General features: G+C 42.0%; 1 protein-coding gene and 3 long non-coding RNA genes across 4 annotated transcripts; 3 read left to right on the forward strand and 1 right to left on the reverse strand.

Moving 5' to 3' along the window:
• Window positions 1-12675: 12675 nt before the first annotated feature.
• Window positions 12676-13996, forward strand: LOC132975872 (uncharacterized). The gene is made up of 2 exons (XR_009673327.1): window positions 12676-12933; window positions 13543-13996. It is a non-coding gene; the product is annotated as an uncharacterized LOC132975872 (long non-coding RNA).
• Window positions 13849-15743, reverse strand: LOC132975871 (uncharacterized). Its single transcript, XR_009673326.1, has 3 exons — window positions 15617-15743; window positions 14266-14609; window positions 13849-13912 (listed from the first exon to the last, which is right to left on the reverse strand). It is a non-coding gene; the product is annotated as an uncharacterized LOC132975871 (long non-coding RNA).
• Window positions 15744-23276: 7533 nt separating this feature from the next.
• Window positions 23277-37803, forward strand: LOC132976048 (uncharacterized). The gene is made up of 3 exons (XR_009673366.1): window positions 23277-23488; window positions 24767-24869; window positions 37337-37803. It is a non-coding gene; the product is annotated as an uncharacterized LOC132976048 (long non-coding RNA).
• A 301-nt stretch (window positions 37804-38104) lies between these two features.
• Window positions 38105-236678, forward strand: LOC132975873 (adhesion G protein-coupled receptor A3). Its single transcript, XM_061040715.1, has 19 exons — window positions 38105-38856; window positions 58391-58462; window positions 76417-76488; window positions 78933-79004; window positions 79164-79235; window positions 79621-79784; window positions 93399-93612; window positions 107232-107396; window positions 111349-111568; window positions 111942-112091; window positions 114371-114532; window positions 114881-115114; window positions 173448-173658; window positions 174065-174273; window positions 202908-203035; window positions 211940-212063; window positions 223262-223407; window positions 234860-234955; window positions 235154-236678. Exons 1-19 carry the CDS (start codon window positions 38639-38641, stop codon window positions 236577-236579), a joined length of 4155 nt encoding a protein of 1384 aa, XP_060896698.1. The 5' UTR covers window positions 38105-38638; the 3' UTR covers window positions 236580-236678.
• The last annotated feature ends 25701 nt before the right edge of the window (window positions 236679-262379 follow it).

Consider the following 262379-nt stretch of genomic DNA (forward strand, 5'->3'; position numbering starts at 1 on the left):
CCAACCATCAGTTTGGACCACCATGGGAACATAATTTTCCTACAAAGAAGAAGAAAAAAACAGACTAAAAGCAACATCAGCAAAGGGTGGAGAAAAGAAGAGAAGCTTTTAACTTGATGTTGACGTTAAACACCTGTCAGCTAATGTGCTGTTAGAGATTATGTTGTTGAACACGGTGAATTTATGACGGTAAAGATACAGCGACCTGCTCATCCTGGAGGGAGGATTTAAATACTACATCTTGTAAAATAAATCCTTTTAATTTCTGTATGTCTAACACATTCAATCCAGTCCTGACACTAACAACAGCTGAGGGTTCACGCTTTAAGTCTCATTTTAGAGGATTATATTAAATTCCAGTCTGTTTTACATGGACTTCTCTGAAAGGCTGACATTAAAGATGACATATTATCCCCCTTCTCCACCTTTTCAAACAGTCCCCTGTGGTCTAAATGAAATATCTGTGCTGTGCTTTGGTCAAAATATAACATGAATCAAACACCAGAGGAGGTTTGTGACCCTGTATAAACCAGCTCTCTCAGAATGCTCCGTTTTGGTGTGTGTGTCTCTTTAAATGCTATGACCCCCCCCCCAAGATTTCCCCGTAGATATCCCTCGTCTGTAGCGATAATAAAAATAGCGGACCTGTGCAAAAGTTTTTCTCTAGGCTGGGGATGGAGTCCATGGGTGGAGATACCAGCGGAGGGGAGGGGATTATTTTTAACCAGAATCCCACTGTGACATCACAAGGAGAGCAAATTTGAAACAGAGCATGTTTCTCTATGTTGTAAGACTAATGCAGACCACAAACAAAGGACTGGATGGATTTATTTCACATTTTGTGGGTCAGTAGACACTCAGGTTACCCAAATAAATGTTCAAAAACACTGTAGAAGTGGATTTTTCATAATATGTCCCCTTTAACTGCACATGATGAACCGTCGCCTCTCACTTTACACCTTACAAGAGGGACTTTTCACCTGTATTTTCACCTGATGAAACTTTAAGTCTTTGCCTTTTCTTGTGATAAATGCAGCTTACAAAAGCGCTTACACATTAAAGACATCTGAGCTGACGTTACAGGAAAAGACAGAGTGGGATTCATGAACTACTCCTCCTAACAGTGATGTCACACAAATGGACATCGTGCCCCAGCCTCAACTCGTTATAAGCGGGGTGTAAAATTATCAGGTTGTTGGCGTCGGGGGTCCTGCTCAATCTGAGGGGGTTCCTCTGCGATAACAGCCTGTTCCCTAAACATCATCCCTTACGTATCACAAGTTAGATTTGTTGATGTCAGTTTTGTGGTGGGGGTCACCATGGCAACAACTGTGGCAACAAAAAAAGGATGGAAGAGAGAGGAAAATGTGGTTCATAAGCATAAAAGTCTTCTCTTTGGAGTTATTTTGTATTTAGCCGTGACAAAGTTGACAAATCAATCATCATATGTTCATCAAAATCGTTTAAACGGTTTAAAAAGGTTTAAAGGTTTACATTTAATAATGCATATGAATACAGGGTCTGTTGGTTAGTGACATTAATTCTGGTGTTTAAAGTGTTTAGGTCTACACTTGGAGTCAAAGTAGTATCTTTCTCTCATGTTCCTGCTGCCATTGGCTGCTAGCAACAACACAGTCAGTGTGGAGAGTAAGAGAGGCAGAACATATCAACAGTCCATGGCTATCATCTGATGATCATTTTCTTTTTTATTAAACTCGATGAAGGAACATCTGCATAAAAGTACAGCTCTTAATTCAGTGGTTGACGTTGTCTCTCAACTCAGACTCCATTCTTGTTTTTCTGGTTGCATGTCAGATGACCCATGACCCATGCAGCTAAAGGAAATCTTTGAAATGAAATTGTTTATTGCTTATTGGAACAACCTGAACATGTGTCAGCTGTTCCCAGAGGGGTCAGGCGATAGCCGGTTGTAAAACATGTTGAACACATGTTTGGGAACTATTGGTCACAGCTATATGAACACCTCATATTGAACAGTGGTATCTCAGATTTCTCCTATCATGCAGGCCTAATAGTATAGACGTAACCAGGTAATGATGAGGAAGCGGTTTCACTGTCCCTGTGGTGGTTTTATTGCTCCACCTTCAGTCATTCAGTTCCGCACAATCAAACACAACAGTGTTATCAGCTGAGGCTGTTTAGCACAAAATCTTATCAATTGCAGCCCCGTGCTCATTGTCAGGTGCAGCTGCACATCATGAACATCGTCTTTCACCTGCGCATACACATACACACACCTCTACCCTCCGCCCCCGCCCTGCCCATCTGTGAGATCACAGCAGAATGGCAGTGTTTAGCGTCTATTGAGAGCCCCCTGTGCGGGGCGAGCTGTAGTGATCCCTAATCTGCCCTGAGATCTGTGTTTCTCCCCGTGGCCTGTGAGCAGCGTGTAATTGGGCTCAAATTGGAAGCAGGATCTGAGCTTGTTTATATAACAAGCATTTCGTGTGATAATGTCTGGTCTGTTGGTCTCTTTTCTCTGCATCCAAAGCTCTTGCATGGCTCCGAGGCAGCAGGCAGGGGCCACATCTTTGATCATTGACAAATTAAACATTTAGGTGTACAGTGTTTAAAAACAGCAGAATTTAAAGCAGAGAAAGCAAGTTTGCATTGTCAGGCAGCTTTGATGTTGCAGCTGCTCTCTCTCTCTCTCTTTCTCTCTCTCTCTCTGCATGTTCGTCTTCCTCCTCGGATATTTTGTCAGAAGTTATTTGAGTGGAATTGCTCCGACCTGGCTCTGGATTTCAAACTCGTGTTCATGCTCTTGTTAAGCCTGTTTCTCTCGGTGTGTCTCTCTGCCGCTCTGTCTGTCTGTATTCTTTTGTGTCTGACCTCAGAGATCTCACAGAGAGCCAGTGATGAGTCATAGCTCACACTGGAGCCGCTGCATCGCAGTGGGGAGTCGGGAATACAGAGCAGCTCAGGCGTTTTTACCAACACTCACAGACACAAACATTTGCACTGACAGAGGAGACAGATTCACAAGTAACGTGACAGATTCACACGTCCTCACATGCACTATGAGTATAAAGATGTCACCCAAGTTTTTAAGTGACTTTAGTTTAGTGCAAAAGCAGGAGGAAAGTCCATCCTCTCCGTCTTCTGCCTGCTCCACTTTTCAGAAAATGTGTGCTCAAACAGGCTGTTTGGAGATTTTCCCTTCATGACATCACAAAGGGCAGTAACCCCTCCCCCAGGTGGGTGACACTCCCACAGCAAGGTGTTTGTTCTGCCCTCTGAGTCTGCCTTCTCACCGTAAACAATAGGACATGGAGCAAGAAAGCCCGAGACACCCAAGCTCTTCCAGAGAGGGGGCGTGGTCAGACACAGCTCATTTACATATTTAAAGGTACAGACACAGAAACAGCCTGTTCTGAGCAGGGCTGAAATAGAGGGGTTTATAGACATGATCAAATACAGGATCAGAGTGGATTTAGAACAAGAAACTTCACAGACATGTTTTGGGGACCGTTGAGATTTATTTAAAGTGGTTGTGTTTCTCATATAGGATATACAGAATCGGTGCATGTGCATGTCAGAGTAAGCAGGAGAGAGAGAGAGAGAGAGAGAGAGAGAGAGAGTGTTTTCAAAGGGATGAGCTCATGAACTGTAACTTCCAATTAACAGAAAAGTCCATGGACACACTCGCAAACACACACTCGCACAGACATTGTTGTTTCTTATAATGGCTCTTTCCAGGCAGCCGATTATCTTATTGTCTAACCCTGATCCTGTAATAAACATCACTGTGACGTTCCAGCCGTCTCATTCTCTTTTGCAGGAATCGTCAGGAGCCCCTCCACGTCCCTGATTAATTTTACTCTGAGCGGTGATTGAAATTCACGCTGCTACCTCACACACCGCTGCATTAAGAAAGCTTCCTCTGCTGTATCCCTACCATCGCTCTCCGTGCAGTGTTTGAGTTTCATCTCTCTTTGACTAAAGAGCACGTTTTTAATTCTCCCACCCCTACACCTCCCGAGACTGCAGTGGGTTCTCAAAAGAGCAGCCTGCTGTGATGTATATTTCAGCTCCTTCCTTCAGCAAACCCCTTCTTAAAACCTTTTTTTTTTTCCCCTCCACTCTATGTCTTTGCTTTTCGTTCCTTGTGTGCTGTAGTCGTGACATCAACCCCGGAAAATATTTAGCTGGAGAGCTACTGCGTCGACAAAGCTCTTTTCTCATCTTAAACAAGTTTCTGCTTCTCCCCTGATCAATGAGTCTGGTTTGAGCGATGTGGTGGCACACATCAGAAGTGAATAAAGGAGGTGCAGAGAGGAGAACTGACTGCTTTGTCCCCAGGTGAGCCTCAGTGGGAGTTTGAATGCATTTGGCCTCCAGCGAGAGAAAGTATAGAGATGAGTCATAGTTCTGACACATTCTGGCTCCAGGAAGTAAGCAACATGTCCAGCCCGCAGCAACAAAATACAGTCCATGAATCATGCTGAGCAGTCTCCTCTCAGCTGCTTTACGAAACAAATCAGGTGTTTTTGAACATGCAGGACGTGAGTCTCTGCTGAGAAACAAAAAAGAATGCAATATGACTGCACAGTGGGAGGAAAAGCAATAAGATTTAACGTCATTCTTTCATTTCAATTTCTGTACCTGAACACACACATACAATAACACACACACACACACACACATGCATGCACACAGACCAAATTCAGAGAGAAATGTAGCTTTAAGTAAAAATTCAAAGAGGCACTCTTGGCTATTTGTCATAAAGTTGTGGGACTTTGCAAGAGACAGATTTATTCTATTCCAGTATGCGTCAGCCATAAAACACCTGAATCCTATTTCCCATAATGCAATTGGATTACATCTTTCATTGCACAATCCTGTGCATGTGATTAATGACCACATGTCAAACTCTAGGCTACAAGTTTCTGTGATATTCTTTTAAAAACGTAGTCATACCTGACTGAGATTAGCTCTCCTGATGATGACTTCATTATGACATCGTCAGGTTTCTTTTTAATATACTTCCTCCCAACCTGTTGTACACACTATACACACGCCGGGTATTGCTACGAGAGTCCATAGATATGTCTCAAGTCTCTTTTCTTTTTCGTTATCCTTAATTATAGCTCAGAGTGGAACTTGTCCTGGGTCCACCATCTTGCAATGAGCCACAAGTACATGTAAGCAGTCTGTATACAGACCTGAAACTTCACAATGCCACTGGGTTTATTTTGAAGTTAGGTCTATCACTCCTATCAATATTGAGTCATACAATATTGATTTGAATGGACTGTTTGCTGTGTGACTAGTTGTGAAAAGCACACCAATGGGTTAGGTCAGTGGTCTCCAAAGTGGGGGTCACAAGCCTGCAAGAGGAGGGTCGGTGGATTTCTTACAGAAAATAACTATAGAATATAGTTGTATGGTTTATGGTATATGGTCGTACTCTTTTGTGATGCTCTTTTGTGTTACTAGTGTTTGAATAGGTCTGTTAGTGTGTAAATTTGGCTGTGCCTCCAGGGTCAGAGGGGGTCCCCAGTCTCTGGCGTCTTTATTTTAGGGGGTCACAAGATGAAACATTTGGTGGTGGCAACGATACATGTGCTCGTCCGCCGTCTGTATTCATGGTATCTGATTATGAGTATTTTTCTTCCTTATGCATTCTTAATCTGCAAAACAAAAGTGTTTTATTATGTGAACAGGTAGTTCTGTGCAGGGACGGGAACCCCACCCCCGATGAAAACAAACTGAGTGGACCGCAGTGGGATTTCACAGCAGCACATATAGCAACAGTACGACAGCTTTCAGTAGCAGCTCACACTTCCTTATGTAGTGGTCTTTGTGTTTCCATGGCAACGATAAGCACGCCGTGTCTGACATGGAGTATTAAAACTATTAATTAAAGGTTTCTCTCTCGCAAATTTTTAGTTTGTATACTCGGCACACACACATACACACACACTCCCATTACCTCACATACACACAGACTATACTTTCAATAAAACATACAGCCATTTTCCTCCTCTTAGTGCTCCCAGGATTCAGAAGAGGCAAACTGAGGGATAAAAAGAGTCCACAGAGTCGAGCTCCTCCAGATGACGAGCTTTCAGCGTGAGGAGCTTTGTGGTAAACTCCTCTCAAGTGTTTACAGAGCAGATCCTCATCTGTCTGATCCCTCAGCATCATCAAACTCTTACAGTTTGATTATGTTTAATAAAGGAAATCCTCGCAGAGACTCAAAGTCAACTCCATATCCAGAGGATGCTCATAATGGTTTGATAGTTTTTAATCAGCATTTTTGATTATTATTTTGGAACTAGAGTGCCCCGATTTCATTCTTATATATCTGTGTAATAATGAGAGATTATTTTTATGATTTGGATTCAAGCTAAATTCTGAATGTCTGTTTTCATTCAAGGAATGTTAATATAATTGTTGACCTATAAATCGTATTAATACTTAGTGTCTGTGTCCACTAACCAGTGCAGTTATACCATGCTTGTCCATGTTGCTTCTACCTCACTTATCAATAAAATGAAGAAGGGGCCGGACTTCTGATATTAAAGGTCCCCTTTTCTCCTCCTTTTCAACCAGTTTGAATAAGTCTGAGAGCTCCTCAAAACATGTCTGTGAAGTTTCTTGTTCCAAATCCACTCTGATCCTGTATTTGATCATGTCTATAAACCCCTCTATTTCAGCCCTGCTCAGAACAGGCTGTTTCTGTGTCTATACCTTTAAATATGTAAATGAGCTGTGTCTGACCACACCCCCTCTCTGGAAGGGCTTGTGTTTGCTCGGGCTTTCTCGCTCCATGTCCTGTTGTTTAAGGTGAGAAGGCAGACTCAGAGGGCAGAACAAACACCTTGCTGTGGGAGTGTCACCCACCTGGGGGAGGGGTTACTGCCCTTTGTGATGTCATGAAGGGAAAATCTCCAAACAGCCTGTTTGATCACACATTTTCTGAAAAGTGGAGCAGGCAGAAGACGGAGAGGATGGACTTTTCTCATAATTGGGGGGTTTGTAGACAGACTAGGGACCCACTTTAGTGTTAGAAAAACATGGTGAAGGGTATTTTACAGAATATGTTACCTTTAACTTCATCAACAACAGCAGAAAAGAAACCTGCCCACCCAGAGTTTTCTTTAGAAGATAGCAGTAGCTAATGCAAGTACACTTCATTTTAATAGTTTTTTATGTTTTCTATACATTCTATACATTCTCTTGAAAAAAAATGTAAGGGTCACTTGGGAAGCAGGAGTGCCATATGACATCTTTCATAACCTTGAATCTGAGCTGGGTGTTGTAACATTGAGCCCGCAGAATATAAACACTTTTAAAATGACTTCTATGAGCGATGGAGAAAGGTGACTGAAAAGACAAAAAACAAATACAGAAAGCAATACCACACCTGTGAGGTTCATAAACTGTCATTGTTGCTCCACAAACACAGAAGCTGTTAAAGTTGTCAGTGATCGCAGCACACTTGGGGGGGGGGGGGGGGGGGGGTGAGGGCAGAGAGTGGCAGCAGGAGAAGAAGAAAAAAGAAAGAATGAAAGCTCTCAAAATCTTTGTATCACATTTCATCTGCAGCCTGCTGCATGCGTCGAGCTGAAAATGGAGAAAGTGGGTTTTCATGGCTTCCCTCTGTAGAGTAATCAGCAGCAGCAGCTAAGCAGAAGTGACAGCAGCAGTTTGGGATTAGGGTCAGTAGCTGCACACAGCTCGCTGCTGAGACAGAGAAAGAAAGAGGAGGTGGGGGGAAGGGGGTCTGTGTGCCAGTGGGCAGGGGCCAGCTGGTGCAGGGATGGCCTGGAGGTCTGGGTTAAATCAAGGAGTTTCATTCAAGAATAACACTTCAGCAGCTCAGGCTGATTAAGCAGCCGCTCACCTGGAAACAGAGCTGGTGGTGTTTGAGTCGTGTGTAGGAGCAGGTTCGTGAGCAGGTGTCAGAGGACTTCAAAACTTATGACAGGACCCTGTTTCACTTCGTGTGACCTTGAGCGATAGGGGTACTCTGATGTTAATACCTTTCTAAGGCTGACTTCACACTAGACGATTTTCAAATATTCATAAAAACATGGGAGACTACATGAGGTCAGTTTCAACCAGTTTTTAACATTAAAATCCTCCGAACGTACACATGAGATGATTCGGCCTGACACAACGTGAGACCACATACCTGCCGTTTGTAGATGAAAAACCAAAATGGAGGACGATCGACGTCCTCACTTGCATCACACACTATAAAGGCTCTTGTGTTGTTACTATAATTCCACAAGCTGCTCTTCTTTTTCAATATTCCTCTCAGGGTCAGTTGTGTTTATGTTGGCTGCCATATTTGTGAGCTGGTAAAGTACGTAACATCCGGCAACCATTTCTTTATCCACTGTAGGTTTTTTACAAATGAAATACAATTAATGCTTTAAAGAGGTTTTTAAATTTCAAGGGCTTTTTTCACAACTGCTGTTCGAAATAATTAATGTAATAATCTGTCCATCAATACATTTTGTTCCATCATGCTAACATATTTGCTTTACTGAGATACTTGGACCCTGTTTCTTCTGTCTTTGCTGTTGTTGTTATTTTTTGTTGACTTTGTAACTGACTCCATCGTCATCGTAAATGAGGTTTAAAATGATCTCTCTAGTATTAAAAAAGAAACATTGATGTCTTTAAAACATACTGGAAGATGAATTAAATTACTCAATCTTATTAAGGTAGGTCCCAACTCCCCTCTAATTTGAAATAAACGACACCAACAGCAATAAGGGTGTGTAATTATTTTTTTTAAACTTAATTTTTATCAAACAGATTCTGTCTGAAACTTAATAAATATAAATGTCTGACCATGTCTTTTCAATTGAACCAAATTATTGATTTCTTCAAATCACTTCCACCAAACCTAAACCAGTTTGATTTGAATAAAACTTTAAAAAAAAATTTAAAAAAATTCATTTGAGATACTGGTATATCCTCTTGAGCAGTTCATTTATGTACTTCCGGGGGGAAAGGGATCTCCTTAGGATGTTTCATGAAGCTATCAAATTGAAAGCCACTGCGCCATATCGTGCATTTGCAGAACGTACATCGTGGTTGGCCGACGGCTGTAGTCTTTGCGGTGTGTTCAAGTGCAACCTTTTTGCCTTAAAGCCCCCGTTGCTTGTTTCCCGTCTCTGCAGCGGTGTTAGCAAACAATATATACTGAAACATGTAAAAAGACAAGGGCCTTGGTGACAACTTCTCTGCGTTTGCTCTGCGTTTGCCCTGCGTTTGCCCTTCATGCAACCATGGAGACTCATGACGCACCAGTACGGCAACACCACACAGACAAACTAAACGCAAAGGACATTCAAACATTATGCAGTTGTGAATAACCATTGCAGAATTATAATGTTACACGTGAATGCTCCACAGAAAATGGATGTTACATATGCCAAACTGTGCTCTTGGATCTCACTCAGAGCCGTGTGTGAACTTGTTAAGGTGCACGTAAAAGGTCCCAAAGGAGCCAAACAGAGGATTTTAATGATGTGTAGGTGACTGAAAGAACTGTGATTGGTCTTTTTGTAGCAGCTGCATGTTTCCCCTTACATATCTCCAGCAGTAGCAGTTTTTTATCTCACTGACTAATAACCTCACCAACTTCCTCCTGTCTAAGGTTGGAGTAAACAAAAAGCAATTTCCTCTCAAGGAACAGCTTGAAAAACTGATGTGCACCTTCTCTGTAATGTAACACACATTTGCATTTGGTGCTATAACGGAGCTTCTGTCGGTGTGAGGCGCTTTCCTGCCATGATTGTCATCCTCTATGACACAGTGAACAGAAGCATGTGAAACTCTGGATCCAAAACAAATGCTCGACACCGCCTGGTAATGCACAACACATCCATCATGTGCTGCAGCGTCGCTACAACAGGCGGCAGGTTAAACGTCTCTCCACCTGCAGAGAAATGAGAAGTCGTCTGGATGTTGTGGGATTGGTGGAAACAAATGAGAGCTTTACTGAACACTCTAAACTGAATTGATTTTAGCGTCTGTAGATACGGGTAGCATAGAGGTTGTTACACCTTACACAATAAGCTTTTTTTCTCCCTCTTTTCCAGATGCAGCGTTTTTAATTGTCAAATAAAAAGTGAACAAAAGTTGAACTATAAAACTGTACTGATCAGTTGGAGGAGTGACACTATAGTGGATAAAACACAATTTGCTTATGTTGAGATCTGATGGGTTAAACAGTGGGTGCATGGTCCCCACATGCTCTGTTCTTCTTAACTTGGTTATTGATATAACTTTGTATAAAGTGCAGAATACACACAATCGGACTGTGTCGTACCTCTGACCTCAGCGGGAAGGAAGTGTGGACAACAGAAATACAAGGAATACAAAGGAGAAATCCTTCTTGCATATTATTCCATGGCTTATGTTGAGGGATAATGGGCATACAATTCTGTTTGATCTGAACATATGTCAGTTGTGTTATGTTTCCAAACCATTTTTCTTCATGCTTGATCAACATTTTCTAATAGACAAAAGAATGAAAGGATGATCTTTTCTCAGCACCGCTCGGCCACAGGCACACTGACTGTAGTGGGATTACTTTATTGTTTATTCCAATCAATCCGTTATCTTTTCCACTTGTACCCTTCGGGTCGCGGGGTAGCTGGAGCCGATCCCAGCGGACTTTGGGCATTGGGCTTTATACCAATCATAACGTCAATAGTGTTATTCTAGGAATTATACAATTTTGTATAATTGCAGTTAATAATATCAGTAAATCACATATCACACACATATCAATGATAGGTCAATACATTCTAAAGTTGTCTGATTTGCCAGCTCTCATTACTGAGCTGAGTAAAATACATTTCCATCACTAGCATTAAAGTCTGTGAGTGTGGAGTTTGGGGTTCAGCCAATGAAAGGGCTCAAGGAGGACCTTAAAGTCCGCTCTCGTCTGCACTGGTAGCTCGTGCAAAGAGGACGCAGTGGATGCTACATGATCAAATATTATTTAACATTTTTGACAAGATCCTAAGGCTGCAGCATTCTGAACAAGCTGAAGACTTCTAACAGCAGAATGAAGCAAACCAGAGAAAAGGGCATGATATTTAGCAGGTCTGGAAGATAAGAAATCATTATTTGGTTTTCAGCATCAGGCGGAAACTGAAGACACCGGCTGCTAGCAGCATTGCAAGGAAAAAATGCATTTATTTTTTAGGAGAATGAAAACAAATCAAATGTTTCTGATGGTGAAGCTTGCAGGAACAATAAAGCTTTCATTTTCTTTATTAACACTTAAATTCTCATCCTATCGTCAGTAATTTTCTGGTTTAACAATTAAAGCGAGATGTCATAATTAATTTGACAATAATAAAATTTTCAGTGTGTTGTTTGATAAACATGAAGAAGCAATTATCGGAGTTGTTATTAACCTGACATTAACTTCTTCTGTTGCTGCAAGGGAGCAGCAAAAAGGCAAAAGGACAAAGGTGTGAAAAGAGAAAAATTGCTTTAATTAAATTGTGAAAACTCAATACTCAGAACGAAATAAGGCGAGGTAAAAAAGGAAATAAAAAGACATGGCTGCACTGCAAGGAGGTCAACCCAGCAATAAAGAAAGAAAGGCTTCAAACTGAGGACACATATGAAAGAGACAAACTTCAAATGACACACACCAGGGTTTTCCACATGTGGATTCATCAAAGAAAGAGGTGAAATTAACTGACAACAAAATTAAACATCTAACAAACTAAGAGAAATATGAAGTGTAAATAATAATTTTCAAAAAACACACAAACACGTATATAAAGAGTAGACTGAAAAAAAAATGAAGAGATGTTTTAGAAGATCTATGTCCCCCCCATTCAATCCCCCTGTTGGTCTCTCCCACTTCCTGTGGGCGGGGCTTAAAAAGCCATCTTGAGCAGTGTTAAACCCTTTTGCTAGTTGAGCACATGGCAGACTCATGAACCACAGGTAGACACCTTTACACGTTTTGAATGTGTTCGAACATTACCATGTCATGTTCTGAATTCATTCAAAGTTGTTTTATCGAAAAAGTGACATACTTACCTAGTAAAAAAAACATGGACAACTTTACAGCTTTGTACAATTCGCACATGCTCTACGCTTACCTCTAGATTTAAAGAGCCCTATTATGCCCTTTTTGGGGTTCGTATATTTAATCTATGTACCTACTTTTGTACGTTCACAGTAGCTAAAGTCCATCTGTTTTCATGTACTGCTCCTCCTTGCTCCCTCTACGCTCTGAGTCTACACTCAGCTACACTCTGCTGAGCCCACACTGTTAGACTGCTAGTTGAGCACATGGCGGACTCATGAACCACAGGTAGACACCTTTACACGTTTTGAATGTGTTCGAACATTACCATGTCATGTTCTGAATTCATTCAAAGTTGTTTTATCGAAAAAGTGACATACTTACCTAGTAAAAAAAACATGGACAACTTTACAGCTTTGTACAATTCGCACATGCTCTACGCTTACCTCTAGATTTAAAGAGCCCTATTATGCCCTTTTTGGGGTTCGTATATTTAATCTATGTACCTACTTTTGTACGTTCACAGTAGCTAAAGTCCATCTGTTTTCATGTACTGCTCCTCCTTGCTCCCTCTACGCTCTGAGTCTACACTCAGCTACACTCTGCTGAGCCCACACTGTTAGACCCATAGACTGTAAATATTACTGGACGAGCCTTGACCCGTCTGTTACATAGGCAGCAAATGAGTCCAATCGACGGCCGCATCCATATTGGATTTGCAGTCTCAACCTAACTTCGGATCAACCTGGCAACAGCAGTAAGGCGGGACCGGCGGGACTTACCTCCGCCCATTCAGTTCAACGTTAGCAGTCCACTTTACAGCATAGCTAACAGCTAGGCTGCTATCATCCCCTATTCCTGCTCATCCTGAGAAAACTCTATAAACAGTAAGTTAACATTTAACTTTTCTACAACACAGATAAAACAAATTATATTCAACCCAAATATTTAATTAAAGTCTTAAAACTACACTTTTTTAAATATACAACTATGGTTATTAGTTATTTGTCAGAGAAGTTAGACTTTGTCCGGGTTAGCAGAGCAATACATTAGTAAAGTTTTATCCATAGACTGTAAATAAATATGAGACATCCAGAAGAAATCAATATTACAAAGCATACAGTTCATGTTACTGTTCTGACAAACAGAGGAATGTTTGTGTCTTATATTTACTGATGTCAACAGTGATGTGGGTGAACATGACAATTGAAAATTAATTATTTAGTATTTATTATAAGACATTTGTTTTCTACAGAACCCTGTGAAGTCATGAAATGAGTCTGTGGACAGTGTCAGCTTCACACCAAAAACTTTAAGTATTAGAAAAAATAGTGTTTAAGTCTGGTATCTATTATTATGAGTTGCAGCTACCTTGTTCAATATTATTCCTGCAGGTGTGGCTAATAACAAAAAACACCCTGAGCTGTCACATGTAGTTAACTGTACATTTGTCTTGTCTGAGGCATTAATTGAACACCTTTGCATTTCTCCTGTAGACACAGTGTGGATTATTGGTGACTTGTCTGTCGAGGTGCCCAGAGAGCTGCAGAGACAGAGGAAGAAACCTGAGCCTCAACAACATCTGCATTTGTTGGTTCTTCTGGGGTGGACTTCGGTTGCTTCTCTTCAACAGCTCGCTGCGAGGGAGGTCTCCCCGGATGGCCTGAGTGATGTCACCCACAGGCTGAGAGCTGAGGCGGGTTTTAAGCCTCTTGACAAACCATTACACCGCACCCGCCTGTCAAGCTGGTCAGCTACTCGCCTTATTGTGAATAACTCTTATCCTTCATCAAATCAAACGACCCCCGTACAGTGTGTCGATCGAGACATGAGCTAATCACACCTATTTGTTTGTTTTGTACCAAGCTGTAAACATGTTAATCTCTGCTGTAAAAACAGGCTTTTTGAATGTAGTTTTTCAGATTAAATAAATATTTCTATATAAATGCACTCCTTTGTCTCTACTTATGAGTATACATTTCAGATTTGAAATGACAAGACTAAAATGTGCATTAATGCTCAACTCAATAGCTAAGGGAAGGAAGTCTACTTTTACACAACTTTGTCTTCTATTGACATTTTTTTTACCAAATACTAATGTAGTTCATTTCTTAAAATGGGATGGAACAGTCATTGCAAAATTTGCCCTTAAACACAGCCCCATTCTTAAATCAAGATACACCGAGAGTAAATAAGATCAATAACTTATGAATAAAAACACAGTTAAAAATGATTTAGAAATGTAGTCTTCCCAGATCAATATCACATAATATCAACTTCTCCCATCTAAACTGGACAAATGGTTTTAAAATGGGAAGAAAATAGTTTGATTGCAAGTTGTTAGGAGGAGATCTATTTTTATTTGAACAGCTGAAGCATGAATACAGTCTTCCAAGGTGCAAACCCTCCTCCTTCTTCTGAAGCCTGTGGAGCTCCTTCATGTACTGCCGTCTTATCTGCTGGCCATCTTCTCTCACCAGAACTTTGACTGTTGAAAAGTAATTCTGAAGAAGCTCGAGCATGTGACATGGATCCAGGAGAACATGGACTTTTAGTGAGGGGTCTTCAGGATGGCAAAGAAAGAGCGAAAATAGCACTTATTCATTAAATCATTTTTCTGTATTCATCTGTGTGTAAGAGCACATTTATAAATTCAACAGTGTACTACCCAGACAACAAAGGTACAGTATTCAGGTAATCAACATCTATTCAAAGTTAAGAAGATAAACCTTATTGTAATCATGATATTTTCAGCTCTCTCACACACTTGCACAATGATATTCCACATCAAATTGCCTCAGATTTTGAAGGAAAAATTAAGCAATTTATTGTGAATAGTACTTCATCTTAACATGAAACAAATATAACCTGAATATTTAAATCATTAACAGGTCCCAACTCTCTGTGCTTTAGTACAGAACATACAGTAGATAATTTATTATTAACATGAGCTAGGTACATGGCTGTATTCTTCAAACTATTTCTTGTACTACTTGCTTTATATCTTATTTTCATTCCATATGTTATTTATATTTTATATTTCTACTGCTATATTCTGTGTAAGAGCATCTGTAACGATTAAAAACTATATTAATAACCAGATTAAATTTCCCTGAACTCATACAAAGTTAATTTTTTTTTAAATTTGGTAACAGTTTGCACAAATCTTAAGACACTACATCAACCATGTAACGTTAATGTCATCCTCTATAACCTACACAGCATATTAGGTTCAGTTGAGTTCAGTTTATGTTACTGACAGATAATTACTACACAAAGTTTAGTTTTTTAATGTCGACATTTACGTCATCATAACGTCAGATAACCATATTTACAGCCTGCGGTTAACCACCGAGCTGAACCTTTAGCTTCTAACATCACACAAACTCATTATTTTCAACAACAACATCTTAACAACAAACATTTCTAAACCATTGACTGTAAATAATGGGCTACACTGAGTACAGTTAGCCGACTGGTTTACAAGCTAACGCTAAACAAGCTAGGTCCGTAAATATAAATACCGACACAATGAGTATGCAGTAAATATAACACTACTATATCACTTACCGAAAAAAACTGAAGCATCAACTTCTTGGATGGTCTGTTAACCGCACAGCAAGCCATGTATGTTGTCAGATATGTGTTAAACAAACTCTCCAAACTTAGTAAAAAAGAGGAGAAATCAGACGGATCAAGCTGCCTCCTGACCTGACAGACAGATGGAGCGTGCAGAGCTGTCAATCAAATCTACCACAACCCTTATATGGGCATAGTCGTTTTCCTTAATAAAATAAAATCTGATGATTTTTCACAGTGTGAGGAGAAGGGGCCGTCAACTTATCAGATATATCTAGTTTTTTGAACCAGGCTGTAAACATGTTAATTCCTGTGGTAAAAACAAGCTTTTTTGGCTGTGGGCTTATGGCACTTCTGCAACCAGCCTCAAGCGGAACCTCGAGGAACTGCAGTTTTTTGTACTTCCGCATTGGCTTCATTTTTCGAGACCGGAGATTGCCCCTTGGTTAGACCCCACGTGGGCCAAGTCTGCTCTAATTGGTCTGTCGATCCGCTCTGTCGTTATTGGTCAGCTTCTCGGAAATGTCCCGCCTCTTTTACCATATTGGGAATGCAGCCACTGGCTCCGTCAGAGGGGAGCATAAACATTAGCACCTTAGCACTACTGTGCTACCGCAGGCTACATCATATCGTGGGCGTGCTACAGAAGTTAACGGGCGTGCAACATGAGCTGCAGGGCTTGCCACAACGAGCCAATGGGCTTAGATCAGTGATCTCACACTGACAATGACGTCGGACTGACAAATTGTTATCGAGGGGGGCTAGAACCGAGCGTTACGTGCGGCTAATGCTACAGCTAACAGGAGGACGTAGGAGAAGCCGCGTTTCCGCGGACTTTGAATTTTTGCACATAGATGTGCCTAAACATGCACAGGACACTTGGAAAACACACGAAAGAGCATATAAAACCAGAAAAAGCAAAATATGGGACCTTTAAATTAGATGCGCAATTTCCCTCTTGCATATGTTTATATCTGAAGCTTCATCCTTCTTTACGCCTTTTATTCTACACATTTATGCTGTTCAATTTACGGGTAAAAGCCCAGCGAGGGATGTAGTCTCTGTGATGTCCACCATTGCTTTCTGAAGTGGACTTTTGAGGCCAGCCAATGATAGTTGCCAAATTGAAAATGCCGACTTTTAGTGAACAGAGAAACAGGGAAAGAGAGGTGGAGCTGAGGCGGGCCTGAAGCTACCTGCCGTCAGTCAGATCTGCCATGCCCCTAACTTTGAATAACTCTTATCCTTCATAAAATCAAAATGGATGAGTTATATAAAATAAATCACCCTCTGTAGTGTGTGCTGAAAGAAGACATGAGATTCAGATCAGTTTCAGCTTTTTCCCGACTGTACACATATTTATTTGTGCAGTAAAAATGGGCCTTTTGGCTTCTGAGGCCTTTTAAACAGCCTCAAGTGGACACTCGAGGAACTGCAGGCTTTGCATTTCCACATTGGCTTAATTTCTCAACACTGGACGTTGCAGCTTGTTACTAGAGTTAATTTGTCTTCCAACCGCATTATCTAGGTGTGTTAATTCGACTTTGAGAAATCCAGCTATAGGATTTCTGTCTGACTAACATGTTGTAAAGATCCAGTTCTAGTTTCACTCACAATGAATTACGTTTTTTAACATCATGTAAACGTTCTGACTGATAAGGCGGCTAAAGTTTATTTGAGAAACAGACTCATAAGATGAATTAAGTGACTGAATCTTGTTTTTATTTTAAGTAGATGTGACAGTCAAAGTGCAACATCTACAGTAGAGACAAATATTTATACTTTTCTCTTCCACTCTCATCTGTTCTGACCCAGAGAAACAGATCAGTCATCACTTCCACATTAGTCCGCGTCACCTCTGACTGCTGCCGTCGAGATGCGAGTGAGATTTGGCAGCCGGCGGGCTGCGCTCGCCTCACCTCGCTGAATCATGATGCATGATGTTTACACAGACATAAAATCCCCCCTCAGAACTGCAATGCTCACTGCGTCTGCTAATTAAGAGCAAGTGGATATAAACAGAGACACAACCTCACACCAAGCGGGCACCCACACACACAGAAACATACAGGCATGCAGATACACAATCATACACACTTGCAGGAGGATCAGCTGTGCACAAAGACAAGGCACAAAGATCCACAGATATTTTATTATGCAGGCATCAGAGTCGGTGAGCATCAGGTTTCTGCTCTGTAAACATCAATGAGAGAATATTCAGATCAGACAGAAGCCTCCCCTGGCACCCTTTATTCTGAATAACACATAATGTGAAGTTACTGATCAATATAAACTCTTTAATATTTACAATCAAATAATAAAACCTGTCAGTGCTTCGGTATATTATGAGAGACAGCAGGAGTCTGAGGACAGTAAAGGAGGGTCAGTGTTGTATTTATATGAGTGTTCAGAGAGCTGTGATGTTTCTTTTTATAGTCAAAGCTTGCAGTGAAGAGTGTGTGTGTGTGTGTGTGTGTGTGTGTGTGTGTGTGTGTGTGTGTGTGTGTGTGTGTGTGTGTGTGCAGCACATCCCCTCACACACAAACACTCACAGGAATAAGTCCTGTTGAAGAGCAGCCCTCTCCAGATTAACTTGTCACTAAAGTTGAGGGCAGCGGCAGTCCTCTGGGCTTGTCTTATCCCGGGGCAGATTGGCCTGCCGGCTGCTCCTTCTTATTTAGCGAGCTCTTATCTGACTCACAGGGACCCGGCAAGTCAAACCAGGGCTGGGCACGCAAAGCTGCTATCTACGACATGCAGCGAGAAATATACTTGAAGCTGCTTCAAACCTGCAGCAGGCGAATCATTCCTTTAAACTTTGATTGGATTCATCTGATGTTGACCAATTTAACACTGAAGCTACCAGAAGTAAATACCATCCCCATATTGGTCATAACAACCTTACAATACATTTGTTAAACAGAAAAGTCAGTAATCAGTATGAAAGCTAATAGAAGATTGATCTCTAATGCTATGATAGAATATGCATTAGCCTCAAAAACACATAACAGCAACACATTTATATCAGTAATGAACAAAGATGATTTAGTAGGCTGATTTGTATAAAGCTGCAATTCTTGGCATATTTTCCTGCTCGGTTTTTAAACACAGATCGTTTAAAAAAAAATACAAAAAAAAAAAAATGCTGCATGTCAAGCAATCTTTGTTTTTTTTCAATTTTAAGACTGAAAAATATATATATATATTTATATAAACACCTTTAGGAAAAGTCAGGGTGTTTGTGGAAACACAAAACATGATGACACACATGTAAATGTATGATGGCTCACAAGTGATGATCGAGCGAGCGCTTCCATAGTTGCCTGATGGTTTACATTGCTTGCTTGCTTTTTATCTGCCATTTGCTTTTACTAGATAGATATTGATAGACATGATTTAACAATCATGTCTATCAATAATAAATATAGATATTTTTCCTCTCTTTTTGTTTTATATTAAACATTTTCTCCAGACTTAACATGCATTATCAGTTTAATTTACAAGTCATTTAATACATCAGTATGTTATTTTTGAAATAGTGGAACTCCCTGTCATTTGCAGAAGTCTTCTCTCTGGGGGTGGTGGCTCAGTTGGTAGAGTCGGTCGTCTCTCAACCTGAAGGTCAGGGGTTGGATTCCCAGCCCCTGCAGCCACACGTCCGGTGTCCTTGAGCAAGACACTTTGCTCCAGCTGCTTCGTCAGCTTGTATGTGTATGAATGAGATTAGTAACTTCTGATAGACACTTTACACAGCAGCCTCTACCATCAGTGTGTGAAAGCGCTTTGAGTAGTAAGAAGACGAGCAAAGGACTAAACAAGTCCATTTACCAGTTACCATTCTCTGCGGTAGAAAAACACATGTTAGGAATCACTGCTTCGGGGCGCACTAGAACGACAGTCTAAATAATAATTTATACTTTATTGATCCTGCGAGGGGAAATTCGTTTTTACACTCTGTCTAGTTAACATGCTACACAAACATAAGCTGAAATACACACACATGCACAAACAGGATCCTATGGACATGCACTAATGGAGAGGTTTCAGAGTGAGGGGGCTGCCCACAGCGGGTGCTCCTGAGCTTGTGGGGGGGGGGTTGGGTGCCTTGCTCAGGGGCACCTCGGCAGTGCTCAGGCACCTCTCCAGCTACCAGACCAATTTCCGGACTTGGTCCGTGCTGGGACTTGAACCGGCGACCCTCCGATTCCCAACCCAAGTCCCTACAGACTGAGCTACTGCCGCCCAAAAGTGGAGTCTTCTTAGACTTGATGATGGTTGATAAACCATTGAGTTTAAACACACTGAGGCATGGAGGTAACACTTTGATGAAAGAAGTGTAGCCTCATTGAAGGCTCACCTGAATATTCATGTTCAAGAGCTGAAGCGGAAACGAGTTAAAAGAGAGGAAAAATGAAAATCAAGTATGAGATTCTGACCCATTTTTAGCTGACAGAAGCAGAGTGTAAGGATGGGCGGTAGTTGGCAGCCACTGGACCGGAGTTTTCCAGCAATACAAGCCTTCATGTATATTTATTAGTATTCATTTAAATTAGCCCCAAATATCAGAAGAGCATTGAAGCCCAACAGACATATTTACATGTTGGGAGTGAAAAGAGCTGAGGCAGGGAGTCTAAGATGTGGATCAGACACATCTCAGGACAGATTATACATTACTGTAGATCTCATTTATTCAGACGCTTCTGATCAGGGCGCCTCAGATGGTGCAGTAAGACGTCAGTTTTCTTCTGAGCTTGAGTTAGCATCTTCTCTGAGCATCAGCTTTTTTTTTAAGTGGTAATCAAAAAACAACTCAATCCCCATAGAGACCTATATTTTAACAAGTTCAACTTCACCTTTACAGCAGAAATAAACACATTTACAGCCTGGTACAAGAAACAGGTTTTGGTCTCTATTGTAGGGATGTAACGATACACCAGACTCCCCCCTTTGGAGGACTACAGCCTCTATACATGGGGTGCATGCACTAACCACTAGGCTACTGGTGCCCCCCCCTTAAGTTTTACTTCTACCTATCTCTTTTCGGACACTGTTACTTTTTTATTTTACTTTTGCAACTTTTTTTTACATTTTTGGTTCAGAAAAAAGTATTTCATTCATTAATTAAAAAAAAAATATATATAAGACACTGACCCCTGGTCGTATATCCAATCACTTTATCGACATTATGTCAAAACAGGTACTAAAAGAACAACAGATCAGGGGCGCTGGTGGTGCAGAGGTAAGTGCGCGTGCCCCATGTATGGAGGCTGTAGTCCTTCAAGCAGGCAGCCCAGGTTTGAATCCGACCTGTGGCTCATTTCCCGCATGGCATAACCCCACTCTCTCTCTCCCTGATTTCCAACTCTATCCACTGTTCTATCTCTCCAATAAAGGCACAAAACACACAAAAATAAATCTTCTGCTTTTTATCCTTCTAGTATCTCCTGTGATCTTGTGAACATATGAAACCAGCTTCTATGAACCAGCACTTGGCTGCGTGAAACTTCAAAACGGATCCAGTGGGGGAGTGTTGGTAGTGCTTTAGTGGTAGTGTTTAAAATTATTTAAACCAGAAATCAAATTTCAGAACAGTGATCAAGAATAACCATCGGATCTTGAGATGATCTCAAACAAATTCATAAATCAGTGACACTTAACGTCTGGACTAAAATATGAGCCGAACAGGATCATTCATAATTAAAACGTCAGTGGAACTTAGCGAACTTATTTTTGACATGTTATTCATACCAGCAGTGCAGCAATCTAAATTATCAAACACATGCCAAGTCATGTAAAATTCATGACTCTTAAATGTGTAGCAATGAAGAAATCTTCAACATGATTCTTTTAAGAGAAATTTGATATTTCAGCTTCAATGACTCTGAGCTTTTCAGAAACACTCAATGGAGATAAAATGTCAGTTTGAGGGAGAGTCAATGAGACACAACCGTTCAGCTTTGCACCGTGTGTACAAACTCAATCAATGTGCTTTACAAACACATAAATCAATGTTTAGCTGAAGAGAAAGTGGCCGATGTTAATCCATTATCTCTAATATACGTCTGCTCCAACTTGTGCTGCTTCACACGTTTCCTGTAATTGTGGTCTCTTGTTTTTCTTGGTGGACTGAAGGCAGTCACCGGCTTGATTGGGATGTTGTCTCTTGTCTGTCCAGCTCTCTGTTTTCAACACAATGACAGGAAGTGATGTCACAGATTGGGCTGCTTTTATTCGGGGTACAGTGGTGGACAGTTACCTACGGATCAAGAGTCTATAGAGAGCTCAGTCCCAGACAAAACCAGCGGAGAAAAATATGATTAAATATCCTTTATGTGCTTCTTCCTGAGTCAGCAGACTGTTTATTTGAAGGCATATTTGATGTGAATTTTGTTGAATAAAAGGAGGTCAAGTATGCTCATTAAGTCATGCATACTGAATCTGTTTTTTTTTCCCTTTTGAGGATCTGAGAATAGTTTGACCCGTTGGTGACTGACCATGCAGGCACATAAGGCATGTCAAGACTCTTTGAAGACAAATCCTGTGTGACCGTCTCCTCGGAGACTCCGGGACAGACGGCGCAGAAGTTATTTCAGAAAGTAAAACCAGGAAATGCTTTTCTGAAGCCTAAAACACTCTATACAGCCATATTTTCATGGGCAAATTCTGTCCCAGTGGATTGTCTGTGGTAGTTTTTTATAAGGTACGCTACCTGCAGCCAATCGTAAATCGGCGCTGCTTATTACCAGAGCTGCAGCCCTGCAGAACCAGCTTCACAAGTGACGCCAGGGAATCAGGGTCAACATTTTGCTTGGCAAGCATCCAGTGTCGTGAACTGGAGGGAGTGCGAAGGAAGGGGAAGAAATGAGGAGGAAAAAAAGGAGAGCTGGAAAAAGAGCTAATATTTTTAACTCGTGCAGTGCGTCACAGAGATGTGTGCGCCCGTACACTGAGGATCAGAGCAACCCGAGAGAGGAGTATAACCTCAGCCAGGATCGATCATCAGCTCCTGATGTTACTCACAACAAACACTTGGCCTCAGGTTATGTTTCCATGAAGTCCACAAGAGGTTGTAAATATGTCCTTGTCTATTATTGTAGCAATATTTCCCTCTCTTCTATGTATATATACAGAGATGGTCTATATGTGTGTGTGTGTGTCTGAGCGAGCCGTGTTCTCTGCATCTACTGTTGATTCAGCTGGAGCCTCATGAATGCCTGACAGCTCTCTGACATCCTCTGTCACTGGGCGCTGCTGTGCAATCATGACTCAATAAGACCAGAAAAATCAAGGGAGAGCGAGAGAGTGAAAAAACACACATCGGGGCCGAGCAGAGAGGAGAGCAGCGGAGCAGAGGTTAGCCGGCCCCGGGGGTTTCAGGGCCTCGCCACTGAGCTTCACATTACATCTGTCTCACTCTACAGACCTCCCTGTAGAGTACAGTATGTGTGAACAGGAGAAACCATTTAAATGGAGTCGATTGCCCCCAGGGTTTACATGTCCTCTTCAAGAACACATGTGACCCTAAAAATCCAAATGTACTGCTGAATTTGTGAATTTGATCAAAATCAAATTAAGACCTCAATCAGTCTTATTGTAATTTATTTTAATGAGAAGCGTATAGGGTCAGGACCACAGACTGAAAATATTGACGGACGAAGCCTGAGTGATGTCAGCCATCTGTTCCTGCAGGGGGCTCTGGAGGCTCATCAGCAGCAGCCGCCATGCTGGAAATCCTGTCTCAGCCTAACTTTCAGTCAACCTAACAACAGGCTGAGAGCTGGAGCTGAGGTGGGTTTTAAGCTTCCTGACAAACCGTTCCCACCTGTCAATCATGTCAGCTACGCGCCTAACTATGGATAACACGTATCGTTCATAAAATGAAAACGCCGTTTAAAAAAAATTCACCCCCTGTACAGTGTGTGCCAGTGATGACAATAACTAATCAGAAATATTTGTTGTTCGTATTAGGCTGTAAACATGTTTATTTATGCTGTAAAAACAGCTTTTTTGCCTGTTGTGTGTATGTGACTTCCGGTGTTCCTGGAGCCAGCCTCTAGTGGACACTCGACGAACTGCAGGATTTTGCAATCCCGCATTGGCTTGCAGGACTGCAATAGGGTTTACATGTCTACAATTTGAGAATACAGTCAAATAATAAAGTCTAACAGTAAGATATTTTAAATTGCATTTTGATAAAAATGCTCACAAAATTAGAAAGTTATACCACTCACCCCATATGACTTCCTGCGATAAAGCAACCTGTTCAAATGTTTGAATTTGAACTAGTGATTGAATATACGTTATAAAGCAGATGCCAAGCAGTGACTCTGTAAAAAGAAGCACACACGCAAATGGTGAACTTTAAATTATTCAATTAAGTTAAACTTTCTGCAAGTATCTTCTTAAAAATAGATCAGAGTCCAATTAAGTCAATTTTTCTCAGATCCTGCGTTCTGTCCTGCAGTCTGAAGAGGCTAGAGAATGACTCTAATTAGCCCAAATTGCTATAAAATCAGAACCCTGTTAAATGATGTGTGCTGAAACCTCAAAAAGTTCAACTTCTTCCATACAAACTTAATTTTACCTCCTTGATTTCACTGTTTCTGTAGGTACATGTTTGTGGTTTCCTTTTTAGGATAGCGTCGACGTCAGTGCAGGACGCCATCAGGTGCACATCTCATCTTCAGTTAAATAAAGAGACTGTTTTTCTTAAGATCCCAGAACCCATCTGCTGGAGCAGCTCTTTCATTTCCTCCTCCATTAATGCCAAACGTTTCCTCGCTCACTGAGTACAGGCCTGAATTAGGACTCGTTTTCAAGTTTAAAAGGAAAAAATAAAAGATTTTATGAGCTTGTCTGTAAGAAATATGTTAATTTCAAACCGCCACCATTTACATTAAAATAAAGTGAGGGAAGGGAGAGGGTGTTACGCTTGATAATTCTAACAAAAAACAGTCGTAAAACTCTGCTCGGAAGCCCTCTGCAACCCCGTCCAAAAACCAGGGGACTGAGATGTTTATCGCCTCATGACACTTACGTAATAAAGGTCATAAATCCCCTGCTTAGTCATGTGTTAAATATATGCGGCTGTTTTAGTCGTCCATGTGTTTAACTGACACTGAATGTGTTTGTGCTTTGCAGAGTGAAGGGGATTAATTGACATGAACAATAAACCAAACAAAAAGAACCAAAGCTGGCTGAGATTCACTTCATATTTCAGTCAATAAAAGATGTCGGTGGTTTGGTAAGTCAAGTAAAGAATGAGGTTCTGTAGCTCACACAAGAGTCAACAGCAACTGAGAATAAGTAAATGGAGACAGATGGGTGGAGATTTCCTGCAAAAGATACTGAACGCTGAATCTGGATTTACCCAGTCTGACAAATCTCACCCACCTGGTACTCATAGTAGAGCAAACTAACTTTTCTGAACAGAATGCAAACATATCTTCATCTGTAGTCTGTTGGCAAACACTCAGCCAAAGTTCATGGAAACAGTTGGTAACTTACAAAAAGTTATATTAAGTACTTTGTGGAATACTTTATGGTATGTGTCAACTCTCTTTAAAGAGTTAACAAAAAGAGTTAATAAAAATAGAGATCCTTGTTAGGATACATGATATTAAGGTACTCTTAGGGTGGTTTCACACAAGGGACCCAGGCCCGGATCCAAGTACGCTTGACCCCAAAGTCCGGTTGAACAAAACGTACCATACTCAGGTAGCGCGCCTGAAAAGGTGCTTTCTCTGGGCCGCTGGTGGCGCTGTGGTTGGTGCGCGCGCTGCATGTGTGGAGGCTGTGTTCTTCCGGGCGGGCGGCCCGGGTTCGAGTCTGGCCTGTGGCTCCTTTCCCAGATGTAATTCCTCGTTCTCTCTCCGTGATTTCCAACTCTATCCACTGTCCTGTCTCTCCATTGGAGGCACAAAATGCCCAAAGTGTCCTGGAGTACAGTCCGTGAGAGATGTGAATGCATCCGTGCTCACGGGAAGTTAGCTGCTATATGACGTCATTCTAAACAGCTCCTGTCGCTTCAAAAGCCATTTTATTTGCGCAGCACGGGCCCATTTCATTCTCTGGACTGCACGATGGATGTGGAAGTAGGAAGAGTGTCATTGTTGGCATCTCAGAAATAAGAAAAACATCTACAGTTAGCAGGACGGAAACAGTCCAAGAGTGGTTGCCATGGTTGCTTCTTCTTCTTTCTTCTGTTTGGCGGATATGCCAAAACAACCGTGGCTATTCATCAGATGAAAATGGGTAGAGCGTTATTATCCTGAGTGGAGTGATCTTGGATATATCCTGACACATACTCCAGTTTCTGAGTTGTAAGTGGATTTTCCTGTGGAAGCCATTTTTGAGAGTTACGATATTATGTTGTTTTGGATTTATTTTAAAATGTGCTAATAGGTAAAAGAGTCTGCTAATTAAATGCAGGAATGGTGACTGCTTTGCCTTTAGCTAGAAGACCTTTCACGATTTTCTCACAGAGGCTCTCAAGATTTTACAAGCTCAGCTGCTCAAGGCTATATCTGCTGTTTTGGCCCATGTTGGAATGCTCCATGTATGACCTTCAGGTTTTTTAAGGCCATGTTTTTTGTCTGTGGCCGATGCCAGCCGCACCCCTCGCCTTGTGCCCACAGCCCGCCGCATCCTCCCACTCTTTACTGTGGCACCGCGATGGAACATTCGGCGGGGAAGCCGAGCCGCACGAGCCAAATATGCGGTCTTGACCAATTACAGAGAGTTTGGAGAGCAGGGTTGGGTTTGGATGGCAGACTGAGGAGCTCAGGAAAGTGTGAAAGCATAGGAGCAGTCGGATGCATGCGGGGGAAAAACGCCACCAGCACATCCTGACCATGAAATGCCCATGGGAATGTGTCCCTGTCCAGAGTTGCTTCACCCTCCTGGCGAGCTGTCTCTTGGTGAGGCAGGGCTTAACTGGAGGTTCCTGTGGTGAGCAACATATGCTTTCTTGATTTCCTCTCATTCATCCTCTTTGATGCGGGCAGGAAACAGAAAAGAGATGTTTCTGTATGAAGGCCAATGTCGAGGATGAGTGGATTTGAATTAAGGACGGTTAAAAAAAGAAGCACTTACAGTACTGGGTGCACACTGTAGTGCAGCGGGGGTGAACTCAGGCCTTGATGCACTCGCACCAAAGAGTCCGGCTGTAAGCCTCTCTCAGCTCCATGAAGAAGACGTCTCCAGAAGGAGCTAAAGCGTGACTTTTTAATAGAGAGGGAGGCCAAGAGATAAAGAGAGATCCATCGACAGGCGTGAAATGTCTGCCGTGGGAGAGCCTCAGCTCTGACTCTGTGATGACCTATCTCACAACTGAGAACAAGTAGCAATTATGCTACAGAAATGTTCATGATGGAGGAAGGCTATGGGAGCACTGCTGTTACCCCCTCGCTATTCTCAGTTTACAGCCATGGGGGTCAGAGTTCACATGCAAGCTGTCCCCCCAGGGCTGTTTTTAGATTTAACCTACTAGACAATACATCTTTGTTTGAAAGTACAGGTCATTGTAGACATCTCTGTTTCTTAAAACCCCTTCTTCTAAAGACCAGGACAATAAATCTGAGGTGTCGCAAATTCAATAGAATCAAAGATTTAGAGAATTGTAATTTAAAATTCACTCAGGGCTATAATAAGGGGTACATTCAAAGCTCCTGTGAGGAACTTTCAGTTTGAAGACAAGCTTGATCTTGTCCTTTACAAACTGTTAGAGCCATTTATACATGAGAGTGTAGTAGATATCTGTTGTGTTCTGCAGTGTTTGATCTTCTCCAGCCAGTGCAGCATGCTCAATTGAAAGCAATTAAGACCGCAGTCAACCCTGGCAGCTGATTGGTTGAAGCTCACAGCATGCTGCCAGTGCTGGCTTGATTGTTTTTATTGGGAGCTGTGGTAGCACACTGGTCTCTGACCGTGCTTTACATGTAGTTAATTTGTAGTTTTTTATATATTTTTTTTGTATCTGTAGCAACAAGATAAACTTTCAGTAAAGTATTGAAATGAAGAACCTGAATGAAGCATGCATCAGCCAAATGTTTTCAGGTTTGCATTTTGTGTGCACATTTTTTTGAAATAAGACGGAGCCACTCTAACACATACAGTATGTTAGTGTTTGGAAAAAAAATCTCATCCTGCTTCTTTTAACAGTCAAATATATCACTCATCGGGAATCTTAAGTGTGGAAAATGTAAGTTCAGGCTCTTTCAGCAGCGTGAATTTATCCCTTTTTTGACACCTACCCCCCTGGTGTTGGTTTCAGACATTAAAACTTACCATATAGAATATTTTCATACTGATGGTCTGGTTTGTTTTTGTGGGTAATAATGTGGTATCGGTATTTATTTTAGTCTGTTTCATAACAATTTAAAAAATCATTTCAAATTATTGTGAATACAACAACGTCCAGAATGTTATACAGGTTTTAATCCGTCATTCGTTTGATTTGTCAGAGCATTTTATTATCATTGAATATGATATCATTAAAATATGATCAGCAAAAGAGCTATATCTCCTAAAAATACAGAAAAAGATGAATCTATGAAGAGATTTTGAGCAATAACCACAATTTAACACGTCTGCTGCAGTAGGAAATCACAGACACTGACAGCCATAGAAAAGAACATGTAAACAGCATTTCCTGTTTGGATATCCAGAGTTAGGCCTTTCAAATGTTTAATTGTAGACACGCAGAATATGCAGTGATAGGTCAAATCATGAAGGATTTCTCTGGCTTGTTGTGTTTGAAACATTTGAGTTAATTGAAATACTCAACAACAAAAAATATATACTGTAACATAGGTTTGTCCATTTAAAATGAATTTAGATATTTTAGTGTCATAATTCAACATATTACACTCATCAGAGAAGAAAGTTTTTTCACTTCTGTTGAACGTGTTCCTGTAGTTTTTTTTTTTCGTCATCTAAGACCTTATAAAAACTATTTATTTCTAAAGTTTAAAATAGAAAAATGACAGTAAGTTAAAAACAGAGGAGTAATATAAAACAAAACAAAAGAAAGACAAGTGTTCATGAGGTCATGGAGAAATATATAGGCAGTTTTTTCCTCCAGCAGTTGTTCGGGACATGTCAGAGAGAGAGGGAGGTGTATGTTGCACTGATAGTGAAACTCAGACTTCTTCAAATATTTGTTCCTTCTTCTTTCCAGAAAGGCTAAATGAGGGGGCGGGATCTCTGACAGCTTTGTCTGAAAAAGTGCAGCTGCAGGCTTCAGGCATGCAAGGCTTTATTCCCTTCCTTCTGCCCTGTGTGGGACATGCGCAAATACAAATCATAAACACCCAACAATAAAGACTAGTAACGCCTCTGTCCTGAAAAAAAGGCCAAGTATTCTTAGCTAATTCCCATGCCAGCGATTGCATCACAGTGATGGGACTGCAGTGCATGCCTCTCTCTCTCTCTCTCTCTCTTTCTCTCTCTCTCTGCATGTATGTATGGCGCCCTTTCCCAGCTCTGTGTCAGATTTGCACACCATCCAAAAATAACTCAGATGAAAGTTAAAGGGCAGCATGTAGAAGTGTTCTTAGTGTCAACAGAAATAAATCTGTTATTCTTAAATCTTTCAGAGAGAGAAAAAAGCCACAGGAAGACATTCTTACACCTGAGGATCGATTGGATATGTTTGGAAATATTGTTGTTAAAGAGAGCAGAGATGAGCTCAAAGCTGCAGGTGAATTGAATGCGTCCCGCTGGCAGACTGTTTTCACTGTTTTGTTTTATGAAAAAAAAAATCGTATTTTAAGGCTGGAAACATGATAAAAAAAAAACACGGCTCGTTGAAATAGGATTTATTTTGCAGCGCCCTTCCTCTCCTTCTCCTTCTTGCCAGGAAACCTTCCCATGGCACTTCATCTGCTCATTGGGTCCCCGCTCACGCAGGCCGGATTATGGATGAAGACTAGAATACTTATAAGGCCGAGTTCACTGCTGCACCACAGAGCTGGGCCTCGCATCTCCCATCTCCCTGCCAGTACTGTGTGTCAAAACAGCAAAATAAAAGCAGCGGTAAACAGCCTTTCAGTTCTCCGTTCTCCAAAATAGATTTTACTCTTGTCAAACTTACCGTCGAGCCTCGGCAGACGGGAGCAGAGCGACCTCCATCAACGCTAATGATGACAAACGAGCGAGCTGATGAAATTTCACGATGATCGCATTGAGACGTGAAAACAAGAGAGGGGGTTCATGTGCAGCGCGTTTATGAAACTGGAGGGGAAACAGTGATTACAAATGAATAAACTGGCCTTATTGTCCGCAGCCTCCCCTTAAAAACAATTTAGAGAAAAAGCTGTCATGTGCTCGGTTTGTAAATGAGGCGAAAACTACCCAAGCTCAAACTCTCTGCTGGCGTCTGGTGTGTGAATCTTTCACTCTCCGGCTGTTGGAGGCAATAACTAATCCACACGCTCGTAAAAAGAGAGGTCTGAAGATTAAACCCAGTCGTCTCTGTTTAGATCATTAAACATGTTCCAGACCTTCACAGAAGTCCTTGTGCCGTGCCCCGGTGGTTGGTGGTCAGTGGGTCCACCCTGCCGCTGTAGGAGCACTAACACGCCAGCTCACACCACCGGCCGCCATTCTCAAGTTTAAAAGTAGCTTTGGTTTCCCAAACCCTCTTGGCACCTTATTTCAGTCAGTCTGATGGTAAATTCATCCCAGGGTCCCCTTAAAACCAGCCGAGTGTTCAGTTCATAACATGTAATTACGGATTCATACTGTGCTGTTGTACTTTTAGGGTAGAATTAACATTATCACAACAGCTCGTTTCCAGTCTCCATGCAGGGAAGAGGCTGCAGCAGCTTGGTTGAATGCTATTACTTCAAGATATGACGCTGTAGGTAACGGGCTAGGTATGAACAAGGACCTAATGGTAAGATGCATGTAGCGATGCATTGGTCATGATATGATAAGATGTGTATCTCAATACATGGAAAAGATGAAGAACACACCCACATCACTTGATTAGGTGCTGAGTGAAAAAATACTTATATAATATAGTTATGATGCAAACAATGACTCCAGCACTGGCTCCCTAATCTATAATTATTAATAAGATATGTGCATTTAAGGAACAGAACGTTTCGAGCCCGATATGATGCATATTGCGATATATGGGCCATAATATGATACTTTGCAATAATCTACACTACTTACTGAATTTAAAAGTGGAGCTGAAAATTCAGCTCACTGTGTTGACAGGGCGGTGCAGATAAACACAGCAGGCAGTATAAAGAGTGCTGAAAACAAAATGAAGATTCATCTTACACTTTGTTTTGTGTTTATAAGTTTGTTGGACAGTAAGCAATGTAAAACCATCATAAGTTCAACACAGGGTTAGCATCTGAGAACACATAGACACAAAGACAGCTAAAGCCGAGGCCAGTCTTGTGCTTACAACTCTGAGGTTTTCAAACACCTGACTGCATGGGTTTGTATAGAAAATGGGAGCTAACAGAGCAAAACACTGCGTTGTCAGACACATGCCCTTAAACTTTTAACACCACATTTTGGAGATTGTTGCTTGTCCAAAACACATTAAACATGTTACCTATGATATAAGATATTATTTTCAGGTTTTATTCTCTTAAAGAGGACCTATTTCCACCTTTTCAAACAGTCCCCTGTGGTATAAATGAAACATCTGTGCTGTGCTTTGGTCAAAATATAACATGAATCAAGCACCAGAGGAGGTTTGTGACCCTGTATAAACCAGCTCTCTCAGAACGCTCCGTTTTGGTGTGTGTGTCTCTTTAAATGCAATGAGCCCCCCCTGAGTTTTCCCCGTAGATATCACTCCTTTGCTTGCGAGAATAAAAATGGCGGACATGCGCAAAAGTTCTGCTCTAGGATGAGGGATGGAGTCCATGGGTGGAGATACCAGGGGAGGGGAGGGAATTATTTTACCAGAATCCCACTGTGACATCACAAGGAGAGCACATCTGAAACAAATAATTTTTCTCTGTGTTGTAAGACTTGTGCAGACCACAAACAAAGGACTGGATGGGTTTATTTCACATTTTGTGGGTCAGAAGACACTCAGGTTACCCAAATAAATGTTCAAAAACACTGTAGAAGTGGATTTTTCATAATATGTCCCCTTTAAATCTAACTGGAATTTTTTTATGTATATTTATTTCTTACATCTAAGGGTACCTAGATCATCAGATTTCTGATCCTGTAGGCCTCTGAACAAGCTGCTGTATTTGATGAGTTGGATGTGAGAAATGTTTGCATCCCTGGGTCAGAATCTTTTCCCCCTCACTGAGACGTTGGTTACATAAGCATTGTTCTTTAAAGTGATGAAGCGCTTTATTTTTAAAAACGTGCTTTTATAAAAATATCTGACTTGATTTGAGTTGACTTGTCTTGACCGAAATGCTGCGGGCTCCGAGCTGGTTAAAAGCCACGGGCTCGTGTTGGTGTTCACTGTGTCACAACAATACATGTCACAGGTGCCCGGTGCCCACTCGCATTTCATCAGACGTCTAGCAGCACATGTTAATATTAGGGGGGAGAAGGATGGCGTGTTTATGCTGATTTTATGTCTGGACATCTCATGTCTGACTCACAGTGACTGACCAATGGGTCATGACCTTCTGGGACATGAACCTGCCGCCGCTGCTAAGAATGGACGGTGGGCTGCACTCATTCAGAGCGTCTGAGTTAATGCATTATGATTGTGGTTGACGCAGGGGTCTTGTCCTCAGGATTGTTTTTCCAACAAGGAGGGAGTGCAACAACAACATATCAAAATCCTAAAAAAATGTACAGTAATATGAAACATTGAGGATGTTATGCTAGCATTTATTTGGAAAAATGTTTTGGCCACCTACTGAATGCACATCTAAAAGATGGTAAACACGGTTAGCTTGTGCTAGCATGCAGTAGCTTGCAGTAAATGTACACACGTCATCCTGCAGTGAGTGAGCGCTTCTGGAGGTGATGAACCCAGGAGGAGATGCCTAGTTTGAATGTTTTTTTACAAGCTGCACCTAAATAATGCTACTGACTCACCTTTAAGAAGTTTGTAAAGCTGATGGAAACCACAGAGTTGGGTTATAGTCTTCTGTAAAACCCCAGTGTTTAATCCAGTGTTTTTCATAAAAGTTTGTTTAGAGCAGCTTGAAACCTGACTGACAACACTTAAAATAAAAGAGGTTCATTTTGTTCAAAGGTTAATTCACTAAACCCCGTTCAAATAGTAAAGTTTGACTTTGCTGCAACACATGAACTAAGTAGCCAGAGAACATTTAAACCCAGACATACACGAGGGATTAGGGAACCTTACATGTACAGCTGCAGAAACGATAAGTCTGTATGGAGCTCATGCTTTACATGAACATGTTTAATTTATTAAAGAAGGTATGTCAGCCTCAGCAGACTCTCTTCAGGCTTAAACACAGAGGGGCCCTTACAGTATCCTTTTACTGTTTCACACCCTCCAGATAACGCAGTCATAAAAGATTGTGCCATGAAACCAGAAACCACCTGTCACATTCGCTGAAAGCCAAAACAACAGCTCGCACCTTCTTGCTCTTTTTATCAGCCTGCGTTCTGCGGGGACTCCATAAAACCTGAATAAGTTAAAAATGCCGCAAGCTTTAATCCCGAGAAGTCACAGAGTAATAATGAGAGTCTGTCATCCTGCTGAAGCCTGGCCTTCTCAAGTGCAGCAGGTAAATATTTAGTGAGGACTGCGATTGCTGGCGGCCATGAACTATTCATCTCTGTCACCAGGTAATAATGGAGAGCAGTGGAAGCTAATGTGAGCGAGTGAAAACACGAGAACATGCTCTGCAAAGACAGACCGCCTACATAGCTTGTGTGCAGTCGACTCCAGCCCTGCATTGTGCTCTAATGAGTCTTTCTGTTGAGTTAACACAGGAGTCCTAATGTTTAACTGTAAAGATGTTTAACAAATAATGTTGTTTTTGCTGATTAGGGAGCCCATTAAAAAGAGGTTGTCGGTGTGAAAATGCGACCCCTGCCAGTTTAAAAACCTTTACAGATCTGGACAGTGCGTGGTCCTGTTTCCCATTAAGGGCATTCAAGAAGCTCCATGAAAAACCACCACTCCTGTCTGAGGAAATGTTTTCTGCAGGCTCCATTAGAGATGGATTACCTCAACTAGTAATGTCAGCTACATCGGGTGACGTTCCTTTTGGCTTCCCAGGGGTCCGCTAGCGGGAGGATCCTCCTCTGCACGTTTAGGCAGGAGGTAAATATACATCTGTGTAAACACGGCTGAGTGACAGTGCAAGGGGGCACAATAAGGAGGGAGTGTGGCCTCCATATGTGGATAAACACAGAATGGGAGGTGCGTGTCCTGCCCTGCACAGCCCGCTCCTGTAGGGAGGCCGCGGTCTGTGTTTGCCTGTCAGACTGAAGAATGGGGAACACGGGCGGCTCGCGGGGTCAGTGGGAGCGGCTTCAAACCCTCCTTTGTGCTCTCTGGCTGCGTCGGAGACAATGTGGATAATGAGGGAGGAATTTTTGGACACGGACACACAAACACACGCAGGGAAAGCACCTCGCCCCGGCCCTCGGGAGCCCAACCAGCCAGCTGTCTCACAGCTTCTGTCTCCCCGGGGTCGGACACTTCATGGATCCTCCATGATTGATGTCAGTGGATACTGTGTGTTCAAAATGTCCATCCTCTAATCCCAGTCAGAAGCAACAAAGATTTCTACAATTATTTCCTGTCAAAAGTGTGTGATATCTGATCTTAACCTCATAAGACTTTTTGTTAAACCAGCTAACAAGCTTTTAAAACATATGCATGACATAAAACACAATTTAGTTTTATCCTTTATAATCCTTATAATTTGTCCAGTTGAATAAAGAGTAGGGTTGCCCAAGACTTCATAATTTCCTTTTTGACTGGTAATAATCTGTTTTCATTTTAGGTTTATGTTTACATTCAATCATTTAAATATTTTTTTTTGGATCTTTAAGACATTTTTTTGAGATCCTTATCCATAAAAACTCTTATAAGTTACATTTTTAACAACCTACTTTTTCCCAATATAGTTATACAGATATATGAAGTATTTGCAATGTAAATGTTACATCCCCCTCATGAAGCTCGCTGCTTGTTTTTATGAAAATAGCATAATTCAGACTGCAAGTTCAAAGTGCCATATTTACACCCCTGTGATGTATTACATTTAAAATGAATGTTATGGTAGCATGATAGGGGGGATAAAGTGATCCTGCTGTGTTACAGGGCCGAGATGTTGAAGAATCAGTTTGAGAGTACAAAGACCTAATAATGACGGACCTTCTTAACTGTGCCACTGCGAAATTGCAATCTCAAAAATATGTTGATGTAACGGTAATGTTAAAATCAAAACAAGAAGTGATTCTGACTTTGTTGGAACATCCATCCAAGGGGAACAAGTTCATATCGTCCCTCCTCTGTTAAGATTTTTCCCTGACTAGCAGCAGCTATACTGTGGATCAGTGGTAGAATCGGTCGTCTCTCAACTGGAAAGTCAGAGCTTCGATCCACAGCTGCTGCACATGTGGAATTTTCTTTGGGCAAGACACTGAACCCTAAATTGTTCCCGTAGTGGCATAGCCAGTGATGTGTGTATGCTTATGAATGGGATTAGTTAATAGTGATAGGCACTTTATGTAGCAGCAGTGTAAAAGCTACTTTCTGTCGTCTAGAACAGTTGTTCCCAAACTGAGGGTCGGGACCCCCTGGGGGTCGCAAGACACTGTTAGGGGGTCGCTAGATTCCTTCCAAAGACGTATAAAATGGAAAATTGATTGAAATTGCGTACCAACCAACCCTAGAGTCTTTGAAACCAACTGTTTGGTCGACCTGTAGGGGGAAGTGTTAGCAAGAAATTACAATGACTCGTGTCGCAAAGTTGCAAAGTGAGGATATTGTTGAGGATAAAAAAAAGTTAGCAAAATGGAAAGCAAATCCATGTGGAAATATTGTCTAAATGTAAATGTTCAGATGTCTTCAAAATGTCAAACTTCCAAAGCACTTTGAATGTCTCTGACAGCTGACCAAAAGTCTTTTTTAAACATCATCATCAAAAATACTGACTGGGATATAAATAAGTGAAACTTCAGTCATTGCGAGACATCAGGGCCTCGTTATCTGTTCTCTTGTGTCAGGAGTCATCATGTGTCTGGGGCTGAAAGAGCTCTCACTGCTAGAGAATGGTGTTAATGAAAGCTGGAACTGTATTTTCCTGTATTTATGCCTCTTCATCAATGTGTATTCAGTTCAAAGCTAAACTTTCTTTCTCAGGCTGTGCAAGAATCTGCAGAAAAACACTTCTTTCCCTCCGTCTTCAGTCTGTTTCTGATGTTGTTCAAGTGCAGCTCCAAAGAAGCAAGCCATTAATTATCTGCAAGAGTCCAACGTTGTGTAACTGTGTCAGCCTGGTCACTTTCCAACTCATATTCTTTATTTATTGCAGTCGTTTCAGTAAATGTCAGCTTTACAAGTGTGTCCTTTACTCGTAAAGTGCCCTCGGCTTGCAGCAGCTTCTCACATCAGCTAATCACAGCAGAGCGATATGGATCTGATGCATTAACACAACACTGCAATGTGCCCTGAAAACAGAGGGGAGAATATTTATGATTCTCTAAGTTACCAAGGGACAATCTGGACTAGAAAAACTCCTTTTTATTTATTGTAACGGACATCTTCCTATAATCCAAAGTGTTTTAAATTTGTCATATCTGACATCAAGTTCACAGTGTTTTCAAGCCAAATGTTGCAACCACGGGGCATTTGCAACACCGATCAGTATAGTGTCCGACAACGCCAACTGAATGGCAACAGTCAAAACGACCCATGAAAAACAAGCAACAAATATTAATTAAAAAGTAAATGAAAAGTCCAAAATAGCTGTGCTAAATTGGCTGCACAGCCAACACTCTATGCCTTGTTTTTAGACCCCGGGACCGGTTGCTGCTCCTTGTTGCTGGCCCTATAACTCAAACCGCCTGACATAAAACCATCACACCATCATCTTCTCTAAAGTCAAACAAGATTCATTAGGTCTCATGGGGAGCAGAACACTGGGAACAGAGTCCCATCATGGGCCTTATTACTCCAACTATCTGACGATCCAAAGCCCAAATCACCTGTTTTGTGTAAAGGGCGTTAGGTTAGCTACAAAGCTCATTTAGCCCTGCTGCTAGCGTTAGCTCCATAAATCCTGGAGCTCCCCTGATAAAACCTCTGCTCAGCTGTCTAATCCCCGGCTTGCAGGTCTAGGCCAGACTCACTTTAAAATGCCCTAGTTGCAGTAAATTTAACCTTATAGTCTCTGTCATCAAACTATGCTTTCTCTCCCTTTTAAGCTATAAATTCACTTCTTCTGCTCCCTCACTCTCTCGCTGCAATAATAAACTGTTCCACTGAGGGCCCCTACAGGCCTGGAGCACTTACGTTGAATACTATGGATTTGCAGCATTTGTCTTAGTGCAGATGTTTTACATTTCGTTTTGATCATGTGTCAAACATATTTGCAGCAGGCTTGGTGTTGTTTTGACGTTTTGCTGAATGTTTCTATCATTTGAAGTGTGTTTCAGACGTTGTGTTTGTTTTGGACACTTGCATCTATCTGCTTTGCTTAATCTGACTAATATTGTGTTTTTATGAATTAGTTTGACGTTTTTACCTAATGTATTTCGTTTCGGGTGTTGCAGGTCATTGCCCTTGTTGGCAATTGAAGATCCAACCCCTACACATTGAAATCTTCACATAATATCAGCCAAGTATTCCTAAAAGAAGCATTTTCTCACAACGTTATGGATTTATGGAATACTGTTTGATAGCCTATGATGTCCTTATTCAATGTATTTATAACATTATACAAAGCTGTTTAATTTAATTTTGCATGTTGCAGTGTATTTGGGAAGACTTGTTGCAACTGTCCCCAGTCTCCCCTATTTTATCTATTTAATTTGATGTTGACTGTAATGAAATGATGATGTGTATTTGATATAAGTCCTGGAACATAATAGGAAGAGAGAGCAGTGTTGGGAGTGTTGCTGAGTTACAGAAGTGATTCAAGGTTTAGATAATTTTCAGTTTTGCGTAGGAGCCATAGAAACAGGATACAAAGTGTTCCTCTGCAGCTGTGCTCGAGTAAATAAAGAGCATAAAACAAACAGTCTTCATCGCACAGTCTAAATGTTTGTGTTTGAGAAATCATTCAGTGCACACTGCTGCACACATCCCACAGTGGGGCCTTCAGGGACCCTCGGAGGTGACACAGCGGAGTTTAATTTCACTGTTATTCTCTCCTGTGGTTACCGTCTGGATCAGATAGTTTTCTCTCTTTCACTGGTGCTGCCAGGTGAATAAACAGTTAAGAGTGATGAAGAAAAACATGATTTATTGATATGAGGTGTGTTCAGGTCGGTGTCTGTGGCCTCATGTGTCTATTAAAAGTTAGGAGCCCAAGCTGGAGCCTGTCAGCACTCAGCGGGGAGGGACTTTCTGGACACAAGTGCGCAACAAGTCCAAGGGCGCAAGAATCAGTGGCTGATGACAGAGAGTGACAGCACGCGGTGCAAAAGCTAATACAGCAGACGGATTATTGTGGATACTATACTTTTCATTCTCAAACACGTGTTTTCTTCATGCTGTCGCTGGGACGGGAGGATGTGTCGCACTGAAGTTTTCCCGGACTTTGAAAGCGCGCCGTGGGAAGTTTTCCTTTCTCGTGCCGCGGCTCTGAAAACGGCGTGGAGGACTTTTTCTGACACAGAATGGCAAAGAAAGCGCGCTTCACGCCCCTGATGCTGCACTTTTCTCTCTGTTTTAGTTCCAAAAGAAGGGCTGAAAGTTTACAACTGTTTCTGACGCGGCAGGTGACCAACAAGGCGCGAGATCTGGACTTTATTATCACCGGAGGCAGCGTGAAATTGTCCCGACTGGTCTCAGCAGTTATGAGGATATAATCTGAATATATCTAAATATACATAAGAGAAACTCGGTCCACCATGAGACCTCTGGGTGTTCTGTGCGTCATGCTCGCGCTGTGGGAGTCGAGCCTGAGCAACAGAAACTGTCCGGACCTGATCGTTGACAGCTGTCACTGCTCGGCGGAGAGGTCCAAGGAGCTGAGCCGGCAGCACGTCCGGGTCAAAGTGGTGTGTGATGATGTGGACCTGATGGACACCCTGCAGCCCAGCTTCCTCCCCAATAGAACCGTTTCACTGTGAGTAACTCTCATTTACAGCCTCTCAACACTGCCAACTATCTCTGATTAGGGGGCAATTTGTGCAGGAGAACCTGACTGAAGTTTGGACAAGCTTTTTCTCTTTTCGATTGATTGAAATAACTATTTGAAGAGAATTGCAAGCTGTCTCCGGATGATGGATTTTGCTTTGGAGCCTTGGAGCTCTCTTAAGGTCCCTAGATCCCAGTGAGGGGACCTGGATTCATTGACAAAAGTGTCATGAATTGATTCCATGAGGTTTTAAACAGTTTTGACATAATCCATCAGTGAGTCTTTAGAAAGGTACCACCCAAAATAGATTTAACTTCACTTTTAAAATATGAATGAATGAAACCTTTATTGCTCCAAGGGGAATTTGACTTGCACCTGGAGCATAAACACACAATACAAGTGATAAAAGATGTTGAAAGCATATACCGGACACACAATAAAACCATTTAAAAAAACCCAATAAAGTGCAGAGTGCCAAGTTCAGTGCATGGTGCAAAGGACACAAGGCCTCTGTAGTCCTGATCCTGGTCTCTGCACCTGCGCCCTGAAGTCAAGACCTCATACTGAGACTAAAGGGGGTGCAGGACAGGCTAGGGTCCGCTGTAATCTTGTTGGCTTAATTCAGGATGTACTTGTCTGTCAGATGAGAGATGCTGCACATTTGTTTTCCAATTATCTTGCTGTCAAGTTACAATATTATAAGAAATACAATTTAAGGCTGCATATTGAAACTCATTACATGAAATATTGGAAAAAGTTGCTAAAAAAACTGACCTGCAACAGTTTCCTTGCTGCAATGAAATTTCAAACAAAGCAAAAGTGGTTTAAATTTGTAAAAATAAATGATTATCTAACAATATAAACAGGTTAATACATCTATTCTTTGTTTTGACACTCATCGAGTATATGACTTTAGCCTCCCCTCTAATGGATTCTGATTAAAATGATGTAGTGTAGATGCAGTGATTTTCTTTTCTTATTCCAGCATCTCCAGTCCGCCTTTTTAATTACTTCTCCTGTTGTTTTGGCACGTTGAAAACCCAACTATGATCAAATATCAACAGATCTGCCAACCTAAAATAGACAAAAGAAAAGAAAAGAATAAAAAATAAGATACAGAAATCAAAGCCAAACAAAACTCTGCGATGCCAAATAAAGTAATGAGGATGATGCGATGTAGTGAAGGCTAAATCCTCCTGCACCACAAGTTCATCTCAATGTGAGTCTTTCTGTGTCTCTGTTGTCCATTATCTAAAATGTCTCTTGTCTTTGGACTGCTGCTCAGACAGAACAAGACACTCCAAGAGGACTGCGGGCTCTCTGCTTGGCTGAAAAAAAGTGATGGAAAAAAACAATTAGGGTTATGTATCAGATTAAAATGATTATTATCACAACCTTTAGTTAATCGGGTCATCTCAGCGAGAAACCCTGATTACAGCAGAAGAGACAAGAGGGCAGAGATAAGACACACAGCAAAGACAAACAACAGAAACACAAACATACATCCTCAAAGAGGCCCCAAAATTAAAAGTTTTAAAGTCATCCAGCTCTTTTGTTCAAGTCGCTCACATCACAAGGACTGGGTACTGGGAGGATTTTCCCACAGTCGGTGTTTACTTGTGGGGTATCAGGAGTCACCCAGTCCTGGGATCTGATCTTACAACAACATTTTGAAATGTTCAAGGAGGCTGATGTACTGAGGCAGCTAAAACAGGACACATTTATAAACCAAAATGATAGTTTGAAGTTGTCATCCTTCTTTATTACGCAGCAAACATTGGTGTTTTTTTTTATTCAAAGATGCTGCACTAACACTCAGAAGAATCCCCGTGATTATGCCATGTTTTTTTTCCCCCCGTTTTTGGGGGATTATAGGCAGCATGTCTGTTTTCCAGAAGCACACAGGTGAAGTGTAACAAACCAGCATTGGCATCTGGACATTTTAGACACTGAATGTACGGCTACCTGTGGTGTTGAAGAATGAGGCTGATATAGAAGTACAAAAAAAGAGCAGCTCTGTTCAATTTTTGATTGAATCATCTGTTATCGTTTTATGAAGGATAAGGGTTATTTGTGATTAGGGGCGTGGCTAATAGGGCCAGGGGTTTTCCCACAACCCAAGGATCACGATACGCATCACGATCACAGGCCATGATACGAAACATATCGTGATATACATTGATTTTGGATAATGACCTTGTCCTACACAGAGTTCACTACAACAGCTGTTCTCTATTGTTGAGAATAACAGCAGAGGGATAAGGAATTTAAAACACTTCAATCCAGCTCCTCAGAGATCCTAGAAATACATTAGTTAATTCAGAGATATGGCTATGGTGTTATTGCTAACTGCACCATAGGTCAATTATCTTTTAAAACTGTCGTCATAGCAAGCATAATACATGCAGTAATACCGATAATACCAACAATTACATTATTTATTACGATATAAAAATATCTGAATCAGTGTCGGTATGTATGATTCAGAATCTAATGGGAACTGAAAAAGAGTGGATTTGTGCATCTCTAGACACAGCTACCTCTATCGCTGGTGTAAAGTTGGAACTGCCTCCCATTTATTCTTCATACATGGGGGTGATGCAGAGTAAAGGAAAGTCGATCCACCTGGGGATGCGCAGCAGTGCATGTAGTACGGAAAGAATCAGCCAATATAAAACACAGTGTTAATGTTTGGGAGCCAAAACTAATTTAATACTTGCGTGGCTATCTCTCTTTGAGGGAAATTAATTTGGAGTAATTGAATAGCCTCAGTCAAAGCAGTTTTTCCCCAGTGATTCCACTTTTACTGATTTTTATTCATTAGTTTGTGACATTTTTAGTTTTTTCAGTCTTTAAAAAGAATGTGTGTTGCTTTCATTCTTTGTTCTTATTCTCCATCTGTCTGTGTCCCGTGTGAGGCACACTGGGCTGCATGTTTGTACGACAGGTGCTCCATTAAAGGTGACTTTATTTGGTTAGGTTCAGGACTAGAAGGCATATTGTAAAGTGACTGTGTCGTGCTGTACTGACTGTGTCCTTAAAGAATTTAGCTTTAGTGAGACTGCAGCTCGACCCGCCTTTACAAAGGTGCAGCATTTTAGTCTGGCACAAGCTGTTTAAAAAGGTTCTACTGATGAACACAATACTTTTCCGGCAGAAAAACTGCTTACAATGCTGTGAAAGTTTGCTCTTTTAATTACATTGCTAATTGAGATCATTGCAAAGAAAAGTGTTGCTCAATGTTCTTCTTATCCCTGAGTCTCAGAAGCAGTGTCCCTCCTGTGTCAGCCACACTGAAGCCTCACCTGTCCTGTGTTGTTACACCTCCTCATGAATCTGTTCTCTTCAGGGCTGTTATTTGAATCCTATTCAAAGTTATTCAAACATAGATTTTGCACTTCGACAGGGAGAAACCTCCTTGAGTATTCATCTGTGCCTCTCTTGTAGATGAAATAGCACTTCAAACACTCGAGGGGTTGATAACTTCCCCCCTCTCTCTCTCGCTCTCTCTCTCTCTCTCTCACTGCAGGTGCACAGATTGACTTCTAGATTAACACACTATTTTATTCTTGGAAACCTGAGTCCTGCCGTCTGAGTGTAACAGCGAATACTAAAAGTAAAGGCCCTCGATGAGTTACAGGCATCCACTCATTCTGAACTAAGAGCACGTTTGATTAATGGTAGCACTTTGCTTACTGCAATTTGTGTGGAGTGGTGTTTGCTTCCGTGTAGGCAGAGGCAGGGCGCTTTTGTTCCCGACGTGGGGAAACGGTTAAAGGCTTTGTTTTCTCTTCAGCGTTCCTCAAACTGCTGCTGTTTGAGCCTGAAGGTGCTAACAACGTTTGATTTTCAAAGTGGAAGATAAATAACACTCAAAGGCGAGGTTTTCTTTAAAACATACAGTAATGATAAAGCTAACAGGATGTCTCTCACAGACCTCAGTTCACGTTCCAGGTGTGCGCCCTGTTCCTCCCCGAGTCCTTTTCCTTGGTGGACTAAATCTTACGGCTGAGCTCTGGCTGGCCAGGAAGCAGTTTTCCTGCGTTAGGAAGTGTGACCTTTGTCAGGCTGAAGTGGCCTCCCTTCTCGCTCTTTTGTTTAGATGTGCTGTGCAAATAAACACATATATATCAGGGGAAGTATGCACATACCGACCTCCTCCTGCGGACCGCCCAACAAATCTCACAAATAGCTCTCATGATCTCACTTCACCGTCGACCGTGAGCTCCTTTGCAGAGCCGTTTCCTCAATCACGTCTCGAGCACATTGGTGTCACGTTCAAGTGCTCCAAATGCCAAATCTTAATAAAGAGGCAGAATGGGCTTTGTTGTTTTTCCTGCCTTCCTTTATTACTCGATCTATAAAAACGTTTATGAGGAACGAACCCTGCAATAATGCAGCGCCTTGAAAATGCCAAGAAAAACAACTTAACAGGCAAATGAAAAACATTAGCATGAATAAGTGAGATGAAATGAACCGTGCACGAGTGTGTCAGTAACTCTCTGTGCAGCACAACGCCCACCTGAGAGTTTCCCCCCGTCCCCGTCCCCCTCATCATTCATTGGGAGGGGACCCTGACCTCTGACCTCTGTTGTAATGGTTTGAACCACTGTAGGTGACACCTGTTCGAGTCCGAGCGCTAACAGGAGGACGCAGGGGATAAGGTGAAGATTGGATACAGATATGGAAACGATTTTGAATCCAAACATTTGACATTACAGCCCCCTCGTTTTCTTCTGAAGCAAGGGATCAGCCATTAGGGTCACTTATGATTATGCACTTTGAGTGAAAAACTCCTCCAGTGTCAGAGGTAATGCCTCACAAAACAACAGGCTAGAATACTAATATTACTTTAATGTTGTAACTCATTATTAATACAACATCAAAGTATTCAGCTATTAATTTACATTTTCTTGTACGTGGGTTCGTTTACTACACTGCAAGCTACAGCACGCTAGCACGAGCTAACCACCGGTGTTTGGCGCCTGCCTGTCCAACAGAAAGCAGGCCAACTCTGCATCCGCGGGGTGAAAGCCAACATCACTGTCGTTTTGGAACGCGTTGTATCTGCTTGGCCTTCCGCCTCACTATGATTACATTGCATTTTCTCTTCTTTGCTGCTACGTCCACATCTTTCATATTCTCCAGTTTGAGTCGTGTTCAATCGCTGATTTGTATCCACACCTTGGTGCTGTCATTGGCTGGAGGAAACACACCGGCTCCCTGTCCAAAAATGTCCCCAGTCAACCAAAACAATAAAATCCCGGCATTGGACAGGGTCTCTGCAGAGACAGTCACCAAAGAGAAAAAAGAATCCTGCTGCTTCTCACTTTATCAGGTCAAACTGATGCTTGTGTCAGTGCACATTTATAGCTCAAGCTGAGCTGCTCAGCGAGCGAGATGCAGAAATAACCGGGACAGCCTTTGTGTCCTTGTAGCATTCACATTAAAGTGATGTCAAATAAAACCTATATGAGCCTTAAATTTTTAAATTGAAGCAGCTGTGGCTTGTGTACACTCAGACAGACAGACCTTCAACCCCTGCCGCTAACTTTTTGACTTCTTTGTGGGGATTCTTTTCAAACAAACCAGCACCTACAAGGTTTTATTTTCTTAAAAGTTTGACATTGTTTTCTGGATAATTTCACATAATGAGAGTGATGAGCTTTTAGAAAGTTGCACTGAAAGCTTTGCGTCGTGAGATATCCCGGGGGACGGCATTGGCAAAGTATAACCCGCCCTATACTCTATCTCTTAATGGCATACTCTTATATTCTCACCCAACTAACCAACCAACCAACAAATGCAATAATGGGGGGCTGTTGGCCGAGTGGTTAGGGCGCATGCCCAATGCATAGAGGCTGTAGTCCTCCAAGTGGGCGTCTTGGGTTCAAATCCGACCTGTGGCTCCCTACTCGCATGTCAGTCCCCTCTCTCTCTGTCCCTAATTTCCAACTCATTGTGTGTATGTGATAAAGCCCAAAAATAAATCTTTAGAAAAAAACAAAGGCAATGATGAATACAAGCCAATAAGAGACAGAGTAGGGCGGGTCATGCCTGCAAAACATTTGCAGTATAGTATAGAATGATGGGCATCAAAGGGAATTTAGAAGTGGTCATACAGTATGCAATGGAGACTGAAAAATAAGTGGGTATATATGCTAGGGCTGTCATTTTGTGTTTGAACATTACCGTGTCATATTCTAAATTTGTGTACGCAGATGTGCAAACCCCGTGCAGCTAAACGGCACACTGGCTTAAATGTACTTTAGCCGCTGACAGTGAATCTTTCCTGTAGCATAATGAGCTCCTCCCAAAGCCTGCTTTTCTTCTGTTCCAAGTCGAGAACAAGGGCATATGGTCCGGGGCCTGACCCAAATCTGTAGGTGTTTAGCATAAAGCATCGGTCTCCGTGGGCCCCTGTCGTCATTATCATCGTCTTATTATCATGCTTTCTATGACAGACAGGAGAGGCTGCTTGTGGTGTCAAGAGAGAAACAAGGGCTGTGACTGGCTCCAAACCACTGAGGGACATGTCAGTCATCACGCTGTTAGATAGCTGCTCGTTTTACATAACATGCTGCTGCACTGTAGGCGGACACTTTGTGGTATCTTCTAACGAACGATCAAAGCGCGTTAGCATTGATCTTTGGGCTTCTTCATGGCTTGTCAGAGCTTTATCGGGTTTCTTTTCCTCAAATGTCTCTCTGCTTTCTCTCATTTTTAGTTTTTGTATCGCTCTAAATATAATTCTGTGTATTCTTTACTCCCCTCCCCTTTTTATTTTTCCTCGCTGTTATTCCTGGGGGGCTTTTTTCCTGTCTGCTGAGGTTCTGTGTGTGCTCTACCCTCCTCACAGTTCTGAGTACTTCTGCATGAATATTTCATTGACGCGCACACACCGCCCGTCCGTATTCTCCTGTGCACTGCCTCGCTGACAAACCCTGTGAGTGCACACAGCATTGAAGCATTCTGAGCGTAAAACGTCTTAAATGACATGTCACACATAAAGTGGCTGTTTATGGAAGCGGACGTGACCAAAAAAGGACCCTGACAGATCATGTTGTATCTGACACCTCAAGCTGCCAATTTTTTTCTTTCTCACCGAGTCCCTCTCTCTTGTGCTTATCTCTCGTCATATGGAAGATTTAACAAAACAAAGGTTCATCTTTAGATGAGTGCACTCTCCAGTATCAGCTGTCGAAGCCTCAGAGGGCAGAATACTCTTAAATCCTTAACACTAGTACCTCTCTGCAGCAGCTAGAGCCAAGAGTGCTTGCCCCTCGTGTTAACTGTGAGTTTGAGAGGCGTGAGGTCAGCGTGGCTAATGTTGCTACATGTTGGAAGCTGAAAGTCTCCTTAATAAGAAGTTATTGATTCATCTCTTAACCAATAAAAAGTCTGCATTTTGTCAAGCCAATGCCACAAGGTTTTTCCCCAGGCTTCTGTTGATATGTACATAATCTCTCTACAAACTGATCAGTGGCCCTTTGCTTCAGAATATGAAGATTGAGTTTCCCCTCCAGCGTCAGCTTGGCAGTTCAACGCTCTGCTGTCATGTTAGGTCTGTCAAACTGTTTGTTTGTTTAATCGGGATTATTTTCTGGATTGTAATAGTTAATCACAAGAAATCACATGTTTAAGCCCCATATTAGCAATGTATAGCACTTCCTACCAGTGTCTTGATTTTGGAATCAAATGAATGCAAAGAAACCTACTTTATTATCTTAACTTTTAGATTTATTTTTTAAACAACTGCTGCACCATTGTGGTCTGAAACATTGACTCAGAGGTTGGAGAGCTTCAAAGTTCTTATTCTGTGAAATAAAGCACTTGTTTTTTTATTTTTGAAGCCGCAGAAGCTGTTGGTAATGCGGCAGCTTCTTCACTTTTTTAGGTTTTCCAGTTTGGTTGCTTTCTCTGTTTCATATAAATGATTATTTCAAATGATTGTTCACTGTGATGGTAAGACATATTACCATATTAAGGGTGACAACATGCAATGAAATGTTTGCATTTGTGTGTAATGCAACATTTTCTTATGTCAAACCCAGGTGGCTGTGGCTCAGTTGGTAGAGTCGGTCGTCTTTCAACCGTTTGGTCAGGGGTTCGATCCCCAGCTCCTGCAGCAACATGTCTGATATTTCCTTTGGCAAGACACTTAACCCCAAGTTAGTCCCGTTGCTTCGTCAACGGCGTATGAATGTGTATGAATGGGATCAGTTACTTCTGATGGTCTCTTTACTCAGCAGCCTCTACAATCAGTGTTTGAATGTGTAGGTATTTTTACAGGAAGTAATGTAAGCCTCACTAAGGTGTGCCGGAGGGGACAAAAAAAAACATGTGATCAATGCAACTGACAAAATGTGCACCTTATTGCGACAGCACTGACAGCTCTGATAAATATAATGTTTTGGTAAAGAAGAAAGTTTGCAACAATATAATAGGAACGATTACATTTTCAAAACTGAGCTTGCTGACTTAAGTTTCTAATTGTATGACTTTTGGATGTAAAACTTGATTATTCTGAAATTGTGGCAGTTTGTTTGGCAAGTTGAAATGTTAAGCCATTGGGTTGGGTTTGGATGAACACTTAAACATGCATGACAGGTTTGGGATTTCACCGTTTATGACCTAACTAAAGTGTATATGTAACATAAGCAGCGTATAAGGGACTAAAATAAGACAACTTCTCAAGATGTCATCGTTGACGTTGATTTTAGTTTAACTATTTTTTTGACCCAGTCATTCTTTCTATGTCCTCTAGCTTAAACAACATTATACTACAATGAAATGATAAGCTGTGGGACATGGGTCCAATATAGAAGCTATAGAGGGGTACCTACAGGCTCATATTTTGACTTTTTGGGCCCTAGACTAAACTGTCAACAGGCTCAATATGGCTTTTTAGATGGGCAGTCAGGAGAGCCCTGTAACTACCGCTCATGTGTCGTGCTTTGAGAAACAGCTGATCAGTTTACTTATCCACTGATGGAGAGTTCATGACCGCCGCCGGAGAGAGAGCAGTCAGTAAATTGTTCTACAAACCAAGAATGTGTCAAAGCTCCAGACGCAGCATCTAAAAATATGAAGTAAAGAAAAAAAACACAGAGACTGCCAAAGATACTTCTCTGCTATGCTCTCCCCACACCACTGAGTAAATACTTAAGTTACTTAAAGCCTCATAAATCTGGGCGAGCACAGGAGGCCAACTTGGAGGCTTGTTGTCATTCCTTGTTTCCTGACTCATTGTAAAACAAGGTGATTAAAAGCCTGACGGGGCTGCTTCTGTTGCAGGGTGTGAGCACAGTGGGAAACACATTAGCTCTGCTGTCAGTCTCACAGGAGTGTTTGGCAGGCCTTTATCAGCGCCGTGTGCCACTGTGTGCGTGTGTGTGTGTGTGTGTGTGGATAATGCCTGTGTGTGTGTGTGTGTAAAATGTCTCTTTGTGCAGACTGCTAGATTCAGAGAGTTGCTGTGTAAGTGTCTGTGTGCAGAAGTTTAAGCTTGTGTCAGTGTGCATATTTGTCACTCAAATGCTTCCTTACCTCATCCACTTGTTGCTTGGCTCCTTCATTATAACTCCCTGATAACATGTCTTAATGTGACATAATGTAGAGCTTCATACTTCTGACTTACTGATGATTTCATGTAGCTTTAAGGCTTTAACTCTCTGATGTCCAGTTTAGTGATAACAGGAGATGGTTGTGTACTTGATTCTGTTATGTTTTCCGCTTCCTGAGCAAATATTTTCAAATTTCACACATGGAAAATTAACAACAGAGAACATAAGAAGTTCAGTGAATGTGACTTTTTATTTTATAAGCAGGTCACTAGAAAAGCTGCCAGATGCCAAACAATCTGCACTTTTTGTCGAAGAACTTTTTAGTTTTACTAAACTCACGTTATATACTTGGTTTATTGGGCGGCAGTAACTCAGTCTGTTGGGACTTGGGTTGGGAACTGCAGCCGGTAGCCGGTTCAAGTCCCAGTACAGACCATGTATGGAAATGGGTCTGGTAGCTGGAGAGGTACCAGGTCACTTAATGAGCACTTCCCTTGAGCAAGGCACCGAACTCCCACCCGCTCAGGAGCGCTCGCTGTTGGCCGCCCCCCTCTCTCCATTAGCACGTCCATAGGATCCGGATTCATTAATAAAGTATATCTTCTTCTTCTATTTGTGCCTTTTCTCTCACTGCAGTCTATACAATAAAAGTTTGTGCCTCAGGCAGATGTGCTCCTCTGTCAGAGCCCATGTGAAGCTCCTTCCATACGAACATCTGTCGGATAGCCCTGAAGCAGAATCTGTTTCCTGCCCAAGGTCACTGTTAGGAGATATGAAATCTGTTATTATGGCTGGCCGTGTCAAGAAACTCGATCTTCTAAAATAACACAGGGTTTGGCAGTTTGAAGAGAAGTGGTTTGAAACGTCGAGGCCAGCGGATCCAAAATGTTTGTAATAGTTCACATTGTGATCTTAGCTGCTCGCTCGGTGTGTAGGATGGACTCAGTCAAGCTATTCCTGGTTCTGCTCTCGTGTAATAATATAGTCGGTTGTCTCTGGTGCGTGGCAGGCCGGTGACTTTTTTTGGTTGGACCTCGTGGAAATATCCTGGCTGTGGTGTGGAGAGACGGCTCCTGTTTGAGGGGAGAACTGATACGGACCATGTGTTGAACCTCTCCTCCTGTAGACTCACAGCCAGAGGACGGAGAACACTGTGACTGTGGGGCTGCAGGTCTGGATCATTTTCATTAATCTGCTGATTACTTTGTCCTGAAAATGCCTTTAATAATAATAAAAATGTCCATCTCAACACCCAAGAGCCTTAAACCAAGGAATAATGAAAACCCTCAGATTGGAGAACATGAAAATGTGAAATATCAACCGAGGAAAAACATGAATGACTGTTTCAAAGAACGATGAGGTAATGAACTGCTTCTCCAAAAAGACTGGAGCATGTTTGGATTCCAACAATGCAAACATCGCAACTTCAACATTTTGAACATCAAAAAGCCAAGAAAACATTTCTTTTAACGACTTTCTAAAATATATTGTTAAATCTTTATCTAAACAACTGTAACTGGGAAACCTGTCTCAGCTTTATAAACCAAGTGTGTGTATTGACCAATATGAAGTTTCTATTACAGTCAGAAATGTTTATCGCAGTTTGCTAGAAACGAGATGTTAACCACTTTCTGTTACTAAAACGTATTGTTTCAAATATCAGTATAAATTTAAGAATACAAGATACAACAAAGACAAGCTGACATGTTGCAACGGTAAACAAGGGAGGCGGGACTTTACACAGTCCATTATTGAAAAGAAAACATTTGTGCATTTATCTTATTTGGAGTCGCAGGAAGTAAAACGAGCAAGAAGGTTGCTGAATTAAAAGTTTAGATTTAGAGAAAAAGCAGAAACTGCACGCAGTCTTATTGGGAGATTTGTGGTGCAGCATTCAGAGGATGTTAACTGGTGGTCAGAGAACACGTCTGGCTCTTGCTGGCACTGGAACACATGCAGGCGTTACATGAACCATTTGCTGCGGCCCACAGAGACAATGCTGAATCACTCCTCCTTCATTGTGGGAGCTTATCCTCACAGAACATAATTGATAATGTAAATAGAGAGCTGCTCGGCTGCTCCACAAGTTTGTCATGGCTTGTTTACATAATGTTCAATTCTGTTTTTCCTGTGATTTCCTGGACGTTCCGCAGAAGCCTGAGAGAGGCATGCAGAGGTCGGCGAGCAGACGCACACACACACACACACACACACACACACACACAGAGAGAGCACAGGACACGCTTGAGTTTCCACAAACAGAGGCTGCCTGTCCCGGAGTGGGATGTCCGTCCGCAGAGGGAGGTACAGCAGTGAGGGGGGACAGAAGGGAGACATGGGACAGATCACAGTGACAGCTTTAGTATCCCATGATCTCAGCGTTATCTACCTTCACATCGTCACACCGTCCATGTTGTGTGTTCATTTAACCCTTACAACCCTGCAATAGAAACAGTCCATCAGTGCATAATACAAGTATTATTGCTTATTCTGACGTCATTCCCTGGAAAACGACTTCCTTTCCCTATAATCTTTAATGTACAACCTAAGCTAAGTCAATTAAACATTGCTATTTATGAGAGCATTGAACTGAAGTCTTAAATGAGATGATCTAACATATCTTTTCATGAATAGATACACACTAAATATTTTGAGCCAAAAGTTTAAAGTAGAAACAATTTCCAAGCATTTCGTACAAATTCATGAGATAGTTTTTTGAGCAGAGCGTCGAGGTGTTCTGCAAAATTTTACATTGTGACAACATTTGTATTTTCTGTCTTTGCTTACAGCTGCAAACGCTCGGCAAGAGGTAAAAAGACTTACATTAATTAATCCAAAAAGCACCTGCAGAAGTCAAATTACATTGCAACACATTGGGTATTTTCACATCAAAATATCTGTATTTTCTCTTCCTGTAAAACTCTTGCCCTCAAGGTCAATAGGAAATACGTCAGTACAGGGCAGTTGGATAGTCTCCTTGTTTGTTTAATGGGACTTAAAGTTGTTTCGGCTGTAACTGAGTGTTTGCACTTGTCGTCATGTTTTTTCTTTATTGTTCTGGCATTTCTGAGAGTCTCCGTAAGTTTTTAAAATCCATAAAACAATCAAAAGGTTTTGGACATTATGCTTAAACTTCTAATTTTATTGATGCAGATCAATTCAAACACGAGTACAATTTAAAGCTGCTACTCTGCAGTCGTTGTGTATTTTACTGGTGTTATGCTGCAGGTATGATGTAATGTAAAGCTATCAACAATAAACCTACAATGTAAGGTTGGGAAAGATGAAGACTTAGGTTTCTGTTGCAAAAGGAATTAAGCTATTAAAGTTTTATTTTATATCAATTGAAACACAATAATGCAAACAACGATCTCCCGTGAAGGCATCATATGAGACACTGCAGCAGCTCAGGTTTTAACGCTCTGCAGAATGAAAGAAAAAAAGTCCACTCTGCCTCTGAAACTGTTCTGAGGGTTTTGTTATTTTTCAATAAATCTGTGTGTGAAATATTGTGAAATTGACCTGAATAGTTTCTCACCATGTCCAGTTGACTCCACGCTGGCTTCTATCTGCTGCAATTTTCTGCTCTCAGAGAGCTTTGTGTCAAGATGAATCTAAACTGACAGAAGCCCAGCAGGATATTGATGTCTGGATCAACAACAATAAAAATCTATATGAAATGTTGTTGTACTCTTTTGCCTCCCTAAATGGCCGTCTGTAAATCCAGTGTTCCATTCCCACAAAGCTGAAGTCGTCTGATTGATTTGTGAGGAAAGAAAGTTGAAATTTAAAAGTTCCCACATGTTTCATTCTGTCTGCTGACACCCCCCCCCCCCCCCCCCCCCACCTACCAGCAGCTGTACCTGGACACAGCAAGCCTGTGAACTTTTGATTTATAATGCATGCTCAATCATGAGTATGCTCTTATTATAGATTACACAATAATCTGAGGATAACATCTTTATGATTGACCTTCCAAAACCAATAGACAGGGAGGTGTGCTCAGACCAACACCAAAGCTAACTTTAAATTCCTTCTGATTTCGTATGAATTCATCGCAAAGATGCAAATATGTAAGAGGTGATTATGCATATTGTGGCTTTTTTTTTCCTCATGCAAGATGATGTTTTCATGTCGGGCAACATATCTTGAGACACCATTAAGTGTCTCCACACATGCTGAGATTGCAACATTGATTTGATATCTTACAAGACTTGAGAAGACACAAGATATCAGGATTTGTTACTTTTACAAATCTGCCTTGTGGTGTAGTTATTTCAGCATCCTTTCAACCCATTTCTTGTTATTGAATCAGCATAAAATCTGTTTTATTTAACCAGATGTCGGCCTACATGGGACTTCTTAGATATAGTCAAACTGCCTCTCAGCAGAGACAGATGGACATGAGCTCCACAGCTGAAACAGAACGCTGGTAGCTGGTAGTACATCAGAGAAATCCTGGTACTGATCCAAGCTCATCAAACTGGGACCTGGTCAGCCTCAAGCTGGAAGCAGCTGGAAAGCTAATCCAGATTATTGAAAGGAAACTAAAGCGAAAAAATCACACATGAAAACACTGATTGTTAAGTGGTACATCTTCCCCTCTTATCATTGGTTACTTGGCTTATGGGCTTGAGAGGTGCAGCACAGTAACAACAGGAGGAAGTGCTTTCTGAATAATACATTTTCAAGGTCAGTAATAATCTTTTTATTTCCTATAGTAACCTGTTCATGCTCAGTACTATCTGACTTATTTCCACATTTGGACACCACATTTTTTGTTGAATAAGTTTGAATCTTAGTCTACATGATTTTCTCAGAATCTTACTTTGTGGACTCAAATGTAAAAAACAGTCTTGATGTTGACACACATTTGCTGACACATGTTTGCGACCATCCTGGCCTTTAGCTGAGAGGGGACTTCCTATTTTCCATCCTGCTTTTCCTGCCAAGACAACTGTTATCACTCTGGGGACAGATAGGTACTTTCCCCAAAGATCATGCAGAAGCAAGCTTGTTAAATTTAGTAGCACAGTATACTGGCACTGATGCAGTTTGGCGTGTTTTTTCTGGTCTTTTTCATCTAGAAAAAAAAACGACTTTCAATCAAATATATGACCAAATGAACCACATGTTTTGCAGCTAGATCGCATGTGTGTGTTTGTGCGGTGTGAGAGTCTTCACTGTGACATTTTCAGTGCCCACACTCGGCTCTCCTCCCCCAATAGTTTGGCCAGCAATCTGCCCGTTCAGCACAATGCATTGTGGGAGCGCACTGCTTAATCCTACTGCTAGGATAGAGAATACGTTTCCTGCAGCCATAACGAGCTCTCTGTCGTCACATAGGAGAGCGGTGACACATCCCAATTACCTCCTGCACCTAAAGCAGGCCAATCACTCCCTGAAACCTTGTTAAAAGGAAGGTGGTGGAGGAGAGACGGAGGGATCTGACCTTGTGCTAGTGTGTGAGAGAGAGAGAGAGAGTGTGTGTTTTCAGTGCTGACAGGCGATACACAACATCACACATGCAAAGAAGGGCTCCTGCCTGGAGATGACATGGACATGCACAAAGCGACAGCGTCACAGACACAGAGCAGCCCTGCCTGCAGCCGATGATTTAAGAGGAGGCCGGAGCGATCAATATTTCAGCAGATATGAAATCCAGAAATGCCATCCAAGGTGTATTTAAAATGATGTGAGAGTGGGCTGTAGAATAAACGGAATATAAATCATGAGCATCGTGTCCTGTTGAACCACAGCTTACAGCTCTGTGAGAGATCGTGTGTGTGTGTGTGTGTGTTTCTGTGAGGAGAAGGAAAGCAAGGTTTGAGAGGATTTCACCGAAGTGAATTTGAACAAAAAAAATGAAAACAAATGTTTTCTTTGGACTTTAGTGGAAGTGGATATCAGCAGGCATCTACTGGTTTTCCACTGTTCTTTATCTGTAACATGGCATCCTGTTGTCTCCAGTGTGATCAGCATTTCTTACCAGCTGTCGTTATCTTTTCTTTTGTCTTGTCATTGTTATCTGTAAAAACTCCTGATTCAAACCTCTGCCTTGCAGCTTAATCGAGTCCACAGAATTCACAGAATTGCTGAAATGTGGTGCCAAAGAAAACGTCTGCTTTAGACGAACTGTAATTAAAAGCGTCATCACAAATTGGTTTGTGTTAAGAGCGCTGTAAAGCCACAAACCTTTCATCCGGCTGCCACCATTTTTGATATTTGGGGCCAAAAGTGACCACATCTGGACAGGAAGTCACACCTGAACGATTTTTGACTGTGCTTATAAACTGCCAAATTCTCACCTCTCCAACTGGCAGATTAATCAGAGCAATGTGTGTCCATGTTTAGCACGGGCACGTGGAGGTTGGAAGGCTGGCGGCGATAGCACTGCTAATGCTAGCCACGCTCTGCGAACCAAATTACATAGTTTACCTGCAAACCATTTTAAATAAATTAAGCTTTTTGAACATTTTGACTGTTTTCTGAATGTTTTCTTACTTTTCGGTTAGTCTGAATTTAAATTTGCATTTAAAGTCATTGTTGGTAATTTCCTCCAAATAGACTTTTTAAGATTTTGGTTGAATTTGTCTTTAGGTCCTGACAGAAATTAATAACTCATGTTCTCTGAAAAAGGAATGAAGAAAATCTGTCAATTCAACTTTGACCAATGTCTGCCACGAGGTACCAATCTGATGATCCAATCACAGCCTCCCTGTCTCCCTGCTCGCTCTCTACCCCTTGTGTGCACGAGCCCACACTCAAAGTGCCTCACCGATTACGGAGTTTCACTTTTTTTTTTCTTTAATTGACATACAAATTATTTGCCTCAGAATATCTCCGCCAAGGTAAAGCAATTAAAACATTATTTTTGAGACAGCCTTGAAGTTTGTTTTTCTACCACCCCAGGTGTTATAGTTTATTAATCAAAGTGGTACTCTGTCAGCTTTCTTCAAATGTTTGCCTGACTGTCCAACATCTCCTGTCATCAAAACGAGGACCATTCAGAAGTACAGATCCATTGTAAGAAGTCTGATCCTTTTCCATCCTGTATATATTTTTTGCAGCCTGTCAGTTGCTGGGTAACCAGATTCTGTGAGATTTTTACTTTGCTTCATGTAATATATTTGTTGTTGTTTGAACAGATTTACACACTTGTTAGCTTCCTTCTCCTGAAACCACACAAACCCCGTCTTAATCCTCCTGTGGCACACTTTACTACCTGCACAGTCCTGGTTCATCACCGTGTCTCCGTCACTAACTTACTCTCTGGTGCTTAGTTTGAGTGTGTGAGCAGCTTTTTTTTTTTACAGGACAAACAGTGAAAGTTATTTTCCGGGTGGATGAGTTGACTTGATCTCATGTCTCTTACACTCAAACAGAAGGTAACACTGGCCATATGCAGTCTAACAAGTCACTGTGGGATTTAAACACAGCACCAGACTGGACTGTGTCCTGTAGTGTGTTTGAGTAGTTACATCTCCTCTTGGTTTGTTTCTATGTTTGTTTTTGGATTTGTTTTGGATTCTTTTTTTTTAACAAATCACTGGAACCCTTTAATTCCAGCTGTTGTGACATTTTAAAAACGTATAACTTTTCACACATCAAGTCGTATTTATTGTGAGCCATAACAATATTTATTTCAATAGCTCATGTTGTTTTACAGAATATGTAGTCAGAATGGCATTTTTCTCATAGGCCCTGTGTCCACCTAGCGTTTTTTTCTGAGCGGAAGCGTCTTTTTAAAAAACATTTCCGATGAGTAGAGAGCCACCAGGAGAAAAAGTGCAGCGCACACTGCGAACAGCGTTGTTTTTTTCCAGGCGCTCTGCCTTTTTTGTGCTTCTTCCTTCTTCTTTCAACTTTTCAGAAAGGCGCCTACAGATCGTGTCTTGTACCTCCTCCTCGCTCCGTGTCTGCTGGAGTGAAAACGATCTCAAATTTAAAACATACAATAAAAAGTAACAGAGCAGTGTCGGCCGTACAGCGATCATTGTCAACAATCTGTTGTCATAGAGACAGGATGGATGTGCAGCGCTTTTCTTCTCAGCGCACAAACGCTTCATGCAAACACTCCCGAGCACACAGCCAGCACTTTTCTGCCCGTAACAAACGCCAAGTGGACACGGGGCCTTACATTGTCTTTACATACAAGCTTACACAGCACCACACCTATGAATCATTGTTGTTCCAAGAAATGGACACATTTTTGTACAATGTTTAAGCATTAATTATAAAGTCTGAACTCTGGCATATAGCCGCTGAAAAGCTATATTGAAATTATAGCGTGAGGGACCAAGAAGTAAGACATGAGACACAGGAGTACGTTTAAAGAAAAGTTGGGTTTTTATGTTACCCAGCAAGGAAAACCACTTAACTAAATACAAGGAAAAACTGATGAAACCCAAATCCCCCCTGTGACATCAGAGGGCATGATCTGCTCCAACCAGCTGCCTCCAGCATAAGAGCTTTGTCTTGGCCACACCTTTTGCTCAGATCAGGAAGTTCCCTCCCCCAACATTCAGGTAACTCAAGAGAAAGAAATAATGACAACAGACATAAGGGTTTATTATTCGTTGAATGAACTGTAGGAAACCCAAGAATTAACTAATAACAAATCAAAGTAATTGTGTACATAAGTACGTAAGAGTGATATCACCTGGCCCTCACAGGTATGTTTGAATCAACTGGTGTAAACACTTAAACACCTAATTAAGTGTGTTTTGTAAATCTGACCATGGATGTGTATTTGCACATGTTTTACAATATTGATCCTAGTTTGAGCACGTTTCTGCTCGTGGAGCTTATTAGAAACATGCAGAGGCTTTTTAGGTCGGGTACAATCACTTCTATCTGAACCACTTCTCTTGCCCGCTTCCATCGCTGCAACACCTGTTGGTTTGACCTGATAACTGCTCTCATATCTGGCAAACTGAGGGGCGTCCAAAACGGCCGTGTGGGGGTGCCTTAAAACCGCCTACCTTCTCTGGTCCAAACAAATCCAGAGCATTCAGGAGCAGAATCTAAAGTTAGAAGGAGGACATACTGGCTGCTGCATTGTTGTCAGAGAAGTCAGCACTTCAACATAGCATGTTTCCTTAATGTCTGATCATATAGTGAGGTCTCTTTATCATTTCATTCAGTAGAATCTTACTAATTAGACCTTTAATAAAATGTATTTGGATTGTATAATATCAAAAGCCCTCAAAGGTATAGAAACAGAATTGTGTATATTCAGGTTTATAGTATCCAGGTCTGTCTTTTTTACTCTGTTGTGTTCAGGTTCGGAGGAGAGCTCAGGTCCCAAGGTCCATGTATTGTGCTGAATAATGTGACGAAATATTGTGTGTTTGTGCCTTTCCAGGTTTTTCTGTCCTAGCACTGTTTTTCTCCCACTGCCAGACAAATGCATCACTCATAACATAAAGTGTCTCACCTTGATAATTCATCAAAAACAGAAGCAAAAAAAAAAAGAAAAAGGTGTCGACTGTCAGTGAAAAAGTCTAAATGGAGGCTCAGCCTCGCCTGTGAATATTAATCCATCACTTAGAGATCCCTGTGGTGCGTCTCATTGATTTGTTTACTGTTGTAATGTGAGCAATGGATGATTGAATTGTGCTGAAGCTGCGTTTCTTTAAGCTTTTCTATTAGGGCCGATATTTGACATGCAGGAGTGGAGGGCTGGGGTGGAGTTGGATCATTACCCATCTGAACCACAAATGGCCATAAACAAGACAGAGACGTGGCCGGGATGAGAAATTTACAGCTACAATCTCATCAGGCATAAATCCTTATCTCGCTGCAGCATATTGACAAGCAGAGGATAAACAATTTAGCAGCCATTGGAATAAGTAATTTCCTGCAGCTCTGTTTTAGTGAGATTTACAAATGTGTGCCTCCTTTTACTCGCTCTGTATGCTCAGCTCGTCTTCTCTCCCTCATATCTCCAACAGAAACCTGAGTAACAACAAGATCTCCCTGCTGAGGAACGGCTCCTTCTATGGCTTGGCTGCGCTGGAAAAACTGTGAGTGGCTAAATCAAACTCTCTTTACTTGTTTGTTCTCCCCTGAGTCCTAATAGCTGTCATCACTGGAGCCGTGTCGCTCTGTCATAAGGGGGAAAAAAGGCAAAATGTGGGACATGGTGGGAATAAAGAGATCCTTACAAGAGTTTACTCTGCAGGAGCAGCCACTTTCACTACCCACTCATCAATATGCAGCTTGGCCAGTTGCCCTCCCTTTCCATGTAAGGTGCTTGAGATACCCAGCTTATTTATTATTGCAACGTTGGGTCAGCAGACATGTGACCTTCATTCAGGAGATTCAGAGGAGATTCAGAACTCTTGACAATCTTAGAAAATACAGGCAGACTGCCCCTGAAATCTTTTTCACATTTGCAACTCACAGCAGGAACAGGAGAGTGATTCTAAGGAGGAAGGACAGGAGATAAAAAAGAATGACGTGGAAATGGCGGACAACCCTGAAATGATGAAGAAATAGCGGACGAAGCAACAGAGTCTGAAACTATAATGACCGTTTTTGCCTTTTATATCACAGTGACATGAAGTCTGACATTTTCAAGCATCAACAAAACGCAGCAGTTTCATGTCATGATATTAAATCGATCTCAGGAAATAAGTGTCTTCCTCCCTTAAATTGTGAACTTTCCTGAATATTTCCTGCTGTATTCTCTAATCTGATCACCCCGACTTCACATAGAAATTTTACTAGGGGGCTGGCAGGAAGAATTCCAGGTACTTTGGACCTCATGTTTCACCTCTATTGCCACAATAAATCTCTCCAAAGGGATAATATACAGCATCATATAAAGGCCTTAATGCAGTGCGTAGACTGACTGCACCGAGTCCATGTCAATGAGCTTCACATCACATGTCCCAGAGGTCTGCATGTGATCGGCCTGATGATGAGCACGATGAAGGCTACCCCGTGTGCCCCCTCCGAAGTCAGCTATTGATTGCTTTAACCCTCGTCCAGCCCTGCGATCACTGGCTCTCCACCTGATGGTGACACCGACATCGGCTGCTGATGAGCAGAATCAGAGGGGTGGGGGGGGGGGTGCTGAAATCACACAAAGAGAGAATGGCTTCAGAAGTCTCTCCCTTTCAGTCAGTCATCCTCAGATGTACGCGCACACACATATTAAGCACACACACACACACACACACAAGGCGACATCAGTGACTGCTTTGAATATTATTACAGTCAGTCGGCCCCTGTCTCCCCTGACTGCTTGACAGTTAAACTCATATGTGAATAATGTCAGTGGAATAATCCTGCTCCTCTTCCACTCCTTTTTGGGCGGCAGCTCGGCCTGCAGGATGATGTCACCTGTCTCCCCGGGCCTTATTAGTGCCATTAAACCTTTCCACCTTCAGCCCTGCCGCTCCTCTGTGATAGAGTGATGATTACGAGGCTTTTAAGGACACTCAGTGAGAGGTTTGTGGAGGCTGACCTCTCGGAGCAGCGGTGTGATGTCCTGTCCCTCCTTTCACCCCGCTCTCTGGGTACAGCCTGTCCGCCTGTCCGTCCGTCCGTCCTGCCACATGCAGCACTTGGCAGGGATGTATTTTCCTAGCAGTTGATGCAGAGCCAGGTATCGTCAGTGAGTTGAAAGTGGCGGCCAGCTGTTCCTTCGTCTGGCCCAGCTGACTGACTTCCTGCCTCACTGACTGACTCTGAGTGCTGTGCTGAATCGGCAGCTGATTGACAGGCTTAATAACGCATGTGTTTGTGTTTGCAGCACTCAGGCTGCAGCTGTGGAGCTTTTCAGGCAGAAGTAAAAACATGAAACACTCTCCTCTTTGTATGAGATGGAAATGAAATAACGAAGAAAATAGGTTTTTTGTTTATTAAAGGGTTTGTTTTGCCCAAACTGCTCAACAGATTTTCTCATTTACTGCTGCTGGTATCAAGTCATGCAGATAATTTTGGTTTAATTTGTCTTTGCTTTGAGACATGTTTCTGCCTCCATCCCAACACAGAGGAGGTGATGGGAGTGTCACTGCGTTCAAAAGTTACTTTAAAACGAGTCTACACAGCTCTGTAAAACTTTTCAAGTTTCACCAGTAAAACAAAAGGGCCGTTGGTCGAGCTAAAACAAGCACCCAGTATCTGCTACATGGATCAGAATACAGACCCAAGTACAATGTTGTTGTTTGATAGAATCTATTTCTTGGCTTAGCATTCGCTGTATGGTTGTATGAATGTCATCTCACATTGTACTGATGGATTGTTCCCGACCAAAGCTCTTGACCTGAGTGCTCACCTTGTACATGTTAGAACAGGACAGAGCGTTTTCAATAAAGTTTAGTCAGAAAACTCCCACAGACAGAAGTTGAAGTCACATCTCTGTATATTTCAGTCTTCTAGTATGAGCGACTCGAATGCAAACACTGTCAAAAACACTGTTGCTCCCTCATACACACACTCAGCATCAAACACAAGCTAGCAAATATTCCTTGGTGGTTGGAGGTCTGCAGCTATTTCCTGCCAAAGTTTCTCTCGTTAGTATCCTTTGTTAGGAGGGGGGGGGGGGGGGGGAGACACACCGAACAGGCATACCTGCTGTTGCCATGGTGCTTTCAGAGGCTGTCTACGCTTTTGAGCAGGCCTAATCAAGAAAAACAAAAGCCCCTGAATATGTCTATCAGTAGGGCGGCCAAAATGTCAAACTCATCCACCGGCTGGGAGCAGCTGATCGGGGCGTGATAGGCCCTCATGCCATCCCTGAACACTGCCTGAATCAATGAATGAAGTGCGATCCAAATTCAGCCCTGACTCAGAATCAGTCTGCAGCTCAAAATCACTGTCACAAACAGCCTGAATTGGCAATGCCCAGCCGTCATGTCATGGTATTTAAGCACTGTTTTCATGTTCATATTTTAAAGTGTAATGTTCCTGCTTGAGAATCTCCAGCCGGGACTGACCACAGCTGAAACATTGACCTGTGTTTTTGTCCACTGATTATTTGAGCACTGTATATTCAGTAGATGTCTAACATATAACATATATCAGATGAAAGGGGTGAATGTTTTTCTGATATATGGGCAAACAAGCCCTCTAAAAACTGCACAAGGAGTAATTCTGAAAGCACTCAGTGTTGTAGTATTTTTTTTGCAGCTCATCAAACCTGACTAGGTGCTCCATCCTTACACTTATCATCATCATGGCATTCAATTCCAGAGCAAAAGCACATCAGCAACTTTATTAATCCCCACAGGAAAGCTCTCTAATGGGATTTGCCTGCTCAGATAGTGTCCTCTTAATGGATCCCTGTATGTTGGATGATGGCCTGGATCCCCCCGTATGGACACAAGCCCAGTGCCATCAGCCAAACTGGGTCCCATGGGAGTGAAGCGGGAACAAAGCCTATCTCTGTTCTCTGGTCAGGACACTGAAGCTTTTGCTGCTTCATCATGGGTTCCCACCGCAGAGAGCCCGCAGTGTGGGAACCATCTGTGTGAACGCACCAGGCTGGCACACTCTCAAACTGATTACTCTGCAACAAATTTCTAATGTTTTCATGGATACTTTAGGTTATACAAAAATATCTTATTGAGCCAAAAGTAAAATATCTGCACAGAAAATACTGTGTGTGCTGCTGAGTGTATTTTTATATTAATATACTTTTCAAACAGAGGATATAACAATAGGTTTATTTTATTTTTTTTAATTTTCCTGTTGAAATAAAAAAAAAAAACATTTCAACCAGATAACTTATTCCTGCAACAGATGGCTAAAGCTTTTCTCTTTTGCATTTTTTCTCTTTTTATCTGGTTGTATGTTGGATGATGAGATCATTACCAGGCTCAAATCCAGGTGTTTAAAGTCTGAAAAGCCACCTCCAGACCCACTCCTAAATCCTAAACTATAATTGGCTTTTTTGCCTTGATAGAGGTGGGACTTGTGTGAAAATCAATTATATGTGCTGATTTGCACAGGTTGCTTGTAGCTTAGCTTAGTTTAGCTTTGTTTAGCTTAGCTTAGCTTATCTTAGCTATCACTGGGGCACATTTCATTTTGTTAGGACTTAAAACTATGACTAATGAAATATATATTTTTTACGAGTCCCAAAAGAAATAAACCAAGATTCAATTTTGACACTGGTGCAGTTTTTCAAGTACAAAAAAATATATAGCTGAATTACAAGTCATAGTGCTCAGTTACGTGACTGGCGCTGAGGCCTGGAGGTCAACAGAGCTGAGGACAGTGGAGGTCACCATTGAACACACTGTGGAGTCCTCATCACAGCGGCTTTGCGTTCAAATCCGACCTCGGCCCTTTCCTGCATGTACCCCTCTCTCTCCTCCCAACATTCTCTGGCTCTCTTCATCTGTCCTTTCTAATAGAGGCAAAAAGTCCCCCCCCCAAAAAAATAGGACAAATTGAAACCTATATGTCATTATAATAACATAATGATTTTTTAAAACTGTAAAAGTGTTTCCACATAGTCAGCACTGCTCTTAGAATAAGCTCCCTCCTCATGGCTATGGTCGTTCTGTGAGACTGAACAGTTATTTTTATTGTTATGGAGGTGGATGGGACAGGTGCTTTATTCCCCGCTCACTGTCTAAATGTTTTTTTTATTGGGAGCTGTGGGTCTATTTTTCTGTCCATTTGACCAAACGCCATTTGTCCAGCCTGAGGGATGTGGAGGCCGGCTGAGCAGACAGAGTGGACCTCAGCTCGGAGCACAGACAGTATCGGGTTTCAGGGTGACATGTGCTGTTTCTCATCATGAAGAGATGGTGTCAGAGGAGTTGTGAGGAGGCGTCCTTTACAAAGTTTAAACGCTCCTGGTGTCCACAGTGGTGGTGTTTTTTTTCAGTCCTCCTCCTCTCAGGAGGTGATGGATGAGGGCGGGCCAAACAGCTGAAGGACACACCATCCGTCTGCTTCGGCATAAAAACAAAAAGAGAGCAGACTGATCACTGGAACCAGACCATACCGACCCTAGGGTTATCCTCAGCAGGTCAAAGGTCAGACTTTATTAACAGGGACAGCAGAAACAAATGTGACTGCTGTTGACCTCTTGAGATCAATAATCAGATGATCACTCAATCTTAGATTTTTTTTTATACACATTAGTTTGTAATTTTGTCGATATGTCGTTGTAGAAAATGACTTGCTCCTAATTGAACTTCATGATTATAAAAAATTGAAAATGAAATGTAAACTTTTGCCTTTATTATGCTCCAATACTCGAATGATGAGCCATTTCCCAGATTACTTGATGAGGACACTAAAGCCCGGCGTAGAAGTTGTGGTGTAATCTCAGTTTGCGCTGTAAGACTGAATCATTAAGGACGTACGACATAGGCCCAGGATATATGTGCTCACACTTTACAACCCCATTGTCTGGCACAACCTGAGAGCTCAGACTGCACGAGTGAAATCAGGAAGGAGCTTTTAAATTGTCAATGTGTATGTCAGTCGTCTCATAGGCACGGCTCAAATACACACAGCAGCAAAAACTCACACACACAAACACTCAGCATCATGGATAATCACCAGCTTACTAGCAGCTAAATCATAACAAATATTACCTCAAAGGTCTACAGATATTTCCTGCCCACATTTCTTTCATGATGGTAGGTGGAGGACCGATTGTACAGTCATGCCAGCTGTTGCCACGGTGATTCTGGACGTTGCCTATCAGTTTACGCATGCATGATCAGGGAAAAAAAGGTTCCTGGAGTCATTGGAGTGGGCTTATTGCTCTGCAATCATGTTGTTCTCCATAGTTTACCTTTTTTCTTTCTGCCAAAAACGATCGCAAATTCTTCTTGTCTGTTGTCCGACATTGTCTGGACTCTGGTTGGTGGGGATTGGAATCTGTTTGTGTGCGGTGCTGTTGTTTTTTTGTTTTTTTGAAGGTTTAGTTTTGGACTAAGTAGATATAGGACAGTGGATAGAGTCAGAGATCAGGGAGAGAGAGAGAGAGTGGGGAATGACATGCAGGAAAGGAGCCACAGGTCAGATTTGAACCTGGGCCGCCCGCTTGGAAGACTATATCTTCCTTACATGGGGCGTGCTAACTAACCACTAGGCTACTGGTTCCCCCGTGGTGTGCTGTTTTGTTCCTATCGTAGCTCTAAACAATCAAAACAGTTAGATCATGATGATTTGTTCTCATGTGTGGCTTTCACTAAAAGATCAAAGTCTTTTATTTAAGATTTTAAAAATCTTGCATTACGGATCGGCTTAAGTGACAGCATCCAGACATTACACAGATGGAGTTCCTTCAATGTCATGTTTTGCAGTATTAGCCCACTTAGCTGCTGAACTTCACATGTCTGGAGTGGGAACAGGCTGGTTATTTAAAGCTAGACCTGATGTGGAGCATTGCAGTGGTAGTCTATTGTTGTGTAGAAGCATGCCTGTTTTTCTCTGTTTACCTAAGAGAGGACTTGAGGAACTAAAAGCCTTAAATTGATAAAAGCGTGGTCTGAAATATGAATGCTTTTTTTTTTGTTTGTTTTGTGACTGGGTACGGTGGCCGGGTCACGCTTGAGTAGAAACATGTGAGCAGCATGGGTGTAACCGACTCACTGACCAAGTTTGTAGGTTTTTCTTCTTCGTCTCTCCTTTTCTCAGATTGTCTCCTTCAATTAAACATTTCCGATGGATGCTAGAAATCTGATAATTGAATAGAAATATTCACAATATTTATTCCCAGCTGGGGTATATCTGGACTTATTTGTTGTTTTCGAGGCGTTGCATCAAAAGCATCTCTTGGAAGAATTTGCTTCACACTCTCCTTGAACTTCTCCTTTGTTGTGATAGAAATCTCACATGCTGATGAGAACAGTGGCTCTAAAATAAGACACAGTTGCTGAGCTGTTAACTGGGAAAGTATTTTCTTCACACTTCAGGGTTACTTAGAGCCATCTCCCCCATCTGCTGTAAAAACACTTCTAATTTAAAAACACTGTTTTAATTTAAGTGTGAGCTGAAGTTAAGGTGTTTTACGTAATAGACTAACTGTCACTCCTCGCTAAGAGAAATCTGAGAAAATCACTGCACATATCCCATAAGTAGTACTCATCCACCCACGAGGCGTAAACTGCACTCCAGCAGTGTTTTAGTAATGTTTATCACCGCCCTGAATGGGTTCAAACTGTGGAAACATTTGAGCCAAACACTCCCAAAAATTAAAGCTTTTTTATACATTCATCAAAATGAAAAATCATGTTTTACAAGCTTCACAGTGCTGCGTGTTGACTGTTATAAATAGACTATTTGATCCAGCTGTTTGTCCTGCTGAAAAGGTTGAATAATTAATGCTTGCCTCCTGGTCCTGCTGCGATGCTATTGTACATTATATTTATATAACACACACACACACACACACACACACACACTCACACACACACACACCATTGCTGTCTGACGCTCTGGCTCCTGTAGCTACATCCTGTCACAATGCATTTACATTCAGAGTGGTTAATTGGACTGAGCTGTCGGACTCTCCACCTCTTGGTCCTCAGTCAGCTTTCAGCGCATATTTATTCACGATCATCAGCTGGTGGCGGTGATGTGTCTCTGTGAGTGCCGTTACACTGACTGTTGGCCAGGCCTTCCCTGAAATTAACTGCAAAAACCGAGCCATGAATATTTAACACGTGAATAAATGGTTTTAATAAACGGATTCCACATTAGCATCAGGGTTAGGACCAATCTACTGAACACTGTGTGTTAATGACAGAGACAGTTTTTACAGCGAGCATGAGAGAAGGAAAGTCGATGCATAAAATATTGAGCCGCTATCCTCAACCCAAGAGGCAACTGGACTGGAAAGACGTCCTTGAAGACGTTTAGCCTCTCAGTCGAAAGGTTTCTTCAGTTCTACCCTGAAGGTCTGAACCCTAAAAGATACTTATCATCAGACGAGAAGCACCAAGGCCTGATTCACTAAGAATGGAAGCAGCCCTTATAGCTTTGAAAATGGCAAGTCGTTTGACCCTGCTTTCTGCTTAGTCTCACCTTCTAATACACAAAGCATACAGCGCTAATGATATCAGATATGATAAGAGATAAGTGCAAACATGCCCACACTGTCGTTCTGCTTTGTGCTGTTTGCTCTTGTTTTGCTTCTGAATATGAAGAGCAACTATCTGCACCTTCACTTCATGCTGACTGAGAAAAATGTTGTCGAATGATGAGCTAGCGAGGGGAGGGGAGGCACCTGTAAATGTTTCCATGTGTGCAGCGATGTCACTACAGCAAATGCGCTGAGACATTTAAGCAGGAAAACTGCAAACTGTTTTTTAACTGTTGCATTTTGCCAGGACAGAGAAAACCCTCCAGGGAGCGCTGATACACTTTTTAGCATCTAAAATAAAAATGTAAAGATGGCACTGATGGAGCTCAGGATTAATAAGGATGTCCGATGTTACACTGCATGAACCTGGACTGACTCAGTGGGACAGTTTGGATGTGTGTAGAAAACACATTTCACTGGTTAACATTAGACTTTGACTGATCCTGTCTGCTCTATCCAGAGATCAAAATTAAAAATGTTACAGCGCTGTGGTTTGTGCATAAATGCACACCGCACCTCTATTTATGGGGAAACACACTCATCATTTCTGCTGCGGCAGAGTGACTGCAGCCGGTGTCTAGTAAATACCTGCAACCAACCCGCAATTAATCAGGATTTTACATTTTATGACCCGTTCGCATGATCCACATTGACAAGACTGCGATCTGCTCATCACCACGACACGTGAACTGTGGCTGAACGAGACGGCATGTGAACGAAGAATGCAGGAAAACACGCCTCACACCCTCTGCTCGAAACTGAATAGATGGCCTTATATAACATAACTGACAAAAAGCGGTGGCATCTAATAAAGGTATTCAACAACAGAGTCAACTTTGAGATGCATATCATTAGCACTTGTCTGCTGCTGCTGTCTCTGTCTTACAGAACCCTGCTAGTGAAACAGGAAAGGAGGGGAGGTGGGGGGGGGAGATGAAGGAGGTGTGTGATGACTGAGACTGAGGATGACTTCAGTGGATGAATAAACTGATGGTAGACATTTTTTGAACATTGAGCCCTGCAGGAGTCACCACCTATAGGCAAGCTGAGCAGCAGCTGAGTCTGCAGACCCTCCTGACATCCTGTGTTTGCTGGAAACTCATGTTTAACCTGGAGCTGCTGCATCCATTGTTTCTGTAGACCTGTGCAGATAATTCAACTACCAATAAAAAAAACAAAAAAACAATGTGTAAGCCATAAATACCAAAAGGTCATTATTAGACTCATTTGGTTATGTTTAAAGGCTCCCTGGTGTTTCTCCATCATTGCTTGTTTATAACAACCCAGCCAAAAATGTTAAAGTGCAAAGATGTAATAATTTTACTCTGAGTCATCTCTACTGATTTTTCAGGAAGGTGGGATTTTCTCTTTTATACAGGAAACAAGCTGCCTTAAGGTTCACACATCCTGCGCTGTACACCAGCACACCACTTAGAAATATGAAACTATCCTAATGAATGTTTATGTCATTGCCTCATTTTGTTAAATGCGCCGACAATGAGAAACATCAGGCAGCATCACTTTCCATCTGGATGAGTGCCCAAGTATCTGCAACAAACTGCAGTTGTATTTGTTTATGTACTTCATTTAGAATTTGACCTTTAGAGAATCTGATGATATTTCTATAATAACGTCAACAGTGAGATGGTTTTAATGAGACTGCATGATTAAACGCTGTTGGCTATCAGAGAAGAAGCTGTGTAGAGGATGTGGCTGCAGTGTGTGTGTGTGTGTGTGTGGGCCTGGTCAGTGTAAGTGTGTGTGTGTGCAGACCCCTGCATCAGTGTCTGTGTGATGTGGTAATAATCTGAATTCGGGGAGGAATCTGCCCATTAGTGTCACATAGTGAGCAGGCAGACATGCTCGTGGTCATACGGCCCGGGAGAAACCGAGAAGGCTAAGATATACAGCACCGTTTAAATTAATTGGGAGGCACTTCAGTAGCTTTTCAAACATTAACCACAAATGTCTGAGTTTATACCAAGAGCTGCTCCTGCTCTTCAAACATGCAGGGCCGGGGGAGTAGAAAACGGTTATTGTTTAAACATTCATCTCATTTGAGCTGCTCCAGCTGTATCTACAGTGGATATGTGGGGCACGGCTCCCAAAGGTAGTTATCGTTTGTTTGTATGTGTGTGCGTGCGTGCTCCATAAATCCTCACATGGCGGCCGAGGTTTTTGTTTACCTTACATTCTTTTGTTTGAAACGGGCTATTTTCAGAGCCAATACTTCGATTTCATTTCCCTGTTCTGTCTGTGTTTTTAATGGACTGTATTTAGAGGGCTCCATGTTTTCTGATTTGCTCCTCTTCACTGTGCTAAAAACATTTTAGCTTTGTGCTCTTACTGCAAATCCTGCCTACAATAAAAAGCCTCAGGTGGCATAATGTGCTCTCCTCGCTGGAAGGATTTAATTGTGAAATATTGGAGGAGTGTGCGCACAGCTTGCGTGGAGCTTCATTAACAGCAGCATGTTAAATTACGACCAAACAATGTGACTGAGAAGAGCACAGCATTTGTGTTATGAGGTAAACCAAAGAGTCAGGCAGAATAAAAGGAAGGACGGATTGTAGAGAGAAACATTATTCTATCTTAAAATAATAATGTGCCTCTTTTCCACCTTAAAATAGTAGAAGTCAATTTAATAGTTTGCAATCTTTCAACAGTGAGCGTGGAGTTCATCCCATTTCCACAAAGCACTGACCTCCCCTTCTTTCAGAACTTTATAGTTTGTGGTTTGCCCGCAAAAAACTGTGTGCGGCTCTATGGCACTATTCACACAGCAGCCTTCAGCTAAAAAGAAGCCAGTCAGCCTGTCTCTGTACTTTTGATACAATGGCTGAGGCTGAGAGGAAGAGGATGGCGATGGATGGAGCTAAGAAGAGAAAAAGAGAGAAACTAAACAAGAAGCCGGACTAGAGTAAATATCAGACAGGCTTTCACACGTTGGCAGAGAGCTTGGTGAAACAGTAGGCTGCACTTCCGACACCGAGCTGGCTATGTCAATACACTGTGTGTGTTTTTAACCACAGTACTGCTGCTCTCAGAGAACTTCATTGGGCACCTAAGTGCACCAAACTGAATTCCTCAATAATGTTGCTTTGACTTGTCATTTTAAGATATTTGTTGTGCCTCGTTTTACTGCTGGTGTAACCTGATGAATTATTTTTATGCTTCTGAGCATGAAAGCATTTCATACATGTTGCCAACCTCGTTTTCACATATGCTCCTGAAAATGTCTGGAACATTTCATGCAGACTGGCCCTTTAATTCCTCCGGACTCACAGCATTAGGGGAATACTAGTCAGACAGAAGACGAGGGTCTCTGAGGCATAACATGCTGTAAAAAGATGGCGGCAACAGAGTCCAACGCTATGACGAAAAATGTTCTCTATCTAAGTATGACACTGCTATATGCAGTTGGACATATTTATGGTATCAACAAAGTGATGGGGCAGAGTGATCAGAAAACAATTCATTGAGATCACACTGTATATGTGCATCGGGTCTATAGTAGTACACTGGTCACAGGATATAAACGTCACCAGTCTTTCTCGCTAGCAGTGAATTTTCCTGAATATTTCTAGCTTCGTTCTCACACTGGCTCACTAGGAAAATGTTGTAGTGGGGTTAATAGGAAAGTTTCAGGCTGGAAATCGGGGTGATAAATGTGTCTGTTTGACATATGCAGCTTTCCCTGAAGATATCAGAACATTTTCAGAGGGTTTGTGCATGTGTGAAGCACCAATGAGGTCCTAAAATACCAGCCAGTGGGTCCCGACTGTCTCAGTAAGAATGTCAACATATGAAGCCTGCTGACAAAGTGTTGTTTTCTGCTGCATATTAAAATTTTAAGTACCAGAAATGGCTTCTTTGTTGGTCACATGGTTGTTGCTCGTTGTGGTGGGCCTCCTGCAGATGACATAGAAAGAAGAGAAGCTAGCTTGCTCCATAGCAAAGTTGAATACATATACTATATATATGACATGGAATATTTATGGGCTGTGCGCCTTAGCTGCTGGTCCCTCTTGTTTCGGTCTTAAGTTCCTCTTCATCTTGTTTTTTTATTTTCTTGTTCTTCCCTCTCCAATAAACAAAAGTTTACCCATGGAGCCGGTCTCATGTCAAGCCAGGAGAAGTTCAGCAAAAATGTGCAGAGACTTTGAGCTGGCAGGAATTAAACCATCCCTCAATTCTTTCTTAATAAAACTTAAAAAAAAGAACTTTCCTCCTCCTTTCTCCTCTCACATTTTTTATGTAAATAACACCAAACTTGCTCCATTATCAGACTATCCTGCACTATTCACCAAGGCACTGTTTCATATTTAGTCATGCAAATATTAGTATTTTCTTATTATGTTTATTGTTGATATTTAATGTTGTACTTGTACATAAGAGAGCACAGTTCACTGAAGTTAAATTCCTTGTGTTTACCTGGCCAATACATCTGATTCTGATAAACTATCCACATATTTTAGATGGATCAGATATTGAGCAAACAGTGCTTCAAAAGGTTTTACTGCAACATATATATTATTAAATCTCTAAGTAAGGTTAAAAAAAACATCCTTTTTATGACTTGTAACCAGGGGAGCCTTTGGATGATTCAGGTGTTTAATGCAGGTGCTACACATTTCTTAAGCAACAAACAAGAAAACAACGGCACTACAACATATACTAATACTACAAACGCGAGAACACTTAATTCTGAACATAAAGATCAACATATCAAATGTAAACAACCACAAAAATCAAAACCAAAGAAGCTAAAGATGTAAATTGCTTAATGAGCAGTTATAAACGTCTTTACCATGGAAACAGCAGCACACGTCGGCTGCTAGCTAGCAGCTGCCTTCATCCCGTCTTCTTCTTCCTCCATATCATTTTCGTTATTATCATCTATGCTTTGTTTTTCTATGCCCTCTATGTCCTCTATGGTCCTTAAACAAATGTATAATAATAATAAAAAACTAGAATTCACGTAACTTATTTTGCCCTCTTTTGACAGTCTAATGAGTGTCGTCAAAATTGGTGGTACGAGCTGGTTTTGGACTAGCTAACATTTAGCTAGTTAGAGGTGAACAATTTAAATGCTAAATTAAGGACGGGGTGCAAAAACGGTTGGATTCACTTAGTTGATTATGCACTGGTTTCGGTGGACTAAGGCTCAGTTATTTCTGCATCCTCAATATAGGAACACGCCGCCTGTGCACCTATCTGCACCTCATTTTAAGACCAACGCTCCCTTGGGCGCTAACAGTTTTTATTTGAACTATTTTGTTGACCTCTTCAGGTAGTTCTGTAAAAGCTGTTTCTGCATTCATTCATTGTCACGGTGGTTAGTATGACGTGAAGATTTTTGGTTGGATTCACTCAGCTGAATTAAACGTTATCTATGGAGTTACTGAGGAGAAAACAATACGGTCCATTCCAGAGTGTGTGTGTCGGTTTGTTGGTGTGTGTGAGTGACAGGGAATAAGACCTCTTGAACTCGTGAACTTCAGTGCAGCTACTTCATGTGAGTCAAGTTTAAAAGCAGAAGTTGTTATGTGTTGAGAGAAGAATCAGAGAAATTCAAATAAAAATTCTGACCAGAGTTCACATAAAACATCAGCAAATATTTAGCTAACCGTGTGAGGCCTCTGATGAACCTCAGAGCTGTACTCCAATCCAAGTGTCACATCATGATGTATGCACTGAAAATAAATCCCACAGTTTGTTTTATCCTGTTGGGAGCAGCAGCTGCCTGGAGTGTACTGACAGAGGACGTTACAGATCACAACAGACAGTTAATCACAGAAAAGGAGGTTAAATCAACTTTCAAATAGTTTCCATGGATTGTTGAAACTTTTTGGCACCCCTGTAGTCGTATTATGTAGCAGACCCCGCCTGTCTGAGACCTCAGCAGCCGACAACACACCACCATAATTGATGGCGTTTATTTGCAGATACTTGCTGGCTCAGGTCTGATGACTATGAAAGGTTGTTGTGTTGCCTGAGATGATCTCCTTTGATTTATATGGCCTTCAAAATGACCTCATACAGGAGAGCAGTAAAACAAACAAGACTAAACTGTATGAATCCTCTTAATAATAATTAATATCTAAATTTGAATGTTTTGTTTATTTTTTAAGACTTGCAGGTCCCTGCAGTCCCTTTGGGTTGTTACAAATGTTTTCCTCCTGACTTTTTCCACTTTGGCTATTTTATGTATATTATTCCCGGATTCCTTGACCTTGTCTTGTACAGTCGTTCATTCCCTGTAGGTTGACTCCCTAAGCTCTGACCTCTGCCCCTGGGTAAGGCAGTCAGCCGATAAGGTGGAAAGTGAACATTCAGCAGATCCATGCATGGTAGAGCAGTGTGCTGTGAGACGATAAAAAGGAGGTGCTGCAGGCTGAAATGATGACCTTTTGACCACCACCCTCCACCCGCTCTTTTGTAGCATATTGTACATGATCAAAGACGACTTTGGATGACAGCGGAGATGAGAGCTAGCTGTTAGCTGACCTGACTTGGAGGTTAGCCTGTCAGGAAGGCAACCTTCAGTGCTCTCTCTAAAGCAGACTACACCTTGCTGTGTGAATGACCAATCCTGCAGGATGAATACTGAAAGTCTCATTAGAAATTCTCAATGTGACAGAAACAGAGAGAGGTGGCATGTTCTGTTGGCGCTGATAGAACGCAAAAAATTTCTGGAAATTGCTAAGGTGTGTGCACTTCCGCATTGGAACGGCATATGACAGTTTGGACACTGAAAACATTGAAGACACATAGTTGCACCCCTCAGCGATGTATTGAACTGAGGATATTTTGCCTTAACTTTTATTAAACGCACAGTTTGTAAAATCCGCCACCAGGAGGCTCTCAATCAAAACAATAAAAAAATATGACGTTGAGGCTAGCGGGGAATCATGGGAGTTCTCTTTGCTACTCCCTCCCTCCCCCCGGTGAAACAGACCTGTAGAAGAGGATATGTTCATGTATCCGAGTATAATTTACATGACGTTTTTATCACAGCAGCTCATTGCACGGCAACTTTCAGTAGAAGCTCACGCTTCGTTATGCAGCAGTCTATGACGTAACATCCTGTGTTTCCACGGCAACGGTAAACATTTTGTGTCTGTCATATGGCGGCCCCATCATGGCGGCTGCCGCGAGGACACGCCCCGTTGCAACTATAAAATTATGGATTTCTCTGGCTTTGATAACTGTTGGAAATATTTGAGGTAATTTAAGTTCTCAACAAAAAAAAATATAATATAGGCTTAGTCCATTTTTTAAATTAATTCTACATACTATACCTTTAACAAAACAGAATACCGCTGTTTTCTTTGCACAGATGAATTTGACATATCGTTGTAGAAAAGCAGTATAAAAAGAGACACATGCCAGCCTCTGCCAGAGCCTCTTCTTCTTAACAGCTTTTATCCCTCATTATTTAAAAATTATGCATTTAAAGAAATCAGTGATTTATTATTTAGAGTATGAACCTTGTGGGGGGTGCTGGTTTTATTAATTTGACTCCTCAATTCAAGACAGCCAGTGAGCAGCGGAGCTGGGCGGTGCACCTCTAGGCGTCTTGCATGAGTGCAGTGAGTTTGCACAGTCAGAAACACTTCCAGTGGAGTTGGTCTGGATCCTCACTTAGACCAATTGTAAACTCTGTCTGTAGAAAAAAAGCTGGATTCATGATTCAAAGTCTGTTTTTGAATGAGTACATACTCCAGGATCTACTCCAGTTATCTGTGAGGCTGGCTGAATTTCTTGCTGCTCGATCTGGCATCCTACTGAGTTAAAGAGCTAGCCTTAGCAGGGAGTGACTGCATAGCCAAAAAAAAAAAAAGTTTTTTGGGAGATAAGAATCTCGATTTCATAAATCTATTTTTCCCCACCTCTAACAATCACACACACTTACACTCTCAAACTGCAGATGCTCTTTTACCACTTTACTTCTGTTACGGCTGAAGAGCTGCTGTGGAGTCCAAATAGGTCAAAGTATGTCATAACCATGAAGTGAACAATTAAGAAAAGAAACAGAATATTTGCCTCGGATTGGAGACATTTTGTTGCTACACTCGTTTTCTGTACGTGTAACTAATGCTTCAAGCTCACCAAATCACCATCAGTTTCTGGAAAACAACCACAGTAGAGCCTTTCATACACTTCATCTATCGAGTAGTGTTGACCTGGACAACCACGCCCCTTATCTCTGGAAATCTGCATCACTGGTGGACTATTACAAGTCTTTCCTCCTGTGCTGTTTGTGGCGTGGTGAGGTATTTATTCTGTTGTTGAGGAAAAGGGGAACAGTTTGTTAGCACACTGTCCAAAGTTTAAGATGAAGAGAGTTCTGGGATTACTTTCATTTTCACTTTGGGACATAAGTGGCTGTGATAGGCTCCATGTATTCCCAAGGATCTGATTTAGTTTGACTGACTTGTCTGGCAGTTGACTTGCCAGCTCAGTGTTTAAGCTCCCGTCTGAAAAAAGGTTCAACCCTTTTTCTCATGCTCATCACACTGGACAAACAGTCCAGGGTTCACGGAAACCAGGGACACAATTTCAGGAAGTTTTCTTTGGCTCCACACAGAAAACCCTATAGAGGAGATTTTTCTGAGATTCATTTTTAGTAGCGTTGGAGGGTTTGGGTTGGGGGAAGGGGCCGGACAAGGAGTGTCTGGGTGAAGCCACAACATGTGTGTATTTGCCTCTTGGCTGGATGTGGTCTTGGTCTAACTGTAGGCAAGCAGGAAATGGTCTGCTGTCCAGCTTACAGGTGCAAGATGACTCATTACGACATATCCTCGTTATTTCACAATTAGACATTTATGATAAAGTTAAATGAATGAAACCTTTATTGCCTCTAGGGGATTTTGTCTTTCACCAAGAGCATAAAACCACAATACAAACAAACATACAGGACAGCACATACAAACACATTAAAGCATTACATGATTAAAAGAGGGATTTCAGAGCAAGTTAAATAAAGTGTAGAGAACCAAGTTAATGCTGTATGATCAGAGCTTATTAAGCAGCTGAATGCTGCCTGGTACAAAGGACGTGACGCCTCTTTAAGTCCTCCTCCCAGTCTCTCTGTACCTGCACCCTGAAGTCAAGAGTTCATACCTCGACAAAATAAACACAGTTGTGTGTTTTGTAATTTTTTTGTTTTTTTGAGTTTGGCTCAGAGAGGGAGAGAGGAGGAACAGAGTGAATTGAGAAATAGGTGAACTGGCAGATGCATATAATGTTATTTTAATGCAACATAAACTATATCGAAATTTACGATGTTTGTGGCTAAGTTGATAGAGTTGGTCATCTCTTCATCTGAAGGTTGGGGGTTCAATCCCCAGCTCCTGCGGCAACATGTCCGATGTGTCCTTGGGCAAAGACACTTAACCCCAAGTTGCTCCTGCTGCTTCGTCAGCGAAACGTTGCAGCCTCTACCATCAGTGTGTGAATGTGTAGGTGTGACCTGCAGTGAAAAAACACATATCGCCCAGCCTTACTAGAGAATCATTACTCTGAACTGCACTCTGTGTAAACATTATAAAGATGCTCATGCATGATCCAAATGAAGTGTTTCCATGGAACTTTATGTTTTACAGCAAGTTCGGTCATGTCGAAATGAATGCCTAAACACCACTACATGTAGATGGATGGATGAGTAGATGGATGGATTGACAGACGGGTGGATGGATGGATAAATGGATGGATGGATGGATAGATGATAGAAAAATGGATGGATGGATAAATGGATGGATGGATGGATAGATAGATGATGGATAAATGGATGGATAGATGGATAGATGATGGATAGATACATGGATAGATGGATGGATGGTTGGGTATATATACAGTAGATAAGAGAACGTTCTATCCTAACTCTCTCTCTCTCTCTTTCTTCTCCAGGGACCTGAGGAATAATTTGATAAGTACAGTGGAGCCCGGGGCCTTCCGTGGTCTGCTGGCTCTGAGGAGACTGTGAGTATGATGAAGCCTTATAATAGCCTTCTCTGGGGGAAAATGGGGACAAGTGGTCTGGTTTTGGATACATCGGGAGGGAGTGTCTCAGTAATGAGAGAAGAGAGGGCTGAAACGTTTAACTGAGGCAAAAGTGCAGAAACGATTACTTGTCTTGTCTAAACTGCCATGGTGCAGGCGGTGATGATGGAAGGCTTTTTTCAAGTGACATTAATAAAGACACATTCACGAGTGCGAGCAGCCACATTGACCACACTCTGCAGGATTTGGGGGGTTTTCATGTTTGCCAGAGGGCACATCAGTGGGAGGTGTTGAGGAAAGGGAAACTATATGTCATACACTTTCTGCACTCAGGGTTTAGAGCAACTGATCTTCTGCCAGGCAGTGTGTGAAAGCAAGACTGTTTAACCTTTGCCAAGGCAAGCTCCTCACATTTCCCAACTTTCTAAATTCAGACCTTACAAATTAGCGAACATGACCGTGTTTTAATCCTGTTTCTCATTTGGGTAAGCCATTAAGTACATAAACTGATGCAACAATCTCAGTTTTTCAAATCTTAACTCTTTTTGAGTCTGCATAATAAAGGTGGGAACTTCTAAAGCTTATGTCAGACTGCTGTTTTACAGGTTTGCAAATTGTTTCAATGTGTAAATCTGATGAGTTATTCTTCATCCACTTCTTAATGACATTTTAGACACACCTTACATTCCTATTCAACCATCACCTAATATAACCATTTGATTGTCGACAAAATCGGAAAGGTCATAGAGTCTAGCTCTCTAACTCTTAAATTAAGTTGCACTTTTGCAACTTAGGGCGCACTCACACTAGGCAAAGTTGTCCCATACCGTGCTTAAGCAAGATTGCCCTTATGAGCCCTTATACCAAGTGTCAATGGAAGCCCAGGGCGAAGTTTTAGACTAGAAACAAGAGACCAATCAGTAACTTTCGACACCTAGAACATTTTGTAATCTATATTGAAATTGTAGATTAAACATTTTACTCACTTTCTACATAATATTTACCGTGTTCTTTTAAAATGTTCATACACATCTTAACCAATTTTTATTCCAAAAATCTTCTAAAGTTAAGGTCTGTCCTCCCACTGGGGAATGGTGGGGTGTTGACCTTGCACCCTCTTTTACCCACCTGACATAAGTTACACACCCATATTTAAGAAGCTGAGGGACAGTGATGCAATAATACAACTGCTACACAAAAAAGGATATGATCATATTTAGCCTGTAGCTTAGGATTGCTTGAATTTTTTTTCAATACTAAGTTGAGTAAAAAAAAGTTTACATGAAAAATGCAGCAGGTCAAAAATCTGGTTTCAATGGTTCCCACATCCCTGGGGGGATTTCTGGTCATTTCCCAGGATCAGTTATATATTTACCTTCCTCTTCAGATAGAGTAGAGAGGGCTGAGCTAAAGAAGCCTTCAGGCTTTCTGTCATTACAGATCATTTTAAACTAAACTAAACAAAGTCTGTCTGTAAGGGCAAACCTCTCTAAATGCATTGAATTAGGAAAGGGTTTGTTTTTTGTTCTGCTCTCTCCTCTGTTCTCACCTTGTGATAGATGGTGGGCTGGTTCTTCTTTTACAAAATGTTAGGGAGTTGAATATTTCCAATAGGCGGTTCATCTCCATGGCTACAGCATGCAGTAAAAGGACAACCTTTAAAATTGTCTTTAACACTTATTTGACATTTAAACATTCAAAAAGCAACATTTACTATTTAAAAAAAAAAAAAAAAAAAAGTTTTGTTTTTCTTTGCTTTTGTGACCTCTTCTTCTCGACCCTGCTGTTTTTCTACATTCAGGCTGCAGAGTGAGTGACTGCAGCCTGATAGTTAGTGGGTTCTGTGTTGGCAGGGAAGCAGGCGGTGAGTTAACCGTGCTGATTCGGGGCACGTGTGCGCCAAGCTCGGGGAGCAGCAGAGTGCTAATTTAAGTGCTCCCCAACTGGTGATTACTCGAGTGCTCTGCTTATTTTCCCACAGCTGCTCCAGTAAAGCAGCTCTTTAATTACAGAGAGCGAGGGCACAGAGCCACGGACGCGACAGCGCTCAGACGCTCACATACAGAAGCCCACTGCATTTACATGTGTGTGTATGTTTAGTGTGTGTGTGTATGTTTAGTGTGTGTGTGTGTGTGTGCCAGCTATGGTTGCATGCTGAGGAAAAGGTTAAAATAAAGGTCAGGACAGATATTTCAGGGTGTTGAATAGATGAATGAACATGATAGTGGTTATTAACACAGCTGTGACAACTTTTTAGGTTCAGAAGAAAAGCATGCATTAAAGCAGACACGAACACAGACACATATAGTTCTGCAGATGAATCATTTTTAAACTTCGGCCTCTTCTTCTCACTAAAATATCAGATGTTATAACTATACATAGTGATGAATGTTCTTCTCTTTACCTTTTTTCTGTCCTTACAGGGACCTGTCCAACAACAGGATCGGCTGCCTCTCCCCTGAAATGTTTCTTGATCTGGTCAACCTCTCCAAATTGTGAGTTACCCATAAATTGAAGCCATGCATAACACTGCTTTGTCCTCGATTTGCATCGTTTGTAATGCATGGTCTTTAATATGGAAACAGCATGACACAGCTGTGTGCCTTTACAACGTTTAAGGTTGACCTGTTTTTTATTTTTATTTTACAAAACAGGAATTTATCTGGAAACATCTTCTCCACTCTGACTGTGGGACTCTTCACACACCTCGTGGCTCTCAGAGTGCTGTAAGGCAAACACACTAACATGTCATGTTCATTGTGTGGTTATAAGTCATTGCTGAAATACATATTTGTCCAGAGTAATTTTGAAGGCCAAGCTGATGAGCTGTAGGCTGACTCGTTGCAGATATTTACCTTGTTCTAGCTGGAAAAGCTAAGATCCTCTGTATCACCCAGGCTGAGCAAAAAACCTGGCACGTGTTTAAAATATCTGCCAAATAACCGGCACACTAGATTTGAATGATAAACTTCTTAATTGTCTTGGCCCTTGATGTTTTTGTTCTGACATGTCAGATGTCTTCTGGGTGAATGAAGTTAAAGACTGGCTGCTTAACTCTCAGTGATATCCTTAAGCACAAAGGTTTTAACCGTTCACTGGTTTTCCCATCAGGCACTTCAGCACTGAGACTCTGTTCTGTGACTGTCAGCTTAAGTGGCTTCTCCTCTGGGCTCGGAGCAATTCTGTGAGGATCAGCAACGACACGGCGTGCATGTTCCCCACCCACCTTCATGGACTGGAGTTTCGTAACCTACGTGAACAGCAGCTCAGATGTGGTAAGGACCTACATTATTGTTTGGCTTTAAAAAAAGAAAAGTGGGTCTGTGATATTTTTTAACCCTTTATATTAATGTTATTATAAGAAAAAATACAAGGGTTAGGCCCAGGGAATTTAAAAAAGTGACCTTAAATCCATAAACAAAGCAGGTTAAGTGGTATGATTTTCTTTGTGTACAAAATGTATAAATAAACATGAAGCCACAATAGTTAAGATTTCTGCATTTAAATGTGTTTCATTGCTTTACATGGCTTGCACATGAGCCAGGTATCAATAACAGCAGAGTAAGGGCGCAGTCAAGCTAGGCAATCCGTACCGTGCCTAAACACGCTTCACCCCTAAAGTCCAGTTTGTTTGACCAGTGTGAGTGCTCAGATCCCTGCCCTAGCTCGGTACACTTCCTTGGCCTTGGCACGTTTGGAAGAGGTGTGCTTCGGCACGGTACAGTTCATGTATGAGCACAAGCACAGGTAGACAACGTGGACAGCCTTCATTATCGAGAAGTCCCAGAGTGTTCTGTCTGTATCTGATTAAAATGACTCAAAATAAGACACAAAGTCAGTAAAGTAGCGTTCATGTTCTCTGTGTTGTTCTCCGATGTGCGGACGAGGACCCGACTGCGTGTCACTTTTATTTATTTTTTATTTTCGAGTCCGTCTGTCTTGTAAACTAAGCACGCTTCATGATCACGTTCAGCGGTGCTTGTGTTGTACTACAACGTTATGAACAAGAGGTAATCATGCTCAGGCCCGGTTAGTCCTTGAGCAGTGTGAGTGCAGGCCAGCGGGGGAATGGGGAGGGGGGGACAATTGGAGTGGGGACAATTGTACTTCAGCACAGTACGGGACAACTTTGTCTACTGTGAGTGCGCCCTAAGTCATTGCACTATTAGTAAAGCAACAAAGCTCTAATGATGAGCGTTTGATACACAGAGATGCTTCCAGCAGGTAGACCAATCCTTTCTTGTCACTAACACTCTCTAATAAATCTGAAGAATTACATAGAAGTGAAATTTTTTTCTTTTCATACCAAGTACAAAACAATGATTACTGTAGTTTTCCTTTTAGAGAGATATTAGTCATATCCTGATGCAGACAGAATATTGTAGCATGAAAAGTGACATCCATTCATACTCCCCAAATAATGCTCCTCATAATTAGCACTTTTGTTAATTAGCTAATTAATTGACTCCACCTGGCGTCCCAGGTGTAATCTAGTCCTTGAGAAAAGGGACAGAATGAAAACCAGCAGGTCTCTGAGTTCTGAAATCTGCTCTCGCTCTCTCTCTCTCTCTCTCTCCCCAGCATTTCAGTGTTGTGCCTGATGAGTTACTTTGATTTTTGCACATGCATCAGTTGAAAATATATGAGCCTGCTGTCATAAGTGATGTGATAACAAACTAATTTTAAAAAGGATGAGAGGATGCAGAGTGAATCATGACATTTGCAATCTAAACCTAGGTTGTTTGATTCTGTTTGGCGTCTTATTTTCTGGTACTTTAAAACATGTTAGAGTGACTTGATGTTGTTTGTTGAGAATGAAAAAAGAATGAAAAACAGAGTCATGCAGGTTGCCATGTGGTGAACACTGTAGCTTCAGTGTTTATCCAGCTCTGCATCGGTCTGTAAACCTTTCTGTGTTCTAACCTCTCTCCATTTTTCAAAAGCATCTCCAATATTGATCCTAGTTTGAGCACGTTTCTGCTCGTGGAGCTTATTAGAAACATGCAGAGGCTTTTTAGGTCGGGTACAATCACTTCTATCTGAACCACTTCTCTTGCCCGCTTCCATCGCTGCAACACCTGTTGACCTGATAACTGCTCTCATATCTGGCAAACCGAGGGGTGTCCAAAACGGCTGTGTGGGGGGTGCCTTAAAACCGCCTACCTTCTCTGGTCCAAACAAATCCAGAGCATTCAGGACCAGAATCTAAAGTTAGAAGGAGGACACACTGACTGCTGCATTGTTGTCAGAGAAGCCAGCACTTCAACATAGCATGTTTCTTTAATGTCTGATCATATAGTAAGGTCAGTTTATCATTTAATTCAGTAGATGTGTTAAATATTGGGCCTTTAATGGAGGGTTAGAGAAAGCTCAAAATATGGGGTTAATCATGATTGGGGTACTGGCAACCCTCATGTAATATTTACCTTTAATAAACTGGCCTGTGTCTCAATGCGTGGGTCACATGTCCCCTATCTTTAGAGAAAATAAGTTTGGTGAAGGATCCACACAGTTCCAGAAACAAGAAAAGCAATGAAATCACTTCTATTCGATCTCGTTTGAAGACGGCTGGTAGCTGTGTTTCAAGCCTTAAAGCCAGAGATAATGGCTTCTTGATATGAACATTTTTCAGAGCTCTGACAAAAAACACATCTATGAGATAAGGGAATGCCTCCAGAGACTTCTCATCTGCAAGACACAGCTTAATTTCTCTAGCATTGTAATTTCAAGTGGTTAGCACAATGAGAACATGATTAAGTAGATGTATTGTGATAATAGGTTCCCCTCTCCACTGTTATCTCTCTACCTGCAGTGAACTGTTCGACAAGTCTAATATTAGACGATGATTTAGTGCTAAATTGCCAGAGAGAAAGCCCCAGGCAAAAACTGTCTCATAAAGCAGTCTTAGCGCCGTCTCGGCCCCATTATGTGCCAGCCCTGTTTTGGGCAGCAGCGACTTTAAAGACACAGGAGGGAGTTTGTGCTGCAGATGTTTTCTGGTTCAAGTCCACAGATCAACTGAAAAAAATCAATTGGCTGTTCTCTTTTCTGCCTTTCAATATGAAGTCAGAGATTTTTCAATAAAGCGTACATCACATTAGCTGGCAGTCTTTATAAGTGGCTCAGTTGTAGCTGCGTTTAGTTTAACTGGAGAGTTTCCAGGTATGCTAAGCCTGAGTGTGCGTCAGGCAGTTGGTGGTAAAGATCGGGTGTGCTCAGCAAAACCTTCTCTATAATTACACTTTAAAGTAATGGGGGGTCCTTTATATAAAAAGTGCACAGGATGGTGTTTGCTTTCCCTGACCAGCAGCAGCCGAGCAGGAGAAGAAACACAGAATATTCAGAGAAAGAAGGAGAAAGAAATGCATAGTGACAACCTTCTATGAATATTTGTGGAATACTAATCGAGTTATTGGCAGGGTGGGGCACCTGAAAATGATTTAGTAGTTACAGTTACTTCTATCAAAAACTAACTGAGTTACTAACAGAGTTACTGCTTTATAAAAGTAACTATTTACTTGGGAAAGTTACTAGCGTTACTTTTTTCACCTCAATCATTTGCCTCATATTAGAGTTCACATTATTGTGTGTTGCTGTGGCAGAACGGTGCTGTGACAAGTTGTAAGTATTTTACTGATTAGATCTCTGAAGTCAACAGACTCAACAGTTGATATTATAGTTGTCGCCGTCATCATACCTGTGTATCAGTCTTTAGTCTGGCTTACAGATTGTGGAGCAGGCGGGTGTTTTAAATCAAGCCGGCTGTTTGTACAGAGCATTAGCTGCACCTGGGTCTCCGGTGTTTGCAGCACGAGGCTCTTCGACAGCTATAGTTTAGTAGCAGCGTGTTATTGTGTAGCTCGGTGCTTCATTCTTGTGAGATAAAGTTTTCCTTCTGGCACACAAACTCCAACTTACTGCGTTATTCTTGTGATTTAACTCGAGAAGGGAAAAATATTATCGTTTTTTTCAGAGACAGAAAGTTGACCGCTGAATGAACCCCTGTCTGTGTTTGTTTACTACGCACGACGTTAGTGTCATCTCGCCTGTCTGTTGTCGGCTGTTTCACATAAAGTAACGAGTGCTTTTAAACGTCAGTAACTGTAACGGCGTTATTCAAATATGGAAAGTAACTAATTCGTTACTAGTTACCAAATAGTAGTAGCGTTAGTCCCAACACTGTTGGTACATAGAATAGATACACGACTTGAGGCTGGGCTATGTTACAAAATATGATAGTTCTAATTTTTTCTGAAGTGATCCATATTCATATCTGTCTGTCGGGTTGGATTTCATAAAGTTGCCAGTTTGAGGACTGTCCTGTTAATGACTGAAGCCTGGATACACCAGATGGTTCAGCAGACTTAAGTATAGTTTCGTATCATGAACTAAAGTCGTTTATCACACAACTGTTTTTTTTGGTGATGAATCCTATCAGAGACGAATCACAGTTCATAAATAGTTCTCTTTTTAATGTAAAATCCTGGAAATATTTCACATTAAAATGCAAAGAAAGATACTCACAGCTTGTTGCAACAGCCTAAATTGTTGTTGTTTTTTTCTAAAAAAATTTGTTGACAACTAGGGTGACCAATCAGAATTTCTATTTGGACCCAGGCCACCGATGTGTCCCCCTGGATCCGCCCCTGCTGCCCAGCCAAAATAACTTTAACCAATCCAGCTCATCATGCTCACCGCTATGCATACAGCGGCGCTTATTATGCAGCATTAGCATGCAGCAGGGACACTACGTTTGCGCCTTGAATCAATTTTATCCAGATGTTGCCACACATGCCATCTTGAGCACATGAGCGTGTGTTAAGTTGACCATTACTATAACCTGAGAATTAAAGACAATGAACAGTTTACCGAGAGCAACAGAAGGAGCCTCTTTTTCCATCTGATATAGAAAATTCACTCTCTTCTCAGGTGACAGTATTGAAGTCAGATCATCCTACTATAATGCATGAGCTACGTCTCCTCATGCTGCGAATGACTCTATCTGGAGATGTGTAATTGTGATTTTATGATAATGTGTCATGGAGAGGAGACATGCTTCACAACTTCAGTCAGTAATGACTCCATAGGTCAATGTCCTCTCAGCAGATCTCTCTGTATCCGCTGTGAGTCTGCATCACATTTTGTTATCTTAATCTGATGTTTTTAAGGATAATTAAGGTGAATGACCCTCACTTCAAATATATGTATGAACCAGTTAAACAAAACATTTGCAAAGAATTATAGATGCGTTAAGGTCTCTAAATCAATCACATGCATTAACACGTTAAAGATCCAATCAGTAAGATATCTACTGAATGAAATGATAGTATACCTTACTACTTCACTATACAGTGTTTCCCCTACCATTGTATTGGGGGGTGGGGGGGGGGTTAAGTAGTTATGTTTTTTTTTAAGATTTATTTTTGGGCTTTTTGTGCCTTTATTGTATAGATATGATAGTGGATAGAGTCGGAAATCAGGGAAATAAGTCATTTAAGGATACCTTTCCGATAGAAAAGGACAGCTGTCATTAAAAGTAAGGCATGAACACCAAGATTCCTTCAAGTGTTTGTGTCTGCATGTCGGGTTGTCCCCACCCCCCCAACACTGTAAACCTAGGGGAAACACTGCTATATGATCAGACATTAAGGAAACATGCTATGTTGAAGTGCTGGCTTCTCTGACAACAATGCAGCAGCCAGTATGTTACACATTGCTCCTTTAATGTTGACACAGATACATAATCAGTAATAAAGCATTTTCACATTGGAAACCAATGTGACACAGACATTCAAACTATCTGAAAGCCAAACTGCTGCTAATGAGGTTAGCCTCTTTATAAATCAGGAATCCTTCAGCAGGTTTTTACTGTGAGACAAATTATTCTATAGGTCTGCTCCCCTTCAAATCAAGCAGATCTGTTGATTAAAACTACAAAATAAAGATAAGTATCCTGTCACAAGTCAAGATTTCTCTGAATCTATTTGGTAGAGACGACTTCAGGCGGGGCTTCTAGCTTGAGCTGCAGGAAGTGATGCTTACTCAGTTTTCAGGTTGGGATTTTATTACTGTAAATCAATTACCTGCAGAGGTCTCCTCTCCCCAAAACATTCCAACTCAGGGATCGAACAATTAAAATGATTTGACTTCAAATGGCAAAATAGTAGTTGGACAATGTTGCTGTTTGGCTGCTTTTGTGTCTGCTGCGTGATTGGCTGTTGAGTTAAGTGTTGTTTGCCACTTTATTATAAATATTTTTTACATGACCCTGTATTGTGATCACCCATCCTTTTGAACATACTGTTTTTAAAATCAGCTTGTATGACTGACTGAGACTAAAGACTAACACATGAATATAAGACTGTTGCAGCACGGTGTCTCTTGGCAGAGTGCATCAAAAAGAGTTTTTAAGCAGTACAAAGTACTGCTTAAAAACTCTTTCACTGACCGAATGTAGTAAAGACAAATCCAAAAGTACTTTCTTTCTTTTTTTTTTTCTTCTGAGAGACCGGTTACAGACAGGCAATCTCCCCCTGCCTCGCCTCCCGTCTCCCCTCGGTTGCTCTATCTCTCCGCTCTGTGCTGCGGTCCACAGGGGAATTGTATCTCATATGTGATAGAATCATCCTCCTCTTCTCCTTACATCTGGTTCACGCTGGGGATATTGCTCTGGAATGAGAAAATCATTGGTTAGTAGAGGAGTATGTGGGGTTTGTGTATGTGTGTGTGTGTTTGTGTGTGTGTGTGTGTGTGGGGGGGGGGGGGGTGAGGTGCAGAGACATTATATGAGATGCACTGTATGCATGATGTGACGGCGTCTAATGAGGACAAATGTGTCCCAGTCTGCAGCCAGTACAGTTTGTGTTTGTGCACACACACACACACAGAGTCCTGAGACGTCTGCAGCACAGACACTCTGGAGTTATTCTGTTTAATCCTAATTGTATGTGTTTTTCATTCACACAGAACAATCCAAAGCAATTACAGGATAATTCTGTGCAGTGCTCAGACAAAGAGCCATGAGTGGTATCCAGTGGCAGGCCAAGGAGCTGCTCCTTCCCGGCCCTGAAGCCTCCATTATGGGATTACAATGATAACGTCCTGGGCTCTCTGCTCTCGCCATGCTTGGAACTGTCTGCCTCTCCACAACACAACTCCACCTTACAATACTTTTGTAATAATTTATTCAGTTTGCAATTTTCAATTGGATGCAACATGGGGCTCTAACAGGCACACTGGTTAATGTTATTTGATGGTTGTTGTTTTCATATGGCTTCACTTTGTTAGGCAGCGTCATACAGCCGTGTTCACCGGCCAGGACTTTGTTAAGGCCATGCGGATGGGAAACTTCTCTGCACCTGATGCTAGCTTCTTGTTATCAAGAAAAATGATGAGCCAGGATGAAAATATCCCTCTTCCACACTCTCATACCGTCGAAAAAAATATTAATGTTTCTCCGCTGAGATTTTTCCCCTCCTTGTTTTTATGAAGACTTGTCACAGAAGATGCATCTGTTTCTCTCTGCAGCGGCTCCACTGTGATGGCTAGCAGATGTCTGCACCATACATTCCAGCAATGAGCCCTTGTCCTTATGCTGATACAGGTCGGGTACTGCCTGCAAATGAGGGGGAACGGAGCAGCACATGCAGCTTCCTGCTAGGATCAGGTGCTTCCTGTGCTGAGGTCAGGGCAGGCGTCTGTTTGGCTCATCTAGCCCTCTGCTTCTTTAACACTGCTGGGATGAGAGCTGCAGCACAAATATATCAAGTCTGTGCGCGTTTTTCACCGCATGAAAAGCCCCTGCGTTCTATAGCAGTATTTATTGCATGATGACATAGAAGTGCAATAACCCTTTATGGGCATCGTGTCATTAAATTAAATTTCACGTGCAAGCCCATGTCTACCATGCCTGCGGTGTGGCTCTAATAATTTAATGATAAAAAAATATCACGAAATATATCTCAACATAGTCTGTCATGTGGGTCTTTGAAGTTCAGTCACACATCTTTTAACATCAGATCCTTTGAGAAAGAGATAATGAACACAGGAGACACAGAGGAATCAGAAGAGAGGGTGAGGATGTCTGCTCGTTTTGTTTTCAAAGACGATTTTTTTATGGATCAAAATCTAAATAAAAAGTTGAACCTTTTACTGTTAAGGGAATAAACCCTCGAGCAGAGACTCATCCATCACTTATATCCATAGCCTTCATCGTTTTCATAAAGATTGTCTTCGGTGATAGAAATCGATCAAATCATGACATTTACAATAATAACTTTTAAAGGCTAACAGATGCACAGGATTGAGGAACCTGTCATCTGGCAGTGTGTGAATGGAAAAGTTAACTTAAGACATTTAAATTCCTTTCAGAAAACAATCTCATTCATTTGAATTAGAAAATTCAGCAGTCTCAGTCAATCAAAATCGAAACAGCTGGCCAATCAGAGCTCCTGTTGCCTCACTCTGGGTTAGAGCGTTAGCATGACTAGCATTATGAGCTAGCAATCTGATAAAGCCGCCCTACTTCAAACTTCCACAGTAGAACCATTTTCGAACACTCCTAAAAATCTATAGAAACCTTCAGCCAGGCTGCCGTAGGTAGAACATTTGATTGGTGGTGTTCACATTGTCAGCTCACCCAAACAATTCTGGAAGATTTCAGGAGCTTTGTGCATGTGGGAAAGCACTCTTCGAGTGAGGCCACAGTGACTGCAAGAGTCCCCTCCATGTTTACTCTACATGTTTGGTGCTGGAGAGAGCGTTTCTATTAGTAGCTGAAAATGTTCACATAATCATAATTGACACGAGAAAACAACTTCTGATAGTGATAAATATGTTTGGTTTTTGTTAAGGCTAAGTTTGAGGAAAGCCAATGATTTAAGAGGGGTGTGGTTTACTTTCATGATCACCAGAAATGCAGAACTATCATGATTTTATTCAGCAAGTGATTTCATATAAGATGCTTGTCCTTCACCCACCTATGATGAATATAGTGTTGGTGAGGACGAGTTGATGTCATCAGAGGGTGACCAAACTTCATTGGGTATTTGGACCCTGAACTGTGACACCCTAGTTGTCAGTTTTGGGTAGATTGTTGCCCGTCTCTTCTTGGCTTCATGCATGTCTTATCTCTCCTGCTCTAAAGCCAACAATTGGCTCCTTCGGCCGCCTCCTCCATCCTGCAAGCTGTTGTCTTCTACTCATTTCTTGTCACTCCAATAGCTGTGTGCATTCACCAAACAGACTGGGCAGGAAAACCTTTACAGCTGACCTTGATTGGGAATAGCTAGCTGTGCCTGCCATCCTGCTCCCCTGCAGTGTTTGATCCTTCTCTCCACTCCTTCCACCCTTGTTATAGGCACTACACTGTTAACAGCCACATCAGACCTGGAAGCAGTGCATGTTGGTAGAGCCATGCCTTGAACTTTCTTCATTAGAAAATTCTCTGGGACAGTAAACTCTCTCAAAAATGTGTTTGGCCTGAGACCGAAATTTGCTGCTTTGAACAAATCTCTCATATTCAAGGTGCATCATCATTTGTTCTACATACTGAAACACTCTGCTTTATTAAAACATACAAGCACACATGTCTTTATCCCTCGGCCCCTGCCTCTCTTCTCCTACACTCACTTATGAACACATAACCAATAATTGCATTTTTCTTGGGCAGAATCTGACGGGTGAAGGCAAGTGGCCACACTCTGATCCTTGGCTCAAAGCATTGTTTCAACAATATCAGCCTCAGCCAAGTCGACAGTCAATGGCTCCCATGCTGTGTGTTACCCGCTGGAGATAACAAAGCCTCAGCGACTGTTTCTGAGGACTATCACAGAGTGTTGACACTCCTAACAGGGTCAGCTGGAGTAATTACACAGATATGTCATCATAGAAACAAATCCAATATTAGGGACACATTTTTAATGTTTCTCTGGAAAGCACAGATCTTTTGATTTTGAATAACTTGTGTGACAAATTGAGGGCAAAGCTCTGCATGAGTTAATATTCCTGATTGTTTTGTTGGATGCCAGAAATATTGGTGTTATTGCTATTATTATCTGCTCAAGGAAAATGTGGAAGCCACTTGAAACCCAATCAATAACACCCTTCCAAGTATGTGGCATGGAGGCTACATAAAAGTAAGCATCATAAGAATCTAGTTCTAAATCATTTCAAGCTCCTGCGAGGAGTTCATAGGTTATTATGAAACAGAATTTAATTAATACTATAAGTTTTGCCTCTATAAGACTTTTAAAACCAGACCATCAACATGAAATGTTTCATACAGATATATTTTTGTTGCTCGTCACTGCTGGGGTAGGTGTCAGATGAAGTAATAAACAATGTATCGTCAAAACTGGCTTTTCATTTTGAGAGATTTATTTTTCTGTTTAAATACACTGGACATTTGAATGAACTTGCAAAGATCAGCAAAGAAATAGGATCTATCGCATAATCTACATAAATTGAAAGATCCTTGCAGTAAAATTAAGTCCCTGTAAACTTTTTCTGAAATTGGGTTTAGATTGAGGGCTGCATGGTGCACTGGTTGCAAGGCCACAGCTGGACTGTTGTTTGGAGTTTGCATGTTCTCCATGTGCATACGTGCTCTGGCTTCCTCCCACAGTCCAAATACATGCTAGTTGGAGTAATTGTTGGCTCTGAATTGCCCTGTAGGTGTGAGTGTGACGTGTTATTTCTCCATATGTCAGTCCCATTAATTGCACTGAAAGTCCAGGGCGTAACCTGCCTTTCCCCCAGTGACAGCCAGGAAATGCCCCATGCAACCCCGAACTGTATAAGCAGCTTCTAAGGATGGGGGGAGGGTTTGCATAGGAGTTTATGCCGAGGTTTTTTCATTCCTATTTCTGAAAGGCCTTCATTCAACATTGCATTCATCACCTGGGGTGAAAATAGGTGCTATATAGTGCTAAATGCTAAATATGATGACCATAAAAAGCATTTTATAACTCATCATTCCATGGAAATTGAAACGCATACTTTTCTAAAGGAGTGAGCTTTCTCCTCTTATTTTGACTTGGATGACTCAAATATATAAAGCTGCATTACACTGATTGTGAAATACACGTTTTTGTGTTACAGCCAAAATTATGTCAATCAAAACGTGATTGACCACGCCTCCACTGTCTTGAAATGGTCAAAACAGTAAAATAAGCAATCTAAACAAGGTTGTGTTACATGTATGGATGTTATATACATTCTAATGTGGACTTACAGCTTTTTTGCATTTTTTCTATTTTAAGCGTTTTTCTAGGGGCTTAAAGTTGTGGCATGAACACATTCAGCCCCAACGCTTGACATGGTCCTTCCTCTATTTGTTTTCTTCAGAGCAATGTGTGCAGCAATAAAAGACTTTATGACCCATGTATGGAATTGCCTGTCAGCAGCAACATCCACAACTGATTGGAATACAAGCGGAGGAAAAGCGCTCGCTTACGCTGCTCTTTGGAGCATGTCCAAGGAAATGTCTTGTATGAACATAAACCCTCCAAAAGGAATTCCCAAAGTGGAACGGCATGCTGGCAAGACACCGCTCTAATCCTGGATAGAATAAAAGAAATGAGCATGCCCAGTACATGCTTGCCAACACTTAAACATCTCCAAGGGTTCATCATGATTACAGGCATGACATTATCTTCCATATCCTGTATCTGCAGTTTGATTAGATCAATCAGGTCTGGAGGGATTTTCGGTACGAATCAAGCCCTCCTCCAGCCTGGCACTGGAGTTAACACTCTCATCTAATCTCGTCCTTATCGTTGCCTTATTGTCTGAGAGAAAAAAAGGCTGGAGGACTGAGCGGCTGCTAGGTGAGTAATCCTATCACTGCTGCCCCCATTGTGAACATGTAAAGAGTCAAGGAGAGTCCAGAGGAGCGCTCAAGGCTGCTCGCCGTTATCAGCTGCTGTTCATCTCACACAGCAACAGTAACAACATGTGGGCACGGCGGGGGAGGTGTGTGACCTTGGCAAAATGTGAATGTGTGTTTGTGTGTTAGCAATATTTTAATGGCACGTGTGTGTTTGTCTGCATGAAGGTGTGTTGGTGGTGGTGATTGCAGCGTTAATAGGAGTCTTTTTAAAATTCATGTTTATTCTGGAAGTAATTATTATTTCCTGATTTATTACTGTTGCAATAATTGGGTGCTAATTCAATGTGTGTTGCAATGTATTTTATTTCTATATAGGCTTTATATCATTCTCAACACCAATGAGAAAGGTCAATTGACAGGCGGATTAGTGGGACATTGTCAGGACATTTGGGCGTTGTACTGGACGCCATGAGCCTGAAGGCAACGCTTTCAAACTTACCAGTCGATCTACTTTCCAAACCTTACCTATGATCATGAGCTTTGCGTAGTGACTGAAAGAATAAGATCACAGATAGTGGCCAAAATGAGTTTTCTGAGGAAGGTGGCTGGTCTCAGCCTTAGAGAGAGGGTAAGGAGCTCAGACGGCCGGAGGGAGCTCAGAGTAGAGCCGCTACTACTCTACTTCGAAAAGGATCCAGTAGAGGAGATGCTGGGGTAGACTGAGAGTTTGAGAGATTGTATATCCCATCTGGCCTAGGAACCTATGGGAATCCCCCAGGAGGGGTTGGGAAGACTTGCTGGGAAGAGGGATGTCTGGGTTGACTTACTTAGCCTGCTGCCACCATGACCTGACCCTGGATAAGCGGAAGAAAATGAATGAATGGATGGATGGATGGATGGATGGATGGATGGAAGAAGCTTAATCATGGATACTAGAGACCAAATATCATGACTTTTTTTTAGGATTAATGGCATTTATGAGGATATAAAAAAGGTCAAGCTCAAGTAATAGAGCAGGAACCTCATACACAGAGGCAAAGTCCTCAATGCTATGGTCTCTGGTTTAAGTCCATTAATAAAATACTGAACAACAAATACTGAAAAAAGGAAAGATTAGAAATTTGTAGAACCCTGGATCAAGCAGTTTTATGTACAAAAGATCTGTTTGCTCTGAACCGGATAGAGCGTCAGAAGTGGTAGCTCCCTGCAGCCCCATTAACCTAGCTTGTTTCCAGGGGTTCTGCTTGATTTTTGGTCAGATTTCTGTCAGTATTTGTTGCTATAGGGTTTCAATAAGAGCCAAGTTATCCAAAGAGGTCCCATCCTATTATCTACTGAAAATAAATAGGAAGAGAAAGTAAGATCGGTAAAAATCACTGAAAAAAGGGTGCTTCATTCATGCCAAATGTCCCATTGCTCTCTGTTGGAAAAACATGTCATGCAATCACATTAACGTAAAAAATTAATGTTTAGTCTTAAATATAAGCTCACTGACTTCTACAGAATGTGGGGCCGATTTATAAGCTTCCATGAAGGTGAAGCTGTGTATCAAAATCATAATCTATGAACCATCTCCTTGATTGCCAAAAAGAGTGTTTAAGATTAAAAAAGACATGTTGATGTCATCTGAACACAGATGGATTTGCTTTGATAATTAGACAAATTGAAACCTTGACTATTTTTCAACAATATTTATAACCAGTTGTTTTTTTACACAAAAGGAGGACTTTTGTCTAGTTATCTTGTCCTCACCCTCACAATGCTACGTTTCCTCTAAACATATATGGATTGCTTCTGCTGTTTGGAAAAGATGCTTTTAAGAGTCACTTCTTAATTAAGAGCTATTTTGCTTCTCTTGAAAGAGACATACATTATAGATCACTTGTATCTTACTCACATATATTCATGAGTCTTTTTTTCCGGCATCCTTGATGTTATCTTTAATGTTTTGTCTTTCAAACATGAATAAATGACCTCTTGTTCTCCTTGCGTTCTCCAGAAGGGGGAGGAAAAGGTTTTACCAGTTGACTTTCCTGTTTTATTCTCTCCTCATCTTCAGATGGACCTCTGGAGATGCCCCTCTTCCAGCTCATCCCCTCCCAGAGACAGCTGGTGTTTCGTGGAGACCGTCTCCCCCTGCAGTGCACCGCCTCCTACCTGGACCGCTCGGTGGAGCTGCGGTGGCGTCACAACGGCCACATCGTGACCACACAGGAGGAGCAGGGCGTCTACGTGGAGGAAACCCTGCTGCACGACTGCTGCCTGCTGACCAGGTACGTGCAGAGGAGGGAGGAGGAGGGAGGTAAAAGGAGGGAGGGGAGACAGATGGGGGAATGTGATCTGAGAGCTGATTAACTGCTAACTGGCCTTTTGCACCGAGACACGTGCACACAAGATGTCCACACAGGCAGGTAAAGTCAGAATTAACACAGAGAAAAGCTGCTGTATAAATAGTCTCCTCTTGGTACAGAGAAAAATATCAACAAAGATCAACAAATGATTCATTACTTGGTAGAAATCTGAACAAACATGTCCATCATGTCATTTGACTTAATAAAATTTTACAACTAATTTCTCTGTAAATTATGAGCAACTGAATCTGTATCATCAATCAATCATTATTTGTATAGCCCCAATTCATAAATTGTTTTATCTTGAGACGCTTTGCAAAGAGCAGGTAAAGACCTTACTCGCTGTTATTTTACAAAAGAAAAATGGGATAGGTGGATGATGGCATAAGACGCAGGAAGGATTCCTCCTTTGTATTCCTCGCGTTCCTGTTGTCCTCACTTCCTTGCCGCTGAGGTGGAGGTCGTGCAGGAATGAGGGCGGTGGTGGTTGTGTGGACGAAACAGTCCGATGGTGGGGGCTAGGCGTCAGGGACGTCGGGTGGTAGTAGCGCCTGATCACCTCGATGAAGGTAGGGGGAGCTCCAGCTAGCTTCTGCTGCCGGGACAAGGCCTCCTGGGCTTCTAAGACACTGACGCCAGCGACAAACAGAAGAGGGGGAGGAGGGGTCCATATCAGCAGGCATGTCTCCACCAACGATCCAACAACCTACTTCTCAAAATCACAGTAAATAAACACAAATTGCTCTAACCATTACGTTATAATGAATTAAACTCGAGGATGTGTCTGAAAGCACACACTACTCACTAGTTCACCATTTATGAGCATTATAATAGCATATATGCCGGACTGAAAAAGTTGTGTAACTAACCAAGCAATATATACCATCATGCATAGCGGTGCAAATGTAAGGTTACGCATAAAAATACATTTGTAACAATCGCATTAACTTTCCACATGCCAAAGCAGCATTGGACACGTAAAGATGTCCCCCCAAGGCGTGTCAGACCGGTTTTAAATGATAATAGAGTTAGCGTTACTTAGTACATTTACAAACATAGAACGCACATGTCCCAGCACACAGGCGCTCCGCTGTGTGTCTCACTGAGCCACGAGAGCTGAAGCGTTATCTTTTGTTATCACTGCCCTTGATAAGATCTGAGAGGACAGGACAGAATGGGCTTGGCAGCGTGCCGACACCTCGGAGCAATCTGCGGCTCATCTCCAGAGGTCGGCTGTCCGGCCGCTCCCCCAGCGCCGGCTGATCACATTCTTAAGACGAACAGATGCTGAATCATAATTGTGGTGGACTGGCAGCACGGTTTCACACATTTGTTTAATCAGAAAACGTTTGTGTTAGCCTTCGCCCCTCTTCCAGTCTTTGTTTCCTTGGTGTGTGCTTTTCTCTCTGTGTGTGTATTTGATACAATGCTGTAGCAGCATGGCTCAGATGCAGGAGCATGTTGCTGTTGATTACTTTAACTGCTGCCTGCTCTGACTCGGCCTCTCTAACATAAATATTGATGGAGTGCTGACAGGACTGTGTCAACAGGGCCACAAAGACTCTTGTTGTGCGCTTTATGTGGAAACAAGACTGCCAGCTACTTTTTCTGCTCCAGTCCGGGGGAATCTGCAGTGTTCCCTCGGCTGCAAACGCCACAAATAGTCAATATTTTTTCTTTTCATTATGCACCAGCTCACTGTTTGACATTCTCAGTGATCCCTGTGGTGGATGCACTGACTTGAATAATTGGATTACAGGCCGGAGAGATAACTTTCACAGAGGTCTCTGTGTCTCAGCAGAGATTTTTCTTGGCATAGTTTGTTTTTACGAGGTATTCATCACCAGAGGTCAAAACAATACAACACTCAGTCAGCTCTCATTGTGATCACCAGGGGAAGAGATGAAGGACTATAATCGCTTCCAAACTTTGGCATTACTTTGATACTTTAACTTACTTTTTAAACGCACAGTGTGTGTATTCCACCACCAGGGGGCTCTCAATCAAAACAATAACAAAAGATGACGTTGTGGCTGACGGGGAATCATGGGAGCGATTCTCTCTGCTACTTGCCTCCTGATACAGCAGTCTTTGATGTTCCAGTGTTTCTCTTCTAAACGTCCCTCATGTGACCCACACGAGCTTTGGGGAGAGAGAGCTTTCTGTTTTTATGCCCCCAAACTGTGGAACTCGCTGCCTCTGGACATCAGAACAGAAAGCTCTCTGGTTAGTTTTTAAACGCAAACTGAAGACCTGCCTTTTTAATCTGGCTTTTGATTAGGAGTTATTTTATTTAGTTTTATTTCATGTCAGTACTAAAATGTCAATTCTTTGTATTTGACATTCTTTGTGTTTTAATTCTGTTCTTTTGTGAAGCATTTTGGGCAATTTTTTTTATGTATGAAAGGTGCTATATAAATAAAGCTGAGTTGAGTTGAGTTTCCATAGCAACGATCAACATGTCATGTTTGCCATGGCGGCTCTGTCATGGCCGCCGCAATGAAAGACAAGGGGTGTTACAACTATAGAATGAAGGCTTTGATAACTGTTGGATACATTTGAGGTAATTTAAGTACTACATTCTACATTTTACACCTTTAAATGTCCCTGTACTCATTTCACCGACTAATATTAGTATGTAATTAATAAGTGTACCTGGATAGTTCTGAGAGAAGTGTTTGGCTCTGTTCCCGTAGGGTTAAAGTATTACCTGAAGACCTCTTGTAATTTGTAGTTATAGCAGTTTGATCTTATTCCTGAGCCAATCATGTTAGTAATTTAAAGCGTCTGGCAAAATTTTCTTTTGCAAAGTTTTTTTCCTTTTTTTTTTCTGCCACATTCTTGGTTGAGCATTACAGAGGATACATGGACCATTAGATGTTAGAGTTGAAACCGCGTTTGTGGAGCAAACAGTGGTGAAGCTATAGTCTGTCAGGGCCAAGGGGGGACATTCACAGGAGACCCCTCCAACTTGTGTTCATCACCATAAATGTTATAAATAATACGACACCAAGAAGATGAAGAACAATTAAATAACTGAATAACTTCAAGCCCAAATACCTTTACCTTGAATTGTACTATGTTGAAAAAGAGCTCACTTAAAGAACATCATAGAACAATAAAATGTTGTAATAGCTTCAAATGAATTAATTCACAGATGGATTACTCCTCTTCCTTTTGTTGACAAACTTATGTTTTCACGGGAATTATTCCTGCTATGCTTAGTAGAGAGAGAATGCTGTCTCCCTTAAGGAGGTTTCCTAATGTCATAGATAGATAGATACTTTATTGATCCCGAGGGAAATTCAAAGCATCCAGTAGCAGGTTACAAAGACGAACTTTGCAAACTTTGAAACTTTGAAAGTCATTGTGAACTTTGCACATTTAAAAGCCACTGCTGTGGCTTATAGTTTGTTAGCCCTCAGGGGCCCCTACTGGCCCGGGAGCCCCAAACCATTGCCTGCTTTGCCTGTTGACAAGCGGCACTTCTGGGTGAAAATTCAGTCAATGCTACAAAGGGAAAAGAAAAAGATAAAAAATTCAAATTCAACTCAAATCCACCAGAAGAGTGACTGAACTAAATGTAGTCTTTACTCTCTGACAATGTGGATCATTTAGCAGCTTAAGAGCCTGACGTTTCTCTCAGGAATTGGTGGGAAACCAACTCAGAGCTTAATAGACATTGATATTGGATTTGCAGTCATCATGTTGACAGAAACAGAAGTCAAAAGGAGTATTTTGTTTTACTCCATTTCTGATTCATTTGTAACTAAGACTCTGTGTGCTAATATACCAAAGCCCAAATACAAATGTTGTCAGGTGAATTATGATTTTAAATGTGAAGATAAGACTATTTCTCATTCTCTCAGAGCATCCCACCAAACTTTTATATCTGCCTTTAGCCACACATGCTGGAAGAAGCCAGATTCCCAGACATTAAAATATCTCCTATCAACGTCTTTCTCTTTGACACAAATCACGTTGCTGCTGTTGTTTTAAACAAAGTTATTTAACTGAAGATACAGTTTAGAGTTTTTTCCAGAAACTGACTGAGCAATTTAAGAACATCTGGGCTCACAGCCCAAACAGCTCTGCTGAAAAGCCTCAGAGAGTGACACTGATTTTCAAACATGAAACAGTTTCATTCTGTGTTTGTACCAGCTGTGATAACTGGACCTGATTCTTTGGGAAATAAAGAGATTTCTGTAGACATTTCAGCATGATGTAACGCTACAATCTGGTGAATAATGATGATGTAATTTAATGAACACTGAAGGAATTCTAATTTTAGAAACAAACTGGGATGAGCTTCACAGTTTGACACTTTATGGTCCTTTTTATACTGTTTTTTTTTATTGTTTGTTTTTCCATTTTATTGTGTTTAAGGAGAGGACTGTATACAAAAATGGACATAGTCTCAGTGACATCATCCATTGGTTTCTGAAGCAGAATTATGAAGCCCATTCAGGGCAGTCGCCATATTGGAAACGCTGTCTCAAATCAACTTTTAGTCAAATGGTAACAGACACAGACCTGGATCTGAGGGGGGTCTTAAGCCTCCTGACAAATACCCATCAGTCAGATTAGCCACACCCCTTATTATTATTATCATTTATTATTATTATTATCTTATCATTAATATCATCGAAACAGTCTAGTTATAAAATTCTCTCTCTGTAGAGTATGTGCCGATAAAGACATGAGCCATTCAGACCAAATTCTCTTTTTTAACCAGGCTGTGAACATGTTTATTTCTACTGATAAAATGGGCATTTTTGAAAGGGTGTGTATGTGTCTTAGGGTGCGGTCTCACTGGCCATCCGTGCGGCCGCGGACTCGCCTGTGGACTCGGCCGCGGGTCTATTTTATTTTTTAATTCATTTATTGCTGTGTCTGATTAAAATGGCTTAAAATAAGCTGCAAAGTCAGTAAAGTAGCTGTCATGCTCTCTGTTTTTCTCTGATGTGCAGACGCGGACTCAACTGCGTGTCTCTTTCTCTCTCTCTCTCTCTCTCTCTCTCTCTCGTCCGCCTGTTTTTAAACTGAGCTCGCTTCATAATAACATAAAGCGTGCATGTGTTGTATTACGATGTTATGTACAAGAGGTAATCGCACTTTTAGGCACGGTTAGTCCTGACCAGTATGACCGCGGGCTGTGATGGCCAGCGTGGGAATGGCCCAGCGGGGGGGCAATCCTGCTTGAGTACAGCATGGTACAGATGGCCAATGTGACCGCGCCTTTACGGGGCCTTTGCAGCCAGCCTCAAGTGGGTACTCAAGGAACTGCAAGTTTTTTGCATTTCCAAGGATCGTCTTCCTTTTTTCAACACCAGAGGTTGCCACTCGGTGTTAAGCCTGCACAGCACTTTAGTCAACTGAGGTGGTTTTTAAATGTGCTGAATAATTAAACCTTGACTTGGAATCTTCTGATTTTTGTAACCCTAAGCGGTTGGTATCTGAATGACTTTGTAGCATGGTAAAGGAAGCTGTTTCAAAACCATCATAGTAATGATGATAATATATATATATATATATATAAATTAAGATCCTACATGTTGTAGTTTTGTGTCAAGATCTGTAAGAGTGACAGACAGACATGAAGTGTCAACCAAAGGTTTTTCAGATTCAGATGTCCATTGTGAGTTGTGTTGTGTGAAGGCCTCCTTGTGCAGCTGAGCCTCCATGTTTCAGTGTGTTGTGCTGCTCCCATTCCCTCCACTGACCCAAAAAATAGTCCCCCTGAATTTTGGCTCTACTTTTCCAGCTCAGTGTCCCAAGTGAACATGATGAATTTCGCTCTGCTCCCATTCTGATTAGGGCCCTGCTCGCAATTACCCAGCGCTCTCCTCTTGTATACACAAATAATACAATTTTCTCCCCGAAGTGGAACCCTTTGGGGTCATGTTGCTCTTGGCACCCAAAAACGTCTCCCTGCTGTAGAAAACCTGCACGGAGGAGGGGATATCATTTCCATAGCTGATGAGAGTGTGAAGCCGAGCTCGATCCAACAAAAACAATCTGCTGCGTCTCGTCTGAACTTCACCCTCTGCCCTGAGACGTGTCTTAAATTGCAGCGTTGAGAGAGACGTGTGGGGAAAATGAACGTCCTGTGACTTCACCGCTCCAGCTCTCGTTAAGTCAAAGAGAAAAAAAAAGGAGGAATGCTTTGGCCTCTGACATGCCAGACGCTGTGACCGCTCGTTTAGCCGCTGTGGACAGAATATAAGTCATTACAGCCGTGTTGATGTCGTTCACCTTGGATAAATGTGCTCTGAGTCAGTCAGCCTCGCCCTGCTCGCCCCATCAGAGGGGAAACACTGAACACACAGGATTTAGCGCGTGGCTTAAAGCCCTCGCCTGGATTTGTTGCAGCACTGCGAGCGGAGAAGCCAAAGCCTCGTCAAGTGACCTCTTTGAAGGTGAACCCAAAATGTTTTGTGGCTATTTTCTCAGCTAAATTCAGCTTATCCTGCTTTAGGCAGCATCAGGCACACAGCCAGTGGAGGTGCTCACACATGATGTGACTGAAAGAGGCTGGACATTATGCAACACACTTTTTGTTTTTTAACATTTGTTTGGTAATATTGTACTTCTGTGTCTTCGACTTTCACACTGTGCTGCTGAGTCATTACAGCCTCTTATTTGCTGGCGCAGGTGGGCCGATAAGCTGATCCGTTTACATTTCTCACAGTGAGCAGCAGCAAAGAAGCTGCCCCCATGAGGCCCCGATGTGAGCCAGACTCCTGCTGAGTAATGGTGTCAAGCCAAACTCCCGGTATTAGCTATGCTAGCGGCAGCAGCGGGACCTGCCTGTGATTCATGTTTCATTAATCAAACATTTTAAAGCCCTGTAGCTCGGTGCAGCAGACACTTTGGATGAATCTTTCTTAATCCTCTCCATTTTTAATCAGGCTAATCTCGCACAAAATGAGAAACCTGCTTTGGAAATGTTTCTGAAGGAAAAAGGAAAATGTCTCTCCATGCTTCCTCCTTTGAGGCTCTCTGGGTGATCTCTCTAAATAGCTGTTTTTCAATGAAACTTTCTCCTCCTGCTTTAAAAAACACTTGAATGTTACCTTGTTGTACATGGAGGATTCATTTCAAAGCTTTGTGAGGAGGATTTTACTACTGATCAGAATCACTACTCAGGCAGAAGTTATCACTGATGCTTCTATGTAAAGCAGACATCAGGAAGACCTTCAGGAAGAAAATAGATTCTTTCAGTGTAGTCATGAAATTGGGAATATAAAGCACAGTTTGTTTTTAGGGGGGGGGGGGTCTCACGGTGGAAACACAATTTTAACTGTCTTCCTGCATGATGATTTCCATTGCATTCGGCAGAGTCTAAAAGCTGCACCATGTGGAGTTTGCAATTCAGCTACAGTAACTACCAGCAGTAATTGAGCTCTGATCAGCCTGTGGCAGCGTTGATAGTTGGGAAGTACAGATCAAAAGCGAGTCGCCCTTCCAACCTCTGCTGGTCACTTGTTGTCTTTAAATGACCAGTCTTTTTTTTTAAACAGCTCTCCATAAGTTTATTTAACTTAACAGTTTACCATTGTTTTCTTTAAACGCACGTGGATCACCTTATGAGGGAGAAAAGCTGTTAAAAGGTGGTAGCACCAGCCTGGTCCACATAGCTATGTATCCCAGCATGCTTTGAGGAGCAAAGCAATGAATGGGGGTGAAGTTACAATCACGTCGGGTCCCATGCAGGAGGTGATGGTGGCGGCTGCACTTGCAGTCATGACGGCATGTCTGAGCATTTTATACTGGCATATGGGTTGCAGCAGTATATAGGACGCAGCCCACTTTTTAAAGGTTTATTTTTGGCAGGCTTAATGTACCGAGCCAGAGCAGAGCAAGAAATCAGTGACAGAGAGAGTTGGGAATGACATGCGGGAAAGGAGTCACAGGTCGGACTCTAACCTAGGCCGCCCACCTGTAGGACCACAGCCTTCCGCACATGGGGAGCGTGAACCAACCACTAGTGTGACGTCACTTACTTTGAGCCAGTTCATGACAGTAAGGTATTAAAATTGCATTTCTTGCCACTGGGGCTAACAAAGAGATTTACAGGATGCAGACCAAAAAATGAGTGAGACTTATACAACACTTACACATTTACAGATCAAGATCAACATACAGAGCAACAGTCACAAGGTTAACCATGATCAACACAAAATGAAAAGATCCTCCCAGAAGCTTTAACAGTTTCAATTCAGAGCATGACTTCAGCTTATGTGCTGCTCAGAAAGTTCATAGCTTTGACTTCTGTTCAACTCTGGTCCTGAGTTGTGCCCTTACAGAGGGTTATTCAAATAAACCCTAAGCTTTAAGATCTTAAAATTCCACCCACATCTTTCCTCTCTTATTGCATTAGAGTGTGTTTTCTTAGGAACTCCCCGCAGATTTACATTGTTATTTGTTCCTATTGTGATGTCATTGTAGAAGTTTTTTATTTCTGTAAATAGTAAATGGACTTGAGCTTGTATATTTATTTTCTAGACTTCTGACTATACAAAGTGCTTTTACACCGCAGGTCACCCCTACACATTCACACCCTGATGGTAGAGACTGCTGAGTAAAGTGTCCATCAGAGGCAACTAATCCCATTCAAACACATTTATACCCCGCTGATGAAGCTGCAGGAGCATCTTGGGGTTAAGTGCCTTGCCCAAGGATACATCAGACATGTAGGTGCAGGAGATTTGTATCGAACCCCCAACCTTCCGGTTTGCAGACGACCGACTCTACCACTGAGCCACTGACACCCCTTTTTTTAAGCGTCATACCTTTTAAACCTAGTCAACCCAGATACGAGGTTATGGAAGTCAGAGATCCATATTCATCACTAAATGTCTTAAAAATGGTGTCACAAATGATTCAGATTCAGATTGACAACTTCAGATTTTGCAGAATGATGTGTCATAATGATGTGTGTTAAAGATATTGACCCAAAAAGATCAGAACTAAGAAACATGAACAAAACAGTTCTCCAGCTTATTTCAACTCTGTACTTTCCTTGTTGTTTTATTTGACATATCCTCATGTTTAATAAGTACGCTTTTTTTTGAAAATGTGCAATAGAAATGTTGTTTCTTCGTTGCTGTACTCAGATACTCATGATGCCATTCTCTGAAGTATCTTCAAATGACTCAGTCATAAAATCTGCACAGTCTCATGACTTTTAGATCCGTGATATTGTGATATTTTTCTGCATCAATTTCAAACAGGATTATTCAAACAATGGCATTTCAAAGTGAGAAAGCACCCGCCTTTGCCTTCAGTGCGTTGTCACCACGTTTTGCATCACCAATCCCCCGATGGAATGACATCATCAGTGATCGCACATTGTGATGACGAGACATCCTTTCCACTGCCTCTGTTGTAATTTATTTTGTTTACTCCTATCTGTCTGAAATGAAGTGTCATCTCTAAAAAGTATTTGAGCAGAATTGGTTGCTATGGCGACAATATTTGATCACATCCACAAATAATGACTTTGGGGCTTTGGCTTTTTCAACCAATGAAGACAAATATCAACTGTTGATTGAGATCCGGATGGATTAAGCCAAGTATTCATTATTTAAAGCTTTGGTTACTTTGATTAGTAATAGAGTGCTTTAAGACATGTTGTTGATTTCATGAGGATGCTGCATTACTGGAATTAGTTTTGTTCATGCTCTCTCTGTCTGCATGTGCGTTCACATGTTCTAAAAGAGGTGCAGACGTTACCTTACAAGTGATAATACAATCTGAAAGGTTAACTGCAGGGTTGCATAGACATGTGCAGCGTTGGATCATTTGCAGTGTGGAGGGGACAGATTGAAAGTTAACAGTCTCATAAGCAGCATTATGTAAACAAATTGTTAAATATCAGCGTGCAAGCATAAATGTTCCTAATGAGTCCTCGGGGAGCTGCTCCACAATGGAGCAGTGTTACTGTGGATGTAGGTCAGTGCTTTATATGTGTGTGTGTGTGTGTGTGTGTGTGTGTGTGTGTGTGTGCCCCTGCCTCATTGCTTTACATGCCGGGCTGATTCCTTCATATGTTTATTATGTGACTATGACCTTATTTTTCCGTAAACTGGACTGGTCCGCTCCCCTTGTTTTGTCTGGATGCTGCAGGTCAGCGAGGGAAGTTTGGGATCCGGCTGCAGGAGAAAACGCCTCCAGTGGGGGAGAGTTCCTCTGTGATGCAGGCAAAGGGGGGGGTGGGTGGGTGAGGGACTGAGTGGGATTTGGGGGGGGGGGGGGGGGGGGTGCGTTTCCCCGTGTGTTTCCCAGCATTCAGACACTTGGCTCATGTTCAGGGATGATGTAACTGTCCCCTCTGCTGACTTCTGATGGGCAGTGGAACAGTGATGAGCTCTGTGTCACACACCTGCATACATTAACACTAACTAACAAGATACATCAGCATCATCATCATCATCAGCATTATTGTCATCATAGTAGCCTTTGAAATAACTTTGTTGTATGTAGCGTCAAGGAAAACTGATTACAAACACAGTTAAAAAAGGGAAAAAAAATCCACTATACTATGAATATTTTATACACATCACAAACTAAGGTTGACAAAATCTTCATCTCAAAAATACTTTTTTGCTACTACATGTTTTAAAAATAATACAATATCCTTGATATGAATGTTGATAGTATCACTGACAAAAAGCTTTAAAAAATGTCATAAAAAGATCTTCAGTCGGGGGTGCCGATAGCCTAGTGGTTATCACATGCGCCCCATGTACGGAGGCTAGAGTCCTCATTGCAGCGGCCGTGGGTTCGATTCCGACCTTGGCCCTTTGCTGCATATCGCCCCACCCTCTCTCTCCTCTCAACATTTCCTGTCCCTCTTCAGCTGTCCTATCCGATTAAAAAAATAAAAATAAAACGCCCAAAAATATGTTTAAAAAAAACCCATATCTTCAGTCATATATTTAAGAGAGAGCAGCTGTTGCCTTGGAGACGCGTGCTGTTAACTTGACTGAGCCCAAAAGATTAAAATGTGAACGCCATTCACACTTACATTAAACTCATCTAGCATCCTGTCAAAGAGGGAGGATGTTGTTTTAGAGAAGGAGACGGAGAGAAATCGTTTGGTGTAATCTGTGAGACAACAAGCGAGTAAGGGAGAAGATGTGCTTCAGCACAGTTGTGTTTGAGAGTGACTCTGTATAAGATTCTTATAGTGCGTCAAAAGTTTGTGGAAATGTGTGTTAATGACAACACTTCATAAAGCCCCTGTCCAAACTATTTAATGATGGGTGCAAAAATCCTTTAAGCTAGCTAAAAATGTACAACACATGCAAAAACCCTCTCACACACACACGCACACACGCACGCACGCACGCACGCACGCACGCACGCACGCACACACACACACACACACACACACAGTGTCATCATCTCAGTCATGCGTTCAAATCTGATTTAGGGCCTTTTAGAAAAGCAATCAGAAATGAGAGATTTAGTGGAACACAGAATATGATATCAGGACTTTAAAAAAAAAAAAGTATTTTCAAAACTCAACCACAGAAAGTCATCAGGGCAGCCTCTCAGTGTGGAGTTTACATGTTCTCCCCGTGCATGTGATGATTCTCTCCGGGTGCTCCTGCTTCCTCCAGCAGTCAAAAGACATGCTCGTAAGATGAATTGGTGACTTTAAATTGCCCGTAGGTGTGAATGTGAGTGTGACTGGTTGTCTGTCTCTATATGTCAGCGCTGTGATTGACTGGTGAACACTCCATGGTGTAACCCCACCTCTCGCCCAATGACAGCTGTAAGCGGCTCCAGCCCCCCGTAAGAGATAATAGATCGATGGATGTTGAGTTAATCTGTTGTACATGATCTATTTTTATTTTTCTTTTGATTTATTTTTACTTCATCCTACAACATTTTTGTTCTTTCAGTTATTAGTTGTTAGTATTTTCTCTGTTCCTCTGAGACAACGAGCCCTTGAATTCCTCGTCAAGCCACGATGGGACAGACACCGTAGAAGGAGAGAGAATACTGTTAATGCGTCTGAATAAATATTTCTCTCACACCCTCTCTGAGAAACTTTTTTTTTTTTTCTCCAGGATTACAGCGTCTCCACAACAGAGCCGCTCAGCCACTAATCATCTTTACTCTGAAACATTTCACTTTCTAGTCCGGTGTGTCATTCATAATCAACTGTCATACATTCCCCTTTGTGGAGCATTGTTCCCTAAGTCGCATTTACAAACTTTCTACAGTGTTGTGTGGGCGTACTGTGACTTGTGTTGTGAACACAAACGGCTTAATTCAATCTTAAAATGAAAAGGCATTAGCTCTCTAAGTTCTCTCTAAGCAGTGTGTGTATTTGACTTTAACTGGATTGTATTTGGAAATTAAACATTTGGTTTTATTTCCATGGTCATGATATCTGTTGTTTAGCAATCTCCTCCGGCTTTCTGCCTCTGTGTTTTTCCACAAAGAAGTAAAATTAGAGATTAGTCGCCTTGGCAAATGGCCTGCTTTGGCTCTCTGTCACAGTTTCACCATCCTTTGCTTAATCAGGCATTTCTCCATTCAGATATGAATCACTGTGACGAAGTAAGAAAGATAAGCATGAGTAATGATCGTTTTTAAGTCACGGCCAACATTTTAAACCACTGTGTACACATCAGAAAACAACAACAACAAGGGTCTCTTGAAAGAATGAAATCTTGTACAGCACAAAGATTGAAGTGTTTCAGTCCTGATTTCAGCTCCGGGTAAGATTCCTTCAGGTAGTATACTGACCTTAAATAATGATTCTAATATTAATACACCTGTGGCCTGTTGTACCAGCTGTGTGTAAGTGATGTTGTCCACACCTAGCGGCAAAATCTGCAGTTCCTTCAGGGTCCAGTTGAGGCTGGCTGGTGTGACTGATCTGACCGGGATGGCTGTGGCTCAGTCGGTAGAGTCGTCTTTCAACCGGAAGGTTGAGGGTTGGATCCCCAGCTCCTGCAGCAACATGTCCAATGTGTCCTTGGGCAAGACACTTAACCCCAAATTGCTCCTGCTGCTTCGTCGGCACCGCATGAGTGCGTATGAATGGGATTAGTTACTTCTGACGGTCTCACTATACATAGCAGCCTCTGCCATCAGTGTGTGAATGTGTAGGTGTGACCTGCGGTGTAAAAGCGAGTAGTCTGAAGACTAGAAAAGCGCTATACAAGCTCAAGTCCATTTACCGGACGGTGGGCAATTTTCATGAAGCTCTTTGTGTATATGTTGATGCAAAGTTAGCATTTCCAGTACGGCAAACTCCATCCATGTGCTTCTAATGTCCGCTTCAGAAACCGATGGGTGACGCCACTCTGATTACGTCCATGAATATAGTACAGTCGCTGGCTATATCTTACCTGGTAACTTCTTCATTTGTAATTTAAGTTTTCTTATTTTATTTTTGTATTTTTGTAACCTAGACTCACCTCCAGGACGCTGCACAGGGAAAAACAATCAAAGCATCACAAGGACATTATCCAAACACACTGAATCTTTTATGTCTCTGCTCTCCTCCCTTCCAGCGAGGTCATCCTCTCAAACATCGAGGTGGGCATCGCTGGTGTCTGGGAGTGCTTGGTGACCAGTTCCCGTGGCAACACCACTCAGCAGATGGAGATAGTTGTTGTGGAGACGTCGGCGCCGTACTGTCCCACTGACAGAGTCACCAACAACAAGGGGGACTTCAGGTGAGTTCGTCTCTAAATGAAAATAAAATAGAGCTACAACAGTTCATTGATTGTCAAATATTTCAACTGAATTGCCAAATGCAGATTTTTAATAATCAATGAATACGTTTAAAATTATCTTGTTTCAGTGAATTGAGTTTTCATATTTTCAGCTTACTGTCCTCGCCATGACAGTTTACTCAATATTTGGGTTCTCGACTAGTGAGGACTTTTTTACATCAATTTGACCAAACATTGAATTAATTTATTGATAAAATAATAATCGTTTAATCAGCAATGCAGAAATAATAAATTAAAGGTGTTTTGTCCGTGTAGCCCCTTTTACATATGCACTTCACTCCCGGCAATCCGGATCGTGCATGTCTCATGCAGATGGCTGTATCCCCCCCCCCCCCCCCCCCCGACTTTAGACTCTCTCTTATGAGCTCCTTAGAAGAGTCAACAACCACACCTCTAAATCAAAATCTCGCCTTTTGAGTTGCATTTGTGAAATTCAAATTCCTGCAAAAACAACGGCCCGAATGCCAAATGATAAATGTGTAAAAAAAACATTAGATCATGTGTGAAAGGGGCTTTTTATAAAGACTGTAATAAAGCTAACAGCTGTTTAGCTTGGCACAGAAACTTGAAACAGGAAATGATAGCTTGATGTTGTTATGTTTAAATAGTCTATTAAAAAAACGGGTGTCACATGTATTTACCTGTATCACTGGGAAAGCATACCGTATTTAAGAAGTGGATGGAACCTTTTGGTTTCTAAAATAAAGGGAGTGGTGAGCCATATCACCACTTATCATGGCTAACAGCTGAGGAAAGCTACTGGAAATATTCAAAAAGAGAGGTACTTTTTAGACCTTTAGACCTCAAAATATCTAGGTTCCCAAATTTCCCTTTAAGACCATTGTTTGTCGCACTATTTGTTATTACACCTGGAATAAAATATACACATGTTGACTGCCTTAGACCACATACCGATCATTGATTGGTAAAGAGGACAATAGAGCCTTGTCTGATTATATATTTGAATAATAAACGACTATTCATGGGTAACCTCCCACTATCGCAGAAGCTTGACCTAGTAAGTCTTTTTTATCAAGGCTGTAAAAAAAGGAGAAGATCTGACATGGGAAGGAGAAACACAACTCTCCAGGTCCTCCATGAATCCACTTTTTACCAATCCACCACTCTTTCTGACCACCTTGTGACCTTGCACACACACCTCTTATATCCTCCTCCCCTGTGGGGCTGTGCCATCGTCGTGTACAATACTTTGTAGCTGCTGTACCTTCCAGCCCTCCTCCAGAGCAGCAGGCACACTCTGTTTCTGCCGGAGCATCGGAGTAATGGGCTGGAAAATGAGCCCCCTTTTTTTCGTTGGGGGCGAAATTAACGCCATTTATTACTAAGCAGCCGCCGCCCGCTGCTGCTGCTGAAACAAGGTGGATGGAGAGAGAGGGAAGAAGAGGACGGGGTGGGGGGGCAGCATGATGGCAGGTCTCTACCCTCAGAACAGATTACAGGCCTCCTGAGGGTTGTGCTCTTTTATTTTCATTTAGATTAAGTCAAAGTGTTGCCACATTAAGCATTACTTTGGATTCATGTCTGCACTCAGATTTTGACATTGCCTTGAGGAGAAACCACAAAAGAGAAGACGTATTTTTCTTCCTGTGATATCAGACAACCTGATCACATTTCCGACAGTCTCTCCTGAGGATGCAGAAACAAAACCTTTAATTTAAGACTAAACCTGGAGTTCTTCTATTATCTGGGAAAAGGAGGCTAATATGGTGGACTATGACTGTGTGACTGACTCTTTACACTCTAATGAGCTTTATTTCATTGAAACACTAACAGGCGTTAACCTGGAAAATGAACGTTCTCCATTCTCCCGTAAAATCTCCCCGGCTCATATCAAAGGTTGGTCAGTAGAGCAGTTTTTGAATTTAGCTCTTGATGACGTTATTTGCAAAGTCTCATTTCTTGCTTGAGAGGAGGCTTCGCTGAACTTTGCGTGGCCGTACGAAGAACCCTTGTAATTACTCTTTAAAGATGCATTTCCCCCTCAGGAAGGAACACGCAGGAAAGGGTTTCTCCTGAATATAAACATCCTTCTCTTTAGTTTCCCATCTGTGGTGCTTCAGCAGTGCAGTTTCAAACTTTCAAAGTTTTGGACTTGTGAGAAAAAAAAGGAACAGCAAAAGATATAACTCTGGGTTCCCATGGTGAAAACAGTCAATGGTACATTTGGACATGTGAATCATAGGTCAAAATAAAATAATTTCATAAATGTAGTCTTTTATTTGATGGATTTGTCTGCTGATATTCAAAAATGAACTACACAGATTCTATGTCTCTTAAAAAAAACTGTTAAAACACTTTGGGCTGCAGGCAAGTATTCAGAGTTGCTGTTTGCAAACAGGCATGGCATGCTACTGTTTGGGGCCCCAGACCAGTAGGGGGCCCCTGAGGGCTCACAAACTTAAACCGAAGCAGTGGCCCAAAACGTGCAAATTTTGCAATGACAGTAGGAAACTTCCCCAAGGGGGCCCCATCTGACGGCACTCGCTCTCATTGCCCTGCTGTTCATCATTGCTGTGAAAACCAAAAATCGTTAATGAAAGTCAACAAAGAAAAATGAGGATGAATGATCCGTCTATAGGAGAGGAAAAAGAGGAAGAGGAGTAAGTGTTGGGACGCTGGCAGACAGGATGGTGATTAACGCCGGTTGGAGGGGCGCCCAATTGATTTTCGGATTCTAGAATCGCCACTGCAAGTAATGCACCCGCTGCATGGCCGACCACCATACCACAGGAAACCACTATTACGGCAAGCCTTATGGGTCAAGCCCTTAAACACTGAACCATCACAAATATTGAGTAGGGCAGTGTCTTTTGTAAGCATAGACTGTATAATACATAGACTACATGTAGTCTCAGTTCAGTGACACCATCCATTGGTTCCCTGAATTAGTGTTATGTAGAATAACAGTATGGTGTTCACCATATTGGAAAAGCTGTATCAACCAAACTTTGGATCAGTCTAGAAACAGACAAAAAGGTGGAGCTGAGGCGAGCCTTAAGTCTCCTGGCAAACATCTACAGCGCACCACATGTCTGTCACCTCAGTCACTCCCTTAATTATGAAAATTATGGAATGACTCATAGCCACAATATAATAAAAACTAATGAGTTTAAAAAGCAATTTACCCCCGTACAGTGTACCAATAACAAAACGAGCTATGGATACCAGATACATTTTTCTGCCAGGCTGTAAATGTGTTATTTTCTGCTGTAAAATTGTGAATTTTAATATGGAACCAACAGGGATTCCTTGGGTTTTGGAGCCAGCCTCAAGTGGACACTCTGGGAACTGTAGTTTTTTTGCTCCTTCACCTTCACCGGCTTCATTTTCAACACAGCAGGATGCCGCTTGATTGCAAGACATTCTCTGGCTGATGAGTAACCATCATGTCTTTCATCCCCCTGTCCCCCAAAGTTTTTTTTTTTTTTTTTATCAATAACTGTTTGTTTTAAACGTTTAATCTCCAAGGTACACTTTCCAAAAAGTCTAAATGTACTCTTCAGACTTTTGAAATCTCATCCAGTGAAGAATACATTAACCAGCTGTTTTCCTGTCTGATTCCCCCCCACATGAGTGTGCCTTTAAATGCTTTTTGTGCAAATGTGCAAAAGAGTGGAAAACCCATCAAGCTGATTAATAAAGTTAGTGCATCACGTTCATTAAGTCAGAAGTTATCAGTAAGACAGCACATTGTTTCACAATCAACTATCAGAATCTGGCAGTCTTCTGCAAAACAATTAGAGCTCGCTGTAAATCAATTATGCTAATTAATAATATCCTAAGTACACAAAGGATGAAATTGCCATCTGGTGCACGGTCTTGTTAACTTAACTCATATCAGTCCTGATAACTGGGATATCTTGTGTGGCAGGTGGCCAAAGACGTTGGCTGGCATCCTGGCCTTCCTGCCCTGTGCTCCTGCCACCTTTGGATCCGCCCCCCACCCCTCTGGCAACGCTCCTCACCCCCCAGGTAAAGGGGAGAAGAAGGCGTGGCGGCGCTGCGACCGCTCTGGTCGCTGGGCCGAGGATGACTACACTCAGTGTCCGTACGCTAGCGAACTGACACGCCTGCTGCACGAGCTCACACAGGTAACCACGACAACTGAGTCTGTTGTCAGAAGTTATCTTCTTAATTTACCAGTTCACTACAATGTTGTCAGTAATGTCTTCATAAGTTAATTTTCCTAGAACAGAGAAGGTAACATGTCTGATTCATCTGTAGTCTGAAGAGATTTGCAGCTCTGAACATGTTAGCCTCTATATTCATAAGACAGAACAAGAGGTTCCGTTACTCCTGGGACTGCACCGCATTAAAGTTATCAAGTTCACCAGTATACATGCAGGAAATAGCATCACACTGATGTATTATTCATTATATGTTGTCAAGGTTGTTACATTTGACGTCTCTGTTGAATATCTGCAGACTGTGTGAATATTATTTCATATGTTCTTTTTATTTCAGATCACTATAAACACCACTAACGCTCAGCCTTTAGGTCAGCAGCTAGTGGCCTTCACCAGCAGGGCGGCGCACTTCAATGATGTCATGGACGTTATCTTTGTGACACACCTGGTGGAGAGGCTGACCAGGCTGGTGGAGAAACGGAGAGATGTAAGAGTGAACACATCACAGACAGTTTACTTCATAACATATGATTAAAGTCCGACATGCAGCTGTGTTCTTTGGAATTCCAAGATTTTTTTAAAAGTTGGTGGTCCCCTCTCAGATGAAATAAGACAACTTTACCCCCATTATGTTATGTGTAAAAACAACTTTGAAGGGACAGACTGTGAGAGAAGTCAAGGAGTTAATTTGAATTACTTTAATTTATGACCTCTAAACAGATTTGGGGGCTTTTATCAATTTTCCCATCAGTTTGTGAACTACCAATTAGCTTGTCATTTATTCCATCACCGTCTTGTTTTTTGGGTCAAGATCTCATCATATTAGGAGTAGAGGGCGGAGCTTGAGAGAAGCAGGTTTGCAAATTCAAAGCTATCTCTTAGTTACATTGAATTATGGATGCTCTTTGCTATGATATTACCATCAAATCTGTAATCTGTCACAGTGAAGCAGCTGCTCGCAATAAACGATGAATGAGGGCAAATCTTCAATTGCGTTAGATGGCGTCCAGGGGGTGATGTCAGCGGCTGCATTAAGTGTCATGACAGTAGATGTTTCAGCATTTTCAGATGGGTATATACAATACAGCCCACTTTTTTTTATAAACATTTTACTTTACAGAAGTACACACAGAAGAGAAAAACACAAAAACAACAACAAAAGTCAAACTTCCACCTTAAGAAAAGAACAGACGCATGTGTCCATGTCGCTCCAAATATTGATTGCAATGTCTCCAAGTGTGTTGATGGTCAGGGGTAGAGTCTGGGAAATCCAGTTAAGGCCAGGCTGAGGGAGGGTCAAGGCCAAGACAGGAGGATTCAAATAATTAAAACACACTTCAGATCAAGGTAGCACAGTACATTACAGTTCAATACAAAGCATTCAAATACAATCAGCTCACAGTTCGACTTCTCTCCTTCTTAATATACTCAAAAAAAGTTCTCAGATTCTTAAGAAACTTGGAATGCCTGTTCAACCATGTGTACTGAATTTCTTCAAGATAAAGACAAGAAACCATGTTGTTTAACCATTTTTTTAAAACAAGGCACTTTTTAGATAAAGATATTGGTATTCAATGTGGATGGGTTACACCGAATTTTACGGTTAGCTGGATGGTTATTTTGGCTAACCAAAAACACACCGTACTAACTCATCAGATCGTCCTTATAGAAGGCCAAAGATGGCTTTTTCACATCACTGTAAGACACGTCATAAGCCTACTTTATTGTCTTTTTAACTTGAATCGTGACCATAGATCACAGGGCATTGAAGAAGACTTAAAAACTAGAAATTGAGACCACCAACTCATTAGGAAAGTATTTACTTATAAGTGATAAAGAATGCATGTTTAAGGGAACTCCATATCAGCATCACTTTTCAGACTTAAGGATATGAACACTCTGATTCAGGTGTGTCTCTCACTTTGAGGGAACTACCTTCAGTCTTTATCTCCACCTCGTCTTTTAGATGCATTTCATACGGTCTCTTTTCTAAATGATACGTTGCCTAATAAAAGAGAGAAAATGCCCCGTGTAGGAGTTAACAGCAGCTTCCAGGGTCAAATAAAGACACGAGGAAGCTTCAGTGGACATCAGCGTGAGACACACATGTTAACATGCTGCTGTTATCGCTTCAATCCCTCAATCGATTCCAGACAGCTTAACTTTTCACCTCGTATGCTTCCCCCCTCGCTCGCCTTGGCTTTGGACCTGAATGACAATTATTGTTATGAAGATGCATCTCTTTTTGGTCGAGCGGTGTGTTACCTTCAGTGAACTCCTCTGTCTGCCTGTGATTGGAGGTGAGCAGAGGGCCTTGCGTCACGATGAAGGTCAGGTTGCGCTAACTCAGTGAACAGAATCAATACCCGCTCTCAGTTGTACTATTACTCTTCATAGGTCACCTGGGAAGGGGTTATTATTAGGAGATACTTTGTGTTTTATTATCCCCAAGACAATGCTGATGAGACCAAACTCATTCATCTAATGAAGAACAGTCAATGAAGAGAACTGTAAGTAAATAGCAAAGTGCCATCCCATGGAAGCGATTAGGCCCCATTGGAGCTGCTAATCTAAATTAAATCTGCCTATAATGAATGAAGCCACCATGGCCTCCCTCGCAGTTCTGACTGGAGATTATAAATGTGCCTGTTGTTGAGGATATGATTGATGTGCATGATGAGTCTGCCTCTCAGTGTGTGTGTGTGTGTGTGTGTGTGTTTGGGTGTGCACACAGTTTTTCCTACATGTTTGCTCGTGTTCCTGCAGCTCGGGGACTATATCTCTGACATAGCCAGCAACATGATGCTGGTGGAGGAGCATATCCTGTGGATGGCGCAGAACGAGGCCCGAGCGTGCACTCGCATCGTCCAGTGTGTGGAGCGCATCGCCGACCTGGCGCTGACCGGAGACAACCAGGTCATTTCTAAGGTGCGGCTGCACTTTGAGACGGTAACACTGATACTCCGGACCACACTCAGGCGGGGCAGAGGTTGATTATCTGACTAAAATGTCCCACAGCTTCACCTCTTTTCTTGCTTCCCAGAATAATGAGAAGTTAATCTGGCTCCAGCAGATAGCTAGAATAAGGCAAGAGAAAGATAAATTGCTTCCTTTGTTTCGTCTTGCTTCCGTCTATTTTTTAACCTCTGCGCTGTCACTTAGTATAAAAGAATCTGCTTAATGACTTTTATTAAGAATCTCTACCCTCTCTCTCTCTCTCTCTCTCTCTCTCTCTCTCTCTCTCTCTCTGTCTCTTTAACCCTTCCCTCCCTCCAGGTATCTGCTAACATAGCCCTGGAGGCCTTCCTGATCCGGCCCTCAAACTTCCTCGGCCTGTCCTGCACAGCACTGCAGTGGCCCCCCTCCTCCGCCATCTCCCCCCTCCCTGACAGGCGCTCTCACAGTGACAAGGACACGAGCAGAGATCGTGATGCTGAGGAGGACTCGTTGCTCAACTTCAAATGTCACACTGTCAACAGCAGCGGCTCACCGGCCAGTCAGCTCAGCAAGGTAAGTCTCAGGTTAATAAATGGTGTGCTCTGATTCAACACTTTTCTTTACTCTTTGCTTTGTTGGTAAAATCCTCTGATTCCAGCCTGATGTCAGAAAGCATCTTCTGTCTTTAAAGAAACAAACACTTTTACATTTTTTAAAATGTGTTCAAATTTATTAGTGAGAGACGAAGGAAAGGAGATAATCTCAAGCTTTGTGGTGCCAAAACTAAAAGGTAAATGGAAATAAAGACACATTTGTAATAGCTATTACCTTCTTAATAGTGGGCTACGTCCTAGATACTTGCACAACCAATATGCCGGTGTAAAATGTGCAGAGAGGTATTTTTGTGGCTGTGTAATCTAACACTCTGTGTCATCATTACTGCAAGTGCAGCCGCCATCGTCACCCAATGCACGTGACCTGACATGAATGAAATAATCCTGCATTTAAAGAAAACTGTGGTATACTGTAAAGTAAGTGGGCCTAAGCCCTGTGGAGTGCTGGTTAGATTGAAAACACTAGTGGAGATGAGCAGTATGACTCAGGGAATACTGTCGCTCGCTGTGAGTCTGTACTTCATAACCATCAACATTACTGTAGGCTGAGAGTCCAACTACCATACCAGGAGCTAGCAGAACTGAAGAATCCAAAAAGTGAAACAGAGAGAACTACACAGCAGCACAGATACAGCCTCTAGGGACTTAGCTGAAAGCAATGGTAATCATTTTGCAGGGAGACAGTTCTAACCTTTTTCCCCTTTTCATTAACATCTTTGTGTGAATGAAGAAAATCCACTGAAATGTTTTCAACTTGAGCAGGAAACTTATTTTCAAAAGCCTGCAGGTGTTAGGATTCATTGTTCTGTGATTTTTGTTCTCCAGACGGAACTAGCAAAGCATGATTATTTTTTCAGATCTGCATTATGATGTTGTTACTCCAGCATCAATCATTTTAATACAACTTCATATAAATGATAGAACGATCTGAAAAATGTTAAAGGGGCAGGCTCTCCACAGCTTTGACATAACAACAGTGGCTGGTGTCCATCAGATAAATCTTGGTGCTGATCCGAGCAGGTCAGCAAACTGAACACTGGTCAACCTCATGTAGCTGGAAGAAGCAGGAAAGTTCAACATCAGGGAGGAGGCCGGTCTGCAGGGGTGAATATCCCTAACTTATGTTTGTTTGACCAACAGATGAAACTGGTTACATGAGACAAAAACTGTTCTTTGCTTTTGGTCAGAATGCGTTTAAACTTAGGAGAAAGAAAGCAACTTAGGAAGAAATGAAAAAAAGACAGGAAGAACAGTTTGTACAGCAGCTCATGGGCACCGTAAAATGAATTATCTTACCCCACACGGTTGAAGCATCCAAGAAAGATTACCACCGGCCCCAAAGTCTGTTGCTGCCTATTTGTCGCTGTGAGATGACACCCTGTTTGGATTAGCTGGCAAGCTGTAAATCAGCTGGTGATAGGTGAGGTTGTAGTGGGGGGCTTGACCAGCAAATAGGACAGTTATCTGGGAGTCAGTGAATGTTGTGGCCACTCCTCTGTGATGAATAAGATGGCCTTGTGTCCCTGTCACTTTAAATCAGCCAACCCCCCCACACATGCTCCGCCGTGGCTCTGGTTGTGTCAGTCCCAAATGACAAACACCCTGTCGACAGAGGAGGGGGGTGGGGGGTGCACTGTGCTGCTGCAGACGGCAGGCGAGACATTCGGCTCCCCTGGCACTAAAGTGGCAGAGTTGTGCAACATTCAAACAGTTTGCACCCTCCAGCTATTCAGTCTGCCGAAGAATTCATTCAGTGTGCCCTGTCTGTGCGTGTTAGTGTGTGTCAGCACTGAGAGAGAGAGAGAGTGTGTGTGTGTGTGTGTGTGTGTGTGTGTGTGCGTGTGTGTGTGTGTGTGTGTGTCCTTCAGTCTGCATGCTTATTTCATTTCCTTCATCTTCTCCTCTGGTGAGTCGGTGTCAAGTCTCTGCGGTTTTGTCAGCAATTACGGCACTTAATTCTGGCTCCGGGCTGTGTGTACATTGTGTTCATGTACGTATGTATAAATGCCATCGTAGAAGCTAAGCTGAGTCAGCTGCATCATGGGAAGGCCACTCCACCAATTTGCTTAAAATCCGCTCCTGATGATTTCCAGGTGGGCTCAGTCAAATCAGGAGCAAACATTTATTTTGGTGCACAGCGAACAAATCATCATGACTGCACTTCATGATTCTGACAGCTTTCTCTCCACTCTCTCCCTCTCCCTCTCCCTCTCTCTCTCTCTCCACTCTCTCTCTCCCTCTCTCTCCACACTCTCTCTCTCTCCACTCTCCCCCCACTCTCTCTCTCTCTCTCCACTCCCCCCCCCTCTCTCTCTCTCTCTCCACTCTCCCCCCTCTCTCTCTCTCTCTCGCTCTCTCTCTCACTCACTCTTTCTCATTTTCTCTCTCCCTCTCTCTCTCCCTCTCTCTCTCACTCTTTCTCTCTCTCTCTCTCTCTCTCTCTCTCTCAAGCTGAATCCAGATCTATTTCCCCCCAGTAGATATTTTTCTTTATATGGTGTGAGTGAGAAGTGTGCTGCTCTCCTAAGCTTCTGATCATTACCTTAAATATAAGCACTTCCCTTTGTGGTCTTATAAAAAAAAACTTTTTAAGTAAGAAAATCTTCAGAGATGTTAAATTGAGTCATTAAGTGTGTTGCAGGAATGTGATACCTGCAAGACTTTACAACACAAACATCATACCATAACCCAGATTTATGAATTATGAAACTCTTTATATCTATGAGTGTACCTTTAGCGACTTCACTGATCTGATACCGATGCATGAGCCTCAAATAATAGCTGCTACGGACTCTCTATGGCTATAGAATGATTCCTGTCACTGCTCTTGTATCTTCCATGACTTCGAGGAGACGGCCTTCTTCGTTAGGATAAAGGATATTTATTGAACAAATAGTTAAGCAATGAGTACTGAAGTCTGCAGAGTCCAGAACTGAATGCATGTTCTAGCTCAGCTTAAACACTCTGTAAACATGAACAAATGAATGCAGGATATTGATGCCACTTAACTTTAGTAAGTAAATTAGTCAAATCTCAAAGATCACATAAAACATTTATCTGGGGTTTAATTGCAAATCTGCTTGAAATAAGTATTTTTCCTCAGTCCAGCCAGGAGTGTCAGAGAAATACTGATTTTCAAAATTACTGAAATTACTATCTCTTTTAAAAACGTAATCATTGGGTCAGTTTATTTTGGAGAGCATGCACGATGAACACAGAACAGGTCTTGACTTTAAACAAGCTGAGCCCCCAGAAACTGTAATCATGTTTTTACACATGCTAAAAAAAACTGCCAGAGCTGCATGTGTGAATTCAAACGGGCACATTTTTTTACCCAGAAGGTAGCCAGACTTTTTTCCTGCCAGCTTATAAAAATCTCTGTGAAGTCACAGCAGGTAAAAGGCAGAAAAAGTCACCACAAGCGATGTCTTTTCAAGCAAAGCTGGTAAGATCTTGGTGCACATAAGAAACTCACCTTGATGTTCTTTTCCTCCCGTTTTGTTTGTAATGTGAATATGTTCAATAACTGGTCACATTGTTACATCACGTCTTTCCTCCTGAGGCATCATCACTTCTGTCCCTGCTGTATCACCAGCATCACCAGTGTAGAGCAGAGCTATTATACACACACTATGACTCAGGGCTCTGATGGAGATTATTACTGAACCATTGGCTAGCTGCTATGGAGAAAACATAGTGATAAGAAGCAGGGCTGCCGAACATTAAAGGCCAAAGCCATAGCGTATCTCCATTAAGTTAATCTTGATTTAACAAGGCACGTTGACTAAGAGCATCACATAAGTGAAGCAGCCAATTTTCAACAGGAGTCTTGGAGGTGGAGAGAGGGTGTCACATTCAATTTGAATCGCACTCAAAGAGGTGCTTCACTTGAAAATAGTCTGAGAATGACTAAGACGATAAACAAGTTAGCCTTAGAGGACAACAGTCACCTTTGCACAACAGGCAGCAACATCATGCCTTTGGATTGAATTAGTACCAACCAGGAGGGCTAATGACTGTAGCAGAAGTGCAGCTATCACTCAGTATTTCTGGGTATATCTCAGTAAGAACATTTTTTTTTTTGTGCGGGAACTCTTGCTGTTTTAAGACTTGATATATTACAGGAAAAAAAAAAGTTCTAGAAAGGTCAGTTTTTGTGCATGAGATGAAGGAGTGTAATACGTTTTCCACCTCATTTAGCGAGCACAATGACCACAGCTCGTCCTCCCTGAGCGCCTCACAGTCTCACACCTCCTGAGCCGCCCGGTATCCTCAGCTCCGGCTCCTTTTTGGAACAACTGAGGGGTGAGGAGCGGCTTGCTGCTGCTCCACAGCACTTTAATGGTGATTGTTAGGGGACAGGAAAGTGACTTCAGCAGCCCATAAAAGGGCTTCAATCCATTCAAGCTATCATCACCCTGCAACAATATCGTCCTTTCTCTCCCCCCTCCTCCTCTCTACCTTTCACTGGGCATGTGGGAGAAACTTCACCAATTACTGAAATCTGCTGCTGAGCCACGTAGGCTGAATTTTATTCTCACAAGCTCTGGCAACTTCACAAGACGAGATACTTATTATTTCAAGACTGAATTTATTTTTGCATAATTGAATTTGGATATTCCTAAGCCTGTGAAAGAGTTTTGCAAAGAGCAGTGTATCTTTTGGATTCTGAAGTTTCCATTAAATCGTTTCACATGTTGTATAAAGTCCTCGTGCAAACCCCCCCTTCTGGCCAGCTGCTTGGTTTTGTAGCTTTGAATCACTTAGTGAGAGATTTGGTCATCCTCCTGCTTTACTCTCAGTTTGTGACTTCAATATTTTCTGCACCTGTTAACAAGCTGATGCTTCATCCAGATAAACATGTGAGTGGTTCAACACGAGTAAACTGATCGTAGTTTTGTGGAGACAAGTTCTTACAAAGAATATTAGTTGTTCTGTAACTAAGGGGTATTATGTAACTTATGTATTTACAACATGTCATTTAAAAACACTGTAAAGCTGCAGGAAACAGCTCATGTTTAAGATCAGATTTTTTATGGCGTCACATGGAGTTCTTTTCTAATCAGATTTGGGCCACTTTCATATGATGTCCAGTGCTTCCCCTAGGTTTACAGCGTTGGGGGGGGGGGGGGGGGACACGCCGACACGCCGACACAAACACTTGAAGGAATCTTGGTAGGGGAAACACTGATGTCCTAAGAGGCTCGTTTCATTCATATCAATCCTGTGTGATCATAAAACAAGTGGATAGCACCCCAATGCATCGGAGCTCAGACCTCATACAGACTTGAAAAAAACGAGACAGGAGTGGAAAATGGATGGCTAATATGGTATTGTGTTGGTATTTATAAACTAGTGCATCAGAATATTCATCCTAGGTCTCTTCATACATGACAAGATAATGGAGATATATTTTTAAGGCCACCACTACCGCTGCAATTTTTTAAAAACATATTACCCTAAAACTTTGCCTTGGGATAACTATCCTCTCTATCGTCCCTCTTCCAACAACATGAGGCAGAAGTGACACAAAGTTCTCTTTAAATGTTTCTATCAAACACAAAATAAGCAGTCATGGCTGCTTCTTGTCACAGGGAATAAAACAGAGGGTGAAGCCCCCCTAGTCAAGTGGATTTTTTGTGCCCAGTCTCTTAATGCCCCATGGAGCAGGCTCTTGGTAAGGGCAAACCAAGCAGCCTCCAAGAGTCAAATATGAATCCAATGCAGACAAGTTTAAAACTGTAGTTCCTTGAATGTCCACATGAGGAAATTACTCTTTTCACATAAACATACACATGTCAATAGGACTTCAAATGTCAAATGGCTGTAATAATCAGATAAGAGTGATCAATGTGACAAAGAGCGACTGAGATTATTAAAAAAGGGAATCAGGAGACACTTGGAGTCTTCTCTGCTTTACAGCTGAGGTGATAAACGATGCTCAGATTAACCCGACAACAAGTGCTTTGTTTTAGGGAATAATCTATATTGGATTTTAATTGCATTTGTTAAATGTTGATTGTTTAATTATCACCTTGTTTTTGACTCACGAAGGATTAGATCCCTTTAATCAGCCTTTAATGCTTTATTGAACTCAGGCCGTCGAGCTCCACATAATTTAAGTCCGGATTTCCTGCAGCTGAAGTGAGCCAGGCCTGAACATCTCAGAAGATCTTTCTCTTATTGAAACATGCAGCTTTGTCTGATCACTCTGGTGCACTTTCACAATCCTGATGAGTCCGTTATGCTGCTTTATAATTTTGTTGACGGAGATAAGCATGGATTCCCATTTTTTGTAAAAATGGACCACATAAAGGTTGAGGCCTTGTATTATCTGATACATGAATGCTCAAGGCGTCGAGTGTTTGTGTTGCCATGACAGTAAGTCTCACATCTTTCAGCTGATACACAAATCAGGGTCTCAGGATCATTTTCTGCAGGAACTTATACACAGAGTGGTTTTTACAAAGATCCCCCTGATGAAGCGCAGCAGTACAGATCGAGTAGAACACACCGGATGTGCATGTCGTGTGTGGTAAACAGACAAGCATTATATGAGCAGTATCTCTGAATGGAGACATGAAAGTCTGCTGTGTGAAAGTAGCCATATTTTCTCACACCAGGAAGTCAACATGTGTGTTTACAGTGTGAACTTAGTGTTGGATAAACATGTGTGGAGTATCAGGAACATGAACATAAATGTACATCATTCAAACTCTCTCACACACACTCACACTCCATTATGACTCATCTGTCTCGTCTGTCTAACACACATTACCTCTGTTTGTTAGAAAGCAAAAGCAATATGACTAATACAAAAACAGGCAGAACTGATGGACTAGTTGGAAGGAGTGTCATCTTATATTTTTAATACTCCTCAAATCCTGTTCACATTTGGCAGGATGAAACTACTTGATATTAAAAACCTCTTTTTCTGAGATGACAAGCAGCAAACTTTCTGACAAACCATTAACAGCCATACAAACAGAAGACTGCCCCGGCTTGGTGCATCCAGTCCCCACATTTTAACGTCAACACTCCTTGAACGTCACCACTCCTTTCCACTTGCTCGTGCCAAATTTTCCTGAACATATCCTGCTGTTGTCTCACATCGGCTTAACCTGACTACAAGTGGAAAATTAACTAGGGGGCTGTTGTGAAAATTTCTGGGTAAAAATGTAGTGACAATTTTGGCTTATAGCGTTCACACATTCAGCTCACCCAGAAAAATGGTAGGATGTTTTTCAGGAGTTTTTTTTAAAAAGAATGGCTTTAAGGAGGTGTTTCTTCTAGGCTGTTGCTCCCTCGTCATGTTCCTGACTGTCTGAGTGATCTGATCTCTGTCTCGCTCTGGCAGAAGCTCAACACCGTTTAGAGACGTTTTGGGTCCAACTGGACTAAGACAGAGAGCATATGGCCCCGCTGTGCAAACACCCTGCCAAAACATGGTGTAATAAAACACAGTCCTCCAAATATGTCCTCTGATGGGTCTTCTGTAATTTCACTGATACGCTATTAATGATAAAAGACCAAGAACGTTTTAAAAGAACCCTTCCTTTTTCCTCTTTAGGAGACTGAGTTCTTCCAATATTTACTGTAGCATCAGTGGTGCTGTCAGGATTAGATGTGATGGTATGCACAAGAACTTTGTGAAAGCTTCCACAATTCTACTATTCATTTAGGAGACACTTTTATCCAAATCCAATCAACCTTAGTACAACCAGAAAAAATGTCAGTAAGTGCAAACAAACAGCTTTAAGACGGATTGGACACACAGGTGCTGACAGGAAGTAACCACAGGTAGATCACTTTTTCTGTCAAGTCATCAATATATCGTCATCAACAACATTCATAAGGAGCTGGGCCTTTAGCTTTTTCTTAAAGGTTGAATGGAGTTTGGTAATTCGTTCCTCCACCGGGGGGCGACAGAGGAGAAGAGTCTAGTTAGCATCTTAGGACCCTGTTGTGAAGGTTGGATCAGACGCCTTTCATTGGCAGAACGTAGTGGGTGGGAGGGAGTGTAGACCTGGATTATAGAGTTTAGGTAAGGAGGATGCGCTTTCGTCCCTGTTTTTTAAGAGAGCTACAGAGTTTTAAGTTTAATACGAGCAGTAACTGGGAGCCAGTGTAAGGAGATGAACAGCGGAGTGACATGTGCTCTTTTAGGAGGGTTGAAGACCAGTCGTGCTGCAGTGTTTTGTAACATCTGCAGGGGTTTGATAGAGCATGTAGGAAGACCTGCCAGTAGAGAGTTGCAATAATCGATGCGTGATATCACAAGAGGCTGTAGCAGGAGCTGTGTAGCATGTTCTGATAGGTAAGGTCTGATCTTCCTGATGTTGTACAGGGCAAATCGACATGACCGGGCAATTGAGGCCACTTGAACCTTTGCTGGTCATCAATCATGATAATCTGTGCCTGATCTGGAATGACAAGGACCTCGGTCTTTTAGAGGTTGAGTTTAAGGCTTATCGTCCCAACGTCCTTAGGTTGCATCAGAAATGGCACTAACCCTAACAAAATCAAGTTAAAAAAACAAGAATTTAAAACATGAATTTATGTCTGTTTGTTTGAAGGGCATGCATTGATTGTAAAGGTGGGTTTGTCTGTTGAACCTGTAGATTATTTTACTGAGGGTTGCTGCCCAAGTGGGAAACTTTTCCTTTGCACAGGTCGACTGGGAAATCAGAAAACAGTTTCCTGTTCAATCATCATCCTTTTGCCTAAAATAAATATTAAAAATAAAACGTGCTTAAACCATACCTGAACAGAGAAATCAAACACTGACCTGATTTTCCTTTTCGCTGGGTTTAGTGAACTATTCGTAGCCACGTCAGCTTCCTTCTTGACATTTAGATGTTTGAAAATCTCCTAAAATAAGCCATTTTCTTTCTTTCAGATCCCTAGTAGAATTTTATTTTTACATCTCCTTGTGTGTTGAGTATCTCACCCACATATCAATATTACAACACTGCTCGGGTGTAGTGTGTAAATGATCACATTTTCCTCTTGTCGCACACTGTTTCACAGGTCTACTGAAGACCTAATTGGCAGAGATAAATCTGACATTACATTTCGGTTATTCTGAAAAAGTCAGTGTCAGAAAGTGTTCTTCTGTTCTGTCTTCTACCCGTCATCTCCACACACAGCAGAGAGCTCGCTTTGACACTCCCGCTTCAGATATTAAATATGTGAAAATTTTCTGCAAGAATCTTGGAGCATGTCTTTGGAGTAGATGAAAATTGTCTAACTTTAAAAGCCTCGTCTCTTTGAACTGAAAAGAAAAGACGGGTTTGGTGAGTTTTGGTGTGTATTTATGTGATTGACGGTTCCTTTTTGGATTATAATAGTACAATTGTTTCTACGGGATTTCATTCAAAATTTATTAAGCTTAACACATGTTCTCAACATTTTCAGCTGGATAAAAAGCTTGAATTGTGTACAGGTTGCATGTACGCTCGGGTTGTCACCAGTTGATCCAAAGAAGTCATTCTTTATGAATATTCATACGAGGCCTGAAGAGGAATTGTTCATTATACCATGGATACTGAGACTCTCTGATTCTGACAGCTGATAGGGAGATTAACTGGGCAGCGTTACTGAACACCTGAGGCTTAATTAAAACGCTTGAAGTGCTGGGATTTGTGTAACAAAAAAAGAAAATGAGATTAACACAAATATTACTTGTTGGGTATTGTTTGTTTTATGATGAATCTCATTTTCCAAATTGGATTAGGGCAGGAAGGAAGGGAAGACACAGTGTCGCTGTGGATCAGTTGGTAGAGTTGGTTCATCTCTCAACTGGAAGATCAAGGTTTTGACCCCCAGCTCCTGAAGCCACATGTCGAAGTGGCCTTGATTAAGATACTCTACAAAGCAGCCTGTGCGATCAGTGTGTGACCTGCGATGAAAAAGCGGTTTGAGTAGTCAGAATACAATCTTTTAGTCCATTTCCAATTGAAATTGGGCTTTGTCGGCTAGGAAAAAGGTGCTAAAGTGGCTTCCATCTTGCATAAGTCAAAGGCCTGCACGCTGTGGGGATGTGCGATAATATTGTTAAATCCTGTGCCGATATGAAATGCAATAAATAAACAAACACATTAGCTATAAAGCACAGTCTCCATGTCTATCTGCTGTTCTTCATTGTTTACACAATGCATGTGTTTGCAACAAGTTCTTCCTGAATCCAAAATATATCAAACTGTTTTTTTCTCTCGACTAAATAGTCACCAATTATATGATTTTATCTATGCAATAACACATTCTATTTCATCCATCAATTATCTGAAACACTGCCTGTTGCGGAGGGCGGGAGCCGATCCCAGATGTGAGGGAACAAGAGGCGGGGTTACACCCTGGACAGATCGCCAGTCAATCACAGGGCTGACACATAGAGACAGACAAACAACCACACTCACATTCCCACCTATCAGCAATCTAAAGTCAGCAGTTAAACCTAACGAGCATGTCTTTGGACTGTGGGAGGAAGCTGGAGTACCCGGAGAGAACCCACACATGCACGGGGAGAACATGCAGACTCCACATAGAGAGGCTCCTGTCAGACAGGGATTCAAACCAGGAACTTTCTCGCTGTGACGCAACAGCGCTAACCACTGCACCACACCGTGCAGCCTGCAATCTATTTCATGTCTGCTTTTAATTTGGAATAAAAAGGTAGTATGCTGAAAAGATGTGCGGCATCGTGCTTTTTCAGAAGCTGGATTGAGTTTTAGATCACAACTTTTTTCAGCTTCTCATAGGCGGCTGACCTTTATTTGGTATCACACTGTTTAATACCACAGAGTGACTGTGTTTGGAGCAGAGTCTGAACTAATTATCCCTAAATTACTCCAACATATGGCGTCTTATTCTATCTCCCAAGTCAGCGGGCATTATCCTTGAACTGAATTGCAGAATTGTATGGTTCAGTGAGGATGACAGTTTGGGACAATATTTACCACTTAAGAACTCCCTCCTCCTCCTCGTCACTGACAGGTAATTAGTGGAGGCCTGTAGGCTGAACTGGTGGAGTACTCCCCACTCCGTCTCTCCTCAGATAGCCTCCCTTGTGCTCCACAGAGCCCCACTGCTTTTTAATCACAACCAAGCAGCTCTACATGGGTTTGTGTTTATTTCTGTTTTTTATTTCAGGAGTGTATGTGGACCTGTTTGAGCTTTTTTTTTGGTGCGTTTGGATGTGTATATGCGTCGGCCTCCCTGCAGGTTTAGGACTCCATCAGGGGACAGTGTAGCTGCAGAAAGGAGCTGGCGGCTGCAGCACAAACAAATCCTCTGTGTCAGCGAAGACATCTAAGACAACTAAATCTGACCCAGTTTGTCCCGAGCCAGTAAACACGCTGCTTTATGAATGTGAATACTTAATGCTGTGATAATTCTCCTCTAATTGGAATACGTTAGAGATGCGTTGTGTACAGTGCTCTAATAAGCAATGGAGGATTTGGAGTACTTAACTCCTACATGAACAGAGCGAGGACTCTTCATTAGCTCGTTGACCTGCTGCTTTGCCCCTCCTATGTGTGCAGGGCCACGAACTGAGGAAGTCGTCCCTCCATATTTGACATGCAAATGACCAGAGGTTAATTGTATGGGGGTTGAACTGCAGTCAAGTGTCGGAGTCAAATGGCAGCGGGCATTAACATTGAGGGGCTTTAAGGTTTTATTAGTTCACGTCAAGCCTCATAATTAAAAGAGGGTTTGAAGTGAATGTGCGTGGGTCGAAGAGTATAATCTGAAAGCATACACATGTTTGTGTGTCTTTATATGTGAACACATTTATTCTTATAAGAGAGGCTACAGCTGCTTGTTTGGGTCTTTGATAGAAAACCCTTACATGGAACAATATACAAGTAGTTGCTCTTGTTTTCAGTGTGGTCACAGTAAATGGAACCTTTTCTAAATTAAAGTTGACAGTTTTGGAAAATAAAAAGGATATCTGAACGGATACATCCAGCAAAATTATCCATCTGTGCAGCCACTGAAAAAAACAAAACCTTCTCTGTTAAACATCTGGATCCAGCCTGATCAGCAGAAGGGTAAGTATCAGGAAGAAGAGTGATGTCGGGAACTAACACAGGCACATGGATCCTGTGGAAACTGCGGATGAGATCATGTTGGTAGCTCCTCTACAACGCCTTAATGTGACTAATCGATTATGTCAATTAATGTCTTAATGTCCATCTTAAGATCATATTGCAGAGTTGTGGTATCATTGCAAGCCAAAGCGATCTTTAAGCCTTCTCTTACTGGAACTGACGATTGACTGTATAAAACATGGACACAGTCTTAGTGACATCACCCATTGATTACTGAAGGGGAGTTTTGAGGCCCAATGATGGCAGTCTCCATTTTTGAAACTGCTGTCTCAACCTAACTTTTGGTCAAACTATTAATAGGCAAAGAGGTGAAACTAAGGTTGTCCTTATGCCTTCTGGCAAACATGTAATTATGCCTAGCTCATATTGTTCATAAAATAAAAACAGGTGAGTTATAAAACAGATAAACCGCGGTACAGTGTTAATGAAGTATTGAGACTAAACTCATTTGTTGTACCAGTCTGTAAACGTCTTGATTTCTGCTGTCAAAATGGGCATTTCAGCACGTGTCTATTTTGATTCTGATGCTTTTGCAGCCTGCCTCAAGTGGACACTAAAGGAACTGCAGTTTTTTGCACTTTTATTCATTTTTGAACACCACAGGTTTCTGCTTGTAATTGACAGCCTCATCTGAACTGATCATCTAGCCAAGATCCTCAATATTCTGGCTTTGGGTGATTGACCTGATTTTGTAGGAAAACATTTTAGAAAGACAGCTAACATTCAGCTTGTATTTGGAAACCAAACAAGAGGTTGGGCTAGACAAATAAACACGAGTAGCTGGTTCCATTATCTCCTTTTATGTGCCAGATTGTTGCAATAATCAAAGTTGTTCCTTATGGCTCGTTCACTGTCTTGGAACGAGAAAAAAGATCGCAGCAGAGGAGGCATAGAGGAAACTTAGAAAGGATAAGTATGAAATCAGTATAAAAAGGTATTTCAGGGACAACCCTGAGAATTACAATAAGTATCCTTCATTTGAAGTCCATGATCATAACAGTCTCTAAACGATCATAACAGTCCATGATCATAACAGTCTCTAAACGTTTCTCCTGGGAGAAATCCCCCACAGAACCCCTCCGGAGGGTAAATTCACTGAAAGCACGAGTTGATAATGGTGACATTTCTCAATAGTTACCCTAATGTGAAGCATTTTAGCTCAGATATATGGGGCTGCATATCCATGCTCCACATCCTGCTCCATATTGAGAAGGCATGAAGAAATGTTTACCCTGTCTCTGAGGAATCACATCTTTTTCCTATCTTTGCAGCTCGCTGAAACAAACAGGCCTGTGATGCAGCAGTGAGAGGCCTTGAATGCTAAACACATCATAAGAGAGGAAGGCAGCAGAGAGGAGGAGGAGGGCGGGAGACAAAAAGAGAAGTGGTGTTGAAAAAGAGTAAAAAAAGGATGTGGTACAGAAAAAAAAAGAGACAAATGAAGGACTAGAGAAAGGTGGACATATCCAGGAAATAGTGAGATGGAGGACTTAGCAGGGAACAGGGAATGGAGATACTAACAGCTGAAGAATGAGAATGAAAAATGGTCCTATCTGTGGCTGGAGATCAGCAGGCCTCTGGGACTTCTGTCCATTTCCACTAAACCACAGACAGAGATTTATTTGCCCTTGTGGAGAGGCAGAGGAGTTGATCCTTTACTTCCTGTGTAGACTCTTTGCTGGATAAGTTGTCCCCAACTGAATCATTCGTACCATCCCGTATTTTTTAAATCTGCCATAGGAGCACCAGGGTTCACTTCTGACTCTTTCTTCAGATCCCACCGAGCACCCACACCTTCACTCCACCCTTTTTCTCCCACAAAGCTGATCCATGCTGAACTCTCTGCTGTGATGTTTAACGCAGTGCTTACCAACCCTCTCTGTCGGCTCTGTGATCCAGTGCAGCCTTTTACTGCTGCACAACACTTCTCCTCACTCTGCACCACTGAGGAGATGAATGAAGGCTTATTCTCTTCTTTTCCTTCTCCTTTTTTTTGTTCATACATTCAGCCAAGATCTCATTTTCTTGGTGGTGTACAACCCTCTTATCACACTGGCTTTTTCCATATTCTCAGACAGCTACTGTAGAAATGAAATCATAGTCCTGCCGGCAGCTTCAGGAAAATAATCCTTTTAATCCTTTCAATTATTTATTGTATCTGCATGTTACTAGTGTCTTCTGTAATCATGCCAAAGAGAGAATAGTTAAACATGTCTCTGCCTGTAGCCACACACCTGCATCATTCATAACAGCGTCACCTCATTTTACAAGGGATGTTAAGTGATATGAACTGGGAATATTCAACTTTATAAATGTTGTGAACTGTAAGAGGTGAGTCAGTCCGACAGTTTAAGAATGAGAAAGTATAGATGTTATTTCAGCTCTCATTTCAAGGCTGTTTATGTTACAAATGTTGCTGCAGACCACAAAGTTCACTCCATTGAAAGTCTAAATGTTTGCAGATTTCTGTTGATGATTGAAATTAGTGATGGTGAGCTGAAAGGATGAAGGAGAAAGTGACAGAGTGAACAGATCAGGATTAGGATGGAGCAGTATGTTGGTTAAGACGTAAGAGTTTGGAAGTCATCAGTTTATTAAACTTACTTGGATAGAGCCTGATTTTTAGTTTAAAAAATGACAAATTAATGAAGAAATAAGTTAGGCTCAGGGCATTGGGGACAAACTTTTTAAGTGTGGAAGCTGTTTCCTAGTTTTGGTCTTTGCTCCTGAATCGAGACGGAGCCGCTTTGTTGTCCAAAGTTTCGGTCAGTTCCCAGAAAAAAGACACAAGATGCAGTCTGTAAGAATGAATGCACATATTCTGCATCACTGTTTATTACCATCCTTCTCTATTGTCGTAAACATAAAACTACAGCCTGAGACTAAAAACTCAGATTGCCTGTTTCATGGTCCCCTCTAGTGTCTCTGTCTCCGGTCTGTTTACTCACACAGAGGGAGAAGGAGGCTGACGTGATGGTGTAAGGAGAGCCCTGCGTTGAAGTGTGCTTCAGCCACACAAAAAAACACAAAAAGAGCTAATGTGAGAAATACTACAATGCATCTTTTTTATCATCTGAATCGGATCAAATCAAACAAGCCACACACAGTGCACCGTTTACAACATCATCTGACTTTCTGCTCTGCTGCATCATCGGAGCAGCTGCTCTGAGACCCTATAACGTCACTGTTGATGTGTCAGAAGTGGTTCATAGTTACATGTGTTGTACATGATTTAAAGTTCATATTTTTGTATGGAAGGGAGAGTACAAACCATGTACGAGACCAGCCTGCAGGATTACACGGTCATTACTAAATGTGCTTTGCAGTTTGAAATTTGAATATTTGTTCTGCAGTAAACAAGCTGTTTTCCTGGAAAGTCAACATTGTTGATAAAAAGTTTATTTCCTGCCAACTGAAGCAATATGGTTCATGTCCCAGTGTTTCTCTGAAAGTGAATGAGCAACATCTTTTCTCCCCAAACAACAAATGAAGCCAGCGATAGAAGACGAGCCAGCATTGTGAGTCTGCTGTGCTGGGCGGCTGCCAGCTGTTTATGTGCCCATTCAAATCTGAAGCAAGATTGCGGAGTCCCAAGTGTGCTCAGCAAACTTAATCCAGAAAAATATTAAAGGTGTGACTATTACCGCTCTAAAAGTTAGGATAACTTAGTCAACTTTTGTGATGTGTGATCTGAGCAGCCGGTTAACTGCGCCTCCAGTTGGACATGACACCGGGTCAACACGGCCCAGTCATGAGCTTGACTTCCTCCCTTGCTTGAGTCATTCGTCATCCCTCAACATCTCATCGGCACTTATTCGACCCCTCACAGTAATAAAGAAACACGTTTCAGCTTTGACATTTTCCAATCTAGACACGATAACTCTCCCACATTCCACATTCGCACAGTTGCCTGATCTTTGCCCTTTCCTCAGTCTCATTATCTCTCAAACACACACACAAATTAATACTTCAAAGGCTGGATGGTGGTTACATTTTGGTTTTACATGAGTTCCAAATGTTTGAAGAGGTTAAAGAACAAGAATAAAAGTGTTAAACCTCTCGTATATTTGACTCAGTCCTTGCAGAATTAATGGTATTCTGCCTGCACAGGCTATTCAGCCTTTAATATACTGTTTACTTCTTTATGAGCTGCCATCACAATTGTGTAAAGCACACAGATCCAAACACACACACACACACACACACACACACACACACACATACACACGTTTTAACTATTCCTCTCACTCCCCGCTCCCTCTTCCTCCTCCTCCCCCTCTCATATGGCTAAAAGCTGCAAACACTGAGCCAACTGGCTGAGTTTTTCTCCCATGCGCTAGTTAATCTTGCATGTCCAGCTTTATCTTCCACCTTTGCTTCTGGTCTACAAATCACAGCTCAATTGACTCATGTCTCCATCCTCCTTTCTCTCCCTCTGCCCTCCTTCATGTCCGACAGTAGCCGTCTCCTCCCAAATGTAGGATGCAGCAGCAGCAGCAGCAGCAGCAGGGAGTCCTTCTGCAATCCGTCTCCTCTGGTCCCTGCCTCTGCACAAACATGAACACACAACCTTCCTCTTTCATTGTGTTGCTCTCAGTGTGCTGCGAGCTGCTGTCATCCTCTCATTGGGCTCTGCGTGGGGTAATTAGAGGTGAATTAATAGAACATTAGGACGCTGTAAGAGAAGGTCACCCAAGGTCAGAGTTATTGTGTTGCAGGCCTGCGGAAAAACGAGATTATTACCACTTATGTTCACTTGATATGTTAGCCACACCACATTGTCTGTACACAGACTTTCTGGTAAACAAAAGTGTCTCTGCAGCCTGACGGTGAACAGCTGTTCATATGACAGCATGAGAAACCAATTTGAATCCTGCAGATGAATGCAAGTTGAGAAGTCCTTCATAGCTGCTTCCTGCACTGATTTATAAACTGTATTGTCATATTCTCATGGACATCAGGTCCAGGCTGCTTCTGTGGTTGTTTTATTATTTCTGCTGAGGTTTATTCATGCTTAACAGCCTATTGCATGCAATGTCTCTGTAAGTGATTTAAAATGCTGATTTGACACAATTTGACCTGCCACGCCCAAATCCAGGACATTTTCTAATGATCTAACTCAAACTTATGGGCAGGTGTTTAAGGAAATAGGCAAACAATGACCACACATATTTTTTATGCTATATATTCATGCTACATTTGAGGGAAGTTAGCCTATTACAATTTGGAAAGCTGAAGATTTTCACCCTCCCACAAATGTTACATCCCTGAAAATGTCAAAGTCAGTCATCATTTGACATTACATGATTCAAGCATGCAAATAATTTCATAATCATTCTACATTTTCAAAGTCTAATACAAATGTTAAGGCCAAGACTCCCATTCACCCGGGCCCTGGGTCTTTGCCCACCTTGCCCATGCGGTGATCCACCGATGGTTACTGCTTATGATGAAGCCTGTAGCTGTACATTTAGCCAAACAAACTCAAACAGTGTGAAAACCTGTTTGTAGTGTCATATTTTTGCTGGTGTTAGTGATGATTTGATTATGCACCTATATGAATGATGAGAGTTATCAACAACATTCTCCATTTGCCAAATGTTTCTGAAAGCATTTACACACACGTTTAACAAAACATGTCTTTTCACTCATTCACACTTATTTCCTTCTCATAGTTCTGCCTCTTCTTTTCACTTCTCCCTTTTCCTCTTTGATCAGATCCATCCACACCATGTGTTGCAGACACAGTCTCCTCTAATACCCACATAAATGAGAGGGGGAAATGACTTTTTCCTAATTGCTCTGCAGTGTGTTTGTATGTTGCACCATCTGTGGAGCTTCCCTCAATTAGAATCCTCAGATCCAGGAGATTGGGGTTTTACTGCAGAGCCAGTGTTTGCTCCGAGCCGCCAGAGCAGCGTCTTTCATGAGTTGTAATTACAGTAACGCTGTGCTCCCCTCTCAGCAGTGGGATATCTATCCCTCTCTGTGTATATTTCTCTCTAATTATTGTCATTCCTCATGTGGAAATGTTAGTTTTCACCCCCCACTGTATCTGTTACTGCACTGTGCAAAGCTGTATATTTGGCAAAGCAGTTACGAGTCCTCCCACGGAGTGTCCATGATTTAGGATTTACTCAAACAATCTAAGCTGCTTATTTTTCATGAAATTATTCATGTGTGCCTCATTCCGGGTGAAACAAACACATGAACACACAGAGAGACACAGACACAGCCTGTAACATGTTGTGGAAGGTTTTGCTGGTTGCCATAGGTCCTTTAGAAATCACCATATCATTTGCACTGCGACATAAAAAAAAGGATGTATTTGAAAGATTTTATTTAGAGCAGTGGAGTTTTGTTGGAACTGAAGTTATTTTCTGGAATTGTTTGTAGCATGAAGAAGAAGAAACACAAATACACTGTCCACTACAAGCCTGTTAAAAGACTATAAAGTCTGTCAACCTCTCATTTCTTATATTGCATATTTTGCTAAATGCACTTTACTAGGATTTTCTAACACTAATATGTGTCCCTAGTCTGTCTACAAACCCCCAAAGATGAGAAAAGTCCATCCTCTCCGTCTTTTACCTGCTCCACTTTTCAGAAAACGTGTGCTTAAACAGGCTGTTTGGAGATTTTCCCTTCATGACATCACAAAGGGCAGTAACCCCTCCCCCAGGTGGGTGACACTCCCACAGCTAGGTGTTTGTTCTGCCCTCTGAGTCCGCCTTCTCAGCGTAAACAATAGGACATGGAGAGAGAATGCCTGAGCCACCCAAGAGAGGGGCGTGGTCAGACACAGCTCATTAGCTGCATTACATTTAAAGGTACAGACAGAGAAACAGCCTGTTCTGAAACTTCACAGACATGTTTTTGGGGAGCTCTGAGACTTATTTAAACTGGTTAAAAAGAAGGATAATATGTGACCTTTAAGACATTTTAGCAACGGACTGTAAGATTTTCAGATCACCAAAAAGATTACAGCCCATCATGGATTTATAAAGTACAACTATGTCACGTGTGCATTTCTATTGTGCAGGGCCACGGTCAACTACGCCATATAAGGGTGCACCCACACTGCTCCAGGTCTAACCGGGCCTGAGCACGGTTACCTCGTTTACATAATGTTGTGATACAACACATGCACCGCTTCACGTAATCATGAAGCATGCTTAGTTTAGTTTAAGCAGCGGAGACAACAGAGAGAACATGACAGCTACTTTACTGACTGTGTGACTTACTTTCAGTCATGTTAGTCAGATACAGACAGAACACTCCATGATTTCTCTACAATGGAAGGCTGGGATCAATATATTATATATATTGCATGTTCACTTTGTGTACCCGTGCTTGTGCCCGTGCATAAGTAACTGTAACATGCTGAAGAACACATCTTCCATCAGTGCTGGGGACAAAGGAAGTGCATTGTGTACAACGATCTGAGCGCTCACACGAGTCAAACAAACTGGACTTTAGGGGTCGAGTGCTTGGGCTCAATCATGCTAATATGAAAGCGGCTAGAATCCGGTTTGTTTTTTATCCTTTATCTGCTGGGATGGCGGCTCAGCCACACTCTGTCCACTTAATGAGCTTCTTTAAAGCCTGTGGACTTTTTGTTTACACACCACGCTGTGAGTCTAATTGTGATCCTGAATGAACTAAACACAACAAAAAGTTTGGTGCTTCAGGGCAAAGCAACAATCATGTAGGTACTGTTTAATGTTTGCATGAATACAGAGCGAGCCTGTGCTTCTAAATTCGACTGAACATCACGCCTCCTAAAAACGTCCTGCTCGTCTAAATACTTCACACTCTCTTTGAACCCTGCAATGGAAGTGATACACAAGTGCATGTATTAATTTTTTTCTTATGTCATTTATTGGAGGAATATATATTGGAGGAAGAGCTTAAAAAGACTCAAACAATAATTATTACAATACAAAAACAAGCATGCTTTTTCGGCTGTGGCTGAGTCGTCGTCTCTCAACCAGAAGGTCAAGGGTTCGATCCCCAGCTATGCAGCAACATGTCCGATGTGTTCCTGGGTTTTCTTGCTCCATGTCCTATTGTTTACGGTGAGAAGGCAGACTCAGAGGGCAGAACAAACACCTAGCTGTGGGAGTGTCACCCACCTGGGGGAGGGGTTACTGCCCTTTGTGATGTCATGAAGGGAAAATCTCCAAACAGCCTGTTTGAGCACACATTTTCAGAAATGTGGAGCAGGTAAAAGACGGAGAGGATGGACTTTTCTCATCATTGGGGGGTTTGTAGACAGACTGGGGACACATATAGGGACTTTAAACTTTCTAAATTACCAAAACTGGTCTCTTCACTTCTCAAAACGATTACTTACTGATCTTGAAATAATTAAACTTCTCCATTTCAACATTGGACATATTGTCTTTGCTATTGTGGATTAAACATGGGCTTTCAGTGTTTTACAAATATCACAAATATCACAAATATCAAATATCACATATGTTTTTATTGACATTTTACAGAACATGCCAACTTGTTTTGAATTTGGGGTTGTACATGTAGCTTTCCTCCAGCAACAGACAGCTGTGGTGAAATAGTTTACAGCTGTATAACAAATCCTCACCTTGTTTTCCTCTCAGGACACTGTTCAGCCCTATAGGATCTTTTTTTTTTTTTTACACAGAGGGGTGATGCTGCATCCACAGAATTCACAATTCATGTTTTATTCTCTGCAGAAATATGGAACCCTCAGCCCTCATTCATACTCACCTCTTAGGTTCATCGCTGCGTCTGCACACCCACTCTTTCTGCAGTCTTCGTCTCCCACACACTCCTTCACAAACACCCTGCTATCAGTTTGGAGTCGCACTCAGAATGCACATTAGCTCTCCTCTCTTACAGTTATTCTCCAGTTTCCACAAAAATCCAGCGGTCAATATGCTTAAGGGCTGCATCGGGTTTTAAAACATCACTGCAGCTATAGGAAGGAGTCTAATATATTGTGTTAGTACATTAAGATTTGCATAATTATGTCATCTAAACATTCCCTATCAGAGTTGCGCCCACAGTCCTGTAACGTGTCTTTAAACAGCTGTTCATTGTCCTTATCTCTGTGTTTGAAGCCGTGCATGTGTCTCCTGCACTTTGTTGGATCGTTATGCATTCTGATGGAGATTCCCTCTGATGCTCGTGATACCTGCATTGAAATGGATTGCATGTTGACTCTGCTCAGTCTATTAGCTACCTGCTGTAGATATGGAGCAGGAGTGGACTGCAGTAATTACAATACAGGAGGCTGATCCTGCTCCACAGGCCTGGAATGTTAATGTCTTATCAGACCAGACTTGGTGTGTAGGACTGCAGCTATAGCAGGGTGAGGACTTCACTGTACTCTGGTCATCGAAATTTTATAGCTCTCTTTAAGAGTCATTCAAATTCCTAAAGATGATGCCGGAGTTCACTTTGTCAGAGCTGCATTAATTTGTGTGTTATTGTTGTTTCATGAATTATTAAATGTGTTTTCTCAAAGGACAAAAATCCCGTGATGAGAGAGAGATGATTTCCTTTGTCTCGATGCAAATGAGCTTTGATGAGAGTTGGGAGTCCTTGCATAAAAATACTTCAGAGTGATATTGCAGAAGAAAACGAAGGCCAGATGATACTTTTCAGCGTGCTCAAAAAAATACTATAATTCAATAATACAAGGGGTTAATTCTGTGAGACTGTAGGGCAAGTTTGAATCAATATGATTTATAAAGATCTTGGCAAATACACATGTCCGATAGCAGATATACTCACTGTATGTTTACAAAATGTGAGTTTTTTGTGTAACTAATGTCACTGTGTGGTTCAGTAATGGAATTTCAGTTGTCATGGTGGGGGGGAGAGAGAAAGAAAAAATCAAGCTTCAGGTACTAACACAACTTTGAATATTTTTGGGTTTGGTTTGGTACTTTGAGACTCAGGAAAAATATTACCAGCACGATCCTTTACCATTAAATGAGACCTTCATCAGGCTTCATTGGTGTGAAATGGATATCTACAAACCCTCCTGTTGTTAAGGGGTTTCTCCCAAATTTCCAGGCCTCTTCCTGTTTTGTTATTTCTAAAAGGAAACTGCTGTGACTTTCACAGCCCTACAAACCTTTTATTAATAATCAATGTACAAGGGTAGGTATATTGTCCATGTTTGTCTGAAGGTACCAAAGTTACCAGATCGTCGATGAATCAGGATACACACACACACACACACACACAGTCTGAAACCACGTCAAATCTCATCCTTCTATCACCACTAGAGTAGATGTGAATGATGGTAATGTGAATTATCAAAATGTGTGTGGGAAGTACAAGGCAGACATGTTTTATTTCATTCATATAAGAGATTGGTTTTGTTTTTTATACAAATAAAGACAATTGCATGACAAATAGATGCATGATAATACATCACAATAATAATAATAATAAATAATAAATTTGATTTATATAGCGCTTCTCTAAATACTCAAAGACACTTTGACAGGAAACAACAAAAAAAACAAAGCAAAAACTAAGAGAACAATACAACATAGAAGTAGTGTCGAGGGAAGAGGATGAGAGTCAATGCATGAAAAAAAAACAGCCATCACTGTCATTATGGTATAAATGGTCTGAAACCAATGGTGACTTTAATTTACAAACTTGATTTTCTAAGGAAAATTGTGACACTTTCACTGTGAGACCGGGTCCTCTTAGGGAACTTTCTTACAGTGATTGCAAAATTTTGCACATTTAGGGCCCCTGCTTTGGTTATTCGTTAGACCTTGGGGGGCCCCTATTGGCCTGGGGCCCTATTGGTCTGAGGCCGATTGTTCTCTGCTGTGAAATGTCTGATTTGTCCCTTTCTGGTTGGGAGGAAGTTGCGGTGTGGTTTGCTGCCCCAAGCAGAGGACTTTAAGTATCTCAGGTGCGATGGTAAAATGTATTGAGAGATCGTCAGATGGATTTGGGCAGCATCAGTGATAATGCAGGTGTGTGATTACGAGGGAGCTGAGATCCAAGGTAAATCTTGGATCAGTGGTCATGATTTTTAATTAGAATAACAGAATAAGATTGTGAGATCATCACCATCTCACCAGAAGTTTAAGTGTCCTCAGCCGGGCAGCTGGGTCTTAAAGATAAGGGAGGGGATCTCAGACATCTCCTTTACATCAAAAGGCCGTTTTGGCATCCGAGTAGGATATCGCCTGGGCCCTGTCTTTTTTTAGGGTTTTCTAAGAATGTCCAACTAGTAGAAGACACCACAGGAACAAGCAGGAGGATTTATCTAACCTGGCCAGGCAACACCTTCAAACCTCATGAGATCACTCTGAAGATTTTGCAGTGAAAAGGGAGATGTGGTATTACTAGCTTAGCCTGCTACCAATGCAACCATGCCCCAAATAAATGCTTAAAAGGATTTTAAATGTATGTTCAACTACATGGCCTTTTACAAATAGGTGATCTTGTCTATTGGCTATATCTGGTATATCAGTTAAGATATTACTACATTGTTCATGTTTATTAAACGTTTAATTGCTTTCCGTTCTGTACGATGATATCTGCTAACAATCCCGATCACATTCAGTGTCAAGCAGCCGGCCTCTGTTATTAACTTCATTCTCCCTGGTAATTAAATCCAGAATCTGAAGAACACTGATTACAAACAGCACACAGGCATGTGCCTTGTAGACAGTGGAGAAACACCGCGCATATGGAATATAAGAAAGAGCCAGGAGCAGAGAAAAAGTTCAAATAATATTCCCCCTCCAGTCTACGCAGTAACACCTGACTGTACTCTACTGTCAGAAGGAGAAAAAGTGGACTTCTGTAATTATCTTTGCTGCTGCGGGAGCTTGTTCTTTCTGTTCATCCCTCTCTCTCACACACACATTGAAGTGTGTAACCTTTTCCCCAGCTGTGTAATCCAGTGTGGCGCCGCTCTGTGTTCTCCTGAAGAGCATAAGCAACTCCCAGCCGCGCTAATCCACACTGGAGCTCTCAACTCTTTCTATGCACAGCATCCGACTCCAATCCTAAGACGAGAGATCATCTGCATGTATTTGCCAGCAGGCCGGCTCATCTCGTTAGCTGACTTACTTTGCATTCACGCTGCTTCCAGCCATATTGTTCTGCTGCTGTGTGATGACATAAGGTGGCTGACAGACTTCCTCACACTGCCAGGATTCAAATTGTGCTCGGGAAATGCTGAATTCTTTACTTTTTTATTGTCCCAGTAGAAGTCAAATTTAGATATATTCAGAAGAACGCTGGCAGCTGCTCACAAAACACCACAATGTGCTCAGAACAGACCTCACACTAAGAGGTGCAGTCACAATACAGTTCAGCACTTTTTCTATTTAAATTTGACAAAATTAAGTTAACTTAAAAAAAGGAAAAATGTAAATTTAGTTAGCTTGATTTCTGACTGTGTGGTTGATAGATGATATTAAATCAAAAGTAGCACTGCAGGTTTAAAGATACAATATGTTGATTCCGCCACCAGGTGGCTCTCAATCAATACTACAATAACAAAAGATGACGACGAGGCTGGCAGGGAATCATGGGAGTTCTCTCTGCTAATCCCCCCATCATGAAAACGAACTCTGCGGTGACATAGTGAACGGGTGAAACCGACCTGAGAAGGAGAATATGTTTACCGACTAGCTAATGTATCCAAGTATAATCAACATGTAGTTGTTATCACAGCAGCACATACAGCAATAGTACGGCAGCTTTTTGTAGCAGCTCCCGCTTCCTTATGTAGCAGACTTTGATGCAACATCCGGTGTTTCCATGGCAACGATATACATTCTGTCTGTCATGGCGGCCGCCTCGACAAGACATGTCCCTTTACAACTATACAATTACAGATATCTCTGGCTTTGATAACTGGTGGAAATATTTGAGGTGATTTAAGTTCTCAACAAAATAAAATAACATAGGTGTGTTACATGTTTAATCACATTACATGATCCAAAATCCAAACACGTCTGTCTGTAGTCAGCAGGACTGCAGTACAGGGGGAAAATGAATGTAAGATTAATAGTTAAAAAACAAGTGAAATACATCCCACCTTTTGTAAATATCTGTATATTATATATTTGTATAACTATACAGAAAAAAATATTAATTTATAGAGAATTTATTAGATTTTGAGCCAAGCTTTTTATTGATTTTTTTCCAAATGTTTTAATTCATTCTGTTTCCAAACTTTTTGTGTGGGATGAACTGGAGTGCCCGGAGAAAAAAACCCACACAGAAACAATGGGAACATGAAGAGCTACTGACAGACGGTTACCAGTGGATTCCTGTCTGTCAGGACTTTATGTGTTCCCCTGTTACAGAGTTTGTGTGTTGGGGGGAGTTTGGAGGTGGGAAGGTGGCGGGGGAGGAGGGGGAGGAGGGGGTCCGTCACTTTGGGTCCAGGTTCTGTCTTCTCTGCCGCTTGTATTGGCGGCGGCTTTCTGAAGCGCAGATCTTCTCAGCCTTCCTCAACATAGTGATCTGCTCACTGGTAGCACACAGCTGACTGACTTCCTCCAGCTCTTCTTAAAGGCGGTCAGCCCTCAACATTTGGTGCTCTTTGTCTTTTTGGAGCTCCCCCACCTTCTTCTGCAGAGCATAAATGATCTCCTCCTGTCTTTCTAGTTTGGAGACGAGCTGCCTCCTCTGGTGGCTCTCTGAAGTCAAGATCTTCTCAGCCTTCCTCCAGGAAGTGTTCTCCTCACTGGTAGCACAGAGTTGACTGACTTCCTCCAGCTCTTTCTGAAGGCGGGCAAACCTCAGTGTTTGGTGCACTTTGTCCTTACGGAGCTCCTCCACCTCCTTCTGCAGAGCATCATTGATCTCCTCCTGTCTTTGCAGTTTGGATACGAGCTAGAGGCTGCTGCTGGTCTGTCCTTGGAGCTGTCTTTGCATGCTATCCAACTGCTCTGCATAACTCATGTTCATGCTGGATACTTCTTTGAAGACCTTCACCTCCAGCTCCAGCAGGGACTCTTTGTCCACTGTCAGTCTCTCTACCAGCATCCGGTCCTGGTTGGCTGACTCCAGATGCTGATGCCTGACTAACTCCATTTCTCTCTGGAGGTTGTCAGCCATCATTTTACGGTGCTGCCTTTTCTTTTTTGAGTCTCTCAACTCCTCCTCCTGAACTTTGAGTTGGGAGGCCAGCTCCAGTCTGCTGCTGGCCATTTCTTCGATCTGCCTCTTTAAACAATCAAGCTGCTCTCGGTTGATCCTGTCTTTTGTGATGGCCTCTTCCATTAGGGACTCCTTATCTGCAGTCAAACCCTGAACCAGTGTCGTGTCTTTGTTGGCTGTCTCCTCCAGTTGTCTCTGGAGGCTGTCAGCCCTTGACATTTGGTGTTCCCTTTCTTTTTGGGACTCCACCAACTCTTTCTGGATCACAAAATTGGCCGCCTCCTGTGCTTCCAGTTTGGATGCAAGGTGTTGCCTGCTTTGTGTTACTTCCTCCAGCTTGTACTTTAAGGCGATGGTCTGCTTGGCGGTCTTGAGGCTATCTTTTTGCATGACCTTAATCTTTTCCAGTGGTGCTGTCCGTAGGACTCCTCCCTCCTTCGGTGGAAAGTCTGACCTTCTGGCTAAGTAGGAAACTGCCTATTGTAGTTTTGGTGGCAGTCCCTGCGGTTGGCTCCTTGTATGGGGTATTTAAAAGTCCCAGCTCCAACCTCCTCATTTCCCATATCCTTCTCCATGATATCTTCCCTGGAATTTAACATTCAACACAACCCAACAAGCTGAGGCGGGCTTTAAGCCAAACAGCTACAACACACACCCACCTGTAAGTCGACTCAACTCATTCCCGCTGGAGAGTTGTCGCATGAAATGTGGTCAAATATACAAATGAATGCTCATTTAAATCTATTAGTAATGTGAATGGGCTTAGACAGGCTGCATAAACTTCACTGAAAGGTTCAAATATTTTTGGGGAGAGCTGCCGGCAAAAATGTCTCTTTTGATAGAAAAGGTTGCCGACCCCTGATCTAGACTGATCGAAAATGATGTATAGACAGCATTTGTATTTGTAGCAACCTCCATCGTTTGGCTTCAAAACTCCACGTTATAAAGCGATGGATGACATCACTGAGACTACAACCATGTTTAATTCAGTGTATGGGGTGGACAGGCACTGCGTAAAAGCAGTGCATAGGGCATATTTTTTTTATCTGTAACAATAAATCCACTCAATACCTGTTGTGGCATTTCACTTTATTCATTCACCATCATTTGTCTGAACCAAAGTGATGGACCAACTGACAAACATTGCCAGGAGCTCTTTGACTTGTGTTGTTATGAGCTCCTGACTTGAGGTCACAGCCAGGTTGACTATTTTGGCTAAGACAAACGAGTTGAGTCTGTGTGTTGGAGAAAAATTGTTGGATGCTTTTAGCGTTGTAGGCTGTCATTCCCTGCACTTAGTTGTTAAAATGTGTTAAACTTTAGGAAGCTGTTTTCACCTATGCACTCCTGGCATTTTCTGGAGAATTTCAGGAAATCTTTCTAAGTTGCTTGCCTGAGTGGGAGACTTTCACTGTCGGAAGGGAGGGATGGATCTCAGGAGGTAAGACATGACGTAAAAAGTACAACGTGGACTGGCAGACATGGAATATCAGACAACCAGGTGCTATAATGAGAATATTTGCCTTTATATCAACACGATGTGCGGTTTGACAAATTCACAACATCAACAATAGAGCAGAGAGGAACACAGTGGCAAACAGAAAACATAATGAGGCCGTTTAATTACGTGCATTGAGATTGCACCAGGCGTGAGCCTACAGTATTGGATCGTGCACCGGACACAGGTTATAAAAGTCATCACAGGTGAATGTTTTCTGCTGTGTTTTCACATCAGCTCACTCCAACTTTACAGGAAGGAAATATCAGGAAAATATATAAAGTCTGAATGAAAAACCTTGCTTAATGCATTCACACATCTCTACCAGAATATGAGCTATAAGAGTTTTTTGGCAGCGTTAAAGCACCATGGAGAGACTAAAGCAGCCAGTACAGATGGGCATTTACTAAATTCATAAGTAGCTGAGCGTGAGCTGAGTGTTTCACTTGTGAATAAAGAGCATAATTATACAACCAAAGAATGAGGTGTGGACCCCCCCAAATCACAAATGTATTTAAATGGACAATGTTTTGATCCCAGGTGAATCCTTGTCAGGTGTAAAACCTGACCTGGAGTCAGTCTGCAGGCTGCATTCACAAGTGTTGACAAGGTGTCTCTCGTGACAGCTCCTGTGGTGAGACAGGACTGAGCTCTGGCAGGCAGATTGTTGATTTGTGTGCGTCACACACACGTTTGGGGCAGTTAGGGGTCAGTAGAGTTTAAATAATTCATCCTGAAGGTTCCCAGAACAAGGTTGTTCTGACTGGATTGCAGTACCTCATCTTCCTGAGCTGCTTTACAGAGAGTGGGCAGACAGTGAGATGTGTTTCTGTCCAGGCTGCTGGACAGTGGATGTTCATAATTCATGAGAGTTTGATAAGGAACTAAAAGGCCTCCCTTACTTAGACAAAAGGATGGTGACAGAGAGGTACAGGCAAAAGGATCCAGATGGTGGAGAGGAAGAAGGGCCCATTAGGCGGAGAAATTAAGGCGTATAGAGCGAAGACACGGTGAAAAGGTGAGGGTAATTATAAATGTGGAGGACTGGGAGGAGGAGGCAGGGTGAGAGATAGAGACAGAGGGATACATAAATAAAGCATGAATGCAGGAAGGAGAGAGTGAATTTGAAATATTTTCTCCCTTGAGAAAGCTCAGGTTGTTGTTTCTAACACATTTCCCGTGATGCTGTTTGTGCCACAAGAGAGTATGTTGCAAAAAAGGGCAGCACTGAATCATCCTGCACAGTGACATGCATAAACCTGGAGCAGAAATATCTCAACACGGAGTTTATTTTTCATTGAAGGATTGTAGAGGGCATAGCCAGCCTACAGATCTACTCCTGTTGCATTTAAATGGGCTTATTATTGTCAATGTCAGATAGATATTGATAGCCTTCAACAGTATTCTGAAAAAGTATTTCTTCTCTTTCATGCCGGTGAGGACTTTGGGTTCTGCAGGTCTTTCTGTGCCTGTGTGTCCCTGGCTCTGCCTCAGTGGCAGTGGGCGATCATTAGAGCTCTCTGCTCCTGGCAGCAGCACAGTGGTACGAGGATATGGCTGCTGTCTGGAAAGCCTGGAGCACAGAACAGCAGCCAATCCCGCCGGACTACAGGACGAGAGAGGAGGCACGAGCCACGCTCCTTGTCCGTGATTGGTGCATTGTTTCAGGGCTCTCGCTGCCTGGCAGACAGACAGATTGGGATGCATTGGAAGACGGCAGTAGACGAGTGGAGAAGGTGAGCAGTGAGGGATGGAAGACAGAAAAGCATGGCTGCTGTTTGCTTCACTTTATGATAACAAAAATCTATTTCCTGTTTGCAATCATGACTATTTTTTTTGCACCTCCTAGATATGTAAAGTATATCTCCAGGAAATGAAAGTACAAGTGAATACTAATCATCATTTATATCTATTAACTCTACAACTAAACAGAATCATTGAGTGTCTGCTGCTCCTCTCTCCTAAACAGGGTTAGGCCAATCACAGTTTAGCAACCGTAACTATAGGCAAGGCGAGCTTATAAAGGTTTGTACATGTCGGTGTAGCAGCATCGATGCTCTTTAAATACTCAGGTGTCTTCTTCATAAACCTCTCCAATATCCAAGAGCAAAGAAGCACAGAATATGTCAAATAGTTTGTTGTAAGCTAAAGTTGTTAGCGTCCTAGCTTCAACCCAGAGATTTTAGAAAATAGTTCTATTTTCACACACCTTAAAATGTTTGGAAAATTTCTGGAAGGCTGCGATTGCGATATTCCTGAGGAAAGGGGGGGGGGGGGGGTCTCAGGAGGCAAGACATGAAGTAGGAAGAACAGTGTCGACATGGCAACAGATTCTGAACCTATAAAGATAATGTTTGCCTTTCTATGAATGCTATGTGTAGCATTCACAATATCTCTAAAAGTACTGGGGAATGTAAGACATAAAGAAGCAGGATCATGCATGCATAGAGTTAGCACTGATCCCTCTCACTCAAAGTGGATATTATTGAAGATTTCTCTCTGCTGTGTTCTCACATCAGCTCACCCTGACTTCATGTGTAAAATTTACTACGGATCTGGCAGGAAAAAACGTCTGGGTGAGTGAAAAGTTCAGCTGTTTGCTTTCACACTGGAGCTCAGCCTGAACATTTCAGAGGAGGCTACCTTATCCAGAAATATGTAGCTGTTCACCTCTCTCTCTCTCTTTATGCACAATATTTAGCCAAGCCATCCTCATAAATGTTTCAAAGACTCCTTGAAAATTCTCATTCTAAAAATAAGGCAGCTAGAATTATTAACAAGGTCAGTCAGGGACAGAGGAATAATTTTTTTCCACCAAGGTAATGAAGTGAACATTTTGCAAACAAGGCTAAAATAACTATTACGAATGACTTATTTGACCAAGGGGAACTTGTATTTTTTTTTTTTTACTTTCACTTACCAGACAAAGGCTATTAATTTTACCACTAATGTTATGAAATGTTTTAGCGATGATCTCTTCCTTTGTGCTCACCCCCCATTTGTTTGATAATTATATCTACAACTACTCCACTGGTGTCTCCACCTTTGCACCATTTAAAATGAGGCTTATTCCCAATGTGTTTTCCAAGGATTCAAATACATAAATGATGGTTTAAAAAGACAGGAGATAGGACAGAGCATCACAGAGTGTAGAGGTTAGTAGCGCTGCAGTAAAGCATGCAGGCGGAGGGTGGAATCACTCAGAGCATCTTGATGGTAGTTTTGGTGATGGGTTGAGTTATGAAAGACAGAATGACCGGTCACAGTGATATTCAAAAAACAGCATCCAAAGACCAATTTGCTCCAGGAATGCAGGCAGAAAGATCTTTGGTCAGATATGCTGATGAAACTATTTGTGAATGAAGGGCGCTTTGACATTGTGAAACAGTTTGTGATGAAAAAGATTAAAGCGGAGGAAATAGCGAAAAGGAACCCGGAGAGGAAACATCGAAATAAAGGAGCGAAAAGGTTCCCGGTGAGCACGAGTTGGATTTTTTGGCTAAAAGAAGATTAAATGAGGTCTGAATGTCCACAACCTTTTTTTTTCAACTCTAGCAAACATGGAGTAGCATGGAATATCAGTGACGTCACCCATTGGTTCCTGGTGAGGCATTTTGAAGGCCAACAATGGTGGTCGCCATATTGGAAATGTTATCTCAACCTAACGTTAGATCAGCCTAGACGCAGGCTCAGAGGTGCTGTTGAGGTGGGAGGTTGGGCTGATGAGTTATGAATCAAAATCATCCCCCTGTACAGTGTGTACCAATAACTTTTTATATGGACCTTAATGGGCTTTTGCAGCCAGCCTCAAGTGGACATTCGGGAACTGCAGTTTTGCACTTCCCCATAGGTTTCATTTTCAACACTGGAAGTTGCTGTTTGATGCTGACATACTTGATTCATACTTGGCTGGAGGAAGAATTAGGAGAGAAGTCATGGCACTGGATGATGAGTTGTAGACTTGAATTCTGCTCAGTTTTGCTCTCATGGGGTTGAATCCAGCTCCACCTGTGTTTGCAAATACTTCATTTTTGTACATGCAGTATATGATTCCTTCCTCAGTGTCTGTCTGAACTCATCATTTTCTCTGTTTCCCTCAGTAGTCTGACTTGTTTCACTCACATCCTGCAGAGTCATACATCTCGCAGCATGCAGGTCAGAGCTTTTTCCATCGTGGCACACACATTGAGGTGTTTCTGAGAAGTTCTTCAACGTAATCGAGACATCTGATCACCCTGCCAGACAGAGCAGCATATCCAGACGCTTCCCTTGAATCTGGACCTTTAGTGGAATATTATTTTAATAACTTTAAAACAACTTCCCGGAGAGAGAGGGAGAGAGAGGGCGCTCATACGCGAGGGAGTGGTAATGGAGTGTGCCATTACGAACAGAAGTGAAAGCCAAGGAACAAAATTAATCTGATCATCCATCCTGTAACTCACTTTATTTGTGGAGTGTGTGAACAACTGTGCAGACAGCCGTCTCTGTTAATAAACTGATGCACAACTCCAGCGTGCATTGAGCGTGTATATGTCTGTGCATCTGCTCGTCCCCCACGCTGCTCCGTTCATTATAAACCATAAACTGCTCATATAAGTCACATCTATGTGAACTTTGGGTGTGAAATTCGTTGTGTGTAAATTAATCTTAAACTGGTAGGAGATTCTGTTAGCACTCTTAGTAGGCCTACTAATAATCCTGAACGTAAATTAATTAATAAAATATGAACCTTTGCAGCAGAAAGTATGATGTCATCATAAAGAACGACTTCTCTCAGCACCCCCAACTATGAGTGACTTGCAGCGCCCCTGCTCTCACAGCATGAAGACAAAATGTGAGCTGAGACAGTGTAGGAGCCGCACCTGGGAGGAAGACGGCACATACCGTCATTGACCGCAGGCTCAGCAGTCGTGTTTAATTTTATGAATTTCATGTTTTTTAAGGTCATTGGAGACACTACACATACTTTTTGGTTTACTTTGATATGCAATAAAACTATCAGCAACTTTAAGAATCAACTGTCACTGGATTCATTTTGGATCCAGTCTGCGCGTTTGATGAACTGTTCCTGTTTCTTCCAAAGTGGTAAAAACAAGAAAATATTGGAGAGGTTACAGGACAAACCTGATTTTTGGAGTTTTTGCTACTTCAGATAGTTTGGGTAATAATGTAAGCGTTTCCTTTGTGTTCTTGTAAATTATTCTAGCTAACCTGGGGTTTTGTTCACAGTCTGTCCGACTAAGTTATTAACTTACAATTCAATAATTACACAAAAAAAATTCTGCTTTACGTAGTTTTATAAGTACCAGTTTTTACTTTCTGCAGAGTGTTTGGTGTGTTTGCCCAGCTGCTCTGTGTCTTTATTGGGCAAGCGGCTTTATGAAAATGACTCGGCTTTGTGACATGGAGATCACTTATTTCCCCGATCCTTAGGACATGTACTGTCACATCCCATTACGCCGCAGCAACACGGGGAATGGAGCGCGGCCTGACAGACTGAGATGAATTTAGATGTAGCGATCTTGTCTGGGATAAGCTTTAATAGATTACATTTTATGGTGATGCGGCCTCTCCCTTGTCGTTCAATGTGCACTTATCCTCTGAGCTTTGCACATGCACAAAACGCACAATCCCCAAACAAACACACAGCTGCCGGGTCTCATCAACACTCTATCTGTCCCCATCGCTTCCTCGCTGTCTATTACTCCGTCTCTCACTTGTCGCTTCATCACAATATTCGGCGGTGTTGTTCCCACCTGTGCCTCCTCTCTGATGAGATTTGGGAGCCCCCAGAGTGATGCGTCTGTTTGCTTGACATTAAGGAGTCAGATGGGCGAATGTTAAAGGCACTATAATTGCTTAGATTGAATACGGTGTTGTTCTGATTCGCCCTTGTCTCTCCACTCTATTTTTATCAGGACAGGCCCTGGAGCGACGGGTTGTTAGCAGCTAATGGTGGCAAAGCAACAAAACCCTCAAATTACATTTGGCACTGGGGATTTAATGGTTCAATAAAAATCAGTTTTTCCCACCACTGCCCTCCTGCCCAGCCGCCCTACCAGCCAACACCTCTCCTCCTCCACTCCCTCCAGCTCCTCATATCTGTCCAAGAGCACTCCAATAACACTCCTGATGTCGAGTCAGGCTTTTTTTATAACCGTGTTGCTTTCAACACTTGAGATAGCTTTTCAATTAGGACAGTCTGCTCCAGTTGATGTGCCTTTAACTTGTGGGAGCATTGATTTCTTTTTAAAGCTTTGTTCTTCCAGTGGTTCACTGTGAAATTCCATTGGTCGTGTAGTTCCATATCAAATTCCTATGTTTTTACCCAATGATGGAATCTAAATCAATATTGTTGTAGTGAATGATTTATTTCTAGCTCCGTGTGAGTGAGTTATTGTGACCTTGATGAAAAGGTTTCAATCTGTGTCTGTAGTGATTTGATTTATGTCAGTGAATATGAGCCGCATTTAAAGACACAAACACGAGGGTAGGACAATAAACTCAGACTCCATCATAGACCTGACTTTATTAAACATAAACGTATTCTCCCAGTGACATCACCCATTGGTTTCTAAAGAGGCTATTTGAAGCCTGTATATACAAATGGACAGCATGCCTCAGCCTCCTCCCGTTGAACAGGATGAAGCCAAAATATCCGGGTGGTAGGAGCTGACAAATTTCAGCCAGAATCTGCACAGTAGGGATTGGCTAGAAGATCTGTGGTATATATCATTTATCCTTTTTCTAACTTAACACACTTACATTTACTGATAAATGACAAACAATCCCTCAGGTGAGAACAGAACAAATATAGGAAACAAATGTGTTTTTAGGGATTTTTAGACTTTTTGGCACTTTTTATTTGCAGGCACACTTTCACGACGCACTGAAAACGACTCTCCACGACCCACCAGTTGAGAACCGCTGATCTAGAGGTTATTGTCCACGACGAATACAAGAGCAAATCCAACACCTTACATATTACTATATTTTTGTGTATTTATTCCAGCGACAGCTTCCAAATATGAAGCAAAGTCTGGATTTGAAGCATCCACTGAAACCATTCTTCCCTCCTGGGGAAATTCCAGTGCCTCTCAATCCAGCCACTCATAATTTATTCATTAAAAGTCGTTATCTGATTATCTCCACTAATCAGCGCTGTGTGTTCCTGTAAACAGAGCGTGAGGACAAAGAAGAGATCCACCTGAACTTGTTTGCAGTTCTTCACAACAGCACCACAGTAGAAGAGCCAGTAAGATTTTGGTCTTGCGTGCAAGTGCGGGCATCGATTAAGAATTTATAATTTGAGGAGTGGGGTTGGATAGAGTCTGTGTAGCAGGGGACGCAAAAACAGAAGCCGCCAGTGCAAAAACATTGGAGCCTCTCCTCAAGCCCATGAATTATGTAGCAGAGAAAAATACTACATTCTGTTGTCTCACCGTGGCAGTAAACTGACAATTAACATAATAACAGAACACACACACGTCCATGCAAAGCACACAGAGGAAGATGTGCCCTCGCTGTGCAGGAAGGCACTGATTGTGACTAAGCTCTGAAAATGAGCCGTGTTACATTCAGGTGAAACCAAACATCAGGATACAGTATGAAAGGAAAAAACAAAACACTTTATTTTTGCTCTTTGTTGATGCACACTGTGAGTTTACCCTGCTTTGGAAATCTGTCCTCCAAAAAGTATCTTTGTTCTATATTTATCCTAATGCCCTCATTCTTATTCAGTGCAGGCCTCCTCTTAGATTTCCGTATTCAGGACTTCTTTGAATGGGATTCTCAAGGCTGCTCTCCTCCCTCTGCAAGTGCAGGACTTTGCTTATCATCAGCACCCGGTGGTGCAGCATCGCTGATGTTTTCACTTATTTGGGTCAATTAAGGCATTAGCCTGTTAATCAGGGTTAAATTCTCACAGCATGGGTTTATAGGTTTTAGTTTACATCTTGTAAGCACCACAACTTATATTAATACAGACTCATTTTATCTTTTAACTGCACTTCTTAAACACAATTTATAAAGCTGTTCCCACAGTTTCCAAATCTGTACCCAGAGTTTCTTTGTTTCCTACAGTTTACTAATCTGTTCCCACAGTCGATGAAACTCTTCCCACAGATTGCAAACCTGCGGGCACAGGTTATAAACCGTGTTCATGGCATTTTAAAACATGGTAACCGAGGTATACCCAGCTCTTTATTTGTTCTTACCTGAGATTTCATGGTCTCATTACAAAGCATGACATTAGCAGCACTAATTCCAACATTTTCAGGGGACCACTTATTTCCCATGAAGTCACATCATTGTCTTCATAACAATTTCTTGTAATTAAAAGATAAAAGCCTTCTGTGGACAGGTGTTGCAAATGAGCATTTTGCTATAATCATTAAGAGCAGTGCATCTGGGACTTTTGCGTGGTCAAATGTTACAGCACCAGTGTTACTGCATGTCTGTGTCAAATAAACAAATACAATAAAAATGGGTTGAAATATTTATGCATGCTTGTGTGCTCAAGTTAGCAGCATATATATATATATCAAATCAAATAATTAATAGTTTTATTATCATGTTACTTCAGCATATTTTGCACTATTCACCACTGCACCATTATCTTATTAAGTCTAGTTACATATTAGCTTTTGCTTATTCTGTGTATATTTTGTGGTTATTGTTGATATTTTGTGGTTATTGTCAGCACACACATTTAAGCCTTACAGTAAAATATGTGAAATCCTTCTTCCGGTTACAGTCTGAGCTCACTCAGGTGCCTTTGGCTTGTTAGCAGGCCACAGCAAAGTGACAGTACATGGATAAAGTATCTTATCACAAGAATGTTGTCCCCCCCAGGAGCATTGATTGACAGCACCTGTTTACACACACAGGACTGTTTGGGGCATATATGCAGGTCCTGAAGCCCCTGGGGGGTCCTTTGGCAGCTTTGGAGGAAGCTGTAGTTGTAAATGAGGAGGCGGATGTGCTACAATGTGGCTGTGAGGAAAGAGATGGATGGCAGAGAGTGTTAGGTTAAGTCTTGTAGATATAGACCTAGGCTGGAGTTCCCACGGGGGGACAACAAAGGTCGATGGTGTTTGAGGAGTTAGTTGTGTGTTCTCCAGCACAGCTCTTCCTCCCTTCCCTGCCCTGGGACCGGGGACTGAGGGCTGTCTATGGAAGGTCATGGAGATAAGGTGCAATGTTGTTCTGCCATGGAGATAGGGAACTGCTGCAATTACTGCTGCGTCGATCGGAAAGGTCTTTAAATATCTGCTGCTCGCTGAGGAGCGGAGGCGGGGACTCCTCCCGCCAATTGCTGGGCCAAAGTGTTTCACTTTAAACTTGTTTTTTTCCCCTGAAAACATGTACGTTTTATCTGTTAAATCTCCCTGAATACTATCCAGACATCCCTTGTTAAATGTGCTGTCATTTCTAATGCTCTTTTATCATGCTGTATCTGTGTAGAAAAATGTAAGTATGATGCAGTAGTTGTGTCAAAGAATCCCTTTGTTGGAGTTAGAGTACAGAAAATGAATATAAAAATGTAAGATCTCATAGCTTCAACGTTGCTGTGGGGAATAAAAAGGTCTCTTTCCAATGATGCTCTCTTTCTGTTCCTTTTATAACAAACCAGAAATCATAAAAAAACTGGTGGTAATCAGGCTGTATGGTCTACCTACAAGGGAGGCAAATTTCAACAGACATTTAGGCATGTGAACAATCTTCATTACAGGGTTGTGTACTTGATTCTGATTGGACAGCACGGGCCCGATTTGTCCTCTGAGCTGCACGGTAGACGTGTAAGTAGGAGGCGGGTCGTTGTTGGCGTCTCAGAAATAACAAAAACATTCACAGTTAGCAGGATTGACTCAGACAACAGTGGTTGCTCCTTCTTCTTCCTTCTGCTTCTTTTGCAGATTTGCAAACCAATAATGTGCTCATACTGCCACCTTCTGTATCAGACTGTGTACATACGCAAGTGTACTCTGGTACGGAACGATGTTACTAATGTGAACAAGGACCAGCGGGGGAGCAATTGTGCTCGGGCAGGAATGCTACTACAGTAACCCGTTGCTATGGACATAGCTGTAAATGTTGTTTTGTTTTAACATATTGATTTCCTTAATCTGAAGGGTATCCTCTGTGATAACAACCTGCTCACTATACATCATCCCTTACAGCTGTAATTACAACGTTTTTAATCGATGGGCTAGACCCATAATTGAGTAAAATTTGCCTGTATCAGGTAAAATAATTAAATCAAATATTTTAATCTCACCAAAAATTGTGACTGCCCAACTTCATTATGTGTCATCAACAAATAGCAAATCAAATTTATTAGATTTAGTGAAGCAATTAATATTGCACAACATCAAGGTTTTATCATTGGACCATATTTTAAATTAGAGAAGTAAAAAAAGAATAAACTTCCAGGTTGGATTCAGCTGTCAAACCTGAACATATTCTACCTACTTTTCTTCCACCGAGGAACAACGCTTTGGGCTTCAGCTGCATCTAGCTGTTACCAGCATACACCTTCCAGCCCGGAGAAAAGGTCACAATATTAGCTGTGTGAAATTACATTTATCCCTCAATAGTGAACGCATTGTGTGGAAGGATGCAGTGGAATATATTTGCATTATGGTCAAGTGGGACAAATTACAGGTGAAAGACTTCCTATACAGAATGCACACATGCATGCCTGCACATATGCATGGAAGCGTATCCAGCGATTGTCTCACACTGATTTGATTTCTCGCTCGCTCTCTGTGCTGCAGGCCGTCACTCTCTCTCTCTCTCTCTCTCTCTCTCTCTCTCTCCCTGTCTCTCCCTGTCTCTCTCTCTCTCTCTGAATCTCACGCCTTAATCCAGGATGTGAGGCGAGCTGGTTCCTGAGGTGCTTCAGCTGAGTGGAAATTACATTTACACTGACATTGAATTCAAGGTCCATCCCCGGAGTGGAACTAAAGTCTGCCTGGTGCTCGGCACTGTCAGGCGTCCTGTCACACAGGAGTGTCTCTTGAGGCTGCAGGTCCGCAGCTCACCTGTGAGCAGCTTGTTTGAAGGAGACGTATCCCAATCGCCACTGTGGTCTCTTTCGCTCGACTGATGTGATTGTGTTTGTTCAGATCACCTTCTCTCCTGCTTTAGTGGGATATTCTACTGTACTTTCTCACAGTGTTAAAGCTGAGGTTTCCGTGTTGTGCACCCACATTTATTTGGTCATTTTTGATCGAATCATTAAAATGTGGAATTGAAGAGAAAATGATGGAGCTGCGTGATGCTAGACCACATAAGGAAATGATCAGATGTCTGAAGGCGAATGAAAGACAGCTGAGCTCCATGGATCCATTTTAGTTTACCGTAGTGCTGTGTTGCTCTGTAGTTTGCAAACATGCTGTGTTTGCTGTTGCTAGCTATCCTTAGAAGCTGCAGTAAACAATATTTGTTCACACAAACAGTGGATCCATGTTCTTTTAGAAATGTGACACTCATCACCAAACGGTACAATTCCCTGCTGCTCTGTAAACATCTCAGTCCAATATCTCTCCAGAATCGTCCAAACAGCCAGCGTGGAGAGTGATGGGACACTTTGAAATAATAGAGCTGTTGGAACAACTCTGGGGTCATATCTCGGTCCTGTCATCTATGCTGTTTATTTTGTTGAGATGTTAAAAGTCTGCTCATGTAGTGTGAAGAAGTCCTCCTGGAAGTCCTCTTCAAGTGAGTGTTGGGGGATAAATGGATAAAAAAACAAGCAGCAATCTTAGGTTTTCAAAAATGAAGTCGGCACAGAAGTCCAAAAGTTCCGCCAGTGTCCACATGAAGCATTATTGATTTCACATCGTGCAGGGTGAATGTATTTATAACCCACCCGTTTTGATTGTATTAAGCCAAAGAGTTATTCATTCATTTGCATAATTAGGGGTGTGACTGAGTTGACTGACAGGTAGACGCTTTGTTTGCCAGTAGGTTTAAGTCCCGCCTCAGCTATTGACTATTTATTTTCAAAGCCTTAGCCAATGATATGTAGTTATGATTGTAAAGAGAGATCTCTCTTTTGCACTAGAGATACTCAAACTGTTTTCTGAAGCCTTAGGCCACAGACCAAGCTTCCATATCTGAATGAGTGACAACGAGGGAACCTAGCATAGTGATGTCAGCAGTTTCTTTGTTAAAATGTGATGTGCACAACCTCTTTAAGGGCATGATAACTTGATGTAATGTAGCTTGATAGGAGGAGCATTAAGAAGGCAGATTGACTTTTGAATTGAAATCTGAGGTCAAAGCATGGAGCATATCTTTGTGTCTTCCACACTGCTGCTTCGGTCCATTCTCTGGCTGTAATGATGCCTTGATGACAGCGCTAACCTCCTCTGAAGAGAGCGGCCGAGACAGTCTCACTGCCATAAAGTGACCAATTAGCTCCCACCCCTGAGATCTGTGTAGCTCCGACGCTGTGACTTTGCGCTGCTGGCTGCGGGCATGTGGCAGCTCTTTAGTCTGATGGAGCCGGAGATGGCCGGCGTGGTAGCCTGGGGTCAAAGGGGCACAGACAAACAGCTAGATAGTGTCTCTCCGAGGACAGAGGGGACAGCAGCAATGGGCCTGCTGGTGTAAATCATCCACCCGTTCCCCCTACCATTACCACAGCTGAATCCCACTTCAGACTGACATTGGAGAGGAGAGTCAAGGTGGAGGATGTGTCGCGCTACTTCATGCAGGCAGTATGTCTGTGCATACATTATCGTGTTTATGAAAAAGTCAGACTTGGTGAGTTGAAGGGTCTCTCTGCATAATGAATACATTAATACTGTGTCTTCACCTAAAATATATACACTTACTTTTAATTCTACCAATTAAGGCAAGTCCCTGCAGTTTGAGAAACTGCTGCTGTGCAACTCCCAAGAAACAAACCCGGGTCACAAAAATGGGAGTCAATAACACACAGAATGACAGCAACACACAACAACAGAGTCATTCTAAAACATGCATATCTGTTAAACACATTCTCACTTCCACCTCATAAACAGCAGGTTGGATAGACATTACACTTTAGACTTTATTGTCCCCATGGGGAAATTCCTTTTCACAGCACGGTATCTGTCCAACAGAGTGGCCTTATGCTTACAAATACATAACCTCTGGTGTACCCCTTATGTCTGTTTTGCATGTGCAGGGCTTGGTGCTCAAATATTCAATTAAAATATGCAATGATTGGTTTCAAGTCATTGTAAATTAATAACTATCATCTGGGGCGTCAGTAGCCGAGCGGTTATGTTGCACGCCCCAGGTACAGAGGCCGCAGTCCTCATCGCAGCGGTTGTTGGTTCAAATCTGACCTCTGCACTTTGCTGCACGTCATCCCTACATCTCTATTGAGCTGTCATATCTTAAAAAGGCCCAAAAAATTGTCACTTAAAACAAATATTAAATTAAGAGAAGCATCAGACTGAACTTTTTAAATAAAGGTTTTGAGAGATCACACCAACTTCAACCTTAACTTATATAAGTATTGTTTAACATTGAGGATTTGGCAATGATTTAACAAGATATTGTTTGAATGTTTAGGAAAAGATCATAGTTTGGCTAAAAAAAATTATGATATGTAATTTAGTTTCTTCTCTTTAATAAATATGAGTTGCGGCGTAACTAGCACGTGCAATCTAATTATTGAACCTAGAGGCAGCTGGTGAATTATTCAGTGGGGGGGTTCTTCCACTTTACAATGATAAGTAAAATAAATTGTTTCTTAAGTTGAGAAATGCTAAGTTTCTTAGCATCTCTACAGTCTGTAACTCTGCAGGTGTGTCATTGCTCAAAGCTCGACTCCACCGCCACGCTTGTAGGTTAACCAGAAGTTAGTGTGAGACAGCATGTCCAGTATGACAACTGCCAACATGTTGCTTCAAAACTCAGCTTCAGAATGATAACACTAAGACAACGTCCATGTTTCATACAGTCTGATTTTAGCTGATGTGTCATTAATACTTAATGTAATGTTTGAGCTGTGATCGGAAGCACAACTATTTTCAAAACTTAAATTCTGTCAAGACCAACAGTATAATGTGACACTTGACACATTTGTTATACACGTTACAGGAAAAGCAATTTATGAATAGGAACAACTATAAATAAATGTCATCGTGTTTGCAGAAGCTTCATTTGTTTGCAGAAAAGTTCAGTCAGACACAGATTTTCATAAAGGGTTAAACACATAGACGTTCACATATTTGATCAGTTTGACCATTAACAGTTTGTTCCTGCCAACAGACAGCTAACTAAAAGCCATATTAAAGTCTGATATACAATAAGGTATTTCACAGTGAAAATCACAGTATGCTTTGAAACAAAGCAGGAGTTTGAAATCATTGATTGCATGCTGCAACTTGGATCAAGCACAGAAAATCAATCATCATCTCTTTGTTGAATCTCTTTGCATGCTCTAAAGCCCGGATCTGGGATGATTGTGGCATTCTGAAGCATTTGTTAAAGCAGGCGATGAGACAAAGGTCAGCAGGTTGTTAACACCATTACTTTGCTTGTTTCCTAATCAGGGTGAAAACAAATCCCTGATGAATGACTCGTCCTCCTCCCCTTCTCCCCCCTGGTCAATGTGTACACTAAGTAAGATACCTAATAAGTCCCTGTTGGGTGACATGGCTGCTCCAAGCTAATCACTTTTTCAGACAGCATCTTCAGAGTGCGCCCTCTCGTCTGATGCTAATCTGCACCAAGTGCAGGCTCTAAAGATGGAGGAGTGTGGAAAGACTGGCTCGAGTTCGGGCTGCACAATCCAAATGATCGGTCTATTTCTTTTGGTAATGTGGAAAGAGAGACAGTGTCAAATCAAAAGGCAAGCTGTAAGCGCCACATGGTTCACAGGTTAGAGACAGTTGTGATGACCAAATTATTCAAAGAAAGTGAATTAAAAGGTATATTAAGTGAGTGCTCTGAAAGCTTTCCGTCCCTCAAATGCCAGCAACACATGGTGGAACTCTCTGTATTTAAAGAGCCTTTCTATATTTATGCTATCTGTGTATTTTTCTGATTTGGGATGTATTTGAAAATCCACCTTTATTTAAACAAAAATTTAGATAGGACGTTTTGTAAGGTATTATAAGTGTCAATTTTTATAAAGGAAACTATACATTTCAGAGACACTTTAAATTAAGGTCACAATATTCACCCTAGTAGCACACTGGCTGCTTAGTAGTCATTATTAAGCATTTATTAGTACTTTTTTGTACTAGACCATGATCTATAGCTAATAGGCCATTAACTGTCATAAACATTAAGTGTTTGCACTAAATGCCCTCCTAATAATCATTATTGAAGGTAAGTTAGGAAGCTGTTAAACATGTATTCTGATCTTAAAGGTCATAAGTTATCCTACTTTTCAACCAGTTTAAATAAGTCTCAGAGCTCCCAAAACATGTGTGTGAAGTTTCTTGTTCTAAATCCACTCTGATCCTGCATTTAATCATGCCTATAAACCCCTCTATTTCTATTTCATTTATTTCTGCTCAGAACAGACTGTTTCTGTGTCTGTACCTTTAAATATGTAAATGAGCTGTGTCTGACCACGCCCCTTCTCTGGAAGGGCTCTGGTGGCTCGGGCTTTCTCGGGCTTTCACTTGTCCTATTGTTTACGGTGAGAAGGCAGACTCAGAGGGCAGAACAAACACCAATCTGTGGGAGTGTCACCCACCTGGGGGAGGGGTTACTGCCTTTTGTGATGTCATGAAGGGAACATCTCCAAACGGCCTGTTTGAGCACACATTTTCTGAAAAGTGGAGCAGGGAAAAGACAGAGAGGATGAACTTTTCTGATCATTGTGGGGTTTGTAGGCAGAGTAGGGACACATATCTGTACTAGATAAACATGGTGAAGTGCATTTTGCAAAATATGTGACCTTTAATACACTTTTGCTTACTTTTACCTTGTAAGGACCAAACTAAGCAAAACATATAGTATTAAAATCATAGCTCATGTTCAACAGCTTCCTAACTTAAGCAGTAATTAGGAGGGTATTGAGGTCAATCTTTTAGTTAATGGCCTCTTAGCTATAGACAATGGTAATGTAGAACAAGGTACCAATAAGCGCTTTATAATGACTAATTAGCTGCCGGTATGCTACCAATTAGCATGCTATGGCAGTATTTAATTTGGCCTTAATTTAAAGTGTAACCTTCATGTTTCACTAGTAATTTAGTACCTCATTAGCATGAAGTAGAAACGGGATATTTGGCATTTTTATCGTCAGAGAAAAGAAACAAAATATATTTTTTTTATTTTGAAATTGACTTAAATCTCATGTCATTTTGAACCGTACAAAATTGTGATAAAATTGTACCATTTTAAAAGTCATTAAAATGAATAATCAGTACAGAAGGATGGGTTTGAATGTGTAAGCATGGCTTTATCATGACTTCATATGTGGTTAACCCTGGAGCCCCTGCCTACACAGTGCATCTGGAATCAAGCCCAGTATTTAAATTAATTCACACGAGCGTGTCACTAGTTCAGAGCACCTCTATTAGCACATGAAGCAGGGCAACATTCTCCATACGATTGTGCTAAACAGGCAATAGGCTGACACCAGTTTATTACCCGCGTTTAACAGATTAAATGGCTGACAAATCGAGTGCACATCCCAGGGGAATTCATTTACTCAAATAAGCTCAGATCATCATCTTTTCTTCATCTTATTAAGAGAACTGCGATTACCATCATGGCTCTGGAGGAATTGCTGCCTGCCCCATGGTTCTCATTGGAACGATAGTCCTGATTGAGAAATACCTCCCTCTCCGCTTTTCACTACATATCAGTCAATTGGTCCCACTGTAGCTGGAGGGGGGGGGGCTGACTATGGATGGACCTTCATTGATCAAAACATGGAAGGGGGATGGGGAGAAGCTGAAGAGCCAGAGTGAGCTGATTATGGTAATGCTTCAACAGATCAATTAAAGGTGTGCGTTTGAGGCATAAGAACGCGCCAATAAATCCCCCATCCTTGCCTTGCCTCGCTGTGAAGTGTCCAGCATGACCATGACTGGCAGACCTGTACAGAATACCAAACAGCAGCATCTTTGTTCCATATCTGTCCCTGATCTGTCTGTTTAATATAAAGCTTTGGCAAGAAGACAGCTTGCTTCGTTTAGCAGAGTATTGAGCTTGAACATCCTGATTCACTGCAAAGGACTTAAAATCAACCTCATGATATACAGTACATCTTTGACTCACTGATAGTCAACTATAGGTATTATTGGACTTCATTTAAGAGTGGCATCACCAGAATCTAACTGTCATAAAGAAAGCTGATAAACTATTTTCTCAAGTCGTTTTATGCACTCTTGGAAACGAGAGAACATTCTTTCAGACAGGCTGCCCTAAAACATTTTCCTGAGTTGCTACATGTCGCAAACATGCACCTGTCAGCGCGAGGCTATCTCTGTCGGATGAGGCGGGTGGGAGGTCTGAGGAGGCAGTACAGAAGGTTAAGAGAACAGAGTCCGATGCTATGTGACCATTTTTGCCTTTATATTCAAGTATCGAAGTGCTATGTGTAGTTTGACATATCCACTATATCAACATCAGAGCAGAGGAGAACATAATGGCTAAAGAAAAGTGTTAATGAAGCAGATGCATGCAGCTCACCCTGAAAATTTGAGGAGTTCAAACCTCCATCAGACTGTCAGGTTGAGTTTATCTTTACATTAGGAGTTTCAGAAATGTTTTTTATCCTTGCATGCTTTTAAGCTTTTAACTGCGTAAAAGCTTTCAACTTGAGTAGTGCATTTTTTTGAGACAGTTGCAAAATGGTTAAAAATATGATATGATATGATTGTGAGTATTGTTAGTTTTTGAGCTGGTATGGAAAGAGACTTCTCTTTTATTAGACTTGCACTACTTTTGTCCTGATGTCACCATGCAAATGCTGTAATTTCAAACAACTCACTGCATATTTTATATTATTGTACATTGTTAACCAAATCCTATTGTGGACACAGTCTGCTCTGCTGTAATGCTTTGTTAAATGTGCAGCAGACAGTGCAGAAATTATTATAAAATATGGAATGAGAGCGCCCTCTGCAGCTATAAAAATATTATTGAACAGTTTCGTAAAGCTCCTGGTTGCTTTGAGTAGATTTTGGCTCATCTGACACCTACTAAATGGCAGCTTTTTCTTTATTTAAAAAAAAACAAAACGTAAAGGGGGCACAGATAGCCTAGCGGTTATGTCCCGCCCCATTTACAGAGGCTACAGTCCTCCAAGCAGGTTCAAGACCGGCCTGTGGCTTTTTTCCTACATGTCATTCCCCTGCTGTCTCCCTGGTTTCCTACTATACTGTAAAATAAAAGGAACAAATGCCTGTTTCATAACCAGCCAAAATCTCCTCACTGGGGCTTTAATCAACCTGAGTGTTGTTGTTGTTTTTTTTTTACATTAAAAGTTTTTATATTGACATAATAAAAAAAAACACACAAAAACACTGATTCAGGTATCAGCTATAGGCTCATACCAGCCTAATAGATATATCCACCATGTTTGCACTTTTGGTCATTATTTTAAGATTAGGACCCACACTGGTTCCAGTTATTATCCTCTTATTATCCTCTACAAAGAAGAAATAGATATTTCAGAGTTTCTCTTTTCAGAGCAGTTTTCTTATAGCTGCTGATGAATCAATAATACGTTTCCAGCTAGAAATGAAGCCTTTATTGACTTTTCAAAGTGTGGAGGCTAAAATTTTAATAAAGCCAATGTTATGTGACTAAGCTCTGTGGGTGGAGGCTGTACCCCGGGTGGGTGTGTTGAATACACGTTTTCTTTTTGTCCATCCTGTTGTGCATCATCTCACAGTTACTCACTGCCATGTCTGTAAACTGGTCAATACAAGCTCGTCTTCAACTGAGAAAGAGCAGCAGAGAACAGCCTCGTCATCCTGACTTGTTATGTGTTACTTGACGATGTTTTACCTGACAGGCACACCCCACATTCCAGTATATGAGACGAATAATAAAAGCGGAATAAACTTTTCTGTTTGGGCCAGCGAGTTCATCATAAGCCCAATGGAATAAAGATGACCACCAAAGCTATTAGAGTTGTATTTGGTGCAGCTGAAGGATTAGTGGGAAGGGATTAATATGGTTAAAAGGATGACATAAATATGCATTACTCCCCGTCTCTACTTTTCTGGGCTTCAATTTTCTCCCAGATTTCTTAGATTTGCCCTGGCAGAGCCCAGGGGCATCTTCAGGGCAATAGTTTAAATGCAAGAGGAGCGAAGCGGCCACTGGAGACAATCACATTTCTACACAATGCTAATGACAGCTTAAAACATTACCTCCTTTTAGATTTCCATGCTCTCATATTGGAAATTGATTTGTTGGTTTACAAAGTTGACAATTTGCACCTTGAAAGCCATGTAGCCCTCTTCATTGTTCTTTACAGTGTGAAGGCTTTTTGGATGATTTTTCATGTAATGTTCTCAGTGTAGCTTCAGTGTTGCGTGATGGATTTTATGTTGTTGTTTTTGTCCTGGCTGACAGGGTGTGTGTGTGTGTGTGTGTGTGTGTGTGTGCGTGTGTTTCTGTGCATTCTGACTGGTTCACTGCCTCCTCGCTGCAGGGTTCAGCTGGAGGCAGTCAGCTTGTTGCATCATCTACCACGGTTATGGGACCGTAGAGCCGTTTGTGCCGTTCGGCATGTGTGCCTATAAGTGATCCATCTACAAAGCTTTGTTTTCTCTCTGAAGCGTGATTTGTCTTTGCTAAGAGGAAAGAGATGACCCCTCCAACCCCCTCGAGTGCCTCATTCTTTCACGCCACAGCAGGTGTGTGTATGCAGACTGTTTGTTCTCCCAAGTGTTCAAATATGGCAGCTTGGGCGGTGGCCAAATGCTTCAAAATATGACACTGCAGTTATTCTTCCAGTGTCACCTTTTTTGACTTGCTATGGTATGAACAGCCTTAATCTGGTTTTGTTCCGAAAAACTGAGTAGTTACTGCGTAAATGCAACCATTTCACTGCATTTAACATCACTGCCCTCTCCCACCTGGAACACTTTTGTTAGGGTGGTAAGAGCTGCACTTCGTCAACACTGAACCTCAGCTCAGTAGTACCACAGGGCTGTGTCCTCAGCCCCCTCCTGCATTCCCTATTCACCCCAGACTGCATGGCAAAAAAGTTTTCTAACACCACTGTAAAGTTTTTGGACAACAGCAGTTGTCTGGGCTGATCTCCTTTAACTATGACACTTATTTATCAGGGGTACACTGGATCCCAAACCCACCCAATTCTGATCAGATCACGGATTACAAAAAAGAAAAATCGTCTACAAAAACATGTTTCGTTTTTTTCGTATGAGCTTTCACAATGTCAAACATGTAACAAACACACGCAGTTCCTCTAGCGGATGTGTGTGTGTCTTTGCACAGGCTGCTACTGCAGTCCGTGCAGTGTGACTGACTGAGACTGTGAACAGGGATTTAGCAGCAGAAGATTTTATTTTACACAGAAGTATTATTTTCGGTTGATTTTCAAATCACAAGCGGTCCGAACCATGGGCGGTTGATGCAAATGGACATTATTATTATTGCTAGCTGCTGAATTGTATGTTACTTGTTTATTACCACTAACTTAACTATGACTCCCTGCACTGGCCAAATTGAAGCTAGCTGGATACTTGCGTAGTCTTTTGAAGCTTAAATCAACAAACTAAGCTGCTATATTTGACAGGTTTTAACTTGTTACTTTTTGTGATATTTGAGCTTTACTTTGAATATTTAGGTTCCAAACCAGGTGAGGGGTGAGGTGAAGGTGTGCTAGAGCTTGTGTTAATGTGCTCTTGTGCACCTTGATGCAGTTTTGTTGTTGGGAGCTGATATGGAGGGTCATGTAATTTTTGCCACTGTGCCCTGTATTAGAATCGCCCCTGTACACTTTGCAGAACCCATGGCTTCAATTATGGCGTCTTGTGATTATAAACTGAAATGTTTCAGTCTATCATGTGCTTAAATGTGCTGGAATATTTGGCATTTTCGTAGAGTGATGACATTTGATGTAAATGTAGATTGTGTACATGGTCTGATTCATTGATGACTGGCAACTTTGGTATCTTCAAACAAACATACAAAACATATGGCTCCGTGTATTTGGATTATTAATAATAAGATTGCAGCATGTTAAAATCATGGGAGATTCCTGTAAGAAATAAGTGTTGGGTAGTGTTGGCGTGTACAGCTTTCAGACCAGTGAAAAACTTTCGTCATCATGCTGACTAGAAAATATTATATTTATACTTTCCTGGAGATTGATCAGATCACATATAAGAATTAAATCACATCAAAAATCTTTGAAATATGAAGAGTTGGATCACTGGTAAGAACGTGGAGGAGGGAATGGAGAGGGAGTTTAACCGTGTCCCTGAGTGGAGGTCTGCAGCCAGCCGTTGTGCTGCAGCATGTTGTACTCTGGTTCTGCTGATGAATGACCCCCAGCTCCCCACACTCATGCATATTCATGCCTACGCATGTTGATGTGAAGGCACTTTACACTCCAAGCGCTCTACTCCACCACCATGAGGGGGAATTGTTAAGTCACTCATGTTCATAAGCAGGTTACCATGGAGACACTTACACAGCCCAGCTTTACCTTGTTGCACTGAATCATAATTGGGAGGAGGCACCATGGGCCAGCATATCTCAATGGTAATCACTATCTGCTAACACACACCATTCCTCTTGGCGAGGAGGTTCGATCCACTGCTCAAATCTCCAGAGTGTGCACATATATACAGTATGTGTGTCAATGTAACAGATCCATTCAAGTCATACCAGCCTTACTCCACACACTGGTCTCAAGATTTCACTATCACAGACAGATTTTGAGTTGTGCAATATACAAACCCATTAAAATAAACAGAATGTTCTGATATTAAAAACATTAAAACCATATATTTAGTTAAAAAATAGCCCAAATACAACATATCAGATGTTGAAACAACTAATTTCAACTGATGTTCAAAAAGTGTTCAAATGTTCAAATGGTCATGTTTACCACTCTGTAGTAGTTACTGCATAAATGCAACCATTTCACAGTATTTAACATCACTGCCCTCTCCCATCTGGAGGGGAAGAACACTTTTGTTAGGGTGGTAAGAGCGGCACTTCGTCACCACTGACCCTCAGCTCAGAAGTCCCACAGGGCTGTGTCCTCAGCCCCCTCCTGTATTCCCTATAGTTCTCTAACACCACTGTGAAGTTTGCAGGCAACAGCAGTCGTCAGGGCTGATTTTAGCATCCGTAGCATTCTGACAACACTTTTTAAGCGTTTGAGAACTGAGGGGAGTAGTTTCTGTTATTTTGGATAAGTGGAAGGTTATTTATTTTATTTTTAATTTTGGGGGTCACCATTATCATATTTTATGTTTCATAACGTGCCAGATATTTTCAATGGGTGATATGTTAGGACTGCAGTCAGGCCAGTTTAGCACCCGGACTCTTTTACTATACGGAGCCATGCTGTTGATATTAGTGCAAAATGTGGTTTGGCATCATCTTGCTGAAATAAGCAAGACCTTCCCTGAAAAATTAGTTGTCTTCTTTGCAGCATATGTTGCTCCAAAATGTGAATATATAGTTCAGAAATAATTGAGCCTTTACCCATGCTATGTGCACTAATGCACCCCCATATTGTCACAGATACTGGCTTTTCAATTGATTCCTGACAGTAAGCCGGATGGTCCCTCCCCTCTTTAGTCCAGAGGATATGGAGTACATTATTTCTAAACAGGTCAAATTTAACTCGTCAGACCTCAGGACAGTTTTCCCACTTCAGCTCAGTCCATTTTAAATGATCTTGGGCTCAGAGAAGGCTGCAACATGTCTTTAACTGGTTTATATACAGGTTATTTTTTGCTTGGTGAAGTTTCAGCTTGCATTTGTGATGAACTGCGCTCACAGACAATGGCCTCTGGAGGTGTTCTTGAGCCCATGCAGTGATGTCCATGTCTATTTTCCGGTGCATCTGAGGACCTGAAGATCACAGCCATCCAATCATTGGTTTTCTGTCTTGTCCCTTGCAAACAGAGATTCATTCAGATTCTTTTCATCTTTTGATCTTAGTCTTTCAAGCATAACTTCCCAACCTTTTAGGAAATGGGGTTGTAATTGTGGAAGTTTTGCTGGAGATGTTGCCAACGCTGAGGGGTGGGGAACACTGTCATGTGAACAGCGAGCTCCACCAATCAGAGTCGGCGCTGTGACACTCTATGATCGTGGGTAGTGTAGCTCTTTTCCCCGATATTTTGAATAAACCATGTTGTTCTTAAAACAAGGTTGATATCAGACAAATGTGTGTCTCCTACAGGAGCATATACCATCATTTTACACTCAGGTAGCTCGTCATAAGTCTACCTTGGATGGTTATGATATTATGGCTACTGTAATAATCAAATCCACTATGGAGAAAATGAACGGGAGTTTTACTTCTTGAACCAAACTGTTGAGCCTTATATCTTCCTGTCAGTGCATGAGACTGACAGGTGGACAGAGTTGATACCAGCACAATGCATTTGTTTCTAGGTCTGAAGTATCACCATCAGTCAGGTGACGTGAGAAACCTCTCTATGAGCTTTACCTTGATTTCATCATTGTCTTACGTAATTTGTTTCACTTTGGAGAAATTGAAAAAAAGATGTAGTGATTCTTTTACGTTTATCCATCTAGCAGTGCAGATAGAAGAGACCGGTCCCTGCGGTCTGATCCAAAGTTACGACTGTGTTTCAGCTCCCGGGTGCTACTTGCATACCCACTTTGTGTGATAGCCAACTGTTATTGCTGCTCCAAATGACTGCCCATTAATCCTGTCTCTCTGCCCTGCAGCTGAATCAAACTTGAGATGTGTGAGTGCGGGAGAGAGATTGTGGTGATGGTTAGGTGTGACCTGGATTGACTCCAAATGACCACACCACTGCATGTTATGTGTGTGTGTTCGTGAAAGGAAAAAAAAAGAAGGAAAAAAAAGAGGATACAAAGGTGTTTTGTTATGGACCGGATGTCGGCCCTTTTCTAAAGATTCCAGTCACTCCGTTCAATCTCATTTGCAACCAGTCCAATTATAGCTCGTTCAGCAGTGTTCAGAGGGAGCATGATGGTGATTTAACAGGAAATGGATGGTTTAGAGAGAGAATGAATACATGAATGAATAAAAGGCTTGACGTCTGTCATTCGCTCTTCCCTCAGCTCCAATGGAAAAGAATGTGGATGTTATTCATGACGCATCCAAACCTTTAACCAGACTGCTCCTTAGTGCTGGAGGAACAACTGCAGATCTGAGGTTTCTCGTACAGAGTTTTAAGAAACAGATTGAGTCCACACTCACTGCAGCAGATTTGTCAGTCAAATTAAATAGCTTTATTAAAATGCTATAGAGTTGTGACCGCCCAGCACAAGATCATCATGCTGTGGGTTAAAATAATAACCTGTGTTGACTTTTAGAGGAGCTCTACCCCCCGATGTCCTGGGCGAAAGTCCTGCATTGTTTGACTATCATCAACCCCGAGCAGACTTTATCTCTGTCTCTTCAACACAGGGTGCAGTCTCTCTGAGCTTCTAATATCACCATGAATGTATTAACATCAACATTTACTACAAGCCTGCATGGTGCGTCTTGTGAAGATGCTAATAGGTGCTTTGTGTGTCTGAATGGGAAGAGAGAGATGTGAGAAGAAGCTGGTGAAGTGTCTTTAAGAGTGAGAACCCACCATAGATGAACGTGGGGAAGAAAAATGTGTTGTTTATAATCTAAGTTTTTTTTTAATTGATGCAATATCAATATCATCTTGAGCTAAAAGGATCCCGTGTTGCTTTCACCTCAGGAAGGTTTCATTGTTGTTGTTTCTATGAAAGAACAAAGTGTCGTAGGTGAATGTCTTAAAAACTCCGCACATTAAACAGAAACCATCTCCATGGCCATAGGTAAGTTAGGAAATGTTATTTTGTGACCCTTTCAGAATAAACGGGCGATGACTCAGAGGGAGGCTTTTTCTTTGTGTGCACAAATTGTTTTTTATCATTTCAGCGCTGCAAACATTCTGCTGTGAGTCACAGCCTGGTTTGCCTTCACTTAGAATGGGCATGCAGTGTACTCTGACATGGCACCAGGATACTGATGACACAAACTCTTCCATTACACACAAACAAGGTGAGAGGAGAGAGAGAGAGAGAGAGAGAGAGAGAGAGAGAGAGTCATATTTTTGCATTAATTAGAAGGTCTGTGAATTTCCCCTCTAAGATCTGTTCTGTCTCAGAGACTCTGCTCCTTCTGGCTCATTATCAATCACCCTGCAGCGTATATATTAGTTCTGCTTTTACACACAATAAATTCATTACTGTGAGATCCACAATGGCTTTTTAATCAAACACTGTCGTCCATCTGTTGCATGTTTTTTATTGAGGACACAACCCTGTGATGTGACAGTCTGAGTCGGAGCTGACTGAGGCGAGTGTTTCTGACAGCTGAAGCACGGCTCTGCCTCTCCAAAGAGCCTCATTTCCTGCTTCAAATCTGCTCAAATGCCCCCCCCAACCAACCAACCAACCAATACAACCCGTCTGGAGGAAACAGACTCCCGTTGGCATGGCAACCTTGTGGGGCCGTGTTTAATTTGTCTTGATAAGTCATGCTAACAGGGCTACACCATCCCATGTTCAAGAGGGTACTGCCTTTTCACGCTGCAGCCACAGAAATCGCTTTTGTTACATTTACATTTTTTACAAACGTGTTCAAACCTGGAAAGCAGACGTGTGTGAGACCGCTTTCTAAATGTTGCTTTTGAGCAAACTGTGATTTATTTCCAGTCTCTAAAAACGTGAAGGGTGGAAATGACCCCCTGAAGTTTCCTGATGTCTACCTATTTGTCATGGTCACTTTGTCTTTGACCACGTCTGCGCTGACAGCACTGGCAGTGATTACAAAAGAAAAATTATGCAAATCTCCCACGGGGCTCGTCAGCAGTTCTTCTTCTTGCACGGGCCGAGCTCAGCAAGATGCCCTCTGAGCTCGATTCATTTCATTTAGAGTTAATTTACAAGTTGCAGTCTGTGCAAATAGATAAATTCATCTCTCCTAGAGATAAATCAACAAAGGCACAGAGCTGTAGCTTTTCTTGTGTTGGATTATACAATAAAAAAAAACCACCTACTGCAGTTTTAATTTCCACCTCTTTGTCTAAATAATGAATAGAATAATCCCACTATGAAGTCAAGGGGCCGTGTTTAAGCTTGATATTTATGCCATGATTTGGTAGCCGCCCCAGGTCAAACACTGCTGTTGTGTTTTGCCCTGCAGGCTGTTTTGCAGCTTTGTGCTTCTGTGAAGCGGGGGCCGTGCATCATGGAGCAGGTGGAGGAGAACGGAGGGAGGGAGGTGGACGTGAGGGAACAGCCTGAAATAGGACGTGACTGCTGACATTCACCTGGATGCCCTCTGTAAGGAAAGGAATAAGTAGGGGAGAAGAAAAAAAGGAAAAGCAGAATGATCCTGAGGCTGGAGAGGGAGTGTGTGATTGTGGTTACTAAGGCTACAGCATGCTGCCTGAGAAGGAAGGAGGGCGGGCTTGGAGGAAGGTCAGACGACTGAGGTACAACCAGTTAAATCAACTCTGAAGTGCGAGGTCCCGGTGGTGTTGGGGTTCAGGAAATGTAGCTGCTTTGGCTGCTCAGGAGGAACATGGATTGTCGCTCAGAACGGGACCTTGTGCACACTGTGCGCTCGTAGCACGCCCTCTGTGCTGTAAATCCCTTTGGTGCGTCACATAAAAGAGGATAAAAGATGTAAAAAAGAGATCAGAAGACAAGTTTACGAGATAAGATGTCTTTTGTGAGACGAACGCCTTGAAAACATTCCCCCCTGGGGGATGAAGGTCACCTGGAATCTGAGCTCACTGTAAGATAGCGTGCTGGCCTCGCCTTTAACTTTCGATTGTCACAGAGGCTCAAATCCTCTCCGCCTCTATCCCTGATGTCTGTATCCTCTGACGTCTTTGAAACAGACTGCAAAGCTTAAGCTGTTTGGAGAAAGGAAATGATGCAACATAAATTTCAAGGCAAGGATGCTCTGTCTTTCTCCCTCTCTCCCCCCCCCTCACACACACACACTGCGGGATGAAAATCAATAGCCTTCAACAGTGAGTCAATGCAGAAACTAATAGCTAACAAACCCAGCGCTGTAAACCCTCACACAGGGTGGTTGTAATGTAAAGAAATTGTGTTTTAGCACGCTGTGGATCTTTGTCACATATAGAATTATATTCCTCGATAATGGAAGCGCTGGGAGGATGAAAACAACCCCTGACTCTTGTATCAGGGAGGGAAACAGACACCAGAACACTGTTGCCAACACCAGGAACATCAGAATGCACAAAGGAGCTCTTGTTTAAGTTGATTAGGAAACGTGGGTATCGTTCTCATCAACATTGATTTGGCTAAACATCTGACTAAGCAGCTCCACATTAACTGAAAGGGCACTTTATGGGCATCCACATCCATCTCACACAAGAAGCTTCCCTCCCCTTGAGGCCAAAAATGCTGATGGTCTCACAGTGCAGGGTGATGTGATTCAAAGCCGAGCAACAACAGTCTTCACTTGAAGAATGAGTCCCCTGAGATCTTTATTTGAGATCATATCGTCCTCTTTATTTGCTCTCCATTACATATGCAATGATCATCAGTGCTGTTGCTCCATCTACTAATCTGTTAACTGTACATAAGCCAAAATAACAGGAGTTTTTTTTTCAATTTGAAGGAAGGAATCCTGTGTAATTATTTAATCATAATAAAGGAGCAATCACTCTGTTTTTAAGGTGGCCAAAACAATAACATTAACAGCAAACGTGCTGCAATTACAGAAACAATGCAAAGTCCAAAAAACACAAAAACCTAGAAAACAGATGCAACTGTTAAATCTGCATCCAGACACCACATCTGAAGTCTCAAGGCCTCAAGGAGTGCACTAAGAGGAAGTGGATTGTCATGTTTTTTGGTAGGGCCACCAATACCATCAGTGTCCATCAGGGAATGAGGTACAGAGGAGGTTGTCTCGCCAAGTTTAGCTGTTTATCTGACCCAGCAATGCCCCCGCTCAGGGGTCAGGGGATGGGTGCTGACTGATGCCAGACCTTCCTCTCACTTACACCCTATCCTCAAAGTGTCTTCAGACCGGCTGTATATCTCCCAGCTACTGTAACCTCAACATTGTTCTCTGTGTGAATCTCCACCAGCATGCCCCACTGAGTGCAAAGGATGCTGGGAGGTTGGATTTGATAACCTAGACATCCAAGAGGTCCAAATCTCCTGTGCTATGAGCTCCCAGACAGCGCAGGGTCAGATAACTGGCTAACTGGCGGTTTCCACAGGATCTATGTGTTTGCAGCATTCAGTCTCCATCTTTTGCTCTGCCTGATGGCGCCCCCCGAAATATGAAGCGTTAGTGCAGCGGATTGCAGCAATGTGCCGCTGGACTTGCGGGTTCACAAGATCAAGGGTGAACTAGATCACAGGGGAATAACGTGCAAACAACGTGTTAGTAAGTGTTTTCAGGCTAGATTTGTTGTTCTTTGGGTGCCTGTTTTGACGTAATATTGATAAATGAGATTATTAGCATTTATTTTGAAATTGATAGGATACTCACCGGGTTCCCTAGTGTGACTTCCTGTCTGCTCCGTTCATCTTGAAGTGGCCTCAGACCATGTCTCATGCCTCGGAAAACACAAGCATTATAGAGAGTGCGTGATCAGCTCCAGAGTGTGCAGTGTGGACAGAATGCCGTGGCACAAGGATGCTGTGGAAACTGCCAGTTACAGTACAGCTAACTTAACTCACTAGCTAGAAGCTACAATTGGCAGTAGCGGTTACCTTGGCGAAATCAATTAGAAACATACCGGAAAAAAATAACAACTCACACCAAAAAACAAAATAATTATGAAGTTGTGTTTTTGCACATTAGTTATCCAACCTCATACTTGTCTGCTTTTCTCTGACAAATCATCAAATTCAGGACTTGGCTTTGGTCTCTTTTGGGTCAAAAGTCAAACTGCCTCATGTGAATGCTCCCCCTACAGGCCTGGAGCACTTCTGCTGGGAAGACTGGTTGATGGAGAGTTTTTGTATTGCTTTTTTTTTTTTTGGGGGGGGGGGGGGGGGGGGGGGGGTTCGTGTGTTTTTGACTTATCATGTTTTCATGTTTACTGTAGTTGTGGTTATTTCAGCTTTCTGCAGCCCATTCTTTTCATTGACTGTATGTTTTTGTTGTTGTGATGCATTCTGGATTTTTGTGTGTTTCTTTTAAATTTGAAACTAGTCTGAAGTTGTAACATGTATGTAAGAGAGATGTGTTGTGCTGTCTTTTTTTGCACTTGTTGGCTCTTACAAGTTTGTGCATTAAAGTGAATCATCGCCAGGTGAGGGGCACCTGCTGTAAACATTGCATTTCTTTTTTTCTTTTTTTTTATAAATGATGTGCATAAAAGCTTCTCCTTTGAACAACTTTTGTATAAAAATTGACTTCATAAGCACACTATAGCTCCTCCTCTCTGTTTTTCATATGAAATATTGAGCACATGAGAGCCTGTGCAGCCATATCAGCTGAACTAATGCATGGAATGGGTCTTTTTGCTGACAGTGTCACTCTGGGAGCTTTTTTTCTGATTAAAGTTGATCCTGAGGCAGGGTTAAGTGCTGCCTGTCCTGTCCAAAGTGCAGTCAGTGAGCGGTCCACCAGGGGCATCAATTCGCTAAACCCTGACGGTGGCAAAGTTCTGCAGCTGGTCTCATGCAGCTTCAAAAAGGCTGGGTCCTGATTTCAGCACAGACTGTCTCAGGATGGGACGAGAAAAGAGGACTGTAGGTTATTTGATCAGCAGAATTTTAAGCTATTATGTAGAGGTCATAACAGATCAGAGGGACTGATGATCTTGAATGCAACTCTGAGGGTTTTTTTTTCTTCTGGCTGCACTGTGGATTGTTAAGTGGGGTTATTCGTTCTTGCAGGTACAGCAATAAAAAAAAAACAAGTTCACAACATCAGTTTGGAGTCACTTGTGCTCAGAGACGTCGAGTGACTACACCTTGACAAACACAAGCTTTTCTCCCACATACCCCTTTTTCCCAAAATGTTGCAGGGATGGTTTTTTTTTTCTCCCGGGGGTTCTCCGGTGTTTATAGTCGGTGAAAAGAAGATAAAGTCAGACCGGTTGTCTCTTTAAATCAAGCTGCAGTGTTGATGTGCCCTCAAGCTGAAATGGTAAGAACCATTTCCACCTCTGCGGCAGGGAGCCTGACCAAATAGGCGCACTAGAGCGCTTCAAACGTGATTCTCATTCCCTTGGTCACTTGTGGTCTATGGTCGCCTCCACTCCTGGAGAGGGAAGCTATTTGTCAGTCTTTTCCTGTGAGTTTTTTTCCCCCCCTGCGCATCTCGGAGACATTATTTAATTTTTATTTTCTCTTTTTTTTTGTTCCATCCGCAGAACTCAGTGGCAGTCGCCTCAATCCATTTACCGCTGGCTGGTACGCCTATCTCCTCCTCTGCGCTGCAATCTGTTGATAACTCCACTTGCAGGCTGCAGTTTATTGTGTTTCGCAATGGGAAACTCTTTCCTTGCACGGGGAATTCGTCAAATCTCGCAGACGATGGGAAGCGTAGGAGCGTTTCAACACCAGTTGCTTTCACCAAATTAGGTAAGAGGAAATCCATTTTTATCATCATGCCTGTGATGTCAACGCCGTGCTGTGCTACCGACTACATGCTTACACACTCACACACACACAAGCAGCTCCTCAGTTTGTTCTGCGCAACATGTTGACACAGAAGCTTCACAACCTGGCGCGCATGATGCCGCAATAAATCCAAGTGACTCTGTGTCTGTTTTGAAATCCAGTGAATGAAACCACCGCATGCATGTTCACTACTTTAGGTATCCATATGAGATTAAAGTTGATCTACAACACTATATCTGCATAATGCGCGCGCGTGTGGTTTGTTTGTATGTAAATAGCGCGTGCCAATGTCCACGCTCCCTGTGCCACAGCACTTACACACTTTCCACTTGGTTTCTTTAATTAAATGTGGTGCTTTTTCTTGCAGATGGGTGCAGCCTCGGGAGCGCCGTGCACTCCGTTACTATCGCTCTAAGGCACTTCGCTCTGGGTGTAGACCCCACCGCAGCCTACTGGGATTTTGACCTGCTGGATGGACACGGTGGCTGGAGGGCAGAGGGCTGTCACATAACAGGCTCCGGGGGCAACACGACCACCATTCATTGCACCCATCACAATAACTTTGCTGTGCTAATGGTGAGTAGTATACTGTGTGGTTCCAGTGTCATTCATTGTAGCACAACCATGCCCCCTCCTCCATCCACCCACCCCTACATTTTTTAATGCTTAGGGCCTATTATGGATCAAATGCATCTTTTTTCACCCTGGAATAGATGGAGTCACGTGTTGTAAGAAGCGCTCCATGCAGGGACCTTTGAAAGCTTCCTTTTATTGTTGCTCTTCAGCAGAGGGAAAGGATTTGTCAAATGCGCTGCGGGGATTTATTGGCTTTGGAGTATGCGCTACACTAAATTCCCCCTATATTCTGGAGATGAGAAGTTGCGCGCGTTGTAGGCTATAGCCTGCCACCTTTTTCCAAAAAGCAGCACAGCAGCAGCAGCAGCAGCAGCAGCTGCGATAGAAGAGATGCTCAGGAGAAGGAGCGCCTTGTCAGGAGCCATTCGCCTTCGAGCGCGAGTGCTGTGCTAATTGGTTGCAACCGTCGCCGAGCGAAAATGTTGGACAGCAAAGCGTAGCATCGTTCATCTGTGTCGCTGAAGTTGGTGTCGATGCCGCTGAGATGCCTTCTCCCGACGACGTCCCCTTGTTCACATTGATTTCATGAGGATAATACCAAAAGCGCAATGGCATCGTATCGCCCAGTCGCTCCGTAGAGCCGCTGCGCCTGGTCCGCTTTTTTTGGATGAAAAGAAATCCTCCGGATGTTTACCGAAGAGTGGGATTCGTTAGACTGGGAGGTCAGTTCTCAGCAGAGCATGAAAAGTGTTGCTTGAGATGTCGGTGCTTTCCGAGTTGCCTTTTTACCTGCATATTTTATGAAGCCGCTGTTCTGTTGTTCGTGTGTGGAGAGAAGCTGGCACGAAAAAAAAGCCGCATAGGAATGAGAAAGAGTGGGGTACAGGGAGGAAGAGGCTCACTAAAACGGCATGTTGGGCTCTGAGGTGGAGAGTGGGGTGTCTGTGGAGGATGGGGAGCTGTTGTCAGATGGGGAGCAGATGTCAGGTTGTCATTGTGCATGTATTTTCTATCAAACACGGGCTTGGGGAGGCGCACCGTCAATGGGCACCTTCTGGTTGTCGGAATGAAGCGAAATCTCCTTTTTTTTTGTCACATTTCCTGGTACCAGATTAATCTGAACTTCAATACACGACATCCGACAGGCAGAAGGTATTCAGAGTAAAGGTGGAGAGCGGACACATGAATGTCCACACTGTGGCGAGTGTTTGCGCCGAGGTTTTGCGCGTCTGTTAATGCAGTCACCACACCCGCCTGGTCTCTGCAGTGCCCGAGAAAAGGACCCTTATTTACGGACTCGTGACATCATTCTCCTCATGGCCTCGTATAAAATACTCTATAATGCAACAATGACCCGTGTAGCTCAGGGCGGCTTCTGCAAGTAGCAGACCTGTTGCATAATCTTTTCATGTGAGAGGAATCGCCTTTTACTGGCTTCCTGCGAGTTGACCATGTTTAATTGACAGCATTTAGAAGTGAGGAGCCTCGCCAGTGAAGCTCTCATTTAAACTCCTGCAGAGAGACTGAAATAACATCAAAGCTTTGGTGTTCTGAGGGAAAATCAGTGGAACAAGTTGCAATGTCTATTAAAAAAAAAAAGTCTACTGTGACAGTGGTGCAACAGTAGTGTTTGCATTCACTGACAGTGAAGTATGTTTACTCAGAGGCAGATACATGAGTGTCGAGCACATTGCTGTATCACCTTCTTTCTACATGATGCTGCCCGATCGCTCATTAGATCAGCTGTCTGCGGCGTACAGGGTGAAACATCCACCTCATGCTGCATGTGTGATGCTGAGCAGACTGACAGAGGGTTAACCACAAAGCATGACAGCTCTGAAGGATGAATAATGCAACAAAATCATTTTCAAAGAAACTAGGGGGAGGTGGGAAAACGATGCCTGAAAGGCACAATGCAATATGCAATTCCTGTTGATCCACACTCTTTCACTTCTTATTTGGCTTGACTGTGTGTGTCTTTTTTTGTGTATGTGCGTCTGTGAGAGGGAGATGATTAGTCTACAAATAGCATGACAACCCAATACAATTGCCCCTGGGGACGGAGGTTTGGGATATAAAAAGTACTTTAATGAGAATCTTTTTGACTTGGCTCAGAGAGAATTACATGCTTCTGCCCCCCCTCCCCTCCCCTTCCCTTCCTTCCTCCGTGCTTTGTGATCAGAATGCCAAATAACTGACTTGGGACAGGATGTGTGCGGAAAAAAAACACTCAACAAGAGCAGCCTTCAAGGCTTTTCTGTCTATTTATTTGATGTGTGTGGACTTTGAAGAATGTCTGGCGCAATGAATGCATCACTTTGTTTGTCTCTTGTCAGAAAGCAGGTCAGATTTTGACCTGTTAGTCTAGTCAACCAAGTCATAGAGTTTTCCATGTGTGTCAGGTGCTGAACGACAGCGCGCCTCTTTTTTATCCCTGCACTGAGCAGAGCTTGAAGCTGTTCCAGATTTCAGCACCGGGGACAGTTCCCATGTAACCCACCCTCCCCCCTTCTCATCTTGTCCTGCCTCCTTCCCCTCCTCTCGTCCTCTGCCTCCTGCAGGCCGGTGTCTGTCTTGAAGGGAGGGCTGACTCACTCGTTTACAGCAATGCAGCCTCATGATCTGTCTTCATCACAGTGACAGGCCTCAGCCCCCCCCCCCGCCATGACCCACCCTTAACCCCTCCCCAATCTTATCTGCAGCATCACTTTGTGTGCTTTAAGTTCTTGCAGACCTGGTAGCGGCGTCTTTTGTGTATTATTCATTTATGGAGGGAACACAGACCAAGGAGTTCCTGCATGCGTTAGCTGCAGCGCTGCACACTGTTTAATATGCAGAAGCAGACCTTTACAACGACAGACACTCAGAGGGGGGGGGGGGGGGGGGGCTGGCTTCTGTAAGTATCCAATCATAACAAAGGCCTTCAGGCCACGGGCCAATAAGGGGAGAGCTGTGCACAGATGTGCTCCCATACTCACTGTACAGAATGTAATGTATGAGTGAGGAGGATTCCTGGAAGCAGGAGGCTCCGCTGGTGACGCTCTGCATCACAGTTACAGTAGAACAGGTGACGTGTTGTTGGTGGAGCAGGAGACAACTTTTACTACACACATTTACCAAAGTTATTTTGCTTTTGTCATGTGTTTATTTTTTAGACATTTTCCTTAGCGCTTCTAACAGTTACTCAAGTGGACCACAGATCAATTTACTGAGAATTCTCTCTCTTTTGTAAAGCTGCTGACAACTTGTGGATATGTGAACGTGGTTGCCTGCAAAAAATATTTGCCTTTGTGGCCGATTCTCTGCACTGTTGTTTCTTTGATACTCTTTGTATCTGCCGCTCACTTAATCTCACTATTTGACTAAAATCTTTGGGGGCAGTCATTTGAAACACAAAGAAACCCATCACCTGTAAACATTTTATTGTTCACATACAGCTTAAGAAAAACTGTAACAAACATCTCACAGGTAAAACATGAGAGTCATGATGTAAGCTGATATTAAAGTATATTTTAAAAAGGAATCTGTAGTTGAAGCTGTGCAGTGCAAAGCCTGACATAATGTTTAGTCGGATACAGCCGTTTATCTGAAAACTGTTCATCATTAAAGGGTCAGAAGACAATCCATTTGGGAAACACTTGTTTCATTATTACTTCAGGTAGAATCTGAATCTGAAAGGCAACATCGTACATGTTGCAACATCGGGGAACTTACTCCCCTCGAGAGGAGGAGAACAACTTTTATAATGTTTGTTTGTTAAAGGGGAGGTTGGATTGGTCATTTTTGATGCATTCAAGGACGCCAGGAAATCCGGAAGCTGATTGGCTTAGCTGACATAGCAGTTAGCAGATTTGTCCCTGAAGTTGAAAGGTTGGATCTAGAACAGATGAACAGCTACACTTGAATGCAGATATCTGATTATAGATACAAATAAATCAGAATACTGATGATGGGAGCCAGGATTTTTTTCTACCTGTTCTTGGTTTCCAGACTGTTTTTCTTGTATACACCAAAGGCTGCTGATTTGTAATTGGTGAATAGATATCCAGACCCCTGTGTACAGATAGAAATCACCTCATGAGAGATTTAATCAAAGCAACAGAATGGAACAGAAAATGTTTTTTGAAAGAGGCCCATTGGTTTCCTCTGTCCTTCTTGCTCTCAGTGGGAGATTCTTTCATCTCTGAATCACCAAAACTGAACACAATTCACTTGCCCTCGCCGCTGCCCCTCCATCTTGAACCAAACCGACCAGGACAGGCTCCCATCTTTATATATAAGCTTTTATAGGCTGAGCCGTCTGCAGGCTCGATGGCAGTGTGACAGTACTGCTGACTGCTGGAGCTGACCACCTGTCTGTTGTACAGAGGAGCAGAATACAGGAGAATCCATTTTCCTTTCTCTAACGCCTCTGTCCTGATGACTGGGAGAACAGCGCTCTCTACAAACATCATTAAATCACTACTATTGTCACTCATGAGGTAGTAATACAGACGAAAAGGAAGGATGAATGGATAAAAGAATCGTGGTGGAGATATAATTAGAAAGCTTATCGAGGGAAGCACAAATTGATTGTGACTACATGATACAAAAAAAAAACATGATTAAAGGAAGTTGTTCATTTAAATTCAGTCCACATTTGGGGTTTTCCAATCTCGCAATTAAAGGGAAGCCACCCAAGCTGTGTACAGGATATGTGTTACTCATCAAAAGCAACCTCCTGGCAACTTCTGTGACTCAGAAAAAAAGTCTTTTTCTTCTTGTTTTCGCCTCGTTGTCTCTGTCAGTTTTTCAGCACATCGCCATTTTCAAAGTCGTACGTCCTCATTAGTCTTTTGTCCACATCCTGACTCAAGGCGGACATAATGAGACACCCAGCTGGGTTTTCAGCGTTCGCCCACAAGCAGGCAGGGCTTCAGCCGGTTATCTCCATGCCCTCCACCCTTCTATCTCTCAGACATTTTTTCTTCTTAAGGAGCTTTGGTGGTTTGTTTAAGGAGATGAAGGGGTTTACAATGATAATGATGATGGCCTGTTTGGATATGCAGCAGTGTCTCACAGCGCTGTGTTGGCATCTTCTGTTGATATGTAATGCAGTGGGAGGGGAAGAGCGGTGGGGTGATGACAGGCTGTGATAGAAGCAGAGGGGGGGGCATGTCTTGTGTTTGTGTGTGAGCTGATAGTGGATTTAAAAACCAGGCACCACACGAAACACAGTTTACCTCTGAATAGCACACATACCGGGCTGTCTGCAGGTCGCTGCCACGTGCCTGCTGAGAAGTAGTTCAGGAGCACATGACTTTCTTCCTGACATCAGGAAGAAGGGTCATGCCTCTGTTGCTTCTACACTTTGGTTTTGTTCAGGCCAGCGTTTCATTTGGCAGCTCTTTTTGATTTAGTCTCAGAAGAGGAAAATGCATAGATTTAGTCCTACTTTACTCATTTTGTACATTTTATAATTTCAGTCTAGGCTGCGCAGTGCAGTGGTTATCGCTGCGGCCTCACAGTGAGAAGGTTCCTGGTTGGAATCCCCATTGGACAGGAGCCTCTGTGTGTGGTGTTTGAATGTTCTTCCCGAGCACCTGCTTTCACCCATAGTCCAAAGACATGCTCATTCGGTCAATCTGTGACTCTAAATTGCCAATTGGTGTGAATGTGAGTGTATGTCAGCCCTGTGATTGACTGGCGACCAGTGCAGCATGTACCCCGCCTCTTGCCCAATGACAGTGGGAATTGGCTCAAACTTCCTGTGACCCTGAACGGGAAAAGCGATATAGATAATGGACGGACGGATGGATGAATAATTTCAGTCTAGTTTTAGTTGATGAAACTAGTTTCATTAACATTTTAGTCCAGTTTCAGTCTGTTAACAAAGCGGACATTGTTGGTGACAGTAAGTCCTCTTGTGTGTGCCTCAATGTGCAAACAACGGTTTTCTGTGGTTGTTTTTTAACAACAAATATTTCTTTAAGTAAACACACACAGTAGTTTAAGTAAGTAAAGTAAAGCATAATGTGTGCCTGTGTAGGTGTTAAGCTTTGTCATAATTATGCAGCTTAAGCTAATTCTTACAGTAAACGCTAATTATTTGCGGCCCACTTATCACCAGCTACCTCTCACCCTTTACCTCACTTGCACTCGTTCCAAACGTGGCAGCTGACAGACGAGCACTAATCCGCCTCCATCCGCGTGTAGGCCGCCGTGCAGCTCGCTCTCCAGCAGCTGACTTCACCCGTTACTCTGCGGCTCGGCTCAGCTCAGCTCAGCGCTGTGTGTGAACTCACCCTGCATGAGTCGAGGTTCAGCTTAGGTTAATATTTAATAAATGCACTCATGTTCCATTTGTAGGCATTAACTTAAATTTGATGTCAGGCATGATTACTTTAGCACACGAGGATTGCTTTGTGTATGTGTGTGTGCGTGTGTGTGTGTGTGTGTGTGTGTGTGGCTGCAGACCTCCTGCTGATGTGATTTAACCTGTTAGTGCTTTCTGACGGGGAAGGGGTCTGGCTCGTCCTGCCTTCTGCGCCCCCTAGAGCAGATTGCTGCTGGCCATTGACCTGACACTTGATGCAGATTGTTTTCTCCCTGCACTGAGTTCAGAGCTCACAGACCTCCATTTATCCCAAACATCAACAGTTTTACCCTGCATGGCATTGCTGGAGTCGGCCAACACTCACTGTCGGCCCTCCCCCCTCTGTGCCAGTCGCTATTTTTAATGCACTGTGTATCCCTCTTTTAGCCTCAGTACAAATTGCATTTCTTTAACCTATTGTTATTCTAATTATGTATGCTCCTCAGCCAAATGTATGAAAGATAATAATAGTGCTGCTTGCAGCAGGAGGGATTGTTGCACTTAATGTGTCTGCGTGTGTACAGAAAGTTAATAGGCTCCCAGTTTTGATGTTGTTTGTGTACAGTCAGTGATTAATTGGCAGCCTATGTTGTTTTTTTTATGACGTTTGCTTCAAATGTAAAGCTGTCTTTGCTGACAAGCAGTCTTTATGGAAGATAATGATGTTTTCGCACTTTGATTTCATTTCTGAGTTAATGATTTTGGCACACATTTTCTCAAACAATCAGCTGGCCGGGTTACAAATGATTGTGCCTTTTTTTTTTTCTTTTTGGATTCACAGTCATCGTCTGCACGGTCGTTCATTAGTCACAGACGGTATGGATGAGAAACGTCCCGCTTGTCCTTTTGCATGTGACAGAGGCCGACTGACATACATGATTCATGTGCAAGAACACTGTCGGGACTCACCGTCTCCATGAAACAAGCCATGAATAAAAAGAAGTGCGGACTTAATAATATGGCATTGGATCTGATGCCCCCCCCCCCACCACCACCACCCCCTCACCAGCTGTTCCCTCGTCGACAGTGCGACCCTCCCTGAACCCCAGAGACAGCCTGGTGGAAATGAGGGCATGCCGTGTAAACAGCCGCTCTGCCACTGTTTGAGTTTCCGTCTCTACCTTTCAGACGGGTTGCTTCATTTTATGTTCTTCATTTACCAGAGCTGGACAGCGCCTCATTTATACAATGCTGGGCAGTCTAGACAAACACATTAACGGTTTCTTTTTTTTTCCCCTGGACCAAAGAAGTGTAGAAAGTGATCGTGCCCTGTAGCAGGCTGGCCGGCTGGCTGGCTGTCTGTCTGCATGTCCACCTCTTTTGTCAGCCAAGGCGGCAGCGCCCAGACTACCCGCCTCTGCCCCTCCATTTCCCTGCTGCTGCTGTTGCTGCCAGGCCCTGATTAGAAAAAGTAAATCCCCACAGAAACAGAAAAGACAAAGGTTTAAAGGCAACATTTTCACGATAGACTTCAAGAAATTATGTCTTGCAAGGTTCATTATACATCATGGCCTTTTCTGCAAACAATCATGATCGCATGACCTTTGATGTTTAATGTCCCGGATGTGTAGGAGTGCCTCAGCATACAGCATGAGCAGAGCCATGCCTTGCAGTTAAATATTAATTTAATCTACAGTAAGGGTGTGAAGCTGCTGCTGCTGCTGCTTCTGCTGGTAGCTAGGCTTGTAATTAGGGAGCAGCTATTGATGCAATGTGGCCCCCTGTGCACTCCTAGGAGGAAGATAAGGACAGCACAAAATGAGACTGCCGTCATTTGAAGGGGGAGCGATAACAAGACATTCAAATGGTTCTGTCTTTTGGCAAGGTCTACGAGGAGCACTTCAGATTTGAGTTCACAGTTTGTTTTTTTATGTGAGGTTAAAATAAATATTTCACTGTTGTCATGCAGGAATTTATTCTCTCCTTGGTTACGATGCAGCTGCAAAGGATATTTTCGATTAGCCCCATTCTCGCAAATAAATCAATCATGAACAAAAAGACCACCTGGAGATTTCTAGGACAGTCTCTGCAACAGACAGAGCCGTGCAAAAATGAGTATGGACATTCTTAAAAAGATGCAGCATGACTGGATAAGAACACAAAGGGCAATGCATGTGTTTCTTTCTCGTCAAGAAGCCCTTGCAGTTATTCTTGCAAAGTTTTATTTTAATACCAGGGCTGGGCATCAAAGTGGAAGTTAAATGTTGTAATTTGAAGCAATTTGAAGCAGTACTTGATCAAGTTGTCAGGCTTCTTGAGTCATGACGGCAGTCTCAACATGTATCGCCTGAGACTCGCTTTGCTGCATTTCTTTGGCTGTATATCCGAGTCAGCTAAATCTCTTTAAAATGTGCCGACAACATCCTCATTCAGCTCTCTTCTTTTGGGATGCATGTTCTTTGTTTGTAGTGGAGTGTTGTAAGCTAGTTTGTAGTACAAGAACTCAGAGTCTAGAACTGAAATTACCTTATTGTTACCTTATTGTTCTTCCAGGACAAAAAGGTTTAGCTTTTTTAACACAATTCCATCCATCCATCGCTCCATTCATCCAGCCATTTATCCATCCATCCACTCATTTATCCATCCATTAATCCATCCATCCTTCATCCATCATCCATCCATCCATTAATCCATCCATCCATCCATCCATTCATCCATTTATCCATCCATTAATCCATCCATACAACCATTCTTCATCCATCCATCCATTAACCAGTCCATTCATCCATCCATTCATCCATCCATCCATCCTTCATCCATCCATCCATCCATCCATTCATCCATTAATCCATCCATCCATTCATCCATTAATCCATCCACACATCATCCATCCATCCATCCATCCATCCATTAATCCATCCATCCATACATTCATCCATTTATCCATCCATACATCATTCATTCATCCATCCATCCTCCATCCATCCATCCACCCATTTATCCATCCATCCTCCATCCATCCAGCAATCCTCCAGCCATCTATGCATCCATACCTAGGCTTAAATAAACCACATTCCTCTACATTAATGTTAACATGAACATGCAATAGAACATATGAAAGCTCCTGTTAGAAACTCAGGAGTGGTGATGATTTTGGCGCCCCCTGTGGACTTAACGATACATGTTGTCTTTACTGATGTGTGATCGGTGTGTTTGTTTGACAAAAATTAATTTCTAAAAAAAGTCAGTTTATTAATTGAATTGTCTGACGAGCAACTCAATGCATTTTTGGTGTGGTGAAATTTTAAAAAGATTTATTTTGGCAGCCTGCTTTTAATCCCCTCATTAGACCCCTAATAACTAAATAACTAAAAGGAAATAATCAAACTTCTCTCTGATCAACTGGTTTGCTTTTGTATCTCATAAAGAGTCATCAATATGAATTTCAGTCTGTTGCCAGTTAAAAAAGCTTTTCACTGCAGCTAGATATTGTCTCAGAACTACGACCCCCCCCCCCCCCCCCCAAAAAAAAAAAAGGTTAACTATGCAAAAAGGATTCACTGAGTGAGATACGTTGGAAGATTAGGATTATTGACATTTTTGCCTATTTGTAGTCAACAACAAGAGAAACATTGAGCAGGATCCGACTTTAATGTCAGGGAGGCATCAGACAGAACTCACAGGAGGAGAGTCATATAACCAGCGGGCTGTAGCTGTCATTCTGTACTGTGATGTGACCCATAACAACAGTTTACAGAGAGGTTTAAAAATGAAATATAAACAGCAGAAATGTGTAAGATATGGCTCAAGTCAAGGTAAGCTTGTTTGCATAGCCCAGTACCACAAGCGAACTGGTGGTTCGAGCACATAAAGAAACCTCAGGAGAGTCTATTCAAAGAGAGAATCCGTTCTATGGACAGCTGGGAGTGCGACAGCTGCTCTGGGAGGAAAATGGATTTTGAAAAACAGAAAATTGTAACAGTAGGACAGTAAAAAAAACAAAATGTACAAAAACAGGATCATTCAAGAGCTGCTTCTGTGACCCGGTTATTCAAATAATCAATCAGCCCAGAGTCAACACAAATTTTGTCAGTCAAATCTCTGCTCTTTGGGGTGTCAGTGGACTAGCGGTTAGTTTGCATGCCCCATGTACAAAGGCGATCGCCCGGGCTCCTTTGTTCTCTCAAATTAACACTCCTTGTCTACATCACAAGTTTTGATTTATATCTAAATGTGTATCTTTTTCCACTAACAAGACCATGGCATATACAAGTTTTTTTCAGTGTCTAGACTTTGAAAAGGGTTGAACAAAGGATATGAATATTAGATGAATAGGGTCGATTGTGGAGAGATTAAAGTGGCTCGATTTGTGCTGTGATTTGGCTTCCTTCATGAACCCAAGGGATGAGACTCTGGATGGGGGCTCATTTTTAAGAGCTTTCTAAGCTAGCATCACCAAGTGGTTCTTTTCTTTTACAAAGTGATACAGGGAGGAAGGAGGAGGAGAATATTTCTTTTGGAGGGGATAATGATAGAGAAGTAGTAAAGCAAATTCATAGAAGAAGGAAATAGGGATACAGGAAGAACATGTGATTCAACTTGTGAAGGAGGTCATTGTTCCAGTATGTGGGACTTCAACTTCAAACATTAAGCTTATCGATATAAATGAGGGTCTTTCTGACGTTCTCGGGCCAGGCTTCAGGTTGTTAGCCGAACTGCAGATAACTTTAGCTCAGCTTGTTTCTCCTGGTGTTTTCACACATGCACAAAAACTGAAAATCACCCGGCTTTCTAGGGACTTTGTAATTAGTTAATCAATAAGCCCCTCCACACACACACACACACACACACACACTGTACCTCTGTTCTCTGAACAAGGCAACGTTTGTTTGTCTTGAAATGTTCTTTTGTGGATATGAATCCATTTTCACAGCCCTTGAGCCACGCGTGGACGAAGTGTCTTGTCAATGACGTAACCAAACCATTGAAAAAGAAGGTGCCTAACGCATCAGAACTCTTTACAAGCTTTTGAAACAGCAAGTAGATTTTACATTAAACGGGAAAGATTGCACTTCAATAGATGTAGTTAAACATAACGTACCTCAGCATGTCTCTGTGTGTGTGTGTCCACATGTTTAGGCATGGGTGGAGGGATCGTGGGCAGTCATATTAATCAATCCCAGATGGTGTTGATCCCTTTGGATGGATAAAGCATTAAAAATTAAAAGCCCATGAAATGTTTGGCATGTGTTTTCATCAAGTTTACGCCCCTGTGGACGGTTGTATGATCAGTGACATTTAACGTCAGAGTGGAATCAATTAGCGTTTTGACAGGTTATTTTGCTGTGATTTCTTAATTAAATTAGCTCATTATTATTATATTATAATAATATATTAATAATGAACACATAATAATAATATAATATATATTATTTTGACAGCCTTAAAATAGTCAGGGGCTGCCAATATAGAAATGTTGGCCATTGGGCTATTGGCCATTAGGTACAGAAAACTGAGAGGTAAAACATGAAGCATACAGGCTGATTTAGTAGTTTTTCATGGAGTTGTGATGGAAAAAACCTGTTATCCTTGGTGCAGCAAAACACATCAATGTCAGCTTAATTGATCTCAACAGACCTTCTTATAAAAGCGAAGCATCTCAGCGCTGAGTGGCATGTTTCCCACTGTATCCATCTTTGTGTGAGCGAAGACACGTCTGAAAATATATGTCAGGCTGAATTACACATCCATAGGTGGACATTTGTTTAGCTGCGTTTCATATTCAAAGCTTGCTTTAAAATCCCCGTCCAGAAATCCCATTCCACACGGTGAGCGATGTGCTCTGGAATCAGAGGTGAAAACTAATCTGGGTGCGGAAATTCCCTCCTCTTTCACCGCCTGATGTCTTGCCTTCGCCTTGCAAACGGCCCTAATGAGATGCAAACATGTAAACTGCCCGTCGAGGAGATGGAGCGTCCACTTTGGTCTAAATGGCGCAGATAGCACAACTGTCAGGTGGTAGAATGGAGCTGGGCCGAGATCTCGTCCAGTAATCAAAAATGGGAGAAAATTGCATTGTGGTTGGGGACGAAGGGACAGAGAAACCTGCTCTTCTCTCTCTTTGTCTGGCTCTTGTCTTTGTAATCACTTTTCATCCCACTATCACTGCTTTCCATTATGGGCCCTGCTACAAGCTGCTTTCTGTTACATACCATATTACATACAGCATTCTTTATGCATTTATTTCTTTGCACGGTTGACTGGTTTCATTCTGAAGCTTCCCTCCGTTCTCTCTCAGCAGCTCTTTCTCAAGGGACTTAATGCCAGCACAGTTAGAGAACATGGCAGCGACAGTCTAACGCTGGCGACGCTCTTGTCGAAACAACATTGTGACTAGCAGCAGCAGGAGGAGTAGAAGAGTGTTATTCACAAAGCCAATGAGGGGCTGGGATGTTTGTAGCACATGCTTCTGATTTTTGATGCAACAAACAACAAAAAATACATTTGTTGTACTTAAATGAGATTAATTTATCGAACAGAGATGCAAATGTAATAAAACTAGCATAATATATTTTATACGTTAAGACGTACAATTTAAAATGCATACTCAGAAATATAAAAACAACTGGGATCAGAGCACTGATAGCCTAGCGGTTATGTCATGCGCCCCATTTACAGAGGCTATAGTTCTCATCGCAGAGACCATGGGCTGGAATCTGACCTTGGCATGTCATCCCCCCAACTCTCTCATCCCAACGTTTCCTGTCTCTCTTCAGCTGTCCTATCCATTAAAGGCAAAAAAGGCCAAAAAATAACTTAAAGGGGACAAAATCCACTTTGACAGTGTTTTTGAACATATACTTGTGTAACAAAATGTGAAATAAACCCACCCAGTCCTTTGTTTGTGTTCTGCACAAGTCTTACAACACAGAGACAAATGCTCTGTTTCAAATATGCTCAACTTGTGATGTCACAGTGGGATTCTGGTTATAATTATCCTCCCCTGGTATCTCCACCCATGGACTCCACCCCCAGCCTAGAACAAAACTTTTGCGCAGATCCACTATTTTTATTGTCGCTACAGAGGAGTGATGTCTACGGGGAAAACTCAGGGGGGGTCCATTGCATTTAAAGAGACACACACACACCAAAATGGAGCGTTCTCATGGCTGGAATAGACAGGTGGACCCATTGCAGCTGTTTGCCATGAGGTTCAAGGGCTGCCTTCACTTTAAGTCTTTGCCCGTTACTAGACTGATCAAAAGTCAGGTGGAGATAGTATTTTAAATAGCGAACACCATCGACGAGCTTCAAAAAGCATTGGGTGATGTCACTGAGACTATGTTTTATATACAGTATGTTAAATCTAGTCGCTGATACATCAAACCACGCAAGAATTTACATGTGCACTCACAGAGTAACTATTTGTATGCTTGGGAGAATCGATCAGGTCAATGGCAAAGCAAGTGGAAAAGGTCAATGATCAACATCAGTCCCTTAACTGCATCGTTAGAAGTCAGATAGATGTATAACTCAGCTTTGTAAAGGGGTGGGGGGAATTCATTCCTGCTAAGTTCCTCTTTTTGCCGTTTGAAGGTATTTTTCTTCTGTTATTTCATTTTTTAATTTTTTCAGGGAGGTAGTGGCAAGGCCTTATCCTACTTTACCTGCTTTTATTGCAGAAAGCTGCAGTGGAAACAATGTGGTTTCTATGGTGACACAAATAGATGCATCAAATGCCCAACAGTACAAATGCCGGTTACTGTTAGAGAACGAGAGAGCACATGGAAATTGTGGACATTAACATCTGTATGTTCGTGTGTGGAAAAAAAAAACGAGCTCTGTAATTGTCACACAGATGACTAGCTGAGAGCGATGCTTTCTGTCCGAGCAGCTGTTTGCTTTACTTTGCTGTTGTAGCACAGCTGTTTGCATCTTCTTCATGTGTTCACAGAGCTCAACCTGTGAAGCGCTGTTGTGTTCTCAGTCATTGCGAGCGGCAAAAAAAACTGGCATGCTTTTTGTAAGAGGCGTTGAACTGCAAGAAAACGAGGTGTGGACTGGTGTCAGGCATGTACCCACGCTGCTGGGAGCTGAGAACAGAGCGTGAGCAGTGTGTGTACGAGGGCACAGTGTTACCGCAATGTGTGTGTGTGTGTGTGTGTGTGTGTGTGTGTGTGTGCGTGCGTGTGTGTGTGTGTGTGAGGAGATTTGTCCTTGTGTTTGCCTCCATGTTCCTGCCTTTGACCATGGGTGTGTGTGTGTGTGTGCGTAGCTCACATAGAGCCTCATCAGTCAGCAGGCTGTGGTGTGTAGTGATTGGAAGAAATGAGTCACCACGCTCAGACAACACCTACTAACCATCTCTCTCTCTCTCTCTCTCTCTCTCTCTCTGTTTCATGCACACACATGTACAAAGACGATAAGAGACGTGATGTTTGTCATATTTTCACATTCAAATGAAGAGGTTTGTCTCATTCCAGTCTTTTTGCTCTACATATTAAAGCAATCTTCTCTCAGATTCACTTCGATTGATTCCTCTTCTCACATTTACGATGGAAGGTTTTCCAATGTATTGAGAAGCTTTGTTGAGGCTTGTTTCTATTGTATGGGACAAAACATTCTGCATATGTATCTCCTTTTAGGCTCAGAGGGACAGTGCAGTTTTGGTATTGGTTTCTCAAAATTCCTTGATTCACTAAATTCTATGCTCAAGAATTATTGTTAGAAAAAAATCTTTCAGCATGTTACCCTTTGAATAAGGTGAGATTGGGTTTTTGACATATGGCACCTCTTTTAAGCTTTATTTTTGGGCCTTTTTGCCTTTTTTTTTCAAATTTCAGCACTTAGTGCACCATGATAACACGCCATTCCAGCCTTAACCACTTACAGTACAACTGTGAGAATGGCATCTGAAGGGGCTACACACTTTTACATAATAGGTGCTTAACTCCTGGACTCGTTGAGAAATGAGACAGGTTACAATTAGCAGAGAGAGCCTTTTCCTCCGAACGCTGACTGATGCTGAAGGAGCTGCGGTGACTCAAAGGGTCTTTCTGACAGAAAACTGGGACATGTTATGGGACGCCCAGCAGGACACCAAGAAAATCCCAGACAAACCGAGACAATCCCAGATAAACCAGGACTTCTGGTCACAGCGGGCTAGAATGCTGAAGGTAGCATTTAGCTTAAAGCACAGATGTGTATCCTAAAGTGCTGCTAGCTGCTCGAAATGTTCTTGGTATTATTTAAAAAGACGCACAACATTTAGGCTAAATGAAGTCAATCAACCTGACTTTAGACCTTAAATAAACATCTCAGAAAAAAGACACAATAGTTTTCCTTATATTTGATTATTGCAAAAAAAATTGCGGCATCTCAAGTCATCTTAAATGAATCAAAAGCTTTAAGACTGTTTCAACGATAACTGCAGTTTTTTTAACTTTCGAAGGATGCTTCCTAGCAGACTGTTGGATCAGACTTCAATGGTTTTAACTACCTAACAAGCTGTCTACATGTTTGTTTATTTAGTATAAGGATGAGGATCGACGGCTGGTTCCTTAAGGTCCAAGTTCAGCATTTTTCAAAAACCCTCAAATCAGTCATTTTTGAGCTCATCGATACAACTATCGATATATATATTGAGTCGGCTCACTCAACTCAAGCTGCTGCTGCTGCTGCGGGACAGTCGTCCTGCTCCTTCACTCAAAGCAGCCTTGGTAAGTGCACCCACACTTTGTATCAAGTCTTGTTAGTTTAAAAAAAGTAATCCAATGTTGATATCTGTGTTGGAATCAGCTGGACAAAAGCTAGCTAGCAAACTAAACGAGGTGTCATAAGAGACTGTGTCCACTAACAATGTTTTTTGACCTGGCAGCGCCCATTTTTTAATACAAAACCAATGAGGTTCAGGGCGCTGGATGGCCTGGTGGTTGTGTTGTGCGCCCCATGTGCAGGGGCTGTGTGGTCTTCCGTGCAGCAGCAGTGGGTTCAGGGTGCTCTGCCGTTTGCTTCATGTCATTCCCTGCTCTCTCTCCTCCCGGCATTTCCTGTCTCTGTTCAGCTGTCCTATCTAATAAAGACAAAAATGCCCCAAAAAATATATAAAAGAGCTCAGTGTTTTTTTTTAACTCAACATCCTAAGCAGCTGTTTTTTCTTTTTTTTTACGCTGCACTCACAGTGTTCAATCAAAAACAAGAAGGGGCGGGACTTCTGATTTCAGCTTTTTCAACAACAATGGAAGAAGAGAAATCAATCCGACTTGTTGTTTTCAAGTGCACAGTTTCCTTTTCCAGAGCTGCTGCTTATGCCAGAACAGGGTTTCTTTACAATGTTTAATCAGGGGTCTATCAATTATCGGCCTGGTCAACTATCGAGGACCAATATTCGCCATTTTGCCGATTATCTGTATCAGCGTTTTCTTTTACAGATCGTTGATAAAAATTAATCAACTAAATAGTGCGCTACTTAGGCACCGCTGCAGGTGTGTCTTTTCCTTTGGGTCCGATTTATCTCACCACTCTGTCTCACCTATAATGAGTATCAATAGTGTTATCGATAAAGGATTGTTAAGGAGTCTGGATAAGGGTATCAAAATCAGTAGAAATGAACAATCCCCATCCCTATTCCAGTATTCTCTGTAAAACCATTTGATCACATTATTAGATTCAGAACAATGAAAGGAGGCTGCAGCCCATCATGTCAGTGTTTAAGAATAGTTGGGCTCCTCTGTATGACCTCGTGGTCAGCCTGGTCAGCATCCAGAGGCTGATTTGTTCGAGTGTTCAAGATGGCTTCACGCTCAGCTAATCTACTCTGGATAAATAAAAGCTGAAGAAAGAACGAGGCTCGTTGCAGTGTCTCCTCCTTGTATTAAAAGCAATCTTCTCTCTGCTCTCACATTTGTTGGTATTGATCCTTTCTGTTCAGAGCTGACTTGAGTATTCATGTATCTTTGTTCCAGTTGCAGAAGAGGAGGTGGGGGGGGGGGGCTTCGACTACATTGAATTAAGAGCTGTTTGCAAGGTTGAGCCGTGCACAAGCCTCTTTCATTCGATAGTCACGCTTTACATATCTGAATAGCGATTACATTAACTTCTGCATAAGATTTGAAAAGCCTAAAGCTAAATACAACACTTCTAATCTGAGGCTCTGGAGAAATTAATGCTAATGAAACAATGCACCCTTGATGTTTGAGGAGATAGATACAGCTCCACTGATAAGTCTGAGCCCTCAAATGACGGCGCTCATCTCCAGGGCTTTGGTCTTTAATGCCACGCGAGGTTCCTCATCAGCACATAATGTCTGTTGATTTGATGGATGCGTACTTGATTCCATGTGATTTGATTACCTGTTTCACGGCGGGCCTTGTTTCTCCTCAGCTGTTGAACACTTGCCGGTCAAGGTGCTGATTACGAGCATGCCCGTATCTCAAAGCTACGAGCTGAGTGACAGCCACAAGGTACCGCTGGAACACTGATGACCTGCATTAATGGTGCATGACCGTTTTGTGACTGTTGTCAAATCCAGAGGTTATTGTCTCACTTCTCTGTCTGTGATCCAGCGGTGTGAGGGCAGGCCGGAGTGACTTTGATTTGCACACTCGCTCCGGTTCTGTTCCAGCTTTCACACGGCCGCTCAAGGATGATAAAATACTGAGCTGGAAGGAAGCCAGAGGCCCCCAGGCTGTTCACCAGAGGATTTTAATTTTGTTTTTCTCTCCCTTTCTCTTCCCTCTCTAATGCACAATGTTTGTGCATTCTTGCGTGCACCAATTTGATTACAACAAGGGAAGGAGCACATTTGCAAGGATACATGGGGAAAATTGGCTTACAGATTATGCAGTTTTAACGGCACCAATTGAAAGTAGCATGAGCTAAAGGGGAAATTTGATCATTTTAAACCTGGGCCCTCTCTCTACATGTGTGTGGGTTGAAATGATCAAACAAAATGTGCTGTAGTGGCTGCAATAGAAGGTAAAAGTGCTCGATCATCCACAAAAAATACCATTACTGCTCCAAATACCTGCAAAACTGGGAAGAGAAAACGGCTTGCTCATTCCATTATCAGGCTCAGATTATTACCATAGATCCTATACAGCATGGATGAAGCTTCAGTGACCTCACTCATTGGTCTCTGGAGCAGGCTTTTGAAGCACATCAATGGCGGTCGCCATATTGGAAATGCTAACTCAAATCAGCCACACCCCTTATCATGAGCCTTAAATAACAAAAAACAACATGTACAGTTTGTTCCGATATAGAAATGAGCCTTTCAGACCAAATTGCTTCTTTGGTCCAGACTGTTAAAATGTTTATTTCTGCTGTAAAAAAATGGGCATTTTAACATTGGTGTGTTTGACTTCTGTGCTCAAGTGGACACTCAAGGAAATGCAGTAGGTTACCGCTTGATTATTACTCTCCGTTTTTGTTAAGGGTCCCTACAGAGATAGACCTTTTTGTTAAGGTTAAATCGCTTTAATCAAGAAAAGGCCATTGTGCTCTCAAAGAAAGACACCAGACATCTTTCAAAAAACATTTATTTTACCCTGCAGAACACAGGAGTTGTTGGTCTACCAAGACATCCAAAGGCAGATTCATTTGATTATTTGTTTCAAATCCTGCATTATTCGTTTGTAGCACAATGACATTTAAAGGAACAGCAGATTTAGGAAGCAGTAGACCAGGAACTCCTGTATTCTTCACGGTAACAATACTGTTTTTTCTTTTGTCCTGGAGGAAAGCAATGTAACACGGTTTCCTTTTACAAGGAAAAGGTCTATCTCTGAAGGAACCTTTTTCTGTAACATTGTCAGACTCTTGACCAATCTAAGCCTGTCAGTGAGAAAAACAAGAACCGTCAGTGGACATATTCAGATCTGACTCACTTGCCCCCACTGCATCCATTACATTCCCATTTGGAAACTGTCTGCCGAAGCGATCCAGGAGAGCAGTTCCAAACTTTCTTTACCGGCTATAGGACCCTTAAATATGTAAAGAATGTGACCCAGGGAAAAATACCACGCAGAATTCACTTCTGTCTGTAAAGGTACTGCAGGTCAGAGCTACATGTTGTGGAGGGCATCAACCAAAAACCAGGCTTAAAAAGATGCTGAGCCTGTAAGTCCTCTCAGATCAACAGTGTATTTGTCCCATTTTTATTTTGCAGGCCCGATAACCTTGCACCCACTGTGCCTGCGCGCTGAGATTATGGATCAAGTTTAATTGACTCTGGTAATCTGATTTTGGCATGGGGAGGGAGGATCCTGGATTAAAGATGTAACTACAACACAAACAGAGGGATCAGAGGCCTGTTCAGCTGCTGAGGACAATGGATGGAGGCATGTTTAAACGTAACATGTCAGTGCTAATCCACAGCAGGCTCGACTAAGCTGCCCTGTATGGTAATATTGTAGCCGCTCTCTAATGAATTGCTCCGTCGGAGGCCTGGTCACATTGTTCTGCTGCACGGTAATAAAGTGGCCGCTGTGCTGTGATGTGATATGATAGCAGTAATGATAATAACTGGAGTGGAGGAATCACATTTGTAGCAGGCTGCCTTCGTCCCCTGCTGACATGCTGCTTTTGGCTTCTCAGAGAAGGAGTGTGACAGGAAGAGAAGTTTAGAGGCCGCTGCGAGCTGCACCAACGGCCCATCAGTCATCAGGACAGCCCGGTCAACAAGGGAATATGAATCTGCAAATGTTACACTGACCACTTAGATCTGTACATGACGGTAATGTGCAAGAGCTATGTAAAACTTAAAGGTAAAAGCTTTTAAGAGGCACAAGTTACAGAAAATCTGCACTAGGGTTAGCATGAAGTAATCTTGATTCAAGAATGGGGTGAAATCGATATCAATAAAGACGATCAAAATCTAATTCTGTGACCTAACAGCATGCAATGGAAGCGAGCATCGGCAAGGAAATCAGCTCGATTCCATTGTTTCCTATTTGAGTGTCCAAACGGCCTCCAAAGTAATGCAGGCTGACGTGACTGCTGCGCTGTTTTGACCCCGACACCCCGTGTCTCTTTCCCGTCCTGTCGCTGGTGTAGACATGGACGAGGAACGAGGGAGATCGACAAGGCGCTGGGAGTGTACGACTGGAAACTTTACTTGATTTGCTTTTGCTTTTCTCGCTCTACAGAGCTTTTTTAGCTTCTTTTACAAAGTGGAGATAGTGGTGAATTAATGATGTCCATGCATATGATTGGAAAATTCCGCATTTTGCCGTGAAAATGTTGGGCTACGGATTTCAAAAACCCTGATAATCAGGTTGTCCCCATCAGCTCTTTGAGGTTAGGAGAATCATAATGAATACATTAAAAATAGTCTCTCTTTTTATCTTTGTTCACCTTGATCATTATAGAACAAAATGATGATCATAAAAGGGCAGTACAATATCGGTTGCCATTTTCCCTGAGCACATAAAGGAAACTGAACTTTCTGTTTGGAAAATGATTAATGGATAAAACACCAGTGGTGAAAAGCTATAGCACTTGAGTCAGCGTTCAGTATTGTGCATTTGTCCCCCTGCAGCAGCAGTTTGCCCCGCATCACCCCGAGAGCAGAAAAAATAAAAACTGCTTCTAGGAGCTACATGAACTATTTGTTCAGGTCACCCTGCAGTCTGCCTCACCATTCTTCTTTGGGCCATCCATCTGCTGGAAGGAACACTCTCCCTTCATCCTTCTTCCCTTTTTCTCCCCCTCGAGCTGTGCCTGCTCTGAGGTCTTTTTTAACCTTGATTGTCCAGGGGAAGGTTCTGCTGAGCGTGCATGCTGTATTCCTGCTCTGCCCTTCTATATTCTGCTGTACATGCTGCCCCCATAAAATGGAAGTTCCTCCTCTGTTGTCCTGAGCAGCTGCTCAGCACCCTGCACAGGGACCTCTGTAGTAGTTGTTGAAGGAGGGTTGTTATTCATTCACTTTCAGCCAGTCAGCTTCTTCTGAAAACCTCCAGGCTGCTGCTGTCTCTCTTTGGCTGGTCTGGGACCTGCTGAGTCCTCCACATCATGTTTATTTGTTTGTTTTGTCTCTCTTCATCTCTTTTTTCTCAGGTGTTTTTTTTTAGTTCTGCTATTTCTGAAAACTATCTTTGATTTTTCCTTCACGGCAGTTTTTTTACTTATTCAGTCTATAAAATGCGGAGCGGCAGTGATTAGATAATTAAAGGAGCAGTTGACTGAAATAAATCTGCCAAGTATTTTGACAATTTATTAATTGTTTTCGCAAATTTTTAAACAAAGGTCCAGGCTCTTATAAGAAAGCTAAAGAGATTTATGGAACGTCTTAATGCCCAATAAGGCATCCTTAAGTTGCTGTTGTATACCGACCAAATGTATTAATGATGAAATATTCAATGAACAGTTTTTAAAAAATGGAAAGCAGTACATTTTCCAAAAATGTGTTTCTCAAATGTTTCAAAGAAAAACTGCAAATATCTTGTGAAATCAATCAACACATTGATTTGATTGGTGAAGTTATGGGGCTGCACGGTGTTGCAGTGGTTAGCGCTGTTTTCTCACACATCGAGGAGGTTCCTGGCCGGACAGAGCCTCTCTGTGTGGAGTCTGCATTTTCTCCCTGTGCATGTGTGGGTTCTCTCCTGGTACTCCGGCTTCATCCCAGTCCAAAGACATGCTCATTAGGTTAACTGGTGACTCTACATTGCACGTAGGTGTGGCTGGTGGTCTGCCCTGTGATTTACTGGTGACCAGTCCAGGCCACGGTGTACCCCGCCTCTCGTCCAATGACAGCTGGGATTGGCTCAATAGCTTTCCAATATGTTTTTATTAAGCAAGTTCAAGACATGCAGTGCAATTGGGATGCAGTCCACATTTTTCTTCTTTTTTTTCCCCAGAAACATTCAAAAACCCAGTATCACTTCTCCCTATACACAACCCTCCCAGTCCAACAAATAGACCTCTCAGTTTGAAAGACAAGAATAAAAGTGCAAGAGTGGAAAACTCACAAAAAATTAAATACAATAACTAAATAGAATAAATAGATAAGCATGAAAAAATAAAAGTACATTTGAGATGAGTAGTATTAAAAAAATAAAAATCATAATAATAATAATACAAAATGACGGGTTGGATATTATCTTGCAGAATCTCAGTTTGGAAATATTCAAGCTAACTGAATACTGAATACAGGACGGAGTTATCAAGTATGAATATCTCCCTCAACAGTAAATTCAGACCTCAGCAGGCCCTCTGAGTGTGAACATCCTGTCCAGACATGAAGACCTTTAATGCTTCTGCAGCTCTAGTCTCATTTTTAGCTCCACTATCGACAGCACAGTCAGGGGGGCGTTAGTCTGCCTCAGTTTGGCTGGTTGCTGGAAACAGTCTCCTGATTGACAAACTTGAAGAGTGCAGACTCTTGTTACAATGAATAAATAAGGTAGTGTATGCATGCTCAAGTGTCAGTCTGGTCACTTTAAACCTGGACCCTTTTTATATTTATATTTGGGATCTCATAAGCCCTGTTTTGGTCACAAGTAATTGGAATAAAAGCCTGATCAGAACAAAATGCTTCATGTCAATCAGGTGAGACTGAGCTGATCAGGCCTACTTGTAGGGCTGGGAATCTTTGGGTGTCTCACGATTCGATTTCGATTCTCGGGGTCACGACTTTGATTCAAAACGATTCTGGATCCATGGATTCAAAGTCTATTTTTGAATGAGTACATATTTCAGGATCTACTCCAGTCATCTGTGAAACTGGCCGAATTTCTTGCTGCTCTAGTTATTTAAAATCTTAGAAGAGAAGAATCTTGATTTTCTTTTTTCCACCTCTGCTTGGAGAGAAACATTATTTTGAACCAGAAGGTGGCTGTGGCTCAGTGGTAGAGTCTGTCGTCTCTCAACTGTATGGTTGATGGTTTGATCCCCAGCTCCTGCAGCCACATGTCCAATGTGTCTTGTTGCATGTGGATGTGTATGAATGGATGTGTTAATACTGATGGACTCTTTACATATCAGCCTCTACCATCAGTGTGTGACTGTGTAGCTGTGACCTGTGATGTAAAAGAGCTTTGAGTAGACAGAAGACTAGAAAAGCGCTGTACAAGCTCAAGTCCATTCAACATTTATGCCGTTCTTTACTCTGATCAATAGTCATGTAAACACTTGTTCCAATCATTTCTTCCTGATTGGGGTGAATCTTTTCTTGCTGCACTCGTCTACCTCTCTCTCTCTTCAGCTGCACATGTCCGGAGCTCCTCCTGCTCTCTCCCTCTGTTTATCGATTGCAGGATAAGGATGTACTGCTGAGCTTGCAGCTTATTTGGGGAGAACAGATGAAAACAGCATTGTTTGCGTGACATGATGTTGATCAATTTTGAAGAATAAAAAATATGTGTTGTTAATTGACTCGACTGTCTGTGAAAGCAGTGCTGGACGGTGGAGAAGCTTCTAGAGAATACAGAGTTTAACGATGGTAAAAAAAAAAAAACAAGCTGTGAAATAAAAAAATGCAGTTTCTAAAAGCTGCAAACTATGATGGTTCAAAGTTGTAACTTTGTTGACGTCAGCCGTCTGTGCATTGATTTCTTCTAGAGCTCGGCCTGCTACATCTCAGTAACGAGGCGTCGGGGCTCCATGCGTGGTGTTGTTGAGTAAACACGTCAAACATGCATGAGGTCGGGTGGATTTTGGAGCAAAGCGGCTCAGCTCACAGCTGAGGGTGCTAAGAAATGGTTAAAGACTCCGGAGGCGAGTGGCTGACACTCTCCGCCAACATTATAAACCCAGTGATGATGATAATATGTCCCATGAGAACATTTGACTCCCCCTCTCCCCACCCTCCTTCACACTTAAAGCCATTTAACCAGAGCTGCCATCACGCGCCGCGTTAGCATCACACTGAGCTGCTCAATATGTCGGAGCACGCCTCACTTTTTACTGATGCTGTTACTGATTCCCTCCGACACGTTTTCTCTTTGACCTTTGGTTAAGCTGATGTTTGTGTGGGGATATTTTTTCATGATCTCAACTCCTATGAAGTGTTATTTGCTCTTTAAGTATATAAATCAGCTTACTGACTTAAAAGCTTCATTTCAGCAGGATTTCTTTGGGATGCTTCGGGCAATGATTTTTTTTTCAGCAACATCAATTCACTGAGCTGTAATTAACACTAGTTCCCATTGTCCTTGCATGACATGGCTCCCAGGGTAAGTAGGAATGTAGTAATTCTGTCTAACTCTGTAACTTGTAAAATGATGTGAGGCTGTTTTTAGAACGTCTGAATGTTTTTCGTCACCAAAGGGACGCCCTCTCACTATTCGCCCTTTCTTTCTCTCTGACATTTTTTTACTTCCTCTCTTGCTCTGTGTGCAGCAGTGATGGTACATTTCATTGCTCAGCTCTAATTGCAGTCCCTTCTCCAGCTCGTCCCCCATCCCTCTCCTGCCTTTCTGACTTTCTGGCCAAACTACAACCTGCAAAGTCCTAAACGTCGGTGTTTTTGATGATCAATAGCCCTGCAGACTTTTACTTCCACCCCTTTTTTCAAACTTGAAGAATCATTTGGTTTGAAAGCATCTCTAATTCATATTTTTATATTAGCAATGGATCAAACGATTGCATGTGGAACTTTGAAGCTCAGCTCCTTGGTTATGGTTTTAGTGTCTTTCTAAGTAATTGGGGTTGCAGCCCCCAATTTCCATGATTGGATTTAGTCTCACCACTCTCACCAACCTTTTTTTTTCCCCCTGCAGGCAGAAGCTCCGATAAAACTACTGCACACTTCCTGTTAGCACTGAGCAACATATAGACAAAGATGGGTAAAATGGCAGCTAAAGAGGCAGAGACTTCCTGGAATAGTTTGACAGTTAAACAAATATTGGGCCACATTCACCAAATGTCCTTAAGAACAAATTATTTCTTACATCCTACTTAAGAACTTTTTAAAGAAGATTCTGAGATTCACCGATGTTTTCTTATGTGGGATTTGTTGTTTGGTACCAACAGAATTTAGGAACACTCAAGAGCACTGTAACGCACATTTGAGGGAAGGCTGTTTTTTTTTTTTCTTTTATTGGAGAGATAGGACAGTGGATAGAGTTGGAAATCAAGGAGAGAAAGAGTGGGGAATAACGTGCGGGAAAGGAGCCCAGGCCGCCGTACATTGGGTGCGTGTACACTAACCACTGCCCCACCGATGCCCTGTGGTCTTTTAAAGTAAATAACAACCTTACACAAGCATGAATTATTTTTATTGCATCCCTTTGTAACCACTTCTCACACAGCTGACCTCCTGGAGTAGTACCTCCACTTTCTCCACTAGGAGTTGGCGCTCTGCTGGCGCCATCTTTGGCGATCCATTAGGCATCTCCACAACACTATTTTTTTTGCTACCAGCATGTGATTCTGTGTGTCTGCAGGGACCTTCACTGAAGCCCTTTCATGGCACACCTTCAACTTACGTACACGATGAGATAAGAACACAGCTTATCTTCTTCAGAAAAACTTTTCAAAAATCGTAGGAAAGTTCTTAAAAAATTGGTGAAAGAGGCCTATTGAACACACCTCTTCAGGTGGACTCCAAATCAGTGCTTATGTGTCTGTGTGACTGCTTGATGTGCTGGTACACTTTGCTCACATGTCCAGCGGTGAGACAGAAAAAATAGTTCTGTAGATTTACAGTCAGGTTGAGGTGTAGACGGTTTTTTCCAGGATAAATGTCAGTTTCCTCTGAATTCTGACAGTAATGATTCCACAGTGCAAAGTTTCACGACCCGGCTGAGATCCCTCTGGGGTCTTGTTTGTGCCATTCTCAGGTCCTCTATGTGAGGAAATAATTCCTTCTAGTGTCTGTGAACAGCACATTTGCAGTTTAAAATGACAACGGCGGCAGATTTTTTGATGGAGTGGGCCGAGGATTTCCGAAGGAGGAAAAAAAACTGTAGTTGGCTCAGTCAGTGGCTCAGGAACTGAAATATAACCCTCCAGCGCCCCCTCTAGAGTCATTTCAGTCCTTTAGCTGATAGTTTTGATTTTGAATTGAAGTAAGGGGAAAGCACATGGAGAGTGAAAATGTGCAGAGATGGATGCATCAACATACATATGTTTTCATCCAGAAGACAGTGTTTGAATTCCTGTGATCCACATTTTCTTTAAAGTTACAAAGCTGATGTTAGTAATTATGTGGCTCAGTTGGTAGAGTCGGTCGTCTCTCAACCATTAGGTCAGGGGTTCGATTCCCAGCTCCTGCTGCCACATGTCCGATGTGTCCTTAGGCAAGACACTTGCACCTGCTGCTTCATCAGAGTTATGAATGTGTATTAATGGATTTATTACTTCTGATGGTCTCACTACTCAGCAGTCTCTACCATCAGTGTGTGAATGTGTAGGTGTGACCTGCGGTGTAAAATCACTTTGAGTAGTAAGAAGACAAGCTCATAACCATTACCATACCATTATCCTATACGTCCCTTATTTAAATAAGAACTTATATTCTACCTTTTGAAGAACGTTTTACTGTACCTTCATTAGTCCTGCAGTACTTACTTCAACTCAAACCATGATTCTGTTTTGCATAAATAACCAAGAAGTGTTGATGCCTAAAGCACAAAATGAAGCTGTGACTGTTTCCTAATGATTTCCAGGTGTTGTTTATGTTACAAGTTAAAAAAAAAATGACATGCACAAAGTTTCTTAGCAAGCATTATTTTTTAAATACATTCAGTCTAACTGGACTTTGCACAGTCTGCATTATTGCATTATTGATTGAAGAAGCTCTGCACTTCTTCTTTTTGGTTTCAAGCGTCTGAATTCAAAGAGTGAGGAATGAGATTGTGTTTCTATGATACATTTTTCTATGTCTGCAGTATTTAAATGTCTATTGTGTTGGAGTGTGGGCTTGTTGACGGTTAACACGGTCTCTTACCAATAACTTAAACACAAAACAAAAAAAAGGGCTTCTGACAGCAGTGACCTTGTAAAGTGGTAGAGTGCATTAATAATGAATGGATGATTAATTGCAACAGAAGTGACATTTCTGTGTTGGCTCTTTAAGTGATATAAATGCAAAGCAAAGTTTAAGGATACATCTCGAGACTCAACAGTCCAAAGACTGAGCCAGTGATCTCCTGAGAGTGGCACGATAACATTACAATTATGACATTTAACAACTCCAAAAAAAAAAAAAAAAAAAAAGCCACAGAACATTTGCACCTTTAAAGGTTACATTAAGAAAATGTCTCTGTCTGACCTGAATAAAAAAATCCTGGCTCCGACTCCTCCACAATCACACAGGGAAGGCTTCATTAGCCTCGGTGATGAGGGTTGGACTGGTGTGCTCTACATCTCCCCAGTGTCACGTCCCGCAAACCTCCCCCCACCCCCCCCCACTATCTCTAGCCCATACTTTACAGCTATATGCTTATAAGTGCCCAGCTGAAGGTCACGACCCCTCACAGACACCCTCTGGATAAACACACTCACAGAGAATATCGCACTTGGCTACTCAGGGAGACGTTGATGGAGTCAGACAGCGTGTATGTGGATCACTCTCGCAGACACAAACTCACAGTGAGCTTGGGGGGGGGGGGGCACTATGGAGATAAGGTGCGCTTTATTTAGCAACGTCACAGAGCCTAAAACGGTGACGTCACTCTCAGCTCCACTCAGAGAGCCAGCGAGTGCACGTGAAAAGAGCATTCAGATTTTTTACAACAGCAGCAGATCTAAAGCTCACAGTTAGCACAATAAATCGAAGTATTAAGCAGCCGTGTTGTACTTTGAGAGTTTTAATCTGACGCTGTCACAATATGAGCTGGAGAAGTTCCTCTTGTAGAATAAATTACCAAGCAAATCGACTGTGATGTTGATAAGGGCTTAATGAGCGTCTGTTAACAATGAGCGTCTTTTAGAGGCACAAAAAGGGACTTAACTTTTTTCATTTTCATGCCTGGCTGCCATCCATTTTTGTTTTGCTTTTATGTCGGCAGACTAGGAAGCTTATGCTATTGTTGCAGTCAGTCGCTCCGGCTAAGAGTGTCAGCTAAAAGCCTGAAATGCAAAAATGTAAATGCGGAGGGAATAATATTCTCTCGACAGGGCTGTTACTCTTTTATGCTGATTCGAGCGGCCTTCTCACTCCAAGACATTTTTCTTTGACATTCATTTGTATGTTGTTTGCATATCTCGTCAGTGCAGTGTACTGGTGCCTATGCATATGGAGAGCTCCTCATCCTCGTGCTTGGGTGGATCTTTTTGAAAGGCTGTCACAGTGCTTGGCCTGGCTCTCACTCTCTGATTATGTGTTTGATACTGTATTTATGACGTCTGATGTGCGTCTCTCTCTCTCTCTCTGTCTCTGCCTCCTCAGGATCTGAAGAAGGTGCTGTCTTTCCCCCCGTACCCTGGGGAGTTTTTGCACCCGGTCGTGTATGCCTGCACGGCGGTCATGTTGCTCTGCCTCTTCGCCTCCATCATCACGTACATAGTGCACCACAGGTAAGCATGCAGCTCCACCATGTTGACTCTTGAAGTATACATTTTAACCTTAAGCCATTGTAGCTTGTCACACCTTTACAGGACTTCTGGTACTTTTGAATCTGAGCCTAAGTTACATATTTAAATGAGGAAAAGTACCAATGGCTCTGAAATTGCTTCATTTAGTGGCCAATAAAAAAACTGTAATAGCTGCAAGATAATCCTAAGTATCTAATACTCCTGATCTGATTGTAGTTTTTAAGTGTTTGCCAAAATGAAGGACATAAAGGGAACTTTATACTGAAGAGTAAGATGTTTCTTTAACTAATAAATGTCACATTGCTCGATTTAAAGCGTCCAGACTCCATCGACAAATACAGTCTTTTCACCATGAAGAGCAGAGGAGTTGTTTCTAGTCTACTACTGCCAGGTCTTAGTTTGTTTTAAGCTATTTCGTTCCACATTTACATTGTACATTAGTAGATTGACCCAACGTATAACTTGCATGATAAACATGTCACATAAACTAGCTTGTTGAAGCAGCAGTAAACAAGCAACTTCTGTGTCTGCAGGGTAAAATGTCTAATTCTGTCAATGGAAACTGTTAGCTTTTGAAAAGAGCAATGCAACAGCTGGTTCTGGTTCAAATAAAAAACATTTTGTTGTTAAAAAAAGGTATCTGTAAGGATCCTTTCTAGTGTGTTTTCGGGCCTTTAGACCATGGCTATTCAACTATATTGTTCAGGGGGCCAAGTTTACAGAAAGCTAAGGAACCAGGTGCCAGACAAGCAGGCCCACCACAGCAGTACACTGCGTGAAAGCTGTTTTTTCCATCAACAACACAAGCTTGTGATAGGCTGCGAGCACAGGACCAAAGATGTTCTATTAAACGGGAGCGCTCTGCTGTTTTTAACACTTTACTGTGGCAACAATGACAGTCATTCACAAGTTCCCCCCCCCCCCCCGTTTGTTATTGATTTATTTTTTAACTGTAAATAAAACTGATCTGCAGGCCAGTCTAATGTCATCCACGGGCTGGAGATGGCCCCTGGGCCGCCATTTGAGTAGGTCTGCTTTAGCCTAATGAACTGAGCCTGCAGGTGCATTAAAATGACCATTTTTAGTGGATGTAGTGTGATCACAACTGCTTCACAAAAACCATTTATTTCTGAAGTTAATAGATGCTGATTGGGGTCTTCAGTCTGTAACTCTACAGTTGTGTCATTGGTCAGAAGACGGTGCCCTGTGGGTTGAATGAATTTAGCCCAAATGATCAGCAAGCCAAGGGGGCCATGACTCCATTTTACACTATGGAAGTGATTGGAAGAGGATGCTGCAGTGCCTATATAGCGATATCACATATTTTAATTGGGTTTGGTTGCTACTCAAAGGTCCACCAAAATTTAAAACAACTTCTTGAAGAATGATTCTCTCATCTGTATTGTATAATATAGAGGGCGCTTAGCCGTGCTAGCCCATTTATACCGGCCGTCCTTGCTAGTTCTTTCCGTCATGTGTAGAAACAATCAACTGGAGCGATTCCAAAAACCTACCAATTTGTCATTTTGACCCCCAAAAATATAAGAAAAATTTTCATGATTTGAAAATACTGAGATTCAACACATCTATTTACTTCTTCTCTCGCGTATGCAATCTTTCCTTCGTGGTTAAGTTTGTTTTCGAGGCCTCTGTCACAGATCCAACACTGACTGAGCTGTGAGTCAGAAGCTTTGGGCCGTCGTAAAGCACTGCAGCCTGTGTGACTAAGAGGATGTAAAACACACACACACACATGCACGCACACAGGTGTGTATGTAGACGTGTGCTTCAAGCAGTCTGAGCAGAAATATATGCTTCTAATGGATTTCTAAGGGCTTCTCAGGCCACCTTTGTTCCTTTTATTACATACTGAGATGAGGACAGAGGAGGTTCCGTGCGGCTCTTTGACACTGTGGCATCTGTCTCCTCTATTCAGCTTCAAACACACTGGATGCTGTTATTACAGCAAGAGGGAGCCTGACTGGCAGATTATTTCAGCACGCCAATTCATCATCTGTTGTTCCTGTAGATCATCAGTCACTTTATCATGTCGCTGACGTTAATGCGCCATTATTGTAATAGCTCTCCATCCATTTTAACAGAAAAGAAAAAACGTCTCACATGTCCCATTTTCAGAATCAATTGTTCTACTGTAAGAATGAAACTGATGTTTGTCTGAGAGAAATCTTGGGTTGTATTAATGGTTTCCTGTCCTGACTGGGACTCAAATGTAGAACGTGTGCGCCTGTGTGAATGTGCTGCAGCCTCCACTGTTTGCATCCATCTGTGTCACCTGGGCAGAGACAGGGCGCGTCCTTCTGCAGTCAGACACTGATGACAGCATCTGAGCCTCCAAACAGCAGCATCACTTATGTCGTCTGGCACTGCAGTATCGACCGCAGACAAAACTGAAAACTGCAATTTACACAGGAGCAATTCCACAACTGCAGGCGACTTTTGATTCATGTGCAGTAAAAACACACACAGCTGGATGCTCTGCTTGTTTTGTGCAAAAGTTTTTTTTTAGTTGGCCTAAAATCTAGAAGTAGGTCATTTTTTTCTTTCTAACATTATTAAAACAAGACAATGAAAAAAAGAGAACATTTATGATTAACTGGTTTGGAAATTACAATCATACAAATGGTGTGAATAATTGTGATAAAAATAAAGAAGTCATGCAAAATACAAAAATGATAACAAATGCAAAATAACTAGACAAAGTAGCTCCTACAGACTGTATAACACATGGACATAGTTTCAGTGATGTCACTCTTTGGTTACTGAAGCGGACTTTTGAAGCCCAACGAGCCCATCCTAACTTTCTGTCAACCTAGAAACAAGCAAAGAGGTGGAGCTGAGGCGGGATTTAAGCCTCCAAGAGAACATCGACAACGTACCTGCTTGCAGTCGAATCAGTCACATCCCTAATTATTATTATTATTAACACTTCATGAAATCAAAACAGATTAGTTTGAAAAAAATTCAACTCTGTTATATTGGGTGCCTACATAGACTTCAGCTATTCAGAATAAAATAAGTATTTTTAGCAAGCTATACACGTATTTATTCCATCTGTTGACATTTTAATATGGAGTGTGTATGGGACTTCTGGGGCTTTTTGTGCCGGCCTCAAGTGGACACTTGAGGAACTGCAGTTTTTCGCAGGAGGTTGCCACTTCTAGAATCTAGAATTGATACATTAGCAACTTCAAGTTAAACTCCCAAATAACTAAGTCAAGTTAGTGATAATAAATAAGCTGCCTTTCGATATTAAATATATTTTGGACTTTCAACAATGAGAACCCTAGGATCGATGTTGCAAATAGTTTGTTTTTGTGTAGATACCTAAGTGGATAGTTTAAGAAAAATATCATGTTTTGTGTTTAAATTAGTATTAACCTCATTATAAAGGTTACGTAACCTATGTACACAACCAACACAACTAACTTCCAGAAATAAAAAACCTACATTACACTCGTGCATAAGACCTGACCTTTCTGGTTAAATGGCTAAAGCATAACTGGGATACTCTAAAAACCCTGATCTAACCTGGCTACTTGTTCACATAGGAACGCACTCATTCATCATGGAGTGCTCTTCAGAACAAAAAGACATTAATTCCAGCCCAGATTAGAGTGAGAACAAGCTCATATTTAAGATATGAAGCCAGAGCTTTTGTGCTGCATGTGTCAGACTCAGGGGAGGGTTTTAGGCTTTTTTACTTTCACCACCGCTCACATTAACAAACTCCAACACCCCCTCGCCCTCCACAAAGACACTCCCCAGCACTAAAACACATCTGTGTTTAGCAACACTCGAGTTGTGTAGTATCACTCCAGTGGACTGACAGTATCCGAGCTGTGAAGCCGTGGGACTGCGTGTTAAACGGGCAGGATGTGAGGGAGGCTGTTTGAGGATTGGAACAGTAGATTGTTTGAATCTGTCACTTGTTCACGATAGTTCACGAACACACACATGCACACACATGCACACACACACACGTACAGATATATCTGCATGCAGTGCGTGCTGTTGGTTCTTTTCAAGCCAAGATAGCATCTGTTAGTCTGACAGAATCAGGCAGACGGAATCAGACAGATCTGGTTACACTCAGTCAGTCTGATGGAGTTGGTAGATTCAAAGGTCTGGACCCAAACAGAGAATCTGTGTTTGTGGGTGAAATGGTGTTGCATGATGTATGAGCCTTGAAAAGAACACAGTGGTGGGTTTCATGTCTTTGAAACTGGAATCCTTTGAACCCAATTGGTGCCTTTTTATTCTTAAAATATTCCCATGTTAAAACTCAAATACACTGATGTTCTCTACATATTGTTGGAATAAAAGGAATTCTTCACTGGTCATGGGAGGGGGAAGAAGACAGAAAGTCTACTTAAAATTCATGTAAAAAATGTTGGTTTTTTTTTGTAGTTTTCATTGGCAGCCAAAATAAATCCATGATCCCAAATTGTAACTTTCTGTTTAAGTTACTGATTTAAAGGAGGGAATTCTGCAGTATCATATTGGTGCATAAATATAAATGGGCTTGCTGGCCGCAACAAAGCTGTGTATCAGTTGGTAGAGTCGGTCGTCTCTCAACTAGAAGGTCGGGGGTTCGATCCCCAGCTTGTGCTGCAACATGTCCGATGTGTCCTTGGGCAAGACACTTAACTCTGAATTGCTCCTGCACTTCGTCTGTGGCTTATGAATGTGTATGAATTGGATTAGTAACTTCTGATTGTCTCTTTACACAGCAGCCTCTACCGTCAGTGTGTGAATGTGTAGATGTGACCTGCGGTGTAAAAGCGCTTTGAGTAGACAGAAGACTAGAAAAGCACAATACAAGCACAAGTCCATTTACCATTTACAACATTAAAAGGATTTTAAAATACTAGTGATGGTTTTGTAATGACTTTCGTTCCGATCACCTAAAAGTTATCATACTTTTAGGTTTTCTATGGGACCATAACAGTCAAGGAACATAATAGCAAGAAATACAGGACAACTTTTCTTGTTACTTATTGAACTCTTAGGGCATACTGTATAGGCTTATAATTACAGGATTAGAGTTAGCCCACTGCTGACTGACTGGCTTCTGTTTACACCAAGGCATGCTGGGAATCTTGTAAAATCACAATTGTCTTCTCATTGATCCCATAACAATGGGGGAAACTATCCCCACATGTCGTGCATAAACCTGTACAAAGGGGGACGGAAACAGAACCTGGTCTATGTGTTGCATTATCAGCATGTATGTTTCATTTAGGTGAAAAATGTTGACGATAACAACCCCCCCCCCCCGAAAAACAAGACAGTGATAACTTGTAGAGCTGAGCGATAATCTCAGCTTTAATTGAATCATAACAACAATACTATGCTGCTGCCTCATGTTGTTTTACAAAATCATATATTTCAGCAATAAAATAAGATACTTAAAGGGGCTCTGAAGGCACTTGTAGGAAAAATATAAGAGACAATTATCACCAGACTGAGCTCTAGCTCAGTATCTTACATCTTACTACTTTTCTGTTTTGGTTCAGACTCACAGCTCAGTGTCACTATCAGCTGGAGCAGACACAAAGCAAACAAGTAAACATTACCCTCTGTTCACCACTTCACACCATAGACTGTAAGAAATATGGACGTAGCTGCAGTGACGTCACCCTTTGGTTTCTGAACAGCCGGTCTAAGACCAATGACAGTCACCATGTTGGAAATGCTTTCTCCACATATCTTCCAATCAGTCTGGAAACAGGCTAACAGGTGGAGCTTGGGCGGGCATTGAGCCTCCTGGAAAACAGCTGCGAAGCGTCCACCTGTCAGTCAAATTCACAATGACCTCAATTATGCATATTTACATTTAACTCTAAACAAAATCAAACCAGAGGAGTTATGAAAAAATGAACCCCGTACAGAGTGAACTGATAAAGACATGTTTGTTTCTACTGTAAAAATTGACATTACAGATATTTCCAAATAGACATTCAAGGAGCTGTAGTTTTTTACGCACATTGGCATTGGCTTCATTTTCAACACCTGAGGTTGCTGCTTGCGTCAGACTGACATAGTTTTTTTTTGCTAGCTTGTGAAAATGGCGCAGAAACTAGCAGCTTAAGCAACAGATATGTCCCTTTAGAGTGGAGACCTTTATAATCTAGTATGTAAATTCCCCTATGGTTAAAGGGTTGCTAGGTGTTATTGAACACAAGTTATATGTTTGTCTATGTCAAATGTGCAGTATACAGGTTTATTTGAACATTATTACAAAACTCCAGCCATGATCATGCCAGAGATAGCAGTGATGCTACATTTAAAGTCAAAAACAGACAGATTAGAATAATGTTCTCATCTTTATGCATTAGAAAGAGAGGGCTTAGCCCAACTAGCCCATTTATACCAGATCTGTACATTTGTATTCAAATGTGCAAAACACAAGCAAACAAATCAAACATTATCTCACACATCAATATATGACTTTGGCTTATTTTTTGGATATTTAATAAGACAGCATAGTATTGTTGCTTCATTTCCTCCGTCATAATAAGCATGAAACCTCTTCTATATTTCTCTGTAACAGCTCTGCTTCCTCTGGTTTATGAGACCCACTGAGGTGTTTGGAATGTGTCCTCCACCTATGAAACTAGCCATTGTATAATGTGTCATATTATACTGTCCATGGCTTTATCGTCCCGTAGGCTCAGAGGTGGGTGCAGTGTGGAGAGAGCAGATGAGGGGACAGTTGTTTCCCCCTCCCACCCTCAGGGAGGTGGTTGCCAGGTTAATGTACTTGACCCAATGAAAGCCCAAAGCTGAGCCTATGAAAACCCCCTTCCAGGGAGGCCAGGAGCTGGCCTGATTTATGGCCTCTTTGCTGGATGGAGTTCAGCACTCAGGCTGCAATGGAGGTATCCACAGCAGCAGCTTTAACTCCCCCCTCCCACACACACACACACACACACACACACACACACACACACACACACACACACACACACACACACACACACACACAGAGCGGTGGAGCCCGGCCCCAGACACGCCTCACAGCTCACTGCTGAGCCACCGCTTCATCTACAGTTGGCTCACGTGCAGCTGGGGCTCCGCTCCTCCATTTTGGGGAGTGGAGATTTCCAGCTCTGGGTTATATAATTCCAAATGGTGACAGTGACTGTATCGATGAAAAGCAGCGAGCTGACGCTGGAAAGCACTTGAACAAGGTCTGTTAATATGTTAGTATTGTCTGACCTATTTAGCCGAGATTCTAACAGCTGGATGAAGACAGTGATGTGGGTTAAGTGCCCTGCCCACGGCTGTGAACTCCCTCCCCCCCCCCACTCATCATATACACTCCATAATGGAGATGAGTGCATAGTTTTTACATTGTGAGAACTTCAATTGGTGCAGCCAACTGAAAACAATCCCTTTTTATTTCATCATCAAACCAGCAGAGCGATCCCTATTTTGGTTCATATAGCCCTGCATGTACTGTACGGGTGAGTGAGAGTGTGTGAAAGAGTGTGTGTAGGGATGTGTAGGACACACTGAGTGCTCTCCAAGAATCAGTAGTAACTCTGAGCCTGCAGGTCCATCAATCTAAATTACATTTTTACAGTTTGTTGGAAGTGTTACACTTCAGTCGACTGAGGATTTCAATTATTCTTAGCCTCCTTAGCAAAAGTATTTTTCCCTGTTAACAGTCTTTGACCTTTTCCATGTCTTTAAACTGATACTTAAGAATGAATTCTATCACTTTCTCTCATTTCTGAAGACTTTAAAGTTAATATCTGTAAACAATATCTTCTGAAAGTTCAATGCCAGTTAACCAAAAGACACCCAGGGTATGTTGAACTCTCTTCATAGTACAGGCGTTCATTGTAACGGGACGTGTCTTGTCAAGGCGGCCGCCATGATAGTCCGCCATGCCAGACAAAATGTTTATTGTTGTCGTGGAAACATAGTATGTTGCGTCAAAGACCGCTACATAAGGAAGCGTGAGCTGCTTCTGAAAGCTGCCGTACTGTTGCTGCTGTTTAAGAATGTCAAGTAAATTATACTCGGATACATCGTCTGTAAACATATTTCTCTTCCTCAGGTCGGTTTCACCTGTTCGTCTTGACTGCGGTCAACACAGAGTTGACGGGGTGGGGGGGAGGCCTTGCTAGCCTCTACTTCATCTTTTATTCTTCTAGTATTGATGGAGAGCCTCCTGGTAGTGTCTGTGTAGCTTTCCTAAGATATAAAGAGGTACTATTGTTCTAATATAGTAAGTTAGTTAAAGTGACCATGAGTAATGTTTGCTGACACTGTACCTTTTGTTTTTGGCTCTTCCTCTTGTAATGTTCAAGTTTCAGTCAGACAAAGACAAATTAACAAACGGTCTCTTTAACAAAGCTTGGTGAAAATAGTTTTATACAATTCAATGTATTTACAACAGAAACACATTTGGATTGAAATATTGATTGATTGATTGATTGATTGATTGATTGATTGATTGATTGATTGATTGATTGATTGATTGATTGAAAATAAAATATGCCCTAAATAATAAAAAAAAAAAAAAATTGATTGATAGGATCATGTTGACTCAGCTTTCAAACATTTAAAAGAGTGGGCCAAGGGTAAAATGTTTTGTGGACTTTAAAATGTTCCATTCAGCACATGTTAAGGCTTGTTGGCTCTACTCAAACTCTTCGAGCCGCAGTCTCCTGGTTGTTAATCTATATGGCACAAAAGGGCAATCCCTACTGAACGTATAAAAGTCCTGTTTATATCAAAAATGATGTGAGTGATGGGCGATGTACCTTGATCTTGACATGTTCATACATCACTGTTTAGTTTGGTTTGTCCCTGCTAATTCTTTAAATCTTGTTGTTGGTTTTTTTTCTGCAGTGCGATCCGGATCAGTCGGAAAGGATGGCATATGCTCCTCAACTTCTGCTTCCACACGGCTCTGACCTTTGCTGTGTTTGCCGGCGGCATCAATCGAATCAAATACCCCATCATCTGTCAGGCAGTAAGTGCATTCCCTTCTCATTCATCCCCACTCTCCAAGCTTTTCACAAAATTGATTATGAATGTCCACTCAGGTGTTGGAGACGAGGGATCTGAGTGCAGTATATGGTTGTAAAGTAATGTAGCTTTTAGTATTTTTCATGCTTCAGCTGCATGTATGACCTTCTCGCTCTGTTAGTTATAGGGTTTGCTCTATGAGCAACAATGATTCAGGCTCCTGGCATGCACTTTCTCTGTGTGTGTGTCTAATATGTTCTGTACTTTAAGAAGGGTTAGATCTTGTGTACCAAGAAGAACGAAGCAGTCATTGTATGGTCTCTAAATGCCATAGATCGGGTGCCTTGATTAGCCGAAATGGGCCGAACACAGATTTATCGTACCACTATTTGCACCAACATGGAACCTTTTTTCTTCTTAACATGCTGTATAATGCAGAGGCTGCATGTAGGTTCAGTGGTCAGTGCTGTCGCCTCACAGCAAAGAGGTTACTGGTTCGAATCTCCCCATTGGATGAGATCTTTCTGTGTGGAGTTTGCATGTTGTTCCTGTTCATGCGCGGGTTCCCTTAGGGTACTCCAGCCTCCTCCCACAGTCCAAAGACTTACTCATTAGGTAAAAAGGTGACTGTAAGTTGTAAGGAGAGGATGTGAGTATGAATGATTGTTTGTGTCTGTATGTCGTCCCTGTGTTTGACTGGAGAACAGTCCAGAGTGACAGCTGGGATAGGCTCCAGGCCCCCCCGGGGTCCTGAAAGGGATAAGCGGTATAGATATTGGATGGATGGATATAATGTAGAAACCATTGCATGGGGTTATTTAGAAATGGTGTTGTTATGTAGTTTTGCCAGCAGAATGTAGGCCTTCTCTAAATCTATAGTCTTTAGTTTCATGTGTAGCAGAATCTGTCAGCTGGACTGAGCTGAACAGCTGGTGGCCTGCTCAAGAATTCAACTTGACAATGGTTAATCTTCTTGAATATTTATTTGTTAGAGTCATATCAGTGCAAAATCCACATATTTCAGACACTTTTCATTCCAATTAATACAAATTTGGATGCTATTTGTCGAGTATAGGCGCCCCATGTACAGAGGCTACAGTCCTCATCCGGTCCGTCCTGGTTGCAGACTCCCAGACCTATGATAGGATAGGATAGGATAGTACTTTATTGATCCCCTGAGGGGAAATTCGGGCGTTACAGCAGTACAGACAAGAAAGCTCACAAATACACATTAAACAGAATAGATAAGATAAATAAAAATAAATAAAAATAAAAATAAAAAAACAGGGGGTATATACAGTACAAAATGAGTGATGAAGTTAACTGGGGGGAATTGAGAATTGAGGCAGTATTTGCATAGAATGACAAGATAAAGAGACAAGTGATGATTAAAGTGACTTGGTATGATCACCTGACGCTGACCTGACGCTGTTTGATGCATGTCATCCCCCCCTCTCTCTCTCTCCCCCAAATTCATGTCTCTCTTTCAAGCTGTCCTTTCTAATCAAGTCAAAAATGATCTCAAAGAGAAAAAAAAATAATAATCAGCAGCCATATTGTTAATTGCTAAAAAAAATATATCTAAAATCATATCCTTGTCGGCTTAATTAAAACAATAAGATATCCCTGGGGTCAATATGGCAGTGGCCATATTGCTGTTTAAAAGATATACAGATGACACTGATATCTGGAGCACTTGTGTACACTACAGTCTCTCAGTGGTTTCACTCATGCACAGCTCTAACACAGGGCTCGGGGCCGGTCCGATGTGTCAGTGCTCAGCAGTGTTTGAAATTTCTCACCAAAGCACGTTAGCCTCTGTGGTTAACCCTTTATGTTGGCCAGGCTAGCGGCATGTTTCTACTGATGTTGATCCGTCAGTCGTTTACTTTTCATTCTTTCACACACAAAACTTTTTCACCTTCACCCTGAATTTTTTCTGCCAGTCGCAGAGTACAAATTTCGGATCTCTGGAGGTTAGGCATGACTTAAAAAAGAATGACACGGCAGTAGTGGATGAAGCAACAGAGTCTGACACAACTTTTCCCTGGATATCAATGCTGAGTGTAGTTTGACTAATTCACAATTTCAACAACCGAGCAGATACGAATAGAACGGAATCAAAACGATCGCAGATTATAAACGTAACCACCCTCCACTTCGCTCGCAATGAAATTCCCTAAACGTTTTTTGTTGTGTTCTCACATTAGCTCACCCTGACTTTACTGGGAACATTTTTCTACCGGGCAGGTGGGAAAATGTCATCTGCATAATGTCGGCGTAAAAGCTTTGAGTGTTTGTTTTCACACATTCATCTTACTCTTATAAATGTATGTAGGATTTTATCACAAGTTTGAAAGCACCATTACTTTCACTTCCATTAAACTTCTGTATAGATTATTATATACATGTGGATTAAAAAAAAATGTTTATGCCTTTATTTGGAGACATGACAGTGGATAGAGTCAGAAATCATTTAGAGAGAGAGTTGGTCAAAGAAGCCATGGGTCGCATTCAAACCTGGGCTGCATGCTTGGAGGACAACAGCCTCTGTACATGGGCTGCACTCACAAACCACCAGGCTACCACCGCCTGACTTCAATTGCAAAAGATTCTTTCCTGCTTGTTTCAGCTGTTTGCCACGCAATGACAAATACTCGACCTTTAGTCTGCAAAATATAAATAGACAAAGATTAAAACATGGCAGTTGAAAATCTCTGTGGATCGTCTCAGAATTTCATTACACAAAAAAAACTGTCTACTTCTGTGCACGGTGATGGATGAAGGAGAGCCAGTCACCATTTTGTGATGCAGCAGTGTGTCCCTGCAGTTGGACTTTCCGACCCCTCTGCAATCAATGTGTGGTCACATGGGTGGTGCCTCCATCTCTGCAGCCCACAGTAACAAATGACTTAGTGAGACTTGAGGAGGGACGTGGAGATTTGGGATGTCAGAGCAGATTTAGAAACGGGTCAGAGAAAGGCTTTCTTGCCCGCTGGTACCTCACTATTTTTAGGTTGCTGAACAGCGAGAATGGAGTTGAAACAAGTAGGGCTTTGCATTTTAACCTATAAAACTAAAAATCCCGAAGGCTCAAATCATTATTTTAGATCTGTGACAACATTTCAGGATCTGAGGTTGACTATTTCTGACAAGCAAGATGCGTCCTTTACATGCATGGCTTTCTTTAAGCCACCAAACTCCACTGACAAAAACAGAAAATGATCTTGCAGGACACAGGATCTGCTAGACTAAACAAGTCTAAATCAGTTTGTTTGTTTGCCTGATTGTGTTTCCCAAAGGTGTTGTGATGGATCTGATGTTACCATTCACAATGTTACACAATAAAACAAACTAACTGGCCAACCAAGGCAGCAGCAGCAGACCAACAAATCAAGGATTATGCAAGTAAAATGACTGTTTTTATCAAAGGAGCCTTTTGGCTTTAAAAGGGTAATGTAATGGCTGTTTTAAATCAAAGGTCCATCTCTGCAGAAATCATTTCTGTAATGTTGCCAGACATTTAGAGTAACAATCCAAGCCGGTCAGTGTCAAAAACAAGAACGTTTCATGGACATATACTCTGATCAGGCTCATTTGCTGACAAGGGTTTGCAGTCATTGTGAGCTGTTTTACGAGCTGCAGGCTGAAGCAATCTACTGGAGCAGTTCAAAAAAGGTGTTTAGACAAACTAGTCATTTACACAACAACACATGTAAAAATAGGATCTAGGTTAAAAATACCCAGTTTCCCCTTTAACTGGAATGTTTTGTTTGTGGAAAGTGACAGATGAGCAATCTTAAAAATGTTTTAGGTCAGAGGTTTTCAATCGAGGCGCGACTCCCCTCGGGGGGTGCCGGCGGACTTCAAGGGAGGTGAAGCATGAGAAAATATAAAAACCAAAAAGAGAACAAGATGAATAATCTGGTTAGCTAACTTCTTAGATGTGTGAGGGTTGATTTAGAGAGAGAGAGAGAGAGAGGAGACAGATACTGGAGACAGCACAAAGGAAGGACAGTACGACCATGACTGTATAAAGTTTGTAACAATGGAGCAACATCAGTACCAATACATCAGAATCCAGTGGGTCCTTTGCAAAGGGGGACTTGCTAATGACAGTATGAGATGATGTAAACTCTGGTGTCTGGAGGCCAAGCAACCAAATTTGGTTACAAAGTTACAAATGTTTTGTTGATAGAAAGCTGAAGGCATTGCGGTCACAGATCTGTAGTTGTAGAGGTGTAATATGGACTTGAATGGAAAGATGTGATCAACTGTCTCTTCGGTACTTTTACCTGTTTGTTGAGTCTGAACTCACATCTCTTTAAAAAGGCTTTAAAAGTGTTCATCCCCTTCACCTCATCTTACCTGTGTGAGTGTGTTTTTCTAGGTCAAAAGCAAGTTCTAGTCAAGGCTGCAGGGGGAGGATGATCTGCGTAATCTATGTCTACAGTCCATTGCCCCTTTATGACATACAGTATGCTCTGAAAGACCCCAACTCATTGTTTCCACTAAATTGGAGTTGAGCATAATAACAAGGCGATATTGGCAATAATGTTTTTGCCTAAAGAATAAATGAAAGTGATTCATGTTTTAGTGAGACAGTGATATGTGAAGCAGCGGTGTGCATCATGCCCATCATTTCCTGTCTCTCTTCAGATGTGCTATCCAATAAAGGAAAACATGCCCCCAAAAAGTAACTTTAATGATGAACTTAAGCTTATATAACACTGTTCAAGTCCACTTAGAATGCTTATTACGCTTCATGTCACAGTCATCCATTCACACCACATTCTCACACTGATAGCAGAGGTTGCTTTGTAAAGTATCCATCAGAATAACTAATCCCATTCATACACATTTACATGCTGCTGACGAGTCGGGTTTAAGTGTCTTGGCCAAGGACACTTCGGCATGTGACTGCAGGAGCTGGAAATCTAACCCCTACTTACCGAATAAGAGTCAACGGACTCTACCACTGAGCCACAGTGGACATTTAAAAAATCAAGATAAAGAGATTGGGCAGGACATTTTATGTTGTTTCAGGAGAGGCTATCTTTCGCACAATATTCAAACCCCTGTTTTAGGTCGTCGACGGGAAGGTCTGTGCCAGAAAGACAGAAAGTAAATATTTAAGATTGAAAAGTTGTATTTTTTTCCACACAGTTGTTAAGGCAGATGTTCCTGTTGGACTCCATCTCTAGTTGATTGATAGCTGAACTTGTCCATGGTGCGAGCATGAAACATCAGCTTGAGGAGAGCATCCTGTCCTGTCAGCTCAGCTCAGCGTGGACTTTGTATGCAGCCAAAAAGAGATTGATGTACACTCCAGTTCTCCAGTTCACTCCGAGTATAACCTGCCGTCACTCACTCCCTCGTCTCCATCATTGCACCCTGTTAGCTCCCTTTAAAGTGAGCTGCGGCACGTGTGGGACTCTGCTGCCTCTTCTGCTGTCACCAGCGCTTTGGGAGGCTCCTTATCCAGAAAGACTCCACCCCGATATGCTCAAATTCAGAGCGCCATGTTTCATACCAGACGTCTTTGCATGAGCTGCCTTGAGGAAGCCTCTGTGACAGGAAGGCCTGTAAGAAGTCAACGCTCGAGTCACATCCGTCGAGTCTTCCTCCACTACTGCAAGTGACAGAGAAAGAGTTGATGCTTGACGTAAGATGCAGCTTCCCTCAGTCATCTGCTCCCTGCCTTAAACATCATATTAATAACTTGACCATAAATATTTGACTCTTCACTCAGCTGATCTTATGTTTGGGATCCAGAGCTGTAATACCCTGCTGCATCCCAACTTCAAGGTATACCAGAGTTATGTAAGACAGCAAACTATAACAATTAAAAAACAAATAAAAAAATAAAAGCAATAAACATGCAAAATATACAGATCAAAACAACTCTGTTGTTTGTGTACATTTTGTCTCCATTTTACATTGTTCTGCAATTCTTCATTGATCTGATTTTGAAAAACGGTGCCTTCATAAGTTTGTCTCCTTATTGTGATGTCAGTTCTTGAGGCGTCTCTAAACTTCTGTCTTTCTTTTCCGGCTCTGTTTAGCGGTGGCGAGCATTTACAAGTTACTGTGGCGGGGCTCATTTGAGCTGAGCTTTCTCTGCCATCCTGTGGTAGACGTGGAATAACCTCCCGCAGTGGTGAAGTGCTTTGAGTGCGAGCGAGAGTAGAATACGCACAGCGAGGCATTTGATAGCTACCTTTTCATCCGGACCACATTGCAGTGTCAGGTGGGAGTTTTGACAGGATCACAGAAGTTAGAGATGACGGCTCCTTTTCTGTCTTTTTTATCAGAGCACATGATTTACTGACTGCTGTCTTGATGTAAAGAGCATTTTAATGAACATTAGAAATAGTGTATGCTGGATGACATTACCAACCCTACCCTGAGATGTGAGTAAGTGTGCTCTGTGTGTAGAGTTTGTTCTTAGCTTTTAACAAACCGCAGATAAGAAAAAACTTTGGTGAATGTCAGAATTTTCTTAAACCTTTTTAACAGGACAATGCAAACAACAGTGTCCCCCAGGGCGGCTGTGGCTCAATTTGTAGAGTCAGCGTATGAATGTGTATGCATGGGATTAGCTAATGCTAATGGTCACTTTACATACTGTTGCAGCCTCTGCCATCAGTGTGTGAATGTGTAGGTGCGACATGCGGTGTAAAAGCGCTTTGAGTAGTCAGAAGGTTAGAAAAATGTTTTACAAGCTCAAGTACATTTACCATTCACCTTGTATAGCCAGTGTTAATTTTCCAGCTGTTAACTCTAGCAGTTAAAAGCACTAATATTTATTTTTGAACAATCTCTGTGTTGCCATTTTGATGATAATACAACTGGAGTTTTAAGTTGATCATAAAGCAAGGAGGTAAGGGATTCAAATGTTCATTAAAATTCTGATGAATTTCAATGTGGTTAAAAGGACAGTCCAGATGGACATGGCAACCAAAATGTTGTCCTTTGTAGTTTCTTAAAAGTCTGATGTATAAAGCATTAAAAACACAGCATAAATAAACCTTGTTGTTGCACCATAAGTTGAGAAAGTGGTCCTTTTAAAACCCCCTGAAGGCTTTGTGTCCTGCAGTGTCAGTTTCGGGTGCTGCAGGCTTGTATTGCTCTCCTCTCGCTCTTGCTCTTATTTAGCATTTATTCATTCATCTAATTTTATCCCCGTGGCCAATGAATGTTTCTTGCTGCTCCTCCTTTAACCGATCACTGCTAACAGGGCGACTCTCTGCAGATTTGGGCCGGAGCCCAGATGGTGCCGCGCTGCTCCTGTGGGATGGAGTCCGGCCCCAACACACACCATTTGGGATAATTACAGCACTGCTCGAGGAGATGCACACACACGTTCAAATGTACACACACACTGTGCCGGCTGAGCTCTGCTGTACTCCCCCCAATCATCCCACCTCCGCTCTATACACACACACACACACACACTCCTCCCAGGGGGACACATAAGTACATGCTCTCCCTCCGACAGAAGGAACTTCAAGGAGCTTTGAAACTAGCTCTGGCAGCTCTCGCAACACTTCAAGCACACACTCCCCACCCCCTCCTCCTTTACCATCCCCACCTGCATCCTATACTCATCTTCCTCCTTTCTATCTGTGTGTGCCACTCTTCAGTCTTACGCCGACACCACCACCACCACCACCACCCACTGTGGCACTGTAGCTCTGCCTCTTCCGATGTCTTTACGGCCTCAAAGTCAGCTCTGATCTCTATTTCTATCTCTCTCCAACGACGTCGTTTTGTCATTGATTTGAGCAACCCCTCAGCTGTCACTCTCTGCTGGCACATATTGCAGCACAACGTACAGCGTGTCCTCGTTTCACCTCGCCTCACCTCAGTCCACCCAAATCTGGCTTAGACATCTCAGCTGATTGTTCAGTGAGTGTGACCGGCATTAAATAACCTATTAATTTAGCACAGAACTTTGTTAAATGTGACCTAGATCTGAGGTTACATCCAACTGTCAGCTTATAGATGCTTCACAGAGGCTTTTCTCATTAGTGGGCCACTGTGAAATTAGTGGTGATGGCAAAGGCTGGCTCGAGACGTTACAGTATATGCAGTGATTTGCTTTGTGCTTCCACTGGATCCAATTTGAGTGTTCCTGAGCTCTTCTTTTTTTTCCCTCCCACATGTAAAAAGCTTCCGGTAGACTGGTTACTTATGCATCAAAAACAGTAGGGAGCCAATATAATGAATATGCGTACAGAAGTGAGCTCTGAGGGACTTTTGATTTTAGAATTGTTAGTATATGCTAAAATTGTTAAACAATTCTTCTGACGGGGAAAGTGCTACACTTCGCTCAAGCTGCATTGAACCTTTGTAAAAAGTCTTCTTGCTTTTTAAATGAAGTCACTTGCACACATTCTTCTAATTACCAAAAGAAGTTTGATTGCTTCTAAATTTCTCATGAACGAGTGAAGTGCTCACTGTAAAAATAGCAACACATAAATAAGAGCAAAGACAAACACTCAGGGACAGTTCTTTCCTCCACATCTTCACAAACTTTAATCTTCTGTTTTCTACCTTTAAAGTGGCAGGTACTGTTGAGCTGTTTTGGTGCTATATGATATGATTGTTGGTGGTTTTTTGCACTGGGGAACACCGTCACACACAGCTCATGCATTGCTGCAGTGACACATCAAAATAATCTCCTCTTTTTTTTGGATGCTAAAAACTGTTGTCTGCAAATAGACTCTGAAAATGATGATGACATCGTTAGGTCTCAATTTCTATATTACTGGGAAATGTGTCACATGCATGAAAAAGTGTCCATTTATTTGTGCTTTCCCACATGCGTAAAAACTCCTGAAAATATGTATAAATGCAAAGAGCCAAGTTGTTCACTCCGATATTACCTGGAGTTATTCCTGTCAGCCCCGCAGTCACTTTTCCGCATGAAGTCGGGGTGAGCTAATGAGAGAACACATCAAAAAAACAGAAGGACAGACGGATAAATTGGCCAAGATGATTTCTTCTGCACGGCTGCGTTGCTCAGCCTTAGAGGAAGAGTAAGGAGCTCAGACATCTGGATGGAGCTGGGAGCAGCGGTCTGGCTCCTTCACATCTAAAGGGTCGAGGTGGTTTGGGCGTCTGATTGGGATGCCTCCTGGCCATGTCCCTGTGGAGCTTTTCTGGTAATTCCAACTGAGAGGAGACACCAGGCTAGATGCAGAGCATGCTGCAGGGATTATATATCTCATCTAACCTGGGAACACTGTGGGATCCCCCAGGAGGAGCTGGAAAAAAAAGTTGATGGAGCGATGGACATCTGGGCTTACCTGCTGTCATGCACGGATAAATGGGAGAAAATTGATTGAATGGATGGATCGGTACATATTGCTTGCTGCAATTTGTGTCCTGGATTACTAGTCTCCATGGCTTGTCAAGCACAGGGTAGCCATGCAAAGCATTCCCAGATTGATTGTATCATACACAGCTGTCTTACTCTAAATAGAACCACAATTTACACAACAACATCATGCTATGTGAAAGACGACATGTAACAAGCAATAAAGCCCATCAACTCATGACAAGAATGTTTCCCTCTATACTAAATCTCATCTCCTCCAGGGCTTTCAAGGTGCTTGACACCTGCGCAGGTGTGGAGCCATTATGAACAACAAGGATGCAAGTGTTGTTTTTTTGTTCAGTTCTTTCTTTCTCCATTCAGGGAGGAAGCTTTGTTATAAACTATGAAACTCAATTCACATTTTTCTCGGCTGGTCTCACAATAAACTTTGAAAAGTCTCCCCTCCTAGCTCATCATCTTAATGCTAACCGAATTGAGCTCCGTCAACATGAGAGTGCAGCTCTGCGCAGAGTAAAGGTGCGAAAAGCTTCTCTTCACATTCAGACATGAAACAAGAGCAAACTGCACGGAGCAGGACAAGTCCTGTGCATGCTCGCACCTGAATATCATTAGCACTACATGCTAGCTAAATTACACCTTCAGATGGAGCCGATAGTCGGAGCAAATGGTGCACAAACTTTGGAGCTCATAGCGATCCCAATCTATTCTTAGTGAGTCAGGCTGTTGGACATTTATGTAACCAGTGTAATTTATGTAACCCCCGCTGGCCGTTATAAATAATGCAGGTATAAGGACCTTCTGAATGAGCTTCACTATCGATATCCACTTTCAATAAATTGTTTGTGTTTGAAGTGGAAAAATTGTGTTTAATGGACTTTAATCAGCCAGCTGTTATCACTGCCCCCCTCTCACTCACATGCACACAAACCTACACATGCAAAAGCCCACCCCCTCACTTATTTGCATATTACAAACACACTTCCTTCCTGTCACTTTTTTCGCACTAATGAAGCCCTGAAGTGTGTTCTCTCTGCAGGGTGATTGACTTAGCGCCCGCTCTCCGCTCCCTATAACCAGCTCAAGGACACTTCCAATTAGCATCTGGACTGTGGCGTGCTAGCTTCACGTCCCTGGGCCTCTCAGACTGGAGAGAAGCCGGTTGATTGGATGTATGCGGTTGTGAGTTCATCCTGAAGAGACTGACCTGGTGGAGGAAAGTCTCTGAGTCCATTTTGATCATCCAAACTGCTTAACCTTCTCTTTTCAGCCCTCTCATCTTGACACGAGTTAGCAGACAGCCTTGAAACAAAGTTAGCAGAGTTCCCCTATCCTAAGATAATTCATGAATATTAAAATGAGGCAGAGCGGAGACATGTATACAGTGTGTTTTGGAAAAACAATCACGCTCTCATAGTTGTCAACGTGACAGTCATTTATATTCAAATTTGTTATTCACCGTGCACACCTCATGTCCTCTACCGCAACTGATAAGGAGCTGCTCGCTATCCGCCAGTCTAACACGTCATAATGCTCTTATTCCAAACAACCTTGATGATTCAATAGCACTTTTTTGAACCTGTCATCTTATTCCTGTATTATTGTCTTTTAGCGAAGGATCAGACGAAGCAGCCCTTCAAGGGGAAACGTGTGTGGAGACACCCTTGGAGTGTCATTGATGATGTTTTTGAGAGAGGAGTGGCAGCTCTTCCTGAACGTCTATTCTCTGACTTACAGGAATATAATCAAGTGTGACATTTTCCATTTTCCCGAGCAGGCACCCTGTACACACTGTATAGAGCAAAAGTTCAGCAAAGTCAAACAAATAACTCAATGTTCCCTCTTTCCCCTCGCACCAGGTCGGGGTCGTGCTGCACTACTCGTCCCTTTCGACCATGCTGTGGCTCGGGGTGACGGCCAGGAACATTTATAAGCAGGTGACCAAGAAGCCACCGCAGAGCCAAGATGGTGACCCACCTCCGACACCAAAGCAGCCCCTGTTGAGGTAAGCACAAATGTCACTGTATCCTGGAACCCCCTCCCCCCCTCCCCTTATTTCATCCAGCACATAAATAGCTGTGTGTGTGTGTGTGTGTGTGTGTGTGTGTGTGTGTGTGTGTGTGTGTGTGTGTGTGTGTGTGTGTGTGTGTGTGTGTGTGTGTGTGTGTGTGTGTGTTTGCTGATGTGTTATTGTGCGTTTGTGAACCAGAATTATTTAACACAGCTGCCTGCTTGCTGTGTGTATCTTTAGCAGCCAAGGACTGGTTCACTGCACTTTTATTTACTTCCTTATTTCATTTCTGTGTCGATACCTGACCCGACCCAGACTCTGAGATGTAACCGGAAATCTTTTTCATTTACAGTCTACCCAGTTTGTATTTGTTATCATCAGGTTAAAAATAATAATAAGTATTCTTTTCTTAAAGGAAAAGCTTGATTTATACTGTAGGCACTTTTTGTCTGTAAATGTGGCTCAGTGGTAGAGTCGGTCGTCTCTCAACTGGAAGGTCAGGGGTTTGATCCCCAGTTCCTGCAGCAACATGTCCTATGTGTCCTTGGGCAAGAACCTTAACCTCGGGGCGCTAGTGGCACAGTGGTTACTGCGCACGCCCCATGTATGGAGGCTGTAAAGCGGGCGGCCCAGGTTCAAATCCCACTTGTGGCTCCCTTCCTGCGTGTCATTCCCCACTCTCTCTCCCTGATTTCCGACTCTATCCACTGTCCTATCTCTATATTAAAGGCACAAAAAGCCCAAAAATATATCTTAAAAAAAAAAAAAAAGAACCTTAACCTTAAGTTGCTCACGCTGCTTCTTTGGTGGTGTATGAATGGGATTAGTTACTTCTGATGGTCACTTTACACAGCAGCCTCTACTATCAGGGTGTGAATGTGTAGGTGTGACCTGAGGTGTAAAAACACTATGAGTAGTCAGAAAACAAGAAAATAAATATACACGCTGAAGTACATTTACCTTTTTTTTTTTATGAGCATTGAACTCAGGTGTCGCTGTGTAGAGAGCTTTAGGTGGTGGACAATGGTGATGGATAGGTGTTACTTTAGGTACATATTTTACCTACATGATATCTACATGTGAACTTGAGTACTTAAACTCAAACCATATTTATCATAATAAATCTATACTTGTTTGTGACTTTTGACTAATTGCCTGTTATGTATTTGAACACTTGACCTCAGCAGTCATCGTTACCATGGTGAGATAGACAGTATCTGCAGACTCATGGAACTGATACTTTTATTTCAGCAATTCCGGTGAAGCCAGCATTAGCATTAAACAATGTCCAGTCAAGGCTTTCTTTTACTGTACGTGCAGCGTTTAAGTCTCCGTTCTTTGCACTCAAGGGGTTGAGTCTCATAAATCTAGTTTGCAAATCAGAATAAATGAGGGAGTTCTTGGAGAGTTTTTATGGTTGCACACAGGTTTTCATATCCGGTAACCTAGACAAATGATAAAGACTCTATTTTACAAGATTCTAGCTGACATAGAAATATCTCTGATTTGTATGAAGGAGCATTAATTCGGCTAGTGAAGTACAAGTAACTCAAAATGAAACAGAAGATCAGTTCTTGAAGGAATGCACTGTGTGCACATGAGATACTGTACTTGTGTCTCTGTTGATTCGTGCTGGATTGTGTATTTTCTCAGGTGTTTGCCGGCTCATGTTTCCTTTTGAGGGCAACAAAAGCTTCACGCAGATGAGTTATTGCACCGTTTATCTGCAGAGACATGCAGAGCTCGTTTGCATTCTTCCGAGCCTCTGGCTTTGTTCACTCTGCGGTGTCATTGCTGTCAGCTCTTTAAACTTGTGGATTTCTCATCTTTTACAAATTACATTTTTAATCTGAGTCTGTCTGCAGCGCGGGGAGACGTTTTGGTAATAAAAAGTTGTATTTTCCTTGGTGTGGAAATAAGACTGATAGCTCCCAGAGATCAGATGAGCGAGTGGATTCCTTTTAATCAGAAGAATCTCTGATTCGAGGCCTTACATGTGCACACTGCTGCTGGTGACAACATCTGGCACAGGAGTAGTTAAAGCATCTGTTTGGGTCTCTATATAGATGCCATTTGACTAATAACTACAGTATTACTATGTTCATTACTGGCACTAATTTAGCTTTTCCTGTATTTCTCAGCTGAGCTTGTCTGGTCAGCATGCTATTTTGTTATTGTCATGAAGTTAAAAACCAGTTTAACTGGAGCAGCGGTCAGTTTGAGGACCAACAGTGAACTGACCAGCTGCTGTTCAACCTCATCATCACCTGACATCAGCATTACCCGTCACTTTTATTGTTCCCTGTAAATCTCAACCAGGTGTACTCAAATTATGTTATTTATAATCAAAGAAGGGAGCAGGGAGACAGGGAGGCTGTGATTGGTTCATCAGATTGTTTCCTCATGGCAGACATTGGTCGAAGTTTTTACAGGCTTACAACTGACATAGATGACGGATTTTAAGGTGAATTTATAATTACTTTAATTGAACTGCCACCTGTGGTGCTCGGATACTCACTTACAAAGGTCAGCTGTAACTCCTAAAAAGGTTAGAACAGAAAACACATTCTGGAGAGGTGCCAGTTCACTTCCTGAGCACTGCTTAGGTGTCCTTGAGCAAGGCTCCGAACCCCCACCTGCTCAGGACTATCGCTGTGAGCCGCCCCCTCACTCTGACATCTCTCCATTAGTCCATAGGATCCTGTGTGTGTGTGTGTGTGTGTGTGATTGTATTTCAGCCTATGTGTGTGTACTGTAACATCAACAACAGAGTGAAATGGAATTTCTCCTTGCAGGATTTATAAAGTATGTCTTCTATTTTCTTCTTTAAAACATCTAAGGTGCAAACGTTATATAATGTTGCTTTAATATATATAAGGTAAAAAGCTAATTGGTAAAAGAAGCTACCCCCGATGCAAGTGACATACATAGAAAAAAACAGTCAGTTGCAATGTGTTAAAAAACAAAGCACAATATCCTCTTAAAGGCTACATTAATTTGTAAATGGATCTGTGGAGTTCATGAAGAAAAACTCATTAGATTAAAATGTTGGAGGATATCAAACAGAAAAGATTTGGAACCACACTGCTGTGGCCTGAAAATGATTTTTTGTAGTTTTAAAATACAGTTGAAAGCTCAGACTCGTAGGTTTTCCCACAGGTACACACACACACACACACACACACACACACACACACACACACACACACACACACACACACACACACACACATCATCTTGTTGGCTTTTGTTGGAGGAAAGTGTTTGGAATAGCTGAACTGGGTGTATAGTTAATATTTGGCTCAGTTATTCTGTTTGAGGATTCCCACTACCCTGTAAGGTAAAAGGAGGAGGAGGAGGAAGAGGGAGAGGAGGAGGAGGAGGAGGAGGAGGAGGAAGGAATGACTTAAAACAACATGTCAGTGTGGTTTCACCTCAATGTTGTTACTATTTATGTCAGTCTCCCAGGAGGCTGCTGAAGCAGAAGCATAATCACAAATCTAGATGTGTTTGACCTTTTGACCCTTTGAATTCTTATTTCACTTTGATGCACACATCAGATTGAATTTCTGCTTTTTTGATGTGATTTAATATCCCCCCCCTCCACACACACACACACACACACACACACACACACACATTCCATACATTGTCTGCTCACTACCAACATTCAGCACCTTTAAGAGGATCAGCTTTTGGACACACGTGGCGGTGCTCCTCCTCCTCTGTGAGCTCTTCTGCACACTGACACCAAACCGCTGCAGAGCTGAACTCTCCAGAAGCTGCAGAGGAAGAGTTCCTTTAAATGGAACGGTTGGAGAGCAGAGACACAGAGGGCGCAGCGTAACAAATGTCTGTCACTTCATCGTGTATTCGGTTTTAGAAAGCCAGTTGAAAACATCATTTCAGTTTCAGTTTAAAGAACATTTTGAAGAAGATGTCGGGGATGACGCCTGACAAGTTTCTGTAAATGTTCAGCTATATATTAACTCTACTGGAAAATGTGTTTTCTCTGGGGTGTTGTAGAGGATTATTATGACACATGAAGCATTCACATTGACATTTATCATCCACACACCTGAAACTAATATCTATAAACTTCCATAAACGAGCAGAATCATGCGTCTGACATTAAAAAAAACTGCTCAATAATGTATTCCTGTGGAGCAACAGAGGATAAGGACGCCACCTGATAAGGATCCCCTCCACCTATAAGCAGCTCTGTCCTTGCAAAGGAAATCCTCAGACACATGCGTGACTGGCTGGTTTTAATATTGAACATTCTCAAGGTTCTCCCATCATGCATCACTTGTGAATGAGACAATTTGTCTGGGGGCAGGCAAGGGGATCGTGTGGCGCGGCAGTCGAGTTGATCCACAGTGATTGACTGTAATGCTCCCTGTCAGACAGCCTCATGCAATGAGACTTAGCAGCTGGAGACAAATCAATTTCTCCCCCCCACTCCCAGCCGCCTCCCCATTGCTTCTCATCTACCTCTCTGCCTGTCCCTCCTCTCCTGACAGCCTCCTGATCGCACATCCAGCAGACCATCACACTGACCTTTGTCAGAAATCTGCTACGCTGTGTTGCACCACACACCTTAAACGCCTCGGTTCATATTTTTCCTTGACAGTCATCTGGTGTGATGGGTGCAGGGCTGTAATCACATATTTAACATGAATCCTCCTCGGGAGAAGTTTTTGGAGCAGCAAAGTGAGACATGCACAAGACTTAATGCAAAGGAAACTTTTGGTATATCAAGATGACATACAAAGGCATTGCAAAGATGTGCACAGACATTAATCCATTTCTTCACCCAAATTAAACTTTCTAACTCCGGCACTAAATGAATGACACCTTGTGTAGGTAATGTCTATCAGCATTGAGGTTCTCCTGACATCCTAATCAGAATTTTCAATCGGAACTCCATGGAAATACGCATTTCCAAAGATGTTTGCACGACTTGTCCTGCAGACAAAGAAAAGCATGATGTTGGACTTTAAACACTGATTTGTGATTAATCACTGCAATGAATAGATACATATTTAAAATACAAATCAGCTCGAAGCATGGGCATGTCCAGGGATGCTATGGCCCCCTCTTGAAATACAACTGGCCAACCCCAAAATCCTGAACTAGGATTGGCTATCTGCCTTCCCAGAGGCAGGACTTGTGTTCAAATGAAGTATTTGAGTTATGCTGTAACAGGCTGGTAGAAGGTCTCTCTACATGTCATTGTTTTCGTTTGTTAGTAGTTTACATAATAATTGAATGCCTTGCATATTTGTTTCATAAGACGGGGGTGTAGGAAAAGAATGAGTCCATGAAAGAAAATGCTTTCAAATTCTAACACAATATCAAACCTGCGATAGACTAGCTAGAAATGTTTCAGTACTAAAACATCTCTGATAAATGTATGTTTCGCTTCGACAGGAGTTTGGACGTAATGTTTCAAAGTACTTGCATATGTGATTTAGACTTCAGTCTTGTTTTTGAGTCCTCAAAGAAAAAAGTAAGAAGTAAGATATGTTGTTATTTGTTTGTGTTACTCAAGACATGGTCAGTGAAAAAGAAAGAGTAAAAAATTAATTCTCAAGTAAAGAAAGCATTTCAAGGTTTGTAAAGAAGATGGTGAATCTCAGTAATCTTATTTGAGATAGTATTAATAGTAAATAAATAGTACATACTCCAGAGTTAAAGGGAAATGTTCAGATGTTCTTCCATATTAATGTCAGGGCATGGGGCCTGAAAAAATCCTATGAGATGCGGAGAGTGATTACCAAAATGAAATGATCAAGTGAAGTAGACCATCTCCCTGAAATCACAAAATCACACATTTAATGAATTTAAAACTGATATACCAAACTGTTCAATGTTGCAGATCTAAAGCAATGCTATTACATTTTCCAAAATATTCTACTTCACTTCCTTACCAAATCAGAGGCTAACATGACACTCTTAGAGTTAGCTAGCAGTGGGTTTACTTTGCTTTGCTCAATGACTGGGTGAAACAGCTAGCCTAGCTTTGACCATAGGGGAGAAAGATCTGCCAGGCTGAGAATTTCACTCAGCCCCTCTTTCACAATCTGACATACCCACAGACTGTAAATATTAATGGATGAAGCCTGAGTGATGTTACCCATCTGTTCCTGCAGGGGGCTCTGGAGGCTCATCGGCAGCAGCCGCCATGTTGGAAATCCTGTCTCAGTCTAACTTTCAGTCAACCTAACGACAGGCTGAGTGCTGGAGCTGAGGCTGGTTTTAAGCCTCTTGATGTACCGTTACATCGTGTCCACCTGTCAATCACTATGGATAACACGTATCGTTCTCAAAAATCAAAACTGAGCCGTTAAAAAAAAATTCACCCCCCGTACAGTGTGTGCCAGTGATGAAAATAACTAATCAGACCGATTTCGTTTTTTGTACCAGGCTGTAAACATGTTTATTTATGGTGTAAAAACGGCATTTTTGCCTGTGGTGTGTATGTGACTTTCTGTGTTCCTGGAGCCAGCCTCAAGTGGACATTCGACAAACTGCAGGATTTTGCACTTCTGCATTTGCTTAATTTTTCAAGACCGGTGGTTGCCGCTTGGACATACCTTCATTTATATATATTTAACAGGACATAATGAGTCATTCAGTACATGTAGAAGTGCTGGTACTTTAAGACAGAGCCCCTCTTTTGGTTTCCTCTGTTTTTCATTTCTTCTGCTAAGCCTAAGTAACCCGATGATAGCGGTAGCTTCATATAGCGATGGTATTCAGCTACTGATTTCACTATCAGTTTGTTAATCTTCAAAGTGTTATAAATAAGGTGTCTTTGTTCACTAAAGGTCATTCGGACGCAAAGGATTTTTGCACACATATGCTGCTATATAGTCCAGCTTTACCCATAAACCTCTGCACTGTGCTGGATCTATACGACCATCAGCTGTCCCATGCTGTACGTATTTATACAACCTGGAGTGGGTCCAGACAGAGGACACATTATAGTCACAAAATAGAGGACAGAAGAGGAACATGGAGGGGACGGGGGAGGGAGGGAGGGGTCACTACCGCTGGCTAAAAGGCACTTCAGGGTCTATTTATATCAGATGATTGCTGTTCCTAAACTCACTCAAAAGAACAACTCTGCATGCACAGCCATTTTGTTACAGTTTGAAGGCTTTCTTTAATAGAATGGCCCCAAAAAAACTTTGTGTGTGTGTGTTGTCAAAGTGTGTAAAACTGTGTGTGTATTCACACAGGGACGAGTGCATTGAATCTTAATATGAGCGTGCATGTTTTTGCATAAAGAACAGGGCAGCATGCAGACAGTGATTTGTTCACACATGCTCTACATTTTTTTGCATGGACACGACATGTGTTTTTGAAGCACAGGCCAGCAGGAAACACATGCTGGCTTTCCTAGAGGGGACAAAGGGAACAAGGGTTATAAAGCACAGGGTGCTTTAACATCCACTAGTTCTTCTCATTTAATGCTTATCTGGCTGACGGGTGTGTAAATGGCTTTCTGTTGAAGGAGAGTCCCCCAGGGGAACCGTTCCACTCAGACAGTGACAGGCCGGTAATGCCCCCACCCCATTCCCTCTCTCTCTGCCCACCCTCCCCTCCTCGCCGACCAGCCCAGACAAACATCTTGATTGTAATTGAATTTTTGGGACGGGCGCTGTGTGACGGGGGGGGGGGGGGACAGATTGGGAGACGGAGAATGGATTGAAGGAAAGAACCGGAGGATGGAGATGGAGTGGTGTAAAGGTTAGAGCAGTGACAGAGGTTGAGATTGAACAGGAAGGAAGAGGAAATAGCACAGTGTTATAGAGGAAACAGTGCACAGACAGAGGACAAGGACAGTGCAGAGGGGAGGACGGTGCTGCGGGTTAGCTCTGTTTCTGCAGTGAATTTACAACTCTCATGATACAAATTCTGTACTAAAATGCCTCATTTAGATATTGGCCTGTGATCTATCTGAGTGCCAGAAACAATGTACACGCTGATAGAAAATGGCTGACTCATCCCAAGCTGAAATGAGTGTTCAGTTTTGGACTATGTCAGAACAACTTAACATGTCGACACCAGGGCTGGTTACAGCATTGTCCATGTTGAAGAAGCAGCGTAAGTCTTCTGCCTTTGTTATTGCCATTTGCTCGGAAACAGCTGATGACATTCCTCCACATGCTGATGCCCTGACTGTTCATCTGTTTAATTGCATCTTGAAGATGTGCATGGTGACATTCTGAGGACAATCATAGTTATAGTTCCGAAGAAACATATAACGTGATGAGTAGTGATGGCTAAACTACACAAATATTCAACTCAAAAGGAAAGAGGCCAGTAACCCACTGGGTCTGCATTTCATATCTTCTAGATGTCAGAACAGATAATACAACTTTTCAAATCGAAAAAATACAGAAAAATGTGCTAGACATGTAATATGACACTTGAGTGTGAGTTTAGTGTCTGAATCAGATTAAAGCTGAGAGTGTTATTTTACTTTGTAATATTTCAGTGGAAGCAAGGCTCATATGAAAATAGGCATGTTTTAAACAATATAATCATCACTACTTATATCGTCCCAAACGTCCTTTACGTTGGCACAGACAGTAAAATATGCATCCTCTAGAGGTTGCAGTCTATCCCAGACCTCCACTGCTCCTTTGTTTCTGTCCAGCTGACACTCAGTTCCCTTCCAATCTCGGCCCATCTTTTCTGCTGTAGTTGTCTGCCCCTATGGCAGGGCGAGTACACATCACGTGCACAGTCTTCCTCACAGAGTTCCGCCATTTTCTTCTTTCCAGTCTTCTTGTCTTCTTGTTGTGTTTCTACTGGTCTAGTATGATGTGTGGGCAACACTGCTCGATATTGCCCCCATGATTTTTTGGGTAGAGTTACAACGTTTGGTCCGTATCTGTAAGTTTCCACAAGATGTGCAAAAATATGGACGGTTCCGTCTGTATCTGTAGCCATGTCCATATCTGTATCTGTATCAGACAACATTGCCTCAATCTTTGGTCTTGTTTGGATTGTCTGTATCAAGTGGGGAGATTTTCCAAATTACCGTAACGGTACACCCTGCGATTGAGGGTTTCTTCTACAATGGGTTTTATCATAATGACATGCCTATTAGAAATGATTATTCATGGGAAGCTCAGCTGAATTTTTTTCTTGCAGTGTCACCTCTCCTCAGAGGCAGGTTTCTCTTCTCGTCTGTGGGGCTGTTATAAACAACAGATGCTGTAAATTGCAGCGATTAGCGCTGACAAGTTCATCGTGCTTAAATCGACAGGAAACAGATTTGTTTTCCAAGTAAAATTTACACTTTGGTTTGTAGCAGAGAAAACAAACTGTAGGTGTGATCGCACCCGCAGAGTGTGATCCACATTGACAAGCTTCGACGCTACACATCAGTCTTCGGATGTTTTTGGCTGGAAATATTTGAGGAAAGAGGCGAAGAGCTAACTGACAGATATGTTCTCATGCCTGTCCCCTCGTGTCTGCTTGTTTGTCTGTCAACTTGGTCTGTTTGGATCTTTTGGTTGTAATTCTCCTCTTGTATAGGTTTCATATTTTGACAGGTTTTGGTTGCAGCCTGTCTTCACTACCTTGTTGTCAAAAACAGACACTTGGTCGGTAGCATGAAGCTTTAAAATACAGTCAGACACAACAGATTCCTTTTTTAGCATGATTTCTGGACCCTGTACTCCAGCTTTTTGTTTGTTTGTGCTGTTGAAGGCAGCATTTCTTTTATAGAGCATTTAAGTGTCATCTTTGGGCAGTGATGGATAATTCAACAAACCAGGCATCATTTACATACAAAAAAAAGAGACGTGCGGCCGAGTCCGCGTCTGCACATCGGAGAACAACACAGAGAGCATGACAGCTACTTTGCGGCTCTTTTTAATTCATTTTAATCAGATACAGCCATATATAAATTCAAAAATAAAATAGACGCGCGGCCGAGTCCGCGACCGCACATCGGAGAACAACACAGAGAACATAACAGCTACTTTGTGGCTTATATTGTGTCATTTTAGTCAGATACAGCCATGAAACTCTGGATTTCTCCATAATGAAGGTTGTCAGCGTTGTGTACCCGCGTGCTTGTGCCGAAGCACACCTCTCCGAAGTATGCTAAAGCCAAGGAACTGTACCGTGCCTGAGCATGATACGGAGCGGTCACACTGGCCAAACGAACTGAACTTTAGGGTTGAAGCGTGCTTGGGCACGGTACGGATGGTGACCGCGCCCTTAATCAGAACACCTGCATAGGCCGTGCTATTTCTAAACGAATATGTTGATTTATTTTAAGTCCTCTTTTTATGTTGCATAAAGCAGAATACAATAAATTTTTAGTTAAATTAGTAACATCTTAGTAAATAATGTTTATAACATAAATTGGTTACATATCTAATATATGGATATGATTCATGCAGCTGAGGCTCAGAGGTAGAGTTGTTTGTCTCTCAATAGGAAGGTCGGGGGGTTTGGATCCCCAGCTCTTGCAGTCATTCATCCTAGTGTTCTTGGACAATACACTGAATCCTGAATTGATCCAGAGTGGGATAGCCAGTGGTGTGTGAAAGCACATGGGATGAGATCATACTGGTGGGCAGTTCCCGTGGCAGCCTCTGCCACCGATGTGTGAATGTGGTGTGAATGGGTGAATGTGACGTATACAGTAAGAGCAGCTTTGAGTAGTGTAGATCCGCGGTTCCCAAAGTGCTGGTCACGAGATGCTATTCAAAAACAAATACAAATTTGAAAAGACTTAAAATTGCATATTTTACCCATTATTGTGAAATAGTCCTTATGTAAGATTTGTGCTGAAATGAAAGTAAAAAAAAGAATGGACTGTAACAATACAGGTATCTGTTGTGCTCTTTTTAATTTGTTTAATGATTTGAAGGCTCTGCTGTATTATTTAGTGTTATTTTAATGTCAGTGTTTGGACAGGCCTATTAGCGCGTGCTGCTGTGCACAGCGTTAAATGCTTTAAGGGACAGAATTGGCCCCCTTTCAACATTACTTAGAAATGTTCAGGACACGAATCAGTAAGGAGATCAGAGGTCCTTCTTGTTCACAGGGGGTGTCACACATTGACGAAACACAAATGTTACTCACAGGAGCTTTAACAAAATGCTAATTATTGTTGTATATCACTACACTCGTAAATTTGAAAAGTTGTCAGCAAGCTTCATTTTCAAAGCTTGACCAGATGTTACATATTCATCATTGCTATTTGCAGGTGAAATGTGACGATATTGTGTTACCTTTAGTAAAAGGCCACTGACCAAGCTGTCAAATTTGATGAGTTGGAAGTGTGAATATGTTAAATACTGTGATCCAGATGTCATATAGAGGATTTATACATTGTTTTTGTCCTGCCAAACATTCTTATGCTTTCTTCTTTTTCTCTGCCTCTCTTTGTCCTTGGATCACCTCACAGATTTTATTTAGTCAGTGGTGGAGTGCCCCTCATCATCTGCGGGGTCACAGCAGCCGTCAATATAGACAACTATGGCAGCAAGGAGCAAGCACCATAGTAAGTCTATTATTTTTCCTGCTCACAAGGTTAAATTCCAACCTCTGCTGATGTTTCTTGCCATCTCATACACCTAAAAAAAATGCTGTCTGAAGCTGTAAAAGTGCTGTCCATTGCTTTTTTTATGCTTTTTTCTTTTTTTTAAAGAAAAAAGTATCACACTTTTAACGTGGTGGTGTCCATGTGTGTGTCTTGCAGCTGCTGGATGGCCTGGGAGCCGAGCCTGGGGGCCTTCTTTGGCCCTGTCGCATTCATCTTCCTGGTTACCTGCATCTACTTCCTCTGCACCTTCCTCCAGCTGCGGAAACACCCAGAGAAGAAGTACGAGCTGAAGCAGCTGACCGAGGAGCAGCAGAGGCTGGCTGCCATCGATGTGCCGACCCACTGCCACCAGAGCGCGGAGCCGGGGGCTCTGGCGGCCCCGTCTACGGGGAGTCACTGTCCCGCTGGCTGCCCAGGTGTACCCATCAACCCCGCACTGCTGGCTAATGAGCACTCCTTCAAGGCTCAGCTACGGACGGCAGCCTTCACCCTCTTCCTGTTCCTGGCCACCTGGGCGTTCGGGGCGCTTGCTGTGTCTCAGGGCCACTTCCTGGATATGATCTTCAGCTGCCTTTATGGTGCCTTCTCTGTCACCCTTGGCCTCTTTGTTCTCATTCATCACTGTGCCAAGCGTGATGATGTCTGGCATTGTTGGTGTTCCTGTTGCCCTGGACGACAGGACAATGCCTGCTCGGGAGCCCATGGTCCTGCTCAGGCGCGGCCTAAGGTCAATGTGAATGGAGATACCCCCGGGCACGGCCACAGTCACAGCCACTGCCACCATGACTCCCCGTGTCCGGGTAAAGCCCTGATCAGCTGCAGTCACGGCAGTGTAGGTCACTGCAAACATGCACTACCATCCTCTCAAAACCATGTGACGTGTCTAGCACCTGTGACACCCTGCTGTGCCGCCCTGCACAGCCAGCAGCTGATGGAGGAGGAGCCTGCAGCCACACATGTGCTGCTACATCCTGACCCAGAGGGTTACCGGCCCGGGATCCAGCTGCACCCCTGCTTAAAGAGCAGCACCAGGACTAAGAGCCGGAGTTTGGGTCGCCGGGCCGGAGCCGCTGCTTGCGGGGCTGGGAGCGAGAGGGAGTATGCCTATCACATCCCATCCAGTGGGGATGGAGGCAGTGTGCACAGCTCACACACTGACAGCCCACACAGCACACATGAGCGCCATGCCCATATCTGTCCACATGTGGCCCATGAAGGCCACCATGACGGGCATCACACATGCCATGCTGCTACAGCCACCACACATGAGGCCCTGGCATGCCATCACCCCTGCCATAGGCACATCTGCTGTTCCAAGGCAGACCTTTTCCCCTCCCTGTGCCCAGCAGAGGCAGGTGACACGGGCGTCTTCCTGTGCGGCTGCGGCAAAGTGGCCGAGCCGGACCCGATGGCGACACATTGCCATTTGGAGATGCACGCACCGCGCAGACAATCCTACCCTCAGAACCCCCCCAATCAGAACGGGATTCTAAAAGGGGGCATACACGAAGGACTCCTGTACGCCTCGGACAGCACGGGGAATATACGCACTGGACCCTGGAAGAATGAAACTACTGTGTAGTGTGGAATGGAAGCCCTCCCCTCTCGTCCTTGTCCCGCCAAAAATAAACCCTGTCCTCCCTTTCTAGAAGTAAAAAAAATGAATTGAACTACATTTTAACTATCACAATCAGCGTGGGATATTTTTATTTCAATGTCCTCATGTTTTTATGTGTGCTGTTTCACTGTACAGAAATCTGATATCATGTAAATCCATACACAGAACAAAATCTCTTTGACCAAGAAGAATATGTGAAACGTTTGTTACATCATACCGTCAGACGTTATTGAAGGTATTTCCACTGTTCCATATAACTACAGATCTCTCTCTCTCTATATATACATATATATATATACAAGAAAATGAATGGTTGTATGTTTGAATCTGTGTGTTAGTGCTCAAAGGCAACGCGCTGCAAGATATTTTTACACTTTAAATCCTTCCATCAAATAGTCTCAGATGACAGAGACCTCCACTACTATCAAGAACTCTTGGCATCCATGTTTTTAGATGACTAAACCAGCAATTTTAGACTTCATGGGTATTTTTGCCATTCAGTCTCAGTAAAGAAACTGTGAATATCCACTAGAGATTTTCTGAATTATATACAAAGAAACGGTTGCCGGCCAGGGATGTATGGATGCCAGTTAACTTTTGGGAATTCATAGAAAACAGAAAAGAAAAGGGAAATCAACATCCTCCTCTAGGTGGATATTGACCTTGTTGTCTGTACGATACCTTCACTGTTGTGTTCTTTGTTTTGTTTTTTTCTGGAGAAAAGTAAAAAAAAAACAAAAAAACAGCACCATCAACAGAAACAAAGTGGCCATTGTAAGTGCAGAATTGGTGTCATTGAACCATTGGATCCAGTGCGGTATTTATTGAAGATTAATTCCAGTATTTTTCAACCTTTGGCCCTATTTTCTTTTATTTCTGGGTCTACATGAAAATGTTTTCAGAATTGCTCAGTAGATCAGTTGAGCCAGAAGCTGTGACACACTCTCTAGTGGCTGCAAATCATCTTTGGGGGTTAACATGGCCAATCAAAGAACTCCTACAAAAAAGTTCTTGTGTTTGTCACCGACAGGCTCAAATTTGTATTCTCATTGTCTGAATACATAATAGAATGGATCATTGCAAAAATGGACCTTATTGATGAGGTTAGGGGAGAGAAAAAGCATTCTTGCTCTCTGTTTGAAGCCACCAGACTCCATTGGAAAAACACAAATTTTACCTCTCATTCTACCTAAGGAGTTTCTTGTCGGTCAAACAACTACTATACACACAAAATAAATATCGAACGAGGCTGTGTTGGACTGGAAACTCCTGTTTTCTGTAAGCTACATTAGTGTTTTTGTCAATGGAGTCTGGTGGCTTTAAACAGTCAACGTAACTGCTGTTTCTGGTTTCAAAATGATGTAGCTTATTCTTTAACAGATGTATCACTGTTAGGATCCTTTGAGTAATCTCAAAAACTAAGATAGAACATCGGAGCCCAGCAGAAACCATACACTGGAAACATGGACGTCGTCTCAGTCAGAACGTTAACATGCACAGCTAAGTTGAGCTACAGTTAAAGCTTGATTAGGCCAGTATACAAGCACCAGGAGAGAATCAATTAATTGTCACAAATATGGCCGACTCCACTACTGTAGGTGGAGATATGCCCCCTTTTAGCAAGGTACTAGTATGTCTTCTTCCTGTTGACCTTGTTTACAAGTTAGCAACTTGTTTACAAGTTATGTCTTCTTCCTGTTGACCTTGTTTACAAGTTAGCAAGCGCCAAATGATTGTCAAACGATGGAAACATGGACAACCTGACAGCTCTGTACCTTTTGTACCTTTTCGAGAATGTGGCAATATCCAAAGGCAGGCAACAACATAAGCTCAGTGAGGGAACTGTGGACTTTTTCTAACTGCATGTAAAAGTACTGAGTGATGTCAGCCCAACGATGGCGGTCGCCATTTTGGAATTGCTGACTCTAGCTAACTTTTGAACAGTAGACACAGGCAAAGAGTTGATGCTGAGGTGGGCCATAAGCCTCCAGACTAACAGCTACAACCTGTCTGTCTGTCAGTCAACACAACCTTGCCCCTAATTATGCAAATGTATGCATAACTCTTAGCCTTGATTAAATCAAAACAGAGGGGCGCAAGAGGTCAGTTTGTGTGCCCCACGTACAGAGGCTGCAGACCTTGAAGCAATTGTCTAGCGTTCGAATCTGACCTGTGGCTCCTTCCCTGCATATACTTCCCCACTCTTTCTCGCCGCAATTTCCGACAGGATTCATGATCTCTCCAATGAAGACTCAAAAAAGCTAAATAAATTAATCTAAAAATAAAAGTCTAAATGGATGAGAAATTTTAAAAACCACCCAACTGTACAGTGTTTAGTACTAATGAATAAATGATCTATAGTGACCAAAACAGAACAAAAACTTAGCTGTAGCCCTTTTTTCTGCTGTAAGAATGAGGGTTTTGATATGGGACACTTGAGGAACTGCAGTTTTTTCACCTTTTGCATTAGCTTTTCAACATCAGAGGTTGTGGCTTAAAAAATGACTTTTAGGAGACAAACTTTGAGCTGTTTTAACCCCCAAGAATGATTTTGCAGCCTTTGCAGCCTGTTCCGTAGCTGCTGGCTGATTACTCTGCTCGAGCAATTCAAACATACCTTCAAAAACTGTCACATAGAACCAGGCTCTTACAGAAAGTTCATTGCCAAGCCAGTGAGCAGGTTTTTATTCAACCCAGCTGATTAAATGAGCTATCAGACATGATGAAGTACTGTGTGATTCTGTGTTAAGTTGAACACATCAGGAAAAACCAGAGTGGATGTCCCAAAAGAAGAATTAACAAGCTGCTTCCTGAAACCTGCCTGTGACCAATGTTGTATGATTTTAGTAAAAAACTTTTCCCAGAACTCATCCACTCTTAGCTTAATGCTACATGGCAGAATTAGAGCAAATTCAATCCTGTTATATTTGATTTGATTTTAATTTGTCTTAAAAATTCCCTGCAGCATGCATGCCTTGCTGTATGCTGTAATCAAAGATTTTAATGAATGCCCATCCATGAGCATATTATTTGCCTCAACCCCAGGCGACCACTCTGCAGCCTGCCATGTATCGCTTTTGTCACACTCTTGGATTAAGCCTAGTCCCCAACAAATACTGCATTATTTACCACCGCTTATCTCCATTTGACAAGACTTTCATCTAAGGTTTATCCCAGAATCCAGTCCAGAAAATCATACTGCTAATAGCTCTGCTTTTGTAGATAACTTTCTCTGGGAGAGGCCAAGGTTGAAGTGTGGATTTGTTTTGATTTTTTTGACCATGAAGGTCAAATTCTCTTTGAAGAGTTGCCCCTCAAAAGAGAAAGCTCTGTATTGATTTTGAGGCACTTGTGTGTTTTAAGAATGATGATATTGAGTCTGATACTCGAGACAAACCAGTCATGTATTTCATCAGAAAAGCCGAACTTCAGGCAGAGCGTATAATCTCACTGCAAACCACCTTGGCATGCACACCTACTCTTTCTCCATCCTGTGCACTCTTGTCTGTGTATATAGGATCTGTTTCTGATTAATTATTTTATATGAGATTTAAGATATTTAAGAATAAAAAGAAGTCTATATGTAAAGAAAGTTGTATTGGGGAAAATACTGACCTCTCAATGTTAATGCTCAGTATCTGAGTTTAGAAATGTCCTTTTTGTTTTCAAAGGCCTGTTTTCTTTTCAGTTTTAGTTGAAGTATGCAGACTTGCTGTGTGTTGTGAGACTTATCCTGTCATATCAGAAATAGAAATGCACTACCTGTTATAATGTTTGGCCTGCCAGAGTAGAATACAACACTAACAGTACCTTTATTAAAGAAATGTTTGTTCAGACAGAATATTTCGATTGAAAAGTGACTTCTGCACAAGAAGAGAAATATTAAATTGATACTCCCTTGATCTGGATGGCAGGTCTGGCCCTGGTACACTGATGCATGAAGCTCAAGGCTTTGCACAGGGCCACTGGAGTTATTCCCAAGTCTGGAAAAAACGGCAGATTATTTGTTATAACCTTTTAGTTATAAAACAGTGGCAGACAATTGATTACACAAAGCGGGCTCCTTTGAGCCACTGAAGTTGCTGGCAGTCAATGGTCCTGGCTTTTGAGTTATTGGAAAGGGATTTGTAACAGTATCACAATAAAAATATTTAAAAAACAAGCCTCCCCTGCTAAACCCACAAAAGCTCGAGAGAACATCTGTGGTGATTAATTGCTGTACAACATGTGTTTTTGCTGGTGGTGTGTTTTAGGAGCAACCTGAGCTTCTCAGTGATGTTTGGTTCTCACAGGCCACCGTAGGCCCCCCCTTCTTCTCTGTTGTCATCGGTAGCAGATGTACTGCCTCTCTAAACAAGCTTGCTGACAAGAAGGCTGCTGAAATATTCACCTGTGGTACTGTGACAAAACCTAAAGCCAGTTTTCACTTTTTTCTACATTGACACAGATTCCAATAAATGTATTTTTTCACCATGCAACAGATGAGAGCGTCTTTGGCTGTTTGTGTTTGTGTGTACGCCAATGTGCAGAGTAAATATAACTTACATGAGGATGAACTTGAGTGCAAAAAAAGAACCTTTTTTACCTTTTTTTTACTCACTTCATGCTGTAATGTGTTTATTTCTTCTGACAGCGTGATGGAGATTGAGATGCCTTGCAGAGCCACCACAGGGGAGGGATTCAGATGATAGCAGGCTTGACTGCTGCTGTGTGTTGGTTGTGTGTGCATGTAGGTGTCGTGCATGCCCAGTCCTTGTATGCATCCATGCACAGGCGTCCACATGTGCACACATGGGCCAGGAAATGAGACAGTGTGTCTTCTGTGCATCACAAATCACACCTCGGTTTGACAGGCCATGAAACGCCTGAGCACATTTAATATGCAGCAGGAGTTTTTTCTTTTTCTTTTCCAAGGCCACACGCCCCCACCTTCCCGACAATCAGATTATTCGTCTGACTGAAAGTGATGTGAAATGTCAGAGCCTATCTCTCTTTCTCTTTCTGCTGTGAAGACTCAGACTGAACATGAGTACTGCAGGGTGTCAGTAAAAGGTGAGTCATGGACATCTGAAGCTAGCATTTTACCAAACAACAAGAGTCATCTGTGTGATGCTGCACCAATTGCGCCGCAGTGGTGATTACATGGATAACTTCTTTAAGGCTGATGATGACTTTAATTATCAAGGGTGTCTTTAAACCAATAGGTGTGTCTTTCCAGAATGTCCTGCTGCCTTGAGCGCGCCGCAGAGAGGTGTTCAAACTAAAGGATGCTTCATCGCGCGATGTAGGACTGCAGACCGCCGGAGGTTTGCGAAGGGAGGAATTGGCCCAGGACGGCATCTGTTTCATTAAATATTCATCTGGTTTTAGTAACACAGATGCGTCTTTATGATACAATTAACAGTTTTAATTTCCTGTTGTAATAAATAGGTTTACAAATGGAGAGTACGCACAGAGAGCGAGGGAGATCAAGCGGGGCTGTGCCTGTTTCAATGAGAGGACTAAATGACGAAGGCACATCTGAGTAATGCTCGGCCAATTTGCAAAAATATAACCATAATATTGTGTCTGTATTAATAAAATGGTCTATTTTCCGCCAGTTTGAGAAGTTACTATGGAAGCCTAAAGAAACAAGACGGCTCAATAGTTAAACTGATTGTTTAACATTTGGTATAAAATTATATCGGAAGTATTTAGAGGAGCAATCTGTAAGATATGTACTGAATGAAATGATAAAGTGACCTAACTATATGATCAGACATTAAAAGCTTTATATGTGATTTTTAACACTTAAATATAATAGAAATCAAGTAAGTCATCCTCTCAAAATAACTGTGAGTAATGACTGTCTACAATGGGTGTAACACCCGAGTCCCACTGTCTGTGATTTTTTCCAAGTCCTATCTTCAGTTTGTTTACATCGTTGGGACGGCCGGCTGACTCCTCCCCTTGTGTATAAAAGTTGTTTAATTGAGGGACTAGAGAAAAGAAGAATAACATACTGTACTCACTGCTTAACTGTGTTTCTAGATCACGCTCATTTCAGGTAAATTTACATGCAGTGTGAAGATACGAGCATAATAAAGATCGCTAGCATTAGCATGCTAACACAACAATGCACCGCGAGTTGTTTTGGTTTCATGTGGGTGCTCAAGGGCGACATCTGCTGGATCAAAAAATCGCATATAAAGCCTTTAAGGAAACATGCTATGTTGAAGTGCTGGCTTTTCTGACAACAATGCAGCAGTCAGTATGTCCTCCTTCTAACTTTAGATTCTGCTCCTGAATGCTCTGGATTTGTTTGGACCACAGAAGGTAGGCGGTTTTAAGGGCCGGCTAAACACTGAAGCTTCAGTGTCCGTGAAATGGCAACCCACATGCACATCGACTCTAGAGACAAGTGGACGGGGGGAGACACCTCTCTACAATGTTTTGAATTTTAAACGCTCCTTGCTCCTTTAAGGTTGGAAATTTTTTTCAGTGAAATTTGATTAGAAAATAAAAGCATTTTGAAGTCGAACATCTGCCCAACACTCTTTAGCGAACAGGACATCTGGATAATTTTGTTTAGCAGAGCTACCTCTTACTTTAGCTCATCTAGAATTTTAGGTAGTGATTCCTTTCGTGTTCACTTGTCAGGAGGTGTTTACTAGAACTTTAAATGTCACCAAAGGCCTCTTCCTCTCGTGAAAACAAACAGACTGAATGATTAGGATTGAATTAAAACACTTCATAAAGCAGTTTCACCTGAAATATATAGATTTCCCTCAGGCATCCTGTGGTGGGGGTTCATGAGGTTTTTGCATGCTACGAAGCCTGGGTCCTTCAGAGGATGCTATCTGCCAATCGATAGAAAGCTAAAGACTTTATACACCGGGCGTCAATAAGGGGGGGCAGGGTAAGGCTAATCAGACACAGGTGAGAACGGGGCGGAACACACAATTACAAAGGCGGGAAAAGAAACAGGAAATAAGTACCTCTACACACGAGGGAAAGAAAGGTGACGGTAACAGAAAATGATTAACAAAAAATAAATGAAACACTAATCCAGACAGGAATCATACATTAGGCTGCTGTACAAAGTTTATGGGTTATTGAAATTAATTGAATCACACTTTTAGATTGCTATACGACCCAGTCCTACACGTGAGTAATCATATCTTGAATAGTGTGCAGGACTCATACACACAGTGTGATCTAAGTTTGCTGAGTGCTTCATATAACGATGAAGGAGTGGTTCATAGGCTGATTTCTGAGTCTCTTTGTAGGTCTATCTCTTGACACTCATGTACAATTCTTTTGTCTTTCATCGACAGAACACAGGGCCAATCCCACAACGTATGGCACACAAATGGATTATGTGTTTCTTTAATGTAGACACATGTATCCTTTGTCTCACGCAATCACAAATCATCTTTAGTCTTTTACAGGCTGTGTTATCCTCTCTCTTCATGCCTGCAGCTCCTCTCTCTCTCTCTGTCTCTCTCTCTCTCTCTCTCTCTCTCCTTTTACTCCTCGCGTTTCTCTCCGCACACTAATAACAAAGCCCGCTCCTCCAGCTCCAGCCTTGGCAGACAAGACGTGTGATAGAAGGCTGTGATCGTCATGCTAATGCCGTCCTTGACTTAAATAACATGCCGGAGCCTAGCAGGGCGGGCGAGCAAGGCAGAGCAGCAGAGTGAAAGGAAGAGAGAGACAGAAAGAGGGATTTGGATGGATAGTTCGAGGCTTATGGGAAGAAAGAAACGGAGGGAGGGAAGAAGGGAGATCAAAGGAGGAGGGGAGATGGAGAGAGGTGGGCAACACTTCTTATTAGATATCATCACCGGGGTTCTTGGAAGCTAAATTTCTAACAGGGCTTTTATGGGTCAGTGAAACTTCTCCATGTGAGCATGACTCAATGTATGGAAGAGTAGGAGGGAATAAGAGGAAATGACAGAAGCAGGATTTATTTTTTATTATTTCTCCCCCAAGAAACAATTTGAAAAGAAAGTTACAAAAACATCACAGGAAGAAGTGGGAATGTGGAAATGTCGCTCTATACTGATGTATTTTCTGATCTACCTGACACTAACAACTCAAAGTTCAACTCTAGCCGTGACGTTATCCACTGTGTATTATTTTCATTAACAGGTTTTTTTTTTTCCCCTTTGAGACACAAAGGCAGTTTGGCGAATACAGCAGCATAAAATTGTTTCGCATTTTAGGACAAACAAGCGAAACACAGAGGCATCAATCAGATCGACGCTCAAATAATCCTTAATACTGTTATTATAATCTTCCTTTCTTTTAAATGTATCTATTGTAAAGTGACTCTGCATCTCATTCCAAGAAAAGAAGGAGAAAACAAAACTGTCTTCAACCAGAGAGTGTTATAATCTGTTGAAGAGGTAGTTACCAGTGTTGAATTGCATCGTGTTATAAGGAGAATAAAGCAACTTTCTCATGGCTGCAATGACCTGACCAGAAACTCAAACTAAAGACAAAATGCAAATCAGCCTGGCTGACTCTGAACTCAACATCTTCAGTGAAGAATAGTCTGTGAGTATCAGTATGGTCAATCACAAGGAAGTCCTAAGCAGACATGTATTTTACAGTCATTTTACAGTCATTTTCCCATGATAACAACGACATCATGGTTGTTTTTGTTCATGATCTCGACTTATTTATCTCTGTGTGTAGGGATAACAATGCTGGTTTCCCCATGATAACGAGTTAAATTTAGTGACTTTCTAAAGATCAAAAGAAAATGACTCATTACAGTTAAACAAGCTTCTTTATCTCAAGAACACAACCAGAATTTACTCGATATAACAGTAGAATTGGGTAAAATAAAATGCAAGATGTAGTGTCACTTGGGGCTTCTGTTCAATTAACAACTTATACACAAAAAGAAAGACAACATTTCTTTCTGTAGATGAGTTTTTGCAGGACAATGTGATGCTACAGACTGTTTGTTTTACCAGAAGAAAAAACAGGCATCACTACATTGTATATAGTAACTATTTAACAAACATGTACTGTTAGAGAAGAACATCATTTTCAACTGCCAGCATTTAGTCTCACCGTGCAAACAGAGGCGCTGCTTGTCAACAGGCAAGGCTGCTTGGGGCCCCAGACCAGTAGGGGGCCCCCTGAGGGCTGACAAACTTAAATCAAAGCAATGTGCAAATTTTGAAACGACAGTAGGAAACCTCCCTAAGGGGACACCATTTGACAACACTCACTCACGTTGCCCTGCTGAGCGTGGCATGCATTGTTGCTGTGAAAACAAAAATTTGTGAATGAAAGTCAACAAAGAAAAATGAAGAGGAATTATTCTACAGTCTACAGGAGAGAAAAAAGAAACAGAAAGGGAGTACGCGTCAGGACACTGGCAGACATGATGGTGATGAATGCTGGTTGGAGGGCCCCTAATTGATTTTTGCCTAGGACCCCGACAGACTCTACAATCGCCCCTGCTTGCAAAGATTACAATATTTAATGCAGCCTGTGGGTCCTTCATCTCACTTGCTAAGCATAAATTCTAAATGATGGTGTCATCTGCATATAGTTGAATGTTTGTGTATTAATGGGGGTTCAAACGTCAGTAGTGTTCCTTTGCATGAGCCAACATTGAATAACATTAGCAATTATTTGGAGTCTTGCTTTCACACACCTGTGGAATACAAGAAAATAATATATTTTATCTATGTTTTTGGTCTCCACCAGCTCTTAAAAAAGATCTAGCTCTTAAATTTGGGAGACTTTTCAGTGTGTTTGTTACCATGTGTTCCCCTTTCAGCATCACTGTCACTGACTCCAGTTATAGTTTAATTGGATAGTGGAGCTATACATCAAGATCTGCACACTTACACCACTCCACTGTAAGCTAGCATTAGTAATGGTGCGATCATAGTGAAGTGGTAATTGATAGTGATGTTAACGCCTATGAAGCATGTTGCTCTGTCATCCCTGCATTATTCATGGGGGGGAAGAATCATCCCGCCTTTCCTTACACACACTGGAGCTGGAGCTGTTTGCCTGGCGGCAGAGGATAGGATGTATGCTAATGCTGCACACAAGGGCTGCAGACATGGGAGAACAAAAACAGCTCAGTGTTTATGTGCTTGTCTTTGCTGTGATTTTGCCTCAGTGAATGTCTCCCTCTGCAGAGGATGCCTTCCAGCCAATCACTATCTCTGCGCTCCCTCCGAGAGGACCTCTGAGGATCAGCTGTCAAACCTCATGAAAGTAATGAACAAAAATCCAAACCTGTTTTACAATGCTCAACCCCATTCTGCTATTTCACAGCAGCTTACTGTCAACACAGCCTCACCTGATATTCAGTGTATGAAGTGACAATGTGAGGATGCTTCTGATGGCGCCTTGAGTGACATTTCGGAATATTTTCTGTGACTCGTTTTCCTGTCACAGCTATTGGCTCCCGCTGTGCCGCTGAATTTCTTCATGCATCAAATCCTCTGTGAGTATTGTGATGCATGCCAAACACTAAGTCGAGTGAGTGTGAATGGTATTGCACTCTCTTAACTCAAAGCCAGTAGCTGCCAATCTGTGTTGTTCTGCATGATAGTCCTGTGTCTCCCCTCCCTCCTCCTCCGCAGCCCCTCTTTGTTATTTATAGCTTCCTCCAATGGTGACGCAACGCAGTACAACTGGAAGGGAGCAAAGAATCATGTGATGGTTTTAATGCAACAATCCAATGGATTATGAGGGCCTAAGAGGCTGCTGCTGCTGCTGCTGCTGCAGCGTGGAACATCACGGCTTCTTGCATGACAGCCAATGCTCAAACCGGCCAGTCCATCCCCCCAGCCCCTTTTTTCCTCCCTCCTCCAGTGGAGAGAGAGCAGAACGGCATGGTGGGCGCAGGACCAAGGAGGAGACATGAGAGGATGGAGAGGGAGGAGTGAAGCTGAGATTACACTACAGTAGCTGTTTGTGATGGGAGTGTTAAATCCTACAAAGCTGCTAGTAACTTGTGTCTACCTCCTCTATAATCAGAGGCTTTATTCTCCTCACAGCAGAATGCAAAGGTTTTGGGGAAAATATCTTAAGCAGCGGTGCAATAGGTCTGCTGCTTCAATGTGTACCTTACTTAAAGTTTTTTTTTTTCTTTTTGCAAAAAAAAGCTGAAATAAATATTTTGAGACACACTGCATTCAATAAAAACTACTTTTAGACCATCAAAAAAGATTAAAAGATACGTGGAAATATGAGATTGAAATGACTAAAATTAAAAGGAAACGAACCAAATGGGTAAACAGAAAATATAATGAGGCCAGTAGTATCTGCTGGAATTTAATGAGTATGCATTCTTGTGTCTGCATGTGTGAATGTACCTCGTACAATTGCGGAGAACCCAAAGCAGTGAGAGGTCATCAAACATGTCAACAGATAACTGCATATATAACTGTTCTGCTTCTGCCCTCAGTAGGTTAGAGAGGAAACACGTCCTGATGCTGGAATAAACTTTATTCTAATAAACACTACGTGTAAGAGAACCTCCATGTCATTTATTAAAGATAAATATACAAAACAAAGATGACTCTATGGCTGAATCCCAAAACTCCACACTCAGGGACTTCTCAGACTTTGAGGCCCGTTTCCAGTAAGTATGTGAGTGTTAAGTGCAGCCTCACTGTGAAATCGTCATGGATACAGACTTCTCCACAAATTACGCACTTTTCGTGAGTCTGCATATCTGCAGGAATCCTATGGGACTTACCCAGGGTTCATTGCAAGCTTGGCGAGAAAGGACGTTATCGTCTTTGCTTGTATGAATTATTTATATTTGACAATACAACATGCAATACACACCACACACACAACATGCAATACACACCCAACAGCGGACACAATGACTAACTGACAAGCACAGCTCGATCCTAATTGTTAGTATTTTTTGTAATAAACTTTTGCACCGTTTAGTTTACCAGGATGTTTCCACTGTTTTTGTCACGTCTTAAGAGTTTGCTAATTCTAATTTTTAAGGAACACCGTGAGGCTCAGGTGGGAAAACATAAAAAGCTGTTTGTCAATCCATTCCCAAGGTTCAATACACCTTGCACATGTTTTACAAATCCTTGTGCACAGTTCAAAATCAGATCTGTGAACTGTGCAAACAGATCTGCAGTTTGCGTACAGTTTGAAAACTGTGTTCACAGTTTACAGATCTTTGCACGTATCAAACAGCTTCTTACTTATATCTTACCTGAACCCTGGGCGGGCTCTGTACATTAATTGCCAAACGTTTTTGCCTGATGAATGTCTAGTACAAAAATGTTCCCGATAAATGTTTGTTTGCAAGTTAGACAGTGTGCGGGAGTTTACCTTGAAGTTTTTGATGGACACATTGGAGCGGCTGTGGCTCAGTTTGTAGAGTCGGCTCTCTCCACCGGAACGTTGGCGGTTCGATCCCCAGCTCCTGCAGCAACATGTCTGATGTGTACTTGGGCAAGACACTTAACCCCGAATTGCTCCTGCTGCTTCGTTGGCGGTGTATGAATGTGTATGAATGGGATTAGTTACTTCTGATGGTCACTTTACTCAGCAGTCTCTACCATCAGTGTGTGAATGTGTAGGTGTGACCTGTGGTTTAAAAGAGCTTAGAGTAGTTGGAAGACTAGAAAAGCGTTTTACAAGCTCAAGTTAATTTATCATTGTACCATTGCTCTCCTGTGCACCTGTCTTATGAAATGGATGTGCAAAGGTTTTGTTCTTTTTTGAAGTATTTTTTTCTAAACAGTTATTTTGAGCACTTTTTCATCATGGTCTTCAACCAACATCTCCCATTTCCTCAACCATTTCTCCAACTCCCACTATGCTTGCATGATAACAGGAGGGGTGTGGTTGGTCTGAGTGTTCAACATCGCTCCCTCTGCTTCATCTCCAGTATAAATCCTTTGACTGCCTTTATTGGTTTCAGGATTGAACAAAAAGACCCTCACTTTGGGAAATCAAAGTTATAGAAAGTGTAACTGAACACTTCAGTGAATAAATATAATCAAAATGGTTCTAGCTTGTTTCATATCTCCCATCTGAATTCCTAGGCTTCATTTACAGTTGCTGAGTGATAAAGAAATAAAATGCCCCAAAAAAACGCAGAAAAAAAAGATGGTTTATAGTCTTAATTTTCTGTGTGTGTTCGGGAAATCATTGCTTCAATCCGAGCTAAGGCCCAGGAGAAATCTTTCAGACTCTCTTTTTTGTGTACAAACTGTGTGCTTGTCATCAGTGTCATCTGTTGTCAGGAGATGAGACGTGTACATCTTGGATTGCAGATGTTCGCTCTGCACTCTTCTAAAACTGCTCCTGCCATTTAGTGACGTTATAAACACAGACGGGGATGTGAATGCATGATGTAATGTAGCTGGTAGTGGCGTCGGCAGCACAGATATGTTAACATTGGAGGTGTAGTCCTGCACTTGGTTTCAGATTTCTGCTCTCTATACCTGACCGCCATCTAGTGGTTAAAACTGGTAACTTGATGTGTTTAAGGACACAAGCGGATGTCAGTGATGATCCATGAATAACAGAATCTGTGAGGGTCAAACTGAGGTCAAGTATAACATTATTTCATACTATTTTGTCCCTCCTGGACAGGGGTGAGACCCAGGTCAGGTACCACTGCCCTAAGCCAACATGCACATTTATGCACGGGGGTGGGGGGTTCTTCTCTACGGAGACAGAAAGAGAAAGTCATCATAAAGCACAGGAGCGATGCTCTGTGCTACTACGACTGCCAGAGGCAAACAAAGATTAAGCAAATGGTGGAGGTCAAGGCCATCAGTCAATTTGAAATGTTCACATGTATGGGGGTATAATTGCATGACTAATCTGCTAGGCGCATGATATTGTCTTTGTCAAGTGAAACAGAAACACAGGGGCATCGATCCAGCTTCTCTAAATCGCACTCTACTCACTCCCAGAGAGGCCCGTTCTATGGATTTATATTAGGTGAAAGATTAGCCTGCAGAAGTAATTAAGTGTTCAGAAGGAGGTGAAAAAACGGAGGACCTGCTGAACTCACATGCAAATGTGTGCAGGCGTACACTCTTCCTGTGAATCATTATCATAACTGTTGGTCCTGCTGTAACATATCAAGTCTTACTGCAGTGATGTAACCTGCACTGCTGCAGAGATTCTGCCAGGACTTTGTTTTGTCTGCAAGGCCTGATGAATATGCATTTTTACACTCCCCGACTTCATGCCCGAGTGCTTCTTCACCCTCAAACAAAGATGCTACACACACACAAACACACACGCACACAAACACACATGCACACACACACACGCGCACACACACACACACACACACACACACACACACACACACACACACACACACATACACACACACACACACAAACACACATGCACACACACACACACAAACACACATGCACACACACACACGCACACACACACACACACACACACACACACACACGCACACACACACACACGCACACACACACACACGCACGCACACACACACACACACACACACACACACACACACGCACACACACACACACACACACACACACACACACGTACAGCTCTTCTTCAGGTCTCCCCTGCTCTCTCTTCCTCTGCAAAGACCAGATATATTTGTAAAACATCCACATATTTAAGGGTTAAAACTTTACCTTTGGTTATCTGATCAACAGAGTTAATATTTCATATTCCTTCACTAGCGGTCCAAGAGGCGACATACATATAGAGACCTGCAGCCTCTCCTCCTCAGGTTTTACTCTGCTCCTTGCGAATATCTTTCAACCCGATGTTGTAACTACACCAATCAACACTGTTTCCATTTGTTTTCTTCTGCCAGATTTTCATTCTGTACTCCCACAGATATTACTGTAGCTCTACCCACAGCTTGTCACGCTAAATGAAATTGGAAGCCTTACAAGGAGAGCATAGTTGCCTTGTAGCAAGTGTTTTACTCTGTGCCTTTGTGTGTGTACGTCTGTATTCGTGCGCTGTTTCTGTTCCAAAGGCTTTATGAAGTCCTACTTCTGGCGAAAGAGGCTAAATCTTTTTTTTTAAGCAGGTTCTGAGGCAAACAGATGTCAGTTCAGCTTTTGTCAGATGTGTCTCTTTTTGTGGACGTCCGAGCCCTGAACACATACTTTGAAGGAGAGAGGATGAGAGTAAAGGTTAGACCTTTCAGAGTCAAGCTACAACTTCAAGACACATGCTTGCTACGACAAATCCTGCCAGGAAAGTTCTGTTCAACGTGTTTTAAATGCTGATGTATGAGTCTGCTCTGAAGCTATACGGGGAGGTAATGGAAGAGAGAATATGTGATGAGTGGAGAAGAGTTTCAGATATTTCCATATATCTGAACTAGAAAGCAGCTCAGCAAAAAACATCTTACACTCAGGGCCACTTAAAGCAACAATATGTAACTTTTCCACCTTCAAATAGTAGTTTCAGAGTCAAGCTAATAGTACAATAACTCTCAACAGGGAGATTAGCATCTCTCCCGTGCCCAGAGACCGCCCTAATCGCCTGTTTTCAGACTATGTAACTTTGGCATCGTGCCACAAATATCTTTTTCATACGTCTTAACAGCACTAGTTCACACAGCAGTCTACAGCTTCAAAGAAGCCAGTTAGCCGTCTCAGTGCTGTTTGCTACAATAGCTGAGTCTAAGAGAAAGAGGACGATGAAGGATGAAACTAAGAAACAAAAAAGAGAGCGGCCGAGCAAGAGGCCAGACTATAGCGTAAATATTGGACAGGCTTTTACACGTTGATATCCAGAGCTCAGCGAAAGAGTAGGCCGCACGTCCGACACCGAGCTGGATATGTTAAAACTCTATGGATCTGATACACAGAAGGATTGTGTGCAGCCGCTAAACCTGTGCAAATGAGAGATAAAGATAGTGTGCAATCCACAAAGCATGTGCAGAGGGTGAAATGCATCCTTCCTGCTATGTTGACTCCGCCCAGCAAAATGCACAGTCCTACAAGCACACTGGTGACAACAACATAGCACATGTACATGTTTGCTGTAAACACAGAATAGCCTATAACTGAATGGAACAGATCTGCCTGGATCAGATCTAGCTCTTTCAGTCAGTATCGGATATTCGATACCAGGATAGGATTGGTATATCCTCATGTTCACCTTTCATGCTTTCATTCTGTGAAACCTGTAGTGAAGCTTTGCATGATTTTTAGCTTTAAAAAAACCTTATTTATCTCATACTGGTGTCAGTAAAAACCCTGATTTCAGCCTCTGCCTGAAACTTTTTTTTTCTGCCTGAAAAAAGCAAGAAACTTCATTGTGATTGGCCAGCTCTCTGCAAGCCTTCCTGGGGGCAGAACACTGCAGGGCTGCCAGGGGAGGGCTAGGATGTTAGAGGCTTGAGGCCGTCTTGTGAAATCATAGTGTCTGGTTTCATATCAGGGAACTGTCCCATGATTTGCAGAATAAGCTTTTTTGGCGTCCTCTGCAGACTTATACTGGGATTACTTCAACATTCGTTTACCTCATGATCTAAAACTTTGCCCATGTTATGTATGGTCATCCAACATTGTAACACCATATGAGATTTAAGAGGTGGGGTCAGCATGATAGATAAACTTAAATGGACCCATGTATATAGTATTAGCAGTAGTATAAAGCAGTGAGCTAGCAGACATATTGCTGTAGTTTTGAATGTGTTTTCTCCTGTGTTGATAGTTGGTCATGATAGGTACACGTAAGATCAATCTTTGATATTCTATAACATAACCATGTTTGGCTGCTCACAAATATTTCCAAGTCATCTTTGTATGAGCCTCAATCCAGTAATCAGTACTTTAATCTCCTTTCAAGATCAGGTCAAATTTTAACTGAATTTTAGGAAAAGCTACAAAACAGAATATTGATTATTGCTCATTTCTCAAGGTTCAAGGTTCAAGGTTCAAGGTTTCTTTATTCGTCTCCCGAGGGAGAAATTTGTCTAGGATACTGGGAAATTGCTGCATGGACAATACATCAAAAACAACATAAAAACAGTAATTACAAATGTGCAAAAAACATTTAGCTTATCTGTGCTACAGTTCACCCAAGCGTCTGCTTACGTATCCATACACATACACACACATACACACACACACACACACACACACACACACACACACACACTCACTCCTACAGTCACAGGCGCATGCACATGCACATGCACATGCACACTGTGCACATGTACACATGTACACATGTACACATGTACACATGCCACTCCAGACAGTTTCATACATACATACATGTCTACAGTTATCGGTACATTGGGGGCCTCCTGGTTTTCCGTTCCTCCTCTATTTTTTGCTCATTAATGAGCTTAACTGAAAAAGGGACTAGTGAGTTTTTGAAGCAGTTGTGTTTGCACAGATTTCTAATATGCAAACATTAGGAGTTACTGTAGATATGTTGAGATAGACAGCAGATGGCACTGATTCCTCATAAAACCAGTGTTAAAGAGGAGGACACAAACATTGTATTATAATTGAGATGTTCTTGCTAATCGTAATCATTGGGAATTATTTTTAACTGTGATGGAAATTATATATTTTTTACTTTTCATTCAGCGGTCCCTAAATGTCATATTTTGTAACTTTTAGTCGAGGTCGCTGAATTTTGTGTCAATCAAACTTTTAATGATCGGCATTAAACCTGCAAAATTTCCTGTAGTTATGCCCTTTTTTTGAAAAAAATGTGTTGTTTTTATTCAGTCTCCACACACAGGTTGTATTTAATCTAAATTGAAAATCTGCATTAAAACAGGTGGTTAGATAATAACTTGTATCAAACAAGGCCCTGATTCTCAGCATTGCCAGCCTTGCTTCAAGATGTATGTTAGATTGTTTTTATAATTCTGGTGAACAGATGTTTAAAGTGACTCTAGTGCACCAGTAGATATCCCTGATTTATCTCACCTCAATTCTCAGCTGTTTGGATTTGACTAAGTCGTGTGCAGAGACAATCGGGCTCTTTAACTTTGTATGATTTTCTGAAACTAACACATTAGACAACAGAGAATTAACATTTGTATATTTCCAGAATTAAATCAATATCGACGACCCTCTGAAAACGACTCTGCGACCCACTTTTGGGTCCAGACCAGACCCACCGGTTGAAAATCACTGCACTACACACCCTCAGTCACACTCTTTGCTAACACGTTCCTATTTTAAAAAATGTATCTGAAACATTGGCTGCAAAAAAAACGAACAGAATATGAGTTACTAGCAAGCCACATCCAAATTTGTGAAGTATACTTATGATGTAGATTCATTTTCAGTCCACACAATTTAATGTGCTTTGCTTGCTGTGAAAAAAGGTGTAAATTGTTTTTGTTAAGCCTCCCCAACCCCCCCATCCACTGTCATAACTCCCCCGTCAGTCCAAAACAGTCCACAGGCTACACAGTTTGTACATCTCTCTGCAGAGGAATTGAATCATGGCAACAATGAGTGCAACAGTGTGATCATATAACATTGAAGGCAGGGTGTTTCAACCAGTCAAAATTAGCATAAGCTAATGTAAAGTGACTCTAAACTGGCTGAAGTAAAAGACCACTGGCTTAGGGTCAAAACAGTACAGAGGGATGTTTTTTGGAATATCGAGACAGGTGAGTAAACTTTCACTATTGTTGTGACCGAATGTGAAATGTGGAAGTTGGGACACAGTTAGCCTCACAGTTAGTGATTCATGTGGACAGGAAGGGATGGAGTCAAACTTCTGGCCTACTTATTATCCCAGTCCGCCCCTGCACAGGAGTGTCCCAGCTGAGACCAAACCTGAGCTTCACTCAGTTTCTGTGGTTTTCTAGAAACCTTTGACACCTTACAGGTCTTTATTTTTTGGGGCACATCTGCTACTGTTCATTCCCCACAGACAGACAAATGTCCACACGCTCGACCTTCCATCTCACCATGGTTCTGCTCTGTTGAAAAAGAACTGTCTAGACAGCACAGGTTAGACAGCCTGGGACAAACAGAACTCTAATTATGAGTCACAGCCATCTTCAATTTTTGATTTTTGCAGGCTTTTATGTCTGTGATTGTTTTCTGTCTTAAATTTTGTTGTGAGTATTTAAAGGAAGAATGTGCAGCATTTTACACATAATATATCAGAGATCAAGTCTATCCTGTGTAAATGTGTCTCTGAGTCTGTCTACAATGAGTGAGAAGCTCGAGTCCCGCTGCCTGTGTTGTTGTCAGAGCCATGTTTACATGAACGGGACGGCCGGCTCCTCCCCTTGTGTATAAAAGCTGTTTTAGTGAAGGACTAGAGAGAAGAAGAACATACTCACTGATTATTTGAATCATGTTATGTAAGCTTTTGTACAGCATTGCACTGTCAATATGCTATGTGAAGCTACGAGCTAACTAAAATGTGCTAACATTAGCACGCTAACAACACAATGCAGGTGATTGTTGTTCGAGCGAAGGACAATTTGGTATGCTGCATGAACCAAAACTCCTCTGTGCAAACACAAGTTGAGGGGGGTTGGAGGTGTGTCGCTGGAGGAGAGCTGAGGCTTCAGTACGGGAAGGTGTCTCCAAACAGCAGTTTGTTTTGGTTTCATGCTTGTTCATTCTTCCTATAAATTGACTGGTTTGCAATGACTTTAACAAGGTCAAACTATTTATATTTTCGTACTTTTTGCTGGACTGAACAACATATATTGTCAGGAACATTGCAAAAAGTTGTTTAGGTGTGACTGCTTTGTTGACACAGGAAGAGGAGTAAGCGTCGAGACACTGGCAGATCTGATGGTGAATAATGCTGGATGGAGGGGCCCCCAATTGATTTTTGCCTGGGACCCCAAGAGACTCTAGAACCACCACCATTTGAGGTAAAAATGTTTTAGACAATTATTCTAATTAACTAATGATTTCTCTCACATCTGAAACATGCCACATATTGTCATCGACAAAGAAACACTTAAATTTATACGTCACCAGAAATTGTTTCTAAAATACCTCTCAGGGCTTCTGTGACACAGGATCAATTATATAACAAGGATAATTATCTTGAGCCATTCAAACCAGTTAGTTTTAGACTCTGAATGAAGCCCTCAGTATGTGTCCATTATGTGTCTCAGCATCGACCCAATCACTTGCTGTCTTTAAACGTAAACCTAAATGATCCTGTCGTCATATCTGGGAGATGCAAGTAAAGTTCAGGCTTTCAGCTGCAGAATCAGCCGCAGTCAGCACTTCTGACACTTTTTGTTTTTTTACAGCTCACAGTACTTGAGCTTGTCCTTGGAGCTGTTTCATTACAAGCCTTACCTCCTGCTGCCTTTGTTTTACTTTCCCCATTAGCATAACTTACATTCTGAACTCTAGAGGTAGGTTTGGAAAACCAAAAATTCCTCAACATGGTTACAATGACATAATTTTACTGTAAACTCAGTCAGGGCAGCTGCATCAAAAATGTGCAAACTGTTTATTTCATTAACTTTTTTGTCTATTTTGAAGGGGACAGTGTACAGCCTGTTAGCTGAACCAGAGTTAGCTATGAGCTAGTTTACATCTGTAGTCCCTGGGCATGATGTACTTATATAACCATTTTTTAATTTGCAAAAACAAACTACCAAAAAATGCCACAGTCATCATGCATTCAGCAATCTCCCTTCTGATACCAGAGAAGTGTTTCCTGGAAATGTATCACTAAGAATATGTAGATGCTCCGATCACTTTTTCTAATATGTTCCAAAGCTCTGTTAAATTAACCTACTATACTTTCACTTTCCACAACGGATACTAGAGTCCAAACATCCCAAACGTCCAAACAATTACTTTTTCCTAAATTCCTAGTCATTGTGGTCAGAGTGTAGTCGAAGTGATCCTCATACAGCAGCATATATGAACAAGTTTCAACCACATGTTGAGTGTACCCCCCTTAACCTAAATGGGGCCCACTGCTGTAGATCAACTTGGTAAAGCATCTTCTTTTTGTCCACCCACTCCCCACAAGGAGAATGACAGATCTTTACTGAATCAATTTAATTTGATTTCAATGGCTACACATACATGTCCATTTTTAAAAGAGCAACGCAAATATCATGCGGTTATTAAGTAAAATGTTTATTCTTCAATATGAAGATTTAGAAAGTTCGACTTGTCTGAAGTTACTGATTGGTGCTAAAATTAGCGCTCCTGACCTCCATTGGCCCGCGTAATAAGTTGGACATGCACATTTTTTTCTCCTCTTTAATACAAGAGATAAGAAATTCTCTGTGGGCTAGAAAATGCACACATGAAAGCATTACACACCACCACCCAAAAGTAGGCAGCAGAGGGACACGTTCCAAGACGTGAGACATCAAGAGTGAGTCATGCTGTGTCACTGGATCAGAGCAGTGACTGGTTATAAAGATGGATCAGAGCAGCAGAACAGACTAGCCTGAGTCAGTGTTTTTTTTTTCATTTGTCTCTACAGAGGTTCGGAAACATGCCTGTAGGTACGAGTGTATATGTTGTTTGTTAAGAATATAAAGTAAAATAGATCATTTCCTTCAGTTAAAATTACCTCAATGCTAATTCTGTTAACCAGTCAATGGAATTTTTCCAGCATGTGTTAGCATCAAGCTAACAAACTGAGATAGGCTGATACATTCAGGTACATCCGTGAGAAATTGTGCCCCTCCTGGTGAACAATGCACCCAGCTGCTACTGGTTGGGTTTCTTCACCAACTACATGGCACAACAAGTCTCTGCAAAGGAGGACAACAGGCTTAAACTAAGCAGAATAAGTGTAGGGTGCAATGAAACTTCATGTCATGACCTCAAGCCTGACCTCAGTTATAGAAGGCCACTGCTTGGATACCTGGATAAGGTACCCTCTTGAAAACTCAAGTACAGCTGGGAGCTTGCACAGTAAATGTCTGAAATTGTGCAATAGTAATGTTGCACTTATTTAAATCACAATGAGTAAGCCGCTGTTTTCAAAAACGTGTTAAATATCCTATTTATAGAGAGGAGCATCCACTGTATCTTATACGTGACTCAGATGATGTGCAGAGATAAACAGCTTCATTGTCAAACAGAAGAGACAAAAACAACAACAGCAGCTCTGTCATTATCACAGTCACAGATTACTGTCACATATTTACCTCCCATTTATGATTGTGCCAGTTAAACGCGGTTGGAATGACTCAGAGAGGCGGACGGAGATGGAAGAGGTGTTGTTACTTGATGCAGCTGGCGTCAAATTAGCTGGCGTCAAATTAGCTGACATTTGCGACTTGTACGCGTTCAAAACAGGAAGCAAGGGCCGAAAGGTCCCAAGCAGGCAGTTTGTGCATGAAAGAAAGGAATGATTGGGTTAGGAGAATGTATAGGGGAAAATTGGCAGGTGTTAGGAAGCTGTAAAGAGGCAACCCATGCACAGGATTTGAGGAGCAGGTGATTGCACCTGTGAGAGAACAGTGAGTAGGCTGCAGTTGTGAGTTTGAATGACAGGTGAGAAGCTGACAGCCAGGCACAGACAGAAGGAAAGAGACAGCACAGCAATCTCTACTGGTGCTTCCACATTTGCACAAAACTCCTGAAAACAAAAAGTTTTTTGGGGTGAATGCAAACAGCCTAATTATTAAATTTTGCTTTACCCAGATTGTCAAACCCCAAGAAACGTTCCTGCGTGAAGTTAGGGTGAGCTGATGTGGGAACGCAGCACAAGATATTTGGGAAAATTCACCGCAAGCCAGAGTTGTTGGGAAGGTGATGTTTATACATATCTTGCAAACGGGGCATGAGCATGGACTGTATTCCTGCAACCTTTGTGATTTCTGTATACGTAATGAAACTGCTTCGTCCATCCATAAGATACCCCCCCCCCCCACAAACACACACACACACACACACACACACACACACACACACACACACACTTCTCGCCCAAGACGGATAGTCTCCCGCTGAGAGGGACATGTGTAACCAACCAACTTATGAAGATTTAACGGGTAGTGTGACTGAAATTTTGTATATATTTTTTAGGAGAGCCAGAGTGAAAACAGCTTTAACAAGGACATGATGAAAACAAATCAGTGAACAGAATCTAACCCGACAGGATGTTATGCTGCGTTACAACCTATATTATAAACAGTTAGAATTTGGGATACGAGACAATTATTTACTCACCATCAAGTTGTTTGATGAAGTGGTTCTCAACTGGTGGGTCGGGACCCAAAAATGGGACAGAGAGCTGTTTTCAGCGGGTCATAAGGGTGTGCATGAAAACCAAAAGTGTCAAAAAAGTCTGAAAAGAGCTTTTTAAACATGTTTGTTTTGTTCTGTTTCTCTTTTCTGTCACAAGATTTTTACTGTGTGAGGTCCATACTTAACAATTATTAACAATTACATTAATCTTATTGGTTGAAACATATCAAGAATTTCTGTTGCAATTTTTCATGATGGAGTTGGTGGTGGGACCCGAGGCTAGACCAGTTGAGAATCACTGGTTTAACGGATGGCGAGACCATATCAAGAGTTCAGTGACAGCTTGCTGACACTGAAATGTTGTGCATCCTTTGTATGAGGTCCATGATAAAATATGTTACTTGACGGTTTGAAGATGAGTGTAGGCTGGGAGGGGGGCAAAGAGGACACCTAGGGCGGCCTCCTAATATCCTCACATGGTGTGGCATAAAGTGCAAGATTTCATCAAAGTTTTCATGGAAAAAAATGCAAATGTTATTTTCTCATCCTTTAAAAAGTGTCTGGTGTTTTGATTTTCCAACTGAAAAGAGCAAAGGGATCCCTGACTTCTTTCATTCGATCAATCATGCTAAAAGGTGATGCTAAATTCAAGGACGGTTTAAAGAGCATGTTTGAATCTTAATATTAGGATAAACCAAACTGCTTAGTCATATCACCGTCTGACTACTTTAGATTCAAATGTGAAGCTCACCGCCTGCGGGTGCTGCCTCATTGTAAATGATTCAGCTGTGCAGTATTCAGCATTCGGAGCTAATCCTTCTGAAGATGAAATTCCTCTGAATGTATCTCTCAGTTCAATCCTTCTGAAGATGAAATTCCTCTGAATGTATCTCTCAGTTGGCCACTTTACAATGCCAACAAGGATCAAACAGACCGCCTTGTTCTCCACTAATAAGTCATTGAGGGGATATGCCAGAGTGTGTGTGATCACATTAATTGCCCGGCTGCTGCAGTAAAAGTATCCCCCCCGCCCCTCCCCATTATCTCTACATGCCAGAAAGCTAAGCAGTTAACAAATCTAACAGACGTTCTCCTCTGTCTGGTTGGAGACGCCTCTCTATCAGCGCTCAGCAGCCACAGGGCAGCGTCGGCAGAATAACAATCTCATCCCATGACAACCCAGCCTCAGCGGGCACCCAGACAGTCTTTAAATCACTAAGGCAACAGCAGAAGAAGATTTTCAAATAAACTGGGCAGTTCACAAGTATTCAAGATTTTACAAGAGGTTGGGCAGGGTATCCAAAGAAACTCTCCAACTCCTGTGTTGATAATGAACGTAATAATAATGATAATATGGGCTGTGTGTAGGGGTTAGCCTAACAGCTGGGAGGTTCCTAGTTCAGTGTTTCCCCTACCATTATATTATTATATAGTATATATTATATATATTTTTTAAATTTTTTTTCAAGATTTATTTTTGGGCTTTTTGTGTCTTTATTGTAGAGATAGGATAGTGGATAGAGTCGAAAATCAGGGAAAGAAGTCATTTAAGGATACCTTTCCGATAGAAAAGGACATCTGTCATTAAAAGTAACACATGAACACCAAGATTCCTTCAAGTGTTTGTGTCGCCGTGTCGGCATGTCGGCTTGTCCCCACCCCCCCGACGCTGTAAACCTAGGGGAAACACTGTAGTTGGAATCCCAGTTTGACAGGTCCTCTCTGTGTGGACGGAATGTTCTCCCCATGCATGTGTGGGTTCCTTCCGGCTTCCTCCCACAGTCCAAAGTGAGTGTGGCTGGTTGTCTGACATGTAGTGGACTGCACTTCTAAAATCCATCATCGGCTGTAAACACAGTGCATCCACAAATGCAAGTAGGAACTTCACCAGGCAAAGAGGGAACGGTACATAAACCAGATCCAGGATTGCAGCCTTCCTTCTGGGTCTGGTTTTGAGCTAATTTAAGATGTACTGAAGCGAAGTGAAAAACTGTCTGACGGGTCAAAATTTTAAATTCTGTTTGGAAATCCTGGCGGCAACCTCAAGAGGAGAGAGACCAACTTCTCAGCTCAAAAGACAGCATCGGTGATGGTATAAAGGTGCATTAGTGCACATGGCGTAGGTAACCTGAACATTTGTGAAGGCTCCATTAATGCTGAGCCACATACAGGTTTTGGAGCATCACAAGCTGTCAAATAAACAACATCTTCTCCAGGCAAAGCCTTGCTTATTTCAGCAAGATAATTCCAAATCATATTACAACAGCATGGCTCCAAAGTAAAAGAGTCCAGGAGATTAGCTCGCCTGCCTGCAGATCCATTTGTTTAGGATTTCTTTCAAAAACCAACAGCTGTGAAAATCAAGAGAGAATGTCAAATAAATATTAGACGCAGTTTGAAGTTATTAAAGAGAAAGCTTACATATCTTATCTGGATATACACTTAAGGCAATAGGTGACTGAGAATAAAGAGAATAGTTAATAAGGGGTTTCTCCAGAAACACAAATGTGAGAGGATGTACAAGACACAAAATGTTTGGAGTCAATATATTCATGAATGAGCAAGCTAGTGGAATCAGTTTGGAAATATGCATATT

This window comes from Labrus mixtus, chromosome 6 (genome assembly GCF_963584025.1).
Source record: "Labrus mixtus chromosome 6, fLabMix1.1, whole genome shotgun sequence".
Classification (NCBI taxonomy): Eukaryota; Metazoa; Chordata; class Actinopteri; order Labriformes; family Labridae; genus Labrus; species Labrus mixtus.

Coding starts and splice junctions, on each gene's coding strand:
- LOC132975873 (XM_061040715.1), top strand. CDS start 38,639: ATGAGACCTCTGGGTGTTCTGTGCGTCATGCTCGCGCTGTGGGAGTCG. Junction 38,857..58,390: donor CCCAATAGAACCGTTTCACT/GTGAGTAACTCT, acceptor TATCTCCAACAG/AAACCTGAGTAACAACAAGA. Junction 79,005..79,163: donor CTGGTCAACCTCTCCAAATT/GTGAGTTACCCA, acceptor TTTACAAAACAG/GAATTTATCTGGAAACATCT.